Raw genomic sequence first — 288,358 nt, 5'->3', positions numbered from 1 at the left:
AGTTTTATTTGGTAGAGTGAGTCAGCTAATTTACGAATTTGGAAATTTGAGTTTGCTAAAGGAGCTCCATAATAATATGGCACAATGATGTAATGCATTTCAATTAACAATTTACTTGAGAAAAAACTATATCCTATACAGTCATAGAAGTCATACACAGCTTATAAAAACTATAAGCACATATAATTATGACTTTTTCTGATCATTTTGTAATGTTCTTAGAAAATCAAAGCTCTGCTTCCACCTTCCACCAATCTCTGCTTTTAATGACACGTGGATTGAAATGCTGGAGGTTTAAGACCTCTACATTTGTATCATCCACGGATTCATGTACAGCTTTTTTGGTTAAAGATGCTAATTTGGTTGATAAAGGTTTTCTTCCTGAGAGATTAACACAGAACATCTGCTAAGCATGGTTCCTGGTGTAAATCTAACATTTATGATACACAATTTTTTAAAAAGATAAAAATCACTCAATTCACTGTCATACATGGAGTGTCTTCTATATACCAGACACCGACCTAACCCACTTGGGATACAGCAGTAAACAGAACACATAAAGCTTCTAATAAAGTCTAGAAAAACCGACAAAAGACAAATATTAGGTGGAGATGAATGCTATAATGAAGATAACTCAAGGTAGTGATTTGATAGAAAGTAATTGGGAAGTTACTTTAAATTGAGTGGTTAGGAAAAACTTTTCTCAGTTAAATTCAACAAATACAAATCATATATACATGGGAAAATAAGAAAAGGCTACCAGCAGTCTCCCGGAATTAGACAAAGTCTAATTTATTAGGGGGTGCGGGGAGGTGGGATGGGAGTAAATTGAAGGAAGCCACAGCCTGAGCCACACATAGGAAAAGACAGCCGCAAAAGGAGGACTGGTTAGAAGAGCTTCAAGCCAGAGTCAATGGACATAGACAGTTGGGGGGTAGGGTGGGGGGCACACTTAGATATGTATCAAGATGATTAATTGGTGAGCTGTATCTGGAACAGCTGGGTCAATCAGGTCCTCACCCATCCCCCCACCAGCTTGTGCTAAGCAGCAAATCAACAGAGGCATCTGCCCCAGGCTTAAAGCATAAGGATGGTACTGAGCTGGAGAGCAGGGTTACTGTAGGTTGTTGAGAGCACCCATGCCAAGAGACAAGCATCAGCATCCTTGCCCCTCAGCAGCTTGTCCTGTCCCTCCCCCGCAATCACTGGTGGTAAGCTACTGAACACTCAAGCAGGTGGATGAACCTTTAACACAAAGATGAGCAAATCACCAAAAAAATCACTAAGCAGATGAGGAAAATCAACACTCTGAAGGAGACACACATACAATAAAGAGAACATCTGAGGAAATCAGAGTTGTATAATAAGGGGCAGAAAAGACATATTTTGGGTACCAATCTACATAGGGAACTACAGAGATTCCAGAGAACTTTTAAATTTTGCAGAAATTTTCTATCTTTAGATTTGTTGAATACACAAAGTATGCACATATCCTAGAATTGCGTCTTCATTTCTGGACAAATTACTATGCAGCATATGTAGAGAAAGCATGGTGCTCTCAGGCACATACGATGCCATTAGAGTTAATTTCAGTTAATAGTGTTGATTGGAATGAATTGCAAGGTGAATTAGTAAAATGGAAGATTTTACTAGGGACTCTCCAGATATATAGTACAAAAGGAAAAAGATACAAAGTAACAATGTCAAGAACCACAGTGGATGAATTTAGAAGTTTGATGTCTAATAAGTATCCCAGAAACAGAATAGTCTGTTCAGAAGAAAATTACCAATGAAAATATCCCAGAGATAAAGGTAGAAATCTTCAGAATGAAAGGATCCACCACCAAACAGGATGGGAGAAAAAAAAATACCTAGACACTGGGCAGTAAAAATATTAGAACCTGAGGGTTAAGAGATTCTATGGAGAAGAACCAAGATTGAGAATCAGAATGACATCAAAATTCTCACCACCAACAAGAGAAACAACAAACCATGGAGTAATATCTTAAAAGTTCTGAGGGAAATGATTTAAAATCCAATCTAGCTTATCATTCAAGAGTAAGGGCTCTTTATAAGCAAGGACTCAGAAAATTTATGGGCCTTAAAACCTATTTGAAATAATTCCTTGAGGACATACTTCTGGCAAAATAAACAAGAATCCAGGAAAAGGATAAGTATGTTATACAAGAAACAGTGCCAGGTAAAGAAATCAGAAAAATTGATAAGCATGGATAGAAAACAAAAAAAGATAAAAGAAACAAAAGAACTTAGTACTAAAATTTCAGGTAACTTCATTAGACAGATGCCAGGAAAAACGTAAACTGAAAGCATGCTCATGTTCTTAGCTTGAACAGAGACTGTGATTAACTGCCAACATTAAGATAAACACATATGTTTAAACCTGTCTGTTATCAATTTAAAAGTAGAAATAGGATGGCCAAATCCTCTCACTAGATAAATAGAGCGAGCCTGTGTGAGATTGATTATTCCAGTTAAAAAAATGCAGGAAAAGAAAAACAAAGCCAATAAATAGAAAACCCTAATAAATAGAAAACACAAAGCAAAGTAGTAATTACAGTAATCACAATACATGTGAGTGTATTAAAATTCCCTATTAAATGACTAAAATCCAGTTTGGGATAAAAATCACCATTACTTCCCTCAAAAGTTAAACACAGAATTAGTTACCATACAATTCACTGATTCCATTCCTAGGTATATACCCAAGAGAACTGAAAACACACATCCACACAAAAACTTGCACATGAATGTTCACAGCAGCATTATTCATTACAGTAAAAAACTGGCAACAATCTAAATGTATATCAACTGACGAACTGATAAAATTTGGAATATATCCAAACAGTGGAATATTTTTCAGCACAAAAGGAAAAAAGTACTGATTCATGCCATACCATAGAAGAAATTGGAAAACATTATGCTATGTGAAAGAAGCCAGTCACAAAAGCTTATATATTAAGTCCATTTATAGGAATAGGCAAATCCATAGAGACAGAAAGCAGATTTGTGCTTGTCAGGGGCTGGGAGAAGGTAGGGCTAAATGGTGACTGTTACTGGTCCAGGTTTTCTTTGGGGTGGAGGATGAAAATGTTCTGCAACTACTGGTGATTGCACAGCTTTGTGAATATACTCACAGTGAACTGTACACTTGAAGTGGGTAAATTTTAATGTTATGTGAATTATATTACCATTAAAAAAACATTACCACCACAAGAAAAACAAGTCCAGCTGTATACTGCCCCCAAGGAACACAGCTAAAATAAAATAACCTTGAATCTTTTTTTTTGTCTTTTGTCTTTTTAGGGCCAGTATATAAAGCATAAAAAACATATGCCCAGGCTTAAAGCATAAGGCTGCTACTGGGCTGGAGAGCAGGGTTGCCTCAGGTTGCTGAAAGCACCCAAGCCAAAAGACAAGCACCAGCACCCATGCCCCTCAGAGGCATATGGAAGTCCCCAGGCTAGGGGTCGAATTGGAGCTGTAGCTGCCAGGCTACGCCACAGCCACAGCCACAGCCATGGCAACTTCGGATCCGAGCAGCATCTGTGATCTCTCTCCCACAGCTCATGGCAACGCCGGATCCTTAACCCATTGAGTGAGGCCAGGGATCAAACCCACGTCCTCACAGATACTAGTTGGGTTCGTTGCCACAGTGGGAACTCCATCATGAATCTATTTTTTGATAGCAGTATAAAGAGATGGAGTAATTCCATTCTTCAGGAAACAAGTATAAAACTGGGCAGATTATTAAAAACAACCACTCCAGGGCACTGGGAAGCAACCTAAGGCAAGCAAAAATCTGAGACATGTTTCCTCATCAATAATTGCTACTGCACAGGGTAGGAACTGTGGGTTTATGGTCTTCCTCCTTGGGGGTGTTTCCTTAATCCCCCAGCTCAATGAAAATTCACAGATCTACTGGCTGGAGGTTACAGATACAGCTTAAGGGTGGGATTTTGGGTAACAAGAGAGCTATAGAAAGGCTGAGATAATAAACTCACCACATCCCCGGCTGACTGCTAAAGATATGTGTATGTGGATTATCTTAGACAATCTGGCAAAAGATGAAAGCCTGCCAGAGGCTTGAGAATCTGCTGTGCCTTTGAATGTGTTTCAAATTCACACGAAACTCAGGTGGAAAGGGGTGGAAGACTTACTGGGTTCGCGGCTTTTTTTTCTTTTTTTTTTTTTAATAGAGGCACCCATGGCATATGGAAGTTCCTAGGCCAGGGACTGAATCTGAGCTGCAGTTACAGCAATGCCAGATCCTTTAACCTGCTGTACCTCCGCAGTGATGTAAGCTGCTGCAGTTGGATTCTTTTTTTTTTTTTTTTGATTTTTTTTTTGTAAGTTTATAGAGTTGTATAACCAACACCACCATCTGATTTTATTTTATTTTTATTTTTTGATCTTTTTGCCATTTCTAGGGCCACTTCTGCAGCATATGGAGATTCCCAGGCTAAGGGTCGAATCGGAGCTGTAGCCTCTGGCTTACACCAGAGCCATAGCAATGCGGGATCCAAGCCTCGTCTGCGACCTACACCACAGCTCACGGCAACACCGGATCCTTAACCCACTGAGCAAGGCCAGGGATCGAACCGGCAACCTCATGGTTCCTAGTCAGATTCGTTAACCACTGAGCCACGACAGGAACTCCTGCAGTTGGATTCTTAACCCACTATGCCACAGTTAGACTCCTGGCTTCAAGTATTTGAGCTCAGTGCTTAAATCACTAGATGAGCACTCAACTAAGTAAACGCAGGTGAGACCCCTAGGGAGGTAGCTAGGATTAGAGGAAAAAACTAAATTTGAGCAAAGACAACAGCTGCTATACACTGACAGAAAAAAACAAAACAAAACAAAACACATGCACACATGGGTACACACACAAACAGAACACTTTGAGTCTAGATGGGAAGAACAAACAGAGTCCAGACACACTACAATGTGTTATCTACAATGTCCAGTTTTTTTTTATTTTCAAAAATAAGGTGTGGAAAGGAACAGAAAAAATATGACCCATACTTGGGAAAGAAAGCAGCTAACTGAAACTGACCCTGAGAGGACTCAGATGTTGAATTCACTCTCTCAGCGAGCAAAGATTTCAAATCAGCTATTATAAATATGTTCAAATAATTCAAGAAAAATATGCTAAAAATGATTGAATATGGACTCTAAATAGGAAAACAGAAACTATAAAAAGAGGCAGGAGTTACCACTGTGGCTCAGTAGGTTAAGAACCCAATATAGTCTCCATGAGGATGCAGGTTCGATTCCTGGCCCTGCCATAAGCTGCAGTGTGGTTGCAGATGTGGCTCAGAGCCAGTGTTGCTGTGGCATAGGCCTCAGATGCAGCTCTGATCAGCTTCTAGCCTGGGAACTTGCATATGCCACAAAAGCAGCTGTAAACTGTAAAAAGAAAAAAAAAAAAAATGAAGATCAGAGAGAAGTTCTAGAGCTGAGAAGAACAATTAATGGAATGACAAATTCAGTACATAAACTGAAGAGCAGGTTTGGGATAGCAAACAATCAATGAACTTAAATAGAAATTATCTAAAGAACAAAGATAAAAAAGAATAAAGACAAAGGAAATGAGTCTCAGAGAGATCTGTAAAACTATCAGGCATGCCTGCATAAGTATAATTGGACTCCTGGAGGGAGAGAAATGGGCTAGAAAAAAAATGTAAAAAATAAGTAAAAAAAATTCCCAAATTTGGTGAAATAGCTTATGGTTCAAAGAAACTCAAATCCCAACAACTTCTTGAAAAATTTCAACTGCCAAGTAATTTATGCTCATTATCATAATTTTAAAAAAGGAAAAGGAATGATAATATAAAGACAAGGAAATGTGGAGTCTTACTTTAATGAAGGAAAGTAGAGTCTTACATTAACGAAGTTCAGTTTATCTTAAAAAATGTTTAGTGCATTAAACATTCTAACAAATCTTTGCATACCCCATGGTTACAAGATTTTTTCTTACATTTTCACTGAGGCCTATGATCTTCTTACCTCAAATGAAATGTTGTGTGTAACATGAGATAAGGCGAAGTTCATTCTCTCTCCATGTTTATCCAGTTCTTCCAGTGATACTAGACTTTTTAAAAAAATTTTTTTGGCTGTGTCCACACCATGAGAAGTTCCTGGGCCGGGATCAAACCCAAGCCACAGCAGTGACAATGTCAGATTCTTAACCCACTGAGCCACCAGGGAACTCCTATTTATTCAAAAGACTTTCCTAGTTGAATTGTCTTGACACTTAAAATTAAGTTGACAATATATGTGTGTGTCTATGTCTTTTAGCACTTTTGCCTTTTCACTGATCTCTCCAGCTCTTATGCCAAACTTTCGGTCTTGAATACTGTATGTAGCTTTATAGTAAGTCTTGGTCCTCAAACTTTGTTCTACTTTTTCACTATTGCTTCAGCTATATTAAATCCCTTATTTTCCCACTGACATAAATTTTAGAATCAACTTAATTTTTACCAAGAAATTTGTTGGGATTTGAAATGAGTTAAAATCAAAATGAATTTGAGATGTGACTTCTTAAAAAACACTGAATCTTTAAATCCACAAACATGATGTATGTCTCCTTTTATTTAGGTCTCCTTTACCTCAGCAATGTTTTATAGTTTTATAGTTTTCACTTATTTTTAAAAAATTATTCCTAAGAATTTTAGGTGGTTTTTGAAGGTGGAGCTGCAATTATTATTTTTAAAATTTCATTTCTAATAGTCTGATGCTAGTTTATACAAGTATAACTGATGTGTATATATGAATAGACTGGTTTGTATATATCCTAAGGCCTTGATAAATTCACTTATTAGTTCAAGTAATTGTTTTAAAGATTCCTTAGGATTTTTCATTTAACTCTGTATGTCCTTTTCTTTTTTGAGGTAAAGGGGGTCTTACTGCATTGTTTATGACCTCCAATACAATGATGAATAGACTGATGCAAGTGGACCACCCTTGCTTTGCTCCTGATCTTAGATATGTTACATTTATTCTAATTATTGATATAATTGGGCTTAAGCTATCATTTTGCTATTTGTTTTCTCTTTGTCCCATCTAGTTTTTCCTCCTCTGTTCTTCCTTTCCTGCCATATTTATCTTTTGGGTTGGGGAGAAGAGATGCGCTTATACTTTTTTTTAAGTTTTCTTCTAGAGATTATTTTATACAACTTTTAACACATGACAGTCTACTTAGAATTATTGTGTCATTTCACATAAAATATAAGATCCTTGCAATAATTTACTCCATCTCCTTCCTTTGTGCCACTATTGTCATTATTTTCCATCTAAATTTGTTACAAATTCTACAATTCAATGTTATTCATTATTAAACATCTACTTTTTAAAGAAATTAAGAAAAAGATATTACATTTATGTACATATTTACCATTTTCAGTATTCTGACTTTTTATACTGATTTTCAGTGTTAGATTTTTTAATACTGCAACTCTCCTCACTGAGTCCCTCATTTTCTATTCCCCTTCCCTGCTTTATTTTTTTGTGTATCTCATTTATAATCATACTATATTCTATAAACATTTTTTCTTGTTTTTTCTTGTTTATTATCACTTATAAATTATATTATTAAACTATAAGATCCATGAGGATAAGTATTTTGGTATATTTTGTTCTCTACTATTTTCTCCAGAGGTTGGAATAACATATGAAACACAGTAATAAGCACCCCACAAAATATCTACTAAATATAACACAATCAAATCAATGGCACTCTTTAGCTATTAAAAAAAAAAAAATACTGCAGCCTCTTGGGTGTGAAAATGAGCAGGTAAAACCAAGTCAACCTAGATGTGCTGAAATTCATGTTTAAAACATCATGGAAACTTCTTTTATATTGTCCATAGGTCACATGAGCTAGAACATTGATGTATGGAAGTTGTATAGGCTGTATGTATGTATTTGTGTATGATAGGTCATCCAAAAGTAGACAACATCTAATCAAGTTTGGAGAACACAAATGAAATTTCAGAGATGAATTTGTTAATAACTTAATAAGCACGGTGGAAATTTTAAAAATTGAGAGCAGTGGTTCCTAATGTAATTCAGTTAACAGCATATCTGGATAACATGGTGTTCTATGAAGAATACCGTTTATTAAAAATATTTACTGGAGTTCCAGCTGTGGCGTAGCAGGGTTAAGGATCTGGTGTTGTCACTGTAGCGGCCTGGGTCACTGCTGTGGCGCAGGTTCCAACCCTGGACCAGGAATTTCCACATGCAGCAGATGCAGCCAAAAAAACCAAACCAAAACAAAACACAATTACTAAATGTTTTACCGAAGGTAGTAAAAATACAGTCCTTACCACTGAGGATTTTAAAAGAGTAAGGAGAGAGACAGATAAAAGTAATGACCACACAGTGTGACAGAAGTTATCACTAATGTGCTCAAGAAACATAGTGAAAGAATACTCAACTAAGAAAGGCAGAGGCTTTATGAAAATGACTTCCATAAAGAGCTGACACTTGATCTGAGGCTTAAAGACAAATTACACAGGTAAAGAAGGAAAGCAAGGGATTTCTAAGTAGAGCAAATGCAAAAGCATGAATGTAATAGAGCACAACTTAAAAGGAACTACAAGAGTTAGTTTGGTGAAACCAAGTATGGGGAATGCAAAAGATGAGGCTGATGGAGACAGAAAGAGGCTGGAGCCTCAAAAACTCATTTGATTCTGGCATACAACTAGGAGAACTTTTACTTTAGGAAGATGACCACATTAGAGTGTAGCAATATAAAACCATAATCACAAGCATGCAGATCTGTAAAGACTGTCAAGGTAATCATCACTGATGGCTGACTGAATGCCCTATGATATTCATTTGCCACGTGTTAACTTATACTGAAGATTATTAGCTGCTGCTTACTATTGCTTGGTAGCAATTACCTGAGGGTATCAAAATTAAATAACTTATTTGAGTAAAACCCTTAAAACTGAGAAAATTCTATGAATTGCTTTTCTAGTAAGTTGTAAAAAGACCATATTATTTGATTCTAAGTGGTAGAAATACTTGATTCAGAATACTAGTATCCAGTAGGAGGAAAGAGTGAAAGACTCAATGCTTTAAGATACAGAATATCCGGGAGGCACTCTTTCAGACACCAAAGTCACAGAGTGTAATAAGAGGTTACTTAACTAGCAGTCTTAGCTGTCTAGAAAACTGCAAGGAAACAGGAAGTAAGTAAAACATTTGCTAAACAACCAAAGAAAGAATCTAAAGCATAGGTATTTTATTCACAGAGGAAAGTCGTGGGATCTTTGATCAAAGCCTTTTAATCTTATGCACAATTTTAACAAACAGTACCTATATCCTCACTCACAGTATATAAGCAGTAAAAAATGGAAGCAGGTGATAGAGATGAAAGTGAGATGTTACATTATGGTTCACCGACAGCACAAGAAATTTAAGGTGACAGCCTTAACATGAAGGGTATAATGAAAAACTGTATAAAGCAAACACAGGAATACAAAACAAGCAAGGCAGTCCAAGGCATGTAGCTGCACACACCCATAAGCAGCCCTGAAAACATCACTAAATCAGAGTACTATATAATAATTATTATGATCAATGATAGCCCCAAGTCATCTAGAAAATATTAACTTACGTTCAATGAACTCTTTTTTAGAAGGCAGGGAAGCATGTAATATATTTTGGAAAAATCCAACAAAACAGTTAAAACAAAAAGCATGGATGCTTAAAACTGCAGGTTTAGGTAAATAATCTTCAAACTTCATATAATAAAGCTAATTCCTTCAATTCCATTCCAGCACGTTAAATTTCCTAAGGCCTGAAAATAATGTAACTTCTGATGTTGCCATTTTATACCTTAAAGCAAGCAAGTGATTTATAAGATCACTGGATATAAGTTCTCAAGAACTGTGGACGCACTCTGGGTCTATGAACTCCCTGAAATTAAATGCAAGATTTTGTGTCTATGTTGATACATATGTTTTTTTTTGGAGTAAACGGGTCCAAAACTATCATCGGATTCTTAAAGTCTCAAACCAAAGAAAGCTTTAGAATATTTGTTCAGATTAGAAAATTCTTGAAGTGAGGAGAAAATGACTAGTTCATAGAGAATGACTAACTTACCTTAAATTTTATTTCAATGAGCTGTTAATGTAAACATAATTAGCATATTATGACATTTTTTAAATGTTGCTATATATGTGAAAACATTTATATAGTATTCAACATAAGCTCTAACTTCTAAAACATTCGAAATATGCTTAGCTTAAAGAATGCTGTCTGAAAGGGCAAGGATGTAGCCTATTAATCTTGTCATTTGACTATTTATATTCCACAACAAATTCTCAGAGTGCCTAAAAATATAGAGCATTTGGCTTCTCATTTCTTACTAATGCAATGGACATATGTAGTTATTCTGGCTAAAACATTCTAAGAAATTAGGAAACAAAAAAATTTTATTTTCACTGAATTTGTACTCAAGCACTCTGCTTAACTGAGTATACAGTCTCTTGAAAGTATCCTTTGTCTGGTGTCTGTCTTATTTCAGAATTTATACCAGAAATTCCCTTAACAGATTTAACAGATTACCTAACAGATTTGATGGATTAACCAACACTCTCCATTTCCTCTATAAAACATACTGAATGATGCTCATGTGTTTTCTAGGGTACCATCTATTAAGCCTGTACCCTTCCATTTCCATTGGTTAGGCTGTTTTGATTACCAAGTTTACTGGGTTTGTTCCCAGACCTATTTATGATGTTTTTCCACGCTGTAATTATAATTTACCTCAACATATGTAAAGTGACAAAATAAGTGCTGCCTACCAAGAGGCATGTTATTTATTTGAAAATCAGGCAAATACTCTGAAAAAAAAAAAAAAAAAAAAAGCTTTTCAAGAAAGGAGACCAATGCCCACACAAATAAAGTTGGCTTATATGGGGCGAGAGAGCTACAAAAGATCAGGGTGACTATTACAAAAATCTGTAACTGGATTACTTTTCAAGTATTTTAAGATCTAGTTTCACTTAGGAGAAATCAACCTGAAAACTGATGCATTAGGGGTGTACTTCTACAAGAAAAGCAAAGGGGAAATCTAATCTATAGATCCATTTTCAAAGAAAAGACCTTGGCTCTCTATGAAAAGATTGGTAAGCAAACATATAACTATTTAAGATACGTATGCATTCTTTTTGTTTGTTTTTAAGTGATCCTTACTTAAACTGACCGTTAAGTGAACATCTTTGGATTCTGTTCAATTTAAAGAGAAGGGATTTTACTGTATGTGATCTATGATCTAGATACTAAATTCTTGCTAAGATATCAGAAGCTAGTGCCTTCTACAGATAATGCTTTACCCGCAAAGGAATAAACTTAAAGGGTAGAGCTTCTAAGCATTCTGTCAGTCCACTGACGGACAAACTCCCTCTCTGAAGCCCTCAAATCACACTATAGACTTTTTTTTACCCAAAGAGATAGCTAATCCGTACCTTTTCAGAAGGCAAATTATTAAAATTTCCATCATGCAGTTAGCTTGGCTGATAGTTTAGAATTAATCTTTTAACTGAATAGGAATCAGTCTATAGTATGACTGTGGGAATTTGGGGCTGATGTTTTCCATCCAACCACTGAAATACTCTTTTATTAGATATTGATTCTTACCAATTTGACTCTGGGAGTTAAAGAAAACTTCCAAGTTCTAAAAGCTCTAACCATTGTTCCTTATATATTGATCATAAAAACAGGGATTTACCAGGGATTTTTTAGAAAACAAAGCATACTGTAGGAACACCACTATTAGCAACAGCAGACATTCAATGTGAGAGAAAAAATGTAATTTGCAAGGTGTCACTTGTCAAACATTACATTTTTAGTGTGTGTGCATCACTGTGAGAATCTATAAACTACATTAACATTAGTAAAAAGGTTCACTAGTCACATTAGACAGTAGAAAAAGAAATAAATCCTCACTGGGAACCAGGAAAAGACCCCACAATAAAGCATAAACACAACTACCTGGCTGCTTGTGGTAGGTGAGCTCTCTGCTTGTTAAGCAGAACCACCGTTTCTTGAAATTCTTTTTTCCAATCCGAGTTCTTCCCTGAGCTCTTTTATACATCTCACTGCCAAAACAACAGATGTAAACATTTAGCTTCAAATATTAAAATAGTTAATCCGAAACAAAGAACTGTCCTGTAATTTTACATGACATGAACTGTTACATAAGACTTTATTAAATATATGAAAATATCTTTGCCTGCATTTATTTTGGCCATACTAAGGGAATAAAATCTTTGAACTGAAATGGGCCAAATGAATAATTTCCCCCTTTAAATTCCAATAGTAATACTACTTTATCACTGAATAGTGCTGTTACTTTTTGAAAGTACTCTTAACACCCAAATTTCATTATATTTGCAAAACAACCCTAGCACTGTATGGAAAGAAGTCAGGCCCACTTGCCATAAAGTTTATAGGATAGTAAGTTGACTTACCTGACTGATGTTACTTAGGCAGTTTTAGCACAGGACAAAACCCAGATTTCCTCACTCCCAGGCCCATATTCTTTGTACTTACTTAATGACTATACTGAAATATGACCATAATATCTAATTTCATTCAATTACCCTTCTTTCAGGTGCACAGGCTCACTTGTACCACTGGACTCTTTAGTTTCAGTAGATGAAATTTCATCCAAGAACTAAATGGGGAAAGGGGCAAATATTACACTCAGTTTATCTTATTTTGTCACTCACAGATAATACTGTGAAGTTCTTTGTTATTAAGGAATACACATAATTGGTTTTCATCTATTTTTTAAAAAATTTTATTACAGTTGATTTACAATTTTAATATAGGTGATTTACAATTGATGTCTGTCAATTTCTGCTGTAAAGCAAAGTGACCCAGTTATACATAGATATACATTCTTTTTCTCACATTATCCTCCATCATGTTCCATCACAAGTAACTAGACATAGTTCCTTGTGCTATACAGCAGAATCTCATTGCTTATCCACTCCAAATGCAATAGTTTGCAACTACTAACCCCAACCTCCCACTCCATCCTATTCCCTCCCCATCCCCCTTGTCAACCACAAGTCTGTTCTCCATGTCCATGAGTTTGTCTCTTTTCTGTAGATAGGTTCATTTGTGCCATATTCTAGATTCCAGATATAAATGATATTATATGACATTTGTCTTTCTCCTTCTGACTTACTTCACCTAGTATGAAAATTTCTAGTTCCATCCATGTTGCTGCAAATGGCATTATTTTGTTCTTTTTCATGGCTGAGTGGTATTCCATTGTGTATATATACCACATCTTCTTAGTCCATTCATCTGTTGATGGACATTTGGATTGTTTCCATGTTTTGGCTATTGTAAATAGTGTTGCAACGAACATAGGGGTGCATGTACCTTTTTCAATGAAAGTTTTGTCCGGATATATGCCCAGGAGTGAGATTACTGGATCATATGGTAGTTCTATATTTAGTTTTCTGAGGTACCTCTATACTGTTTTCCATAGTGGTTGTACCAATTTACATTCCCACCAACAGTGTAGGAGGGTTCCCTTTTCTCCACACCCTCTCCAGAATTTTTTATTTGTAGACTTACTAATGATGGCCATTCTGACCAGTATGTGAAGTGGTACCTCACATAACTGTAATTTGTAAAGCAAAACACATATTTAATTGTAGAGGAAGTCCCTTATTTATGTATGATAGGTATTCTAAAAAGTTTCTTCTTAAGTTATTTATAACCCAGAATATATATCCCTATAGAAATAATTCAACCCATAATCCCTTAACTCTGAAATCTATAAAGCTCTGAGTACAAAAAGTTTTTTGATTCGGTTTTGACTTATAGTAAAATTATTTACAGTAGCTTAGCCTGAACTGGCCTAAGGCTATTTATAGCCTGTATTTATCCTACTTAGTATGAATATTCATACACTGTGCTACATAAACATTAGTGTGTTTGACTATGGGGTGCCACCCCATTATGATCCATTGGGGGTATTATATAATATATAGCATACACCTATTATCTTTCAAAAGCTTGAAAAACTAAATTTGAAAATATTTCCAGTCCCCAAGACTTTTTTTTTTTTGCTTTTAATGGCCGCACCTGTGGCATATGAAAGTTCCCAGGCTAGAGGTCAAATCAGAGCTGCACCTGCTGGCTTATACCATAGGCACAGCAACACGGGATCTGAGCCATGTCTGAAACCTTTACCACAGTTCATGGCAACACTGATCCTTAATGCAGTGAGCAAGGCAAGAGACTGAACTTCCATCCTCATGGATACTGCTTGAGTTCATAACCCGCTGAACCACAATGGGAACTCCCAGTCCCCAAAACTTTAGACACAGGATTGTGAAACTACTGGAGTGGGGATCATCAAATTATAGTTCAGCAGGCCAAATTCAACCTGTAGCCTATTTTTGTAAGGCCCACAAGTTAAGAAGAATTTTTAAATTTTTAAAGGGCTGTAAAAACAAAAACAATAGGTGGCAGCACCCTTACATGGCCCTCAAAGCCTAAAGTATTTACTCTCTGGCCCATTACAGAAAAGAGTTTGCTGACTTCTATTATATATAATTACAGTTATGACTAAGTGTAACTGGGTTCTCTGGAATAACCTGGAAATATAATAACCATTTGGAAACTTCCTATGGAGAATGCGGGAATGTGGTAGCTCAAGAAAATCTGGAGTGCCCAAATCAAGCAACAGCAAACGACCCAGTGAAGAGCATGGCACCTCATGAGTATGCTACCTCAACTGGTCAAGACACTACTGGCATGTGGCCTTCTTTTCATGGGAGAGGGAAATTAGTTCAGGAACAATACCTGTTCTTTTTTTTTTTTTTTTTTTTTTTTTTTAATTTTTAGGGAGTTCCCGTCATGGCTCAGCAGTTAACGAACCCAACTAGTATCCATGAGGATGTGGGTTTGATCCCTGGCCTTGTTCAGTGGGTTACAGATCCAGCATTGCCGTGAGCTGTGGTGTAGGTCGCAGATGCAGCTCAGATCCTGTGTTGCTGTGATTGTGGTGTAGGTTGGTGGCTATAGCTCCTATTCAACCCCTGGCCTGGGAACTTCCATATGCCATGGGTGCCACCTTAAAAAGACAAAAGACAAAAAAGAAAAATTTTTTTTAGAGCCTTCAAAATGTTATTCACATTCACTTAATAATCAATACATGATCAGAAATGTAAACATGGATATATATTAACATTATATTAACAATTTATCATACTTTATTGTTACTGTGTTTATCAGCTATCTTTCTCATTTACTCACTTTGATACCTCCAAAGCCTGGCACAGTGCCCGGCACAGGCTGCCTGACACATAAAAGGCATCTGAAAACAATCAGCTGAATGAACAAATAAATAAAGAGGAAGTAAGGTAGACAATTCCTGTTCTGAGAGAAGAATCCTATTTTGCCCATAAAAGAACTCTTTGTTTAGTCTTTGTTTCTTCCTCTATAATTTTCTATATTGTCCCACTTAGGGTTTAAAACAAAAACAAAGTACATTCCAATAAGGATGACACTGAGGCACCACTGAATAAAGTAGAATTTGCGAGGCAAAGTCATTTTCTCCTAAGCCTGGCTGTAGACTGCCCACCAGAACCTTCACTTGTGGGATTTTTCAGAGAAATGTTCACCTCTAGTTTGCTGGAAGAAATCTAGGTAAGTAGAAGAACAAGAACGGAGTTTCTTTTGAATCATATGTGGATAATACAGAACAAGTATCCAAGGGAACTAAAGACATCTCTCCTATTACATTTTCATTTTCTCACAAATGGACCATCCATTAATGGAGTGTGAAAGAGTTATCTGAATATTTCATTTCTTAGTATTTTCCTGAGGGCGTTGATTTTCTTATTTTACAAATATTTATTATTTATGATAATTATTAAATTTGTTATTTATTTGTTATATTGTTAAGGAATCATAAGATAAATACAGTTATATAGGTGAAAGAAAACATAAGAAAGATGGACTACAGGCAGGGTGAATCTAGATCTTAGTTTTCTCAGGACCATCCTCGTCTACAACTTTGGTCCCAGCATAATCAAAGCACTCCTTTTCACTCCTGAAAACCTTACAGGTTTGGTCATTAAATTATATGGTCTCCCTGCTTATAGACCTATTCAAGTTACTCTTCCTAAACTTTGTGGAGACAGTATAGGGTTCAGAGTTAAACTATTTTCTTTTGGAGCGATGGTCAATATTATTAGCGTGAACACTATTAAATGAGAAATTTGGTTTCATAAGCTTTTGTAATTTCTAGCACTGCACCTATCTAGATCTAGCCAATAAATAATTAAGAAAATTCAAAATATCCCAAGCAAATCTGAGACAGAAGATGTGCTATGGTGACAGTACCTGAGAATGTGAGTGGGTGACTCAGCAGATCAGGAACTAACTAAACTCCCGGTACCCTTAAATACATTCTCCACGGACATTATCAACTATACACATTTTGATTATATCAGGAAAAAGAAATCAGATGCTGCCATAGACTAGGTCATAAAAAACGGAAAAAACAACTCAAAAACAAATGACAGTACATCATAATCATACCAATGAAAGTCTGCCTACACTGTCCTACAAACTGTTCCAACAATGTTCTAAAAATAAAGGGCAGCTTTTTCTTTGCCTATTTTTTTGAAACACTTTCTCAAAAGCTTTCAATGACTGCTTAAATTGGGGGGGGGGTGAATTTGCACTATTCTGGATGAAAATATTCCAAATGGCTTTAATTTTTAAAATCATTTTCGAGTCCTCGTAAGAATTTTAAAAGTACACACACAAAAAAAATACAAACAAAATATACTCCTGACAGTCAATTGTGAATCATTCTGTAGAAAGTGAATGCCAATCTTTAAAATCTGACCTTTAAAATCGAATCCCTTAAGTTAGAATTGTGATTTTAAAAAGATACAGTACTTTCTTCAAACTAAGTTAGATGTACTTCAAAATAACATTTCTTTACACATGTTTAGGATTTTATGACAATGCTACATTTTGTTTGGGATGATGCAGAAAATCTTTTCAAAACATTCTCAAATTCTAAGTAGAGCAACTTTTGTTTGTTGTAAGCCTTGTGTTAGGATATTATATACTGTAGGCTTTTGCACAATTTTAAATTAAAGTACCTTTTCTCAGGTTACTACCACAAGCCTATATTGTTTACAAGATAACTGATAATTCATATATTTTCTTCCATGGCAATTAAGTGCCCGCTTTACAGCAGGCACCACACTAAGCCTTTCCCTGGACCAGAGGTTCTCAATTAGAGGCAAATGTCTCAGGGGACATTTGACAATGTTTAAAGACATTTTCAGTTGTAAAAACTGAGAACATGCTACTGGTATCTAGTAGTAGAGGCCAGGGCTGCTGCTAACCATTCTACAATTCATAAAAAAATCCCCTCATAGTCAAGAATTACCAAACCATATTGTCAACAGTGCTGCTGTTAAGAAATCCTAACTCTAGATATTTGCAATTTGTGTTACTAAGACAATAACACTAGTAGCTCTTGCTAAAGCTCATTTACATATTTTTCACAGCTTAAAAACCCATAGTTATATATGGGAGGAGTAAGGAAGAAAAAGACAGGCTTTGTATTTGATGGACAGTAAAACCATATTTTTTAAACTGTGGATTGATTCCTAGGAACAATATAAAATGTTATTTCCCTAATACTATACAAGAAGTTAATATTTCCAGAGTAAACCAATCATACCTTTTTCCCACTCCTAGGCATCTATCCAGAGAAAACCATGACTCGAAAAGATACATGCACCCCAGTGTTCACTACAGCACTATATACAATAGCCAAGACATGGAAACAACCTAAATGTCCACTGACAGAGGAGTGGATAAAGAAGAGGTGGTACATGTACATAATGGAATATTACTCAACAATAAAAAAGAATGAAATAATGGCAACTGCAGCAACATGGATGGACCTAGAAATTATGCTAAGTGAAGTTAGTCAGACAGACACAAACATTACATGCTATCACTTATATGTGGAATCTAAATAAAGGATACAATGAACTTACTTTCAGAACAGAAACTGATTTACAGATTGAAAAACTTAAGGTTACCAAAGGAGACAGGTTGTGGGGAGAAGGATGTGCTGAGGATTTGAGATGGAAATGCTGTAAATTAGGTTGTGATAATGTCTGTATGACTATAAATATAATAAAATTTGTTGATTTAAAAAAATCGTACCTTTTTAACTGCCATGATATATCCTTCCTCTTGAAACATTTTGAAAAATTCACACATGAATGTCTCTTTGAAACTTGACTAAGAGAAAAACACAGAGAATTTATATATGTTAAGCAAAGAACTAAGAATATAATGGACTATATTTTTAAGTTTTAAGCTTAGGAATAGGCCTAAAGGGATTCAGTCATATACTTCAAGAGAATTATGGTCTTGGAGCTAAAGATATCTCTCAATACCTGCTGGATGACTATGGAACAAAAGATAGAAGGCTTTTGCACCTGTTAACTAGATTCTCTCCCCCATCTTAGATACAATGAAATTGTCTTCTTTAACAGGTGACTAAGACACAAAATTTAAAAAAGACAGTTACAGCGCGTGCGTGTGTGTGTGTTTTGTTTTGATTTATAAGGGAGGGATGGAGAGAGAAGGGATTATAGGGTATAACAACATTTAGAAGTGTGAATACAAAGCAAAAAATATAAAGACTTACCTTGCTTTTGGACAGACTCCCCCAGCTTCCCAAAGTTTGAATGGTTTTTGAGATGAGAGTTAATGTTCTAATTGTCTGTGGATCCTAAAAATGTAGAAGACATAAAAGTCTTGTTAGGTTTTAATGAAATAGAATTTCTGTAAAAAGTAGAATAGAGTAAATGAGCTACATTGCTCTACAACAGTGACTCAAAAATATTCATTTAAACCAGTTAAAATCTAAGGATGAGCACAAGTCACAAGACTAAGGAATTAAGAGACTAAAGAAGCCACATGTAATTGCTAACTCCTCTCAAAGTAACTCTATCTAATGATATGTTACTTTTGAAAGCCAGAATTTAATAATGTTTGGAGGGGTATAGTATGGCAGACAGGGTTACCTAACAAATTATATTCACTTTTGAAATGTCAATGGTATCTATTTTTTTCTACTTCATGACTTAAAATGGCTGTTTCCAAATTTTCTGTATTCAAACCACGGAGCATATCTAACCTGCTCAGAGCATAGTTAATAATTTTATGGCTTCTGCAATCAACTCTTTTCACTATGGAAGCAAAGACCTACGTATACCAGAAAGAACAGATATAAGTAAAATTAACTAAACAGTATTCCCTAATGAATCCTTGCAGTTTCCTTTAAAAAAAAAAAAAAGATATAATTTACATAGAGTGAAATGAACAGATTTTAAATGTATATAGCCTGATGAGTGTTAAATGTATATAGTCTATACATCTCTTCATCTCTATAACCAATTCCCTATCACCATATAAAACAACTTTTTTTTTTGGTTTTGGGAATTCAAATAAACAGTATCTGCCATCAAAAGACATATTCAAGAAAATTTAGATATAAAAATGCTTTAGCTTAGTGTTTGTTGACATTCCTTAATATTTTAGTATTCTCATACCAAAAATAGGCAGTGATTGTGAAGAAAAATGTAAGACTATTCTCGAAAAGAAGGAATATCTGAGATACGATCATTACGATGTATTTATGAAACACTTATATACCTTAATTAAGGTTATTCAGAAAATATTTTAGCTACAATATCCAAGATTCCATTATGTCTTTAAAAGACCCCTCCAATTCTCTGTCTTTGAAGAATATAAAATTCTTAACAATGTGCTAACAACCTAAATTTGAACTGAATTTCATCAAGATTTTCCTATTCAATGTTGGTTTTAAAACTAGCGTTTTAGGTCATTATATCCTTGAACTAGAAAAAGTGAGTAAAAGGCTTTTGTGTATGATTTCTTCATGTAACAGGTTTGTTTAAGAGGTTTGTTCAATAGGGCCCTCACCTCTATCTGATAATCATATAGTTTAGCTGCTGGCGATTCCCTGGTGCACTCTACATCTAAGCTGCTCTTTTCCCCCTGCTACCATCTGCCATCATAATTTTCCACAGATATTCAGAACTTTAGTCATACAGCATCTAGTACACAGCTTGGCACCTCAAACCAACACTATCCTTTTTTCCTTAGATAAAGTTGAACCATGTGAAACCGCTGTTGATTACTTCTGATCTACAAAAAAATAAAACAATTTCATATGGTTCACCGTAATACTGTTTTTTTTCCCCTAAAAAAAACCCGTTTCCCCCCCCCCCCCGAGATCCTTTCACTTTTTCTTTTAAAGACACTCTTTCTGAATCATCCAGGATATTGATCTGTTATCAGTAAGCCCCTTCTGTCTTTAGTTTCCCCCTTTCTGCGGTCTCTTCTCTATTCAAACCATACCAAGGTTTTCCTCTTTTGGAAAAGACTTATCATTTGATGTGCTCCCTCTCTGAGCTACCATCTTTCATTTATCAAACATTTAGTGAGTATCTGCATGTCCTAGAAACTGTGCCATTTTCTTGGGTTACACAAATTTGAAAAATCTCCAGCCCCTGATGTTAAGGTATTGAAAAGTTCACAAGCAGAGGCGATAAATAGATAATGTCTGCCTTGGCCAAGTCTTGAAAAGGAGCTATCGATGAGAGAATAGGAGATAGGATGAGAAAGAAGGTTCAATCTTTTTTCTTCCCCACCTTGAAACTTCTGGAAAGAGTGTCTACGGTGTCAATGTTAACATACATAACGCACATTTTTAGGTACTTATTTATTTTTAATTTTTTACAGCTACCACCTGCAGCAAATGGAAGTTCCCAGGCCAGGAAATGAACTGGAGCAGCAGTTGGGGCATATGCCACAGCAACGGTGAATCTGAGCTGCATCTGCAACCTACTGTGCAGTTTGTGGCAATGCCAGATCCTTAAGCCACTGAGTGAGGTCAGGGATGGAACTTGCATCCTCAGAGAGACAATGTTGGGTCCTTAACCTGCTGAGCCACAGCAGAAACTCCCAAAACCCAAAAATATACTTTAGGGCTGCACCTACAGCATATGGAGGTTCGCAGGCTAGGGGTTGAATTAGAGCTGCAGCGACTGGTCTATGCCACAGCCACAGCAACTTGGGTTCTGAGCCTCATCTATGACCTACAACACAGCTCACAGCAATGCCAGATCCTTAGCCCACTGAATGAGGCCAGAGATCGAACCTGCATCCTCACGGATACTAGTCAGGTTTGTTACCTCTGAGCCATGACAGCAATTCCCATATTTAATTAGTGTTTTTTTTAAAGCAGTATTTATTCATGTGTGTATGCACACACATGTACATTACTGAATTTGCCCATGTCTTTTAGCAGCAGGGTAAGCTCACTTTTGATCTATTTCCTAGGTAAAACTGCTTTCACTGACTTATTCCTTAATTTTCTGCAAGTGGATTTTCTTACTAAACTGACTTCTCAAAATTCAAAAAACTTCTAAATGTTAAATCCAATAACTTGTAATTAGTTCTCCACTCCAACCAATCTGTAACTTTCAAGGCTGGTGTTGACAGGTCATCAGGATCATTAGTTGCTCTCAATTTTTATAGCATGGATATACTCCTTACTTGATTAGTAAATCAGTGCTACTTTTAGATTTATGTATTTAGATTTATGTAGTCTTAGATTATATATCTTATGTATTTGCTTTATTCCCCAATTAGAATGAAAGGTTCACCTAAAAGCAAAGTTATCAGTTTGAAGCAGCCCTTCTGGGAGACTGATTGGAAAGGTACACCTCAGTCACAGCAATGCAGGATCTGAGCCACGTCTTTGACCTACACCACAGCTCACGGCAACGCCAGATCCTTAACCCATTGAGCGAGGCCAGGGATTGAATCCTCAACCTCATGGTTCCTATTCAGATTCGTTTCTGCTGTGCCACTACAGGAACTCCAAGAAATTCTTGAATTGTGGTTTTCTTAGCTATAAATGGAGATGCTAATTGAATTTTACCCCACAGGGTTACTGGGAGGATTTAGTAAGTTTAGTAGAACATATAAAATACTTTATACTAGAATAAGACCTAGTATAAGGTAAGCACTAAATAAATGTTGGCTTTTATTATTATTATTTGTTATAAAAATCTGCAACAGAAACAATTAGTAAGATTATAAAATATCTGGAACATAAAAGTTAAAAGAATTAGCAAAAGAAATAGAAACAGTTTTAAAATTTGAAGAAACATGTAAATCTATGCAATGCAGATTCAGATTTAAGTAATTACATATGACTTCAGAACAAAAAGATTATATGCATTAAGGCTGAAATCTCACATATTTACAGTATTATCTCAGGTGAATAAAATGGTAAAAACATGGAGCTACTAAACAAATTATGTTTCAATGAAAGTTTCTACATCTTTCAGAAATGAGCCACTTCACACTTCCATAAGATTTAAAAATATCTGCAAGATTAAACTAAACCTAGAACTAACGAAAGAAAAAAGCAACAACACCTGTATTATGGGAAATCTACAAATGAACATAACAGCAGAGGGGAAAGATGATGAATCCTCTTTGTACCCATCACCATGCTGCAACTATTACAAACATTTTATTACTCTTGTGTAGTGTATCTTTTAACAACAACAAATAGAATTTTCAGCCTTCTCTGAAAGACTGAAAATGGCTAAGAAAAATGCCCAATAAATTTAAGTATCAGTTATAAGAAAACAGAGCCAAGTGAAGTTGGCTTGTTATTTTACCTTTTCTTTATTTTAATAAAAGTAAATAAAAATGGAATAAAGCTTTGAGAAGAACAACACTTACTGGATGATGAGGTCGCAAATGAAAAGTATGAGGTGATACTACTGCTACAGCAAAGAAACGAAGAAATACAAAGCTGCTCACTGCAGAATACTGAACATGAGGGTCATCTGCAGGAAAAAAATGGTGAAATGTCATGCACAAAAACACCGAATTAAAAACCAAAGATGACAAAAGTAAAAAATACTGAAAAAAACATGTAAATTAAACAGATAAATATAATCTGTCTAGTTAAGAATAAGTTGATGAAATGATAGTAATGGTTATGACTAAACGAAAAAATCCTATGACTAAAAAAATTTTGAAAGAAATAAATAATAAAATGAAAGGCAAAGCTACTTGGGTTTTCAGAAATATTTTAATTTGGAAAAACTCTTCAGCTGTAAGAGACTTGAAATCACAGCAATAAAAATAAAAGTAGTATCTAGCACTGCTTATTGGTAATACTGGATAGGAGACTCTTCTAATTGCTAAGGAGATGCTTCCATTTAGGGTAAGCATCTTTCAATTTTTCCCTCAAAAATTTTGATAATATCAGAGGCAACTTTCAACAGAAATTTTTACTTTTAAAAAGCTATCAATATTCCTTACAAAAAGGCAGATGAACTGAAGACAACTTGTGGCTTTGCTCATTCAGCTACAGCTTTTCAGACTGGGGTCAACAATCAATCAGATGGTAGTGGAGGCGGTGAGGAAAAGAATGTCTGCCTTTGACTGGAGTTTTAACTTTCCTAATCACTCAGCAGGTGATCACCAACAGTCATTTAATTGGGAGTTCTTTAATAATACTTGCTTCCCATCATTGTCTCCTCCCCACCCCCACCATCTTCCCAGGATAGGAAGAACAAATGAGAAAACAGTGAAAATACTCTGACATCAAAACTACTGTCTACTGAGAATATGAAGACATATTAATACTTAAGTCAACAAAAAGGAGAGTTAAGGAAATATGTTTGCATTCATTAAAAAACCATAAAATTATGCTGCAGGTGCAGCCCTAGGAAAGGCAAAAAGACAGGGGGAAAAAAAAAAAAAAGGAGTTCCCATCGTGGCACAGCAGTTAACGAATCTGACTAGGAACCATGAGGTTGCAGGTTCAATCCCTGGCCTTACTTAGTGGGTTAAGGATCTGGCATTGCCATAAGCTGTGGTGTAGGTTGCAGACGCAGCTCAGATCTGGCGTTGCTATGGCTCTGGTATAGGCCAGCGGCTATGGCTCCAATTAGACCCCTAGCCTGGGAACCTCCATATGCCACGGGTGCGGCCCCAGAAAAGGCAAAAAGACAAAATAAAATAAAACAAAATGTTTTAGATTACTCACATAAACAAGCTAATGCAGATTTACGGCCAAGATTACTCAGTAGTGTAAAGTGCAGTGATTATTAACATGCTGTGGAGTGAGACCCTGCTTGATTGCAGGCCATGTCATGGACCTTGGGCAAATCATTTAACTTCTCTAAACCTCAATTTCATTAACGACTAAAGGCGGGCAATACCTACTTCGTGGTGTTGTGCAGGTAAGAGAGGAGATAATTCAAGCTACCAGTGTGCCTACTCTCTAAGTCCTCACTGTGGTTATTATGATCCAGTTCACTATTTAAAAATATAATTTCAGTCAGAATTTCCTCTTTCCATATATTAATGTCTCTGCTCCCCTTATTTTTGTTACAAAGTCTAGATTTAGAATACTTATTTCAAGTTAACTGTGTATATCTTGATTATAATTAGCAAAGATCTCTAGGTCTGAATTTACCTACATGTTGTTACCTCAATAACTTTGCCCTACCACTTTATACTTTGGGTAATTTCATGAAGGGGCAGATAACTGCACATACTTGTGGGCACATCTACACTTAAAAGAATATGACAAAATAGCAAAATCTCTCCAGATGGTTACGGAAATAAATTTACAGTTCCACACAGCTAGGTAAGACTGATCATTTAAGTAGTTGCCTTTTTCCTCACCCTCCCCCCTATTACAGGCAGATCTGGAAAGACAGCCCTAGTAAGTTTATTCACTTATCAGTGGCATATAATTAGAATGATTCCAAGTATTGACAATCAGAGATAGCAACTGTTAGTTTTATGAAATGTTTCTAAGCAAAGCCTTGACACAGCTGCCCTTGCAAAATTAGAGCATGCCAGTTATTGATATATGTACCTGAAAATTCTATGTATATTGTAACAGATGTTTCTAATGTCTAAAACCATTTATGCCAAAACCTCTCTCACCACCTAAATCTTAGCAGTCTCAAAACTGTCAAATCTAGTCAGTGGTATGGAACTAAAAATTCTCACTATCTGAATGCATGCAAGTGGAAAAGGTAGTGGGTACACATAACAAAGGTATTTTTTTATCATATTTAACAGTCTTATGAGCACATGATGTATAAAGCTATGGTCCTCAATTTCTGCCTTTCTTAAAAACAGTGATGATTTTGATTTGCTTGCATAAAGTTGACATTACATTGAAAGAAACAGAATTATGTTTTGGATTACAAGAAAATTAAATCAAGTGTTTCACTAAAAAGCTATAACTATTCTGAAAAACAAAAGACTGTAATTACAAACTTTAAACATTTTACAAAAAGCAAATACATAATAAATCTACAAAGAAATCAAATACAGAGAAAGAAATGGCGTATCTTAGTAAAACAAAGCACTTACTAGGAAATCTTTGAGTAGCCATTTGTCTCAGAGAATAAAAGATATCACACATTACAGTGGGGCAGCTCATACTTGACTTTACAATTGTACTAAATAACTTGTCTACATAGTAGCGCAGATTCTCCTGTAAGATTAAAAAAGGTAAATATTAAGGTTTAGACTTTTACACATCTTCAACAGCATTTATGGAAAAAAAAAAAGTAATGAAAACGAGGCATATCCAGCAGTCACTATCTAGTATTATAAAGCTTTACTTACCTTCTCTAACTCATTCAGTTAAAGGACAACTTGCATCCTGGCCTCATTTAATAAATTAGATTTAGACTAGTTAGATATATGCAGTGAATTTATGGAATAAACTTCATAAGAAGCAAGAGAAAACAAAGTGATCAAAAGAGAAATCAGAGAGAAGTAACATTCTAAAAACTAGACATGGGAAATGCTGCTAATAGCATAGGCATTACGTAAATAAAAAGCACTGCTTCCCTCCATAAATCATGACTACAACATAAGTGGGAAATAGGTACACCATTAAGACCAACTGTAATGTAGTTACAAGGACAGCGAAGATTTACCTTATTATTTTCTACATTATCTCCCTCTTTCAATTTAATAGGATCAATTTCACAGGATTTTGAGGATTCACATATCTGGAAAATAAATTAATTTTTCATTTAATGCCCTTTTTAAAATAATCTGGCAAAATAAAAAGAATTACTATTTTTCTGATCATACTAGTTAATTATAAAAATTAAAACTGTAACAAAGTTTGGAGTTCCCATCCTGGCTCAGTGGAAAGGAATCTGACTAGCATCCATGAGGATGCAGGTTCGATCCCTGGCCTCGCTATGTGGGTTAAGGATCCGGCGTTGCCGTGAGCTGTGACTTAGGTCACAGACGCGGCTCGGATCTGGCATTGCAGTGGCTGTGGCACAGGCTGGCAGCTACAGCTCCAATAGGACCCCCTAGCCTGGGAACCTTCATATGCTGCAGGTGCGGCCCTAAAAAAGAGACAAAACAAACAAACAAAAAACTGTAACAAAGTTTAAAACCCCCCTATCCAGTAGTAACGTATATAATACACCAAAAGAACTATATTAGAAAGTATTTTTCATATATATGCAACTCTAGCTAAAGTAAATCCTACAACGTGCCTTTTAAATAAAAATCCACTGATGGAGATGTAAATCATTTATTTTGCTTCTAAAGTACTAAGCCTCATTCTTTCCATAACATGTGAATGGATATACTATTCCTATTAGTAGATCACTAATGAAAGAGATGTTATAATAAGGCCAAATCCTAATTATTGGAGGTATATTCTGTACCTCATCTAGAATAGGTTTTAATGTTACTTTCAGGTAGTGCCCTCCCACTATTTTCATCATCTCATCCAGACATCGGGTAGCCAAGGAATTTCCTCTAAAAATTGTGTTTGCATCTCTGAAATACAAATAGAAATAAGGTGAAAACAAGAGTAATTAAACAAAGGCTGTAAAATCAATAACAAGAGATATCTGACTTTGGTCACATACAAAATTTTAGTAATTTTTACCAACCATTTAAAAGCTTGCTGCAGAGTTTCTATCGTGGCTCAGCGCTAAATGAACCTGACTAGCATCCATGAGGATGGGATTTGATCCCAGGCCTCACTCAATGGGTTAAGGATTCAGCGTTGCTATGAGCTGTGGTGTAGGTCACAGACATGGCTCAGATCCCACACTGTTGTGGCTGTGGCATAGGCCAGCAGCTGTAGCTCCGATTCAACCCTTAGCCTGGGCACTTCCATATGTCATGGGTATGGCCCTAAAAAGACAAAATAAATAAATAAAAATTAAAAAATAAAAGCTCGCTATGATGGGAATTTTCAAACTTACCAAAACCACTTAACCAAAAATATTAAAAAAAATAAGTTAACAACCAAAAAAAGCAAACTATATTTGAACTACAAAAGTAATGTGTTTAAAACAATACTGTTAGACTATGACAGGAACAGGAAGCCATCTGATTGCTTTTTATGTTACACGTGTGCATATAAGTGTGCTAAAGAATGGATGAGGGGAAAAAAACTTCTGTCCTGGTGTTTTATTTGTGATAGCTGAATCATTACAATAAGAAGCAAAGATTAGGAATTCCTGCTGTGGCGCCACAGGATCAGCTGCATCTCTGGAGCACTAGGATGCAGGTTCAATCCTTGGCCCAGCACAGTGGGTTAAGGATCCTGAGTTGCCGCAGCTGTGGTTGTAGGTCACAACTGTTGTGGATCAGACCCCTGGCCAAGGAACTCCACATGCCTCGGGGAGGCCAAAAAAAAAAAAAAAAGAAAAGAAAAGAAACAAAGATTAGTAATAAAAATTTTTGACAGTGAATTAAAAAACCCTTCATTAATCATTAACTTTACTGTTGGTGGATACTGTTCAATAATTTAAAGAACTGCCTCTTATTACTTGCTAAGCAGTTCTCTTCAGACCTCCATACAATAAGGCTGGTCAATACTAAAGAACTGAGATCATAAAAACAACTTGGCAAATTAAGGTCCAATTTTAATAGCACATAACCGACATTTAGTAAAATATAACTCTTACTGTATATCCTTCAAGTCTAATTCAGCCACTGCAGTGGCAAAAGGAACAAGTTTATCATGGTGGAGCAGCAGTCGTACAAGGGGCAAAACAGCATCATTTTTATCTCGACATATTTCACCCAAAATGTAAGCAGCTGAGGCAGATATAGGCTAAAATACAGAGAGGTAGAAAAACAAGTACAAAATCAAGGAAGCATGATTAAATGATCAATCATTAGCCTTTAAAACTAATTCAAATATGCCCACTAACTGTAACTGTTGTATAGAATAATATTTAATCTTATAAATTTTTATCAGAAATGAAATTTCGACCATATATTGGTATATAGTACTCTGGTTCAGATAAAAAAAAATACATATATATATATACACACACACACATGCACACACAGTGTATGTATGTGTATGCGTGTATATATTTATATATGTATTTATATATATACATACACATACTGTTTCAATAAAACTTGATACTCTGAAATCTTTTTTTCATCATTTACAGAATTACTTTAGCCTTTTCATATTAGATCACACACAAGTTTTTTGAAGTACCTGAACATCTGGTGATTTTAGCAGCAGAGTTTTCAAAGGACCATAGTACTCTGAAGGAAGCACATAGTCTTCTGTATAACATATATTTAATCGAAGGGATCCCAGGTCATCCGTTTTAGATGACTTGTTTCCATTGTCTCTTGGTTGCAGCAAGTACCTAAAGTAAAAATACAATAAATTCTATGCAACGGTAATGGGCACTTAAGCCATTGAAGTAAATTAACAGCTAAGCTATTTAAAAAAAAAAAAAAAAGTAAATCAGAGTTCCCATTGTGGCTCAGCAGTAACGAACCTGACTAGTATCCAGGAGGACTTGGGTTTGATCCCTGGCCTCACCCGGTGGGTTAAGGACCCCCTGTTGCTGTGAGCTGTGGTGTAGGCCAGCAGCTACAGCTCACATTTGACCCCTAGCTTGGGAACCTCCATATGCTGCAAGTGCAGCCCTAAAAAAAAAAAAAAGTAAATGAAAAAAGTCACCTTAATATTTATTTAAGTTAGGATACTTCATTAGCAGAGTATTACTCTTCGGAGGCTTAAAAAAAAGACCAAAAAAAAGTAAATTAAAAAAGTCAATTTAATAGTTATTTATGTTAAGTTAGGATACTTCATTAGCAGAGTATTACCCTTCAGAGGCTTAAAATTGGTAGTATATTGAACTAGAAAGCTAAAAATAGATTTTTATCCAGGGAATAAAAAGTACAGATAATATAAAAAGCAAGATCTCAAAAGTGTTAAGAGTTTGATTAGCTTAAAGGTTAGGAAAAAAATAATAAAAAGTAAAACATTTAAAACCCAACATGTAAAAAAATAACTTTCTACCAACTAAATTTCAGAAAGACACATTTAGTTGAAATAGATAAGACATGTTACAAGAAGGCGTGATTTCGTTTTAAAGTAAATCTTGTATTGTGAAAATTTGAACTTATTTTTTAAAAGTTAATGATTAAAGGTTTATAATGAGATTTTTTAATATTAAAGGATTAAATGTGCAACTATACTGAAAATGCTTATTTGCAAAAAATCAGATTTACATGACTCTTTTTCAGGAAAGTAAAAGGCAACAAATATATATGTAAAAATAAAGGCTGCTTGAAGCATCGAACGAAAGAGAAATGTTTAGAAATCAAGAGAAGTTTATAGGACCAAAACCAGAAAACTAACAGTTATTTTAAAAGACTTTTTATCATGGAAACTTAAAAATACATACAAAAGTAAAGAGTAATATACTGAATTTCTGTGTACCCATCACCTCAGCTTTAATAATTACCAACTTAAGGCTATTCTTGGAGTTCCCGTGGTGGCTTAGCAGAAACGAATCTGACTAGACATGAGGACACAGGTTTGATCCCTGGCCTCACTCAGTGGTTAAGGATCTGGCATTGCCCTGAGCTATGGTGTAGGTCACAGCTGCAGCTTGAATCTGGTGTTGCTGTGGCATAGGCCAGGGGCTACATCTCTGATTCAACCCCTAGCCTGGGAACCTCCGTAGCCCTAAAAAAGACCAAAAAAAAAAGGCTATTCTTGCTTCAGCTACATCTCTACTCATTCCACCTATCCCACTTCTGCATTATTTTAAAGCAATTTCCAAGTGTTCTAAAATTTCATCTATAAGTATTTCAGTACCTATAACTATATATATATATTTAAACTCAAAAAAAAAATCATTATCCAGTCAGTATTTAATTTCTCCCAAACTTATAAACAGTTTTCTACAGTCTATTCAAATCTAAGGTTCACAGGTTGTAATTGGTCGGTAGCTTAAGTTTCTTGAATCTGTAGATTCCCTCTACCCACTAAGAAATCATGTAATTTAGCTATAGAATTGTCCATATCTGGGACTGTGTTAACTCTATTTCTATCTCCATGATGTCATTTAACATCTTCTTTTACCACCTCTGAATTTCCTGTATACTGGAGTTACACCTGGGGGCTTAGTTGGATTTAGATTTCATATTCTGGCAAGAACATTTCATTGACAGTGCTGTGTGGTTCCATCAAGAGGCATTAGTGTCTGTTTCTCTTTTTGTGATATTAGCAATCACTGATAATCATTGCTTAGAGTCATTAATCTGCACAGGTGGCAAAGTGATAACTACAATTCTATCACTCCTTCATTCGTTAGAATGTTTTTTATAAAGGAGTCAGTAGTTTTGATATTTACTATTGATATTTTCATTTACCTCCTCCCCTAACAGAATAACTTGTTTAAAAAATAGGAGTTCCCATTGTGGCGCGGCAGAAACAAATCCAACTAGGAACCATGAGGTTGTGGGTTTGATCTCTGGTCTCGATCAGCGGGTCAAGGATCTGGCATTGCCGTGAGCTGTGGTGTAGGTCGCAGACACAGCTCGGATCTGGTGTTGCTGTGGCTCTGGCATGCACCGGCAGCTACAGCTCTGATTAGACCCCAGCCTGGAAACCTCCATATACTGCAGGTGCAGCCCTGAAAAGACAAAAAGACAAAAAAAAATTAAAAATAGAAGGCAGGAGGATTTAACAGAATACTAGCTTTGAGAAAGATATGATGAAGACATAAAAGAGAACTAGAGAATTAACTAAGAAAAATTTAAAAGATGAAGGAATGGGAGTTCCCGTTGTGGCGCAGCAGAAAAGAATCCGACTAGTAACCAGGAGGTTGTGGCTTCGATCCCTGACCTCACTCAGTGGGTTAAGGATCTGGTGTGGCTGTGAACTGTAGTGCAGGTCACAGACGTAGCTAGGATCCTGCGTTGCTGTGGTTGTGGCATAGGCTGGCAGCTGTAGCTCTGATTCAACTCCTAGCCTGGGAACCTTCATATGCCATGGTGCAACCCTAAAAAGCAAAAATAAAAAAAAAATTAAAAAAAAGGAAGATGAAGGAATGGCAATACAAGGAGAAGAAATTATACAGAAATTACATCACTACCCACAAAACAGGAATTTTGTCTCAGAAGACCAAACTTCAGAACTTCTACTCTCTGATCTGAGAAATAATGACTTAAAAGAATTTGCCTATGGAAATAACTGGGAAAAAAGCCTGTTGGCAAAGACAACTCTGAAATCCCTCTAAGAGAAGTCTAGTTGGCTGATTGCCAAGCACCCTGACATGGGCATTATGCTGGTCAATTTCCCATAATGCAGTGTACATTCTGTAGCCTTGGAAATTCAGATATCTAATTTTACAAGCATATCTAAAGGCGAACCTGAACTGCAGTGACTGAGCATGGAGTCTAATACATTTAAAGTAGAAGGCCAATGAAAATTATGAAAAGAAATACAGGTGACCCTTGAACAACATAGGCTTGAACTGCACAATTCCTGAACCAATGCCTTACAGATACTGAAGATGTGCAACAATCAAGTGACAGATACCTTCACTTTTTTATGATTAGTATATTTTATTATGGAAATGCTCACTCACAGAGGAGAATGATAATATTAGTAATGAATATCCTCACCAGCACCCCTAAGCACATATCAATTAGCTTCAGCATTTCCCATTCCCCATAGTGTTTCGTCTGTATCTCTCACTTTGACTAATACGTTTTATATCTGTTAATACAATTTTTTGTTTGATCAATTCATTTTGTACCTGTTGGTAAGCTATTTGGAAAAGCCAAATTACCTATCAGAAGGTGCTGTGGGGGTGTATAGAGAAACAACATAAGAGATTTAAGGAGACTTAAGAATCTCTCAGCTAAGACATTGGTTTTGCCAAGGAAATAATTATGCTTTTAGAACGGAATCCCCTTGCCCCTTGACTGTGCTTGAATGGGCAGTACCCACCCATGTTTGCCTCTTTGGGATTCTTTTTTATTGTTTTAGATTAATCTGCCCCTTCTATTTCAACCAGTGTTTTCTATATATGGCAGAAAAAAACGACTTATATTATAGTTAGAACCTGGTTCTGCCTCCCAGGGCTGCACCTGTCCAGCTCAGACAGTGTCCTCATACTCTAGTCACGGTTATGGACTCTGTTTTCTTTGTTCTATAAAAACTACACTCAGAGGACATCTCTAATTCCCTTATCTCCAAATTACTAGGGGAAGGAGTACGCCTTATCCCTCTGTACACTCATAAAACTACAAAATACCTGCAAAATAGGTCTACAGTCCTAATATGGTGCAGTCTCAGCAGAAGGATTAGGGCAGTGCTATGCCAGCTATTAGTTTTTATGCATACACTGTCTTAAGATGCTCAGAAACTCCAGAAGGGCTCGTTCTTGCTACTCTTTTTAAAGTTGTCTGCTTGGGTTTCTCTGCAAAGTTAAAAAAATCCCTATGGACAAAATATCTCATCCATGTCTACCTGAACAAAATACAAAATCTCAAAACTGTTCTACCCATTCCTTACAAAAGATCATTTTTTAAAAAATGAGGAAGGACCTCTTGCTTGATTTTCTTTTTAATAATATTTTATAAGCAAGGGACACTCAAATCTTCACTGACAGGATATTTTTGAGTTTTAAGCATATTCAAAAGTACTTTTGCCAGGAGTTCCCATTGTGGTGTGGAAACGAATCTGACTAGGAACCATGAGGTTGCGGGTTCAATCCCTGGCCTCGCTCAGTGGGTTAAGGATCTAGCATTGCCATAAGCTGTGGTGTAGGTTGCAGATGCCGCTCGGATCCCACGTTGCTGTGGCTGTGGTGTAGGCTGGCAGCTACAGGTCTGATTGGACCCCTAGCCTGGGAACCTCCATATGCCTCGCGTGCGGCCCTTAAAAAGGGGGGGGGGGCAGGTATTTATGCCAAGTACAAATTTCTTATAGTACTTGGGTTAAGAGCACAAACTTTGGAGTCAAAGCGTTTGGTCCAAATCCCAGCTCTGTGACCCTGGACAAATTTCTCAATCTCTCTGTGCTTGTTTCCTCATCTGTTAAATAAGAGGTAATAATGTCTAACAGATTTAATCCTTACAACTCTAAGAAGGCTATAAAAGTAAAGCACTTAGAATATCGACTTATACACTGTTATTTATAAAACATTTATATTCAAAACACTGCTAACACTGAAATATATTAACTATAGATAAATGTATATATTTGTAAAATTATATAAATGTGATTTACTTAAAAACATTTCAAAAGGTTCAACTTAAACCATCTGAAGGAATCCTTAGGAATTTAGCAATCTTGTATGAATCAGAGCTAAAGAGAAAAACCTCAAGATTTGTTAAATAAAGGCTATCTGGTATATCTCAGGTCTAGGGATGCAAAAAATCTCAAATATATTTTCTCCAGTTTTTAAATGAAGTGTTTCAATTTGAAAGAATGAGAAATAGGAAATAAAGTGGCATCCAGTTGCTCACACATTTTTTTCATTCACACAGAGGTATAAAAGCAAGTCTAGTGCTCTCAAGAATCAGCTTTTTTGACAGCCCCTTAAAATGAAAAAACAAAAAACTAGTGTTTGAAAAATTTTAGCAAGGTTTATATCATTAAAATTGAGGTAGGCAGGCAAAAACCACAATTATTTGTGCATAAGGCTGCACGAGCTAGAAAATAACTGTTCAGAGGCAGTTCTAATAATATTTGAATATTATCTCTGGTTCCAGAAAGATAACCATTATCAGTGTATTTTTTTCTAAAGATAAAAGAATAAAGATAGGTGCCAATGGAGTTCCCATCGTGGTGAAGCGGAAATGAATCCAACTAAGAACCAAGAGGTTTCGGGTTCAATCCCTGGCCTCACTCAGTGGGTTAAGGATCTGGCATTGCTGCGAGCCGTGCTGTAAGTCACAGATGCAGCTCGAATCTGGCATTGCTGTGGCTGTGGCGTAGGCTGGCAGCGGTAGCTCTGATTAGACCCCTACCCTGGGAATCTCCATATGCCGCAAGTCCAGCCCTAAAAAGCAAAAACAAAACAAAACAAACAAACAAAAACAAAAAACCACACACACAAAAAAAAGATAGGTGCCAAAATTTGCAAAATAGAAAACCAACTCATCTCAAGTAAATATCAATCTACTTTTAAATTTGTATGAGGTGCTTATGTTGAAAAAACTACAACCATCTGTTTTATTTACTATATGAATCTTCCTTTCAAAATTCAAAATTATAGCATGATGTTTTGTCTATTTTCTTAATGTCCATTTTGGATCATTTAGGGTGACATTATTGTACCAATTTCTACAATCATACAAAGATTTCACTCACATTAAGTTCTCTGACATTGAGGTAAATGGTGACATGAGATTGAACTAGATCATCAATGAAGTTCTTCTGATTTATAACATTCCAATGGAACATGGATGCAAAAAAAAAAAAGATGCAGAAATTCTAAATATATTGATGCAGAATAATGGTGATGTCAGAAGCAACAACTATGATGAGAGCATGAGTTATACCTATGGTCAAAGCACTTGTGGCTTACTTTATGTGAATCCATTTCATCCTCACAATTTTGTATTATCCCATCTGATAGCCAAAGAAGGCAAAGGCACTCAGATGGAGTAACCTGTCCAAGGTCAGCCAGGTCGTTAATACCGAGATGGGATTTGAAGCAAGGCAGTTTAGTTCTAGAGTCTATACTCTTAACCACTATAAAAAGTCAACAAATATTTATTGAAGTTCTACTGAACTGCTAAGTGAAAAAAAAGGTAAGGTACACCATACAACATGCGTTCATTTGTGTAAAAAAGAAATATATATATTTGCTGGTATTTACATAAAATGTTTCCAGAAACTCAAAGCAGTGGCTGCCCCAGAAGAGGGAAACTGGTTAGTTGGGTGACAGGGGCAGAAAACAGATTTTTAACCTTTTGAACTGTGAACCACATGAGTATATTACCTTTTCAAAAAAATCAAATCAAATTCTATTATCTACATATGTTAAAGTTAAAACTAGCCTGTATCAACACTAACAAGCTAATTCTACATTTGACAGAGGTTTCAGAATAAAGAATATACATCATTACTAAGGAACTTACTAGCCAAGAAAGGAAAGGAAAAGTAACTGAATCGTGTTATAATTTGAGAATAAAATTAAATTGGAACCATTAAAAATCAGTTTTTCAGAAAGGACTAATTGACAAATACTAAGTGGAAATTACATGATAAGGTAAAGCAAACTGTCAAAAAACAGAATTACATTACTGATAATTATTTCCCTTTCCTAATATGAAGATTAGAAAGAATATACCTGAAATCTTGAAGGTAAATAAAGCTTGAGGGTTTTTTCGGTTTTTTAATCTTTTTTACTTTTCTAGGACCGCTCCCTCGGCCATGGAGGTTCCCAGGCTAGGGGTCTAATTGGAGCTGTAGACGCGGGCCCACGCCAGAGCCACAGCAACTCGGGATCTGAGCCGAGTCTGTGACTTACACCACAGCCCATGGCAACTCAGGATCCTCAACCCACGGAGCAAGGCCTGGGATTGAACCTGCAACCTACTGGTTCCTAGTCAGATTCATTAACCACTGTGCCACAACAAGAACTCCCAAGCTTGAGTTTTCATGTAGTTACCACAAACCACACAAGGGGGAGCTGCAGCTCTGCAACTGACAAAGGAGGCTAAGAATTTTAACTCAACATAAAAGGAATGGGCATCCACAGTTTTCTATCTCCTTACATGTATAAATGAATTAGCAGATGTTTCTATCTCATGCTCTATACATTTTAGCACTTATAATTTACACAGGCTACTTTTAAAATATTATCGGCAAAAAAAAAAAAATCTATAGGGAATAAAATAAATTTGTGAGTTTTCTTACATCCTATACTGTCAAGGTAGTTTAACAAAGTTTTGCCAAATTCGGAGGGTCTGTCTGTAGATGTCTTACTTAAAATTCAGACTATGTGGAGCATTTCAAGATCACTTTGAGAGGCCTTGGGAGGCACCACAGCTCACATTTTATTTTGTACCAAGTCGCATATAACTTTAAAGACTTCATGAACTGAGTTCAGAAGTTTTCATTTTAACATGGATGCTACTTTATGGAAGGTGTAAGATGATTTAGGGGTTGGGGTGGTGACAAGCCTCAAATGTTCAAGAATATTTCATAGGGACCATGTTTCCTTTTTTTTCCATCTATGGATACATTTTGGAAAATACAGCCTGTAAAATACCATTATAAAGACCAATAAATCTGAGATTTGCATTAGTAAGAAGTAAAAATAAAAATTTTTGAGAGTCTATCAGTCTACCAGGAAGAACTGCTTGAGGACAACAGAGTCCAAAGTGAAGACGGTCTCACAGCCATTCAGGAAATGCAAGCTCCTAAAGAAAAATACGATTGTTGCTCACAGTAAGAAGCATCTAAACACTCGGCTTCAACTCCTCTTCCAGGCAACCAAAACTAAGTTCTAAAAAGTGGGCCTTAAAAAGCAAATGAGAAAGGCATGTTTTTGATACTCAGCTGAAACCCAAGTCTAGCATGAGGACTGCTGGGCAACCTACTGGAAGGGACAGGATAGACTTGCTTTGAAGTGCCTAAGACAGAAAAAAACAATAGTTTCACACTGATTCTACTAAAGGAACTGGCATCAGCTTAATGTCTGGACATTAAGATGACTTTAGCGTCACCATCAGAAGTCATGAAGAAGTAAAATAATATTGCAGCCAATATTGAGGCACCAGAGCTCCTGAAAAGTATATTAACTGAATCAGGTAAGGCAACAACATCTAGATCCTAGACATTTAGAAAACAACATTGAAGCCATCCACAGTGCATTTCAGTTGGGTTTGGGGAAGGAAAATCACTGGTTAGATCAAATAAATAGCTGAATCCCTACAATAAACCCTTTGCCTTTCAAAATCCACAGCTCACCTGCCCATTAATAAAGTTTCTGAAGTGCAGATGTTGATCTGTGATCAAGCATCCTCTCATACAGTCAGCTCTTATGTAATGTTTGAAATGTTTTCCATATTTTCTTTAGAGTTAAGATTAAGGTTTTTTTCTTTCTTTCTTGTCTTTTTTTTTTTTTGTCTTTTTGCCTTTTCTGGGGCTGCTCCTGCGGCATGTGGAGATTCCCAGGCTAGGGGTCTAATCAGAGCCACAGCAACCTGGGATCTGAGCTGCGTCTGCAACCTACACCACAGCTCACGGCAATGCTGGATCCTTAAACCACCGAGCAAGACCAGGGATCGAACCTGCAACCTCATGGTTCCTAGTCAGATTCGTTAACCACTGCACCATGACGGGAACTCCAAGATTAAGTTTTCAGTGGAAAAAATATTCCTAGATAATTCAGTTCTTTTATCTCAGTACCAGAGAACAGGTCATAAAACTAATATAATTGTACTTATATTTCTGCAACAATAAATTAATGATCAAATCAATTAATGTTAATGACTTCGGGCTTATTCCATGAAAAATTTTAAATATGCTTATAGTAATAAGCATTTATGTGCATATACAGTGCATTAAAGAGGATGACCTGCCATGTAGTTCACTACAATGCTTGTCTTCTTACCAGGCTTGATGAGAGGAATCATTTCTTAACACGTTCACAGGGACCTTAATCTCACCTAGGAAAACATCTTGGACCAGGTTTCCATTGTTCCACAAGTCGATCCTGAAAATTTAAAACTAGTTTTACTTTTTGAAAACAATGTGTAGGAGAACACACACAGACAAATGGCTTCAAATTACTATGATTCTTATTATATCACTAATTTTAGGGTTCTGGGTACTTTGACATAAGTGTCTTTGCCACAGACATCTTTGCCTCAAGCATTTTTGCCACAAACATTTTCACCACATAACTAATTAGTCATAAGGCAATTTTTGTCATAAATGATAAAAAGTAAAAGACATTAAAAAAGACACAAGTACCTAAAACATGAAAAATGAATAATAACTAAAAGACTTCACTGCAAAATACAAAATGTTTGAATACATTCAAAATGTATGTAGATTCACGGCAATACGGTACAAATAAATGATTTTATTTTCTGGGCTATACCTAAGCACTTGTCCTCCAAGTCTTTCATTCACAGTATTTAACACATTGTTTTTGCTTGTTGATTTGTCTCCTTATTCGGCATTGTACTTTTTTGCTATAATTTCTTCCTTCCTTAGGAGAGGTATAAGTTTCTAAACACTAGGATGCATATTTGTTTCTGAGCTTCGTATTGCTTCTTAGCATACTGTCACATGTCTATTGATAGATGTTTCAAAATTCTGTGGAAAACATGGGTTCAACTCTGTGCCTTTGTGGCCCTCAGACTATTTCTCCTCCAACATGGTGTATTTCAAAATAAGAAACTCTCAGGGAAAATCATCGTCATCTATCAGCTCGATAAAGCTATCGATAACGTCACCAACTGGAACAAATGCCAACACATTTCAACCAGTTGAAACCAAACTGTCAGACAGTTATTTTATCTTTCACAGCAAATTTGACTTATAGCCAATTAGTTCTGCAGCTAAAATGTTTGTGGCAGAAATATCTATAGCAAAGATGCTCATGGCAAAGACACTAAATGGCCTAAGTACCAGACACATAATCTTACATGCTTAAAAATAAGAGAGTTAGCACTGTCATATACCTATCTAAAATAAGAAAGCAGAATACTGCAGTAGATTTTACTTAAAAGCACAGAAAGTACATAATTATCTTAATCTAAAAGAAAGCACTTAAGTTTCTTAGTTTCAAAGTCTAGGCTTTATTTCAACCTATAGCAATAAGGATTATACAGTTACTTTTTTGAATTTGAGAAAAGAAACCAACACAAGACTACAGTTTCTTTCTCAATTAAAACCAGTTAATATGTAAAAACTGGTGATTTAGACAAATACATTACCTGATCATTCCAAACATGTGATTAATACATCCTTTAGATGAACACACTGTTAACACCACACCTATACATGCATTTACAAAACTTTCCCCCTCCCAAAAAGCATAGATATTTAAGACCTAGGAAATAACGCAAACTTCAAACACATGCACCTGTTGAATTATCTTACAAGACTTCTTACCTCACTGAAATTTCTGTTAGACAGCAGATATGTTAAGAAGAATAAAAAAATTATTTCTAAATTGGCTAATATATACTTTTCTATATATACTTTGCATCCATTATGCTATGATTTCGAAATTTAAGAGCAATTAAATTTGGGGAAAACTGAAAATATAATAGGTGGAAGTTAGATCATTTGTGGTTTTTTATGTTTTGTTTTTTTTCTCTTTGGGGCCACACCTGAGGCATATGGAAGTTCCCAGGCGTGGAATAGGAGCTGTAGCTGCCAGAGTATGCCACAGCCACAGCAATGGCAGATCTGAGCCGCATCTGCAACCTATGCCATGGCTTGCAGCAATGCCGGACCCTTAACCCATGGAGCTAATCCAATCAAACCTTCATCTTCATGGATACTAGTCAGGTTTTTAACCTGCTGAGCCACAATGGGAACTCCTGGTCATTTTGTTTTTAAAATAAATACACCTTGACTATTTCTGCAAAGAAATCAGAATTTGAAGATAATCTGGATTTAAAATTAGATGCATGTTCCTCTAAGTTTGTTTTTTTCCCTTGTAAGTTTCATTGATCAACTTGCTAAAAAGAATTCTGTTATGCTTGATTCACCTTTTTCAGTTAAATTTAGGATTTTCTTTTGGCACAGAAAAATTTAATTCTGTAAAACCCCAAAACACATACCTAATCTCCAGCTTTTCAATGTCCTCCTCTTCTACCTGGAACTGGGACTTTCTGGTATAACTACTGGATCTTGTTACCTATAAACAAAATATTTTAATATAAGAATTTTAAAATACCTTTTCACTACCTGAACTTTACAAAACTACCAGTCCTAAAAGGTTCAACAGCGTTTATTAAAAACAAAGGAAAATGCCTAAGTAATATTTTACTCAAAAGCTAAATACAAGAATAGCTATGGAAGTAGCAGAGAGGTAAGGTGGTGTAAAACTATCAAAATCAATCTTGCCTCCATACCCTTCCTTATCAGTTTGATACACAGCAACACTGGGTTCTCTGGCTTGCATGTAATCTGTCGGTGACTCAGAGTAAAAGCATTCTATTTCAGTGAAGACTTTCCCACATTTCTTAAGATGCCAATGCCACCCTCACACTTCCTTCTCACATTTTTACCGAAAGTATCAAGGCCACCGCAGGAACTTCCTCAACTACTGTCCACCTGAGCACGTCTGTTCTCACCTAGCCCTGTCGTTACTTGATGAGTTTTCTCATCCTCTTCTGAACAAGAGCATGAGATGATCCTCCTCTTTTCTAAGACTGCTCCACCCACACACAGGATGCAGTAAGCATACAGTAAGCATTCAATCTATTTTAATTACAGCTTTCTTTACCAGACTGTTCACCTCACTCGAGTCTGAGAAAAATTCTCCCCTTAAATTACGGTCTTCCTATCTCTTTCCTTTCACAGACAAATATCTCAAAACTGTTATCCATCCTTACAGCCTCCACTTCCTCACCACCCACTCACTACAGAAACTCCTTACAATCTGGCTTCCTCACACATCACCCTCCTAAAACCCTCTCTTAATCACCAAGTCTGATGATGAATTCTTAGTTCTCACCTTCCTTGACCCCTTTATCTGAATGAGTGACCATAGAGTCATACTCCCTTTTCCCCAAGATACCCTTTTCCTGCGTTTACAGAGGCACTATCCTGGCTACTTCCGCTCCCTTTGCTTCTTTCTCTGGTACCTCTTCTTCCTCGAAACTTAGAGATATGGGTGTTCTCCAGGTTTTATCTTTCATTTTGCTCTAAGAGCTGCACAGTGCTGTGCAGTTTACAAAGTGCTTTCACGTCCATTATCTCCTGTGTTCATCAGAACACTGCTCTGAAGCAGGCAGGGCTAGATTTATTACCCTCATCTTGAAAATGAGGAAGCTAAAGTACAGAAATTAAGAGACATACTCAAAGCTGAATACTTAATATGTGGCAAAACTGAGCTTCTTTACTTTTCTTCTTTATTATATACCTCTGCTCCCTGGCTTTTTCTTGACTCTCTGCAAGCAATTCTTGATTCTTTATCTATAACCATCACGCATCCTAGTTATGAACTTCCTATGGGAAGACTTTACATGTCAAACCTCAAGCTCATTATGCCCCAAACTGAACCACTTATGTTTTCCTTCTTAACTTTTCTATTTTTCCAGATTTGAAATCATGAGAACATTTGACTTCTTTTACCTTTTCTGCTATAACTGATTTGTTACCTTGCCATTTGCAGTTTCTTTCTCATTCGTTTCTTCCTATTTCCATATTATTCTCTTAGATCAGACCCCTGCCTCCCTCTTGCTTTTTCCTTTCTTTTTACCCCCCTTTTTACAGCCATACTTGTGGCATATGGACCTTCCCAGGCTAGGAGTCAAATTGGAGCTGCAGCTGCCGGCCTACACTACAGCCACAGCAACAATGGATCCCAGCTGAGTTTGCAACCTACCACAGCTCACGGCAACGTCAGATCCTTAACCCACCAAGTGAAGCCAGGGATCAAACCTGAGTCCTCATGGATACTAGTCAGGTTTGTTACCGCTGAACCAAGACAGGAACTCCGCTTTTTCCTTTTTTTAAAAAACACCTAAACTACAATATTCTCTTGATCTCTGTTCTCTCTCTCTCAGCCATCTAGCCCACAGACCATGGTTAATTCTTCCCAAAACACTGCATTACTCTTATTACCTCCCAGCTAAAAAACATTCAGTGGGTAACATGGCACGTCAGCTTGGCTTTCAAGGCCTTTCATTAGTTGGTCCTACTTTATCTTTTCAAGCTCAGTTCCATCACTCCTTTTTAGTCAAATCACTACTTGCTACTCTTTGGACATAACTGCTTTTCCGACTCTATGTCTCTGCTCAAAATGTTCCTTCTCTAATACTCTTTCCTTTGGCTCCACTCAGCAGGAGCAGAGCTCTCCAAAATCTACTACTGCGTTTTTCTGCTGCATGTATGTATGCATGTGCATGCACTGGGTCTCTTGCTCTAGCTAGAGATCAGAGGTTGAACTTTATAATCAACTCAACAAAGGGCCCTTTGAATGAATGTTTCAAGGCCTAACAGGTATGCATGCATATAGCAAACAGGTCAGGCCTTGACTTTCAGAGGACCATCTGCTTGCTGCTGCAAGTTGTCCCTTTTCTGTTTTCTCCAGGTTAGATGTAACAGCCATTTTAAAATATAGAACAACTGAACTAAGTAAGTCCTTAGCCAGGAAATGGAAAGGTCTCACATTGGTACATTTTCCTTTGCTTTTCTTTCTCCCTTGCTTCCACCCCCAACAATTCTTCCTACTTCAATTTTGGCATTCTCAGCGGTGTTCCTTTATTAAATTACAGTAATCAGAAGTTCTGTTGTGCCACAGAGGAAACAAATCCAAATAGGATTCATAAGGATGTAGGTTCGATCCCTGGCCTCACTGAGTGGGTCATGGATCCGGCTTTGCTGTGAGTTGTGGTACTGGTCGCATATGCAGCTTGGATCCCACATTGCCATGGCTGTGATGCAGGCTGGCAGCTGTAGCTCCAATTTGACCCCTAGCCTGGGAACTGCCACTGCCATATGCCACAGATAGGGCCCTAAAAAGCAAAAAAAAAAAAAAAAAAAGCGCAGTAATCAGGCATGGCTAGATGCACCCTCACTCTCTTCACTTTGAAATATAAAGAAAAACACACAAGGAAAAACACGAAACGTAACTTTTTCAAATCTTCCCTACATGTCAAATCTCAAATGCAACATATTCTATGGTTAGAACACAATCTAGAATACAGCACTTGATTATTTTTGTTTTTTTCCTGTAGTTTTCAAATAATATGAAAAAGGATTTCTTTAACAAATGTTCCACATAAAGAACTCAAAAACCCTATATCTGGAGCAACTTCAAGGCAGCTCAAGTTCTCTATGAAAACAAGCATGTGTCCATCAAGCAATTTATCTAAAAAGAACTTAATAGTAAGGCCTTAATCATACAGTACTTTATAGTCTCAAAGAACCGTCACATTTGAACCTCATTAAAACTCTATGAGTTAGGAAGGACTGCTACTGTTTTCTCTTACAAAATTTTCCTTTCACAGGATGAGAAATTTGAGTCTCCTATGTAGTGATTTGTTCAAACACAACTGGGACTAGAGCTCAGATCTACCAAGTGATAATGTACTTATTTCACTAGCGGTTTTCAAAGAGTATTGTGCAGAAGAGTCCTAGTGTCACTGCACATGCAGACAGGCTGGATCAGATGAGAGTGTATGTGAAAGGGTGTGATACTGATGATGAGTGAAGAGTGGATGTGGTCCTAGACCTCTCCATCCTGAAATCAATCAGAGCTCTGCCATTGTTTTATGCACTAGGCCTCCGCTGTCTTAAACCATGATTCTATTGCTTTCGGGAAAGAGATGCTTAGTTGCATTAGATGATAAAATTATGACCATGGCCCAAATTTGAAAAAATAAGTAAATCAGCATTCAATATTCAATATTTCATGTTAACATTTAAATAAAACAAAAAGTTACCTCAAAATAAAAGATTTCATTAAACTGCGGGTTGCTTGTTTTCTTCTTTACTTTTGTCTTCTTTTGGTCATTCCTGTTCCAATGTGGTAGAGTTTTACCTTGTAGAACTTAATAGTACACAATTATAAAACATGCTATTTCCAACCAGGGAGCTGACCTCTGTTTAACTGTTAAGACGACTCAGGGAAGACTGTAGCTTTCAATATTACTTGAGGAAAAAAATAACCTGAGTGCTCTAAACACTTAAACCAAAGAATACAAGTTTTGTATATCTGATGTATGCCAAGATTTTATTATTCTTGCCACAGCTATACTGCCAAGTTTACTTCAAGGGTTTTTAAATAACACATTCCATTACATAAGCAACTTAAAATAAATGGTAAAAGGAAGACAATGAAATTCAGAGTACCTTTATCTATGCTGAAAAATGCCCAAGGAACACGAAAAGCATTCTTAACTCAGTTTACTTCTTGGGATTCGGCTATAATGTGGCTTTTTAAAAACAACTTTTTATTTTGAAATAATTGCAGATTCAGAGGAGGATGCAAAGAAATGTACAGGGAAGTCCCATGTAGCCCTTCCTCAGCCTCCCCCAATGATAACATCCTATACCACACAGTACAATATCAAAACCAATGGTGACTTTTTAAAAACTAATTCATATGCCAGATAGTTTCTATCTGTACATTACTAAATAATTACACTAAAGAATTTGTCAGGTACAGCTTATATACAAGAACAAAAACCAAAAACAGCTCCACTGGATTAAACACTTTTAACATACAAAACTAAATCCATCTGACAGCATGTTATAGGACTGAGTATCTGCTTTTAAATTTAAAATCATCTATAATAATAATAGACACTATTGTTTGAGAACCTAGTAAGTATCAGGCATGGTGCTAGTACTTTACATAAACAGGGGAGACAAAAACATTTTTCAAAGTGACTTACTGGTGATTTTCTACAAAATAAGAATACATAGAGAGGTTGGGGTTGGGAAGAAGCAGTGTCTGTGTGTGTGTATTTCTGTAGAGGGAACATTATACTCATTGTTTCCTGATTCTAAACCTTCAAGTTGTAGACCAATTTCAGACTAGTCAGACTCTGAAAGAAACTATAATGAAATTATAAAATAGAAAATACTACAAAGTACTATAGATTTTCCATAAATTATCATAAATAATTTAAATCAAAAGATACAGAGTACTTCACCATGTTCTGGTACTTTAGCAGTTTATCTACAGCTTGGAAATCTCTCTGTAGAACACAGATGTCATGAGCAGAAAAGGTATTTTTAGTCCTGAGCTGCTTTCCAGATAAAAATATGGAAACTTCCTTGCTATTGTAAACTAGCATTTATTAAAACAGGATCTTACCTACAATAAAATCTAAGACATTTGAAAGTAGGAAGGCTGATGATGAATGAAGAAGGTCAAGTTTATGTTTTAAAGTAAACTTTAATTATTATAAAACTGAGGCTGCTCCCCACAGCCTAAAAGTATGGCAAATTTGAAATGGCACTCATTTTCTTTTATAAAAACAGGAGATGGTTGTTTGCAAGTATATAACAGAACTAACTGAAGAATTTTCTTTCAAAGCATTCATTACTTTTGCGTCTTAAATAGCTATTTGGCATGTGCTCTTAGAACCTTAGTTTTGTAATTCTTAAACTTAAAAATCTAATGATAAAAAACAGGTCAATAAAAATCTAATAATAATTCAATAAGCATTACCGAGAAGGGCCCACTAGAGAAACTGTTGCATAAGGGTCACAGCTTTGTCCGTTTATGAGAGGCAACCCATGGCATGCCTTGATGCTAAGAAACAATAAAGGAAAATCAACATATTATATTCAAGTCAAACAACATAAAACATTATCTTTAATTACTAATTAATACATTCAAAAGGTTAAAATTGTTTTCCACATGTCTACAGCTGTATGCCTTAACCATCTACCCCAAACATATGTGTGTGTGCACTTATTTACTTATGTTGTATTTCCAAAATAAGGTTAGACCATCACAATCAGTACTGATTTAGCACACAAGGTACATCCATCAAGGTACACTCTGTGGTTTGATAATACATTAAAACTGCTGTGGCTTCTAAAAACGAAAAGAAAGCGGTGTGAACCTTAAAGGAGAAACTACAAACCAAGTCAGATCTGTGGCATCATATCCTCTGCTAAAGCATGAATGAGAAACAAGGAAACAACTGTGGTTTCCACTTAAAATCTGATTCATAAATAGAGAGCAAGCCTCACATAGTTCTGCAGCCTTTTACTCTGACTCTCAGTAACAGTTCCTGCACTATTCTGTAGAAAATGTTTTAGACCATAAAAACCAAGGTCATCTCATCCACTCCATGGGTATTTACAGAGAACACAGACTCTGCCTTAATAACCTCAAATTTTCTCACTAAATTACTGAGTTCACAAATTTAGCTTAGCATCTAAGGGTGTACATTTCCTAATGCCTAAAAGAAACTGAAGAGTGTTAGTTAAAAGTATTCTTTGTTAAAAGATGTGGGCTATTGAGCAACATCCTAATTTCTTTCCACAACCCATAGATAATATATGTGGGTGAAGTGCAAATGGTGTGCTGCCGAGTAAAGAAAGAAATTATATGACTCATTTCTATTAAATTGGGTATCAAAAATCAAATTTTAAAAATTTCTGAAACTAACCAAAGAAAGCACAGGCTAAGATAACAATTCTGGTTATTAACATGAGGCTTAGATACAGTCACATTTTCCCACTGTATACAGTTTGAAATTTATTTTTCTCATGCTAAACCTCAGAAGGATACCTGATTTTTATACAGTATTTGCAGTTTACTATTTATTTCCACAGGATGCATCTAATTCTCACAACTGCCTCTGAGAAGAGTATCATCATGCCATTTAAAGATAAAAGTAAGGCTCAAAAGTTTTTGTGAGAAAGTAACAACATAAAGCTAAAGAGGTAATGCAACTGATAGGAAGTGGACCAAGACTCAACTTCTACTTTCTTAACCCCATTTCTGAAGTCCAAAGCACTCCTACATTCCCACTGTGCCTGAATATATTGTACTAGTTTCCTTATAATAACAAATTTCTCATGTAAACACTAATTATGAGAAATCTTAAAGAAATTCACTATAATTTTATGAAGTATAAAAATACTGAAAAAACACTGTTCAGTATACAAAAAGACTTCTCTAAGAATACTAATGACCCCCCCAAAAAAACCAAAAACAATGCCCCAAATCCAAAAATCCAAAAGTACTGAGACTACCAAATGATCAATTTAGTACACTAAATTATCTTGTACTTTATTTATATATGACATACAGAGCATTTTATATTGACACATTTTCTGGAAATTACAAAGGAAAATAAATTTAGTCCAAACTTGTTCATAGTACAGAATGATCTTATCTCTTCCTTGGATTTTTTTTTAAACTAAAAGACCTATTAACTTCTACTCTAATTCTTTAAGAGTACATAGCACAGGGAGTAACAGGAAACAGATTTACCTTCCTACCTCAAACAATTTTTTTTTTTTAAATGGATAAAATCAGCAGCACAGGACAGAGATCTCTTAGTGGGAAACAAACGAGGTGAGCCCGCCAACTGTCCTAGCCTATTGCTAGAAGGTCTCCTTGAGAGAAGAGAGCTGGCAGTGAAGAACTAGACTAGAGATCCCAGGGCAGATGACTGGAAGAAGAAAAGAAAGCTGAACACAGAGAAAGAAACCTCCAGAGAGCTACAAAAGTCCCCCAATGGAGTATATACATGTGAGGAAACGATCTGAGGCTGTGGAAAGAACCATTAGAAAAGAGCAGACAAACAATGCCTAAAGCTCATAAATGGCTAGCAAGATAACTCACGGGCCACAGCAGAAAAGCTGTTAATTCATGGGTACTGCCTCAGCAGTGGGAAAATATTAGCTCTAGACTAAAGGCTGCTCTTGTTCCATCTAACAAAGCTTAAAACAAACCACAAATGAATCAAATTGTTTCCAAGTAACTAAACTGAGTCTTCAAGTATATTAGTAGCAATACAAAAATATCCTGCAACTTCACAATTTCTTCACAACAGCGAACAACCAGGAACACAAAGAATCAAGAAAACATGACCTATGATGAAAAAGAAAAACAAATCAATAGTAACAGATCCAGAAAAGACAGCTGATAGGATTAGTATTTTCTATATCTTAAATAATGTAAATAATATGTATAAGATGATGTAAATAAATATGTTAAGTATTTACATAATGTTAGGGATTAAGATTTTCAATGTAAGAGAAAGAGGTACAAGTATAAAATCAAAGTTAAATTTAAAATCTTGCATTGCTCAGCCATAAAAAGAATGAAATAATGGATGGACCTAGAAATTATCATACTAAGTGAAGTGAGACAAAGACAAAAATCCTAAGAGATTGCTAATATGCGGAATCTAATAAAAATGATACAAAGGAACTTACAAAACAGAAACAGACTCAAAGACTTTGAAACCAAACTTATGGTTACCAAAGAGGAAACATGGAGTTGTGGGTATAAATTAGGGGTTGGGACTAACATACAAACTACTGTATATAAAATAGATGGGTAACAAGGACCTACTATATAGCAGAGGGAAGTAGATTTTGCAACAAAGAACACTGCTAATATTAGAATGAAGAGGGTTATTTTATATTAATGGGCTCAATTTTATCAAGAGCACATTAAAAAAAAAATCCTAAAAATTAAGTTCCTATATCAGAGCTGAAAAACAAATGAAGCAAAAACTCAGAACCGCAGGGGGAAATGGACAAATCCATAAAAAGCTGGCAATAAAGCAATTAAGAACGAAAGTTTAAATAATACTGTCAACAAAACTGACATAATTAACATTTATTAAAAACAATGTATCCACCAAAAGCAGAAAATGCTCTTTTCAAGTGTACCAAGATAAACTATATTGGGAGGACAAAAAACAAGTCTTGGTAAATTTAAAAGCATTCAGATCATACAAAATATGTTGACAACAGTGGAATTAAATTAGAAATTATCAACAAAAAGATGTTTGGAAAATCCTCAAATATTTGGAAACAAAATAACTTACCTCTAATTAACCCCTGAGTCAAATAATAAAGCAAAAGAAAAATTATGAAGTATTTTGAAATGAATGAAAATGAAAACTCAGTACATCAAAATCTGTGGGATTCAGCTAAAGTAGTACTTAGAAGAAAATTGCTAGCACTAACACCAACATTAAGAAAGAAGATTTCCAATTACTGACTTCAGCCTCAAGAATAAGAAACTTTAAAAAGAAGAGCAAATTAAACCCAAAGTAAACAGAAATAATAAAAGAGAAAATCAGTAAAATAGAAAACTATATATATAATAAAATAAAATCAAAAGCCATTAAAAAAGATCCTTAAAACTGATAAGCTTCTAGATATACTGATTAGGAAAAAAAAGAATGAGGATACAAATTACTAACATTAGAAGTAAGTAACGTGATAGATATTAACGAGATAAAAAGGAATAAATGAACAACTTTAAACAAAGATTTGAACAACTTAGATTAAATGGTCAAATTCTTTGAAAGAGACAAACAACCAAAACTTAAAAAAATTTTTTGGAACAGCTATGTATCTAGTAAAGGAATTGAATTCTTGTTTAAAAACCTTTCCAACAAAAGATAATCAAAAGAAAAACACTCCAGGCCCAGAATGGCTTAACTGGTGAATTCTTATAGTAATCATGTAAAAAATAAATTACATCAATTCTATAAAAACTCTGAAAATCAAAGAGGAGAAAATACTTGCTAATTCATTCAAGGAGGCTATGAATACCCTGATTCCAAAACCACGAACATTACAAGAACCAATATCCTTCATGAATTTAGATGCAAAAAATCTTTAACAAAATTTCAACAAATCAAAGTCAGCAATACATAACAATATTAATACAACATGACCAAGTGGATGTTGACTGAACATTCAAAAATCAATCAACAAAATTCACCATACTGACAGATGAAAACAGAAAAAGCATAGGGTCATTTGAATATTCATCCCTGATAAAAATTCTTAGCAAGTCAGAAACAAAGAGGAACATTTTCAGCCTGATTAAGGGCATCTAACACTCTACTTAATGATAAAAAACCCTACGGTAAAGAGTAAGACAAGGATGTTTGCTCTCACAACTTCTATTCAACGTTGTACTAGAGGTTCTGACCAGAGCAATAAGGCAAGAAACAGAAATAAAAGGTAGCCAGACTGAAAAGGAAGAAGTAAAACTGTCTATTCACAGATGACACAACTGTCTGTTTACAAAATCCAATGGAATCTATTTTTTAAAAGCTAGAACTAATATGTGCATGTAAAAAGGCTGCAGGATCAAAACAATTTTTAAAATTTCTAAATACTAGCAACAACCATATATTCAATTTGTCTCAACTTTTTCTCTCTCCTGAGGTTCTTTTCTTTAGCTCATTTCTCTAACATAAAAATCACTGCCTGGAATTCATGTTACTCTGTGCCTATCTAATTATTCTGTTTGTCTCCAAATTTCTTGACCTCCCTTTCACTCCTTGCCCTACTGAAATTTAGTTTTCTCTACATTTGTCATTCTATGGAAACCTCCTCATTAAGGTCCCCCAAGTGTCAAATGCTATCCATGTACTTCACAGCTCAGCTCTTCTCTTGGATTTTTGGGCTGCAGGCAATATTTCTGACCATTCTCATCTTGAAATCCTCTCCTCTCTTGGTTTCCTTGACCTTCACTCTCCTAACTTCCCTCACATCACCTGTCTCCTTCATGTTTTTCTCACATGTTTTTCTCCCTTTAGTGCTGGATTTGCTCTCAGTCAACTGCTCTCTTTGTGCTACATAACCTCCATTAAGCCTACTTCTATGTATCACATCTATTCTTATGGCCACAACTATCATCAGTCATATATTTCTATATGAGAGGTCACCACAGGATTTAAGATTTTAATATCTAAATGCCTGATGGAAATCCCTACCTAAGATGTTTAAAAGCAGCTAAAACTCAACTCATTACCATCTCTTATTAAAGCAGCTCCTCCTCTAGTATTTTTTTCTTCATTGTACATACCCCCACCACTCAGTAACACAACCTAGAAATCTTGGACCCACTTAAGTGCCTCCTTCTTCCTAGCTTTCTTATCTAATCAATCAGTAAGCTGTAGTGATTCTACTCATTAATATTTCTTCCTCTAGCCTCTTTTCTCTTATCTGCAACTATTGCTCTGGCACAGAATCTATCACCTCTCACTTGGATCACACTAACACCCTTCAAATTCACCTCCCAGTTTCTATACTTACTGCTATGACAAGTCTAATCTTTCTAAAATGCAAATCTGTCCATACTCTATTGTCTAAAATCTTCCAATATTTCCACCAGCCCATGTGTAAGTCTTTTAAAGTTCATGTGATACACAGGGCCTCTAAGGTCTAGCTCCAGCATATTTCACCAATTACTGACCAATCTTTGACTCAAAATTCAAACCAAACTGCTTTTAATTATACACACACACAGACACACAAACACCATGCTGTTTCCTGCTTCCCTATTTTTGCTTATATTATTCTTTCCTTCTGGGGGAAAAAAAAAAACTCACTTCTAGGCTAGCTACTTTCTGTTCATCCTTTAAGAAGACAAATGTTATCTTTTTTCATTTAGTTATTTTAAAGATGTATTTAGTGCCTGTTAAGTGTCAGGTGCTAGGGTCATGAGATGAATAAGACAAACACAGTCCCTGCCTTCATGGAGCTTAGAGTGTATTTGAAGAAAGAAATGACAAGTAATAAACCAAAAATAATAATAATTACAAATAGTGATAAGTGCTATGGAAGAAAAAGAATAGGGTATTCTATTTTGGAATAAGTGATATTTATGTTGAAACTTAAAGGATGAGAATGGACCAGCTGGAAGAAAATGACATAAAGTCATTCTAGGCAAAAGGAAAAGCAGATGTAGATCTCTGAGCTGGCATAGTAATGTCATATTTGAAGAACTGAGAGAAGATCAGCAAGTGTTATGAATAAGAGGAAGACAGCCACAAAATGAAATCAAAGAGGCAGGTAGGGTTGCTAGATCTTATGGGCCATGATAAAGAAGCTTGGATTTTATTCTAAATGCACTGCGAAATCACTGTTTGAGCTGGGGACTGACATGATCTAATTTATGTTTCAAAAGACTGACTTGGGCTACTTACAAAGAGAATGGATTGCAAAGTGGAAGACCAGCTAAAAGATTATTGAAATAGTCAAGGTAAGAAATGGTTTGAGGAGTTCCTGTCACTGCGGCTCAGCAGTAACAAACCGAACTAGTATACATGGGGATACGGGTTCAATCCCTGGCCTTGCTCAGTGGGTTAAGGATCCAGCGTTGTTGTGAGCTGTGGTGTAGGTCACAGATGCAGCTCAGATCCCATGATGCTGTGGCTGTGGCATAAGCCGGCAGCTGCAGCTCCAATTTGACCCCCCACCAGCCCAGGGAACTTCCACGTCACAGGTACGGCCCTAAAAAGCAAGAACGAAAGCAAGAAAGTAAGCAAAAAAGAAAGCAAGAGGAGTTCCCGTAATGGCACAGTGGAAACGAATCCGACTAGGAACCATGAGGTTGCAGGTTCTATCCCTGGCCTTGCTCAGTGGGTTAAGGATCCAGCATTGCTGTGAGCTGTGGTGTAGGTTGCAGACGCAGCTCGGATCCCACGTTGCTGTGGCTCTGGTGTAGGCCAGCAGCAGCTATAGCTCTAATTCGACCCCTAGTCTGGGAACCTCCATATGCCGCAGAATGGCCCAAGAAAAGGCAAAAAGACAAAGAAAAAAAGAAAACAAGAAATAAATGGTCTGAAATGAGATATCAATAGATACTATTAAAAATTAGAAAATTCAAGAAATACTTTTATAGAACCAGTAAGAATTGGATTCAATGTGTGGGGAGAGAGCGGAGAAAAGATTTGAAATGACTCTCAGACTTTAGGCTTGAGCAATTAGGTAGATGGCAACACCATTTGCTAAGGAATATAAGAAACAACAGTGCAGTTTTAAATGTGTTAAACGTGCAATGTTATTAGATATCAAAGTAGAGGTACCAAAAAGGCAGGTGGACATATGAGAGTGGAGCTCACAGGAAGAAGATCTGGGTTGAATGCACAAGGTGTAGATAATTTTTCTTAACCTTTTATTTTGAAATGATTTCTGACTCTCAAAAAGCAGTGCAAAGAATATATGGAGTTCCTGTATACCCATCACTCAGTATTAAAATTTTGTGAAACCAAAATAGAATTATAGAAACAGGAAACTAATATTGATATGATGTTAGTTAGTAATAATATTAACTAATCTACAAATCTTACTTAAATTTCACTAATATCCTTTCTCTGGTCATGGTGCAGTGTGGGATCTCAAACTGCACTTTTTTTTTTTTTTTTTTTTTTTTTGTTTTCTTTTTAGGGCCTCACCCACAGCATATGGAGGTTCCCAGGCTAGGGGTCGAATCAGAGCTGTAGCTGCTGGCCTACACCATAGCCACAGCAATGCAGGATCTGAGCTTCCTCTGTGACCTATCACAGCTTATGGCAAGGCCGGATCTTTAACCCACTGAGCAAGGCCAGGTATTGAACCTGCATCCTCATGGATACTAGTCTGGTTTGTTAAGTACTGAGCCATGATGGAAATTCCTTTTTTAAAAAAATTTTTAATTTAAAAGGCTATACCTGCAATACATGGAAATTCCCAGGCCGGAGACTGAATACAAGCCGCAGCTGCAAACTATGCCACAACTGCAGCTATACCAAATCCTTTAACCCTTAGCATGGGGCTGGGAATCAAATGCGTACCATCTGATTCCCAAGCAACCCAAGCTGTTGAATCAGATTTCTAACCCACTGCACCACAGCGGGGACTCCTCGAATTGTATTTAGTTGTCATGTCTTCCTAGTCTCCTCCATCCTAAAATAATTCTTCAGTTTTCCTTCCTTGCCCCATGATCTTACCAGTAGTATTACTGTGCAGAATATTCCTTAAATTGAAATTGTCTGATATTTGCTCATGATTAGATTGAAGTTATGCATCTCTGTGTCCTTCTCAATGCAATTTACCAAGAGGTACTGAATGTGCTAATGACATTAACTTTGATCACTCAGTGAAGGTGGTACTTATCAGACATCTTATGGAGTTAATACCATGAGGCTATGCAAATATGTTATTTGTCATTATATTTATTTAGCATCTATAGATGAAGTGTCCCTGCACTAATGATCACTGTACTGTCTTCTAGTGGTGATTTTGCTATTTCCATCATTTATCCTACATTCATCAATTAGAATTCTACTATAAGGAAAGGTAATCCTTTCTCTTCTGTGTATTTATTTAATTGTTAAATCAGCAGTGGCTCATGGATATTTATTTTATTTTACAGGTTTTAATTCATTATTATCATTATTTATTTTGATGCTCACATTGTCCCAGATTTGGTTATTTGGAGCTCTTTCATATTGACTTCAACATTCTTTCTACATACTCTCATTATTTTTTAAGCAATTCCTTACTTTTTTTACTCCACTGATGCTCCAGAATCATCTTACGTTTTCTCTGCCCCGAACCTGAAATTAGCCACTACTTTACAAAAAAGTCCGGGAGTTTCCACTGTGGTATAACAGGACCAGTAGTGTCTTGGGAGCCCTGAGACACAGGTTTGATCCCTAACCTGCAGAGTGGGTTAGGGTTCTAGCACTGCGGATCGAATCTGATCCCTGGCCCAGGAACTACATATGCTGTGGGATGGCTAAAATGAAAAAAATTTGTCCAGGTTCTTTTTACTGGAATAGCTTGAATACTGTAGCTATTAGTCACATGTGGCTATTTAAATTTTAATTAATTAAAATTAGATAAAATTTAAAATTTATTTAGTTGTTCTAGTCATATTTCAAGTTTTCAACAGGACACACAGTGGCTATCACACTGGACTGTTAAAACAAAGCATTTTCGTCATCACAGAAAAGACTAGTGCACAGGGCTGACTGGAGAATGCTATTTAGAAATCAAGATACGGGTGCTCAGTACACTCATTGCTACTAAGATGACACTGCTTCCAGGCCTTCTCCTTAAACAGTATACACACACACACTTATATCTATTAGACAATGTTACTTTGGGAAGCCTGCCTTGAAAGGAGAGCAGGGAAATGGGGATGGTAGCTTGGGGAGCAGGCCAGAGGTGAGGTCTGTGAAGGTGTGCCTCTTAGAAAGGGAAATCCTAGAACATGTTTATATCCTGGTGAGAACAATCTAAAGAGCAGGTAAAGCCGATGAGACAGAAGAATGGATAACTGAAGGAGCAAAGTCCATGTGTAGCGGAAACAGAATCCAGAGTTCAGATGAAGAATTCACTCCCCAAAAGAGAAGGGGCGCCTCCTCTACTACAACATATAAGGACAAAAACATGGATGGCCATACAGGCTTGCAGATTTAGATTCATGAAGATGTGACCAATTTACAGTCCACAGTGATGGAGAATCTCATAGGTGTATTAGAGAAGCACAGTAAAACTCTAGGGTAGTGGTAACTAACCACATGAGGTTTGTGACCACAAATTTAAAATAAAATCAATCTATGTGATTTCCTCCAGCAATATTCAGGCACACACTGAACACAGAGGAAGAGGTTGAGTTCATTCATATAAAAGGAATATAAATATAAAAGAGATGAAGAGAAGAGCAGGGTAGTTTAGGGAACCTCTAAGAAAATGACTACAGTGACAGATCATGGAAAATAACCTAGAGGGAAATAAAAACAGGAGCAGGTAAGAGTGTGGTAAAGATCAGTGGATCTTATTGAAGTTCAAGAAATGCTGCAGAGGGGAGCTTCCAGGTCTGGAGGATAATAGAAACTGCTGGGATATGAGCCTTTCCACACATTACTCCCCAAAACTGTAAGTTTAGCAAGGAACACAAAGAAAATAATACATAAAATCATGCTTTCAGCATTACTAAAAGACAGAGATTACCACAAACTTCACAATACCCCAAAAGTTGAGAAATCAGCAATAAAGTCCACAAAGCTACTACTGGAACTCTGTTGCTGTGAGTATGGACAGTGAATATGGTCAACAGAAGCTTAGGTGAAAAAGAGAAGGACAAAAAGAATGCAGACCAGCATATGTCCACATATAGACCTGTTTGTGAACATTTATAGCAGTTTTCTTTTAACAGCCTCAAACTGGAAGCAATTCAAATGTCCATCAACTGGTGAATGGATAAACAAATTCCATACAAAGGAATACTATTCGTGAATAAAAAGAAATGATCTGGTCTCCAGTTCAAGGACAAGATAGAGTAGATACCTATCTCCCTCTTCTTCCCATTAAGTATAGCTAAAAACCCTGGATGCTACATATAAAATAAACATAAGAAAATTGAAAGGTTGAAGAAGGCAAGCCAATTAGAGAACTTGGGACCCAGGGAAAAGCGAAGCAGTGAATTCCCTGGGCTTTCTTACACTTTACGTATCTCAGACCGAGTGCTAGAGAAACCACCAACCCAGAAACACCAATGAACATGGACAAAAAATACCCTAAGAAGAGCCAGCTTTCTCATGCCAAAGGAACAGGAACAGGGCAGCTTAGCAAGACAGAAACAATTTTAAGACAGTAACCACCTACTCCAATCAAACACCATGAGAAACACTGTGGCTCTACCCTCAACCCCATTAACAGAGGCCAAAAGTTAAGGGGAAAGCCTGAACTTCTATCTTGGACAAGTTGTAATAACCTCCTTCTTCCCATGGTGTCAGCGGAGACTACATGGGGAGCCTGGATTTCCATCACCACCTAGTAACGATGAGGCAGCCCCCTCTGCATGCCAGAGTGGTGTCAGACAAGGCTGAGTGGGAAGGAAGACTTTCACCACTTTCTAGGGATAACTAACTCCTCCCAACCAGAGTATCAGTGGAGGCCACACTGAACACTGTCCTCCTCATCCCAGCCAGAGTGGTAACAGGAAGGAACGAAGAGGAGCCTGAACTACCACTTTCATTGAGCAGTAACAGGAATTCTTTTCATTCTTCCCCCAGGGAGGTATCAATGCCAGCTGAGTCAAGGACCTGGACTTCTATCTCTGACAGTAATGAATAGGGTCTCTTCTTTCCCCACCAGTGGAGTGTCAGAGAAGCCTGGCTAAAACAGAAGATTTTAATAAGATCCAGAGTCTCATAACATAATACCCAAAATGTCCAGGATAGAACTGAAAACCATTCACTACAGGAAAAAAAAAAATCCATCTCCAACTTAAATGAAAAAAGACAATCAGGAGATGATAACACTGAGATAATATGGATGTTGGACTTATGTAACAAAAAATGTGAAAGCAGCTATTGTAAAAATGATTTAATAAGCAATTATGAACACATCTGAAATAAATGAAAAAACAGAAAGTTTGGGCAAAAAAGTAGTAAGTCTCAAAAAAAAAAAAAAAAAGCTATAAAGAAGAACCAAATGGAAATTTTAGAACAATGTCATAACCAAAATAAAAATAACTCAATTCATGAGCTTATCAGTAGAATGTATACATCAGAGGAAAGAATCAGTGAGCTTGAAGACAGAACAATAGAAATAACCCAATATGAACAACAAAGGGAAAACAGACCGAGATGGAAAAAAAGGGGCAGAGCCTCAGGGATGTGTGGGATAATAACAGACCTAATATTCATGCCACTGGAATCTCAAAAGGAAAAGAGAGAAAATTCACGGGGTACAGAGGATCTCTCTGCACTTTGCAATTTCCTCTAAATCTATGATTATCTCAAAGGTAAAAAAAGAAAAGAAAAAATCAAACTATCAAAGTTCATATCCAGGCTCTACTCTCCCTATATGAACATGGGCTTATTTAACCAATTTTTTGTCATCTGTAAAGCAAGAACGACAGCATCTACCAAGTTATGACAAGAAATATCTAAAAAAGGATGAACTACTGAAATTTTTTTTTTTTTCAGGGACACACCTGTGGCACATGGAGGTTCCCAGGCTAGGGGTCCAATCAGAGCTGTTGCTGCCGGCCTATGCCAGAGCCACAGCAACGCCAGATCTGAGCTGCGTCTGCGACTTACACCACAGCTCATCTCACCACAGCTAGATCCTTAACCCACTGAGCGAGGCCAGGGATTGAACCCACAACCTCATGGTTCCTAGTTTGATTCAGTTTCTCTGCGCCACGACGGGAATTCCTGAAATATTAATATAAGTGAATCTCAAAAAGCATTATACTAAGTAAAAGACACAAGAGATTAAATGTTATACAAATGTGTTCATATGATATTTTGGAAAAGGCAAAAACTATATGGACAGAATTCAGATCATGGTTGCCTAGAGCTGGATATAGGGAGAGAGGAATGAATGCATCTCTAAGTAAGGCCTTTTGGTATAGTGCTGACTTTTGAAGTCATCCTGATATGATACATATTCGAAAAATAAAAGCAAACCAACAGGAATGGGGGAAAACAACATTAAACTAAAGGCAACATGCCAAATCAATCCAACTAACTATTTCAAATGTACAACACTACAAGATTAGCCTCTGGGTGATAAAAAAATAAGTCGGGAGCAAAAGAGGAAAAAAGGAATTCAAAGCAGGTGAGAATCAATACTGGTAATGTCAAGGCACACATTTAGTTTTAGCCCCAACCTCCCTTATGCTCTGCTGTATTGCATCTATCAGAGTTTCCAGAAGCCCTCTACTAGGAAGCCTTTCCAACTCCTTCCTGCTAGGGAGTTGGACACATTTATCTGTGATTCTAGAACAACAAAATATCCATCATTTAACACATGTGGTTAATGACTTAATGACATATGTAACCTGGGTAGGCTAGATGTGAGAAAATAAAATGGAAATCAACTTAATAAAGGAATGGCATAGCAGAGTTCATTTCTTATGTATTTAAAATAAGGAGCTGGCTTAAGATTCAAAAAATACAAAATAGAGAATTATTTCTAGCTGATTTTGATAAAAGGAATATGCTTACTGTACAACAAGCTGCTGGCACACAGTTCCATTTTCTGTTATAAGTTCATTCAGTTTTAATTCAAGGTGAACTTTACCCTATAACCAAAAAAGAACACAATATGAGAATCTATTTTACTGACAAAATATTAATTAAAGGTATGTACTTTTTCAAATGACAGCCATAATATTTAGTTATCCACTAACTAAATAGTAGTAATCCTTAGCACATGGCTTTGTTCACATTAAGTACTTGTTAAATGACTACTAATCAAAAATGTAGATCAAAATCTGAAAAATAAGCAGTCAACTGCCTATATCAAACATCATATTCAAATCTAGAATGTTTTGCCCTGTTCAACAAATATTTATTTATCTCAATTATCATGGAGTGAAAAGAAAGACAATACTTATGTTTTAGGAAAGTCTGAATTCAGCAAATTACAAGATGTAGAATGCTTTTTCCAGAAAAGATAATCAATAAGTATAGAGGCAGTATCATTGAAAGACAGAGAAATCATATAATTCTGAAACAATAAAACTAAAACTAAGTTGAATCTAGTAAGATTCTATTTGTCAACACTTTTTTCAAATAATGCAAGAGTTATGGAATATCTGTTACATTCTAAGAGGCACTGTGGGAATGGGTAGGAATCCACAGAAGTACAAAACACAGACAGTCACTGCTTATAAGAACTTGCAGGAATTCCCTGGTGGCTCAGCAAGTTAAGGATCCAGCCCTGTCACCAGTGTGGTTCAGGTCATTGCTGAGACGTGGATTTTCATCCCTGGCCTGGGAACTTCTGCATGCCATGGGCAGCACAGCCAAAAAAACAAAACAAAACAAAAAGGAACTTGTAATCTAGTTGAGGAGACAATACACTATACAGCCAAGAGCAATGATGGGAAAATGGGATACTAAAAATGAAAATAAAGGAGTATTTTCTTAAACAGGCATTAATAAATGATTTTTTCAAAAATTCAGTAGTGTAAGTTTAAAGCAAACTATCAATTTCTTTTTTTCTTTCTTTCTTTTTTTTTTTTCCCCCTCTTTTTAAGGCCCCACTTGTGGCATATGGAAGTTCCCAGGCTAGGGGTCAAATAAAAGCTGCAGCTGCCGACCTACGCCACAGCCACAGCAATGTGAGATCCAAGCCACATCTGAGACCTATACCACAGCTCACGACAACACCAGATCCTTCATCCACTGAGCAAGGCCAGGAGTTGAACCCACATCTTCACAGATACTAGTTGGATTCATTACTCCTGAGCCAGAATGGGAACTCCTCAAACTATCAACTTCTCAAGAAACAAAGGGTTAGGAACAATACGTTCTAGAGCTTGATATTTCTAACCTGCCACTGGTGATAAGCAATCCTAAACTGGTTAAGAATCAATGCTGGATTATCTTCACCCAGCTGACAAGACAAATTCCCATATTGCCAAGTGGAGATTTCAGGGGTATGATGTCTAGGGACTAACAACTTAAGTAATTCAGAGGTAGGAAATTCATTAGCGGTAGGAAAGTTTATTATCTAGTCACCATTGCTCTTTGGAAGAATCCCTTTTAGACATACAGAGAAATCTAACCTCAATCAGCCTAATTTTAAGCAGGAATTTTATACAAGACTGATGCTGAGGTCCACTAACTACAAAGTTAAAGGTTAGAGAGATGAGCAATAAACATGGATGGATCACAACACAGAAGTCTGCACGAGAAAGCTAAGCTCTAAAAAGCAAAGGCATCAGTTGTCATAAAATTAGCAGTTAGGTGGAACTGGAACTATATCTAGCAAACCTTCCACTAAAGATCTAGGCACGAATATTTTATTTAGTCATATACAATTTAAAAAATAGGTTTTTCATTAGTGAGCATTTAATATTCCCAGCCCCTTGCATTCTCAAGAGTGATCCTGAGAAGGTCCATGATATGTAGTAATTTATAATATTGCTCAACTGTAATTCTGAATCCATGATTGCTGTCACACCAGCACCTGCATCACTTGACTAGTTAGTGAGCCTAGCCAACTGCACCAACATTTACATCTCAAAGCAGTTATGTATGTATTTTATGGTAGAAACTGTATGTTAACAGGTACTCCCAAATGCTTCTCAAGGGATGCCTAGGCTCTACTCTACTTTTATTTATTTGTTTGTTTTTATGGCTGCACCCACGACTTATGGAAGTTCCTGGGCCAGGGACTGAATCTGAGCCAGAGTTACTACCTACACTGCGGCAGAGTGGATGGATCCTTTAACTCACCACGCTGGGTCAGGAAGTGAACCCACACCTCCTGCTGCAGTCAGATTCTTAGCCCACTGAGCTATAGTACGAACTCCTACTCTACTTTTAAAATGATAAAAAGACTGTTACTATAGAGTAGAAAAAAAGTATAATTTTATTCACAACTAAAAATGATAGCACATACCAAGAAAAGACTAGAAATAAAAAAATATTTAATGGGGTTCTACCAGGAATCATTATCATTGAGTCAGAACCTACTGAGTATGCTCATCACTCCCACTGGTAGTTAAACTGAACATTCCTTTGGTGTTACTCCACAGTAATATAATTATGTTTTAAACTGGTCAAGAAAAGAGTAGGGACAGAACAAGCAGACACAAGACACATGCCATTAGGGTGGAACATTAAAATTAAAAAGCATTATGAATTAAATTAAGGAAACTATAATTTCTAAACTATAAATGCTACTTCATTATATGCTTTACCATAGAAATATGTACCTGATACTTAGTAAAAGAAACAAGTCACAAAATAGGGTGTGTAATACAATGCGAATTTGTAAAAAGAAAACACACTCTATTTATTACTACGTAAGATTACTACAAGGCCATCTACCAAAACACTGATATGACATTATCTTCAGTTGGTAGGATTTAAAAATGTTTTCTTTTTGTTCATCTAGATTTTTTAAGTTTCTACTACCAATGCATTTTGCTTTTTAGTAAATAAAAATAAGCAAACATTTTTTAAATTACTTAAAGCTACTTTTTAATTTTAGAAATGCCAATTTGTAAACATTTTAGAAAAATTATGTAGTATTCCTTACTATAGTCACACTTACTTATTTATGTAAGTAAAAGTTTAGTTTTACTTACATCTGTCGCATTTTATAAATTTAGACTGTAGCAAAACTTGTTTATTGGGAGAGGGGAGAGAAGAATATTTATGAGTTCAGCAAAACATTTCCTAGTTTCCCCTGAACCCAGGGAAAGTGGCTAAGGATAGCCATAGATACAGTTCTGGCCAATGAGATGCAAACAGAAATTGATGGTAGGGCATCCAAAGAAGCTTGTTGAAAGGAATTCCCTAAATTCAGCAGTGGCCTGAGAGGCTAAGAAGCTTCCTCAAAACCTTCTAGAGTCTTGTGCAGGGCATGATAAAAATGGAAATCCAGGCCACCAAGATAGAGTGGCCCTAGTAACACCCAGGCTTTCTGCTGGAAACTTTAAAGGCCTATGCCTGGGTAGTAAGGGTTAACAGATAGACCAGCCTTTACAAACACTGAAATCTAGTCTGGAATCAGCCAAATTCCTAATTGGATTAAAGTGATCTGCCTTTAACCTAACCACAAAATAAATCTTTTCTGGAGGAAGAAAAAAAGTACATTCCAGAACTTTAAATTATCCATAAAATATATTTCAATGTCCAACACACCATCAAAACTTACAAAGTATGTCATAAGACCAAAAAACAAAACAAAACGAAACAAGAAACAAAAAACCTCCCCCAAAACAAAAACTGACAAAGAGCAGCAGATTCATAGGAGATGCACATGTTGGAGTTAACTGACAAGAGATTTTTTTTGGGGGGGGGAGGGGGGACAGAAAACAAAATGAGAAACTTATACCTCGAAACTATAAAATATGCCAAATGTAAAAATTAGAATCAAGCAATAAAATAACCAAAACGAACATGTATTTAACAGCAGATCTGCCACAGCTGAAAAAGGATTGGTGAAAATGGAGATACATGAGTCAGAGAAGGAGCGAGTATAAAAGACATATGAGACATGGTAAAAGGTTCTATTATTTATGTAAGTGAAGTCCCAGAAAAGAGGAGAAAAGAAAGAACAAGGTGAGGGAAAAGATGAAGAGATAACTGTCTGGAATTTTCTTCAACTGAAGAAAGACATCAATGCACCTTAATGAATCGCCCTTAGGGACACCCACGTAGGATGAATATAAAGAAAACCACACAGCAAAACTGCTGAAAACAGAAAATAAAGAGAAAATCCTAAAGGCAACTAGGAAAAACAAAACAAACAAACAAAAAAAAAACAGACATTACTTACAAAGAAGTAACTGTAAGATGCTGATAAGGCATTATAATTTATGATAAAACAGCAAGGTAATCATGTTGGTCTACAACAGCTTTTTTATTACCCAACCTCCTAAGGAAGGTTCAGTAACAAAATAGTGTACCATTTATAAACATAAAGAAATAATGGAAGATCTGAAACTAATATTCTATACTTTATTTGAAAATAAACCAAATTCTTGGAGGACATTATTCTATATATATTTCATAGCATTAATTAGGTTGATATACACAATTATATCACATTAATTTATACTGGCAGGATATTTAGAAACTTATATTACTCTGGTACTGTCTGAAGGTTTATATGCTAACTTTATTTCAGTTAACTTTTATAAAAATTCACATAGAAAAATATGTGATTAATTTTCTAGTATGTATATTCTTGGTACCACATAGAAGACTAACACATCAATTTCTGCATACAGTTTGGGAAATTCAAGTGAATATAGGTATTTGGGCAAAACATAATGCATGTACTTAAAAACTTCATGAGTCTATTTTTTTTTTTAGTTTTTATCACAGAACATTAAATTTTAACAACCATTCCACATAGAAGAACTCAGTATATTTCAAATGTTGAAAATTTGTCCTCATATGTAGGAAATTTCTAGATTTCTGACAGATTTTTTAAATACAATAATTAACTCTAAATTACTTTGGACACAACTGCCTATCAGATGAAAAAATAAAGGTTTTACTTAATATCTCCTATTTATGGATGGATTTGTTCTTTCAAGAAGTATTTATTGTGATCTAGAATGGCTCATTCCTTTATTATTTCCTGTGTGTGTGTGTGTGTGTGTGTGTCTTTTCGTCTTTTTAGGGCTACACCCGTGGCATTTAGAGATTCCCAAGCTAGGGGTCTAAACAGAGCTACAGCTGCTGGCCTCTGCCAGAGCCAGAGCAACGCGGGATCCAAGCTGTGTCTGTGACCTACACCACAGCTCACAGCAACGCCAGATCCTTAATCCACTGAGCGAGGCCAGGGATTGAACCTGCAACCTCATGGTTACTAGTAGGATTCGTTAACCACTAAGCCACAACAGAAACTTCCCTTTATTATTTCATATTTACAAATTTACAAATGACGTTTTTAAAATCAAACTGTAACCTTCACACTCATTATGTCTTCACTGGGCATGTAAAAAAACACCCTTACTTATGTATTATTAGCTATAATCACTGCATTTTTTAATGGTTGTTTTAAATAGGTAGGGCAGAGGCCATATTACCCCCCCCAATAAAAAATACTTATAGGAGTTCCTGCAGTGGCACAATGGGTTAAGAATTCGACTGCATAGACTCAGGTTGCTGCTGAGGCAGAGGTATGATCCCCAGTCCAGCACAGAGGGTAAAAGGATCTGATGTTGCCACAGCTGCTGTGTAGGTAGCTGCTGCAGCTCAGAGTCAGTCCCTGGCCTGAGAACTTCCATATGCCACAGGTGCAGGCATTTAAAAAAAAAAAATTATAAAACAATTGATAACTTATGGCATGATCCAGAAATTTAAGATACTCTTGTTGGTAAAGAGCTATTAACTAAGTAATTACATCAAAAGAATGTGATTGATGGTGCATCTGGATTTACTACTTGTACAAGTTGTGTGAGACAAACACCCTTAATTAATTAGAGCACCAACTTCTCCATACGAGAGATTTGGTTTAATCACTCTTTTGTAAAGGCATGCTTTTTATTGTTGCACCTAAAAAATAAAGTCTGCTATGAGTTCCAGGACCAAATAGCTAAAAGCATGGCTGCAGATCACCTAAGCCAAAAAATTTATAGGAAGGGGCACCAACACAACCCATATTAACTTCACTTACATAGCAAATAAAATGGAGAAAAAATACCAAGTGAAGTAGGATGATAACCAGGAGCAGAAACTAAAGAAGAGAATGCTTCAAAAAAGAGGGAGTGGTCACTAATATCAAAGCCGCTGAGAGATCATGCAAGGAGGACTAAAAAATGTCCACTAGATTTAGGAACATGGTATTGCAGTACATTAGCGAGAGCTGTCTGTGCTCCCCCTCCAACCCACTGTGGGATTTGAAGGCGGATTAGAGTGGGTTGAGAAGAGAATAGTTCAAACCACACTGCAAAACAAAGAAAAAAAAGAAGAAAAACAAAAGTGTAGAAAAATGCACTCATGAAATACTATCGTCTTGAATGTTTAAAAAGAAAACTAAAAATAATTAACAGTAACAGCAACAAAAAAGCATCTGGGAAACAATTCAAGGTAAGAAGTTACTCTCTGTAACAATTTTTGAACTATTTTGGTATAAACCCCATCTTACTACTACTACGGAATCTTTTCATTTGAGGGCTAAATTATGTTTCTGCACGTTACTTGCCTAGAACTTCAGAACTGAAGGGAATCCTACATGCTAAAATTCTTGTGTCACAGTTGAAAATCTTCAGACAATAACAGGCTAGCAACACTTTTGGGTCCAAATGCCAATTAGAGCTGGGAAATCAAACATCTTACCCTCTGAAGTAGGGATACCAATCGTTTCCTCTACCCAAACCCCTTTCTTAGGGGGAATGCCTACACAAAGCCCCAGAACTTTACTACTCAATCATATCAAAGTAGACTTAAGTGGGCATGTGACCCAAGTTTGGCCAAATTTTCTCTCTAAAATGTGGCAAAGAAGTGAGTAGACCTTAGAGGCTGAGGGGGTCTTATGGTCCAGTAGGCTCAAAGACTCATGTGGCATTTTTTTTTTGGCTGTCAACAAGAGAGTAGATTTATAGAGAGAAGCAGAGGGAGACATGTAGTCTCATCAGACACACGAAAAGAATACAATGGCATCTCATCATTAAACAATGTCTTTTTCTTTTCCTTTCTTTCTGCAAAGTGAAATTATTAAAATTAGAGGGAAAGAGAAAATATTAACTATTCATTTTACAGAATAAAAGGGAAATAAAAAAATTATTTAAACAGTGAGCATTTATACTCAATGAGCACGTAAGTAGGCAGAAATGAATGAATGGGTCTCAGTTTCTATGTGCCTCCTGCACTCCTGCAGTATCTACTGCCCTACTGAATAGAAGTATGTATACATACACACACACATATATTTTTTTGGTCTTTTTAGAGCCGCACTTGAGGCATATGGACATTCCCAGGCAACACCAGATCTGAGCCATGTCTGCAACCTACACCACAGCTCACGGCAACACCAGATCCTTAATCCACTGATGCAAGGCCAGGGACTGAACCTGCATCCTCATGGATGGTAGTCAGATTCATTTCCACTGAGCCATGGCAAGAACTCCTGAAAGTCTAAAGACACAGTGTATGTGTTTTTCATTCACCATGGCACCAAATGCAAGCCAGCTATTTTATGTAGTGGTCAAGCAAAACCAAACAAACCACCTAATATTTTAGTGTACTTTTAAAAAATTATTTTGACTATGTGAACTATTATCTAGTCTATTATAGTAAGAACCTGACCTCCACTTAAGATGCAGCTTTGCCATAAATGCCTGACAACTTTCTCACTCTCACTGCCCAGAATGAAGCTCCTGTAATTATACTCCAACAAACTACCTGGGAACTTTCTAATGTTCCTCTCTTTTTCTTCGAGTTAATCTGGGTATGTTTCTGTGTCTTATACTCAAGATGTTTCCTAAGTGATTCTCCTAATAATTGATGTTGAAGCCTTTTTATGACCAACAGTGCAGAATAGTGAAAGGCAGTATAGTATGGTGGTTAGGAGTTGTAGAATCAGACAAGCTCTCAACATTTAAGAGTTTATCATTTAACAGTCTTGTGACTTTGCCTATGTCATTTAACCAACAAATGCAGAAACCCATTTTCTACATTTGTACCTACATCTCATAACGCTAATCTGAACATTAAGTGAGATAATGTATATTAAGTACTTAGTACTGTGCTTGGTATATACTGTTATAATTACTCAAAGTAATTACTAGATTAAATTCCTGCTGAACTCAATCTCAGAGCTTTCTCCTATTGCTCCATCAATTGCTCTTATTTCCATGATATTTTGTAAAGTTTTATAAAACTTATGCAACTAATTTATTAACAAAGCAGGATTTGTATGAATCAGACTGCTTTTCTATCTTTTTTTAAACTCATAAGGTTAATATAATATTTCAAGATCAGTTTTGTGGCCAAACAACAATATTCCCAATGGTACCATATTAATGTGAAAAGTATGCACCCCACCCACCCTCTAAAGTACTCTTCCTTCTAAAATTTATTTTAAAATAGTAATGGATTTTACAAGTTAAGTATAATTTTCTTTTTTTTTTTTTTTTGCTTTTTAGGGCTGCACTTGTGGCATATGGAGGTTCCCAGGCTAGGGGTCGAATCAGAGCTACAACTGCCGGCCACAGCTACAGCTACAGCAACGCGGAATGGAGCTGCATCTGTGACCTACACCACAGCTCATGGCAATGATGGATCCTTAACCCACTGAGCGAGGTCAGGGATCGAACCGACATCCTCATGAATACTAGTCAGATTCATTTCTGTTGCATCACAAGAGGAATTCCCAAAAGTCAAGTATAATTTAAGACAAAAGTAACTGTAAAGGTTAGTAATTCATGGTCATGAAAATAACTTGCAGCAAATAAAAACTATTATCATAACTAACAGTTAAATGCTGTTTATGGATTTTCATGTTTCAGACATAAGTTTCACAAATACCATCAAATAAAAAACCTGTTACCCAGTACTGATCTCCAATAATTACATAAAGAGTATTCTAGGAGTTCCCTGGTAGCCTCATGGGTTAAGGACCTGATGTTGTCACTGTTGTGGTCTGGGTTTGATTCCCAGACTGGGAACTTCCACATGTCATGGACATGGCAAAAAAAAAAAAAAAAAGAGTATGGCAATTTCTACCTTTGGAAACCAAGTCCCTTAAATCCTTTAGCAAATTACACTGGCCATAAGAAAAAGAATGGACTTTAATAAACTACATCTTCGAATCCTCAAATTTCACTTTAGACAAAATTCTCAAAGCCTTTTCTTATCTTCCTTTTTTATTACAACTATTAAAAAGAAAAACTAGCACTTCAAACTTTGTCTACATTTTGGCAAAAGCATATTAGGGAAATACAAACCTGAGTGCCTGGTGGTAAACAGTACAGCTATTAAAAGCTTTAAAAATACTCTTGAAGGTATTTCTCTTTATTTACACAATCGTCTGAGTCAACATCGCAACTTTCATTCCCATTTTATAGAAATAAAATTTAAGGTTAGAAAAATAACTACATATGAAAATTAGGACCTAAATTTTTAGATTTCTAGTTTAAAATCTTTTCCACTTCATCACATTATCTCTCACCTCGATCATTCACCATACAGTATAACTGAGATAGGAATAAGAGTTATCATCAAAAGGAAAGAAAAGAACATTAAAATGGGGTAGAGTGAAAAAAAAGGATGTTTCAATTATATTTTGTACTTAAAAGAAGGGGTTTTTGCAAACAAATAATTTTTTGAGAATTTAATCAAACAGAATGCTTGAGAGATTATGAGGAAATAGAAACACAGGCACTTTATTTGCAAATATCTGTGGGTGGGTGTGCAGTGCTTTTTTCTTGTCTTAAACGTCTGTTTGAGTAACAGTGGCAAATTATAACTTCTTTTAGAGAAGAAGAATTCTGCTTGCAGTTATGCCCTCGGGAAATGGTTTCACAATCCTTACCATATTATATAAATAAATAGAGTTACAAAAAAAGGATTCCTTTTAGATAGAAATAACAATTTCTAAGAGCAACTCAGACTTTTCAGAATCAAGTTAGCTACTCGCACACAGATTCGTTAAGACTTCTTATTCTGGCAAATGGAAAGAAGAGCTTTAAGCAAGAGTAATGATACCCTTTCAAATAAAAACAAAGGTGAACAACAGGAAGGGTGGGTGGGTATAGGAATGAAGGCTCTGCATGGTGGGCTCAAGCATGGCTGGAACAAATAACATCTTCCCAAGTTTAGTTTATTAGAGGGTAAAGAGAGCATCCTTGTCAGAGCAGACGAAATCATAGACTTCTAAGGCTCCTCCTTAAAGTCAGAGTTAAAAAGCATATTTTTTCCCTTAAAATTTTTCCCCATCTTAAAAAAATGAGTAATTTACTACTGCGACTCAAACAAAAGAACTAAGGCAGGGGAAAAAAAATGTCTTTCAAATACACACAGGTGCACATACACGTGCATTCTTCTTTTTTTTTTTTTTTTTAACTCTTGATCACAGAGTCTTTATTTTATTTTATTTTTATGGCTGCACCTGCAGCATATGGAAGTTCCCAGGCCAGGGACTGAATCTACACCTCCACAGTGACCTGAGCTATTGCAGTCAGATTCTTAACCCACTGCACCACAGTGGGAACTCCATGGAGTCTTTATATTTATGTTATGTTATTTTTGGCCATGCCCGTGGCATGCAAAAGTTCCCAGGCCAGGGATGAAACCCACACCACAGCAGTGAAAACACCAGATTCTTTACCCACTGAGTCACCAGGGAACTCCACACATGCATTATTCTTGATTTCACGTGGTAAGGCATTTCCTTCCAGACATACATATATGTCTATATCTATATCTGTATAGATATAGCCAGATCTATATCTACATCTATAAATATATCATCTAGAGGTCTATAATACTCGGTGTCAGAATTTAAAATAAGCTATGATAAGCTCTCCCTATAGTAACTTGTATAATCAATTCATTTTTCACTCATTTTCTGTGTGTGATAATCTCTTCCACCACTTAGGCCTTAATATTTACCTGAACTTCTGAATTGGAATCAACAGGCTGTAGTGAAAACCAAGTTTCTTTACCACTGTGGTTACACAGGTCTTCTTTTTTGATGGCTACTTTTCCTATAAGAAATAAGTAAAATAATATGAGGAAACATACTCTGCATAATCATTAGCACTGTTACATATAATACTTTCTAGAAAACATTTTAATAAGATTATTTGTATCTGTGAATATTAAAAAATCAGTTTTTATAAAGCATTTTTCCATATCTCAAAGAATGAAAAAGTGCTTCATTTCCCTACACCCCTTGGCAGACCCTTCTCTGGGCCATTGTGAATCAGGACATTAGACCAAAACTCAGTTGTATTTACATGCAACTGTGTTTTTAGTACTTACTCAGGTTCATGTTTTCACCCAGAGTACATTCAGTATGAAAAGCAATGTACAATGATAGTATAAACTAGTCCTCCCAATTCTTTAATGCTCCATGAATAAACCATATGTTCCATGTGAGCAGACATATCTGCATTTAATCAGAATTTTATAAGCTCCAATTAACAGAAAATAAAAACAATATATCACTAGTAATATTGAAAACTGACTTGAAATTACAAGATTAAAATAAGTTTATTAAAAAATCTGCTTTAAACAAAACATTGTAAACACTGCTTACGCTGCTTTAATGCATACCAAAAAGAAAAACCACAAAGCAGTTCCCTAAAGAGTTTCCACCTCTCAGAGAAAGATACAGTACAATGAACAAAGTAGTATGAGAGGAAGAAACAGAAATGTTCTTATTATAATGAAGTATTTGCCATGTTGGTACAAAGCATTTCCTTCCTCAATTCAAGTTTTAAGAAGTAGACATAGTTTTGCATATGACCAACAATTTACTCCAAGATTCAACATAAAAGCTTCGACAAAGGATAAAGTAAAAAATAGTTTGCTATTTTATCAAATAAGAACTTTCATTTTAAGTGTCCTAATTAAACTTTGTACCCTCTCATTTATGGCTCACTTTGGTCATTTAGTTCAACACTTGAAAACTTTCAGAAAACAGTTTTTAAAAAAAATTGGTTAAGATACATCAATTTTTGTGTTTCAGGTAAAAAAAAAAAAAGGCATAACAGGAAAACAAACAGAAATATCGTCTTTAAAATTTTACTCTGGGGGAGTTCCCATCGTGGCGCAATGGTTAACGAATCTGACTAGGAACCATGAGGTTGCAGGTTCGATCCCTGCCCTTGCTCAGTGGGTTAACAATCCGGCGTTGCCGTGAGCTATGGTGTAGGTTGCAGATGTGACTCGGATCCTGAGTTGCTGTGGTTCTGGCGTAAGCCTGTGGCTACAGCTCCGATTCGACCCCTAGCCTGGGAACCTCCGTATGCCACGGGAGCGGCCCAAGAAATGGCGAAAAGACAAAAAATAAAATAAAATAAAATAAAATTTTACTCTGGAATTAAGATAGTGGTAATGGCAGTATAACTCTGTGAATATACTAAACGCCCCTGCATGGTCCACTTTAAGAGAGATTTGCAACATGTGAATCACATAGCAATAAAGCTGTTATTTAAAAATTTAATCATAAGACCCTTATTCTAATATTTCTAGGGGTTTTAGTTTTATACATAATTAACAAATATGTGTGTATAAGACATATACATAATGTACAGTACACACCAATCACTAAAGCAAGCCCCAACTTAAGAAAGGGTTTTTTAGGAGTTCCCATTGTGGCTCAGCAGTAACAAACCCAGCTGGTACCTATGAGGATGGAGGCTCAATCCCTGGCATTGCTCAGATAAGGATCTGGCATTGCCAAGAGTTGTGGTGTAGGTCACAGATACAGCTCGGATCCTGCACTGCTGTGGCTATGGTGTAGGCTGGCAGTGACAGTTTTGATTGGACCACTAGCCTGGGAACTTCCATATGCTGCAGGTGCAGCCCTAAAAAGACCAAAAAAAAAGTTTTTTTAAAAAAAGTTTATTTGGGAGTTCCCGTCGTGGCTCAGTGGTTACTGAATCTGACTAGGAATCATGAGGTTGCGGGTTCCATCCCTGGCCTTGCTCAGTGGGTTAAGGATCCAGCATTGCCATGAGCTGTGGTGTAGGTCGCAGACTCGGCTGGGATCCCACATTGCTGTGGCTTCGGCGTAGGCTGGCGGCTACAGCTCCAATTAGACCCCCAGCCTGGGGACCTCCATGTGCCACAGGTGTGGCCCTAAAAAGACAAAAAGAGAAAAAAAAATAGTAATAAATAAATAAATAAAGTTTATTTGGAAGCTTACTGGTTTGATTTATTTACTCATTCAACAAATAATCACAGTGGTATTGTATTTTAAATAGTGAATTAATTTCCAGGCTTTCTTAACCAAAGTCTATGTAACCATAACGCTTCTAAAAACTAAAGTAGGCATCCACCTGTTCTACTTTATGACTCAACTCGGATCACTGGAAATACATCTTTGTCACAAGTGCCTTCTCAAACGAGAATCCTCTTAGTTCACGGGTTAAAAAAAAAAAAAAATCCAGGGAGTTCCCTTCTTGGCTCAGTGGTTAACAAATCCAACTAGGAACCACGAGATTGTGGGTTTGATCCCTGGCCTCGCTCAATGGGTTAAGGATCCAGCGCTGTCATGAGCTGTGGTGTAGGTTGCAGACACGGCTCAGATCCCACGTTGCTATGGCTCTGGCGTAGGCCGGTGGCTACAGCTCCGATTAGACTCCTAGCCTGGGAACCTCCATATGCCATGGGTGTGGCCCTAGAAAAGATTAAAAAAAAAAAAAATCCCAAAAGCAAGGACCCTCTTCCTCCTATTTCATGTTTTATATATCCATTGTACTCACTGTCACAAAGAATTTGAATGGTTTTTATTCTCTGAGAGGGAAACCCTTTTCTGACTAGCTGCATAAATAAGCCATTTGTAATGAGAAAAACCTGCAACTTTATTTCTTATTTTATTTATTTCTTATCAAGTTCTTTTACAATGCCAGTTTCGAAAATGTAAAGATTTAGCTGCATGAGACTAATCAGGCTGCAGAAGCAGGGACAAGCAAAGGATCTCAAGAAGTCAGAGAAACTGACAAAGAACGACAGAGAAAAACGAAAAATGTTTGAAGTCATTAGGTATTAGGATACCTGCAACATGTTCAGTACTTCATTCAGCAATACAATATATGAAAAAGCAATATATGTCACCTGCTCTAGGCAATCAGCCCTAGAAAGGGGGAAGGAGGAAGGGAAAATTAATAATGAATGAATGAGAAAGGTGGGAGGGTAAAGGGGAAGGGAACTCAGAGGAGGAAGAGAGGAACAGGGAAGGAAGGAACAAGTTTCTGGAATACAAATAAGACCAAAAATATTGTTCATCAGTTTTATTCATTGTGAACTATCCTTAGTTAAACAGGTTAGATGGCAGCTATCAAATATAAAAGGTAGGCAGCCTGATACGGTGCGAAGAGAACTGAACTGAAAATCCAGCATTTACTGAACATTTACCAAGTAGTACACATTCTTATACATTTTGTTTAATCTTCACAACAATCTTGGGGATAGAGAGTATATTACAGATGAAAAAAGCTTAATAATATATAAAAACTCACCCACCAACAAGTGCCAAAGCCAGATTTCAAAACCAAGTTACATCTGTTTGTGTTTCTTCCAACACAGACTAATTCCACAGCCTAGTGTCAATTCTACTACTTATTAGCTGTGTGATCTTGGGAGATTTATTTAAACTCTACATGTCATTTACTTCCTCTGTATTTAAAACAACTCTCAGCCCTAAGGAAAACCTATTCTTGCCTCTAATCGTCTCTAAAATTGTTTTAGTTTAATGTTCACTATTTTAAACACATTTAACTCATTGTTTTATTAGCTATGAGATTACCAACATCAAAAATAAACAAACAAATAAATACACAATCAACCAGCCAACCCAGAAAGATACACCCATTATTTAAAGTTTCTATTTCATTTCCCCACTGTCCTGACAAACTCAGAGAGAGAAAAAGCTTAGACCACATATATATACATAAACACACCAAATACTATATTAGTTCCTTAAAATGAGACAAAGAGAGGAATACAAAAGGAAATGAAGGAACTGTGGACCAAGAAAACATCTCTGTTGGTCTCTAAGTTAAAAAAAAAACTATTCTTAGCTTTCCAGTACCACTCCTAAGCAGCATTTTCTTACCATCTGTAAATAACACATTATATTAGGGCCCCATTTTTAGACACAACATAATCTTAGAAATTCCACGCTGATACAGATCATCACCTAGCAAACTCTTGATGGCCCTGTTCCTACTTGGCCACTGGTAGAAACAGCTCAAAGGGTAGATAAAGGTAGTAGTAAGTGTGACTGCCTATACAACATGAAATAGAGACAGGGACTGAACAAATCCTGGCAGATATCAACAACAGCAGTTCAGTCAATGAATACACTTAGATACTTTAATGTAGAAGGTTCTGGTCTTTGTGGTAGATTGGTATATTAATGGCTTCCAATAAATCATACTTCCTTGGTCTATGCCATTGTGTGGTCCCCTCCAGCACTGACTCTGGCTTTAGCCATGCCATTTCCTCTGCCAATTAGACATCAGCAAATGTAATGCAAGTGGTCTTAATAAGCACGTGTGCAAGTAGGGCTTAACCTCTTAGAAGCTCAACACCATGTGGAAAGGAAGGCCCAGATAATAGCACCAGCTGTCAGACACATGGGTCAGACCGTTCAGCTCAATCTCCCAGGTAACTGAACATTAGTGACCCCTGGTGAAACTAGCAGAAGAATCAGTTTGTTGAGCTTGGTAAAATGACAACCCGCAGGATCATGCGCAAATATATGACTGATGAATTAAGCCACTCAATATGGGGATGGTTTGTTAGGTAGCAATAGATAACCGATACAGTCCCTGTGCAAACAGACGCCAAAGTGTAGTCTTAGGCAATTTTTAAACAATAGGTTTTACTTTAGAGGTAAATGCCAGGAGAAATTACAATTCAAAGGGTTGAAAAACATCTTAGCTACATTAAACCCAAACTTATTTTATAGGTGAACAAGGCCTAAGAAGGTAGAGTGACTTGTTTAAGGTCACAAAGCCAGTTAGTGATAGAGCCATGAATGGAATTCAGGTCTCTGATATCCTAGTGAAATTCTCTTATCTCATCACAAGTAAGAAGGAAGAAAAACAAGTTAACCATTCTACATAGTTTAATTGTTTGAGCCTAGATTCCTCTGAAAATTAAAATAACTAGAAAATACACTTTAGGAGATTAAATATATATTATGTCTTAATTTTAATATTATTAGAATCCTCACTGGAAATGGAATTTTATTCTTTATTTTTTTTTGTTTTTGTCTCTTTAGGGCCCCACCCGCTGCATATGGAAGTTCCCAGGCTAGGGGTTGAATGGGAACTGTAGCCACCAGCCTACACCACAGCCACAGCAACGCGGGATCCGAGCCCACGGCAACGCCGGATCCTTAACCCACCGAGCAAGGGCAGGGACCGAACCCGCAACCTCATGGTTCCTAGTCAGATTCGTTAACCACTGCGCCACGACAGGAACTCCTGGAATTTTATTCTTACATCAAGTTTTTCTCACTTAAAATTTCTCATTTTCTCTCATTTTTTTTCTTTGTCTTCATTTTAAAAGTCATTATACCTTAGGACAATATATTAAACAGTAAAAGACTTTGAGACTTTTAGAGACTTAATTTTACAGTTTCCTATCTTTTTATAGCATGGTTCCTATGTCTCAAGTTTTTAATTAATCCACAATTAAACTTCATACTAACTGTTTCTAGCATATAAAGATGTCTAATATGAAAAATTATGCGCCATATTAATAACATATTAATACTTCCAGGAAGGGGACTGGGAGGGAGTCAGTGACCAAGATTACTTATCGGTAATACCATAACTTTAAAATTTTTAACAAAATGAAAAATATCCATATATTACTTATACAATTAAAAATAAAAACCGGAGTTCCCACTGTGGCTCAGCGGAAATGTATTAGCCTAGTATCCATGAGGATGCAGGTTCAATCCCCAGCCTCACTTAGTGGGTTGGTGATCCAGCGTTGCTATGAGCTGCAGTGTAGGTCACAGATGTAGCTCAGATCCTATGTTACTGTGGCTGTGGCGTAGGCTGGAAGCTGTAGCTCCAACTGGACCCCTAGCCTGGGAATTTCCATATGGTACGGGCACAGTCCTAAAAATACAAAAATTTAAAAAAAATTTTTTAGTTTAAAAACATTTTAAAAATAAAAATAAAAACCAAAGAAGCTCTTAAAAGCTATTCAACCAGTACATGTTCTTAGATCTTCTTAAGTTTCAACAATGGCTCTCTCAACTGAAATTTCATTCCCCGAAAATCCTATGGCACTGTTTAACCTATAACTGGCCAAGTCAGAGTGATAAAATAGTTGAGGGAACTCAATTTCTATAACTCAAAAATTTTTTTAAAAACCTAACTTTATGAGTTAATGAAAATATGATAATCTACAAAGTGTAAAAATTTATAAATGAAAATACCAAGACTTTTTTCCAACTTTAAAGACTACATACATATTGTGTTTAATAATAACTCCTCTCTGTAAAAAGGAAAAACAATTTCTACTAAATGTAGAAATTTTATTTCTTAATAAGAATAAACTTTTTTTTAAGTTCCCATGCCAAGTTACTGCCGTCTAATACCACTCCACAAAGGATTGATTTTTACTTAAATTAATTTTTACTTTAAAAAACAAAACTTTTGGAAATCATAGTTACAACCTCAACTAAAGGCCTTTTCAAGAAAAACTATATATGAAGAAGTTCCAGTTGTGGCTCAGTGGGTTAAAGACCCAACGTTGCCTCTGTGAGGATGTGGGTTTGATTCTAGGCCTCACTCAGAGGGTTAAGGATCCAGCACTGCCAAGAGTTGTGGTATAGATCACAGATGTGGCTCAGATCTGGTGTTGCCATGGCTATGGCGTAGGCCTCGTCTGTAGCTCCAATTAAACCTCTAGCCCAGGAACTCCCATATGCTGCAGATGCAGCCATTAAAAGGAAAAAAAAAGGGAATACTATATGATGACTATGGGTAAATATACAATGAAAATTACAAAACATTTTCTTAAAAAGTCATGATAGTCAATCAAAGATACATACTCTCAAGGGTATTTCAAGGGTATTAGTATCACTAATACTCACCAAGAGCCTCTATCTAATCTTTACCCTACTCTGCCTCGCTCTAGTTTTGCCATTAAAAGAGCTCCTTGGAGTTCCCTGGTATCTCAGCAGTTTAAGGATCCAGCATTGTTACTGCTGTGGCAAGGGTCCAATCCCTGGCCCAGGGAATTTTTGTATGCTGCAGGAGAAGCAAAAAAAAAAAAAAAAAAAAAAATTCTTTGCCTTCTGAGATATTAATCTCTCCTACCTCTCTTTCAACCTTCCTGACAAACTTCATCAATCGTTCTGGAAGCCTCATGTTCCCTGCAACCCTCTCGTAACTGTTCCCGAGATAATTTCATTCACCCCATCAAAGGCTTCATGTATCACTTAATACTAACAACTCTCAAATCTACATTTCCACATCAAATGCAGATCTTTTCTCTGAGCTTCAGTTCTGTATTTCCAATAGTGAACCAACAGGTCTACCAAGATACTCCCCAGGTAATACAAGTTTATTAGCAACACACTCTAACCAACTGAGCTAACCGGACATCTAGGTAATACAAGTTTAACCTGTCTGAAATCAGTCACCCTCTCCCTGTCCATCCTCCACTCAAAACTGAATGCTCCTTATCTCAGTGACAGCCATAGAAACAATACCATTTTCAACTCATTCCTTTCTTACATCCCCTTTATTCCTTAGTCCCTAAATCCTATCAGAAGCTACTCCTCTGTAGTACATTCCCTCATTTGCATTTCTACTGCCATTGCCCTATTCATTTCATTTGATAATTGTCTCCTTGCTTCTAATCTCTCTCGATTCTAAACCATTAACTGTAGATGGCACATTTAAAATATATGTATATACGGAGTTCCCGTCATGGCTTAGAGCAAACGAATCTGACTAGTATCCATGAAGATGCAGGTTTGATCCCTGACCTCACTCAGTGGGTTAAGGACCCGGGGTTGCAGTGAGCTGTGATGTAGGTTGCAGAAATGGCTCAGATCTAGCGTTGCTGTAGCTGTGGCTGTGGCCTGGGCCAGGAGCTACAGCTCTGATTTGACCCCTAGCCTGGGAACCACCATATGCCACAGGTGTGGCCCTAAAACGACTATATATATATATATATGTGTGTGTGTGTATATATAAGTGTGTATCTATATATGTGTATATACTTCAAAAATAAATGTGTGTGTATATAGTTACATAGTACATGTGTACTATTGTATACTACAGTACTATTATACTAGTATAATAGAGTATGTGTATATATATTCTATACACTATATAAACTATATAGTTATATGTTATATAATATCTATAGTATATACTATATAGTTATGTGCTATATTTGCATACACTATATAGTGTGTGTGTGTGTATATATATATATACTTTAAATATGTAATCTATAGACACTGAATTTGTAGTTTGAAAGTTACTGTTTAGACCACAAGAAGTTATTAAACTACCAAAGTATTTTGTATATATAGTTATATATAATTTTTAAAAGGTTGCTCATTCCTAAAAGGCTCAAAACTACTGTCTATAGGATAAAGTCCAAATTCCTCAGCACAGCTTTTAGGGCCCACCACAATTTGGCCCAATTTATATTCCCGGATTCACCTTCTACCACCCTCTTCCTAACTAATTTATATATTCCAGCAGATATACCACAAACATGACTCACTTTTTCTTCTCTGCTTCTGCTAATCTCTATTATCTTGAAACTTCTTCCTTTTCCTACCTCTGTTAATCCTCCACCAAACAAAATTTATTCTTCTTTCCTCTGTGCTCCCAAGTACTTTGTCCCTACCTCCAGCACAGACCCTTTTAATATGTATTAGAGCACACATCGGCCTAATGACCTGGGAGCAACCTGAATCTCATTCATCTTATTATTCCCATCTTTTGTATGCCACACAGAAGTGTTTGCTTAACCAAATTGAGGATGGAGCCTCTGGGGTACTCCCTGATTAAGGGTTTGCTAGAAAGAGAAAAGACTAAAAGAGGAAGTCAGAAGACAACTAGGAAAATACAATGTCATTAAACTGCCTTTTCTTGACTTTCAACAAGCTGAAATGGCAATCCAAAGAGTGTAATGTGACATAGAAGTAGATGAGGTGGAAAACTATGACAATGCCTTTTGTAACAGAGAAAAAGTATTTGTTATGCATTTAACTGACAAAAGTTAATATATTTATCAAACACGGATGCATAGAATAAATTTTAAAAAGTCCATCTAAAAGAAAAATAGGCAAAAGAATTAACAATTCATAGAAAAAAATGTAAAAGACCAATAAATATATGAAAAGTTCTCCAAATTCACTAATAATCAGAAAATACAAATTGACAAAATGCTACTTTTACCTATCGAATTGAAAAAAATTTTTCAATGATAATATCCAAGAATGACCAGTGTATGGTGAAATGATTATGCCCATGCCATATTTGGGGGACTGTAAATTAGTACAATGTCTTTGGGAGCTGATATAAGAAAACATAAGTAGAGAGAAAAAAAACTTAAAAATATGTAGACCCAAAGCTCCCACTGTGGCACAACAGGATCAGCAGTGTCTTGGGAGAGCTGGTATGCAGGTCTGATCCCAGCCCCAGCACAGTGGGTTAATAAGGATCCATATTGCCACAGCTGCAGTTTAGTTCATGGCTATGGCTCGGATCTGATTCCCAACCCTGAAGCTCCATATGCCATGGGGCAGCCAAAAAAAAAAAAAAAAAAAAAAAAAAAAATGCAGACCCTTTGGCTCAGTATTTTCACTTCTAAGTATTTATACTAGAAAAAAAGACACACAAAAATTTATGCAGAAGGATGTTCACAGCAACACTATTTAGAGTAACAAAAATCAGGAACCATAAATGTCCAACAAGAAAAGAGTGGTTAAAATAATACATTCCTATAGGGATGGGTTATTTAAAAAAAAATGCAACTTTTAAAAAATGTATGTAATGTCATGGGAAAAGTATCATTAAGTGATATTAGGTGAAAAAGTCAAAAAATTGAATAAAATGCATTAAATAAAGACAAGGAAGAAACATACACATTATTAACTGCAGCTATTCTTATGCAGGGTCACTACCAGTCCCCAAGAACACAGTAATTTTGTAATTAAGGAAAAAAATTATTGTTTTCAAAAGGTTACTTTTTCTGTTCTTTTTTTAAAATGATTTTTATTTTTTTCATCATAGCTGGTTTACACTGTTCTGTCAATTTTCTACTGTAGAGCAAGGTGACCCAGTCACACATACATATTTACATTCTTTTTCTTATATTATCATGCTCCATCATAAGTGACTAGATATAGTTCCCAGTGCTACTTTTTCTGTTCTAAAATGATTTTGGCAAACGTCAAAAAAAGTTTGTCAGAAAAATGAAGAAGCCAGATTCGAGATTTAAAAAGAAATGACCAGTAAGCAGAAAAATACAGACCATTTGTTAAGGCATTCAATAACGAAAGCAGAAACAAGTTAGATGGTAGTTAGGAGGTCAAAGTCAAATAAAGCTTAATCATTTAGACCATGGGAAACAAGCATTTTCCAAATCAGAAAAGAGAGACAGAGATGATGAAATTTAGGACACAAAAAAGGGAGAATATACATGTAAATTACAGACCTCTACCTATTATTAAAATTCAAAGACAGTAGTGCAAAGACCATGAATGTGACACATGTGTAGTTTTGTCCTACTCCATGCCCACAGATCACACCTCAGACAATTATTTAAGAAACAGTGTTACTGGTCGCCAAGATAGCCAGAGAGAAAACATATGACTACATTACAAAGGCGGCAAAAATATATACAAAGAAGAAAAGACAGTCTCTTTAATAAGTGGTGCTGGCAAAACTGGACAGCTACATGTAAAAGAATAAAATTACAACACTCCCTAACACCACACGCAAAAATATTCAAAATGGATTAAAGACCTAAACGTAAGACCAGATACTATAAAAAACTCTTATTAGAGGAAAATAATAGGCCAAACACTCTGCGACATAAACTGCAGCAATATCTTCTCAGATCCACCTCCTAGAGTAATGAAAATAAAAACAAAAATAAACAAATGGGACCTAATTAAACTTAAAGGTTTTTTGCACAGCAAAGGAAAACATAAATAATACAAAAAGACAAGCCACAGAAATGGGAGAAAATATTTGCAAATGAAATGACTAACAAGGGATCAACCTCAAAAATAATACAAACACCTCCTGTAGCTCAATATCAAAAAACAAATAAACCCATCAAAAAATGGGCAGATCTAAACAGACATTTCTCCAAAACATAGAGATGGCCAAAAAACATGAAAAGATGCTCAACATCACTAATTATTAGAGAAATGTAAATCAAAGCTACTATGAGGTACCACCTTACACCAGCCAGAATGGCCATCATCAAAAAGGCTACAAACAATAAATACTGGAAAGGGTGCAGAGAAAAAGGAGCCTTCTTATGCTGTTGGTGGGAACATAAACATTATGGAGGTTCCTCAGAACACTAAAAACAGAACCACCGTATGATCCAGCAATCCCACTCTTGGGCATCTATCCAAAGAAAACCATGGCTCAAAAAGATATATGTACCCCAATGTTCACTGCAGCACTATATACAGAAGCTAAGACAAGGAAGCAACCCAAATGTCCATCGACAGAGGAACAGATAAAGAAGATGTGGTATACATATACAATGGAATATTACTCAGCCATAAAAAAGAATGGACTAATGGCATTTGCAGGAACATGGATAGACCTAGAAATTATCGTACTAAGTGAAGTTAATCAGACAGTGAGGAGAAACATCATATGATAACATTTATATATGGAACCTAAAAAAGGATACAAATGACCTTATTTGCAGAACAGAAAAAGACTCACACACTTTGAAAAAGCTATGGTTATCAAAGGAGACAGGTGGTGGGGGCAGGGATGGACTGGGGATTTGGGACTGGCACATGTACACTGAGGTATATGGAATGATTGGCCAAAGGGGACCTGCACAGAGATTTCTACACAATATTCTGTGACAATCTATATGGAAAAAGAATCTGAAAGAAAAAGGATGTATGTACATGCATAACTGAATCACTTTGTTGTAAAGGAGAAATAATCACAACCTTGTAAATCAACTATAATTCAATAAAACTTTAAAAAAAGAAAACTTATGACTACATTAAAGTGATTGATTACTTCCATTAGAAAAACTTCAAATACTGTGTTCTTCGTATAAAAACTTTTTTTTTTTTTTTGTCTTTCGTCTTTTGAGGGCTGCACCCACGACATACAGAGGTTCCCAGGCTAGGGGTATAATCAGAGATATAGCTGCTGGCCTAGGCCAGAGCCACATCAATGCCAGATCTGAGCTGCATCTTCGACCTACACCACAGCTCACAGCAACACCAGATCCTTAACCCACTGAGCAAGGCCAAGTATCGAACCCTCGACCTCATGATTCCTAATTGGATTCATTTCGTTTGCATAGACGGGAACTCCTAAAAACATTTTTTGAACCATTCAACAAACACCTACCAAGCATTTACTAAATGATAGCACTCTGTGAATGACAGTCTCTGCCTTCATCAACATCTGTTCAACTAGAACATCCAGACATTAAACAACAAACCTATGAACAAATATAATGAATACTATAGATTTAGTATTATGGTATAATGGAAACACATAGCACCATGACTAGGGGGCCTCAGTCATGTCACTTCCCTAAGGAATATCACCTAAGCTGAACATACAAATTAAAATCAGATCCAGAAGTGAACATGAAGTCTAAAGAAATGGATTAAAAATGTTGAGTATATACTATTCTGTTGTGTTCAACACTTTATACTTAGAGAACAAATGAATACAAACACCAATGTTGTGATTAAAAAAAATTATGAATAGTACATACCTATACGAAGGTCCCTTTGTAAAACATTCTTATCATAAACATAGAAAGACAAATACTGGAAAGTTCTTGGAATCTCAAAGTAAAATTCTTCACTGAAAAATGGGCTAGAGAGAAAAGGGAGAATGTTTATTAAATTTAAATTCAAGTGTCCTCAATATTTTCAATAAACTAAAATTACAGACTAAACAACAAAAAGAAAAGCTTTAAGGAATTCCTCTCGTGGCTCAGGGGAAACGATTCTGACATCCATGAGGAAGCAGGTTCGATCTCTGGCCTCTCTCAGTGGGTTAGGGATCCAGCATTGCCATGAGCTGTGGTGTATGTCGCAGACTCAGCTCAGATCTGGAGGATCTGGCGTTGCTTTGGCTGTGGCGTGGGCCAGCAGCTGTAGCTCAGATTCAACCCCTAGCCTGGGAACCTCCATATGCCGTGAATACGGCCCTAAAAAGACAAAAAAAAAAAAAAAAGAAAAAAAGAAAAGAAAAGCTTTAAGAGTTCCAAAATAATTCTCTATGCTGTTTCAACTAAAGCCTGTATAAACTAAGTTGAATTCTGAAAGGACCTCAATTGCCAGTCTGGGCTTTGAACAAACAGATTTTCTGAAGTCCTGAGGCCATGCTCACCCAAAGTGGACACAAATGAGAGATGAGTACAGTGTCATTCACACCATCATACACCATCACAATCATCTCAAAAATATGTAAAGATACATTAATAACAATAATACCTAACACCTAAAATGGATGTTATGTAAAACATTATTTTAAAATAATTTTAAAATATCAAAATAGGCTATTTTTAATCAAATTTATTGAGGTATGAATTACATACAATAAAATCCAATTTAAAGTACAGAGGTTAACAACTTTTGATAAATTTATAAACCTGTGTAGCATCCATCCCAGTCAAGATATAACATTTCTATCTCCCCACACAGTTCACTTTTGTTTCTCTGCCGTTACTCTATCATACCTGCCACAGGCAACCAGTGATCTGATTTCTGTCACTACAGATCTGTTGTAGGATTTCATATAAATGGAATCAAATAGATGAAAGCTTGTGTCCAGCTTCTTTTACTCAGCTTAATGTCTGTAAGGCTTTTTTCATTTTGCTGCTGTGTATCACTAGTTCCTTTGTCTTAACTGCTGGATAATATTCCATTTATGAAAAATACACAATCCATTCTCCTAGTGATGTCATTTGCGTTGTTTCCAGTTTGGGCTATTAAAAATAAGGCTGCTATGAACATTTTTATACAAAGTTCCTTTATGCTTTCAGTTCTTTAGAGCTGCTGAGTTAAAGCAGTTTATTTTATTTTTGCCGCACTCGCAGCATATGGAAGTTCCCAAGCAGGAGATCGAATGTAAGCCACACATGCAGCAACACCAGATCCTTAACCCACGGCAGCCAGGTTGGGGATTGAACTTGCGCCTCTGCAGTTACCAAGCTGCAGCAGAGACAACGTTGGCACCTTAACCCGCTGCACAACAGCAGGAACTCCAATAAATTATTAATTTATGAGAAACCATCATACTGTTTCCAACCTGGTTATAACATTTTTACACTGCTACTAGCAATGTATGAGAGCTCCAGTTGCTCCATTTCACTGTCAACTTCTGCTGCTGAAAGTTTTTTTTAATATTAGCTATTCTACAACACTGCAAATCACCTTATTTCAATAAAAAGTTGTTTTGAAAAAAATTAGCTATTCTAGTGAATGTGACATGATAAATAAACTTGTATAATCTCTATCCCAATCAAGATAAAGAACATTCCTATCTCCCTAGAAAGTTCCTTTGTGCAATCACTCTCTCTATACTGTCCTGGAACCCAGCGATCTGATTTCTACCATGACATATTATGTTCAAGAATCTGCAGTGACAGAAATGGTTTTAAACTGCATTTCCCTGATGACTAAGGATGTTGAATATCTTTTCATGTGCTTTTTGCCCATTTGTATATCTTATTTTAGGAACTATCTGTTTGAGTTTTCTCTACACATTTTAAATGGCTGATCTGTCTTCTTATTGGGTTTTTTACCTTTTTTTGGGGGGGATGACTTTTTAAATAAATTCTGGGAGAAAGTACTTTGTTGGAATATTTTCTCTCAGGTGTGACTTGCCATTTTATTTTCTTTTGCTTTTTTTGCTTTTTTGCTTTTTAGGGCCACACGTGCAACATATGGAAGTTCCCAGGCTAGGGGTCGAATCAGAGCTAGAGCTGCTGGCCACAGCCACAGCCACAGCAACGTGGGATCCAAGCCTTATCTGCGACCTACACCACAGCTCACGGTGACGCCAAATCTTTAACCCACTGAGCGAGGCCAAGGATCAAACCCACATCCTCATGGATCCTAGTCATGTTCATTAACTACTGAGCCATGAAATGAACTCCCCATTTCATTTTCTTGACAGTGTCTATTGAAGAGTAAAAGGCTCTGATTTTAATCCTTTGATAAATCCAGATTTTCCTTTTTTTTTTTTTTAATTGGCCACATTCACACATTCACTTGGAAGTTGCCGGGCCAGGGATCGAATCTGAGCCACAGCTGTGACCTACACCATGGCTGGGGAAACACTGGATCCTTTAACCTCTTGCACTGGACCAGGGAGCAAACCTGAGGCTTCACAGAGACCCAAGTCACTATAGTTGGATTCTTAACCCACTGCGCCACAGCGGGAATTCCAATTTTCCTCTTTTATAATTGGTGCTTTTGGCATCCTAAGTAAAAAAGTGTTTGCCTACCCACAAGTTGCAAAAATTTTCTCCCATGAAATAGTTTACTTTTCCAAGTTCATTATAAGAATGCTATTTTGATATTTAAATTCTGCTATGGAAACATGAATATCAAACATTGTTTAATATCTTTTGTCAAGGGTATCTCTTTCCTGAGAATGTTTAAAGAACAAAAAGATACTTTAAAAATGTCACCATAAAATGCAATCTCTTCAGGATGTCACAACTTGAAAAGAAGCTGCTGAAATGCAAAGTAAATTACTCAAGTCATTTCTGACCCTGTCCAGAAAACAGCTGACTCAGCTTTTAATGCCTGGTCAATTTTTGTCAATATAGTTTTCACTTCAAATTTAGCCAAAATAAACTTTTAAAAGTTGGTCTGAAAATAACTAGTTTTGTAATTAGTCTCCACATAGAAGTCAATACAAAATAATTATTAGGCAAAAACATTACATATTTAAGTATTTTTCTCCTTGGCATCATTTTATAAATAATTATAAAATTGAGACTTCCTTTATATGTCATACATCCACATCCAAATATTATTTTTATTATTTTAAAACAGTCTAAAGCCAAATAAGAACAAGATGAGAAATAGTCACTAAGTTACCTGTATCACTGCATGATCACAATCTCAACAACCTAATCCCCATATCTGGGTGCCCACTCCTTTATTTTATAAATAAATGAATTGATCGATTCATTCGGAAAAAAAAACTATTCAATAAAGTGAATAAAGAGGAAAAACTAGACTTATAGAGCTTGTAGTATTAACCAATACTCTATTTTATCCACCAAATGTTCATTCTGGCAACTCTTCATCTCTTATTTTAACTCATCTCTCAATAAGACTGCATTCTTCCAGCACAGCTCTGCACTAGATTTACGTCCACAAACACTATTACGGGGAAGAGATGGCACATTTCAATTTTATTAATTAGAATTTATTATGGTACTCTCAAAGTGCTGTTACACTTTTAAAAAATGAGAACTCTACCCTACAGTTCATTCCCTTACAAGGTCCTAATTAGTTAAGTGAATTGCATAAACATTAAGGGGTAATTTAGTCTCAAGAAAAATAAAATAATGATGTATAGTCAGAAGAGTTCAAATGAGTGGCAAAATTTAGCCAAGAGAAAAAAATGAGGTATATGGTAGTTGTTTTCAAAAACATGAAAGACTGGCATATGAAAGACAGATTAAACTGTTCTCCAGAAATCTAAGGGACAAAATTAGGAACAATTAAGAGGAAGATACGTTTTGAGGCAATGAAAAGCCACAAGAAAGCAAGCACTGCGTCTATCTCGTTGTCTTGGATGTATGCATAAATAGCACCCAGCAAGTTCTTGGCATACAGTAGGTTCTCCTTTTGCTAGACAATAATCAACCAACTATAAGAGCTTTTCAAGAGGCAGAATAGTTCTAAGACCTAACAGGCTGTTTAGGAGGCAATGAAGTACTTGGTCACTGGAACACTGTTAAGCAAATGCCAAATGACCACTTGTCAAAAATAATTGTTAATGGGAACTAAGCATAAAGCATTTAGTCCAACTCAATGAACATTAAAGCTTCCTCAAATTGAGATACTGTAATTCTAAAAAAATGAACTCAAAATCTAAAAGAAAAATAAAACTTTCAGGTGAAGAAAGTCTTTTTGATGATTACAGTCTGGAAAAATGTCTAAAATCAACATATTTCATATTAATAATTTACTAATTTTTTTACCAACCTTAAAGATTTCTCAACAACTTGGGTACGATAAACTTCTTCCTGGTCCAAATTTATGGTACAGAAACAATCTCTCATCTTGTTGGGTCCAAGATACGGCAATAAATTTTTCGCTTCACCTGGTGGCACAAAAATTAAAACTGGTGTTAAATATCATCAGTTACTTCATGATAAGCCTTATATAGGATAAATTAAATAGAACATATAAGATACAGCAGAGAACATATAAGATGTAGCACAGAAAAAAAATCTGTATTTGAGAAAAGATGATCAATTTGGTCTAAAGAAGAATGGTGAGATGGAAGGGAAGAGCTGTGTGAAAAGGAGCATGTGAGGTCATATAATATACCATGTACATCTGGGATCCTAGAAAAGAGCAATGTCCCCACTTGTACTCTCCATCCCTACCAACCAGCGCCACCCCCAAGGATTGTCTCCACAATTAACCCCCCTTTTCCTGTATCATCATTAATTTTCCCCTCTACTGCATCATTCCCATCAGCCCATAAGCAAGCTTTGATATTCCCCAATTTAAAAAAAAACAACACACACACAGGAGTTCCTGTTGTGGCTCAGAGGGTTAGAAACCTGACTAGTATCCATGCAGATTCACGTTTGGTCCCTGGCCTCCCTCAGTGGGTTGAGGATCTGGCGTTGCCATGAGCTGTGGTGTAGGTCACAGACCCGGCTCAGATTTGGCATTGCTGTGGCTGTGGTGTAGGCAGGCAGCTGCAGCTCCAATTTGACCCCTAGCCTGGGAACCTCTGTATGGCACAAGTGTGGCCCTAAAACACACACACAAATCAAATCTCCCTTTACTCTGCCTCCTCTCTCATTATATCATTCCATTTCTAGATTCCCTTTCACAGCAGAACTTCACCAAAGAAATCACCTCTAGTCATTGTCTCTAATTCCTTCTTCAACCCCATGATGACAGTAAAACTGCTCTGGCCAGGGTTACTAATGCCTTCTATGTCGCCAAATCCAATGGCATTTTTCTGTCCTCATCGCATCTAATCTGGAAACACTATTTAACATAAGTGAATGCTAACATCCCTCCTTAAAACTCACTCTTTTCTTGGTTTCCACAACACGATATTGCTGGTGTTCCTCCTGTATCATTGGCCCGCTGCTGACCTCTCTTCCTCTTCATCTCTAAATGTTGCAAAGCTTCAGAGCTCAGTTCTGAACCATCTTCTCTTTTTTTTTTTCCTATGCAAATTCCCTCAGCGCATGGTGTTAATGCTAATGCCTCCTAGATTTCAGGGCTGACTTCCAGGCTCAATTTCTCCTCAACAATAGACATAAACATTCAACTGCATTCTTAGATATCTGATAGGCTTCTCAAATTTAACAAGTCCCAGATCAATGATCAGATTTCCTCCCCTAAAACACACTCTTCACCCAATCTACCACCCTCTTCCTCTATTTTTCTCACTATGCTCCCCCAATCTCCCACCCTCACATCCAGTCCATCAGTAAATCCAGCAGAACTCCAAATACCAAATCCAATGACTTTCCCTTGCCTTCATAAGCATCACCTACTCTCCATCAAGCAGTGTGATCATTTAAACATACTATTCAAGTCAATCATTCCCCTACTCCAATACCATTCCATTTCACTTAGAACACAATACCATTTCTAAATTCCCATTTTCACGGTCTACAACAGCCCTACTGAATTATCCTCTCCTCCCTAACTTCTCCCACTGTCCTCAGTGTTCATCGTCTCTCCATTCATCAACCATATCAAGCTAGTTCACTTAGGGCTCCTGCCTGGGATACTCTAACCCTAATTCTTCCCTAGATGGCTGCCTCTTTTGATCATTCAAGTCTCAGCTCAAATGTCACTTCCTCAAAGAAACCTTTCCTGACCATTCTATCTAAAGTAGACAACCCTGGAGTTCCCGTTATGGCTCAGCAGGTTAAGATCCCAACTAGTATCCATGAGGATGTGGGTTTGATCTCTGGCCTTACTCAGTGGGTTAAGGGCCCGCCATTTCCATAAGCTGTGGTGCAGGTTGCAGATGCAGCTCGGATCCCGTGTTGCTATGGCTGTGGTGTAGGCCAGCAGCTACAGCTCTGATTTGACCCCTAGCCTGGGAACTTCCATATGCTGCAGGAGCGGCCCTTTAAAAAAAAAAAAAAAACCAGACAATCCTGCTACCATATTCTATTTCTCTGTCTGTTTTCTTGATAGCATTTACAACTACCTCAATCTCTTTCATTTTTACTTAAGTGTTTATTTCTGGTTCCCACATTCTTGAGTTCTTGATTCCCTCATTCAAGGCCTGAGAACTTGTTGATCCCCAAGATCTAAAATAGTGACTGTCATACAGTTGGCATTTGACAAATATTTGCTGAATGAATATTGAAGAATCAGGTAAATCTAGTTTGAAAGGTCTTGAGAGACGCTCATGGGCTAAAAGGGACACAAAAAATTGTGGATGCTAAAATCAGATATCAGTGTACTAATTAGGAAAGCAAGGTAGTTGGCAAAAGAGAAAGAACATGTCCCTGAGAATCATGAAACTCATGTTCCTGTATTACCCCTGCTACTAATCAGCCAAATGACTTTAGATAAATCTCTGAAGAACAGTTTTCCTGATGAAAATCTGGGCTAGATAAACTAAGGTCTCTTCCTACTTACCAACTTTAAATCTAAAGACCATTTAAACCAATATATTTTAAAGAAGTCTATTAGATAAACTTACGAAGCACCTATGAAAAATTCAGTAAGCAAATGATTTTTTAAATTAAAATTAGAAAAAAGTCAATGGAAAGGCACCAGTAAGATATGCATGGTTATTAAGTTTGTCATTGAGAGATTCAAAAAAAAAAAAAAATCAAATTCCACTTCACCAAATAAACATTCTTATTATATTCATCTCAAGATAAAATAAAGGAATCCAATCTTTTAAATGATACCCAAACTGCCTATTATGGGTTGGCCTGTCCAAATTCACTAGTTTCCTAACAGGAAAAATGATATATATTTGAATTTGTATAACTTGTATCCATTTGCTCTCCTCTTCCTCAAAAGACTAGATGTCCCTCCTCTTATCTGAAGCTCCTCCACAGCTCATCCATCTACCTATGCTCTCTACCTCAATCCCCTGGAATGAAAACAAATTTGTAATTAAATCATAACAAACACGCTCCATATCTAATGAAGGATTCTGGAATACTAAATCACTGCCCTTAAACATGGTGCTGTTTCATTCACACAAGTACAATTTGAGAAAATTATCCCATATTAATGTACACATATTCCACCACCCACCTAAACTTGACATTATCAGATACTTACTTAGAATAAATAAAATCCAAGTCCTCTGTAATATACAAAATGCACTCACTTTCTAGAAAAGCAGTTGGCATAATCTTTGAATATCTGTCACTAATGTTCAAAATAAACTACACTAGAAATAAATTCATCAAATCAATGCTAAATCACCCATGCTAATATGTTCAGTCAGCTATCAAGACTTTAAAACTGTAACTTCAAACTATAGTAGTAATTAATTGGCACTTCATAAAAACATAATAATCAACTGCCACTTTATTTTAAAAAATCAAAAGTGAAGTGACTAATGGTTAGAGAAGTAATAAAAATAGCATTGTACTCTATATCTCTAAGCAGAAAAAGATCATTTTAACAGCACACATTTTATATCGTGCTACACAAAAAGACAACATATGAAGAATTTTATATGGTATTTGTAGTGCTTCCTGGATTTGAAAGAGTGATTCTGTTCCCATGTTAGCAAAATTTTCAGCTATTATCTCTTCAAATATTTTCTCTGGCCCTTTCTCTCTCTCTTCTTCTGGCATCCCTATAATATGGCTGTTGGTGCGTTTAACATTGTCCCAGAGTTCTCTTAGACTGTCTTCATTTCTTTTTCATCTTTTTCTTTTCTGTTCCACATCAGTGATTATGAGGAATTTTATATTTTTATAAGATTACACTTGTCCTGTGTGTGATATTTTCATAGGGCCTCTCTAGCTCTAGCTAATTATTGTATATATATAAGCAAGTGCATTAGACAAAAAACTAATAACTGCTGCTTAAAAGGCAAGCTTCCAGCAAACTTATTCTATAATCTCTGCTCCAATCCTTCCCCTCCTACTCAAAGCCTGAATCTACAATTTGGCTTCCGATCCTGTTTATTTACTAGAACTTTCAAGAACACTAATTCTGTTAAGGGCTACTGATTCAAATGATTGCTTTTCTGGTCTTATTTAACCACACTTCAGTATTTGATAACACTAAACTTTCCTCAGTTTAGGTAACCCATTCTAACAGTTTTTCTTTTATTCCCTCTTTCAGGCTTTTCATCCAGTACCCACACTTTTAAGTGTCAGGAAACAGTCAGCATCCACAGACCACTAAATTCATCACACAGGTGGAAAAAAAATTTCAGATTTTTTTTTTTTGGCTGCCCCATGACTCATTGAGTTCCCAAGCTGGGGATCAGATCTGAGTCAAAGTTGTGACCTATGCCACAGCTGTGGCAACACCATATCCTTAACACATTGTGCCTGGTGGGGGACCAAACCATAACTCCAGAGATGTCACTAATGCTATTGCAGCACAGTGGAAATTCCTCAGATTTTTTTAATATGTCAGTATAAAACAATAAAAATACACTAAAATACAAATAGTTGTAAAGCTTCTCAATATTATTTGATGGTATTATTTGAAATTTTTCTCAATTTATCTATAGCTCATTTGATGATGGCTAGCCTTCAGGAGGATCAGGTCTGTATCTGTGGCAGATATGGGGCTCAGTGTTTATCATCCACTTCAACATCCTCCGGTGTATAACTTCCCGTACTGCACAGACTAGAAAGCTAAAAATTAAATTTCTCAGCATCACGTGCAGTTAGGGTTGTGAATGTGATTTAAATTCTATCAATTAGGAGTTTCCATTGTAGCTTAGAAGGTTAAGAACCTGACGTAGTCTCCATGTAGATGTGGGTTCAATCCCTGGCCTCACTCAGTGGGTTAAGGATCTGGTGTTGCCACAAGGTGCAGAGTAGGTAGCAGATGCAACTCAAATCCGGTGTTCCTATAGCTATGGTGTAGGCCTGCAGCTGCAGCTCCAATTTGACCCCTAGCCTAGGAACTTCCATATGCCACAGGTGTGGCCATAAAAAGAATACATACATACATACGTACATACATAAATCCAATAATTAGACGCACTCACTAGAAACTTAAAGGGAGGTTTGCATTTAGGTTGCTTCTACTAGCAAGTACATCATCACTGAGATGTCCAAGTTTTCTGCAGTAGCACTTGCTGCAGTCCTTATATCCTGTCACAGGTTTCATAGATACGAAGAAGAAAGGTACAAGACATCCATTCTGTCACCCAGGTTGTGACCAGTGTGGCTTGGCTCTAGAGCCAGTTGCAGTGACAACAATTTACTGATGAAGATGGCTGCATGTCAATGGGTGTTTCATAATAGTGCCAGATTCCTGATCATGGCAGAGGTGGCAAAGTTCTAAGACTAACAGCTAAAAGTTACAGCTTCCAAATTTCACAGACATATTTCTGATCCCAAAAGAGGTGATAATTCCCTTTGTGGCCCAGATGCAATGTGGTTTTTGACAGCCATTCCTAAAAGTTTGACCAAAGTCTGTTTCTTTAGTCTTTCCAACACTTCTATAAGCCACTTAAAATCTTTTATTAAATCTCCTTCTGCTTACACTAGCTAGAGCTGATTCTGTAATCTAAGGCTGACTAATTTCTTTTCTTATCCTTTTTACCTTCTCTAACAAATTCAGAAACCCTGGCTCACATTACTGGTCATCAGAGTTTGGTAAATCTTTCGGCTAGATGTGGCTGTCTGGATCAAACATGGACTCAGACATTATGAAGCAGTGTCTCACTGACAACTACTTTTATTACTCCATTGGAGAATGACTTGACTAGTATAGTAAAAGTAAATGCTTCAGTTTGGGAAATGAAGGCAAATAGATCTTAATTCTCTGCATGGTTGTATCTGCCTTTGGAAAACATTTCTTCATTTCTTACTGCAGCATTTGGATGTGGTTTTTAAAACATGCTCAATAATATAGTATCATGAATTTGGGAGTGCCAAATTCTCAACATTCAAACCACGTGCACCATTCTGGGTACCTCCATCTTATCCTTAAATTTGCATATCCTATTTTGACTCTAAAGTAGTAAGATTAAAGTATTCAAGACAGTCAATATATTGCTAAGGCATGACACTTGAGCAAGACAGCTGAAATAATGGAAATGGTTTTTACTTGATTTTGAATTAAAGTAAGAAATATTTTTAGCTTATTCTTCATTTTAAAAGTTCTGTACATGCCAAGGTACTAAAATATGCAGAGGTAGATACTTGTCCTACAAAGGCAGATGTATTATTGGCCTTACAACAAATAGTATGGATCTGATTACATTTAAAACTATCACTATTTCCTTTCACAATCTATCAAGATCAGGATGCATACCACTGACAAAACAACTGTTCCTCTATAAAGAAAGGAGGCTGCCCTTCAAGCACAACATCTTTTATTCTGTAACATTATTTTTGTTGAATTCATAACTAGTACACTTAAAAACTTTTCTAGTCTACATGACTAACAACATAATTGTTAACCAAAATTGTTTTCTTAATTGTGTCTCTTACAGAGTACCCAAAATAGTATCCATGAGGATACAGGTTCAATCCCTGGCCTCACTCAGTTGGTTAAGGATACAGGGTTGCTGCAAGCTGAAATGTAGGTTACAGGTGTAGGTGGGATTTGGTGTTGCAGTGGCTGTGGCATAGGCTGGCAGCTACAGTTCTAATCAACCCTTAGCCCAGGAACTTCCACATGCTGCAGGTGCAGCTGTAAAACAAGAGAGAAAAAAGAGTCTCCCCTAAAGCATGGATTTTTAGAGATGAACTAATCCTCCACCAGGCATTTCTTCTCTGTCACAGATGTACTGTAAGTTTGCCAAGAACACCTTCACACTACACATCACTGGTTTTGTCCAACCATAAAAGGAAACCGCCACCTGCCAATTTATGTGATAGTAATTGTTTCAATGCATCATACATATCTTGCATCATATGCAGAGAATACAATAAAATGCTATATTTAGCTTTGGTCCCCATCCTTCATACTGTTGCCAGTTGCTTTTTAAATATATAAACACGTACATCACTTCTCACTCAAAAACCTTCAATGACTCTACCCTATCCAGCACTGCCCACCTTGGGCAAGATGGATGGCTAGATAGATATGCAGATAAGCAGACAGAAAGACAGACGGATTTAAGGGTAAAATCTAAAATTCCTTAGTCTGGCATAAAAAACCCTTCATGATCTGGCACAACCTACTACTTAATCTTTATCCCCACAAGTTATCTTCCAACAGTACTATACCTTTGGTTCCTTGTACTTTAAACTGTACTTCAATATAGTTTGAAAACACTGTATTCTCTCATGCCTCTGTACATCTGCAATATGATTTTCATTGTATGGGATGCTCTCACTGATGTTCCCCCCCAAAAAGCTCTGCTTTAGGGCATCTTTGTAAAGTCTTTCCTCAACTCTTAGGTAGTCATGTAACCCTTTCCTCTACTTCCTACTGCTTCTTACATGCACTTCTACCACAAGGATCATATCATACTGACTTGTACTTCATGCGACAAATATTTAAGTTCCTACAGCAGGCCCAGCACCTTTCTAAATGCTGGGACTATAACACTGAGTAAAAATAGTTCTCTGCCCACATGGTACTGCTGTACAATCTAGACAGAGGGAATAAACATCATAAACTATTAAACAAGTAGGTATAGAATACTTACTGCCATGGAAGAAAACAATACAAAGTAAGAAAGTTTGGGAGTGCCAGACCCAGAGGGCAGAGAAAGGGAGGAGAGTAATGTTATTTTATACAGGGAATCAAGGAAGGCCTTTCTATGAAGATATGTGAGAAGATACTTGAAGAAGATGAAGAGGGAATGAGCCTTGTATAAATATGGAGAAAAAATGGACAAGCAGAAAGAATAAAATACGCAAAGGCCCTGAGATAGGATAGATTGGCACACTGAAGGAAGAGCAAGGAGGCCAGTATGGCTGTAAAACAATAAGCAAAGTAGGAAGAGGGAAAAACCGGTAAGAGATGAGGTAGGAGTGAGGTTGAGCCCAGTGGAAAGTCTTGGGCTTTTTTCAATGAGATGGGAAGCTACTAAAGGATTATGGGCAGAAGAATGTCATGATCTAACTTTTCTTCTAAAGAATCACTGAAGAAGGAGATGGGGGGAAGCAGGAAACTAGATAGGAGGCTATTGTAATGATCTTAACGATAGATAACTGAGACTGGGGGACAGTCCTAGAATGAAAAGAAGGGGTCAGCTGGGCTTATGTTTTGAAGAGAGCCCACAGGATTTTGGATGTGGGTATAAGAAGAAAGGGGATCAAGGATCACTTCTTCTTCTTCTTCTTCTCTCTCTCTCTCTCTTTTTTTTTTTTTTTTTTTTTTTTGCTTTTACTTATTTATTTATTTTAGGGCCGCAGGTGCAGCAAAGAAAGTTCCCAGGCTAGAGGTCAAATTGGAGCTACACCCTATGCCACAGCCACAGACACACGAGATCTGAGCCGCATCTGCAACCTACACCAGAACTCACAGCAACTCCAGATCCTTGACCCACTGATGGAGGCCAGGGATGGAATCCTCATCCTCATGGATACTAGTCAGATTCGCTTCCGCTGCGCCACAATGGGCACTCCAAGGATCACTCCTTAAAGAATTTCAGACAGAGTAGCTGGATGAATAGAGATGCCATTTCCAGAGGAAAAAGCCTCCTGTTGGGAAAGAGGGAATCGAGAATTTGTACTGGGTGTATTAAGTCTGAGATGTCTATTAGATAACTAAGTGCGAATGTCAAGCAGGCAAAGAAGTCCTGGCTAGAGGTAAAATTTGAGAATCATTAGATGTCCACAATATTTACAAAATCCATAAGACCATACAGGATCATAAGGACAGTAAACGTGGAGAAAAGAAAAGGATTTGAAAACTGAGCCTCAGAGCTCTCCATCATTTTGAGTTAGCAGAGTTAAGAAGGACCGAGCAAAGGAGACTGCTACATGTCTCTGCTGAATATAAACTTAAGGGATGGGACCAACTCTTAGCACCATGCTTAGCTTGTAATAGATAATTAAATATTACTGAATAATAATAGTATGTTTATAACTTTAGCATGGGTAAAAAGAGGTTCTAATATCACAAGTTATAAAACTGCATATAAATGTCTTTTTATATGTTTGATATAAAGTGATCCAGGTCAACTGCTCCAAAGCTTTAAAAAGAAAATGTCTCCTGCATACAGTTACCAAAAGCAATAAATTTAAGAATCTACATTGTGTTAATAGAGAGATATCACCCTGAAAATAAATCAATCCTGAAATGTGCAGCTTCCAACATTTACTGAGTGCCTACTAAGATGCTAGAAATACAGTGGTGAGAAAAATAGACAAAACACATCGTCACTGAACTAACACAGATGGACAGACAGATAATAAATAAGATAAATAAAATGGTATGTTAGTATTAAGCAGGAATGAGCACCACACAAAACAGCAAAGGGAGGGGAGCCAAGGAAGGCTCCACCTAGAAGGTAACTTCTGCATAAATACACAAAGAAAGAAGGGAGACAAGTAAACATTTTAGAGAAAGTAGCTTTTAGTCATTGGCAAAAGTAAACAATTTAAACCGAGAAGATAAACACCACTGGGAATCAAAAGTGATAACTTAGATTAACAGAAATAGAAAGATGGCCAACTCCCTGTGTACAAGATCAATGATTCTGTGCAAAGGTCATGAGTAATAAATCCAGATCCTATCATATAAATTTTACCTAGGACTGGAATTCCAAATATAAGGCTATTGGGTAGAGATTCTGGTATATATGCTTCTGGACATGTATGCAAGTATGTACATTTGAGGGGGAACTGTGTACATGCATTTATATCTATAGGTCTTATGTGTTTCTATGTGTCCTAGAGGGGGGACACTACTGGGATAAATAAGAAAAAAAGATAAATATTTATTAAGCAGCTGCACATGCCAAGGCAATGCTTAATATTTTCTCAAATACTTCATTTAGTCTATATGACAACCTTGTGATGTAAGCATTTACTGTTCTCTTTCACAAAAATTTTTATTAAAAAATCACAGTTACAACATAGCTGGTACAGTGACTTGACAAGAAATCAAATTCCAAAGCCTAGTCTATCCATTACTATTAATGTCTTTCTGAATACAGCAGTGCTGAGAGGAATAGATAGCCATTCTCTCTGATATTATCTTAAGAGACCCTGTAGGATCTCCAATCTATTTCAAAGGATATCTTAAGCACAGAAATAAGAGCCAACACAGACCCCAGTGTGATTAACGCTCAAGAGAAATTGCAAAGGGCCAGGGTCAAGGTCCTGGACAAGATGATCCTAAGAAAAAGATTATTTGGAGTGGGAAGAAAGCTAAATCATAGTAATAGCTGTCATTTATCAAATAAATACATACATTACACATAGGAGATGTTTTTTAGAGACTTCATAAATATATTTCACCTAATCATCACAACAACTTCTTCTAAGTAATTTTTTTTTCTTTAAATACAGCGATCAGAGAGAGGAATAACATTCCAGGAGTAAGGCACAACATGAAGAGGTCTGAGAGGTAGAAACAAGAAGAGCATCTTCAAGAAGGCTAAGGCATAGAGAGATGAAAGAGGAACAAGAAGAGATAAGACTGTAAAGGAAAGGCAGCTTCAGAAAGTATCTGGAATGCCAAGCTAAGGAGTTTTAACTTTATTCAGTAAGCATCAAGGGTCACTGAAAGTTTCTGTGTGGTCAAAACTATGCTACAGGAAAATTACTGACAGCTACAGGGCCTACACTAAGGAAATGAAAAGGCAATGGGGAAGGGAGCGTGATGTGATGGACTGGGAGTCTGAGGTTAGTAGACAGCAAACTATCACATTTGGAGTGGATAAGCAATGCAGTCCTGCTATATGGCACAAAGAACTATATCCAGTCACTTGCGATGGAACATGATGGAGGATAATGTGAGAAAAAGAATGTATATATGTGTACAACTGGGTCATTTTGCTGTGCAGCAGAAACTGACAGAACATTTACTGAGCCACTGCATTGATAATGCCAGATCCTTAACCTGCTGAGCCACATGAGAACTAATATTTCTTAAATTTTTACTGAAATATAGTTGATTTACAGTGTTGTGTTAATCTCAGGTATACAATAAAGTGATTCGGTTATACATACACACATATACACACACACACACACACGTTTTAAAATTATCTTCCATTATAGGTTATTATAAGATATTGAGTAGAGTTCCCTGTGCTATACAGTAGGTCTCTGTTGGTTATCCATTTTATATATAGTAGTGTGTTTATTTTAATCCCAAACTCATCATTTATTCCTCTCCCTCAGTTTAATTTTAATTTCTGCTATAGGATAAAAGACGCACATATTTCTGAAAAACATACAGTACTGATGTAGTAAACCAAGTTGAACAAATTCACTTTGGAGATAGATCTGAGTTTCAACACAAGTTTTGTACTTAATGATCTGCATGTCCTTAGTCTTAACCAACTGCTTGCATAAAAAGAAGTAATTATAATACTTCAGGGACTACTATGAGAATTAACTGAGGTAAAGCACTTACCACAATGCCTAGAACAGAGTAACCACTCAGTAAATGGTAACTAGTAGCACCCTTCCTTGGTTAGGGATTGCTAAAAATTAGCATCTGTCCACAAATTCCTTCACCCTAGCCATTAGGTCCTGACCAAAAATAATCTGTAGTTTAACAACTGGATACATCGGAGGAGCTCATTTTTTCCTAAATGAGACTTTTTAAAATTTCTATTAGAGGAAAACGTATGGAAAACCACCTCCTTTTCTATACCTTATGCTCCACATCTCTGAAACGAAGGGTTTTAGAGAACTATTTCAAATTGGGGGTTTACAAACTAGGAGTCAGCTAGTCAAAGACTTACTTTGTTTGGATTGCATAATATTAGAAAAAATGTAGCCAACACCTATAAACGGGGAGAGTTAATAATAAATATTTCTGGTTTCTCTTTTAAGAATCCAAGACCTAGAAGTTCCCTTGTGGCGCTGGGTTAAGGATCGAGCATTGTCCCTGCAGCAGCTGGGGTCACTACTACGGTGCAGGTTCGATCCCTGGCCTGGGAACTTCCACTGGCCATGGGTGTGGCCAAAAATACATAAGTAATCAAAGATCTGGTAACATGGTTCTGAGTAGAAACTGCAGACAGCATCTTCTTTTTAAATCCTAACAACCTCCATACCTGGCTTTACTTCACTATGCCTGGTCTCTGTAGATTGGAGTTTGCAACCCCTTAATGAGTTAATCTTCTAGGTTCCCATAGCTTTAAGACCCTGAGAGATAACACATGAAATTTTTTTTTTTTTTTTTGACCACCCCATGGCATATGTTGTTCCCAGGACAGGGATCAGATGTGAGACGCGTTTGCAACCTAAACCGCAGCTGCAGCAATGCTGGATACTTAATTCACTCTGTTCGTCCAAGGATTGAACCTGTGTCCCAGCGCTTCCAAGACACTGCTGATCCCACTGCACCACCAGCAGGAACCCAACACATGACATTTTTTGAAAAGGCACATGGCAACACTGATTTCAATTGTTTTTAGATAGTGCTACCTATGGCCAGTTTGATAAATACTATAAAAACCAGATATACATTTATATGAAGTAAATTGTTTATCAAGAAAACTATGGACATATACTTTACCGATTATCACCACTGCTTATGTTACAGCCCATACTTAACTGAGTACACAGTGTACCAGGCAGTGTACCAAGTCATCCAATCTTTCTACAACCACTCTGTAAGATCAGAGTAACTACTATTATCAAATTATACAAAAGGAAACTGAGGTTCAGAGAGATTAGATGATTACTAGAAAAGTAGCAGAAAATCATGCTTTCAACATGCAAATTTTCACTTATCATTCAATCAATTTCTATATACCTAATATAATAAATACTCTGTACAGAATAAAGAAATCTTACAGAAGATAAGAGCACTCTCTTGCTCATTTATCTTTAAAATTCTCAGTAGAGAAAGGGAGAGAAAAACTGTCACAATCACACATGACCTTCCAAAGAGTTTCATATTCACCCTCTTCAGAATTATGTTAGATTGCTCCAAGGGTACAGTTGCAAAAAAAGGAGTGGGGGTGCCTACGAACTGTTGAAGAGAAAAAAGTTATGCAGCTGTTATTTCCTTCTTTAGTAGTCACCCTGAAAGCACCACTGGAAAACTAACTATACATTTGTGATGTTATTCAAGCGGAGAACAAGTCACCAATAAGCATATGGTGACTGCTGGAATACTCACTAACTAGGAAGTACGGTTTTCCAATGCATAAATTAACATGATCAGATAAGTGGACTGTCAAGCAACTTTTCTCACTCCCAGTAAATGATAAATTATCTTTAAAAAATAAAATCCGAGGAGTTCCTATTGTGACTCAGCAGTAATGAACCTGACTGGTATCCATGAGGATGCAGGTTCAATCCCTGGCCCTGCTAAGTGTGTTAAGAATCCGGTATTGCCGTGAGTTGTGGTGTGGGCTGCAGATGCAGCTTGCATCTGGTCTTGTGGCTGTGGCACAGGCTGGCAGCTATAGCTCTGATTTGATCCCTAGCCTGGGAACTTTCATATGCCACAGATGCGGCCCTGAAAAAAAAAAAATATATATATATATAATATATATATATATATATATAATCTGAGATTATATATATATATATTATATATATATAATCTGAGATTCTATAATCCCACTCAACTGGTAATCTTAAAAAATCAACATATTACATAATTCCTATCAGAAATCTGGTTCTACCTAAGAAGAAGCACTATGATATTAACCTGGTACCTGGAGGTTAATATCATATGGGGAATAAAGTTTCACTAACTCCATCATGGAAATAAGGTAATGTGCAATCATCAGTAAAACAAAAACTAGGTAACAGCACTGAGCAAGCACTTGAGCACACAAACGACTCCAGAAATCCAGCACAGTTTAGGTGGTCAGCCTGGACTCAGTGAGCAAAGCACAGTTTTGTAGTTTTAAAACCTGAAAAATACATAAGTAAAATTCTTGACAAGACAAAAAGTCAAGGTTAAAGCATGAATTCCACAGCAACTGCTCAAAAAAGCCCTACTAGCTAAGATGCTGCTCTTCAATGGGAAAGTCTACAGAATATAATTAGCGGCCAATCGTTTTTACCGAAGTCATGTGCATTATAATTATCATACAGTTATCTATATTCTATCATATTAATCACCTCTGACTGAAGCTTAGTCCAGAACAAGAAGTTAGGAAACTACTGCACATGAAAAGGCAAGTTTCGCAAGGTATTGCCAGGAAATGTCCATGGGTTATAGAGAGACGTCACCAAGTTGCAGGCAGGATCTTTCTGTGGTTTGCCTTGCCCACTTCTGGTTTCAGTTTTGAACGTGTACTGATCCCTAAGCTCCCCACAGCCCCATTCTCAAGTAGCAAACCAAACTCTGAAGCACATATGGTAGAAATCTCTCAAGGATAGGCCAATAGTTTCTATAGCTTAAAGGCTCCTAAGCTGACCAAGAGAGCAAGCGAATGAAAGGCCCAAAGCCAGGCAGTGGCAGAACTAAGGGCTACATGGACAGGCCATTTACGGGATAAGGCTGCAATTTCTGGTAACAGCATCCAGGAAGCCCAAATAGGACTCATTATGATCTAGTGCTTCGCCACCCCCTCAAAAAAGTGCCACCTGGATATAAAGAAGTTACATCCACACAGGTGAATACAAGTATACGCATATGTGTGTCCTAACAGCAACACTAACATGCACAGGCAAACCCACATGAGTATAGTCAAGCAGAGAGAAGGGCAAAAATTTTGTGAATCCCCAAAACAGTACTAAATTTTTACAGTATTCCAACATTCTAATTTTATTGAATATCCATTATATTAACCCATGGCCAATTTACGGATAACTATCAACAACAGAAATGTACTGGAGTTCCCGTCGTGGTGCAGTGGTTAACGAATCCGACTAGGAACCATGAGGTTGCAGATTCGATCCCTGGCCTTGCTCAGTAGGTTAAGGATCAGGCATTGGCATGAGCTGTGGTGTAGGTTGCAGATGTGGCTAGGATCCCACGTTGCTTTGGCTCTGGCGTAGGCCGGTGGCTACAGCTCCCATCAGAACCCTAGGCCTGGGAACCTCCATATGCCGTGGGAGCGGCCCTAGAAAAGGCAAAAAGACAAAAAAAAAAAAAAAAAAAAAAGAAATGTACTGATCACTTCTTCCCATATATCATACGATGAGCAACTTGGTGGAAAAGAAGACATGGATTTTGATATCTTAAAGACCCTCTGAACACCTGCCTCTGCCCTTTTCAATCCAGAGCAAATAACCTTTCTGTCTGCTTCTTTCCTAAAACAGGAATGACAACAAACTTCTTCATGAAATGGGATGAAATGAAATAATTTACAAAGTATCCTAACACAGTATCTGGAAAAGAGTAAATAATAAATTTTAGCTCATCCCTCCATCCACCAAGAAAAAAATTTTTTTTCATTTTTAGCCACCTTGCAGCATATGGAGTTCCTGGGCCAGGGGTCAGATCCAAGCCTCAGGTGTGCCCTAAGCCACAACTGTGGCAATGCCAGATCCTTAACCCACTGTGCCGGGCAAGGGGTCGAACCTGTGTCCCAGCGCTCCTAAGATGCTGCTGATCCCGTTGTGCCATAGCAGGAATTCCAAGAAAATTTTTTAATAAAAATAAAACAGGGAGTTCCCATTGCAGCTCAGCAGTAACAAACCCAACTAGTATCCATGAGGACTCAAGTCTGATTCCTGGCTTTGCTCAGTGGGTTAAGGATCCAGCACTGCTGTGAGCTATGGTGTAGGTCACAGACACAGCTTGGATCCTGTATTGCTGTGGCTGTGGCATAGGCCAGCTACTGCAGCTCCAATTCAACCACCAGCCTGCAAACGTCCACATGTCGTGGGTACAGCCCTAAAAAGACAAAAAATTAAAAAAAGTAAAAAAGCCCAAATACAAAACAAAGAAGTTCTGTAACACGCAAATGGTACAATATTTTAAGGGATCAAAATTATTCTTTTTACTACATTCCTCTGAACCAAAACACTAACATTTTTAAAGGTCAACTTTCTGAATACAAATAGCTGGTGAAAAGAAGCAGAGCATATAGGAATTCGCTGTATTACTCTCATACTTTTATGTGTGTGAAGTTATATCAAAATTAAAAGTTACCTAAAAAATTGACAGAAAAGTTGACTTTATTTTTATGTGTACTCAAAATGTTACCAAACTCACCATTTGGTTACCTTATTTTTGTAGATAAAAGAATCCTCAACAGTCACAGAAAGAGAGGCTCTCACATCATAAGACTAATATTATGCCAAATTCATTTATACAAATAGTCATTTTTGATAACATAGCTTATACATAAATACACTCTCCAGAAAAGTTAATCATAAGGCTAATTCCCTTTGTCCATCTTGGACATAACCAATGTTGTTCATCCTTTCAAACCTTTTTCTGTGCTCCTTGCCATGTATACATAGAGAAAATGACATACATAACTACACATAGCACCGTAACAACTGACTTTTTTCTTTTCTTCTTCTTCTTCTTCTTTTTTTTTTTTTTTTTTTTGCTCTTTAGGGCTGCACGTGCATTCCCAGGCTAGGGGTCAAATTGGAGCTAGAGCTGCCAATCTACACCACAGTCACAGCAACATGGGATCCAAGCCACAGCTGCGATGTACACCACAGCTCACCAGAACACCGGATCCTTAACCCACTGAGCAAGGCCAGGGATCAAACCTGCATCCTTATGGATACTAGTCGGATTTGTTTCCACTGCACCACAAAAGGAACTCCCTGACTTCTGCTCAACAATACCTTTTAAGGTTCTTTCCCTTCATATTAGAGATACATTTCGTTCTTTTTAGCTGTTGTAGAACATGTGTATGAACATACTATTTAGCTATTATCCTACCAATAGACACTTAAGTTGCCTCTAATTGCTTTGTTTTACCAACAAGGTAACACTAAACATCTCTGTATAGGCCTCTTCTGTAAATATATACATGTTTCTGAAGGGCAGATACATAGAAGTAGAAATGTATAGGGTATATACATTTAAATTTTTAACAGATATTGCCAAAATGCTCTCCAACATTACTTTCCAATTTAAACTCAAGCAGCAGTGGAGAAAGTATCCATTTCCCTAAATGCTCACCAAATCCTGAATTAACAAGCTTTTCTTTTTTCACAAACCAATGACTTTTTAAAATTTGTATTTCTCTGATTAATTTTTGTTAAACCATACCAAATGTAATGGCCAAACTATTACATTTACTGGCCTTTTGTATCTTCTTTTCTGTGGAATGTGATTCATATTCTTTATTTTTCTAATGGCCTTTTCCTATTTAAAATTTGGATTTTGTTTGTTTGTTTGTTTGTTTGTTTGTTTGTTTGTTTTTTGGTCTTTTTTTATGGCTGCACTCCTGGCATATGGACGTTCCCAGGCTGTTACTGTTAAGGGCCGAATCTGAGCTATAGCTGGTGGCCTACACCACAGCCACAGCAATGTGGGATCCGAAAGTCACACCTGTGACCTACACCCTCCTTGTAGCAACACTGGATCCTTAACCCACTGAGCAAGGCCAGGGATTGAACCCACGTCCTCATGGTTACTAGTCAGGTTTGTTACTACTGAGCCACAACGGGAACTCCCTGGATGAACTTTTTATATATTCTGGACAAAAAGGCAAACAGCAGAGTAGGTTAAGAGTAACAGAGCTAGCCTGCCTATGGCCCACTAGCTGTCTGATCTTGGCAAGTTACTTAGTTTAGCTACTCCATGCCACAGTTTCCTCATCTGTAAAAAAGTGGATAACAACTGTACTAATAGAGTCACCATGAGGATTAAGTTAGTTAATAAACTTGAAGCGCATTAAAGCAGTGCCTGGAAGAGCACAAGTGTTATTTAAGTGTTTTCTTTCTGTCTGGAGGATTTGCTGTAAATATTTTTTCTCACTTTATTATCTTTTAGCTCATGTTTATAATAACTCTTCACTTACTTTTCCTCAAACAGTTCTTTTTCCATCTCTAGTCTAATAACCAAAATTATATAAGTAGATGAAACCAACAAAAGACTGCCCTCACTGAATCTCACAACCAACTTCTCCTCAAGAATAAATACAGACATCAGCCAATCCATATAAATTAAAAAAAAAAATCTTTCCACTACAAAAATAGCTAACTTCCCTATGAATAAAGCATTTCCAAAATCAGTAAGAAGACTGATAATCCAGAAGGCAAAAAAAGGCAAAGCAAATAAACAAATTCAACAAAAAATGGAAATAAAAATGGTTCTTAAAAATATGAAGAGATCCCTGAGCTCATTTAGAAGTGCAAATAAAAGTACACATCCTACAGATCAGTAAAGATCAAGAAGTTTTAAAATATACACTGTGTGGGTGTAAAGAAATAGGCATTCATACATTTCTGGTGGGAGCGTAAAATGTTATAGTTTCTATGAAAAGCAATTTGGCACTGTCTTTCCAAAATAAAAATGCACATACCATTCAGTTAATCAGTTTAACATCAGGGAATTTATCCTATAGAAACATGCATTTGTATTAAAAATAACATACCTGGAATTCCCCTTGTGGTGCAGCAGAAATGAATCTGACTAGTAACCATAAGGTTGCAGGTTCGATCCCTGGCCTTGCTCAATGGGTTAAGTACCCAGTGTTACCATGAGCTGTGGTGTAGGTCACAGACATGGCACAGATCACATGCTGCTGTGGTGTGGCGTAGGCCAGCAGCTGCAGCTTCAATTTGACCCCTAGCCTGGGAACCTCCATACGCCGTGGGTACGGCCCTAAAAAGCAAAAAAAAAAAAACCTACAATTTTTTTATTGTGGTAATGTTTGTAACAGCAAAGACTGGAAACCATCTAAATGTCCACCATAGAGGACTAGCTAAATAAACTGTGGTAAATACAGACAATGAAATTTTATGCAGCTGTTTAAAAAATGAAGCAGCTCCTCCTCTCTCCCTCCCTCTCTCTCTCTCCTCCCCACACATATGTATATATATACATATACATAAATATAGACACACATACATCTATATGTATATATGTACACACATACAGATATTTATAAAAAAAATTTTCAAACTACTGTTGTTAAATATAAAAAAGCAAAATGCAACCAATGTGTATATTCTGTTGTGATATGTATCCTAGTGAAAGAGAGAGATTAATATTCATACACTTAAGTGCAAACACTTAAATAATCTCTAAGGATACACAAGAAACTGGTAATGCTTGCTTCTAGAGAGGGAATGGCTAGGGATAAAAGGGAGAAAACCTAATTTTTTAACGTATACCCTTATTTACCTTTTGAATTTTGTACCAAGTATTTGTACTACCTAAACAAATTAACCTAAAAAAATAATCAAATTAAAACCTCCCTGTGATTACACCACTTTCTACTGGTACCCTTCAAATGATCATCATGCACAGTAAGTTGCTACTATTCAGGTAGTTGGTGGCTGGTCTGTTCAACAGGTAAAAGCAGGAGTTCCCGTTGTGGCGCAGTGGTTAACGAACCCGACTAGGAACCATGAGGTTGCAGGTTCGGTCCCTGCCCTTGCTCAGTGGGTTAACTATCCGGCGTTGCCGTGAGCTGTGGTGTAGGTTGCAGATGCGGCTCGGATCCCACGTTGCTGTGGCTCTGGCGTAGGCCAGTGGCCATAGCTCCGATTCCAACCCCTAGCCTGGGAACCTCCATATGCCACCCGATTCGACCCCTAGCCTGGGAACCTCCATATGCCGCGGGAGTGGCCCAAGAAATAGCAAAAAGACAAAAAAAAAAAAAAAGGTAAAAGCAGAGGTTCACCATCCTAGCTGCCCATTATCAACCTCTGTGGAACATTTTAAACCTATAGATGTCCAGGTATCACCCCTGAAATTCTATTTAGTAGGTCTGGAGTAGAGCTTGGGTATCAGAATTTTTTTAATTCACAGGTGACACTGATGGGCGGTCAGGTCTGAAAACAGCTGAGTTAGAGCATGACACAAATAGATAAACATCTAGGCTCAATCTCCACCTAGGTTACAACCATTGCTTCATCACTAATCCTTACCACTTCACGAAGCTCTTAAAAATGAACAGGTGAGAGTGTGTAGATGGCTCAATGAAAACCTATCGCTTCTGGAGTTCCCACTGTGGTGTATGAGAATCTGCAGGATCTGTGACATCTTGGGAGTGCTAGGATTCAGGATCAACCCCCAACCCAGCACATTGGGTTAAGGATTCAGCATTGCTGCAGTTGTGGCTTAGGTCACAACTGTGGACTGGATCTGATCCCCGGCCCGAGAACTCCATATGCCATGGGGTGGCCAAAAAAAAGAAAAATCTATTACTTTTGGGTATATCATTAGATAGACAGTGTAATCTTCACATATTCGATGAAGTACATTTGCAACATTCATACTACTGAGTTCATCCTACATAGCATTTAGGCAAAAACTTTGATAGTGGTGAACTAGTGCCCAACAGGCCATTAACTATGTGATAATGGAGTATCAACTTCTTCATTTGTAAAATGAGGGGAATGAAAAAGATATGTTCTCCACCTTCTAGCTCTCAACTTCTATAATTCTCTTAGAAAACAGGTGTCTAAAAGTAACTATTGTTTTAGGATAAACTGGGAAGAGTTTTTTTTCATCTCAGCCACCACTTAGGCCCAATTCACAGTCCAGGGATAGAACCCGCATTCTCATGGATGCTAGTCAGGTTCATTAACTGCTGAGCCATGACAGGAACTCCAGGATTCAAACAATCTTATCTAATAAATATTAGATAAGTAGTATTTTTAAAATAGTGCACATTACACAAAATAGGTATACTAAATATATTTAAGCATTAAAATAAAAGCATCTAGGAGTTCCCATCATGGCACAGCAGAAACGAATCTGACTAGGAACCATCAGGTTTCAGGTTTGATCCCTGGCCTTGCTCAGTAGGTTAAAGACCCAGCGTTGTGGTGAACTGTGGCGTAGGTCACAGACATGGCTTGGATCTGGCGTTGCTGTGGCTATGGTGTAGGCCAGCAGCAACAGCTCCGATTAGACCCCTGGCCTGGGAACCTCCATATGCTGTGGGTGAGGCCCTAAAAAGACAAAAGATAAAAATAAAGTTTTAATTTAAAAAATAAATAAAAGCATCCAATGTACTGCCTTAAAGCAAATGGTTCAAGTTAAAAGTCAACAATCCAAGACTCACTGCTGGAAGGGATGTTAAAGACCACAGCTCACAGTAACAAATCTGTCAATTACTTTTCACTGATGTTTACATGTGAACTGGTATAACCTCATAAGATATACTATTTTAGCTAGAGATTTTTGATGACAATAACATACAAAGCTAAAGCTGTATCAAAAATTTCTTAATATACATGTTTTTTAAGTTTATATGATTTTTATTTTTTCCATTATAGTGGATTTACAGTGTTCTATCAATTTCTACTGTACAGCAAACTGACCCAGTCATACCATAAAAAGTTTTTTAATATGCATTAATTGATAACTATACAAAAACTGTTAGCAGATCTCAAAAGAGCATAGAATTTCATTAGTAGATGAAACATGTAATCTGATATTGTCAAATAATTTCATAAAGCATATTAGTAAGAAATAGGATTAGCATCTACAATTAAAGGATAAAATGACAGTTTTATTTCAGCTACATTAGTTCCACAGTCTCTTAGAGTCTATTCAAAGAATTCTAAGTTAAAAAGAAAAATTCTATGAACTCATTGAGGTTTACCTCTTGTCTTCCTCAGAGCAAATGATTAGCAAACTGTTCTGTGAACTTTCACAAAGAACCCTTTTCTCTCATTTCTATCCATCTGAAAGATGGATTCTTCCTCCATTCTAAATAACTCATCATCTCATTTCAAATTTCTGACAATAGTGAGTTCTTAGCATGAACAAGCCCTTTTTTAAATCTCTCCCTCTTTCTATTAATTTATTAAGTAATTCATTTCAAATATCTAATAATAATGAATTTTTAGCATGAATAAACTCTTTTTAATCTCACTCTCTCAATGCTACTGCATGGTCAATAAAATGTTTTGGTTTATATTTTATTACCAAGAAACTCAAACCTACCATGACAAATAAAAACATTTAATATGTATGGTGTGATTATGAGATTTTTCTTTTACAGGCTCAGAACCAATTAGTAGCAATATTCATGGAATATAGTCAGGTAACAATATTCAAATCCCCTAATAATAAGCAATCAGAGCATTTAGAAAAATTTAATCCTTTTCCTAATGAGGCAACTTTGGCATCAGTTCAAACCTAAGCTCAGTTGGCACTGTAATTTTGAAAAGGATGAACTTCCTGCCACAGACTCAAGTAGTTTTCTCTTAATAATACTATCATCTTCTAGTTTGTTTAGCTGTAAAATTTACAGAACACTTTCCTATCTAATATGTATATAATATGTATCTCAAATCCTCCTCATGATATCATAGTGAGAAGTAAGGCATTTTTCTAAAGGCCTATTTTGTTCCAGGCACTGAGCTAACACCTGGACAGTTTAAAAAAAGGGGGGGAGGGATAAAGAATGAATTCAACCTCAGAAGAACCCCCAAAGAAGGCTTTGGTCAGGAGATCACATGGAGTAGGGTTTTGAAGGATGAGCAGGAGTTCCCTGACATAAATATGGGCTGGGGGGAAGGAGAAGACTCTCAAGCAGAGGGAACAACATGTACAAAATGGCTAGTAATGAGGCATTATTCCCATTTTAAAGATGAGGAAGAAAAATGAAAGGTATGAGTGAGTTGCCTAAAGTCACATGAATAATAATTAACAATGTGCAAAAGAGAATTCAAGTCTTCTGATTTTAATCAGCTTTGTACACCAGGAAATGCTAGCACATGCTGGACAGAACCTAGATAAACATTAGTTTTATCTCCTACTTTACTCCCTCTTAAGATATGGTCCATGCCTGATTCAGTTGCTGAGCTGGGGGACTGGAGAAGGGGATTTATTCAATTCTCAAATCAATCTTGTAGGATAGAAATATTTTTACTACCCCCACTTACACATGAGAATACAGAGACACACACAAGTTAGCAAAAGTTAAAAATTAAGTGAAAAATCAAACCCAGGTGACTAACCTGATCAAGTCTCTCAAACACTTAACCATACCCCTTAGATCCTATTTTGTCAAACAGCCCTAGATCATTCTTCATCTGAAGAGATCAGGAGACCAAGTAAGTCCTGGGACACATCATGGTCCCACGCATCTCATACTGTACCACACATCTCAATATTCACACAAATCCTCACTGGGCTCCCTTATCAATCTGCTCTCCCTTGAGCAGATAAACCTGTGCATAAGGTGGTGTGGGCTCTTTAAGCATCACTTTTACAACCTGATTTAACTGGAGAAGTACAAACTTAACAAAAAGCAGTAACCAAAAAAGAGGACATCATAAAATAGTAGCATGAACCCTGAAATTATGAAGGAGAAAGCTCCAATCCCCATCTTTCACATGGGTGTTTTAGGGGGAGGGAGGCCAATGCCAAAGTGCTTCAGGAGGACTAGCATACTCACCACTCAGGCACTGTTCAGAACAAAGGATGGAGTCTGGAATGCAACCTTACTTTCCTATATCAAAGGTTCATATGACAATTCTAGAACATCAACAACCCGAGCTGCCCTTGAATATTATTATCTGGAGCTACCATGGTTTCCTACCATACTAATATGACTTCAAGGAATTGGGGATCAGCATATAAACTCAAATATTATAGCAACACCGGATTTGCTAATGTCAGCTGATTATTTAAAAGTGACCACAAAATGGTTTTCAATGTCATTTCACCTTGTGAAATATATGGGAAAATTAATAAAGATATTAAAACAAAATGCCTACAGAAGGTTGTGGATGACTATTCTAGAACTTTAGAGATATAAATCAATCCTTCCTTACTTTCTGCTGATATGATTTGGAGTTGGAGGGTTCTACTCAAGTCCAGGAAAAGGATGTTTCCTTTCAGCTTAACTTTCAACCCTATGGACCTCTAATTCTCCAAGTCAGAGGGTCTCAATCAAGTTTGGAATCTGCCAGCACATCTCCGGGGTAGTGGGCACCTCAGACCTTCCTCTGAGGTCTCCCAGCTTGGTGAAAAGGAAAACTGACATGGTTACCCCTGTCCCCAAGGTTCTTAATAGCTGCGTGGTCAGAACCGCTATCATCCCATTTCTGTGACTTTAGCACCTGCTAATAATGACTCTTCCAGCCCCCCAGCCCCCAACCTGCAAAACCCACATGTCAGTTTCAGGGAAACAGAAAACAGCATCTCTTCACAGCGTTCTGAAGGTCAACCAACTCTAGATTACACCCGTTAAAAGGAGGATGCAGAAATGGAGAGGGAGGTGGGGAGAAGCTTCCTATATAAGTATTCTATCGTTTTTGTTTTTTTTTTAATTAAACAGACACTCCATGACTTGAGCTATAAGCTGAGCAATTCAAAAAGCAAGAAACTGAGACAACAGATACAATACTTCCACTCTATGATTAAAGAGGTAGTATCATTCCCAGCAACTGGATGTTCAATCTCCAAGTCTGGGCAGTGAGGTTGCTCTAAGCCACAGAAACAAAGCTCTGTTTTTTTATTTGTAGGCCCAAGTTTCACTCAGTGATATCACTTACTGTGCTATCTTTGCTGTGGAGTAGGTTAAAGTGCAGGATAGCTAAGTCCTTCTGGAAAGAACCCAACCCTAAATCTCAACTCCAAGATATGTATATATCTAGTTCCACAGCATAACCTGCAGCTATGTAAATCAGTGAGGCTCCAATGGAAACTGCCTAGCATTAAGTGGTGACTAACAAATAAAGTAGTAAAAAGTTGGAAAATTAGATTGGGAGGGTGCTTTGGCCCATTCATGTATAGTTTTCCCAAATATTAAATTAGATATATGCAAATATTAAGCATAAGACTTAATTTGAATACTGAAAAGATTTTATACCCTAGAAGGTTGTGTTGGGAACTTTAATATAGACAAGATCTTCTTCTCAGGTGTCATTTTTCCAGGTTTTAAGAACTGTACCTCTCTTAAGAACCCCAGGACTATTTCTGGGAATAAAAAGGTGAGAGAATTTAACAGTCTGCTTCTGAGGTTTAATAAAATCTGAAATACTTGAAAGGAGGAGTAACTTGAAAGAGGAAAGTGGGAAAATCCAAGCTCAATTAATAATACCACTATTCGGGAAGAGGAAATTTTTACATCCTGCACAAGAAAGAGCATTGTTAACCATTTTAATGCAATTCGATTTTCATCATACAGAGTAAAAAGTACTCCTCATAACTAAGGGTTATTTACATGAAACATGTTTCTAATCTGAGGATACTGAATCAAGAAAGCAAAGCTAATTTTCCACAAACGCGAAAATAAGTTCTATCGATATATTTTACAAACAACATAAAGGGGAAAAAAAGTGTTTCCTCTGAATAAACGACTGGGAAAAAAAAAAAAAAAGCCATCTGACGCCAAAGGATCATTTAAAAAAATAAATGTCCAAATGACTGAACTCAAATGGTCTATAGTAATGCTCAGGGCCTCTGAGCAAAAATTCGAAGGCAACTAGGCTGGTCACTCACAAAAGTAACAATCACATGCATGAGAAAGAAAGGAATTAAGTGGGTTAAGTGCGGGCTGGATGACTGTGTTTTGAGACCTGCTCACAGGAAGCCACTACATCCTGCCTGAAGTCCCCGTCAGTCACGCTGTCTCTCGATTCAAGTCCCCGCCGCAGCGAGGTGGGGCGAGTACAGGTGTCCGGCCCCAGCCCCTCCCATCGCGCTCACTCGCGAGCACCCTTGCTGAGGCCACTCGAGTCCCAGGGTAGCCCTTTTCCTCCACTCTGGGCGCCGTTTCCAATGTCGCCCCGGCTCTGGAGCCCAGAAAACATGCAGCCCCCTCCCCTCGGGCCACCCCACTCCCCGCCCTCCTCCTCCGGCCGCGCCTCCTGGTAATTACCGCCCGGCTCCCACCAACCGGCCGCTCCCGACGCCCGCAGCCACCCGGAGGCCTGCGTCGGAGGGCGGCCGGAAGCGCCTCACGCCCCCAGCCCGCGCCCCCGGCCGCACCCCGCGTCGGGGCGTCCCCGCGCCCAGGCCGCGCCCCAAAGGCGAGCCCCTGGCGCCAGCGCTGCCCGCGAGCCTACCCCCACCCCGGCAAATCCCCGGCTTTCCACTCCCTCACGAGAGGGGTAGCCCCAGCCCACACCGCCCCGTCCGGGCGACGCCTCCCCCAACACACACCCCCCTTCCAGCCTCCCTGTGCCGGCCCTCCCCGCGCGCCCTGCCCAGCCCCGGCCCCCGCCCGGGCCCCTCTCCGCCCAGTGATCCCAGCGCGGCTCGGCGCCGCCACCCCCGCGCGCCCGCCGCCCACTCAGTCCCGCCGCCGCCGCCGCCGCCGCCGGGTGGGTTCCCTCAGTCCGGCCGCGCTTACAGATCTTGCCCCGCAGGCTCTGCAGCACTCGGACCTCGCGACTGTCCTCGTCCCCGGCCTCTGGCTCTGCCGTCGCAGTCGCCGCCGGCGCCTCGGAAGAAGCCGCAGCAGCAGCAGGCGCCGCCGCCGCCATGGTGCCGCCCGGCCTGTGCCGCAGCCCCGCCGCCTGCGTAGCCGGGCGAGGCGGAGCCCAGTCGCGGCCTCCGCCAAGGCGAGCCGCGCGCCTGGCCCCGCCCCCCCGGGCCTCTGCCTGGTTCGCCCCGCCCCGCCCCACCGCCGCCCCGCCCCCGCCCCACCCGAGCCTAGTGGTCGCCGTCCCCACTCCACCGAACCCCGGCAGCTCTGCTCGAACTCATCTCTAGACATTCCTCTTCTCGGCCCCATAAAAGGTTCTAGCACAAGTGCGACTCCAAGTCGGGACTCTGAGCAGCCTCAAAATTCCACTGAGGGAAAACCCTGCCCTTTCGAGGTTCTCCAAATCCCCCTGGGAATTAGCCTTTCCGCGCCACACCCCCACCACTAGCAGATTTCCACATCTAACACTCAAGGGAACTCCAAGTGGGAAGAAAATAGAATGGAATTTGACAGTTGCGTGGACCTCAAAACTACCTTATTCAAAAGGAGCTAAGAGGCGCCTTAGAGACTCCCCCCTCAAGCCACACGCCCCCCCCCACACAAATTCTTACTTTTAAGTAAGAACACTGTTTTGCAAAAGGTAATTCAAAAACAAGTCCATACTCCCAATCACAACTTGAGTACAGCGCCTGAGACCCTCCCACAGAGAAACTTTGAAGCCTTTCCCACCACTTGTGTGTTTTGGAAACTGAGAGCAAAGAAAGGTCAGACTCCATTCCCCCCCCCCCGCCCCGCCCCGCCCCGCCCCGCCCCGCCCCCCGCAGCCCTAAACGAGCTTGATAAAAGTTGATTGACACTAGGAAATTCATAAATCTTTGACTAGCTGTTAGCTTTACTTCAAGGGAACTTTTTGCAGTGAGTAAACTGCATGAATAATACCCTGGTATGTGAGGAGGAAGATGATTTCCTAGTCTTGAGGTTAACTACACTGCCTTAAGAAGGAAGAAACTGTGACTTAATAGGGCAGGGTAGTCGTTTTCTAGGGCAACAGTAGGACTCAATCTGACAACAAATATTTTATGAGGGTCAGACTTAACAATAGATAGTGTCAGAGACTGCACAATGTCAAGGTGAAGATAGCCCCAGCTCTCCAGCAGCTCAGAATTCAGGGAAACACAGAAAAAGACATAGGGACCAGGAGAAAAGAATAAGGTGATTAAAACTGGGAAGTCAGGAAAGAACTTCCTGGGAAATGTAGAGATGAACTGAAGACAACAGGGGAGAGGCAGAAATGTGCCAAGGAACAGAAGCCACTTGTCCAAAGGCTGGACAGCCAGAGAGAATGGCCTTGGTATATGTCTGTGGCCGGGGAGTGACACTTCCAATTCTGCTTGTGTTGCCAGTGATTTTACACACGTTGGAGCAAGTGAACATACCTCCTCTTATATGAATGTTTTGCTGTCATTTCAAACAATAAATCCAAAACTTAATTCCCTATCTTCCTTTCCAAATCTGAATTCATAGCCATATTCTGTTATCTGAGCTAGAGACTGACTCTTTTTTGAATCCCTTGTCCCCATACAGTTTTCAATTGCCACATCCTTCTGACTCTGCTAAAATATCTTTTCTCTCTTCCTTCCTTTCCATTCATTCCCTATCAACATGTTATAGTGGGGTTTTTTTTTTTTTGTGAGTTTTATTTTCAAAAAGAAAGAGACAAAGCTGGGTTGAAGCCTAATTCTATCCTTTTTACATGCAACATTTGGGCAAGTTAATCTTTCTGAACCTGTTTTTTAACAGTAAAATAGGAATGTTGTATACTTACTCTTCCTTCTTTAGAGGGTGATTATTGAGCATGTATGTGTGAAGCAAATAGAGGAATGCTGGGCAGTTAGCAGAATTAATTCAGTAAACATCACCTCCTGCTCTTGACTGGAACTCTTGTCACAGGTCTCCCATCCCTCTCATTCCTCCTGCACACCACTTAAATTAATCTTTTTAAAGAAAAATTGGAGTTTGTCACTTTGCTCAAGAAAGCATCACTGGCTTCATTTATCCCTTCAGCCAGCAAGCCAGCTATACTACAGGTCATGAAGAATACTAGAATGACTAAAAGTTCAGATTCCTAGGGCAAGTTTTCAGGGTTGGTCCTGGACCCGGCCTACCTAACTTCTCTTATCTCTGGCTACACTGAGCCACTTGGAGGGCTTCCTGCCTCGCCAAATGCTGCCCCATCCCTTACATTTCTTTCTTTCTTTCTTTTTTGTCTTTTTAGGGCCACACCTTTGGCATATGGCAGTTCCCATGCTAGGGGTCAAATTGAAGCTGCAGTTACCAGCCTACAACACAGGCACAGCAACGGGGGATCTGAGCCATGTCTGCGACCTGCACCACAGCTCATGACAGCGCTGGATCCCTAACCTACTGAGTGGGGCCAGGGATCGAACCCGCATCCTCAAGGATACTAGTCAGGTTCGTTACCACTGAGCCACAATGGGAACTCCCATGTCTCTCTTTCTTTCACAGTTTCTGATTTGTACCTGTTTGTGGCATTGATCATTTTCTACCTGCTGTCATGCACCTGTGTACTTGTTTATCTCTTCTTCTAGATTCATTTTTTTAACTCTCCCAATAAATAGCTGTTAAATGAATGATTTGAATCATGTTAGCTCTCTTACTTCCTCCAGTTCGCAGACTTGAAATTTTCCTGTTTTGGAAATTCTGATTTGTACTTATTATCCATTTTCATACCTGTCCAAATGGTTAAAATGGTAATAGGAAAACTTAACAGCACCCTATAATTTTGTTTGTTTGTTTATATGCACCTACAATATATGGAAGTTCCCAGGCTAAGGGTTGAATCGGAGTTGTAGCTACCAGCCTAGCCACAGCCACAGCAATGTGGGATCTGAGTCTCACCTGCGACCTACACCACAGCTCATGGCAACACCGGATGCTTAACCCACTGAGAGAGGCCAGAGGTGGAACCTGCATTCACATGGATACTAATCTGGTTTTTAATCTGCTGAACCACAATGAGAACTCCAACATCCTATAATTTCAAATTAAAAGCTTTTAAAGATTTGTTCTTCCCTTCAAAATATCTGATTCTCTTAATATCCAGATTCTCCTAATTTCCTTTCTTTTTACTAGCTTAACTCCAAATCTATAACTCTATCAGTAAATTGTATGAAACAATTCCATGTGGAGTACACAATGACATTTTTTCCCTCCCAAGCAGCCTTCCTGCTGCAGATTGAAGAATTATGATACTCTTTCACTAAAATGCAGAAACTCCATTTTTTCATCTGAAATCATTCCAAATTACTCTAATTCTGAATAAACATAGAAGGACAGTAATATTCTTTTTCTGGTACTGGTCTGGCTTGCAGAGATTTTTAGCAGAGTCAGTGTTTCCTTGATGAAAGATATTTGGGAAATAAAGTTTTGTAAAGACTCAGAAGATCTACTCACAATACTATGACCAGAAGGCTGTTCCCTCCCCTCCCTTCATCGTCCCTTGCATTGTGTTTTAAATTCAGCTAAGTTCCTCTCATTTCTTCATGATGTTTAGCAACTGGAACAATATTGCATCATACACAAACTTGCCCTTCACTTCCTTCCTCAAATTATTAATGAATGTGTTTAAAGGCCCTCACGCCTATCTCTACCCCCTCCATTCACTACTTTGTCTTTTCCTATTTCTTCACCAGTTTTTAACCCATTCAGTGATTTCACCTATAAATTGGCTGGCTTCCTGGTGGCTGAGGTAGGGGAACTCAATAAGAATATGTCCTGCAGTTAGAAACTAATCGCAGAACCCTGTCAGTTGTTCAGCATTGTTTTGAGTCAGCACCCACCAACCTGTAACATGGTGATATAAAGGGTGTCTTCTGCCCTGAGTTATTCATTCATTCACCTTCTTTCTGGTGAGTCAGGGGAAGAGAAATGTGCTTGCTATTTAATATTTAAATGCAGATCATTTCCATAGGGCTGTACACTCAGGAGGCAGGGCTGGTGGAGAGGCAGGGTCCTTTGGTCATTGACGACTTAATGAATTCCCCATTCATCGTATTAGAGTACCCTTTGTATCTCAAGTACTTTGTATTCAGTTATGTTGTACAAATAGCTTCTAAATCCAATCAGCATTTTTCTTTTGGATGAGTGAGAGTGTTAGAAGGTGAGGTAAGAGCTTACATATTCAGAATATTTTGCAAAATATTCAAAATGTACTTTTTTTTTTTTTTTTGGTCTTTTTAGGGCCGCATCTGAGGCATATGTAGGTTCCCAGGCTAGGGGTTGAATTGGAGCTACAACTACTGGCCTACACCACAGCCACAGCACCGCCGGATTCTTAACTCACTGAGCGAGGCTAGGGATAGAAGCCACAAATGGATTCTGGATCTGACTAGCTTCCAGAACTCATGGATACTAATCAGATTTGTTTCTGCTGAGCCACAACAGGAACTCCTCAAAATGTACTTTTAACAGTTTACCTCAAGAGCAAACAGGGCCATAACAGGGATGTGCTCAAAAATATGCCCACATTTTTTAATCCTAAAGCCTCCAACTCCTTTAAAAATATTTTCCGGAGTTCACATCATGGCTCTGATTAACGAATCCGACTAGGAACCATGAGGTTTCAGGTTCAATCCCTGGCCTCCCTCAGTGGGTTAAGGATCCGGCATTGCCGTGAGCTGTGGTGTAGGTCACAGATGCATCTTGGCTCCCGAGTTGCTGTGGCTCTGGTGTAGGCCAGAGGCTATAGCTCCGATTCGATCCCTAGCCTGGGAATCTCCATATGCCACGACTGCAGCCCTAGAAAAGGCAAAAAAAAGAAAAAAAAAATTCTAATTCACTCAGCTCCAGGAACAGAACATTGAAGACCTGAATGTTGGAGCATGAACAGCTCTATGCCCTGAGGCCTGCCTGACTTCAGTTTTTTCTCAGCCTTTCTCCTTTGAACTGTGATGGTATAGCCGCTCCACCTCCATTACAATTTTCTTTCATTTTAGACTGATAAAATGATGAGTGCAAAGAAAACTGAAAAGTTGGACAATCATAAACTTGTTTCATCTGCTACTCTGTACTCAAAAAATTTCTGTATGTCTGGGCAGATTTGTCCATTCCCCTTGAACTCTGGAGACATGCTCCATCCAGCTGGCAAGAACTGGACCATGGCCCAGCTGATTTTCATGTTCTGAAGACAAAGCTAAGGATTTCTGCGGCCAAGAATCCTGTCACTTGCCTGGGTGATACACAATTTTTTTTTTTTCTTTTTAGGTCCACACCTGTGGCACATGGAAGTTCCCAGGCTAGGGGCTGAATGGGAGCTGTAGCTACCAGCCTACACCACAGCCACAGCAATGATGGATCCCAGCTGCATCCTTGACCTTTGCCATAGCTGGCAGCAATGCTGGATCCTTAACCCACTGAGCGAGTAAAGGGATCAAACCTGCATCCTCACAGACGCTACATTGAGTTCTTAACCTGCTGAGCCACAACAGGAACTCCCTGGTTGGTACACATTTGAGTTAGCACCTCCAGGATTCATTGAAGGATGATGGGGCCTCCTGGCTGGATCCACCTGGCTGGACTCATGGCAAGTTGGAGGTCAGTGTGTCACCTTCCCATCCCCTTCCCAGTGCCATGGGAGAAGAATGGAGTGGCATCCGGGTAAATGATGCCCTTGAGTACTTCCAAGCTCTGAGGAAGAAGAAAGAAGACTTGGGAGGAACTAGAAATGATCTGGCTACAGAGCCATCCCAAAGCCTCCTCCAGCAGCAAAGCTCAGGGACAGGGGTAAAACATCAAGAAGGAGAGAGGTTTAGCAACGCAGGTCCAAAGGGGCACTTCTCCGAGAAGTCTCTCTACCCTCTGGCAAAGCACAGGAACAAATAGTGCCCCATGTTGAGCACTTACTCTGTGACAGTCTCTTCACATGGAACCACAAGGGTTGATAGTATTGTTAAATATTCATTTATTTGGGGGTCCTTTTAGGGCCACACCCATGGCATATGGAAGGTCCCAGGCTAGGGGTCGAATCAGAGCTGCAGCTGCTGGCCACAGCCACAGCCACAGCAATGTCAAGTCCAAGCCATGTCTGCAACCTACACAGCAGTTTGCAGCAACACCGGATCCTTTAACCCACTGAGCAAGGCCAGGGATCAAATCCATATCCTCACCGATACCAATCAGATTCTTAACCCACTGAGCCACAACGGGAACTCCAATAGTATTATTATTTATTGTTGCTTTTGTTGTAGTTATTCCCATCTTCTAAACAATGTGTCTGAGCACAGAATGGCTAAAAAAGTCTCACAGGTCAGACAGTTAGTAAATAAGGTACCTGGGATGGGAACTGATGCCCTTCTGACTACAGGGCACCAATCACACCACTCCAGTGCCATCCTGGGAAGATCTGTCTCCATCAGGGCTGTTTTCCTAATGGTAAAAGGTTGGGAGAGCCCAGTTTGAGAGACAAACACTCCCGATGGTAAGAGTGACTTCTGAGCAGCCTCTGTGGTATTTTGAAGGTGAAAAGCTGTTTGGGCATTTAGCTCCAAAGCGGCAACACCAGCTCCAGAAAAGAACCATAGGAGAATCTTATTTGAGCAGAGAGGAGCACAAATTGCTCCTGGAGACAAAAAGGACTTCAGAAGGAGGGGACCTGGCTGGAGGAGGGCGAGCCAGCCATTCCTGCAAAGCCATTTTATTGCATAAGCAGCATTCTGTGGGTACAAAACAATTTTATTTCCCCCTCCATGGCCTTTACTCTCAGCCCCGAGTGAACTCTCTCATGAAGCGTCCACTGCTTGTTCAATCACTTTTAGTTACAAAGCAAGGTCTCAGGTCAGTAATTTAAGTGTCTAGTTGAGACTAATAATCAAACCTTTTCAGCTCAAAGTTCGGGCTTCTCCTCTGCCCTGATTTAGATCTGCCCCTGACTGGAGGGCTTGCAGGAGGAGGGAGGATGAGTTTGAGTCCTTGCCTTTTTCCTGAGCTCTTTCTGCACTTGGGGAGGTTGAGGAATCCTTGGTCACAGGTAGGGTCCAGGGGAAGGGAGGGATGAAGAACAACACTATCTTAGATGACCTGTCCCATCATGGTGTGGCCTTGCTGCTCTCTGAGTCTGACGATGCTCAGAGTAGCCCCTTTCTTTCATGGGCCACTTAGATGGGTTTCCTGAAGAGTCTCTGCTCTGAACCTCAACTCTGGCCATTTCCCCTCCAAACAGTGGTTGACAACTCCAAACATTTGGCCCCTAGATCTCCTGAGCCCACCCCTCTACTGGGTCAGTCCATCTGGCACCCCCTTCTTTGGGGGAAGCCCTTCATGAGATGCCTCTGGTCACTCCTTCCTGCGAACTGTGTGCTCACTCAATGGACGGGAACCTCCCTCCTATTCCATCTTACTCTTGCACCTTCCTTCTCTCTCACTCTTGCTCTGCCATCCTGCAACCTTAGGGCTCTAGCCTCAGCCTCTTGCCTTTGGATTTCTCAGGTCTATCATACTCCAGTGTCCCCCACCCCCGGGTGCAAGGAGGTGTCCCTTGGAGGTCATTTTCATTTGTCTTGATAAAAAATGCCCTCCTTGCCTTTGCCCAAAAGGGGAGCATGGAGAAATGTCATAGCACAGAGACAAGTCTTTCTGAAAGACTTCTCTGCTGTCTTCCTGTTATAGACCAGAGTGCAGAGATGGCTGTAGCCAGCCCACAGAATGGATCCCCTAGACTCTTGCAGATCCTGCATAGGAGGTCTGGCCTGTGAGAATGTGAGCAGACACCTATAGCACTGTCTTGTCACACCAGCCAAGTAAGACAAGAGAGGCTAAACATGCAACTCGTCACTCCCAGACAGAAGAAAGTAATGGACCTTAAAGGAGCCTGGTAAGGAGTTCCCGTCGTGGCGCAGTGGTAAACGAATCCGACTAGGAACCATGAGGTTGCGGGTTCGGTCCCTGCCCTTGCTCAGTGGGTTAAGGATTCGGCGTTGCCGTGAGCTGTGGTGTAGGTTGCAGACGCAGCTCAGATCCCGCATCGCTGTGGCTCTGGCGTAGGCCGGCGGCTACAGCTCTGATTAGACCCCTAGCCTGGGAACCTCCATGTGCCATGGGAGCGGCCCTAGAAAAGGCAAAAAGACAAAAAAAAAGGAGCCTGGTGGGGCAAGGTCTCCCAGTTCTTGGAAGGGAGTGGTCCAGAGGCCCTCTCTGACACCCTGAGAGGAGAGTCCAACAGTGTGAGAATCAAGGGCTGATGAGTTTGTTGAGGCTGGAACCCTGAGACTGACCCAGGAAGACATCCCATCCGAAACTGCTTCTGCAAACTGAGGACTCTCATCCCCAGGGTACATGGAGTCTTGGAATCTGAATGACTGGCTGTTCTTGGGGAAAGTAGTGTGATGGCCTAATAGCGGAGATCTTCCAGAGGGACTGGAGAGGCCTGCCAAGGTCTGTGGAGGGTGAGTGAAGGTTAGCTGACCTGAACCCAGGGAGTGAATTCCCTGAGGACTCACTCTCCAGGAGTGGAGGAGGAGCGCTTGTTCAGTAGAAAATGCACTGAACCCTGATAACCACAAGCACCTACATCTAACTCATCAAGTCAAAAAATGTATTCTTTCAAAACACTTTCTCTTTAGAGATATTTTAGGCACACACACACACACTTTACCCAATTCTCTAAATGTTAAAATTTTTAAATATTTGCTTTTTGGCTTTACAATTCATTCTCTTTCTCTCTCCCTCCCTCTCCCCTGCAACCATTTCAGAGTATGTGGTGCCTCTACCCATAAATACTTCTGTGTATATACTCTACAAACAAAAGTTCTCTTACATGACCTGGTGCAATTATCAAAATCAGGAAACGAACATTGGTACCTGATACTCTCTAACTTATAGGCTTCATTCCAATTTTACCAACTGTCCCAATAATAATCTTTCTAGAAAAAGAAAATCTTGAATCATGAGTGGCCTCTAGCATTCAAACTTATGTGCCTTTAATCTGGGACAGTTCTTCAGTTTTCTGTTGTCTTTCATAAGCTTGACATTTTTTATTAGTAAGGCCAGTTATTTGGCAAACTATCTCCTAATTTGTGTTCTGCATTTTCAGCGGGAATACTCCAAAAGCAATGCTGAGTTCTTCTCAGTATGTCTTTTCAGGAAGCTCCTGGGGACCATCTATCCCACTACTGGTGATATTAACTTTGATCTCTTGGTCAAGGTGATGTCTGCCAGATGTGTCCTCTGTGAAGTCACTACGTTCTCATGTCATGAATAAGTGTCTTGTGGGGCGATACCTGATATTGAATAAAAGTTCATTTCTTTTTCTTCCCAAACCTGTTCCTCCTTCCATATTCTGCTTGGATGAATTGCACCTTCACTTGGCCAATGGCCCAAGCCAGAAACTAGGCAGTCGTCACTCTTTCCCCTTCCTTGTCTTTCATGTTCAATAAGCAAATCCTGTAGATTCTGCCCCTTTGACACCTTTCAAATGGATCTTCTTCCCCATTTCCATTGCCACTGTTTAGCTCAGCTTCTCATCATCTTTCCCTTGAGTTACTGAGACACCCTAAGTAGACTCTTTACTTTCTTTCCATCCTCCTCCCACCCTACCCACTTTGCCACAAGAGCTGTCTTTTAAAAATGCCAATATGCATTTTCCTGCTGAAAAAAATCTTTAATGAAAATGCTGCAAACTGGAGGTTTTCAGGCAGTGATAGGAACCACATGACACATGTATTACCACTTTGTACCATAACAAAATACCACAGACTGAGTGGCTTAAACAACAGAAATTTACTTTCTCACTGTTCTGGAGGCCAGAAGTCCAAGATCAAGGTTGTGGTTGATTCTATTTCTGGTGCATGCTCTTTTCCTGGCTTTCCGATGATGCCTTCTTGCTCTGTCCTTGCATGGCCTTTCTTTGACGCCTACACATGGAGAAAGAAGGAGCTCCCTCTTGTCTCTTCTTTTAAGGAGACACTAATCCTCTTGGATCAGGGCCCCTCTCTAATGACCTCATTTAACCTTCATTATTTCCTTAAAGGCCCCGTCTCTAAATACAGCCACACTCCACAGTACATACATAGGTTAGGGTTTCAACATGTGAATTTCTGAGGGAGACAGATGTTCAGTCCATAGCAAGCTCCCAGACCTTCCTTTCTTATACCCTCAGCAACATTGTTAATCAATCCCAGCATCCTGTCCCATGAGCCTCAGAACATTGTGTCCCACCTTTTCAAGGTAAGAGTCTCTGTTGGAGCTGGGATGCATGCGTGTGGCTCAGTTTCCCCCAGCGAGCTCTAGCCATAAGAGACTTTAATTTAGAGGAGAGGAATATGCAGAAGAAGAGGACATTGATGGCAAAGGTAGCAAAGCATAGTGGAAAGACCATAGGTAGTAGAGGTAGAGGCTCTGGCCACTGTATCCTGTGTGAACCGAAGTGCCTGTACGTGTTGACCAGATGTGTGACCTGGGTGTTGTTCTTAGATGAAAAGCTTTCCAACTTTACCCTTTGACCCTCCAAGAGATTCTTAGTAACCCAAAACCTTTAATGTATTTGTTTCCTGCTTAAACTATCTGGGGCGTGTTCCATTGTTTCAACAACAAAACAGCAGATAGATTCCTGCACTTTATGTGCTGATATGTGGGGCTCTTTTCAGTTTCCTAAATGTGCCAGGTGGTTCTAAGCACATCTAATGTATCTTAATTGTTCCCTTTGTCCAAGATCCACTCCCTATCCCATCCCCCATCATATTACATAGGAGGGTCTTGGCTGCAAGTAACAAAAAAACAAAAACAAAAACAAAAAAACTATCAGAAAATGGCTTAAACGATTATAGTTTATTTTGTTTACTAAAAAAAAAAAAAAAGAAGTCCCTATGGGTCCTCACAAATTTAAAAATAAAATAGTGATGCTATATGATCCAGCAATTCCACTTCTGGGTATATACCCCAAAGAACTGAAAGCAGAGTCTCAAAGAGATTTGTACACCCATGTTCACAGCAGCATTATTCACAATAGTGAAAAAATGGAAGCAACCTAAACGTCCACTGACAGATGAATGGATAAGCAAAATGTGAACTATCATATAATGAAATATTATTCAGCTTTAAAAATGAAGGTAATTCTGACACATGTTACAACATGGCTGAATCTTGAGGCTATTATGTTAAGTGAAATAAGCAGGTCATAAAAAGACACATACTGAATGATTCCACTTATAGGTAGTACCTAGAGTAGTCAAAATCCTACTATCAGAAGGTAGAAAGGTGGTTGCCAAGGGCTGAGGGGAGAGAGCTATGGAGAGTTACTGTTTGATGCGTACAGAGTTTCGGTTTTGAAAGGAGTTCTAGAGATGGAAAGAGGTGATGGTTGCACAACGTGACTACACTTAATGCTACTGAATTGAACACTTAAAATGGCTAAGATGGCAAATTTTATGTTACCACAATAAAAAATTCAGGGAGAAAAGTTCTTAGATACACAGCCCTATGATGATTAAGTCAACTCAACACTGTCAAAGTTCTGAGTTAGCTTCTTTGCAATTCTCTTGGCTTTGGCCTCATAGGCACAAGATGGCTGCTGCAGCTCCAAACATCTCACTATCCAGTGATAGGAAGGAGCATTTTCTCCTAAGATGTCCTTTTTTTTTCTTTCTTTTTTTTTTTTTTTTTTTTTGTGGAAGTCACCCCCTACCCACTCTACATTCCCTCCCACCCTGTTCAGGTATCTTCTCCATTAACATCTCATTCACAATCATGATGAATGTATAATTATCTTAGCCTGATCAACAGTAATAATACCCTGAATCTGGAGATGGACTCTCCTTCCCAAAGTGTACTTCTGCCTGAGACATGAGACCTGAACTAAACCAATGTTATGAGAAAGGGGATCAATAGCTTCAGAGTAGGCAGCCAGTTCTGTACACCACACCAACATATCTACTTATCTTTCCATAATGAGTCTAACTGAAAATATTTCAATACATGTAATACCTGAGATTCATCTCCTAGTTTGCGTAAAACTGACCTCTTCTTTTTTGGTACCACTATAGTACCCTGTATGTACCTTCACTGTAACGCCCAAAGCACATTTATCTTTCCTGTTTGTCTACCTCTATGTAATATTCTCAAAGACTGGACTTCTTTTTGTCTTTGCCTTTCTTGTGCACAAAAAACATGGAAGAACATGGGAAGCACTTATTAAACAACTGCCAAATGATGAATGAATAAATGAATGAATGAGCAAATGAATGAAATGGCCTGTTCAGAGAAGTGCTAATAAATGAGCTGAGAATTTTGAATTTAAAACCCACAGGGGAAACCAGAGCAGACCACATAACCATGCTGGGCTGAGCCTAAGCTTTGCAGAAAGCTGAGGTGCAGAAAAAAGTCAACCTCTCAAAAGTCAGATGAGGAAGGAGGAAGGGAAGGAGGCAGGGTCTGGGGTTTGCAAGCCTCCCCCTGGGCTGGGGCTGTGCATGTCACAAGCAGCTCATTTTTGGCAGATCTAGCAAGGAGAGCAGAAGCTCACAGGTCATGAACTGCTGTCTAGTAGTGTTTTAGCTCTCACTATTTTCCATTCATTGTGGGTTGTTGTAGAAGCTGGAAAATTGATTTCAAAGTTGCAAGTTGTTTTCATGCTTGTTACTATCGTCAAATCTCCAGGCAGCTAGATCAGCCTGTGGCTACATCCTTACTCTTAATAATCTTTTTTAGTACATGTCTTATCTGCAACAGCACAAAATAAATGTATTGGGACCTCAGTGAAAGTGTCCTGAGGGGTGGGATGGGAGGAGAGCGAGATTCTGAGGATTCTCTGGTAGTGAGCAAAAGTTGGAGAATAACCATGACTGCTCATATTGATCACATCTTGAATGTGATCTTTAACCCACTGAGCAAGGCCCCATGTCTTCATGGATACTAATCGGGTTCATTACTGCTGAGCCTCAATGGGAACTCCAGGATTTCTACTCTTCATCTCAAGGACTGTAAGTGAGATCCCAGTATGTAATCCAGAGAAGCTCTAATCAAAACAGCTTTCCTCTTCTCTAATATCCAGCTATCCATTCCTCACTCTCTTTCCCAGGAATAGCAGTTCTCTCACCTACTCATCCTTCCCCTACACAACTGATGCTTCTGGACACATTCGTGCCCCTGCTTGCCACTTTTTCCCTTAGAATCTACCCATGTGGCTTATACCACCTCTATCCCTCTGCCTTTCCCCTGATTCTCCAAAGATCCCGTCTGGACCCTCCAAGCTCTTCTCCGCATTTGGGTGTGGGTGGATGGGAGGAACTGAGCAGCCCAAGCAGCCCCAAATTTAGCAGCAGGGAGGAGGATGGGGAAAGCTGGCAACACTCACATGTGTGAAGGGTTGCAGATTTTTTCACCCTACTCACAACTGTGCAAAGATGCAGCATTTCATTTCTTCAAAATTGTTCTCATCTTTTTTTATGAGCCTCTAACCACTAAATAGAGGGGAAAGTATTCTGGCACAATTTAAACAGGCATTTTAGGTAAATGGTCCATCTCTTTAGGTAAAAAAATGCTACATCTTGGGAGTTCCCTGGTGGCCCAATGATTAGGAACCCAGCATTGTGATTGCTGTGGCTCAGGTCACTACTGTGGTTCGAGTTTGATTTCTGGCCCAGGAACTTCCAAATGCCACAGGCACAGCCTCCAACTCCCCTCCCCCCGCCCCCCGCTGGCCCCAAACCTACATCTCTCAGTTATCTGCCTCCTCCTTGTCTGTCTTTTTGAGCTTGTGTCTGGGTGTTTGGCGGAGTTGTGGCTAACTAACCCTGGATGGACAGAGTGGATGGGATCCTCAGGTCCACACAGCATCTCTGCTTCCTTGCTGACTGCTATCATGGGGCGGGGGGCGGCTCTGGGCCTTCTTGGTTTGTATCTAACCCTCCCCTGGGAGTTCAGTGAGGACCTGCTACAGAAGCTATGTCTATAGCACCTGTGGTCTGGGTCTTCCTGGCTCAGAAGCTCACGGATGACTCCACTTCCACTCTGGCTGCTACCACAGCCCCTGCCTCCCCCATCTGGCCCTCACCTAGAATTGCACCCCACTGGGGGTCTTGCTGCTGACTCACTGCTCCCTTAGGATGGCTAAGGTGTGGAGGCCTCTTGGCTCTCAACTCAGCTCCTTTCCAAGTCTCTTCTCCGGAGCAGGTGAGGACTCCTTCATCCAACCTATTCCATGCTGCTTCCGAGGGCAGCCAGGGACGTTAGATTCTGCCTCTCTCCCTGCAGAATCTCGCTGTGCCCTTGCGTTCAACCTGGAGACACTCCCAGGGTGTGGCCAGCCCACCTGCAAGGTGAGCCCCTCTCAGAGTTCCAAAGATGAAGTCTTCAGAATCCCTCCATCTTTCCTCCCACCTCCTTCACAAACCTTCCCACTTGGGGTGAATCAGGGGAAGAGTGATTAGTCACCTCCGACAACCCAGGACTGCTGGGAGGGCATTCCTCTTTCCCTCCGTGTCTGCTCCACAACTTCCCTGTGTAAAACTCTGTGATCAAGTTGGGTTTTGATATGCCCATGTGAAAAACGAAGGAATCTGGAAAATCTTTTCTCCCTCTTACATAGCCGAGCTTTTAACATCACCTGGTTGAAAAATCCTACAATCCTATTTTGAAGCTAACTTTTTCTTTCTTTCTTTTTTTTTTTTCTTCATTTCCTGCTGTAACAACCCTAAACCTCCCTGAGACAAATGGAAACTACTAGAAATACAGGGCCGGGGGTGGGGGAAAGGCAGTGTAAGGAAATTAAAAACAGAAAGCGGCGTATTTGGGTGTTTCAAGATGAAATTATCACCACTGTATACACTGATAATTTTTCCTATCACGTCATGTTCTTATGCGGTCATTCCATAGAGGCGTGCAAGGCCAAGACCACAGCCTGTGGGTAGACTGCGTCTGTCCAGCAAGTGGCCGGAAGTAGATGTAGGTCCTCAGACAGGAAACCAGAACTCTGAGGCAAATCTTAACAGACAAGAGATCTGTTTACCATCCTTGAGGTCTCTTGGCCTGGACTCACAGGACCTCAGGACAAGGACAGCCCTCCCAGGTGTGGGCTAATTTTCTCTTCCAAACGATGTCAGGCCAGAGCCTGCCAAGGGAAACTTCTTTGCAGCCATGTGCTTTCCTGACTCTGCAATTCAAAAGATCAGTATAATAAAATATTTGTAATGGGAAGACTGCCATAGAGTTATCAACTTTTCACTTTGCCAAGCAAGTATGTTTAAAACAAGCCCCTATTCCTATCATCAATGTTGATTAAAAAAAAAATTTAACACCTAAAAAGTTGGTGATTTGGGGAGTTCCCATCATGGCTCAGTGGTTAATGAACATGACTAGCATCCATGAGGACGCGGGTTCAATCCCTGGCCCTGCTCAGTGGGTTAAGGATCCAGCATTGCTGTGAGCTGTGGTGTAGGTCACTGACATGGCTCTGATCCCAAGCTGTTGTGGCTCTGGCATAGGCCAGTGGCTACAGCTCTGACTGGACCCCTAGCCTGGGAATCTCCATTTGCTGAAGGTGTGGCCCTAAAAAGAAAAAAAGACAAAAAAGAAAAAAGAAAAAAAGAAAAGACAAAAGAAAGTTGGTGATTTTGTTTTAAAGAAGGCATCATTTATTGATAAGAGAAAAATCCAAACAGATGCCTGGAAAAGCATGGAACAGAGGTGGAGAAGGAAGAAAGGCAACGTCTATTCCGGGGAGGTATGTCTCCTTCTTTGCCTCTAGCATTTGTATCAGGGTAGATGGGAAATGGACTGGAAGGAAGTTAGAGCATGTCACAGAGATCCCTTAGGAACAGAGTGAGAAACCGGAATGTCAGCTTTGAGAGAGCCAGAGCTTCTGACTCTTTTTTTTTTTTTTCTTTTTTTTTTTTTTTTTTTTTTTTTTTGCCATTTCTTGGGCTGCTCCTGCGGCATATGGAGTTTCCCAAGCTAGGGGTCTAATCTAAGCTGTAGCCACCAGCCTATGCCAGAGCCACAGCAACGTGGGATCTGAGCCGAGTCTGCAACCTACACCACAGCTCATGGCAACACCGGATCCTTAACCCACTGAGCAAGGGCAGGGATCGAACCCGCAACCTCACGGTTCCTAGTCGGATTCGTTAACCACTGCGCCATGACTCTTTCATGAGAAGGGAATTGACACAGCAAAAACATGTTGGGGAAATGTAAGTTGTAGGTTGTGCGCAGCCTCTGATGGAATTCCTACAGGTTGAGGGAGAGAGGCTGGAGGAAGGAAAGTCATTTAGGAGAGAAAATATGGAACCATCTCAGACTTTGGCTGAAACAGAACCTTTAGCAGGAGATGAATGGGGCACTTTTTCTATGTCTATTGATTCTCGTGTCAGTTATTATGGCAAGAGTGGTGGGTGATTTTAAAGACTGCTATATATACTTCTAACAACTTAATGAGATAGTCACAGGGTAGTTTTTGTCTTGTTTTGTTTTGTTTTGCTTTTTAGGGCCGAACCCATGGCATATAGAGGTTTCCAGGCTAGGGGTCTAATCAGAGCTACAGCTGCTGACCTATACCACAGCAACGTGGGATCCGATCTGCATCTGCAACCTACACCACAGCTCATGGCAATGCCAGATCCTTAACCCACTGAGCGAGGCCAGGGTTCAAGCTCACAGTCTCATGGTTCCCAGTAGGATTTGTTTCCACAGCTCCACAACAGGAACTCTCACAGGATAGATTTTAACATTTTAGAAAATTCTCGTTTCCAGAAGTTAGTCTGTATTTATGCAGACTTTCCACCTTGATTCATCTTATCCTGGGATCTGTACAGTTACACGGATTGTACTTTTCCTTTAGATCACTTACCACAGTTTGTGATTACTTCATTCATATGAGCATCTCAGTAATGGCTATTTCCTCCACTAAGCCCTAGGAACAGGGTCCATGGATTTTCTTCATGACTGGTTCTCTAGTACCAAGCAGGGGCCTACCCAACAGAGCATGGGTACTCAATAAATATTAATTGACTTAGTAAATAGGTGAACAAATAAATAAATTTACCCTAGGAAGAACGATTGGAATCATCCTCCTCGAGTACACTCCATTAAGCGCCTCTCTGTGTGTGGGCCTGTGCTAGGTTATGTTTTGTGAAGGAGTGAAGCTCTCGAAGGCCACAATCAAACACAAATAATAGATCCCATGATCTCTGCTGCAGGAAGTGGTCTTGGTGGTTCCTGGTGGCCTTTCCCCAGCTAGTGTTCATAAGGCAGGGTGCTAATGCAGTGCCACCTGCTGGAAGAAAACAGAAATCTAGCTTTTTGCTCAATCATGTACTTCATTCCAAGGTTCATCCATGTTGTGGTATGTATTAGTACTTCCTTTCTCCTTATAGCCAAATAATATTCCACAGTGTGGATACATCACATTTTATTCATCCTTTTATCAGCTGATGGGCATTTGTGTTGTTTAAACTTTGTGGATTGTGTGTGTGTGTGTGTGTGTGTGTGTGTGTCTTTTGTGCTGCACATGTGGCATATGGAAGTTCCCAGGCTGGGGGCTGAATCAGAGCTGCAGGCCTAGGCCACAGCCACAGAAATGTGGGGTCCAGGCCCCGTCCGTGACTTACACCACAGCTTGTGGCAACACTGGATCCTTAACCCACTGAGAAAGGCCAGGGATCGAACCTGCATCCTCAGAGAGACAGCATTGGGTTCTTAACTTGCTGAGCCACAATAGGAAGTCCTACTTTGTGGATATTATGAGTAGCCCAGTGCTGCTATGAACACAGGTGTACATGTCTGCATGCAGACATATGCTTTCATTTCTCTTGGATACATACTTAGACGTGGAATTGTTGGGTCATGGAGTGACTCTATGTTTAATCATTTGAGGAACTGCCAGACTGTTTCCAGAGAGGCTGCACCTTTTCACACTGCCAGCAGCAGCGTACAGGGCTTCCAATTCCTAGACGTGCTCCCTAACACTGGCTATTTATTATCTGTCTTTTATATTATAGCCACTCCCTTGGGAGTGAAATGGTATCTTTTCATGGTGCTTTTGACCTTGAAGATCAATGGGGTGGAGTATCTTTTCATGTACTTACTAGCCATTTGTGTATCTTCTTTGAGAAAATGTCTATTGAGAATTTTGCCTATTTTTAAAATGGGTTGTCTTTTTATTATTGAGTTGTAATTGTACATTATATATTCTAAACAGAGGTCCTCTATCAGATATATGGCTTTCAAATGTTTTCTACCATTTTGAGTGGTGTGATTGTCTTTACATTTTCTTTTGTTTTTTTAAATTGATTGATTGATTGATTTTGCTTTTTTTTTAGGGCCACACCCGTGGCATATGGAGGTTCCCAGGGTAGGGGTCAAATCGGAACTACACCACAGCCACAGCAACGCAGGATCTGAGATGTGTTTGCAACCTACACCATAGCTCATGGCAACGCCAGATCCTTAACCCACTGAGCGAGGCCAGGAATCAAACCTGCAACCTCATGGTTCCTAGTCGGATTAGTTTCCGCTGTGCCATGGTGGGAAATCCATTTTTTTTTTTAGGGCCACACCCACAGCATACCAAAGTTCCCAGGCTAGGGGTCGAATTGGAGCTACAGCTGCCAGCCTATGCCACAGCCACAGCAATGCCAGATCTGAGACGCATCTGTGACCTACACCACAGCTCACGGCAATGCCAGATCCTCAACCCACTGAGCGAGGTCAGGGATTGAACCTGCAACCTCATGGTTCCTAGTCAGATCTGTTTTTACTCTGCCACAATGGGAACTCCCCCCCCTTTTTTTTTTTTTTTTTTGTCTTGACATTTTCTTGATGTCCTTTGAAACACAAAAAGGTTTTCATTTTGATGATGTCCAATTCATCTATTTTTCTTTTGTTGCTTTTGCTTTCACTTTAAAAAGTTACTATGATATGAAAATAGATGTTCTTTGTGTGTGTATATAATAATTTAAACACTTTAAGTTTATATGTACATTCTTAGTGACTGGAAGTCCAGTAGACAAGATGTGACCCTAGGCTCAAATTCCATTGAAGAAGACAGTTATTTTCTGTCTGAGACAATTACTTTAAAAGTTGGAGGAGGATGGGGCGGGACTGAGGGGATGGCTTTTATCCATGTGAATGGCAATATTTGTTATAACAAGAGCACTAAATGTGGGAAATAATTCTAGAGCTTCTGTGGTAGGAAAATATCTTTCACCTAGGAAGGTACTCAGTTCAGGAAGCACCACCAACAGGTTTCCCAAGATTGGGGTAAGAAGGAGTAATCGTTTTACTCACGGATATTATAAAACAGATTTGGTGACTTCTTTAAACCCAGAATCAGTGGAAATTTGTTTTTCTTGGGACTGGACACTAGATGTCTCAGTTCCATTGAGCCTGCAATGAGAAAAGAGGAATTTGTTTAAAAGATCGGCTAGGCTAGAGATTATCAGACTTAAGTGAAGTTAGTGAAAAACAAACATCATATGATATCACTTATATATATGTGGAATATAAAAAAGATACAAATGACCTTATATGCAGAACAGAAACAGACTCACAGACTTTGAAAGCAAACTTATGATTACCAAAAGGACAGGTGATGGAGGGAGGGATGGACTAGAGGTTTGGGATTGGCATATGCACACTATGGAATGATTAGCCAATGAGGACTTGTTATATAGCAAAGGGAACTCTACCCGATATTCTGTGATGGTCTACAGGGGAAAAGAATCTGAAAAATAATGGATGTGTATACATGTAGAACTGAATCACTTTGTTGTACAGCAGAAATGATCCCAACCTTGCATATCAACTATACGTCAAGAGAACTTTAAACGTGAAAAAAATAAAAAGATGGACTAGGAGGCATGAGTCATGTAATCTTGTATATGATGTAGCTTTTTATTTGGGATACTGAAGTTCGATTTTAATTGAACCAGATTTCTTTGAAATCAAGCTATAGGTATTACCTTTAGAATTCTGAACTAAAAACTCACTGAAATGTCAGTAATGTAATTTCCTGGATGAGGAAATAAAAAGAAAAATATTTAGAAATTTATCAAAAGACTTAGATGAAAGTAGGAATAAAAAATTGGCGTACAAATCCAGAAATTACCGCCTTCTTCTATTATCCTTTAGAAAGCAGCTATTTCTGTTGAGTAATTTACAAGAAGATTTTTGTTACTGTAAAAACAGAAAGTGCTCCAGAGGAGAGATATATTTAACAAAAGTATGGTGTGGAGGAGCCCAAAGCCTTGATTTTTTTTTTTTTTTGGTCTTTTTAGGGCTGCACCCACGGCATATGGAGGTTCCCAGGCTATGGGTCAAACTGGAGCTGTAGCCACCGGCCTACGCCAGAGCCACAGGCCACATCAACGCGGGATCTGAGCCTCGTCTGTGACCTACACCACAGGTCACAGCAACACCGGATCCATAACCCATTGAGCGAGGCCAGGGATCAAATGTTTGTCCTCATGGATACTAGTCAGATTCATTTTCTGCTGAGCTACAATGGGAACTCCTGGGTCTTTCTCTCTCTCTCTCTCTCTCTCTCTCTCTCTCTCTCTCTCTCTTTTTTTTTTTTCCTTTTAGAGCTGAACCTGCGGCCTATGGAAGTTCCCAGGCTAGGGATCCAATAGAAGCTACAGATTTTTTTTAAGTGATGAAATCACTGCTCTTATGCTCTAAGATGCTATGATTCACGCTCCCTGTCTCTGGGTCCAGCACTAGGGAGAGTTTAGTATTCTTTTCCTGGAGGGGGAGCCCAGGAATCAATGGCATTCTCACAAGCACCATACAACTTACAATGCTTTTTTTAATAATGAAAAGTAAAATAAATACATATCTATTTAACCATCAAGTGTTTGGCTATGAGCTGTTGAAATGATCTTGGTGCCTTTAATGGTACACATACCCTGTTCTTGGGGGAGGTGGGCTCCAGACTATTACAGCTATAGATAGAGAACAGGAAAAGGAATGAGGGTAGAAGCAGAACATGGATGAAGGTAGAAAAGAGGTCCAGAGACCACATGACAATGGTGATGATCTAGCACACATGTGTTCTTCACCCAGTTGCTCTCATGGCTCCTCCCAACCCAGGGAGGGAGGAAAAAGAATGCCATCCTGTGGACCCAGGGTGACCCCCGAGAGTGGGTTAATTACAAACAAGTGCCATTCACTCTCTGGCCCTCCCCACTACACACACACATCCTGCATCCAGGGTAGCCTTGGTCCTGCCTCCATAAATGCAGAGAAGGGGTGGAAATAAAAGGCTAATTGTTCGTACATGAGCCTCTTAGGTGACATTTTTGGTACTTCCTGGGAAATCACCCCTTGCCCTCAGCCTCTACCCCCGCGAGGGTCATTGCTCACCCCCACAGCCCTCCCTCACTGGGCCATTTATCCAGGCTCCCGTGGGTGTGCTCTTGAGGTGGAGCTGGCCAGGGATGTTGAAGGGTACTCAGTTCTGTTCCCACACTGCTGAGTTTCACTGACAAGGAACAAATGATGACTGTGTTACAAGGCCATACAATGAGCAGCTTTCTCCTAGAGCCGTGACCTTTACCCAGGAAGAGGCCAAGCACACTTACCAAGTCTCTGCATTTGCTGGAGAAGATCCGTGGCAAACAGAGCAAGAAGGCTCTCATTGTCACTGAGGGCCTCCAGAAGCCACCAGAGCTTTTTACTCAGAGCCCTCAGTTGCCTGGGCCATGGTTGTCATCCAATTTTACTATGGAAGTGGATTATTTAAAGTTAAAAAATAATTTATTTAGTTGAATTTGGAGTGGCCTGGATGATGGCCAGGGACTGCCCATGTGGCTGCGCTGCAGCAAACATGTCGGCTGCGCATTTGTAGCTCATCTCTTCTCCTTTTGTGCTCAAAGAGCCCATGTTTTGTGTAGCCATTTGGTGATGATGAGCCCAGTTCAAGAGGAAAACACTTAGTGTGACCATCAGTTTCCTTTTTTTGTCAAGGATTGGTCTCAGTTGTGGCCTACTGAGGGCCTCTGATGAAGGGAGAAAAGCCTGGCCATGCTGCCCTTTCTTCTTCTTGCTCATGGGTTTGTGTAAAGGCATGTTTAGACTGGCTTTGGCCATGTTCTGTCTGTGAGGATAGATTTTACGGACAGAGTTGACAGGTGTGAATAAAGGCCTGAATCCTTGTTGACACAAATGAGCTTCAGAATTGCCTACTTTAAGCCTTCTCATTAAGATGGTTTTTCTGTGGATTGCAATCCAAACCATATATATACCTTTTTTTCTCCCCAGTGGATCTAACATTATTAGGCATAAAGCAAACCCTTCAGCAAACAAATGATGAACACTCTGGGTTCATTATGGCTTAAAACAAGATGCTGGGGAGTTCCCGTCGTGGCGCAGTGGTTAACAAATCCGACTAGGAACCATGAGGTTGCAGGTTCGGTCCCTGCCCTTGCTCAGTGGGTTGACGATCCGGCGTTGCCGTGAGCTGTGGTGTAGGTTGCAGACGCGACTCGGATCCCGTGTTGCTGTGGCTCTGGCGTAGGCCAGTGGCTACAGCTCCGATTCGACCCCTAGCCTGGGAACCTCCATATGCCGTGGGAGTGGCCCAAAGAAATAGCAAAAAGACAAACAAACAAACAAACAAACAAACAAAAACAAGATGCTGGACTCCAGAGGATTTCTGGGGAGTCTGATTCTGCAGTTAAACTACCAAAGAACTAGAAAATGATTTGAACAATAAGCATCAGGCTGGATGACTTTCCCATCAAGACAATACCCTCAGAACTGGTTTTCTTTTTTGTTTAGTCCTTTTTCTCTCCCTGAAAGCTTTGGGACAGAGATCAATCCATCCATCCATCCATCTAGAAAATATTGATTAAATTCTCTCTGTGTGAGCATTTGCCAGTGTGGCTGTGATGGGGTGCCCTGGTTCCCCTTAGCCAGTGGCTATGTGCACTGTAACACGTACAGCAGTGCTGCGGGCCATAGGCTTTTTAGTCAACTGCCTCCTGCTCCCAAAGTTGGGCTTTCCTGGAGGGAGTGTCGAGGTGGCCCTTAGGGGAACTCAGCCTAACAAAGAATTACCCTGTGCCAATCATGCAGGGCCCCTGTGTCAGGTGTGGAGTAAAAGGCCTACTGCAATTGTGATGTAGGTGCTATTGCATCAAAACACACTGAATGGGTGTCACTGACTTGGAAGAAGTCCCTAGGAGAGACTTAAGAAGTGCCGCCTCACTAACAGTCACCTGACACATGAGGACGAGTTGTTTAATTTAATTAATTAATTAATTAATTAATTAATTTTGTCTTTTGTCTTTTTTAGGGCCACACCCACAGCATATGGAAGTTCCCAGGCTAGGGGTCCCATCAGAGCTACAGCTGCCGGCCTGCGGCACAGACACAGTAACGCCAGATGCAAGCCGTATCTGCGACTCACACAACAGCTCACAGCAACACCAGATCCTTACTTAACCCACTGAGCAAGGCCAGGGATCGAACCTGCAACCTCATGGTTCCTAACTGGATTCGTTTCTGCTGCGCCATGACGGGAACTCCAAGTTACTTGTTTTAAATGTTAAATCCATCAAAGTTTACACTTGAGGATTGTGTGCTTTAGTTTATGTTTTTCTTCAATAAAAAGGCAAAAAAAGAACAAAATAAAAAATGACCCTAGGTATTTTTTACCACCACACAAAGAAAGGAAGAAAGGCAGAACTTTGAATAAAGGGAAAATCAGTGATACTTTACCCAGTTAAATTAGTAATCATGGGAATGATCCAACCAAGTTAGCATCCTTTGCCAGCTGGAAGCTCTTCTAAATCTTAAGTTGAAGTTTCAACTTCACTTGCAGGGAGCTGCTTCTAAATATGTATTGTTTTCAGCAAGTGATGTGCCAAAGAGAAATGCTGGTATCTCAGTGTTGACCTTAGGGTTCAAATTCATACCTTGAAGTTGTTGGCTTCCACTCTGGGGTCAGGAACTGTCACCACAATTCAGACTGGTCTGGATGTTTGTAAAAGAACGAACTCTGAACTCTGGTGACCTTTTGAGCCTGAGCTGCTTGCCTTGGCTGATTGGGTTTATCTCAGATCAGACTCCATGTCAGGAATCCTAAGAGTATCAGATGTCAGAACTTGCTCAGAGAGCACCTGCCCCAGCTCTCCCAGCCTAGAAGACATGGGAGTGCATTCTAATGGGGACAAGCAGAGCTCATAGCCTTTCGGAAAATCCAGGAGTAACACAAACTTAGCACTCAGTTGCCCTCCATCTAGAGATAGTCATGATTACAGGAACTCCAAAGTGGCCCCACTCAGCTCCAGCTTTTCCCTCATGCAAGGAGGAGGCAGTATCTCTAGACTCTGCATCTCCTCAGCTCCAAGTCCACTCAGGAGAGAGTCACACCTTCTCTCTGATAGCATCACCAGGAGTAATTAAGTCTCATTGGCTCTGAGTGGGTCACATGCCCATTGCTGAGCCAATCACTGTGGCCATGGATAAGAAGTGTAGTGATTGGCTTAGGCCTAGGTCACATGCTTCTTCCTCAGACCTCTTCCCAAATGGACTGCTTCCTCCCCTTCCCATAGGGTTTCCTGCTGCCTCTCTGCCTCTGTATATCTTTCTGGTTTCATAGGACTATCAGACATCAATTGCCCAGTGACTGTGAGGTGCAATTATCTGGCTGCCTGTGTGGGGTACAGACCACATATCCTAATGGCTAATGAAGTTGGTATTCTCACCTAGCCTCTCAGGCTGGCAGCATCTTAGCCTTGGACAGTATAAGAGGTAGGTGCTGCCAGATGGCTATTTAATGGTTTTTAAGTGCTCTGTTACTCCCTCCCCCACCCTGCAAATGCAGTCTCTTCCTCTCCACCTTGATAGGTAGATGCCCCCTGTTGGCATCTCTTTGTTCCATTGGTGGCCATCTGAGAACACTGGCAAGTAAGTCTATTGTCTGCAGCTATTGTCCATGGCTAGCCCTTTGCCCACAAGTGGCTCCTAGATGCATTTTTTTCTGTGCAGGCAGTTCACAGGCTCCTTCTCTTTTCATCCTTCTGGCACCCATCCTTACCCTTGGGGTCTTTGCTTGGAACCTCAGCCCGAACACCTCTCATGTGTGCGTGAGTGCGTGCATGCGTGCGTGTGTGCATGCAGAGGCATATATGCATGGTGGGGTCACCTCTCAGTCATCCAGATAAGAGGCAAGTGTAACTAGTTTCTGGAATTGGAAGCACCTGGTCAGATATAACCCAAGGCTGAAGCAGAACATGATGTCGTTAATTATCTGTCTCCATCTGAGTGTTAATTAACTCAGTGTTAATCTAAAAACTCTTAGGTTTGGAATATCGAAAGGTAGGTACTACTGAAAAAAGTTGCTGAGAGCATGCACACACTTGGTCAGTGTAATAACAACATTTATTTCTTTTGTTAAGCTAAGCAGGGAGCAAGTTAATGGAAAGGGGCTGGAAGAGGAGCAGGCACAACCTTATTGGGATGGACTGTCCTGCAGAGTCCCAGCTGGAGCATCAGTGACCTCTGCTGGCAAGATTTTCCTCTCTGGGCCACACCAGGGTTATTAGTCCCCTCCTGGTCTGGGTGTCGGGGTTCAGTGTTCTTCAGAGAGATGCTAGAATGATCTCAGAGCAGGTAGGGCAGACTGGGGTTTCATGCTGCAAACTTTGCCTCCAGGGGGCTGGAGGATATAGTAGTCAGGAATTAAAGTACAGATCCTACTTCTGCCTCCATTGACTTTCTCTCAAATGTGGATGGAGGGTTTACATTATGTATTTTCCAGAAAGAAACATGTTTTCTTTCTTTCATTTTCTAGTTTTTTTCTTTTTTGGCCACCTCATGGCATATGCAGTTCCCAGGCCAGAGATCAGATCTGAGCTGCAGATGCAACCTATGCTGCAACTGTGGCAACACCAGGTCCTTAACCCACTGTGCTGGGCCAGGGGTCGAACCTGCCCCTCAGTGCTCCCAAGACAGTGTTGCACCACAACTCTTCCTTCCTTCCTTTCTTTCTCTCTATCTTTCTTCCTTCTGCCCTCCCTCCCTCTTTCCTTCCTTCCTTTCTCTCTCTCTCTTTCTTTCTTTCTTCCTTTCTTTCTTCTTCCTGCCACACCCATGGGGTGAAGAAGTTCCCAGGCCAGGGATCCAATGCTCACCACGGCAGCAACCCAAGACACTGCAGTGACAATGCCAGATCCATAACCTGCTGAAACACATGGGAACGCCTTCCTTTTTTAAAGAATACTTTTCTCAAAAAGAACATATTTAAAAAACAGGTTTTGGAGTTCCCATTGTGGCTCAGTGGTGAACGAATCCGACTAGGAACCATGAGGTTGCAGGTTCGATCCCTGGCCTTGCTCAGTGGGTTAAGGATCTGGTGTTGCTGTGAGCTGTGGTGTAGGCTGACAGGTACAGGTCTGATTTGACCCTTAGCCTGGGAACCTCCATATGCCTTGAGTGCCACCCTAAAAAGATAAAAGAACAAAAACAAAACAAAAAACCAAAACAAAACAGGTTTCATGTAAACAAGTTTATAAAACTTCTTAAGAATAACATGTTTGCAATTTGGCAAAGTGAGGTGAAAACACCCTATCAAAGTAAGTTCACTTTTTTATGTGTGTGAGTCAGGGGATGAGGTGTCCTTTACGAATACCTCCAGCATTACACAGGTCACACTGCTGTGCGTCATCTCACCCGCAAAGACATGACATGCTACCGTCAGATAAGGCCTGAGCCCACCCCTATGCCAGGCAGATTTTTTTCATATTCTTCTCCATTATGGTTTATTACCGGGTATTGAATATAGTTCCCTATGCTGTACAGTAGGACCTTAGTGCTTATCTATTTTACATATAGTAATGTGTATCAGGCTGACCTCTTAATAACTGTCCGGGTACATCTGTAATGGGAGAGACTCTGGGGGAAAAAGCTGGGCAGCAATGATAAAGCCATCATGACAGGTTTTGAGGGACACACCAATGCAGAGCTGCTGCCTGAGCAGCTCTCGTCCCCATGGGACCATATGGCGGGCCTCCCCCAGCCCACATACCTTCTCAGATTAGGGATCATGGTTTGCCCTCCAGGTTGGGCCTCTGTGCCCTCTTCTGCTAGGGCTCTGTCCCTTTAACTAGAGTTCAATTGACCAGTGGAACCAATCCCATCAATGGGGAGTGGGGGAGGGTGGGAATCAGATTTCCTTTTCCAGAAATTGGCCATCAGGACCCAGGGAAGGCAGTCGGTCTCTGATGGAGACTTTGCCTGTCCTGTAGGGCTGGCCAGCCTCTTCCACTGCAGGCAGGGAAGGGCAGAAAAGGCTGGTCAGCATGGCAAGGACTGAGTAAAGGTGACACGAGGGGGACACAGAGATGAGGTGATGCGGAGAGAGAGAAGGGCTCTGCTTCCTGATCCCAATTTTCATCCATCCTCCTTTATGTTCTGTCTTACACTTTCTCTCCCTCCCACACCCCATTTCCTTTAAACAATAAAAGACCCCTAAGACACAGGCACTTGTGTTTAGTTTGCTTTTTTTTTTTTTTTTTTTAGGGCCACACCTGCGGCATATGGAAGTTCCCAGGCTAGGGGTCAAATCGGAGCTGCAGCTGCTGGCCTACACCACGGCCACAGCAACCCATGATCTGTGTCTGCGACCTACAATACAGCTCATGGCAACACTGGATCTTTAACCCACTGAGTGAGGCCAGGGATTGAACCCACAACCTCAGGGATATTAGTCAGGTTCGTTACCACTGAGCCACAACAGGAATTCCAGTTTGCATTTAATGCAGAGCAAAACAATCCTGAAACTTTTTGCTTGAGATCTCAGAAATTGAATGATGGTGATCCAAACTACCAGGAATCCTCAGAGTGAAGCCCTGTTAATTGGAGTTTTGGGAGAAATGAGTAGTACAGAAAATTCTATTTGCTTCTATCTTTGTTATAAAAATCTGTCGAAAATGTATGAGTAAAGAAAACATTGGAGGAGTTCCCCGATGGCAGCAGGTAAGGTATCACTGCTGTGGCTTGTGTCGCTGCTGTGGCGCAGGTTCGATCCCTGGCCTTGGAATTTCTGCATGCCTCAGGCATGGCCAAGAAACAAACAAACAAAAAGCAAAAATCACCAAAACTGAAATAAATAAATAAATAAAAGCTGTGTCAAAGTAGCTAGAAAAAAAGATTGGAAACAAATGTCTATCAGTAGGTGACTGGCTAGAGATTCATACAGTGGAATACCATGCAGGCATTAAAAGAATAAGACAGACCCACATGTTCCACTATGGAAATTTCTACATGATATGCTGTCAAATAAACTAAATTAAGTATTGAATACTATGCAGAATGTGATCTCATTTGTGCAAAAAAAAAAAAAAAAGGAAAAGGAAATAAAAATATATAAGTTCATAGGTAACACACGCATATATGCTTGGATATACATACATACCCTATATACACACTATATAGTGTATGTATATATAGTATATAACTATATACTATACAATGTAATATAGATACTATATAACTGTATATAGTTTAGTGTATAGTACATATACTATATTATACTCATATAATAGTACTGTAGTATATAGTAGGACACATGTACTTATACTGTATGACTATATATATAAAAATATGTAAGTTCATAGGTACACATGCATATATGCTTGGATATACATACGTAGGACATGTAGGGTAGCCAAGGTCTGAAACAGTACATGTGCCTGGGGAGAAACCTGGGGGCAGAATGAGAGGGAAATTAACTTTTCTCTGTGCACCCTTTGGTGCTATTTGAATTTTTTTTTTTTTTTTTTTTTTTTTGCTTTTTAGGGCTGCACCCGAGGCATGTGGAGGTTCCAAGGCTAGGGAACCTCCAATTGGAGCTGTAGCCGCTAACCTACACCACAGCCACAGCAATGCCAGATCTGAGCTGCGTCTGTGACCTACACCACAGCTCATGGCCAATGCTGGATCCTTAACCCACCAAGCGAGGCCAGGGATCGAACCTGCAACCGCATGGTTCCTAATCAGATTTCCACTGCACCACAATGGGAACTCCAGAAAATTTTTTTTTACCGTGTGTGTTAGCTCTTTAAATACATACATAATACATAAGCACATGCAAATGCATTAGGCTGCTTTCCATCCTTATGAAGTACAGAGCAGTTACTCCCCTTGGCCACGAGAGTGCCAGGTCACCTATTCTAACGTTTTCTTTCCATGGTGAGTTGTTGAGTGTTCAGGTAAAGGTGGTGACAAGTGCTAGCACAGTGTTCCTGGGGCAGCAGAGTGAGGGGAGAAGGAAGGGGGAGGGCTTGTTCTGAGCACCAGCATGTCTATCCAAGGTTGAGGACCTGCCAGTAAACTGGGTTCTCACTTCCCCTGTGGATTCTCCCATCACTCAGTGTGGTGAAGGCCTTGGATTTGGACCTTTTGCATCTATTAAACAGTGAAAACAACATCTTCAAGTTCTTCTGAGGAACAAAGACGAAAGCATCTGGCACTGTGCCTGGCTCAGTTTTAGCTGAATGCTCTGTGCTCTGTGGTCCTTTTGACTTTTCTTCAACATGTTCTAGAAGGTGCCTAATCTCTAGTAGTAGGATTATGAGTGTCAATCATGACGTTGGATGTTCTGGGTTTGAATTCAGACTGAAGTTCTGAGGAGCTTATTATTTGCTCTTTTTGAAGACTTTTTTTTGGGAAGAGAAACTTTTCCATTTGGCATGGACATCTTTACCATCGATTGCAGAGAGAATATCATTTTGCCTGAGACCTAGTATCCAGTTTTGCTTAAAGCCAACTATTCTGTGTAGAGCAGTTGAGAAGATCCTGACTCGGTTTCCTTGTTTGTTTGTTTTTTTTTTTTTTTGCCTTAAAAGGCCACACTCATGGCATATGGAAGTTCCCAGGCCAGGGGTCGAATTGGAGCTACGGCTGCTGGTCTACGCCACAGCCGCTCGGGATTGGAGCCATGTCTGCAACCTGCACCACAGCTCACGGCAATGCTAGATCCTTAACCTACTGAGCAAGGCCAAGGATCAAGCCTGTATCCTCACGGATCTTAGTTGGGTTTGTTAACTGCTGAGCCATGAAGGGAACTCCTCGGTTTCCTTGTTCTTATGTTGAGATGTAGAAATACAGTGTACTAGAAACCAAGTCTTATATTTCCCACCCATCCAGCCCAAGGTAAGGCTGAGGAATAAGGGAGTGAGGGGTGGTTTTGAAAGGTAGTTCAGGTGCTTTCACCATAAAAATAGAAAAGGACTCAGCAGGAAAACACATAGCTCTTCCCCAGACTTAGAAGGTCAAATGTGGGAAGAGGGTTGGAGTGAGAGGGAGGGGAGAGAGGACCAGGAGGACAGGCCATCCCTTACTCTTAGAGTGGACTCTATAAAATGCCTTGTGTTAGCATCTGGAAGTTGCATGATGAGCTGTGTTCCCCCAGAAGGTTCTTCAGAGAAATGAGAAGAGAGGGAGTCTTTGTGAAATAATTAAAGGATGTTAGTAGGCGTTGCCCCTAACATCCTTTAATTATTTAAATTAAATAATTTAAATTAATAATTTAATTGTTAAATGGTACAAACAACACCTTCTTTCCAGGTTCTTCTGAGGACTAAAGATGAAAGCACCTTTAACCACAGTCGCCCCCCCCATTCTCCCAGCCCAGACTTGCACAGCCTGGCTAGATTTCTGTGTTGGCCTAGATGTTTCCTCACACAGCTCAGGAGTGGGTGGTGGAAAGTCAAGAGTCCCATTAGTTGTTTCAAACTTAAATTGAAAACACCTCGTTCTACGTGCGTCATGGCTGCTGACACCCTGTTTCCTTCTGAACAGCCTCTTCCCCAGGAGGGTGACCAATCACCCCGGTTTCCCTGGGACTGTCTGGGTTTAGCACTGCCAGTCCTGCATCTTGGGAAAACCCTCCTTCCTGGATGTACCGGGATGGCTGGTCACCCTAGAAGGAGGAGTCGGCGCTCTTACTAGGTGACTCATGTTTGACAGTGCCGGGCTGATGCTGGAAACATCAAGCTAAATAAGCCAGCTCTGGGCTCAGCCCCGAGGGGCTGGTTGTCTGAAAGTTGGGGTGCAACTGAAAATGGATGATCCCAGGAGTTCCTGTTGTGGCTCAGCGGAAACAAATCCAACTAGTATCCATGAGGTGGTGGGTTCGACCCCTGGCCTTGTTCAGTGGGTTAAGGGTACGGCGTTGCCATGACCTGTGGTGTAGGTCGAGGACGAGGCTAGGATCCTGCGTTGCTGTGGCTGTAGCTGGCAGCTGTAGCTCCGATTCAACCCCTAGCCTGGGAACCGCCAAATGTCATGGGTACAGCCCTAAAAAGCAAAAACGAAAACAAAGAAAATGGATGATCCGAGATTGCTGTGTGGGACTGAGGTGAAGGTCAGCAGAAGTCCTGGGGGCTGTCTCACACAACAGTGCAAACTGGACCCTTTTGAGTGGGCTTTTGACCTAGATATTGAGAAATGATTATGCTTGTGGATGGGTGTGGGGTGGGGGTGGGAATGGACATTTCAATATGGCTCAGGGCTTGTACAGAGTGTGACAGAAAGCTAGGCATTTTGAAGACTGGTGACAGCAAGCCCCCCTCCCCACCCCCAAACATTTGCAGCCTTGGGAGCAAGCACAGAGATGGAGGCCTATACGATGTGTATCAAAATGTTTAGAAATTCTAAATCAGGCTAACGAGCTCTTAATTAAATAGGCTCTATTCTCTCTCCTTGACAAACTCACCTTCATTGCAATCTGGAAGGCCAGGTCTGAATTTGGAATTCCCATCTCTTTGGTGTTCTGGGCTGGAATGAGACAGCACAGGAAGGGCTGGGCCCTGGTCTTCCTCCATCCCTTCCTATCTGCCCTCCTGCTCCTTCCCACACTGCTGGGGGCCTCGTGTGGACCCTGAAACTACATCCCAAACTCTATCCACATCCCTTGCAAACAGCTGTCCCTTGCCCATCCCTGGGACCTGGGGGAGTGACACTGGCAGAGAAGAGGCCTGAGCAGTCCCTGGAAGAGAACAGGGAATTTTTCTTTCTTTTCTTTTCTTTTTGGCCACACCCGCAGCATGTGGAAGTTCCCAGGCTAGGGATGGAATTGGAGCTACAGCTGCCAGCCTAGCCCACAGCCACAGCAATGAGAATAGGGAATTTTCAGGTCCTGGGTACTCTGAGTAGGATGGCACAGACTCGCGGTGGGCACATCTCTGTTGGTCCTGCAGATTCTTTGCCTTGAGGGGAGGGGACCCCTGGAGGGGTCTAGGACAGGGCCCTCTTGCCTGGTGTAAGAATGATGCAGAGTGGTGAGGAGCTCCCAGTGGCTGGAACGTTGTCACATCAGCTGATTCTGTGATGAGAAATGACAGAAACAGTGGCCCTGAATTCTTACCTTTGGTCTTTATGAGCAGAAACATCAGAGGAGACCTGGGAAATGGACCACCGCTCTCTTTAATCACCACATTCACACAGGAGCTGGTCACATCTGAGTCAATGTGTGGGACCTGGCCTTTCCACCCAGTAAAAGTGAGAAGCTAGAAATTAATAGGACCTAAGCTATACACTTCTCAGGTTGTCAGAGTTCGGGGGAGAGACAGGCCACTTGGGAACGAGTCGGTTTCTTTCTGGAAACCACCCCATTGCTCCGGGGATGTAAGTCTTTCTAAGTAGAGATGTCATTTCCTTGTTTTTTCATAGAACGGTCAAAACTTGCGTAAAGTAAGGGATGATCCAGACTTTTAGGACTCTGATATTGTACAGCAGGGGGCGCAGAAGAGCTTAAAAAAAACCTTTCTGAGGCTCCTCTACACACTTCAATCCTAACTCCCTGGTCCCAGTTAAAGGCTCCCTCAGGTCTGACCCTTTTGAGTAGATGACTAAGTTTCATATTTCAATTTGCTTATAGGAAAAAACAACACACACACACACATACTGCCATTTCCTGACTGCAAGCACAAATATGAAGGCTTCCATTTGCCTCCGGCCCCACAAGACCGTATTTTCAACCCCTCCCCCAGGTAAAAAGAGCCTTTTAGATCATCCTTGAAATGTGACCCAATTTGTACTCTCCTCATTTCTTTCCCTTCATAGTGTTTTTAGAATTTCTTCCTCTGTCCCAAATTCCTGAAGGGTAACCCCAGGAACTCTCTGGTTCTACTGTGAATAACGCCGTGCTCTTTATCACCACAGCTTTGCGGGGTGAACCTGTGCTCTGTTCTTGGGCTCCAGACCGTTTGCCTTTCCCAGTGGGTTCTGGAACTCAATTGCCTGGGATTAACTCTGTTTCTCCTGCTGGTAAACCGTATGAACTTGAGTACCTTATCTAACTTACCCATGCCATGAGAAGTCACCGGGAACTACCCTTTGCAACGGTTTGCCTCTAAAGACGGCTGCTGTCAATTCCACCCTTCCCTAAACACGCCTGCCCCTCTCCTATGGAGAAGTGGAGTCTATTCCTCCACCCTCTTGGATCTGGGCTGAGCTGTGACTGCTTCGAGATTCCACCTCACCACCGACTATGACTGCATGAGAGGCCCCCTCAGTTGACCCCAGTCAAACCACAGAACATATGAAATAATAATAAATATTTCTTTTTGTCTTTTTTAGGGCCGCACCTGCGGCATCTGGAGGTTCCCAGGTAAGGGGTTGAATTGGAGCTACAGCTGCTGGCCTATGCCACAGCCACAGCAACACGGGATCCGAGTCTTGTCTGCAACCTACACCACAGCTCATGGCAAAACCAGATCCTTAACCCACTGAGCAAGGCCAGGGGTGGAACCGTCATCCTCACGGATACTAGTCAGATTTGTTAACTCCTGAGCCATGATGGGAACTCCGTATAAATGGTTGTTTTTTTTTTAAATTGAAGTATAGTCAATTTGCAATACTGCATTAGTTTCAGGTTACAGCAAAGTTTTTGATATATATATATATATACACACATATGTATTTCAAATTATTTTCCATTATAGGTTATTACAAGATACTGAATATTGTTCCCTGTGTTACACAGTAAATCCTTGCTGCTTATCTGCCTTATGTATAGTAGTCTCTGTTAGTCCCATACTCCTAATTTATCCCCTCCCTTTTCCCTTTGGTAACCATAAGTTTGTTTTCTATATCTGTGAGTCTGTTTTTGTCTTGTCTATAGATTTATTTGTATCATTTTTTTAGACTCCACGTATAAGTGATATACGATGGTTGTCTTTGTCTGGCTTACCTCACTTGTATGACAATCTTTAGGTTTATCCATGTTGCTGCTAATGGCATTCTTTCATTCTTTCTTATGGCTGAGTAATATTTCACATCCCACATCTTCCTTATTTATTCATCTGTTGATGGTCATTTGGGTTGTTTCCATGTCTTGGCCATAATAAATGCTTGTATTAAGTCACTAAGGTTTGTGGCACTGTGCAGCAAAAGATAACCACACTGAACTGGGGATGACAATACTTATGTCTACCTCACAGGATAGATTTGAGGATTAAATGAGTTAAGATTTGTTAGAGGCTTAGAATAGTGCCTGGCAACACTAACTGCCATATAAAAACACACTGAATGAAAAGTGAATGGCCTGGGACCCTGAGGGTATTAGAGTCTTAAACTAATAAACACTCATTGTGAGGAAAGCACAATAGTTACTATCCCTGTCCCAGGTCTTCTAAAAAGTACCTTAGTCAGTGTAAAGTCAGTTGTTGATCACAAAAACAGTATTTTAAAAACCCAAAGGCTCAGTGTTGGTCCCGTCTCTCTGAATCTGGGGAAGGGCCTAGCCTTCCCCATGGCTCCATATCCACAGCTTTCAAATAAAAAGTCACTGCCCCCACAACAGAGCTGCTTTCAGGGACAAGGATGAAAGTGGTTATGAAAGGGCTTTAAAGAACATAGATCCTTTAGCCTTTCCTGAGACACCTCATGTCTGACCCTCCGTTGGTGTCTATCAGACACTGAGGTCTGTGCTTCCTTAAATTAAACCCAGGGCCCATAGCTCTCGGCTACAACCAGTCTCTCACCAATACCAGATCCATACCTGAAGCCAGTCCCCTCTTCTGAATTTCTGATCCGTGTATCTAGTTGTCTGCTGGCAACTCCATCCTTCCAATCGCTCAGGCCCAAAGCTTGGACTCATCCTTCCTTCTTCTGTTTTCCTCACCTCCCGGGGCCTAAACCATCTGCAAATCCTATCAGATCTATTTTCAAAGTACACCAGTATGTCAGCTGGACCATAGGGGCCTCCTGGTGGAAGAACATAACCTAACCTAGGAAGTTGTCTTGCTACTTTCTAGACTGTAAGAAACTCTTCAGGACCTAATGTCTTCAAAAATAAGCTGCAAAGAGGAAAAAAAAAAAAAAAAAGAGAGAGAGAGAGAGAGATGAGGGAATCTATAGATTAAAAGACACTTAGCTGTATCAGCCAATTGTTGTATGCGACCTTATTTGGATTCAGATTCAAACTGTAAAAAAGATTATGACAATTATAAGACAATCAGAAATTTTAATGGATGTATTTGATACTATTAAGGAATATTAGTTTTATAGGTGTGATAATGGTATGATAATAAAAAAATGCTTATCTTTTTAAAAAAGATACATTCTGAAATATTTACAGATGGCATGGTATGATTTCTGGGATCAGCTTCAAAATAATACAGTACAGAGGGGAAGGAGGTGAAGGTCCAGATAAAACAAAATTGTTGCACAGCAGAAATTAACACTATAAATCAACTATACTTCAATAAAATAAAAAAAAAGTTAAAACAAACACAAAAACCCCAAATTGGCTACGAACGGTGGATTGTTGAAGTTGCATAATGGACAGGTATACTGGGGTCCACCATACTACTTTTTTCTTAATTTTATTGGAAAAAATTTTATTGGCTTAATTTTATTGGTATAGTTGACTTACAACAGTGTATCAGTTTCAGGTGTACAGCAAAATGAATTAGGAATACATACTCTACCTTTGCATGTGTGAAAATTTTAATGAAGGTTAAAAAATATTTATCTGGAATGTGACCTAGTCTTACTGTTTTTATTATGCCCACTCTTGTCCAAGCCACTGTCGTCTCTCACCTGTAGTGCCACAGCCCCTCTCTGATCTCCCCACTGCCATCCTTGCCTCGTGCTGCAGTCTCTTCACCACTCTGCAGTGAGAGTGATCCTTTAAACTCATCTAGCGGTTTCCTCTCTGCTTAAGCCCTGCAATGGATTTTCATCTTGCTTGGACCTGTGCTACATCTCTCTGATAGCATCTCCTAACTCTCAGTCCCTCATGGGCTCCCCTCACTCAGCCATAGCCCTTCTGCTCTCAGGGTAAAGGTTCAAACTCTTTGGCCAGGCACATGAAGCCCTGGTGATGTGTCCTTAGCACGCCTCTCCTGACTCACCACCCCAAACCCCAAACCTACACTCACTCATGGCTTCTTTATTTTAGACACTGCTACTTCGACCTGCCCCCACAGGGAAGGCCAGGCTCTGCCAGCACTAGCTCAGTGCCAACTCTCTCCGCTTTGGTTCTGAGCCCCTAGGAGTTTGGGACTTATTTTGAAACTGTCTATTGCTTCCTTCCCTGGACTCAAGTTCCCTGAAGTCAAAGGTGACCTCTTATATCTCTCCAGCCATAGCCTTGACAAATGCCCAACACTCAAAATTAAGCATATTTTCAATAAATGAATTAAAATTCTAAGTTAGCATTGTTACTAAATTTTAAATCTCTGTAAAGTGTAACATAATGAAAATACCCCTATAATTACACAGAAGTCATCACTTTAAAAATTATTGAAAAAGATGCTTTCGACTTAGTAAAATATTCTAAATCAAATTACTTGCTATCTTAGATACCAAGAACGAAGTAATAAAAATGTAATCCCATTTCTGTTATAACCAGGTCTTCCATTAGTTGCCTAAATTTGGAGCATTTAGTTTTAAAAATAGCACACCAAGTCAACTTGCCTGGTCCCCCATCATCTTGCTTGAAGAATCAGGATCCAGGGTGCAAACTAGGGAGAAAGGAAGGGGCAAAAAGGGGTTAGATTAATAGACGGTACGGATGGGGGTGGTGGTGAGAAATTCTCAGATACAGAGGAACTTGAAAAGGAAAAATTGTTGCCCCTGCAAAGAGGAACCAATGCAGACAGGGGGCGGGGAACCAAATCGATCAACAAGGGATGAGAAAAGAGGAAGGTCAGCGATAGGAATGAAAAGACCTGACGTCATTAAAAGAATAGGTACAAGCAGGGCTGCTCTGCATGATTTTTGTCTTCCATCCAGCTAGTGTCTCAATTGTTACAAATTCTTTCTGTTGTCTTGATAATTAGTTTTGGCATATAGCAGTTTGGGAGAATTTGGTTTGGGGTGCCCTTCAAAATAAAATTGATGCTATGGGCCAGCCATGCGGACTGGAAATCTGACTTGTTTTCCCTGCACTGGTGATGGATTGAGCTGCTTGAGCCACCAGCCCTCCCTTTCACACTACCCTTTGTGACCAACTCTATGGTCTGGGATGACAATTTTCTTTTCTCTCTACATGAAAAACGACTCGTTTCTAGTAGCATTAAATTATGATTTCATTCCATATTTTTAAAAAAGTGGACAAACTCTTACAAGCTGACTTCATAGGGCAATATCCCAAAATATAAGAAAAAACCAAATGCCCAAAGTATTGAGGCCTCAGTGAATCAGTGTTGAGTCTAGGGATGCTGAGCCTAACACGGCTGCCTTACAGCTGTCACTGTAACAACTACCATTACAAGCTGCACTGCTTTGTTGGGTCTCTTTTTCTCACTCTCCATTCAGTTCAGTTCACATTATGCATTTTTCTCCAAGGTGTTGAGAAGGAACAAAAACATGGGCTTTGGAGTCAGGCAGCCCTGGGTTGGGGGTCCTCGCTCTATCTGGCTGTGGGATCTTCTCAAAGTCACTATTAAGTATGGATAATGAGGTCTACCTTCTAGGGTTGCTGAGAAAGGACAAATGAAACAGCCCATGGAAAGAATGTTGCCAAATACCTAGGAGTCAGTATGTGTAATTTCCTGTGGATGAAGTGGAGCTGACTACTTCCAAACTCTTGATTTATCATAAGCTCCAGTCTATCCAAAGCACTAAATGATAACAAGATTTCAGTCTCTTTTATTCTGCCTTTTTTTTAATGTCATATTCCATTTGAGTCCTAAGCATGTAAGCAGGTACCATGGAATGTAAACAAGGAAACAGAATATACTGAATGAATCATATGTGAAACAATGCTGTGACTCACACAGATGCAAGAGCTGCTTGGCTGCCCGAGAGAATTAACATTAGAATGTTTAAAAAGAGACAACATAGGAATAAGCTATTTTAGTCAAGCAAAAACAAATTTATATTCATTAGTTCTGAAAATAAAATTAGACTTTTCCAACCCTTAACATCTGCATTTAATAATATCTTCTAACCAAAATACAGATGTGAAAACAGCAAATTACAATATAATCTTGTACAGCATACAGTATGTTCACTGTTCACACTTTACTTGAATTCTAGTTGGTCGTTATGTACTCAATGCATAAACATCACTTATAATAAAATTTTCACAATTAACAAAAAATGTGACAAGGCTGTCTTAAAACGGCTCTGCTATAAATTGTATAGAATATACAGAATTACAAAGTCAAGTATTTTTTATCAAAATATACACCCCTCCCTGAAACTAACACAAGCTATCAACATTTTAAACGAATAATACAGTTATAGAAAATATTTGCAAAATTATTTTTTCATGTATAAATATTCTGCCATATTTACTTTGGTCTAGAATTATTAGCATACAAGTCCACTTAAAAAATACCCACGTGTAAGGGCTGGGAGACATCACTACATGTAATAATTTTATATTTGGAGTTACCTCAAATCAAAATGACTGAAATACACAATAATTCTCCTTGATTCATAAGCCTAATTGAGATTAAACAAATGAGTCGGTCACAGGATTGCTTATTTGATTTTCTAATCAATGCAAAAATGATTTTCATAAGCCCTTTGTGACTATCTCTTTAACAAAACCCAAATGAATAGTGCAGGTATACATATATACAACATATAAAATAAAGTTGAATTCATCTGCATTTTCCCATTTTCCTCTATTACATAATACTGTTTGTAAGTGAAAGTAGATGAACTAAAAAGATAAAAGATAAATGCAAATACAGTATCGGGGTTATTTAACAGCAAAGTACTACAGTATAAAAAGGTCAGCTTTGATCATGTCCTTTTCTAGGTGTTTAAATGCTTTCTTGCCCACCCCAATCCATACTAAGTCTTCTTTGTGGAGGCATCACAACACTTGGAGAGAGAAACTGGAGTCTTTTGAGCTACTTCTTCACAACAATTAACTGTGCAACCTTGGGTTTCCAGCTCTCAAATCCCATGAACATGCATGGCTGCAGGTCCTCCTTGAGCCAGGTTCCAGATTCTGCTCATACTTGTGATCAAAGGGTAAGAATGTATTCTCTCTCTCTCTCTCTCCTATTCAGGCCGATTAATAAGTAAGAATCATGAATTCCAGCTCCCCAGGAACCTAGTCCACATGATAGCATATCCTACAGGGCAATTAGATTTTGAGGGCAGTGTTCATGGTGTGGGTTAGCTTAAAAGAACATTAAGAAACAGAAGTGGGTTTTTAGCAAAGTTGTAGATGTCTACAAACATGAAGACAAGGCATCTGGCTTGTGGATATATTTCTGAGTCACATAAGTAAGTGATGGAACTGCGTCACTCCACGTTCTATCCACCCACCCCCAAAAGACAAAGCTCTGTTGGAGGCAAGGAAGGCCATCACTTCCTCTGCCCACCCAAGTCACTAATGGGTAGGGCAGGGCTATGTCTTTCTTTTCTTTTTTTAATATACTTGTGGGCTGCATAATCTCCAAGAAGGCTAACAGTTGTAGGGATTAGGTTTTCTGTCCCTTTCAAGTGCCTGGGAATTCACCACCGTACACATGCCTTGTGCTACATTTCCTCCACACTCTTTCGGCGGCATGGAAGGTGTCAGGTTTTACTTGAACCCTTGAGCCTGGTTACATCTATTTGGAAAGACCTCCATGTCCATGGTCTTGTGGTAGATGGAAGACTGCAGGGAGTTTCAGAAGAATGTGACCTTTCTTCATTTTCTAAAGTGAGGCCACTAAAAAGGAATATACAGCACAGCACAGGTAACCACAGGTAACTTCTGGGAAGGCTCTCCCCCACAGATAAGGCATGACCTATGTTTTCTGTGACTTGAGTAGACCAGTTTAATAACAGCTCAGCCATAACTTCAAGAGAACAGCATTCCATCTGAAAGCATACACATGCTCTAAAGTCATATTCAAAATGCTCTTGACTGATTTTTACATCAGTTCTCATTATTTGCAGGTCTATTGCTCATCATTATAATTCTCTACAGGGGACATGGACAGTTAAAAGTTACCGTGATTTATATATGCATTTTACAAGGTTTGTGTTGCAGAAAAGTAGTTCTAGATAAACGTAGGAATGTCCTACTTGGGTTACTCATTTCACACACATTTTCAGCTATGTTATTAAGTATTTCATATGTATTCATTAATTTAAACAATTTTTAGTAGTGCAGAAGCTGGATGGGAATAATGACTGTCATAGCTCATTTACCATTTAACATATTTAGGAAGATGACATTTTCATGCTATTTGACCCTTTTTTTCCTCCAGTGACTAAAGACAGTTCAGCAGCCAGTTCCCATCAGCACTTATCAGAAAGTTTTGAATTGGGCCAAAATTAAACTCTCTCCCCCACCCCCCACTCCTTGCCACTGGCAGAAATATCCCAACTGAGCACTTCATAAACTTTCACAAGATACTTGGGATATTGGAAGATTCAGCTATTTTGTTTTTGTGCACTCTGCATGAAGTTAATGCCAAAACCCAAAGTAGATATTAGGATCCTTTTTTTTGGAATTTTCAAAAATGAGATTTTCTTTGTTACATTTCACTCCTTCATGACTGTTACGTGAACAAAACTAAACAAAAACAAAACAGTTAATTAAAACACACACAAAAAAACCAAAAAACCCCAAACCCATCAACTTATATTTTTTCTAACTATCACCATTCAAAGGACATTATCAGCAAGGGTTTGTACATTATCCTTTTGGTCACTGTCTTCTGAATCAAGGAAATGTGGATTCTCCAGGGGATGTGAGTTTTCCTGGCCCACGTCACCTTCTGTTTTCTCCCGCTGACTTGGGCTTTTGAACAAGTGTTTCTTCTGGTGCATTCCCAGGGCAGCAGCTGTTTTGCAAATTTTGGGGCACTGGAAGCAGGCATAGCCCTTCCCATTGTGCTCCTGAACGTGCCTCTGCTCATGATTCCTTTTCGTGGATAGATACAAAAAACTCTGAAAGCAGAACTGACAGTGGTATCGTTTTTCACCTGTGTGGATTCTTTCATGGATTTTGAGGGTCTCGTTCAAGGTGAAGGCTTTGTTGCAATACTGACAGACAAACTCCTTCACGCCCAGGTGGATACGCATGTGCTTCTGTAGGTTGCCTTGCACCGAGAAGCAGCGCCCACAGGTCTTGCACTGGTATGGCTTCTCGCCCGTGTGACATCTCATGTGCATCTTGAGGGTGGAGGGGCTTTGGAACGGCTTGGCGCAGAGCTCGCATGCATAAGGCCTGGCCGTGAGATGCCGGTGGGGCCTCCCTGGGTTCCCGGCCCCCGAGGCTTTGTCTCCGTCACAGAGCTCACACTGCAACTTGGGCATCTCTTTATTTTCTTCCTCCTCCAGGGGCTTCTCCTGGGGCGCCTTCCCCACGGCGCAGTCCAGTTCAGCAGGGTATTTACACTTACCACTTGGGCTCCTGTTCTCATGCTCCTTCCTCCAGTTGGCTTTCCTCATCTTTCTCAGCTGTCTGGATTTCTTCTTGGGTTTGTAGTTGTAGTAAGGGCGCCACGGTTTGTCCGTGGAATCCTGGTCACTGGCGTCGTCAAACATCTCACTCATCTCCATGCACTCGGCCTGGCAGAGCCCAAGGGGACTGGCCCTGTTTGTTTCCTGGTCACTCTCTTGGGGCAGGGTCTCCTCTTGGACTTGGTACTTGGACCTCCTCCCCCGTTTATAGAACAACTTCGATCCTAGGATGTGCCTTTTCACAATGGCTTCATTCCCAATTTTCACCGTTATTTGGCAAAGGGGTGCCACGTTGCTGTTTGTGGAGGTTCCGGGGAGAGCGGGCTTGGCGATGTAAGTTTCAATTTTACTGGTCTCTTTCATGATATTGGTGGTTTTGCTCAAGGACCCTCCAGGATCAGCAACGTATCTGGGCTCCTCTGGTATCTCCCCCCTGTTACACGGGATGGTTTTCTTTTTCTCCTTCCCACTTTTGGGTCTGTTGACACCCCTTCCCATTTTGTCTGGTTCAGGTCTGCCATCCTCTTTCGGAGTCTGACTGACAGCCAGGTCCAAAGGGGCTCTGGGCTTGTGGCCCATCTCGGGGGTGATGGCATTGCTGTGCATTATCACTGATGAAAACTGGCTGCTGTGCATGATGACCGAGGGGGCCGAGCCACTGTAGCTGATCACAGAGGCGGAGTTCTCACTGCCATTACTTGCGGACAAAGTGGGTGCTTCCCCCGCCCGGTGGTCTGAACTGCTGGTGTTTTCAGTGGAAGGAACTGACATCTCCGCTGAATAAAAGCGACTGTCCAGATCAACTTTCAACTCTCCCCTCTCTCCCCATTTGGTACCCTCTGTGTTTTGTACACTGGCAGGAGTGGGCAGGTCCTGGCGTGCTGGTGTTTCCAATGGAATGGCTGGACTGTTGGTCAAGGTGCTTACACTGTCTTGGAAATTCAGAGTAGGTAATTCAGAGCCGTGTGGATTCTGAATAACATAGGGACCAGGTGCCGACTCATTCATCTGACTATTTTCTCGAGTGTTTTCGTAGGAAGAATGTCGGTAGCTCTTGTAAGGAGCCCTTTTGCATTTCATGGGCAGAAGCCTATAAAGTTTATATGGATAGACACTAGGCTTCAATCCTCCATTCGCTGTTTTTTTACTGATGGAAAGTCTGTGATCGATGGCATGGAAAGACTTCTGGTGGTTTTTGAGTATATAGTAGGTCATGAACGTTTCCAGGCAGAAAATGCACTGATACCGCCTCTCTCCTGTGTGCCAAATCTCATGTCTTGTCCTGTACTCAGCCAGTGCAAATACTTTGTTGCAGTAATGGCAAGGATATGTTCTTCTCCATGAGTGAACATTTGCATGTCTTCGGAGGCTGGATAAAGTCACATAACTACGTTTGCATACAACGCAGCTGTAGAGCATTTGCCCATTAACGAATTTGACCATGTGGTCTGTTTCTGGCAAGGTACTTCCAGGACTGGAAAATTCACCCATCCTGTTCTCAGATAATAAAGATTCTGGACCTGTGAAGGAACTTCCGTTCTGCCCAATGGTGGGATAGTTTTCTAAAAAGCGCTGATTCCCTCCGGGAACGGGCATGTGGCTTGACCTCATACAGATCTGCTCGTGCCGATCCAGTCTGTTGAGGGTGCTGAACTGCTTGTTGCAGTACTTGCACACTAAAGGCTCCTGGGTTGGCTTGTGAAGCTGCATGTGGGCGCTGAGCAAAGTGCTACTGTCGAAAGATTTGGAGCAACAGCTACAATTGTAAACGAGAGGTGGAACCTCTGTGGCTGGTGGCCCAGGGACTTCAGAGGATTTATTTTCATCTTCTCTGGGAAAACGGACCTCTCCTTCATTATTGTTGGGAGACTTTGAGCGGGAAAGAATCGCCACTGGCTGGGGACTTTCTTCTTGATTCACCTCTAAGTTGGAAGCTGGAGGGGGTGATATATTTTCTGGAGTGGAATCCGAATCCTGGGATACAGAGGGTGTCTTTGGCTTTCGGGATGTTTTCGGTTTTGCTGCAACGGCTTCGCAATTTTCTGTACCTGTTTTCTCAGGTGAACCACTGTCCTGTTCACGCACAGGCTGACTCCTGTAGGCCTCGGCCATGGAAGACACGGCGTAAGAGTGCTCGGCGAGGGTGCGCACGGGCTCCACCTCGTGGCAGACGTCAGTCCTCTCCAGGCAAAGGCTAGTGGTTCTCATGGAGTCGGAGACCTTTTTGAAACTTGCCCTCAAATCCAGTGGAGAAAACATGTTATTACTATTTTCTGTTTCGATGATGGAAAACGCATTGGTGATCCTTGGCCCATTAGTGATGGCTGGTTCTTCGTGCCTTTTTTCATTTTTTTCTTCTTTAACCACTCCCTTTTCGGTAATGCAGAATACATAGGGACCTGGGGAATTTGAGAAGTTGCGATCAGTAAGATCTTCTAAGAAGGATATTCCCAGCTTTTTTCCTGCAGCTGCGAGATCGGTGACTGTTTCCTGTCTCTTGACGACAACAGTGGAGCTGTAGATATAATTAAGGATTTCTGTAAACACTTCTGCTTTGAGATCATCCAGTTCCAGGACGTGGCTGGAAATACAGATGGTATGGCTCCAAAAGATATTTTTGAAATAAAGGCTTGAAGCAGCCAGGACATTGCTGTGGGCTTTAAATTTGGTGTCTTCCACGATAATAGTGACATCACATAAAATGCCCCGGATGCGCTGCTCATTTAAGATGGAGAGCACTGTGTCGCTGTGAAAGTCGTCCTTGAGGTCCCTGGAAAGGGACATGACTGTCATCTGAAACAAGAAGAGAGAGGTGATCAGAGACCCTTCCACAAGGAGCTCCTTTATTCCTAGGCTATTTTCAATTTCTTTGGAAAAAATTTTTTGTGTGTGGAAATACAGGTTTTTTTTTTTTTTTAAATCTTATTCTGTTGTTGCTTCCCAGAAGACTTGGAGTCAACCTTACAAGCTAAATCTTTATCTTGCCCCAGCCTGTTTCTCATACCATTGCTAATAGTTGTTATAGTTGGAAATCCTCCCAGAACTTTTTCTTCTTTCTCCAAAGTTGTAGCTACATATACATGTCCAAAGCTGGGGGGAGAAGGCTCCCCTGCCAAATGTTAAGGGTATCATCATCACTCAGGGCTGCTGCATTGAACTCCTAGAGTTGCCAATGCTGTGGTCCTACCGCAAGCCTCCCAGGTATTTTCAAAGATTGTCCCAATGATCTGATCCCATCATAATTCATGAAGCAGGAAAATTATTTTTCAAAAGTTTCCACTAAGTAACCAGTACCTGTAAGTCAAAGTGTTCTACCTGCTCAGGGAAGAAGCAGCACCTGCAGGAACGATTCCTGATCAGCTGCTCTGAAGAGTCTCTCGGGGAAAAGTCTCCATCTGCCTGACCAGGTCCGACCACTGGGGCACTCTGTGCTACCGGCCCTTTTGGGGACCCATTCCCATTCCTTCTGATTTCCCTTTCATTTTAGCCAAAATAGACTAGGGTTTTCAAAAAGAATTCTGTGAGGTACTAAAGGCAAATAAAAGGATACAAAACACAAAACCAAGAAAGTATGTTTCTGAATCTAGTCACAAAGTTCCGAAATTAGCACAATCTAAAGGCACTGTGGCTCCTGCTCTGGTCTGAGGATCCTACCTCTGCTGTTCCCAGAGCCCAGTTCTTGTTATTCTCTTTGTGTGTTTTATAATGATCCTGGGATGGCCAGGATCATTACCCACTAATATTCCAGTGAGGGACAGTCCAAAGCAGCAGATTCCATGGTTCCCCACAGTAAGAAATACATGGTACTTAATGACTTAAGACAGAAATGAAGCTAAAATTTACCCTCACTATGTGTGATGCAGTCTGTTCTGTCCTATTATCTTTCATTAAAAAAATGCTAATAGCAACTCACAAACTATTTTCACTGTACACTAACAGGTCACCTCGAACTTAAAAAAAAAAAAAAAACCAAATCCTCTGCTCCAAAGGATATATACCACCCAGTGATTTGTTAATCCCTGATCCAAGTACTGTCCATAAAGCCCTATAGCTTGTTGCTATCTCTTTACCTCCCAGTGGCATTGTCTTCCTAGCACTGGCGTGTAATGTTTAGCTCAGGGCATTTATTCAGTTGGAAAGACCAGATGGCCACATAAAGAATCTCTTTTTACCTTTTTGTAAAGCAATTATAAGCCATGCCCATTATGTTATTTATACAAGAATCCATTTGATAAATTCTTTTATCTCATTCAGCCTTTGGAAAAAGCCTATTCTTACTAACAAATTCTTCATCCTTCAGAGAATGAAAACAATGTACTCACCATGTATCTCTTTTAATTCTCCAGAGGAGGAAGCTTAGAACTAGCTTTTATCATCAGTTGCAGCCACCCTGAGCCCGGGTTTCTGGTGTGGCTATTGTCTCACTTGCTTTATTCAATGATAGCTCTTCTACTCTTTCTTTTCCCTGCCTTTAATTGTAACCTTCTGTGAATCTTTGCTAGGGATGTGGGGGATTAAATCTATAAATAAAATTAAATGAAAAGGGAGCTTTCTGGCTTCCTCTGTGGTGCTGAAAGGAGAAAGGGTCACCCCTGAACAGATTGCAGGAGTCTGTCTTTCACTGGGGTAGATCGATAACATCCTGGGCTGCTGCTTCCTTGGCCTTCCTCGCAGTTTCTCTGTTCTGGGCCCCTGCAGGATCTACTTTCTCTCCTGACTCATATCTTCTTCTCCTGTTCAGGTTATCTGAACCCCATGCATTATTTCAATTCTTTACCTTGCCTGACTGGGCCATCTCAGATCTTGCAAAACACATGCTTTATGATGAAAAAAAGGTAGTTTCTAGGTACAACCACTATGGAGAACATGCTGGTTCCTGAGAAAACCACTATGGAACCATAGTGGAGTTTCCTTAACAACTAAGGATAGAACTGCCATATGACCCAGCAATCCCACTCCTAGGCGTATAGCCAAAGAAGATCATAATTTGAAAAGATACAGGCACCCCTATGTTCACTGCAGCACTATTTACAATAGCCAAGGCACAGAAACAACCTAAATGTCCATTAACAGATGAATGGATAAAGATGTTGTACATATATACAATGGAATATTACTCAGCCATAAAAATAACAAAATGACACCATTTGCAGCCACATGGATGGAGCTAGAGATTAACATACTTAGTGAAGTCAGAGAAAGACAAATATATAACAGAAATCACTTGTATGTGGAATATAATTTAAAAATAATATAAAAGAGCTTAGTTATAAAACAGAAACAAACTCACAGATTTTGAAATCAAACTTAGAGTTACCAAAGGGGAAACCATGGTGGGTGGAATAAGTTGGGAGGATGGGATTAATGCACACACTAATATATATAAAATGATAACTAGGAGTTCCCATCCTGGCTTAGTGGTAATGAATCTGACTGGTGTCCATGAGGACACGGGTTTGATCCCTGGCCTCAGTCAGTGGGTTAAGGATCTAGCACTGCCATGAGTTGTGGTGTAGGTCTAAGACACAGTTCGGATCCTACGTTGCTGTGGCTGTGGCGTAGGCTGACAGCTGTAGCTCTGATTCGACCCCTTGCCTGAGGACTTCTATTTTGCCACAGGTGTGGCCCTAAAAAAGATAAAACAAAGACAAAAATGAAAAAACCAGATAACTAACAAGTGCCTACTGTATAGCACAGGGAGGTCTACTCCATGTTCTGTAATAACCTCTGGGAAAAAAGAATAGTTACCTGTATATGTATAATTGATTCATATTGCTGTAAACCTGATGCTAATACAACACTGTAAATCAACTATATCACAATAAAAGTTTTTAAAAATAAAAAGGTGGTCTCCATCTTGGCTTAGTTCTCTGTTGATGTCACCTACAATGTCCTACATCAAAACTACTGCTTCTTCCAGAACACTTCACATCACAGCACTCTGAACCTCCCACTAGGCTCTCTTCCATTTGGAGGATACAGTATTTCAAGTTGAACTAATAAATACTCTAGCGTGTCAGATTATAATTCCTACTCACTTCTGCGGGCTGCTCTGATTCTTAGATTCAGTTAGGACAGCTAGCAAAAGGCCAACTGTTAACACTTAATCATTTCTTGTCACACTTACAGTCAGAAAAAAAATACAATAGGAGATAGCATTATATGTTATTAAAACACCCTTATAACTTTGGAAAATCCAAGCATGACATCTTTCAGGGAAGTATCTACCACCACGTGGCAGAAATCCTTTTAAAAATCACAATGACTAGGAGTTCCCGAAGTGGCTCAGTGGTTAACGAACCTGACTAGGAACCATGAGGTTGCAGGTTCAATCCCTGGCCTCACTCAGTGGGTTAAGGATCCGGCATTGCTGTGAGCTGTGGTGTAGTTCGCAGACGCGGCTCGGATCCCATGCTGCTATGGCTGTGGTGCAGGCCGGCTGCTGTAGCTCTGATTGGACTCCTAGCCTGGGAATCTCCATATGCCTTGGGTAAGGCCCTAAAAAGACAAAAAAAAAAAAAAAATCAATGACTACATAGCAATTTGACTTTTGTCTTCTTGGTGTGCGCACGTGTACGCACACACACACACACACATTCATTCTTATATCAACTGTGTCCGGTAGATATGGAATTCCCTAACATAGTTAGGCACAGTGCTTGGAGCTAGAGATGCTAAAGTGATATAAGGCAAGTCTCTGCCTTCCAGAAGCCCAGAGTCCAGGGAAAGAAAGAGAACTGCTAACTAATAATCGGAATCCATAAGGGCAGGTCTCATTCAAAAGGTTTGTACAGAGTGTCACAAGATAAAATGACAACTTATTTACAGGGTCCCTGGAAGGCTGGGCATCATCAGACCAGTCAGAAGGGCCTGGGGGCTGATACTAAAACCCAGGACCATTACAGAAACAGAAAATCTGCCCTCAAAGACTTGTGGTATAGCAGAGAAAATAAGATGTGGTCATGAAATGCTGTAAAACAAAGATTCCCAGTGAATGTGCAGGATCAGGAGGACTGGGAGAAGGTTTTGAGAATTGGAGGAGGGAAGGTAGAAAAAGCCCAGCAAAACCTTGTAGGGGTAAGTGACCCTGACTTTGCTTCTGCCAATATGGACAAAACTAAAGAAAAGGACTTCTAGTCAGAAAGAGGCACGGTTAAGAGTTTCATGGCCTCAAGAAGCTTGTAATCTAGGAAGGAGTGTAACAGTTTAGAACAAAGAATCCAAATCTGCAAAGGCACATTGAAAAAGCAGTGAAAATTGCTGAAGATGCAATTTCCAGTCACGTTCTGCATGCCCAAGGGCAGCAAAGAAATGAGTTTGAAGTGTGCAGACCAGAGGGGACCCACTGTAGGCCATGAGCACAGCTGGTTTCCATGGTTTTTGAAAAACTGAGCTGATGTTGAAAAAAGTGAGATTTAATATAAAAATCAATATATCTTTTCTCGAAGAATAGGAAGACTGGGTAACAGCAAGGCTGTTGCCTGCCTGGCAATCAAGGAGCCAAGTCTCTGCATCACAGTCACCTGCACACATGTGCTACTTATCCAGGCACTTACTGCCAAGTGGCTTCTCTCAGCCACAAGCCCAGCCTTGCCCTTTTAGCCAGTTTGGTTTGTGCAACTGATAGGAATATTAAGCAAAATCTCATTGGACTCACAGTTCTGATTAGACATACTTACTCTAAGGATATCCCTAAAGTTAGAATTAAGACATCAATTAGGTGTTCCCGCTGTGGCTCAGCAGGTTAGAACAGGACATAGTCTCTGTGAGGATGTGGGTTCGATCTCTGGTCTCGCTCAGTGGGTTAAGGATCCAGCCCTGCCATGAGCTGTGGTGTATGTCACAGATGCGGCTTGGCTCGGATCTGGTGTTGCTATGGTTATGCCTGTATATTGCAGGTGTAGCCTTAAAAAGAAGAAAAATGAGCTCGTGGCGGGGGAGGCAGCCATTCTTACCCAAAACAGTATTCTTTGGTTTAAAAAAATTAAAGTGATCGCCTCTTCTATTTCTCCATAGAAAGTAAAATGAAAACAGAAGTCTTAGGAGTTCCTGCCAATGGAAAGCCCACAACAGACTTCAGGAAAAGAAACAGAAGTTGGAAAGCAGATGAGATTTAATTTACACATAATTTTCTAAAATGTTTTCTAAAAAAAGGCAAGTCTCCTGTAATATATTCACTATTTTCAGTAGTACTGCTGAGACGGAATAAATAAACATGGAAAAGGCTAACAAAAATGTTATAGAAGCAAAATTTGGGGGAGCCAACATTAAAAAAAAAAAACGAATTTGTAATTAGATAACTGGTTGTCTGACTTACGCTATTTTTCTGAGTTTGTATTTTAGGTGTAATAGCTTTTAACATATACCTTTCTAAATATATAAATACACATACATCCACATGTATGTACAGTAAATATATGACTCTATGAACATGTGCTATAGGTAAATGTATTTCATAAGCACATAAAATAGGATGAACATATAATTCAGCATCTAAAAAACAGGACACCTAAAAGAGAGAAGGGGGTGCAACAGATAACTATACCAGGGAAACAAGTATCCATGGGAAATGAGGATGAATGGCCATCTGTATTTATACGTATAAATATATAAACAAAACATACACTGCTATATAAATTAAAGTTCTCTATTATAGTTATAATTACATAAGGATATTTTACATAAAATATACTTAATATGTACAATGCTTTTAAGAATTTTATAAATATTGGATAAACATGCTTTATAATTATACTTCATAAAAATGCCATTGGGAAATTATACCAATTAGCATATTTAGAATCTGCTGCTGCTTTTGTTTTTTGCCATATTCTAATCTCATCTCATAAATACGCAGAAGTTCCCACTGTGGCTCAGTGGTAACAAACCTGACTAGTATCCATGAGAACGTGGGTTCAATCCTTGGCCTCGACCAGTGGGTTAAGGATCTGGCATTACTGTGAGCTGTGGTGTAGGTTGCAGAGGTGGCTCAGATCTGGTGTTGCCATAGCTGTGGTGTAGGCCGGCAGTTCCTGCTCTGATCCAAGACTGGGAACTTCTATATGCTGCAGGTGCGGCCCTAAAAAGACAAAAATAAATAAATGAATACACATATACATCATGGAAAGATGGTCACTTAAAGGAGATGCTTTCAATGATTAAAATGACGTTTCTTCACCTACTTTTAGAATTAACTCATTTTAGGGAAGTAAAGTAAATTCATGCTGATAGTAATACATTCTAACGGTACAGAAGTGGATTATTATCCAAAGCAGAAGGCCCCTTCCCCATGTGAGCCTCCCCCATCTCCCCCAGATACACCCACAACACACATAGCACATTACACTCCTTACATGGGTGCCTTTTCTTATGACTCAGAAATATTTCTATGTGCAATCTGTATGAAGGTTTGGATGAAAAACTATTTCTCCCTGAGTTCTTCTTCTATCCTCGCTTGGAGCTTCTATGCCCGGCAATTCCTATAATTTACTCGTCTCAGGTGACATCTCTTCTGGTCAGCCTCCCTCCTCTAGAATTTCCAGTTTGGGGCTCCTACCTTTACCGTCGCATGTAATATTACAGGTGTAGCCTGTAATATTTGTTCACATTTCTGTCTTTCCCTGTTTGCTCACATTTGTTCACATTTCTGTCTTTCCCTGTTTGCTCCCTGAGTGTGGGGACAACCGAACTCTTCCTGGCACCCTCTGCGCCTGTCGGGTACCATGTGTTGTTGGTGCTGACAGTGAGCAGAGGTGCACTGGCTGCTCAGGCCTCAAGCAGCAAATGGCTTAATATACTGTGCGTAAGAAGCTTCCTGATGTAAACCTTTAACAATCAGACCTAGGTGAACCCAAATTCTACTCTAGAGAAATCGCAATTACCAGGACAATAAAAATGAATTCCTCTTGGATGAATCTGGAGATTATCATACCAAGTGAAGTCAGTCAGACTAAGACCAATATAGGATATGACCTATTATGTGGAATCTAAAAAAATGATGCAAATGAACTCATTTACAAAACAGAAACATATTCACAGGCATAGAACACACAGTTATGGTTACCAAAGGAGAAAGGATGTGGGAGGGATAAATGAGGAGTTTGGGATTAACATGTACATACCACTATATATAAAATAGGTAAACAACAAGGACCTACTACATAGCACTGGGAACTACATTCAATATCTTGTAATAACCTATACTGGAAAAGAATCTGAAAGAGAATATTATATATATATATATAAATATATGTTGCAAACAGCGGTTACATCAACATTTGTGTGCACAATTTGTATAGTATATACCTTCTTTTTTCTTAGATAAATAACTATGAGTGTTACCAGTTATTAGCTTTAGTAGTTCCTTTTTTTTTTTTTTGGTAGATCCCAATACATTTTCTACATAGAAGTTCTTATCATCTTGGAATGAAGGCAATCTTACACATATGTATATGTATAACTGAATTACTCTGCTAGACACCTGAAACTAACACAACGTTGTAAATCAACTACACCTCAATTTAAAAATTAATTTAAAAAACGAATTCCTGTTTTTTGGGGTTTTTTTTTAAGTTTTCTTCTAACCTAATAGTTCTCAAAATGTGTTTCATGGACCTCTGGGTCTCTCAAGACCCTTTCAAACAGATTTGTGAGGTCAAAACTATTTTCATGACAACACTAATGTCATTTGTTCTTTTTTCTAAGTTGACATGTACGTGAATGGTGCAAAAGCAAAGTCGGGGAAAACTGCCGGCACCTTTGCAAGGCTCAAGCCAGTAACACTTGGATGAAGGAGTAAAAATGATTAATTTCATCAATCTTGAAACTTGAATATACATTTTTTTACTACTGTGTGATGACATGGGAAGTACAAATACTGAAAAATGCTACTGCCTTGAAATAAAAGTACTTGGGTGTTTGAGTTGTGAGTTGAACTAGCCAAGTTTTTTTTTTTTTTTTTTCCATGGAACATCACTGGTTTACTTGGAAAAAATGACTGATAAATAGACCCTGGAAGTTCAGATACAAGCAAATATTTTCTTGAAGATGAACTAAGTGATTCTGTCATTTCAAGGAAGCAGCCATTTTGTTGCCAGTAATAAAATGTAATTGTCATGAGGAAAAAATAGAATTCCGGAAAACTCGTATCCACCACCGTTGAGTTCAACACTTCTCAATACATAATGATATTTCTGGTGAGGCTGGTGGTGATTTTAATGAAAGTGATTTCTGGATACTGAGCAATTAATTTGGAAGATATGCATGTCTCAGAAAGCCATTATTTTCCAAATGATCAATGCATATTACTCCCCAAAATGCATGGGCTAAAAGGAATAAGAGAGTGCAGCGGATTTAAATGTAAGAAAGCACAGGAAGTTCATTGACAGTTTCAGATTCCACGTTCCAACTTTTTTTTTTTTTTTTCTGCTTTTTAGGGCCACACCCATGCATATGGAGGTTCCCAGGCTAGGGGTCCAATCGGAGCTACAGCTGCCAGCCTACACCACAGTCCCAGCCACGCTAGATCCAAGCTACATCTGCAACCTACACCACAACTCACGGCAACGCCAGATCCTTAACAACATTGAAGCTGAATCCAGATATGAAAATCCAGCTTCCTTTAAGACAGCTATTAAAGATACAGAAGACCACTGAACAACACAGGTTTGAACTGCTGGCATCCACCTAAACATGGATTTTTTTCACTAAATACATACAGCAGTACTACATGGTCCATGGTTGGCTGAACCTGCAGATGCAGAACTGTGGACGTGGAGGAGGGTAGACTGTGGATTTTCGATGGCATGGAGGGTCTGTACCCCAACTCCTGCATTGTTTAAGAGTCAAACTGTATTGCAAAAATGTAAAACAATGAACTCTTCTCACTTTATTTTTTGCTTTAGAAAATAGGTATTTTTTAAATAAAATGTCATTTTGTCATATAACTGGGTTTATCATAGCCAATTTTCATAAGTTAATAGTTTTTGAAACTTTCATTTAAATTTTTGAATATGATAAATATTCTTTTTTCAGTACTCATAAGTGAAGTTTTATTGGAACAGTGCCACTCTCATTTTTTAAATTTTTTTTCATTTTTTTAAATATATTTTCAATGATAGTTTTTGCACAAAGGCAGAGTCGAGGAGTTGTGATAGAGACTGAACAATGCATGAAATAAACAAAATAACCATCTGTTTGGCTCAACCAAATATAAGGCTCAAAAATTGCAACATAATTAATTAGTTTTTAGTTTTAGAGAAGAGTAGATGAGACTTAGAGTCCTTAGAATATCAGAATGAAAATGACAAAAACGGATTCCATACTCAAACCACAGCCATAGAATATGATAACTATTAATAGGTGTAACTTAGGTTTTTTAAAAAAAGCTCTTCAAGTCCTTAAAGGTTTATAAAAGTGTAAAGGGGCCCTGGGGATAAAAAGCTTGAGAACTGCTGCTCTAACCTATAAGAAAACATTTAAAATCATTAAAAAAATTTTTTATTATAGTTGATTTACAATGTTGTGCTACTTTCTGCTTTACAGCAATGTGACTCAGTCATACATATGCACTTACATATATATGTATACATACACACACCCTTTTTTTGTGTGTGCGTGTGTGTCTTTTTTTAAGGCTAAACCGTGGCATATGGAGGTTCCCAAGCTAGGGTTGGAATTGGAGCTGCAGCTGCCAGCCTATGCCATAGCCACAGCCACGGAGGATCCAAGCTGCATCTACGACCTACACCACAGCTCATGGCAATACCAGATCCTTCACCCACTGAGCAAGGCCAGGGATGGAACTTGCGCCCTCATGGATGCTAGTCAGATTTGTTTCCGTTGAGCTACGACAGGAACTCCACTTTTTTTTATATATTATTCTTCCATATGGTCCATCACAGGAGGTTGGATATAGTTCCCTGCGCTATACAGCAGGACCTCATTGCTTATTCATTCTAAATGTAATAGCTTGCATCTACTAACCCCAAGCTCCCAATCCATCCTGGTCCCTCCCCCTTGGAGACTACAAGTCTGTTCTCTATGTTTGCGAGTCTGTTTCTTTTTTGTAAATAGGCTCATTTGTGCCATATTTTATTTTTATTTTTTATGATTTTTATTTTTTCCATCATAGCTGGTTTACAGTGTTCTGTCAATTTTCAACTGTACAGCAAGGTGACCCAGTCACACATACATATTCCTTTTTCTCACCTTATCATGCTCCATCATAAGTGACTAGATATAGTTCCCAGAGCTAAACAGCAGGATCTCATTGCTTACCCATTCCAAAGGCAACAGTTTGCATTATTTGTGCCATATTTTAGATTCCACATGTAAGTGATATCATATGATACTGTCTTTCTCTTTCTGACTTACTTCACTTAGAATGATAATCTCTAGTTGTATCCATGTTGCTGCAAATGGCATTATTTCATTCTTTTTTCATGGGTGAATACACAAAAGCATTTTTAAAGGAACTATTTAAAAATTATTTTACTCAATAAAATGAATCCTATGTAAGCCTAAAGGAACTGAAGAGAAAAACAAATGAAAGTGTGCTAAAATATGGAGCAGAAGAGGTCCCATCGTAGCTCAGCAGGTTAGGGATGCGACATTGTCTCTGTGAGGATGTGGATCTGGTTCCTGGCCTTGCTTAGTGGGTTAAGGATCTGGTGTTGCCACAAGCCATGGTGTAGGTCACAGATGCGGCTTGGATCCAGTGTTGCCATGGCTGTGGCACAGGCCAGCAGCAACAGCTCTGATTTGACTCCTGACCCAGGAACTTTTATATGCTGTGAGCCATAAAAAAAAAAAAAAAGAAGAAGAAGCAGCAGCAAAAATACCCAGGAGACAGAAGGGGAAATCAAGGAATAGAGAAACTCAGACAGACAGACAGAGACACATACGCACACACACACAGAGAAAACACCCACAGTCACACAGATACACACACACTATAGCCATCTTTAATTTTCCAAGTTTTTTTTAATATTGTTTTCCAATTCCTGAATGTGAAATATCTTTTTATTTATTTAGATCGTCTTTAATTTCTTTCAGTGATGTTTTGTATTTTTCAGTGTATTAAGTCCCAACTTTGTTTTTTTTGTTTTGTTTTGTTTTTTTGTCTTTTTGCTATTTCTTTGGGCCACTCCCGTGGCATATGGAGGTTCCCAGGCTAGGGGTCGAATTGGAGCTGTAGCCACTGGCCTACGCCAGAGCCACAGCAACGCAGGATCCGAGCCGTGTCTGCAACCTACACCACAGCTCACGGCAATGCCGGATCGTTAACCCATTGAGCAAGGGCAGGGACCGAACCCGCAACCTCATGGTTCCTAGTCGGATTCGTTAACCACTGCGCCACTATGGGAACTCCCCTAATTTTCCAAGTTTGAAGTGATTATTATCCCTGGAGTTTGAGCACGGCTGAAAAACCAGCTGGACCAATAGTCCTTACACACGATACTCAGATGAAAACTATCTCCTAATGTGCAGGGCTGCTGCCTACATTCCCTTTGCACATGGTTGCTTGAATCCTTGCCTTCCAAGTCTCAAAAGTTAGCTTGGTCACAGCATTCTGTTTGCCCTACTAAACTAGCCCCCTCCCCATTACATCCTGGAGACTGCTTTGGTTCACTCATTTGGGGACTGAACTTGAAAACAAGGGAAAAAATTCTTGGCAATGATCTGACCAACCAGCTCCCAGTATTTCCAGCTTAATGAAATCTTCCCTACTCCAATTAGACAAGGCGCCTTTACTAAAATACAGAGAAGTGAAAAAACTTAAAATGATAGTTTCCCTAAAAATTCTCTCACAATATAAACGAAGCCAAAAAAACAAAACAAAACAAAAACCCAACCTTGAAAAACCTCTTTAAGTTGTTTAACCAATGTTAACTATTATGTAGAACTTTACAGGGCATGTTAATAAACTCTGGTGCACTTTTATTAGCAAATCTTTAAGACATGACAGACGGAGAGTGAAATAACCCTGTCCAGTCCTCACTCTCAGTGAGAATTAGAAATCACTTACTCAAGGCCACTGTCTAGGGCCAGACTGAATCCTATTTTTCTAAATCTTCGGATCAGAGGTAAAGGCCAAGGGCCCGCCTGCAGGACCTTGGCCACTCAATTCCTAATGTTCATAATAACGAAGCTGAATCAACAGAGCAACTTCCTCCTCTCTCTACTGCAAGTCTTCTTCTAAAAAAAGAAACTTAGAAATAAAACCCAACTAAAAAAAGAACGCACTGCATTAGGATACTGACCTGGAATCCTGCAAAAGTCAAGCTCGCAGTCCGTTTTGGGCCAGCGTGGGGCCTGTATGGAAGTGAAGTGGAATCTACTGCATGGATCTGCTATTTTCTGTGAGCAGGGTTCTGACAAAGGACCCTGCTTCAGTGATCCAGCTCCACCATGCCACACACATCTTTACAGCGCATTTTCTCATAGTCATGTTGGGTGACTACGTCAGACCTCCTCACGTGACAGGGTGTTAGAAACACACGCATCAGATCTCGAAAACAGATTACAAAACAGAAGCCCTTTATAGAGTTCTGCCACATCGAGGAAAAGGAAAATCCTCTTGATTTGCCTTCTAAATGCAGCCCAAAAGGAGCAGAGAAGAGCTGCATTTATCAGACTTTAATGCCTTTAAGCTATCAGATTCAAGACGGTGTAGCGTGACAAGGGAAGTTTGTTTTTTCATCTGAAATTCGGGGAGTGGGAAAGGCTAGCATCAGGAAGCTGCCAGAGCACATTCAACAGACAGGGAGGTTGGCTGGAACCACCTTTCTTGAACATGTTATTTTGAAAAGGTAAACATTTGGTCTCCAGACTTGTAGTTGCGTGCATATAGATTGTGAGAACGAGTATTATCAGATTCACAAGTGTCGCAATGTGCCCAGTTAAGTATTTCAGGTTGCTTGTTTAGAAAGATGAAAGGGAGAAAAGTCCTTAGTTTCTTTCTTTCTTTACTTTTTTTTTTTTTCCCCTGAAACACAGCAGTGTTTAGGGTAGCCTTTGCGTTCGTCTCAGGATCAAGCTTGCACGGATAATTGCTTGCTTAAGAAAGCTGGCAAATGGACTCAGAGAATATCTCCGAAGCCCTGAAATTCTGGGTCCATTTCCTGTCTCCACCAAAGTCCACTAATATTAGAGATGCTAATATGAAAAGGCATTTTAAATCTGAATGCTGCGGGAACCAAGTTACCAGAATGACCAGGACTGGGGTCCTGTCCCCTGAAACTTCGTAGTTTAGGGTAAGCTTATCATGCAGAGTTGTTTTAAAAAGCCAACTACCATTTTCTTAAAAAAAATTTTTATTATTATAGTTGATTTACTGTACAGCAAAGTGACCCAGCTATACATGTATATATATATATTTTTTCTCTTTATCATAATATCTTCTGTCATGTTCCATCACAAGTGACTAGATATAGTTCCGTGTGCTATACAGCTGGATCTCATTGCTTGTCCACTCCAAATGCAATAGTTTGCATCTACTAACCCCAAACTCCCAGTCTGTCCCTGTCCCTCCCCCACAGTAACCATAAGTCTGTTCTCCATGTCTATGTTTCTTTTCTATATATATAGGTTCACTTGTGCCATATTTTAGATTCCATGTATAAGTGATATCATACGGTATTTTGTCTTTCTCTTTCTGACTTCATGTAGTATGAGAATCTTTAGTTCTATCCATATTTCTGCAAATGGCATTATTTTGTTCTTTTTATGGCTAAGTAGTATTCCATTGTGTACATGTACCACATCATTTTTTTTTTTTTTTGGTCTTTTCGTCTTTTTAGGGCCGCACACGTGGCATATGGAGGTTCCCAGGCTAGGAGTCTAATTGGAGCTGTAGCCACCGTCCTACACCAGAGCCACAGCAATACCAGATCCGAACCATATCTGTGACCTACACCACAACTCACGGCAATGCTGGGTCCTTAACCCACTGAGCGAGGCCAGGGATTGAACCCCGCAACCTCATGATTCATAGTCGGATTCATTTCCACTGTACCACAACGGGAATTCCGAGCACATCTTCTTAATCCATTCATCTCTCGATGGACATTTAGGCTGTTTCCACATCTTGGCTATTGTGAATAGTGCTGCAACAAACATAGGGGTGCGTCTATCCTTTTGAATGAAAGTTTTGTCTGGCAATGTGTCCAGGAGTGGGATTGCTGGGTCATATGGAAGTTCTGTAGTTTCCATACAGTTTTCCATAGTGGTTGTACCAGTTTACATTCCCACCAACAGTGTAGGAGGGTTCCCTTTTCTCCACACCCTCTCCAGCATTTGTTGTTTGTAGACTTATTAATGGTGGCCATTCTGACTGGTGTGAGGTGGTACCTCGCTGTAGTGTTGATTTGCATTTCTCTAACAATTAGTGATGTTGAGCATTTTTTCATGTGCCAAATACCATTTTCTTAAAGGGCCAGTTGATTGAATAGCCCCATTTCTCTTAGTTGATTGCTACCTGTCCAGGAGGGTAGAGGGAAGAACTGCTGTACATTCTGGCTTCTGAACAAGAATAAACCTCTTGCTAGTTGCAAGATGGGTTATCCTAAAAAAGGACTGAGGCCAACTGCTGCTTTGGTGTTAAACTATCTAAATCTACCTGCCACCACACTCTTGCTCTCCACCTCCAGTCCCCTGTACCCCAGCTTTTGGGGGACTCCTGCAAGGCAATGAATCAGTGTATACGGACTCTTTCTAGATGGACTAAAAACTAGGCAGAGAGGAGTGAACCAGATAATACACATGAAAAGCACCAAGCACAGTGCCTGGCACATAGCAGGGGTTCAATGTGCGCAGGAATCAGCCCACAAAATTTGTCCTGCTGGCTTCTGACCGTGAAGAGAGAACTGCTCATGTAGGCCAACCTTCACGCAGTGCAGGATGGCCTTTTAACAACACAGAGGAGATCAGGTCAGGCCCTGCTTCAGGGCTGTCCCCAGATGTTAGGGGAGAGTCCAGACCCCTCACTGTGGCCTGTGAGGCCCTGCTGCCCATGGGTCCTGGCCACTGCTCCCTCTGCCCTGCTTTCTGTGCTCACACTTGGGCCTCCCTTTGCTAATTCCACCTGCCCAGTCTCTCCAAGCCCCTTTCTGGTCCTGGTCCTGGGTCCTTCCCAGGGGATGGCTCACTGAGGGCTTCAGGCCCAGCTCTAATGTCACCTCAGAGGGACCACCCCATCTCACTATTTGCTCCTGCCTTTACCTGCCCTCACATCACCTGGTTTATTGCCTTTATGCTTCATACCTCAACCTGCAATTATTACATATATTCGCCTGCTTGTTCATTATCCACTGCAGTTGCCAGGAGGTGAACTCCAGGAGGGAAAGGACCTCCATTTGTCTTGTTCACTGCTGTGTCTCCAGGCCACAGCGCATGGAAGGCACTCAGGAAATATTTGAAAGCACAGACACTCAGGCTGATGAAAAAAGGGACCTGCACTCCTGCCTCCCCTTATCTGCTCTGCTTTTTTCTTTTCCAAAGCACTCATAATCCCTCCATCCATGACACAACTTATGTACTATTTACTGTCAATCTGCCTGCTAGAATTAAAGTATCACAAGGGCAGCAATCTTTGATTTTCTGCACTAATGTATCTTTTTTTTTTTTTTTTTCTTTTAATGGGTGAACCTGTGGCATATGGAAGTTCCCAGGCTAGGGGTCAAATTGGAGCTGCAGCTGCAGCCCACATCACAGCCACAGCCACAGCAATGCCAGATCTGAGCTGCATCTGCAACCTACACCATAGCTCATGGCAACACCGGGTCCTTAACCCACTGAGCGAGGCCAGGGATCAAACCCATGTCCTCATGGATACTAGTTGGGCTTGTAACCTGCTGAGCCACAATGGGAACTCCTGCACTGATGTATCTTAAGTACCTGGAACAGTGCCTGATATACTGTAGGCCCTCAAAAAATATTCACGTACTAAATGAATGATCTGTACTATAAATAGATACCTGTTTGTAAAAGAGCATTATATATGGATAGGTACCATAAATATTAGGAATTATAATTTTCATCTTTCTGAATTTCCCCAATTGATTTTGAATAAAATTGCTTTCATCTGATATATTTCAGGTTGTTAAGCACTTCACATGTTAATCTATAATCCCCTTCATTATCCTGCAAGGTGGGCATTTAAAATGGATATTACTACGAACTCATAGGGCTAAATGAATTAAAGAGAGTCAGTGCTCACTATATGGAAGCTGCTGTTCTCTGCCCACAGTATAGATGTGAAAACTGAGCCCAGAGAAGTGCCTTGCTTACCCAGCAGAGATGTAATCTCTTTCTTTTTTTTTTTATCATGTCTCTTCATTCTTGGTTCTTCTTATTTTTAAAAATGTTATTGAAGTATAGTTGATTTATAATGTGTTAATCTCTGCTGTACAACAAAGTGATTCCATTATACATATACACACATCCATTCTTATTTAGATTTTTTCCCCATATATCTAGAATATGGGAAATCACAGAACACTTGAGTTCCCTGTGCTACACTCAGAGCTGTAATTTCTGAAGGCGGTGCGGCACCCCATCCCCCACATTCTGCTGCATCACGTGCACGCACACAGAGGGCAGGAGGGAAGTCAGAGCAGCTGACTTGCTGTCTCCAGTCCAAAATGGCTCTGCACCAAGTCCAAGCTGCAGGCCAGTTATACAGAAGCCCAAACAGGAACAGGCCCAGGTGAGATTTAAGAGCTAGGGCTATTGGGATGAGCCAGGCCAAGAGTCACCAGGAAATGCTGCCTGTCATGAAGCAGAATATGCCAGAGGGATCCCCAAAAAGGGCAGCTGAGGATCAGAGTTCAGGCAAGCAAACCCCTAGCCATGGGAAGCAGTTACCAGGGCAACCAGAGCATTGCTAGATGATGGGCCATGGGCCTGGGACCCATCACAGCTGGGGCAAAAGGCATCTTCAAGATACTGACCGAACAGGTAGTCAGAGCATCTGTCCCACAGCCCAGAATTTGCTAAACACACAACACCAAGGCCTTCACACTCAGTCACAGGTTGCCAACTTAAAATTTTTAGTATTAAAGAAAGTTGATTTTTAAAAGTTTGTTGCCAATTCAGTCTAAGCTCTTGGGAGACAAAAGCCAAGGATCTGCACTGCCAGGATTTTCTAATCTGAGGTCAATGCTCAGGAAGATGAGTTTTCATTTGCCTCCCCTCCCCCGCTACGAGTATTGAGATTTATCCTGTCATTACAGCCCAGGGATGATACAGTCTCAGGGATCATGAGGTTCACGCTGGGGACTTGTCAGTCAGGATAAAGCATGAGATCAGCAGGACAGAGACAGAGAGGAAGAGTCTCCTGGCCAACATGGAGCTAAGTAAGATGTGGTCGTGATGCTTATTAAAACCTTAAAGCCAAATTCTAGCACCTTTACCAAGGCTATAAGGTCTTCTGAGATTTGACCTCATTTCCTGCCACTCTAACCCACACCAGCCTTCTTTCTGTTCCTTGAATGTGCTGAGGATCTTTCTACTTCAGGGTCTTTGCACATGCTGCCTCTGCAGCCTAGAAAGCCTCTGTTGCCCTAGCAGCAGCCAATACTGATCACTCTCCAACAATCCCTTCCCCCTCAACCAAGTTCATCTGTCCTGCACTCTCAGCATGTGCTTCTTTCACAGCACTACAACTGTAATTAAGTGTTATTTGACAAATGTGTGCTTACCACAAGAGTATATATTCTGCGAGGCCTGAATCTGTTTACCAGTCTCCCCTAGCTCCCAGCACACTTGGCACATAACAGTGCTAATAAACCTTTATGAAATAAATGCAAAAGCAAAAAACAAAAAAAACAAACAAAAAAAAACCAAAGAGTTAGCTTTCCTGAGCCCACTATACTTGGCATTGTTACCAAGCTTTTTGGATGCAGTGTTGGGTCAGTGCAAATTGCCCCACTATTTGTAACCAGTGCCTGAAAGGAGAAATACATGTGTCAAACATAAAACAACCAAAAAGGCTGTTCTGACATAGTAAAAGGAAAAAAACAAAATAAAACACACACACAAAATCAACACTGCTGGCCTAAAGCTGAGCTGGAGAAAACAAGCCAGGGCCATCCGCTGCCACAAAGTTATTACTGCTCGAACAAGTTAAAACAATGAAACATATCTCTGAAGCACTGAAAATCTGCTTATTATTAATGTTTTGGCTCAAAGAAAGGAAAAGAGAATGCTTTCAAGCTCTAATGATATGCTTTGCTCTGTTAAAAATAAGACAACAGGCTCAAAATGGGGTTGGTCATGCTAAGCCCCATGTCACCAAACTGAAATTTACATTTTGGGTTCTCCCTGCAATGGAATCGTAAACTAGGTATTGGCTTAAATATCTAGTATAGGAATAGACTGAGGAGCACCAGTTAAGTAATCTGCCTGACAACCCCCATCATCTTCTACAAGGAAAGGAATCTTGCGATAACCAACCCACTTTTTTGCTTCATATAATTTCCTTGCTCTGTTCCCTTCGTCATTAAAACCTCTCACTTTATATAACTCTTTGGAACTCCATTCCATCTGTTAGATAGGATACTACCTGATTCATGAATCACTAAATAAAGCCAGTTAAGGTCTTTAAATGTGCTCAGCTGAATTTTGTTCTTTAACCTTTTTTTTTTTTTTTTTTTTGCTTTTTAGGGCCGCACCGGTGGCATAGGGGTCTAATTGGAGCTGTAGCTGCCGGCCTACACCACAGCCACAGCCACATGGGATCTGAGCCACGTCTGCGACCTACAATACAGCTCAAGGAAACACCAGAGCCTTAACCCACTGATTGAGGCCAGGGATTGAACCTGCGTCCTCATGGATGCTAGCCAGATTCATTAACCACTGGACCATGATGGAACTCCTTGTTCTTTAACCTTTAAACTCCAGGGATTTGACCTTTGTCTTCTGAGAGCCTTGAGTGAATTGGCAATAGACTTTTAAAAATTAAAAAAAATTTAAATACTAAAAATATAAAGTTGTCACCATGTGGATGTAGCATAAAGCCCTGTGTTGGGGGTTTTATAGATTCCATTTCTGTATCTGTCCTCCTTCCAAGCGTCCCCAGAGGAATCCACTCTCTGTAACCACTTTTCAGTTTCTTCCACTGTCATCTCCCTCACTCAGCCTCCTCTCAGGCAAAGCTGATCTGGAGAAGGTTCTGGGCTGAGTGAAGCACAGCTGGGCCTGTGGCCTGCTTCCACATCCATAACTATGGGTGGTTTTGCTTCCTGGTACGCTGACATGTGACCCATCTCATAGGCATACACAAGCCCTTCCCCCACCAGCCAACCAACACTTAGATGGAAAAGGTATCGTACTGTGGGCTTAAATGGTGGTCCTCAGCAGAGCCACACGTCAGACTCCCCTGTGGAAACTTTAAAAAGAATATGAACCAGGGGACATGGCTGACACTGAATCAGTTTTAAGAACAGAGTCTGGGCAGGCGGGCTTGTTGCATCCCACTGAAAATTACCCAGGTTTGTGGTGCACACAAGCTGGCCCAGGACTTGTAACTACGCTATGGAGAAACAGGTCACTGTGTCTCCTGCTTGTGTTGGAGGCCCTCTGGCCAGCCTTCCTGAGGGCTGCTTTAAAGTGACATTGACATCCCACCACAAATGCATTGACCTCCCCAACTTGACTGACTCGTGTGACAGGAGGAAGTTCACCTAAATATCCAGCTATGTGCTACGCCTCCAATGCCAAACCAGCACATCTCTATGCCTGGTACCGTTCTACATACGTGGTTATACATCATTCTGACGAAGCCTCACAGCAACCTCATTTGTCAAATGAGAAAACCAAGACTCAGAGAGGCTATGTAACCTGACCAAAGTCATTCAGCCAGTGAGAGGCAGAGGTGGAATTAAGCCCTGGGCAAGATGACTAAAAACCACACTCTCCGCTGCAGGTTCAGGAGCCCTGGGAAGGAAAGCACTTAGCCTTTCCATGTTTTGCTTGGTATCAAAGGCTTCTATGCTCCATGACCCCAGTCCACCTACTAGTGTGTGTACACTTGACCATGGGTAGCCTGGACTTGAGCAGGCACCACATGGGGAGAACAGGTCATGCTCTGTGGTACTCTGGGGCGGGGGGGTACTCTGCTCGGCCCTGCACATACCCTGCTGGGAGGGGCCATTTCTCTAAAATGCTTAAAAATGCCACATGGACCACACGGTGGCTCTGGGGTGAACACTTCAGGGAAATTCAGACTTTTCTATTTTTGATTTATTTTCTTTTAAAAAATGTAAGCTTCAAAGTAATAGATGGCATTCATAAATATTATCATTTTCATCCATTTTCACTTTAAGGTAATATTTATTAAATGCCTACCACCCACCAGTTACTGAGTGTAACACAAGGGCTACCACAAGAAGTGGGTACAGAAGGGGCACAGGAGAGAGATTAAAGGTACTGAACTAAGATACCCCAGAACACTATTTTAGTCCACTCAGGAAACAGGGTCCCCCGAAGGACAATCTAGGATAAGGCAGCCCCCATCTAGTCTGGCACCACGGCTAAGAGCCAGAACTTTGGTGTCAAGTGGCTCTCGTGACATTCTGGCTGTGACCTTGGGCAAGTCTCCTGAACTCTGCACCTCAGCCTCTCCATCTGCACAATGGAGCAAATAACAGAAACTACCACATTAACCTGAGGATTAAATAATAATACCTAGAAAGTGATTAACTTACTGTCTGGCACAAAATCCAGCTTAATAAACATTAGCTATTTTTAGTATAACAAAATAATTACTGTTATTTTTTTCCAATTAATTATTATCAGTCTCAAATGTCCACAGCAGCAAGTATTACCAAAGTCTTGGCCCCAGGCCCCAAATCTAGGGACTGTGAAATTCCTCAGTGGCAAAGACAAGTGTTCTACTCCACTGTGCGCTGAGGATCCCCCCCACCACCCCCAGTTTTTAAGACCCCAGAAGCGCTCATTAACTCAACATTCTTCCGTAAGGCAGAGAGCAGTTATTACATCCCAGCCTTAGCTCATATGTGGGCATTCTGTTACAAGTATCATGGAAATGATTTCCCTTTCTTTAGCGGCTCTGTTTGGTAGCATTTCTTCCCAGCCTGTGCAAGAAGGCACTGAGAACTTAAAATTATTCAAGTTGGCTGCTAGCAATTTTCCGGTAAAAAGCTTAATACAGAATGAAGCTAAAATAATCTAAGACCCAGACTTAAATCATCTACACATTTCCAGTCTGTGCCTTTGTCCTCTTAAGTCAGAAGGTCACTCAAGTTTGGCTACAGAAACAAGGCTAGGTTCTGTCCATTTATGGGGTCATGTGCCTGTTTTAGATGCTGATACCCTTTTATTGCCTAAAAAAGCCTCCCCTGTGTTCTGCTTCATCCCCTCTCCTATCTCTTTAGACTCCTGGCAGACCACATTTGCTCCTTTGCCCTCACAGCAAAGGGATTTGTGGGGGGAGCACAGTCTTGAGACCTCCTCTTTCTTTAAACTAGAAACTTAATACTATGTCAGTCTGGTTATGATTTATTTTAGAGAATACTTTGATGTTTTGGTTTTTAGATTTTAAAATCCTTTTAGTTTATTTCTCAGTTTAATAGGTTCATTAGGTTGTGGTTTATTGAGTAAAAAATAAATAAATCTGGGTTCAGTTTGGGGTTTTGCACATTTATGTGCTGATTCTGGGTTTTGGTTCAAGCTCCCACTGAAGTTCCTGATTAAAATTTTTGACAACTGTCAGATGTAGTTAAGGGTTCCAAGCTCTTTTCCCTGTTCCCAGGGCCGTCCTTTCTCCTCCTGTAGAGTTAGTCACCTTTATCCTCAGAGGTAGAGCTGGGGCCCTGATCACACACTCCTCAGTTCAAACTCCAGTCCTGCCACTTAAGTAGCTGTGTGAATTTGGACAGGTTAATTAACATCTCAAGACTTAAAAAAAAAATCTATTAAGATGGATATAATAGTGCAACTTAGTTCTTAATAGGATTAGAAGAGACCATCCATATCAAATGAAGTATCTCATTCCACTGCTCTTTCACCCTGATAATTTTCCATGAAAATTCCAGAAAACAAAACAATTCCTACAACTCTTTTCTCTAGCCCGTCTCATTATGATAACAGAAACCAACTTAATGCTTGTTGGTTGAAAGGGCGTTGGAAGCAGGGGTCATTTGGAAGTGGGGATTTCCCTGGGGCTGCAGGGGAGAGATGAGTGGCCTGGAGAATCTCTGGCTTCGAGGGCATCCCGGGAGCCTGGGCGACTTAGGTCCGGTGGGCTGGACAGTCAGGAGCTACCGGGCTCAGGCCAAGCCAACCCCAGGACAAGGGAAGTTAGCCAGAACATATTTGTGGAAGGTAAGTGCAAAAATAACTGTTTAGCAAAGCAAGGGACTGTGGGTACTACACCAAGTTTTCCTATATTAAGGTCTTTGGAGAATGTTAATATAGGTAATGTAATGGAAAGAACAAATACTCGCTTTTAAAGAATACATGCAAAAAAAAAAATACAAAGTACACGCACCACAATATAATTAAGCCAATAACTGTATATTGATGGATGCAAACCCAGTGATTCTTGTTTGGGGAGCCCTCCATGCCTGTTAAAAATAATCCCCAGTGCTCTACCAATACTGCTGTGAAGAATAAGCAGAGAAAAGGAGGCTAGGGCTCTGAACAACCAGAGGGGGCTTCTACCCCTCCAGTGACCTCTCGAGGTTCACAGGTTGCTCCTTCCAGTCTAATAAAGGCACTGAGCAAGACTACCCTCGGACTCTTATCTCAGCATGGATAAGATTCTTACTCAGTGTCTTCACATACAGAAATAGTCAAAACATCGAGGTGGTTGGCCTCCCCAGTGTCAGGAGACAGGGTGGGGGAAGGCAAAACATTTTCCAGCCTGAGTGCTCTGTTTCCTTCACACCTTCAATCTATTCCATCCTCACCTCGCTGGGAAGGGGGTCTTCAAGCCCAATAAGGCTAGTGATGCTCTGAGTGGCGTTCAATCACAGCAAGAAGAAGAGGAGACAGGGCAGAGTCCTGGACCAGGAGAGGTGGGGCTTGATGCAGCAGACTGGGGGAGGGAGGCCAGAGGGGAAGGGACCCAGGGCTCCCTCTTGGGAAGGCCTCAGTACTGATGCTCTCCCTAGGAAACAGGACCCCAGATGCTGTACCACAACTCCGGGAAGGTCCGGCTCACTCTATCACTGAGCCCCACTCTGCTCTTCTAAGTGTCAGGGGTATAATAATAGGGTAAGTTATGGAAGTAAATTCCCCAAGGCAGATCCTAACTCGGAGAGCCCCTCTTAAAAACAGGGCCTTCAGATAGAGCCTTTCTCTGGCAGCGGCTTTTTCAGGGGTGTGTCCTGCGGTTCCTTTGTTTGAGGACCAGACTCCATCCCCAGTGCACACTGCCACGTCCACAAGATGGTGCTGAGTCCACACAAAGAAATGCTCTCAGGTCCTGAGGGACTGGGAATCCAGTCCCCCAAGCCTTTCTCAAAACGGGCAGATGAGTGACCCTCACTTCAAAATAGCAAAAAAAAAAAAAAAAAAAAAAAAAAAAGATAACCAAAAAGCAAAGAGAGCAAGCTTCTCAGTGGAGCATGTCTTTTAACTCCTTAATTTGCCACAAAGGGATTCTAGAGATTCTTCAGACCAGGGGTGGGGACCATTCCACCCCGTGTGGGAATTTCCTCCTTAGAGGAGCAATCCTGCTGAGGAGCCCTCAACGGTAACCACTGCCACGTGACAGCCCTTGGAAGGTTTACTCTGCAAGGGCCCTTTCCTGGGCGTAAACATCTCCCATTCCTTCAACTACACCCCAGCAAAGAGAATTTTGTAGACAAGGAAATTTACACCGTTTAGACCAACTCCCTCGTTTTCAATGTGAACAAACGGAGGCACAGAGAAGCAGGATGACTTGCCTAAGGTCTCATTGTGTGACCAAAACAGGTTTCTAGACTTCTGGCCCTGTGCACCTTACAACACACCATACTCCTCAACTGGCAGTTTCTGGGACCCAATCGCTAATAGCGTGATCTTAGAAAGTACTTGAGCTCCCCAAGCCTCAGTCTGTCCACATTTAAAATGAAGCAAATCAGACACACCACACCTCATGGGGTGCTTGGAGGATTAAATGAGAAAATAGGAGCGCCCAGGTCGTGCAAGTGCACAACAAACAGTAAGTGTGCAACAACTGATTAATATACAGACTGTGTGTGGGGGGGTGGTGGGAGGGAGCATGGAATTCTGCATTCTTCCCTTGTGTTCTTCGTCCTCCTTGACTTCCCAACTTCCAAGGCTGAATTTTGTTTTTTTTAACTGAAAATAAAAAATTCACTCATTCTAGTTAAACTGAATTGTGTTCATTTGGCCCATTATCTCTAATCTGTTGGAGTATGTTAGAATGATAATTCCATCTTAAAATGTACCTACTGATTCTTTAAACATGATAAGCTGACTCCTGCTGCAGAAACATTCAGGTAAGTGTAGGGTGGTGATGGCTGTTTCCTAGGCTCACCTCTGGAGAGCATTTCGAGATCAGGACTGTTATACCGACAATGACTTAGAAAGTAGTCTTCAGTCTATTAGAATAAAAAAGATAAAGCCTCAGTTCACCTTTAAAGAGGAAGGAGGTTGAAGCCACATTATTGACCCTATGAGAAGAAGCTCCAACATGTTAATACATTAACAGGTTTGGAATGGGAACAGACCTTGGGATAAGTGAGCTCTTGCACTGAGACTCCAAAACTGCAGAGCTGCTGGGAGTGATATTTTGGGGAATAACCTCTAAGTAAAAGAACAAGATGTCAAGCTGCTGGAGCAGATCTGTGGTCCCACGGCTGGTGCTCGGTTACAGGTGGCTCAATGCAAAAAACCCTGGCCATTACATTCTCTAGCTCCATTGTATCAATAAGCACAGCAAGACTAATTTTCCAACCACTCATCTCATCCCCTCATCCTAACTAATTCAGATCACTTGTCTTTCAGCGGCTCCCTTCCCAGCATACCCAGACCCTGCCCCACTAGGGAATTCAGCCAGCCTGCAATAGTTCCAGGGCCCGTATCTGCTCAGGCTGAAAAACAGGGCCTTTCCCATCCCAACTCTTCCCAAATGCCAACTCTCTGGACCTAAACATAGAATAAAGACCTGAACACCTCACCTTATTCCTGTTTAGCCCTTATAAACCACTTATAAATCACTTTCATACACACCATCTTCTCTTCTTGCTCACAACACCCCTGTGGGCTGTGCAACAATATTTCTATTTCAAAGATGAAGGCACTAAATCTCAGAAAAATTAAGCCAGAATCCCAATACCACATGGCTTATAATTGGCAAGGTTTGGTTTTCAACACTGATCTTGTGACTTTGAGTCACAAACTCCTTCTAGCATACTTTAGAGAAAGACTCTACTCACATAGTTCCAAATGTCAGTAAATACAAGTCACCATCTTTTTTTTTTTTTTAATTTCATAACTGGACTCGTGGCATATGGAAGTTCCTGGGCCAGGGATTGAATTCAAGTCACTGCTGCAATCTATGCCACAGCTGTTGGTAATGCTGGATCCTCTTAACTTCCTGTACCAGGCCAGGGATCAAACCTATGCCTCTGCAGCAACCCAAGCCACTGCCATCAGATTCTTTTTTGTTTTCCTTTTTAGGTAGGGCAGCATCCATGGTATATGGAAGTTCCAAGGCTAGGGGTCGAATCGGAGCCACAGCTTCCGGCCTACACCACAGCTCATGGCAATGCAGGATCCTTAACCCACTGAGCAATGCCAGGGATCGAACCTGCATCGTCCATGGATACTAGCTGGGTTTGCAACCTACTGAGCCATGGCAGGAACTCCATTATCTCATCGTTTGATTGATGTTCAATGGTTGTGTATGTTTTATGCCAAATTCAGTGTCAAATGTGTATCTGCCACTCAAAAAACTACATATCATTAGCTATTTTTAACAATAAGAATGATTTTTTCTCCCAATCAGCCTATATCACATCGGCATACTGCTAACCAGGTGGTCTATGCATTCTATTTCATATTTTCTGCCATTGTGCATTTCCTGACCACACAGAATTTTGTGGACTTCATTCTGTAAAGTGGGAATGATACCTGAGTTGATTGCTGTGATAGTTAAGTAAGGCAATGACTATAGAGACCTTGGCAGCAAGTGTTCAATTAATACTGTAACATATACTACTGCTAGTACAACTTCATTATATTCATTAAAACCAAGTAGAGTTTTGCTTTCTTTTTTTTTTTTTTTTTTTTTTTTGTCTTTTGTCTTTTTGTTGTTGTTGTTGTTGTTGCTATTTCTTGGGCCGCTCCCGCGGCATATGGAGGTTCCCAGGCTAGGGGTTGAATTGGAGCTGTAGCCACTGGCCTACGCCAGAGCCACAGCAACGTGGGATCCGAGCCGCGTCTGCAACCTACACCACAGCTCACGGCAACGCCGGATCGTTAACCCACTGAGCAAGGGCAGGGACCGAACTTGCAACCTCATGGTTCCTAGTCGGATTCGTTAACCACTGCGCCACGACGGGAACTCCCCGAGTTTTGCTTTCTTAACAAGTGTCTGATGAGCTATCAGATGGCATGGTACAATAATTCAGAGAAATAGAAAAATGATTTCATACTCTTGGGCTTGTTTAATCCTTTCCCTTTTTATTTCTTTCCCTTTTCAGCAACCTCCACAGTCCAATGGAGGAGACAGACATGCAGACAAATAGCTCCTCCATGATGAAGAAAGTGCTCTAGTGAGCATGCCCAGGACTTGGAGTTTGGGGGCGGAGAGTCAGGGAAGGCGAGGTATTCGAGAGGAAAAAAGGCATTCTATTCTAGGGAGAGGTCAAGCAGAGGCAAGGAGGCAGGAAATGAAATGACACCTTTGAGGAATGGCCAAGAGGTGGAAAGTCTGCTGCTCGGGGCGGGCGTGGGCAGGGCCAGATGGGAGATGGAGGGAGAGACTGGCAGGGACCCAGTCATGAAGAGAGCATCATGATGACATAGAGGACTTGAACCTCTAGCCTGGTAGCTCTCAACCCTTACCTGAATATTGGAATCACTTAGAGGATCTTGGAGTAAATAACAACAACAATACTCAGGCTCCAACTCAAGATTCTGATTTATTTGATCTTGGTTTTTCTAGGCATTGGGATTTCTTTCTTTCTTTCTTCCTTTCTTTTTCTTTCTTTTTCTTTTTTTAGGGCCACACCTATGGCGTATGGAAGTTCCCAGGCTAGGGGTTGAACTGGAGCTGCAGCTGCTGACCTACACCACAGCCACAACAATGCCATATCCAAGCCGCATCTGCGACTTATACCTACGCTGGGTCCCTTACCCACTGAGCGAGGCCAGGGATTGAACCCACATCCTCATGGATACCAGTCGGGTTCATTACCACTGAGGCACAAGGGGAACTCCAGGTATTGGGGGTTTTAAAAAACAAAACTCTCCAGGTGATTCTAATGTGCAGCCTGGACAATGGTGCTTCACTTAAAAGATTTGAAGCAGGAATTGTTTGACAAATCTGCAGACAGGTCATTCTGGGAGCAGAAGGGGTCTGGAAAGAAGGCAAGGAGACAGGTGGGGATGACAAGAAGAGAAAGGAGTGAAAGCTATCTGGGTAGAAGAATCAACTAGTTGGAAATTCGAGGAGAGAAAGGGAAGAATGAAGATTTCCATACCTGTTCTATTGTCTAGAATTGCCTTTAACAGGCAGGGAACCGGATCAGAGACCTGGTCTTGGAGGAGGAGAATGAAGTCTGTGCTCCTTCTGAGGCGCCTGTGAAGATGCATGTGGCACACTCAACTAATGGGCATCCACAAGGGACTCTGATGCTGAAAGGAAGCTGGGCTGAAGGCTAAGCTGCATGGGACACTGACACACAGAAAGTGGCTGCACAAAGGAACATGGACAATGCCCAGGGGAAGGGAAGAAAAGGAAATGGGACAAAACCAGAACTTAAAAGGACTACTGATACTGAGAGGGTAGTGGATGTAGCAGAATCACCTGGAGATCCTTACTAAAAATTCCATTTCTTGGTGCCACCCCAGACTGACTGAATCAGAAGAGCCAGAGGTGAGACCCCAGAAACTGAATTTTCACAAGTTCCCAGATACTTCCGGATCCAGGCTAGATATGACACTATACCTGTCTGTTACAATACTGCCATAACAAACCACGATATACTCAGTGGCTTAAAACAACAGAAATGTGTTCTGTCGCACTTCTGGAGGCCAGAAGTCCAAATCCCAGGTGTTGGCAGGGCTGTGCTCTCCATGAAGGCTCTGGCAGGGAGAATCCTTCCTTGCCTCTTCCAGCTTCTGGTGGTCCCAGGGTGCCTGGGCTTGAGACTGCATAGCTCCAGCCTCTGCTGCCATCTCCACATGGCCCTCTCCTCTCTACATTTCCCTCTTCCGTGTACCTCTTATAAGGACACTTATCAAATTTAGGGCTCACCTGATAATCCAGGATGGACTCATCTCGAAATCCTTAAAAAAAAAAAATGTACATCTGCAAACACCCCTTTTATTCCAAAAAAAAAAAAAAAGTCACATTCACAGCTTTGGGGATGTAGACATACCTTTTGGTGCTACCAGACACCATGGCAATACATCTGGGTAGGTAGGAGAGAGGCCCGGGGTCCAGAATGCCAAGTTCCCCAACAGTGGTAGGAAGAGGTGGAAGAAAGCAGGAGAGAGAGCCATTGCAGTTTCTACTAAGCATAGAGCTCTATTTCCAAGTCATGTGCAGCCCTAACGACCCCAGGCCATCAAGTGTTCATCTGCAAATACTACACGGAACAGAAAAAAATCATCACAATCACAAACTAGCAAAATGCCAGACCGAATTACCCTCAAAATACAGGCGGGAGCTTGAATGGCTGAAAAGGCTTTTAGTTAATTTACTTTCTAAACTAAATGAATTTGATATGAAGCTAGGTGTTCATCTCTAAGATACTGCGGCCATTTTCTCCTCATGACTGTCCAGTCCAAATAATGAGTCACTATGGCAGCACAGGATTGGTTATTTCTATTTTTCAAAATGTTCCTTAGGACCAGGGAATACTCTCTGTCACCAACATTCAAGAAGGTTCAGCAATACCTCCCTTCTCATCATCTACCAGGGCCCCAAAATCATGGAGTGCCCTCATTTTTACAATGATACATGTTCTACTCTTATTTTTTCTTTTTTTCTATTTAGGGCCGCTCCTGTGGCATATGGAGGTTCCCAGGCTAGGGGTCTAATCGGAGCTACAGCTGCTGGCCTACGCCACAGCCATAGCAACGCCTGATCTGAGCCTCGTCTGTGACTACCACAGCTCACGGCAATGCCGGATCCTTAACCCACTGAGCAAGGCCAGGGATTGAACCCACAACCTTATGGTTCCTAGTCAGATTCGTTTCCGCTGTACCATGACAGGAACACCACATGTTCTACTTTTAAAGTTCTACATCATTACCATTTGTGTCGGCTCCCTGACACAAAAAGATTGTCAGTCCTCTCACATGAATTTCCCTTTTTGGCAACAGGGTTTGCATGGCCAGATGGTCAATGTGGAGATGGGGGGGAGTGGAGGCAGAGCATGGAGGGAGAATCAGGTACTTAGGGTTAAAGTCACAGCCTGGGGACAAGAGCCTTCAGAATCAGATTCTTAGTGTGGTCAAAACACCCCATCTTCCATCCCTACAGTAGAATGTAAAAAGCACACCCCTCCCCAGCTTCCACCCCACGACTATCTCACAGCACTGCCGAGCTAGAATATCTACGAAGACCAATCTCTATGCGAGTTGGTCTCTGTTTTTCACCACAGCACCTAGAGCAGTGCTTCCCAAACATTAACATGCAGGAGTGAGCTGGGGATCCTGTTAGGTGCATTTCTTGACACAGTTGGTTACATATGTGTGGTCCGTCTTTATTTATGTCAGAGTGGAGATGGTGGAGGTACACGACCAGGTTTAAGGAAACCAAAGGTGTGCTGTCTTCTGGGGAAATGACAATCATTAAAATGGTTATGATGATGACGTCAATGACAATAAAAATTAATATTTTCTGAGCACTTTCTACATGCCAGGCCCTGTGCTAAGTGTTTCGCAGACATTATGACTCACTGAGCACCAAAAAGAGCTGATGAAAATGAGAGTGATTAAAAGATGTTTAGAAAAAGGGAAGGCATTATAAATTCTAGGATGTGCAGGTCAATTGAGCGTCAATAGAGAGCACAATTGTCACACTGTCCCCGTCTAGGACCAATTAGGAAGGCGCTAACTGCCTGATATTTCAGAACGCATCCTTGGGCCAAGCAGGTCAATAACATAGACCAGGTATATCAAAATAAGCCTGCTGTCCTCTGCTGTCACTCCACGGCCCCCCACACCATCCAGGTTGGCCTCTGCAGGCAGGCCTCCATTCAGCTGCTTTGGGAGTGACATGCCTGGATAAGGAGGGGCTTCCTTTGGTGGGTCCTTCCTGTTTTGTCCTGGGATGGGCCCACTAAGCATTGGGCAGCTTAATCAAGGCTGCTCTGCCCAACGCCTCCCCCATGTCCTTGGCCATACAAACTGTGGACGGCTGCTGAGTCTACTAACAGATCACTTTGCCTGTATGAGATGGACACACTTCGCATTCAAAGTAGCTCCTTTATTTGCTGTGACATGGAGAAGGTTCAGTGGCCGTGAGTTTTTCTTGGGCTGGGTCTTGGAGCGCTTCAAGCCCAATGCTTTGCAGGAAAAGACTGGGCAGGTTGCCACTGAGGAAATCCAGCCTGGTGGATTGAGTCAGATGTTGTTGCTTTACAACTGCTATGCAAAGCAGCAGTCCAGAGGCTGAATGCGGCCTGCAGGCCTGTTTCATTAAGCCCCACAGTATTTTAAAAAGTTTTAATACCCTCCATTTTGCCATGATCTAACCATTCCATCTTCCTATACCAAGCCCACACTGAACATTCATATTACCATCCTGTTCCTGTATGGATCTGAATTTTAGACCTTAATCTATAATGGCATATGGAGAGATCTCTTAAGCCTCTAACATTTCAACCTCTGTAACTGCAATGTCCTCCTAAAATGTACTTATTTATTTTTACAGCTCTACCTGTGGCATATGGAAGTTCCTGGGCTAGGAGTTGAATCAGAGCTTCAGCTGCCAGGCTATGCCACAGTCACAGCAATGCAGGATCTGACCCACATCTGTGACCTACACCACAGCTTGAGGCAATGCCAGAGCCTTAAACCGCTGAGCAAGGCCAGGGATTGAACCCACATCCTCACGACTCTAGTCGGATTCTGAAGTACCACAGGAACTTAGCCACCACAGGAACGCCCACCCTTCTAAACTTTAAATGGTGAAATACCAATATTCAAGCTTTCAAAACTACCAAAGTGTCCCATCTTAATGAAGAAGAAGAGGTGCTAAGAAGCTTTAACATGGAATATATCCAGGTCATATAACATTTCTTCAGGATCCCTCCAGTTCATTTCCATGTGGAAAATGTCCTACTATATGAGTCCTGAGGAAGTGGCAGATAGCCAACGTTTCACTTTGCTTCAAAGTAGTTTTAATGATGCAGTGTGTTCAAGCTGCAAGAAGGAGATGATGACTCTTAATCAGGCCCCCACCCAATCAGACTCACACTCTCAGAGGTACCTAGCTCTCCATCTACAAAGAGTTCCATACGCATCACTACCATGTGATACAATGAGGGAAGCAGTAACTGCTGAGAACACATAGCTCCTTACCGGGTCAGAGTATTCGGAATGGGTATCACCCTCCATTACTGCGTCATACAAAAAACAATTCTAAAAACTAGATCACAGAAAGAGAGCCCGGATATCAGACAATGGAGTCAACACAATAAAATATATCCAGCAAGATCACAAGGGTCCTTGGGGCATCTTAGAGAAGTACTCAGCAGAACAATGGGAGTCAACCCGAGGAAGCAAATCCCACTCAATGAACACTGGGGTGGCAATGGGAGGAGAGAGTTGATCCCCTTGGTCTAAGCATCTGTCATGCTGGTGGGCACATCCTGGAGAAAAGCTGCTGATGCCCTTGGCTTGTTCTGCCACATCTCCTCCCCACCATCAACTGACAGCCCCCCGTTTGCGGTGGCCCCCCCACCTGGATGCACACACAAAATGCCAATGTACGGAGATCATTTTTACGACCTGGGCTCTCGGATATTTACTTGAGTCCCTGCACATACTTTCCTTGCACACACATTTCCTTCTCCTCTGTTTTCCACAATCCCTCCTCCCATGTTTTCCATCATTTCTCTTCCACCTCCCATTTTTCCAGTTTGAAGCCACCGCTGGCAACACTGCAATCTCTGGACGGAGGCCAGGCATGGCAGCACAGATCTCTGAGGCAGCACGGGATTGTGAAACCGTCACCTCTTCCTAGGGCTCGGGAGATGCAAAACCTGCCAAGCTGTCAAAGCAAGCCCACTGACTGGCGTACGCATGACCAGGAGCACAGAGGCTTTTCTACACCATGGACATGCTACAGAAACTCTAGCCAGACACACAAAGGGATGAAGACGGTTTAAACAAAAGAAACTGACTGGGGAGAACTGTTGGGCTGGGAGAGGGAGGAATACTATAGGTACTCAGTTCCCTTTAGCCTTTGCCAATTTCACCCTGAAAGAAATTTGATTAAAACTAAATGAAGGTTTCTGGCAGGATGCATCCAACAGGTGCCCTGCTCACCTGTTTTAGAGTGAAGTTACCTGGGGATGAGGGGAACAGAGAGCAATAACATCAATAAATGTGTTGCCTGCCCTTCAAAAAAAGTAAGAGTCCCCAAACAAACCCAAACCCACACAGATAAAACCCCCCAACAGCCTGTTTAGAAAAATTATGCTTTAAATACACTGATCTTAAAAAAAAAAAGTCTGAAGAACAGGCTGTTCTGTAGAACAGCTCGAGTTTCTGCCTGTGCTTTCATTTTAGAAAACAAATGCTCATAGACGCCACAGGGGGAGGAGTTTAACCCAGGGATTCAAACTCACAGAAAATGGCCACCGCCACCGGGCTGCAGAAAACCTGAACACAACAAACAAGGCACTCAGGGGACCTTCTGGGAACACAAGGCACTTACCTGTCACAAGAGTCACTGTCTAGAGACAGATAGAACCTTTCTTTCCGACCAGTAACACAAATCATGGCCTCCAAAGTATTTGTTTGCTGAACACCAAGAGGACTAATCACCCGACTTTTATTACTCTCCCTGAGCCAGGGGACCTCATGGGGGGTGGAAAATAGGTCATTTTGAATGTAAGGTGGATGCCAGGATTGGAGGTAAGGCTCCTGTTTAAGCTTCCTCAAAGAAAGAAATGAAAAAGACCTCGAAAAAGGATTTCCTAAAATAGAGAGACGCGCAAATCATCTTATCAGAAATGCCTATCATCAAATAGAAAAGAAGGTCTTAAAATAGATCATTCGAACACGGCACAAAGCTTTGGAGTGATTTCCTGAAAAATGTCAAAACTGAAAAAAAAAAAGACAAAAACAAATAGTAAGACTATTAAACAACAAAACGAGGTAAGAATTCACTTCGTAGTGTCTATTCACATAAGAAAAAAAAATGTTCTCCCAGGTAATTTAAATGCTGCTGCACAAAAAAGTCAACATAGGATATAGTGGCTAAAGAAACTCCAGAACTGTTAGACCTTGACAGGAAAAAATTTAAAGGTCAGACTTTTTTTTTTTTTTTTAAACCTGATTTAGCACAGCACCCGGGGTAGGCCGGTTCTCTAATGTATGAGCAAAACCCCATTCGGGGCTTCATTTCACAGCCACGTCATCCCTTTTTCCGTCTACCTCTGTGCCCTCTGCTTTCTCAAAGGGGTCCTCCCGCCCCTTCCTGTTTTAAAGCAAAAGTAGAATGTGCACTCGTCCAAGGGAAGAGCAGAACACACAACAGGACGTAGTCACAGGCACCTGGGATGCAGGTATGACTGGCTGCTTCCTCCCCCGATGAGCATCTTGCACCCTGTGACCTGAGTTCGAGTCAGAGATCACAAGACCCGAATAAATAGGTTTCCCAGCAGAAACAGACCAGAAGGCCGAGTAGCTTTTGAAAACAGAAAAATCCTCACTTTGGTCTAGAAGTGAATCAGCCTTCTACTAAAGCGAGTCAGCAATCTCCATGCTTACATGAAAATGCATATACGTTTGGGGAGACTGATTCTGAACTCCAGTCTCTCTTGCCTGGCAAGACAATAAATGCAGCTTTGTTTTTACTGAGTCGGTGGGCTTCTTATCTACTGGTAATCAACTCTGCAAGGGATCAGAAGTTGTTCTAACACCCGAAAAGAACACAAACAGCACGGGGACCTAGAAATGATATCCAACTCACAAGGCAGGAAGTGGTAGCTCCCACCTCTCTCACCTTGCACAAAGCCGGCCTTCAGGGGTTGCCGAAATAACCCCAGGATGTCCCTCTAGCACTTGAAGAGCCACTGGATCTCCCATGACAACAAGGCACCTTGTGATAGACACGCGCACAGGAATGGCCCGCAACTAGGGGTGCTCGAGCCGAGTCTTCCTCTTCTTACTCCCTGAGAAAATGCTTCCTTCCTCTCAAGTCTAAATTATTGTAGACCTTTGCCATTCTCATTTCAATAAGAGAGGGAAAATGCTTTAAAAAATAGGAAATAGCCTCCTGTCTCTCCCGGTTTAAAAAGAAATCTTCTTGGCTACCTTACTTCACAAGACTCCACGGGCTTTGGTAGGATGGACGTTTGCCTTGCACTATCCTTCTAGCAGTGGCTGCTACAGGCCCAGCAGGCCCTGTGGGCTGCTCTCCCTAACAGAACAGTTCTAGTACCTCTTCAGGCTTTGCTTGCCGACAGCCATATCCTGCTCTCCTGCTCATGTGCTTTTAGGACGGGACCTACCTGCTTCTGCAGAGAACGTACTGGAACAGCACGGGGACGCTGGCTTCTGTTCCCAGTTTGCCACTAGCTATGTGACCCTGAGCAAATCCTATGACTTCCCTGCACTTCCGTTCCCTTATCTGGAATGTGAAGAGGTTGGGCTAGTTTATGTCTAAGGTTCTTTCTAGCCATAAAATTTAAAAATATCATTCCCTACCTCCTATTCTGTCACCTTTTGATTGATTTCCAGCCAGTAGGAAGCCTTACTTCCTCCAAAGCAGTCTCTCCCACCCTTAACATCCATGCACTTTCCTCCAAAGTGTGTGGAGCAAAGGCAGGGCCCAGTACTGGTACCTCTCTGAGGACAGTCACAGGGAGCTCTGCAGTTGGGACCTCTGGCGGACCTCAGAGTTACCATTTGCCTATCTCAGCACCTCTGCTTTTCTGCTAGAGAGGAAACAGAATGACTGCACCCTGAAGCTGGAAGGAACTTTTGCCATCATTGAGCCAAACCTGCTCTGGTTACAGGTAAAGAAATCAAGCCAGCAAAGTTACATGCCCTTCTTTCCCAAGGTTGTACAGGGGGTCACGGGAACAAGTCCCAGGCCTTCAGTTCTGTCTCTTACACTGTGGTGTTTTTGACCTTGCCGCCCCCCTCCCCGCCCCCCGCCAACTCTGGTGTTTTCCCCTCGCCCCGTATAAACTTCCTCAGGGCCTCAGAGAGTAATCAACAAACACTAAACACCTCTGGACACCCCCTAAGCACCTGTTTTAAACTTTTTTTTTTTTTTTTTTTTTGCTTTTTAGGGCAGCACCTGTGGCATATCAGAGCTGTAGCCGCTGGCCTACACCAGAGCCACAGCAACACAGGATCCTGTAACACAGCTCACAGCAATGCCAGGTCCTTAATCCACCTAGCAAGGCCAGGGATAGAACCTGCATCCTCATGGGTGCTAGTCAGGTTTGTTAACCGCTGAGCCATAAGCCACAGCGGCAACACCTGTTTTAAACTTTCAAAGTGACAGGGCGACTCTGGGAACATCTAGCCCCCCCCCCCCACAGGGACAGTGATAGCTAGGGCAAGTCAAAATCTTTAATCTTATCAGTGCAGAAATCCATTGGTGTTTTTCACTTTTAGAAAAGCTTGCCGCAGCATGTGGATGGTAGATAAGAATAGGTGAGAAAGATTGGGAGGCCCCATGAGGGCGGAGTCCTGATCTGATACCTGTTCAACAGATAGTTGATATCTGTTGAACAAACTTAAGTTTGCACGTTACCTCTCCCTATTTGCTTCTTGTCAAAAATTCTGATGTTACAGTAACATCAGGGACGGGTTTCTAAGCCACAATCAGAAACAAGGATCTACTTCATGCCCTCAACACGTGGCTGGGGAAACAACGTGGGGTGTGGAGAGGGGAAGCTGGAATTGACAGTCAGATAAGAGCCCAGGGGGTAAAAATCTCATTTCTCCAACATCAGCCTCAGTACTGAACCTCTTTGCCTCAGTTTCCATCACACCAGTTTATTTGGCAGTTCTAGTCAGAAGGCTGATATAATGCACCCAAGGTATAGAAGGGACTCCATGATAGCCAATTCTGTCTTCTCCTCCCCCGGGGGCTGTTGGGTATAAACAGAGAAACCCTGCTTCTAGGCCAGGCTCCAGGCCACTGGCAATCCTGTTCCAAAGAAGCAAACTGTCAGCGGAATACCAACAATGTTACAAAATGACTCAGTATAGTTTTAATAAACATCTGCCTGTTAAGTCATCTGATTTTTAAAATTATATACAGGGGGCCATAAAGTGCAATTTAATATACACAAGTCAAATATATTTTATATTCTTCATACATAGCTTAACACCAAACATTAGAGACATTTCAGTTCTTTTCCGTGAATAAGCAGAGAAGAGAGCTGGGACTAGGAGGGGGGAAAAGGATAAGTTATTCTCTTGTCTATAAAATGAGGTTGGGGTAAATGAACAACGTGAACTAGCCTAAAAATCCAAGTCCAAGATTCGGAAAACAAGGGAAATACAATGACACGGATGTTTATCCACTGAAGACACAGAGTCCGAAAGACAAATGCATCAAAATATTTTAATGGTATGACTATGCACTGTTACTGCCATTAAATATATTATTGGATGGAGTTCCCGTCGTGGCTTAGGAGTTAACGAATTCGACTAGGAACCATGAGGTTGCGGGTTCAATCCCTGGCCTTGCTCAGTGGGTTAAGGATCTGGCATTGCTGTGAGCTGTGCTGTAGGTCGCAGACATGGTTCGGATCCCGAGTTGCTGTGGCTGTGGCGTAGGCTGGCAGCTGTAGCTCTGATTCGACCCCTAGCCTGGGAAACTCTATGTACCGCAGGTGCGGCCCTAGAAAAGACAAAAATATAAATAAAAAAGGTAAAAAAAAATGTATATTATTGGTAACAACACCTAAAGCTACAATGGTTTTGCAAATTCTGGACACAGGGACAGGGTGTCACCATTTACTCCACAGGAAAACATGCTGATTTGGGGGCTGTGTCACCCACCCTGCTGTAGACACAATGCAGACAGCAATGGTGAGGAATGGTAAGACCACTGTTCCTTGACTATCTGGGATCCATTTGTTTTTATCTTATTACTATCATCCCCAAACATGAATAATGCAAACATAAAACTTTGGGGCACAAGCACACCTCTAATAGCAACTGGATTTGAAATCAGCTTATCAAGTCTCAGGTTTACCCCTTTCCTCCGCTTCCTAGAAACTGGCATTTGTTAATCTTCATCACAGCAGTGCTTGTTTAAAATGAAAATTCTTAGGGGTCCTGCCTTAGATGTACTGAATTCAAATCTCTGTGCCAGGGACCTGAAAATCTACATTTTAATAAATTCTCCAGGTTGATTCTTTTTTTTTTTTTTGGCTATTCTTATGGCATGTGGAATTTCCTGGGCCAGGGATCCAACTGCCATAGCAGTGACCCGAGCTGCGGCAGTGACAACACCAGATCCTTAACCTGTTGCACCACAAGGGAACTCCCCCAGATGGTTTCTTATCCACACCAAATTGCAAATCACTTGAACTCTCACAGGAGACGTTAGCTATCATGGGAGGGATGTGCTTTCCATGACAAAATGACAAAATTAACACATTAAAATAAGTCATAAAGAGAAGGTTTTGTGTATAGATGAACATTATGCAAAAATATATATACCTAAAAAAAAGTTATAAGGGGAAGGGAAACAGCATTTATTAACTGCCTACTATGGTATAGATCTTGACCAAATTATACATTACTCAGTCTTCAAAATAATCCTACTTGAGTTATGGTTGGAAAAAGTTAGGCTTAGAGAGAAACTTTTCTGAAGTCACAACCCTGGAAAATGGCCCAGCTAGGTTGTGAAACTAGATTTATCTGACCCCAGCCTTCTCATTCCATTGTACTAAGCTCATATGCCCATGAAAACACACACACATATACTCTCTTTCATGTCATACAACAGCCATATGTATGGTACAAGGCAAAATAAAAATTTAATTACTGTTAGAAATCTTTGCATTAACAGAAATGCAGTTTTTAAAGAACTTTCTATCAAAAGATTTTCTTTGGTCAGTCTGTTGACAACAGAATAAAGCTAAATTTTTGCAAATGAAATGACATGCTATTCATTTTGCAAGTCATAATACCTTACAAAGGAAAACACCAACAAATACGTGGTATAGCACTTGTCAATGCAATGGCTGACCCGGACCTCAACTCTCCCCCTCTTGCTCCTGACACTGCAGGCTCCTTCATCTGGGAAGTCCCCTTCTTCTTCTTTTTTTGCTTTTTAGGGCCTCGCCCACAGCATATGGAAGTTCCCAGGTCTGGGGGTTGAATCGGAACTGTGGCTCTGGCCTAGGCCACAGCCATAGCAATGCCATCTGAGCCACATCTGCCACCTACCCCACAGCTCACAGCAACACTGGATCCTTGACCCACTGAGCAAGGCCAGGGATTGAACCTGCATCATCATGGATACTAGTTGGATTCATTTCCACTGTGCCATCACGGGAACTCCGGGAACTTCTGGAAACCCCCTTCTTCTCCCTTGGGGTGGTGGGCACTAGGCTCGTGCTCTTCCTCACTCTCTTGCCAGACTTCTCTCCAGGTCCTCCCTGGGTCTTTCTTCATAAGGTTCCATCCTCAATCCTTGCCTCCCTGTCACCTCTCACTGGAAAATCTCTTCTCTCACCTCTTGGCTGCTTCTTACATCCCAGTGACTCCCTTCCTGGGTGCAAAGCCCTAGGAAACTGGGCCAGCTTGGGTCACTGCTGTGGCAGTTGGATCCCTGGCCCAGGAAACTGTCTGGGACACCATACCTCAACACTTCAAACTCAGCACCTCTCAGTGCAGCCCCTCACTTCTTTCCAAGTTACCTTCCTGGGTACCACTGCTTTGGAAATCTCGGTGTCAGCTTTAGCTGTTTCTTCTCTACTAGGATGTCAGATTATGTCAGTTCTTTCCTTTGTATCCGCTCCTTTCCCATTTCACTGCTATCACCCCTTTCTGGCCTTTCCCAAGTCCCTCCCATCCCGTCTTTTCCTTGGTGGACTGTGGTTTCCTTCTAACTGGTCTCCTTGTCTCGGGTTTCTGCCTGGCCTTTCCTTCTGATCGCAGAGCAGGTACTCAGAAGTATTTTCTGTAACATTGATAGAAAAGTTTGCAAAGCCCATTCATTCTCAGCATCTCCTTTGTTCCATCTGGAGCTTAAATTCATTACAAGCAGCATTCAAGGCTTACAATCTGACTTCTGTTACTTAATGCAATGACTGGAGCTATCGCCAATACTTTACCCTTTGAACACTCAGAGCCCTGTGTGGCTTACAAGCTAAAAGAGGAGAGATAAATAAATAAATTAATAAAAAAAAAAATAAGAGGAGAGTATTTCAAGTCAAAGAAAGCCCCCTTGGAGTTCCTGTCGTGGTGCAGCTCAAACAAATCCAACTAGGAACCATGAGGTTTCGGGTTTGATACCTGGCCTCACTCAGTGAGTTAAGGATCCGGTGTTGCCATGAGCTGTGGTATAGGTTGCAGTGGCTTGGATTTGGCTTGGCTATGGCTGTGGCTGTGGCCAGCAGCTGCAGCTCTGATTAGACCCCTAGCCTGGGAACCTCCATATGCTGCGTGTGCAGCCCTAAAAAGCAAAAAAAAAAAGAAAAAAAGAAAAAAAAAAGAAAGCCCCCTTGCCAAACTGCTTTTTTCTCTCTCTGTAACTGTACAAATAAAAGGCTTCGCTATAAATGTGACAGTAACAGCAAAATCAGAACTTAAAAAAACTCCTTTCTGAAAATTTTAAGAGTTTAAAAGTTTCCTATTTATCCAGTTGGAATCCCATTAATGGGTCAATCTCCAACATCCTCAGAGCTGATAGTCTAGCATGTTAACAGAAAAAAAATTCCAGTAGTTGAATTTTTCTAATAGTTGAATTTTCACTAATTCCTTGCTAAGAGACTGAACATGACCATTATCACAACTGTGAAAACACAGGAAAATGTTTGGTCTTAAGATTTAAATCCCCAAATAAGTACCTTGTAGAAGCTCAATAAACATCTGCTGAATGAACAAATAAACAAGTGAATTCAGAGAAGGGTTTACTATTATTTATAAATTGAAAGCATAAGTTTTCATAAATGGATGGAAATGTATGTTCAATTTGAAAAAAAAATGAAAAACTGCATTAAGGGGCCAGAACTGGGATACATCCATTAATCTGGTCTCTTGCATGACAGATCCCGCTCTGGCAGCTGGAGAAGCAGGTGAAGGAGAGAGGGCTGAATGTCAGGCACTGCCCACCTGACTGTGCTTCTTTGGAATTAAGATTATAAGCTTCTGGAGGACAAGCACTTTCCCCTGAACTTTGTGGTCCTAACACTGATTTGCATACAAAAAGTGCATCATAAATATGGTCTGGGATGCAAAGCCCTCCATGACTTGCTTGCATTTTCACATTTCAATCCTTCACATCTATTCCTCCTTACTTCACAGGGGTGTTGTAAGGAGTAAGAAAAAGACAGCATTTAAAGTCCTGAACACACTGCCGTACACATGCATGCACATACACACACACACACAACTGCTTAATAAACAGTAGTTGTTATAATCACTACCTGGGGCACTGTATACGCCTCAAAGGGAGAGTCAGCATGCTGGGCTGTCAGCACTTGTCTGTGCGAACTTCATATGTCCTGGGGGCGGGCTCTTCACTCTTGTATCCTCAGCACCTGGCACCACGCTCAGCCTGAAGCAGGCCCAGAAGCTGGCTGTGTGGGTGAGCAATCGGGATGCAAGCTCCAGTCCTGCCCCTACCCAGCCCACTGGGTCTCCCTGAAGAGTCATTTAAACTCTCTGGCCCTCAGTGACGACTGTGGGTCCTTCCGACCTGAAGAAGGGACTTACAGAAGCTCCCACGACAGTCACTGGCAGAACTGGAAGGAGAAACCAGTTGGCTTGAAGCCGTGTTCCCTTAGTTACCCCTTCATCACAGGCGCCTCATACATCAGGTCTCCTTAATAACAGCTCGCTTAAATGTCAATGTCGCTTTGTAATCCCCAAACCTGGTGGATTGCTGGCTGGCCCAAATCATAAGCCCCTTGAGCGTCATTCAGTCCCTCAGAAAAACCATTTCCTGTTTCATGTAGAGTATGGAGAGATGCAAATTCAGTTACCTCAGTTAGAACAGATCGGCCTTAACAGAGTTAGTTTCTCGTGCTTTGGAAGAAATCACTTGGAAATCCTTGGTTCTGAGTTCTCCATCTCCTTCATATTGAGACCTAAAAAGAAGAAAAAACAGCGTCCCATGACTAGCTGCCAGGATTGCATGTATCAGCAACAAAAGTGACTGCAATGAGTGTGTGTTCCGAACATCTACTGTAAGTAGAGCCCTGGGCGAAGTGATTAGCATATGTGACCTCATACAGTCTTCATAATGTGGGAGACATTTACAGCTATAGACATTTACCCCCACTTGACAGCTCTACAAAAAGAGGCTCTGAAAGGTCACAGAATCTGTTCAAGGTCACAGAGCTGGTTTAAGACCTGCGACTTAAACGCAGGTTCAATGATTCCAAATCCTGGGTTATTAACATGTTAAGTCAGGGTTTAAAAACTTTTTGACAAGGACCCATCGTTTCTAAAATCGTATTATATAAACTGAAACCCCCAAATCTGAAAACGATGTTTACTCTTATTATGTGCAATGCACTCTTCATTTTCTAGTCTATTCTACTTTTTTGTATATTGCATTACATATTCTATATCTCAAAAAAGAATCCGGTAGTAACTCACTAAACTGATTTCACAATCTTCTAATGGGTCTATTCTTGTTGGAAAAATACCGCACTCAGAGATAGTACTTCACTAGAAGCTTCTCTGAAACAGCGGACTTAATCCTCCTATGCTTTTTAACCATAAGAACCTGACCCAGTAGCTGAGCTTCATAAACAGGAGAAAAGGATTTAACCTTTAAAATATGTATAAGGCACCACAATACGTATCATCCATAATGGATCCTTAGAAGAGATACTCAAGTTGGGCCAGAGTCCAGAATGGAATCGGTCACTTACCTATAGCAGAAGAGTTATAAAGTGGCACCGCGGACAAACTAAAATCTCAGGTGATTTATGATATACCTTGCAAAGAAGTGGCTAACAGCGGGCGGTCGTGTTGTACCAACAGAGACCTAACTACTGCAGAAGTTGGAGGCTGAGATTGCAAACCCCTGGGGGCAGGGCCCTGCCTTTGCACGACCCATTCAATTCCAGGGCCTTGATGTTCAAGTAAATCCTCAAGTTTCCGATGGGTCGGGACCTGGGTCCAAGCCGCAGTCCGGAGGAGGGGAGATGAGACTGTTAGCGCAGTCCCCTAGTCTGCTGGACCGGAGCCCATCACGTCCCCAGCCCCTTGGGTGCGCATCTGTCCCCTGCCCCCCCGTCACCCTCCAACACAGCCACTTGCGGCGACGCAACGTGCCCGACTCCGCGGCGGAACCCCCTCCCCTGGGCCCGGGTGTCCAGGCACCTGAGAGCATTCGGTGCCCGCAGCAGCTCGGCTCTCCGTCGTCCGCGGAGCTCCCAACCCTGCGAGAGCGCTCCCCGGCCGAGCTTCGGGGCTCCCTCCTCGGAGAGGAGGGGTCGGGCCGGCCGCGCCTCGCCCACCCGCCCCGCACACTGCCCCTGCGAAGGCACTTACAGGGCTCGGCCGTTGCCCCGCGAGCGCGATCCCCGGGGGTCCATAGCGCTTCCGGACCCGGGAGTCAGGCCGCGGCGCCGCGCAGCACCGCCCAGAAAATGGACGCCGGCTGCTCGGCGCGGCCGGCCCGGCCCGCCCCCGGCGCGGGGTCGGGGACGCTGTCCGGCGGGGAAGAGGGCTCCCCGGCCTCGGCCGCGCGCCGGGAGCTGGGGTACCGAAGCGCCTACACGCGGCCTCGCGAGGACAGCGGCGGGGCCGGGGCGAGGGAACGCATTTCGGCCCCGCGGCACCCCAGACTCTACCTGGGTGCGGTGGGGGGTACTCACGACGGCCCCAGACGCCACCATGGAAGCAGCAGCCTCCGCCTCACTCTTCTCGGAGGAGAGCGCTGTTCACAACAAGGACAACCCAGTTAAGGGTCTACGGCCACAGTCTCGTCGCTGTCAGAACCAGGCCTGAGTCCGCGTAAGGGACCCTGAGTTCTGGATCCAGATCTTAGACAGCATCAACTCCTGCACCTTTGAGAGGGGCAGTTTTCAGAGAAAGTCAAGTGCAATTTTAACTTAAATTCTCAAGAACCGAGTATCACCTGGCCTTTCCCACGGCTGACAGGAAGGGCTTAGATTGATTTCCCTATCGTGCTTTAAAAAAAGAAAAGCTAGTTCACGCAAAAGACCCAGTTCTCTTCCTTAAATAAAGGGCGCCGACTGCCTGCTAGGATCTTTCGTCCAAGATTCAGGGACTGCTCATTGAAAAAGTATTTACTGAGGCCTGCCACAAACTTGCCTTGTGGAGGACCTAACAGCTTAGCGTTCTAATATACACGTTTTGTTTGCTTTTTCTTTTTTCTTTTTTAAATCTACGTTTCCTGGGTTTGGGTAGCATGAGTCTTATTTTAAAATTTTATTTTGAAAAGATCCATTCCCAGCTTACAACTTAAAAAGATGTCTGTTCTTTGCTTGACGTCCATTCCGTCTTAACTTGGAATACAGCGTTTCAATTCTGCATCCCAGTTCTGACCATGTTTTGAGATAGTGATCATTCTGATGGATAGATTCCAATGTCACAAAGCTGGTAAAAACATTTTAATAATCAAGGAGAACTATATTGACTTAAAGTCAAATTAAAGCATCATGTCATTTAAAAGTAAAAACAGGGTTTTGAAGGTTCATAGGTTGGGCAAACATGCACATACAAGTACACTAGCAGTTCCCAACCTCAAAGCCAAGAACCCTTTATTCTCTCTCCGTGGGCCACGTTCAGAAAGCGCTATTTCACTAAATTGCATTTATTAACTAATGATTCATCTTCTTAAAAAACAACCCTGCAATGTTTTTGTATAGTAATTGCCAATCAGAGCTTCTACAAAACTTGAGGGAACCTGTTGTTAATCATGGATTCCAAACTAAAGAAACTTGTGATCTGATTGCAAGTGTATGTGTTTCCACTGAGGCTTTGGGGAAATGGGAAAATCATTCAGAGACCTCCAAGAAAAGTAAGGCACATGGATTAGGAAGCTCAGGTTGGGAAGTGCCAGTATGAGGCACTGAGCGCTGTGCTGCCCTGCGATTGGAGGGTGGGAGTTAGCCGAGCCAGGTAATTTGGCCTTTGGATTCTGCCTGCCTGGGTTAAAGCCCAGCTTTGTCACGTACAAAGTCACTCTGTGACTTTAGGCAACTTACTTAGCCTTCCTGAACCTCAGATGGATTGCTCATCTGCAAAATGGGGCTGGTTTTAATATTACGCTTACCTTGTGGGGTTTTGTGATAATTAAATGGGATAATACATGTGAAGCAGCTACATTATGGCCGTTGGTGCTGGAGGTCAAGTATTCAGAGCTCTAAGTTCCTACCATCCAAGCAGTAAGAATCATAGTACCCATGTGTAAAGCAAATTTTATACATTAGGGATTTTCCGTGGGTAAGCTGCCAGGGTCACATGGTGAATGACATAAAGAGATTTAAATACAGGTCTGACTCCACAGTCCACTTTCTGTCCTGCTAACATGTTCCAGGTGGTACCTTGATCAGACGCTGTCAACAGCTTGTTAAGGGTGAAATCGGCTCTGGCTTTCATAAGAAGCTTAGCAAGTGAATGGCTCCTTACATCCACTTGGGAATTCACAAACAGTGGCATTTCTTTCTCATTATGGGCCAAATGTTTCTCTAGAAGGGAGTAGATTTCCCCCAAATTGTTATAAATAACTAAAATATCACGGCAACAGTTTTAAACACCACAGCCTAAAACTTACATAATCAGCCTGTCCTTCAAAATTTTCCACCCTTCCTCATAACCAGTCACAGATTTTCTCTCTTAATCATTCTTCTGAGTATGGGGAACTATCTGGAAATTTCCAAGAACGTCCCAACTTGTCATAATTTTATTCTTTTCTGTAAAGGTTTATTCCTTTCAAAACAACCAAATGTGATCATTTTTTTATATCCTTCTATTACTTTTCATTTCAGTGCATTTGCAAACAAGGGGAAAAAAATCCTAAGACTTTCAAGATTCTCTCCTCCTAAATTTCTATGAGTTCTTCAACATCTCTACAACATGGCTCCTTTTTTTTCTTTAAAGGCATCACCTGTGGTATACAGAGGTTCCCAGGCCAGGGGTCGAATTGGAGCTACAGCTGCCAGCCTACACCACAGCCACAGCAACACTGGATCTGAGCCGCATCTTCGACCTACTTTGCAGCTTGCAACGCAGGATCTTTAACCCACTGAGAGAGGCCAGGGATCAAATCCGCATCCTCATGGACACTGTGTCGGGTTCTTAACCTACTGAGCCACAATGGGAACTCCTGAACCCTTTTCTAGCGGCCCTCTTCTAGGAGGTTTCCCTTGTTTTCTACCTCATTTCATTTAATTCCCATGTGACTTCTGTTATGTTACAACTGCCTGCTTGAGCTTTCTGATTGAGGACTCTTGGCCAATTTAACATTTATTGCCCCCCCCTTTCTTTCTCTTTTTTAAGGTTTCAATATTATCATAATACATTAAAAATCTACAGTTGGTCTCTTTTAAACCCACTTGCTTCCTTTGTTTCCCACCATGGCTTAGGAATCTATAACTCATTTGTCTCCCATCCTTGCTGCACTCACTCTTAATTTGTTTTACTTCTCCCTTTCCTCATCCTGGGCACTCACCAAATTCTACCACTTGGCTTCCTCTTATACAGCTGCTTATCTCTTTCCCTTCAAGCACTTTAAGAAAGTCCCTGTCCAAACCATTGTCTCTAATTTCCACCACATTCCTGAAGGGCCTCTTGTGACGTTGTGTTGAGAAGTCTACCATAGCCTCTGCAGAGGCCGTGTGCAGGAAGAGGGTGGCAGCCTCCCACCCCTGGAGCCAGGCTGGAAGTGGTAGGAACAGGGGCCTACAGGATCATTCATGTCCCACTGAAATGGGGAATGGGGATGGTCACTATCCAGACCCAGACCAACAGTGGCCAGGCAGGAATGTCAGATCGGCAGAATTTTCCAATAAAGCCCAAATCAGGATTTTTATATAAAATAAGTGAAATATTGACTACTTAAAAACGGGTGGGGGGGTCTGTATCTGATGAAGTCTCTAACGGTAACTACCAATTTATGTAAAATCTCTGAGAGGAACATGTAAAAGAGCATCAGGGAATGCAGTCTCAGGTTTCTGATTGTGGGAAGCTCTATGGGTCAAACAAACTGTTTCTTCAACCAAAAAATGTTTTGTGGCCACACACATGGTATGTGGAAGTTCCTGGACCGGAGAACAAACCTGCACCACAGCAGTGACCCAAACTGCTGCTGTGACAATGACAGATCCTTAACCCACTGAACCATAAGGGAATTCCTCATCAACAATTTTTATTTTTTTTTTTTTTTGTCTTTTTAGGGCCGCACCAGTGACATAAGGAGGTTCCCAGGCTAGGGGTCTAATTGGAGCTACAACTGCCAGCCTACGCCACTGCAACTCCAAATCTGAGCTGCGTCTGTGACCTACACCACAGCTCACAGCAACGCCAGATGCTTAACCCACTGAGCGAGGCCAAGGATCAAACCCGCAACCTCAGGGTTTCTAGTCGGATTCATTTCTGCTGCGCCACAATGGGAATTCCCAAAAAATGTTTATAGCAATAACAAAGATGAAAGAAGGAGGAGAAGAGTTCCTGTCATGGTTCAATAGTAACCTGACTAGTACCATGAGGATGTGGGCTTGATCCCTGGCCTCACTCAGTGGGTTAAGGATTGGCATTGCCATGAGCCGTGATATAGGCCAGCAGCTGTAGCTCTGATTTGACCCCCAGCCTGGGAACTTTCATATACTGGTGGTGCAGCCCTAAAAAGACAGAAAAAAAAAAAAAAGTAGAGGAAAGAAACCTAGAGAGTAAATGAAATTTAAGGAATATTAATTGCCCTGTATGGACCTTATTTGGAATTTTGTTTTAAACAAACAAGTTTTTTTTTTTTTTTATGACCTAACTGGACAAATTGCTGACTATTATATTTAATGTTATTCAAGAATTATTGTTATTTGTTGGTGTGATAATGATACTGTGGTTATTTTTTTCTTACACTTTTTTTTTTTTTTTTCCTGGCTGCTCCTGTGGTATATGGAAGTTCTGGCCTCACCACAGCATCAACCTGAGCCATAGCAGTGACAATGTCAGATCCTTAACCTGCTGAGCCACCACGGAACTCCCACATTTAAAAAAAAATGTTTTTTTAGTATTCCATATTTTTTAAACTTTTTATTTAGAACTATTTCAACATTCTAGAAGAGTTGCAAGAATAGTACCTATACACACTCCACATATCATTCTATTTTTTTCTTGAACCATTTGTAAGTTGCAAATATCATTCTCTCTTACACCTTAATACTTGAGCATTTATTTCCTAAGATAAAGTGTTTTCTCTAAGTATCTTCTATTTAGAGAATTATACTAAAATATTGAGAGATAAAATTATATGATCTGGGATTTGCTTTAAAATAATACAGGAGAGGATTTACATGAGACAAGATTGGCTAGCCATTCAGAATTGTTGAGCTGGGCAATGACCACACACAAGTTCATTAAACTAGTTTTTCCACATTGTATGCATGTTTAAGATTTTCATAATAAATTTTTTAAAGATTATGATAATGAAAGACTTTAAAGTGATATAAAATACTTATATTATATTAACTAAAAGAAGATATAAAATTGTCCAAAAAATATTATCTCAGAGTTTCCGTTGTGGTGCAGTGGAAATGAATCTGACTAGGAACCATGAGGTTGCTGGTTCAACCCCTGACCTCGCTCAGTGGGTTAAGGATCTAGCACTGTTGTGAGCTGTGGTGTAGGTCACAGACACAGCTCGGATCTGGTGTTGCTGTGGCTGCGGTGTAGGCTGGCAGCTGTAGCTTCGATTGGACCCCTAGCATGGGGACCTCCATATGCCTTGGGTGTGGCCCTAATATAAAAAAAAAATTATCTTTTTCTTATTAAAAAAAATTCACCAGGCATAGATAAAAGACTGCAAGAATGCAGGCCAAAATGTTAACATTTCAAATTATTTCACAGTGAATATATATAACTTTTATAATGGGAAGTAAAAAAAGGTAATACAATTAAAAATTAGAAAACAAAAAATTGGCAAAAGATTCAATTAAAATTACTGTTAGAAGTTAAATAAATAAAAAAGAAGTTAAAGCACATATGTGAGTTGAACTGACCAACAGGCCTCCTGTTTGCAGCTTTTGACTTAGAAAATGGGTTCACAAACTATGGCCCACAGGCCAAATTTGGTCTGCCATCTGTTTTTGTATAATCTTAAATCTGAGGAGGGTTCTGACATTTTTAAATGATTGAAAAAAATCAAAAGGAAAATAGTATTTCATGACATGAAAATTACATGAAATTCAAATTTCATTGTCCATAAGTGAAATTTTATTGGGACACGCCACAGTCATTCACTTCTGTATCTATACAGTGTATACACACACACACATACATATTATACAACTATTACACTTAATATTATATATTATTATATTTTAAATTTCATCAATAAAAAGTTTGTGGCAATTTGTTTTCTTTGTTGTTATGTGAATACCTACATAATTTTTTTTTTTTAGGGCCGCACCTGTGGCATATGGAGGTTCCCAGGCTAGGGGTTGAATTGGAGCTATAATCACCAGCCTACACCACAGCCACAGCCATGCCAGATCTGAGCCGTGTCCTCAACCTACATCACAGCTCACAGCAATGCCAGATCCTTAACCCACTGAGTGAGGCCAGGGATCGAACCCGCAACCTCATGGATACCAGTCAGATTTGTTTCCACTGAGCCACGATGGGAACGTACATAATATCCTCAATTTACCTCGATCCACAAAGCCTAAAATATTTACCATCTGGCCCTTTACAGAAAAAGTTTGCCAACCTCTGGTTTAGGACTGGGCTTCCCATATGACCTAAAGGCCTCTTGATTTAGCAGAGAGAGCACTGGACTAGCAGTTAGGTATGGCCACTTAATTCTCTGGGTGACTTGGAGAAGTCACAACTTCTCTGGGCCACAGTTCACTCGAGGACAGAATAAAATGGGTCTAAGTTTCACACAGCAACTGAGGTCTGTGGTTCCCATTCCTGTAAGAGCCAATTAAGAGGAGGAGGGTGGCAGCACTCGGTACTCGACCAAGGAATCCAAACAATTGGAATATTCAGTGGGGATGGTTTAAAGGGCATTCAGGCCAGGGCCTGAATGCGCAGGTAGACAGCAAGGGTGGACAGTCCTTGGTGGCTCTGAAAGCAGAGCAGTGCACTTGCTGTGGACGGCACAACTTTGGGCAAATTTTCTAAAATCTGCAGCTTAAAACAGGTATTTGGGGTTTATCTCCAGTCTGAGCTTTGTGGAAAGCCAAAAGCATTTGGTCACAACACATGTCTCTCATTTTAAGTTTAATCCAGATCTAGTCAAGTGATGGGTGCGGGGTGGCTCTCTGGCATCCTCAGCTTATAGAATAGAGCCCTTGGGATAAAGACTTCACGAGATTCTGGGATAAATCACCCTCAGGGATGCCAGTGTGCAGGCTCTTCATAACAGCCAATGTGGGGTGGTTAGGCCCCAAGGCCAAAATCACCCTGAAGCCAAACGGACTATGAGAGCACCCAGTCCCTACACAGCAGGCCCACAGCCTGCATCTTACCGGCTCTTTCAGCCTTCTTCATTGCAATCACTCCCACTCTTTCTCCTGTGTACCCCTGCAACACACCCCAGCTTCAGGGTGCAGCTTGTTCCTGAAGGCTCCCTTTGTTCCCTCTTTCTGATTGTCTGCAGCCCCTCCCCACTCCCCAGGCTGCCCCTGCTTCCACCTCCCCATTTTGCCACCCAAATGACTCCCCACTCTCTTCCACCTTGTTCCCCCAGTATCCTGCATTGTTCCATCTTTCGGTGATGTAGCCCCTCTCTTTCCCTACTAAAGGTCTCCCGCTTCCCTTCCACAGCTCAAGAAACAAGAGAAAAGGGGAAAAAAATTACAAGGGCACTGCCCTTCAGGGATTTAACCACATTCTCAGCTGGTGGCTTTTGTTTTCTCGTCTCATTGGCTTGTAAGGCCCTCAGGGCAGGGACTCCACGTCATGCTCAGCGCTGGGGAAGATGGGCAGGACTGTTAGGCCTTAATTAGAGCAAGGCCTCAGACAGGGTAGAAGATTTTAGCAGGCAAAAAAAAAAAAAAAAAAAAAGGCAATTTCAAAATATCCGTTTGGCAACAATGACCATGGGGTAAGGAAGAGGTTTATTTAATCACATAAAGAAAATCATGAAAGCTCTCACAGCTTTTCGTGAACACAGAAAAAATATTTACATTGGCATTTTAAAAACAAAACTAAACCAGAAAACAAACTTCCTCCACAGGCCAAATATAGCGTCTGCGGACACAAGTGCTAGTCTTGAACCCTGAGCAGGAATAGCTGCAGAAGCAAGGAAGCCAATACAAGAAAAGATGCAAAATGAATTACAAGACCAAAAGAGCCATTTTCTGGTCAGTGAGATGTTTGGGCCATGGCAGAGACATGCTGGGATCACCTCACAAAGACAAGGGCTTTGGCAACTGGTCTTTGATTTACCTGCTTCCCACAAAGCTTTCTGCAGAACAGCCAGGAGGGAGACCCCCCTCCCAACTGTGCATCAGGGAATGTAAAAAAGCAGGAGCATCTTGTGTGCATCACAAATTTAAAATTTTGCATTCAAAGGCTTCTCAACTTAACATCTGCTCATGAATGCGAAAGAGTGGCAGCCCTTATGGAGGTCACCTGGCAAGGCAGGCAGACCAGCTTGGAGCAGGGCAGCCAGACATACGGTGGCCTATTAGGAGCCAAGATATTTTGAGAAGGTGATGAGGATGAGACACAGAGCCCCAGGGAAGAACCATCTTTGCCATCAGTTGAGATGCCCCCACACCGAAGGCTGGCCTACAGAAGACAGTATAAAAGGCCACGAAGAGGGAGTTCCCTGGTGGCTCAGTGGGTTAGGGATCCAGTGTCGTCACTGCTGTGGTTTAGGTCACTGCTGTAGCACAGGTTCGGTCACTGATCCAGGAACTTCTGCATGCCAGGGGTATGCCCTCCGCCTGCGCCCCCCTCCCCAAATAAAAGGCCACTAAGAGAACAGCGTGCCACATGTTTCTTCCGGAGAGGAGAGGTCATACAATTGTTCCTGTCTATACAACGCCCTACCCTGTTCTGGGAGCCTGGACGTGAGCATTACACGGAGTTTCATGTCCTATTTTCATTCCACCTGGGTTGTAGTGGTGTCTGTTACACAGCAGATGCTCAACAAATATTTGGTTTTTGTTTGCTTGTTTGTTTTTGTCTTTTTAGGGCCACATCCTTGGCATATGGAAGTTCCCAGACTAGGGGTCAAAGCGGAGCCGCAGCTGCTGGCCTAAACACAGCTACGGCAATGCAGGATCCGAGCCTCATCTGCGACCTACACCGCAGCTTGTGGCAACACCAGATCCTTAACCCACTGAGTGAGGCCAGGGATCAAACCCACAACTTCATGGATGCTAGTCAGGTTTGTAACCTGCTGAGCCACAACGGGAACTCCCTCAATAAATATTTGAAGAAGTGAACTGAATTGCTGAAGCCTCCTCCCCACTGATGGGCAATATCCTACCACAAAGGACTAGAACATTCTTTATGCAGTAGAATATTTCATGGCGAGTCAAAATCAAACCAGGTGTAGGGAGTCAGCCAGGCCACTTCTAACTTATGATAAGCAAAGCCCACTAAATTTATGAATCAGTTTTAGAAGGTATTTCTGAGACATTCAGAAGACACTGAAGGGCCTTATAGTTTCTATCTTGTACAGCAAGCCTAGCCCTTTTTTCTTGGAACTTTATTTGCAGACTAACCTGAAAGGCATAAAAGAGTTCTGGTTCTGAAGAATTTCCTTAGTATTATGTGTTCAAATGGAGAATGATCACTCCAGGGACTCTTTAGAAAGCCACCCACGGGCAAAGAGTTCTGCAGAACCAAAGCTTTTGAGGCACCAGAGGACAACGTTTGCTGGCAAGATAAGACAGACCCATCCACCCATCCATTTGCATCTGGAAAAAAAAATTTAGGAGTTCCCACTGTGACACAATGGAATGAGTGGTGTCTCTGGAGTGCCAGGCATAGATTTGATCCCAACCCGGCACAGTGGTTAAGGTTCCTGTGTTGTCACAGCTGAGGCTTAGGACAGATCTGATCCCTGGCCCAGGAACTCCATATGCCACAGGGCGGTCAAAAAAGGAAAAAAAAAAAAATTAAAGGAAGTGGCTATCTCAATGTTTTGCCATGAATTGAGGTTCTGGAGTTCTTATGAAAAATAAAGCAAGAGGCTTCTCAGAAATTTTCTTGCTCCGAGATTCATTTCTTCTATGGATTTCTTGGATTAGCCCTGAATCTGTGCCGAGTACCTAGGTGTTCACCGCCACTTAAGACTGCAAGTCAAGAGCTTCACTGCACCTTCTTAGGCAGTGTTGGGGTGGGGCTGGGTCAAAGGCGCAGAGTCCTGGGAATCTGACTAAAACGAGCCATGGGCCTGGCTTACCATTTCACTGCAGGGGAAGCTCATCTAAGTCAGGCTCAACCCCCAAAATCCTCAGACCTGGCACTCATACAATGGCAGCTGCATGGGGAAAGGAAAGTCTGCCGTCCAAGCACGAGCGCCTCTCTGCCCGGAAAGGCTCCCCATCAGATCTTCACCTAACTGGAGCCATTCTACCACACAGAAAGCCAACCATTTGTCGTCTTTTTTTTTTTTTTTGACTGCCCCACAGCACATGGAGTTCCTGGGCCAGGGATCAGATCTGAGCCTCAGCTGCAACCCAAGCTGCAGCTGTGGCAATGCCAGATCCACAACCCACTGTGCTGGGGCAGGGATCAAACCTGTGTCCCAGCGCTCCCAAGGCACCACTGATCCCATTGGGCTACATCGGGAATGCCTCCAGAAGGCCAACCATTCTAAAGTGACTCTTCTCCCAACAAGACACCCTTGCTTTTTACATTTTTCTTTTCCTTTCTTTTTTTTTTCAGCCACTACCATGGCATACGGAAGTTCCCAAGTCAGGAATCAAATCCAAGCCAGAGCTGTGACCTATGTCACAGCTGTGGCAATGCTAGATTCTTAAGCCACTGGGCTGGGCCAGGGATCAAACAGGCACCTCCACAGAGACAAGCCGGATAATTAACCCACTGTGCCACAGTGAGAACTCAAAAATTTTCTTTTCCTTTTCTTCTTTGAGCTTGTCTTCTTTAATTCATTGGGATTTTTTTTTTTTCTTTTCTTTTTACAGCCACACCTACAGCATATGGAAGTTTCTGGGCTAGGGGTCAAATCAGTGCTGCAGCTGCCAGCCTACACCACAACCACAGCAACACCAGATCCAAGCTGCATCTGAGACCCATGCCATAGCTTACGGTAATGCTGGATCCTTACCCCACTAGTGAAGCCAGGGATTGAATGCTTATCCTCACAGAGACAATGTTGGGTCCTTAACCTGCTGAGCTACAATAGAAACTTCTAATTCATTGTTTACATAGTTATTTTTGTGCCCCTGGCCCCTACCACTCCAGCACACCAGAGGTGGCTCTGTGAGAGGCAGGCCCTGGTCTCTCTTGTTCATTACTGTATTTCCAGCCTCTGGACTATGCCTGGTATATAGTAGGTACTCAATAAATGTGCTGGATGTTTAATTACCAAGAAAGCTGTTGGGAACAGCATTTCTCTTGGAAGGGAGCTGTTAGAATGAACCATATGGTACCAGGAACTCAAAAGCTTAGCATAATTTAGTATTAAAGAGAAAGGTACTAGATCTTTTTCTATCCATCTCCCCATTTCAATGAGCCCTAAGATGTGGTCTGGCTCCCAGTCCCTCTATGGGGGGGCGATCCATGGAAATGGTTGAGGTGGATCAACATCCCTCTAGTAGCAAGAGGTGCAATCTTGGTATTCTCACTGACTTAAGGCTTGGAAAAATAATTACTATTCTCCGAAAAAAGAAAAAAAAAAAGGAGTTGAGAATTTTTAGATTACAAATCATTCAGGCAGAAAACCACAGATTTGCCCATTTTGTTTTGGTGAGAACAAAGCAACTGTTCGCACATTCTTCCTGTCACACCTGCTCTGGCCTGCCCAGTGCAAACACCTTAGCCAAAAATTGTAAATGGGCTAAGCATAGCTTTTTAAACATCAAGCAGGGAGAAGAGCCATCCTCTACAATCGGCAGGAAGTGTTTTTGGCTAATCTAGGAAATGCAGTGATCATTGTAAATGGGTAAGTTTAGAAAAGCTTTGTGCCTTGTAAACATTTCTGTGAAATATGAAGGCAAAGCATTAAGGCGAAACACAACAAAGTAATAAATAATAATTATTCTTCCATTCACTGATCTATTTATTAGAATGACAATGGTACAATATACTTCCCAACAGTCTTATTTGGCTTTCAAGCTCCTTGAATTGTGTTTAAAATTCTTTTCCGAGAGACCAAGAACAACATAAGTGAATAATGCCTCCAAAAAATCATGAGGTATGAAAATCTACAAGATGACGCAACCATGCTTGAGTTAAAAACAAAAGGATCGACATTTTACAAGGAAGAAATACACTGTTGAATCTCTCAGGCATTCATTTATAGGGTAAAACAATTCCATCGCATCCATCTAATCTTGTGATTAAGATTCAAATGGGCTCAAAATGATTAATTTGTACCGGCCTATCAAAATAGAAGACATTGAGTTGTAATCTTTCCGAATAGCAATAGTGTTTTAATTACAAATGCCGGGCTCATTATTTGCTCAAGAGCGAATGACAATTAGCTTGATCCTCCTGCAACTGTGAATGCTACTGGTACTAAAATAAATAGGCAATACTGAATCAAGTTTCTGACATTTCCTTCAGTTTACGATCTTCTGATTGACGCTATATTCAAAATGTACTTAGTCATTTTAAGTCACAGGCAAGAAAGAAAATGGCTCCCGAATAGCCAAAAAAAAAGAAAAAGAAAAAAAATAAAACCTGGTATATATAAATATAGATAGATAGATAGATAGATAGTTGTTGCAGGAAGGCTATTTCATGGCAAGCCCAAAGAATGAATTCCCTGTGAGATGAATCATGTTCTCATATAATTGAGCCAGAGAAAAACTCCAAGCAAAATATTAAGTTGGCCTCAAAACAACACAACAACAACAACAATAAAACAACAACAACAAATCTGTAGTCCACAAGAGGTTTGATGTTACAAACAGTGCTTAGAATATTAGACAAACTGCTAGGATAAAGCAACTATGTACACCGATGGTTCTGCATCTCAATGTTCTTCACATTGGAGCAAACCTCAGAGAGGTTTAGGATTTGGCAGCATCTTCCCCCTAACACACTGACAAAGACGTTTCCACAGAGGTTCAATGTGCACTTATCATTGGGAGGGTGGGCTTGGGTTTGGGTTCTTCTCTACCGAGAGCTCAGAGGTTACCAATGGAGGGACCAGGCAAAACGAGAGCATAAGCATTTTCTGATTCTCGGAATTTCTGAGATACCTTTTGTTTCAGTGGCGCTGGTGAACTCGTGATAATGAAACTACACCTTTGCACACAAACCTTGACCAGCATTCTGGAGCACATTACAAAGAAAACCTTAATTTTGAAAGTACTGAGCACAAAGGAGGAAGGAGAAAGCTCTCCTTCCTGTGCAAGATTCCTCTCTATGTCTAGAAATATGGCATAATTCTTAAGGCTTGAAGACCGCATTTAAAAACGTCTAAAACCAGTTCAGATTCTACAATGAGAGGCAAAAGAACTGCAAAATTTTCCTGAAACATTTTTTAAGATGATTTTTTGCATCTCTGTTATTGCATTTTTAAATAAGATGTGGTTGCTAATGTGGTTCTGGCCCAGTGTTAATTTGAAACCAATATGTATTTGAGAAGTTAAGCTCAAGGAAAGAGCCCATGAAATTATTTTGAAAAGTGCCAGAATTTGGTCCTTACAGAACCACAGCTGTATGGTCTGCAATGAACCATTTTAAGGACTCTGTTTCATTCAGTGAAGCTCCTTTTCTTCTAACAGAGCCACCTATATTTACTATTTCCCCCTTTAAAAATTATAATTCCTCATCTCCCTAAATAATAGATATACAAATAATGCATTTATTCTTGTATATTATTTAAAATTGATTTTGGAGGCATCTATGTTTTTATTTTCATCTTTCATATAACACGTTTAAAGACCGCTTCTTAAAATTTAAACATTTTAAATGTTTCTTATTAAGCTTGTTTGCGCTGTTCGAAATTATCTCCAGAAATCCATTTATTTTTAGTTTCAAGCTAAAATGGAGCTGAATCCATAGACTTTTCAAAAAATTCTTTTGTTGTCAATGGCGCCACACCTATCATATATCTGATTTTTTAAAAAAGGATCACCTCATTTTTATAGCAGCATCATTTTATAAGTTTTTAAAAGCCATATATTTATACAGTATCTTAATAGGAAAGGCCATCCAATTTAATACCCTCCCCCCTCAAATTACAACTGTCTTATTTCATTTTTGTTGTAAAAGTCATATTTTAGTCTATCTAATGTTCCTGCTACATGACTCCAAAAAATCTAAAAAAACATGCAAATTTCAACCTACCTGTATGTATCACTTAAGGCAGTGTTAGCATGACAAGACACTCAGCCATTTTTATGTAAAGCGATGGAGACCAACTGATTTCTCCGTCTTCTTGCTCTCAAGTTTTAGATGCAATTGTCACACACACAAAATCATATGCAGAACAGCTTGAATGTACTGTGATCACAAGAACCGAATTTATCAACAGGAAAACAGGTTTGAAAAAAGAAGTTTCTCATCCAAGGTTTCTCGGAGACTGCAACCAAGGAGGTAGTGTGTTGAATTTTTTTCCCTTCCTCCTCTGAGAGTTCAAAGCCCGGAGCTGACCACTGCAAAGGCCACTGTCACATTTGCTGAAAATCAAACCACTGATACCAGCACTGAAAATACAAATTTGAGAACCAAGTTGTTTGCACACGGTGGAGTGCCTAAGAGTTAAAAATAGATCCCACCTTGCCTCCTACCTGCATAATAAACATGTAAGTTTCAAGTGTTTAATTTGATATTCACATTAATTAACAATACAACATACATTATTTAAAAGACAGCAAATGCAAGAAGAAAGGGGAGACACCATCTGGTAGCAGAGTTTTGTTGTTGTTTTTGTTTTTAGGGGTGGGGTTTTTTTTTTTGGCTTTGTTAAAAAAAAAAAAAAAAAAGGTAAAATTCTATTTTGAATGTGATGAAAAGCAAACATCCAGAAGCAAATGAATCGGAACTGAAAGGTGATGCTGAACTATCTCAGGCTGTAACGAGGCAAAAACAAGTCTTCGCTACCAGATGATATGGCATACCAAGCATTTACATACTCACATCTGAAATACTAGGCAACGTGTAATGAATTCTATACACAGCATGCACACACAGCACCAGCACGGCTAATCCTGCCTGCCATCTTAGCCTCGCAGAAGCAAGATACAAACTGCATGCAGCACACAAGCTGGGGAAGGAGGAGGCAAGGGACAGCTCACCTTAAATGCAGTATCTGATTAATGTTGTAAGTGACATTGCATATCAGCCTCAGAGTCTTGGTTCAACTGGGTAGGAGGGAACAAAGAAAAATGTCATCAACTGGTGATGCAAGATGAGCCCAATCACTAAACACTGTTTAGCAAACTCCAAATTCTGCAACCAGGCAGTAGAAGGCATTTTGTACAGTTAAGCAGAGCTGCTGCACAATGAATGTGTCCTTCTGCTTCTGAGAATCAAACAGTCCTTTGGCTAAGGAAGAAAATAAGCTGGAACGAACACTGTCATATCTTCTTCCTGAAGAAAGCTTTCAATACAGTATGTATCTGGTTCGGAATGCATTTTTTTAGACTGTTAATTTCCTAGAATGGCTAGAAACAACAACAAAAGCAGACCTTTTAAGCGATGGCAAAGTAAAGAATAATATTATAAAGGGTGTAGCCTTTCTAGATTATTTTTCAGAATCCTAACTGGTGCCGGCAGGCTTGTAGAAGAATGCATGATCAGCTGTCTGTATCCGTGCTATAACCTCTAACCACAAGCCGTGTAAATGTATTCTGCTAAATGTATCTGCAGTACAGAACGGCAGATACCTCCTCAGTCGGAATTATATTAAAATGTGAATGAATCTGCTCAAACTTAGAAGCAAAATTAAATCAGCTACAGAAAAATAAATTGATGCCGAGTTCCTTCGGATATATAGCTGACCATCATGAACGATAAAAGCTGTCCTTAGGACACTGACCTAAATAATGTTAAGTCTTTCAATTGCATACCGTACGTGCTCAGAACCTAGGCAAAGGCAAAATGATTTTTCTCTTCCCTCCCCCTTCAAGAGCTAAATTGTAGAGTAACAAGCCATTAATAGGAATACCAAAAGGCTATGTGTATATATATATGTACCGTACATACTGTAAGAAAAGAAGAAATGGTGTTGAGCCGACATGCAATGTTTCTTTGTTTTACTTTGAGGCTTATCTTAGCTATGCTCGCATGGATGACATTGACATCACAGAGGTCAGGGCTGACACTGGGGTGCTATCCGTTTTATGAGTGAAATGTTTTCCGAAAATTAAATCTCATCTACTCTAACACCGAATTTCATGTCTTCTTCAAGATCACCTCCCTCCCTACCCCCGCTGCTCAAGATTGATGGGCTCTAGTTTGGCTGTGTGTAATAAATTGGAATCACCTTCTGTAGAGAATCCAATATATAATTGTAGGAATTAATTTTTTTTTAAACAAAAATCCTTCTAGAATTCTTATGCCTCCCCTTTCAATCTTTCCTATCAACACACACACACACACACACACACAATTAAAGCTCAAATTGCAATGAAATGTTTAACATGTGGAACAAAAAATGTGGAAAGAGCTGCTTATTCAGGGTTTTGAAGAAATGCCTAATAAGCAAAGACTGTTTTGCTACAAAACCAGTGTTACCATGTTCCCAAAGAGAAGAAAACAGCATAGCTTGCTAGAAAAATTTCCCCCAGATCTTGCTGGCAGGTAAAAAATCAGAAAAGCATTTCATTTATCATGCTGTATAAAACACGAAGTCTTTTATTTTTAAGGAAATAGAACAGATTCTTTTCTACTCTTCCTTAGCTGCAAAGAAACCATACCCACCCCCACCCTTACTTAGATCCTGGACATAAGCCAATATTTTTATAAAATGCCACAGACTGATTTTGAATGTATAATATGTACATTTTTCTTCTTCTTATCTCTCCAAAAGTCTTTAATTGCATATTGCATCACTAAATATGCTAATGTTAATTAATTTTAACACATGCAAAAGTGAATTAATCTTTTCTGGGGTTGTCTCTATCTTCTATAAAGACTGGCTGCAAATAATCAGGCTAGCAAAACATTCGAGTTCCCCAGAATTTTTTTTTTAAAGGAGAATATGTATTTGAATATCTTAACTTAGGTACTAGGTTTCACAACCAGACCTTTTGTTTCTAGCTCTCATTCTATCTCCTTCCACAGAACCCAAGTGCTTTTTAGCTCAATGTGTGGAAAGCACCCAGCCCATCTCTATCCCATACACTTTAAAGTCTCTGGGTTGGGTTGTCCAGATGGTCGGTCATACCTGAACCACACCGAGTCCTCTTCTCGTTGGAGCACATCTCTCTCCCACAACTACTCCAGAAATAAATATAGCTCTAACGGAAACAGTAGCTCCTGGTCTAACACCAATGGTGGAGCCATCTTCCCCGCCCCCACTCATTGCTCTATGGGCTCTGGTTAGCATTGACAGCGACAGAAAATGAGAATGAAGTGTCCTTAGACTAATTCTCCTTTACCAGGAGGGTCAAGAATTAGAGACAATAATGCCAAGTTACCAGGTACCAATTTAACATATGGTCATCTATAAAGCAGGGTCCTCAGAGTGGGGTTTGAAGAGGTTGAAACGAACACCTAGGCATCCGATGCTCCTAGTATCTGTTCAGATACCCCTCATCAATAACACTTGAAAGCTAGACAGTCATGTTAAAATACTCACAGGTTATTATCCTGTAGGCTAAATATGCATGATAGGGAATTACTCTGACCGCATAGAATGAAGTCGCTGCCTCCCCTGCCTGAGATAATAATAAATGACAGTGACAAGGAGAGTAATCCATATCAGGCTCCCACAAGATGAGTGAATAGGGTTATGTCCTCTTTACAGAGGCAGAGTGGTGAATGTGGTCAGGTCCCCTACTGGTACTCATAAGCTGGATGCTAAGGCAAGTGGTTTCCAAATGTCCCGGTACGGTTCTCTACCTACCCTCTGTCAAAACGAGCCTAAAAGCAACGTATTGGTTTATTTTGCGATGTTCCAAAACACCCAATGAGCAAATACGGCTCATTTACCAAACCCTGTTTGTATTAAACAAATTTGAGTTAGAGTTGAAAGCACTTAGATGGATGAGCTTGTTTAGACAGACATTCTTGACTAGTAAATCCTGTTTTGCACTTAAAAAAAAATGCTCATGCCAGAATTACTTAAGCTTTGTCATGAGTACAAATGGCAAGGGTATGCCTTCACTTATTGTTTTTAAAAATTGTGTGCGCATCAATCTCCTTGGGGCAGATGCACAAACATTAACACACAAATCCTTTTTCCATGATGAAAATTTTAACCTGTTTTTGCCCCTTTGATGAGTCAAGCAGGAGGAACCCAAAATAATTTGGCAGGAGCAGACTTGAGAAGGACAGAGTGAGGGTGCCTCTTTCACTTTGATTAACACTCCAACTTGCTTACAGTCTCCTTCTGCAGTCTGAGCCCACTTTATTTTCAGTCTTGTGGGTTAAAGTTAAATTGCATGACTTATGCAAAGTACATAATTCAAGCATGAACAAAGCTTGACTCTCTGTTTAAAACAACAACAACAACAACAACATAAAGTCAGGGCACTGAGTCCCAGAGGAATCCTTGGTTTATAAACATTTGGACTGCTTTGCACATTTCTTCGCTCCATTCACTGCATTAAAAACTACAGCTGGTTTCTGTTTATACCTAATATAGATATTCAACATTCATGGGTAAATTGTTATCAGGTTAGGTTATACTAATCTCAGTTTTTAAAAATTAAAGATTTACCAAATGTAACATTTTTGTTTAGATTCGTAGAATTTAAAACATTTAAACATGTTTATGAGGTTGGTTATTACATCCGTTTGTAGGATATTCAGTCCTAGAAACAACATGGTGACAATTTATCAATGACTAAAAATGCCTTTGGATGATATTTTAGCCTAAATTTTCAGGAAAGTCCAATGCTACTTCGGACATCTACATTTTAGAGATCTGGGCAGGAACTTTTGCTTTCTACCTAAGTCCAACCTAAATCTGTGTCTTTCCACCAATCCTAAGAGGATAAAACCTCCTCCATCCACATTCCGCCCTGATATAGGAATTTTCTGACTGTGCAGACTTCTGGTAGAGGGCACTCCTGCTCCCTGGAACCAGAACTACCCCTGTTTAGATGAGCCTGACTCAACTCCCCAGGCCCTGGGAATTATGGGTATCAAAAACGCCACCAATTGGAGACATTTTGGACCAGCAGGTGGAAAAGAATAAGAGGAATTAACTAGACCATGTTGGAAAGTTACATGTAGAGAGCAAGGTAAAAATTTTGGTCAGAGATCTGTCATAATTTGGAAATGGTTTATCAGGTGAAATAAGTGGAAAGGCTTACATTTCTACCTGAGCAAACCACTTCACCTAATGAATCCAGTCCTTTCATGGAACAGATGAGGAAACTGAGGCTGCAAGAGATCTGATCATTTGCCCAAATACTCTGATCATTTGCCCAGGATCACATACTTAGTGAGTTTACTCATTTGCTATATTAAAATTCTTCTACAAGTCTGCATTTGTAAGTAAATTTGTTATCCAGTTGTTAGATTATTCTAATCTAAATTACCAAAGAAAAATCAGTGTAATAATCAAGACTGACCTGACTTCCACTCACAAATAGTACTTTTGTCCTGAACAGATAACCTCAATTTGTAGGATAAGTTCCTTCCCAACATGTTACAAAAATGGACTTTTGAAAAGCCTAACTTTTGAGCAAGAGCCTTTTCTCAATCAAATTTAGTGTTTCAAATGCATCCTTTCTTTTTTTTGGGGGGGGGGGGTCTTTTTAGGGCCGTACCCACAGCATATGGAAGTTCCCAGGCTAAGGGTCAAATTTGAGCTGTAGCCACTGGCCTATGGCACAGCCACAGCAAAGCCAGATCTGAGCTGCATCTGCAACCTACACCACAGCTCACAGCAACACCAGATCCATAACCCACTGAGTGAAGCCAGGGATGGAAACTGCTCCTCACAGATACCAGTCAGATTTGTTTCTGCTGAGCTACAACGGGAACTCCTCAAATGCATCATTTTAATGATGGCCTCTCTGTGTATCCTACATCTGTACATTTTACCCCTGTTCAAGATCTCTTCCAGCTCTGAAGGTTTGTGATTCTAAAAAATCTAGCCCACCTTGCTTTCTAGGTTGGTTAGGCCAAGAGCTGGACTCCAAGTCTCCTGCCTCCTGGTTATGTGGCCATAACTGTCTCTCACTCATTGGTAGTAACTTTAAATGTCAACCAGATGGCTCTCCAAGGGAGCCTTCTAATCAACTCCATCAGCTCCACCCTGCTTGGAATACAAGAAGAGGATTACCTCTCAGTGCTTCTGAGGCAGTAGAATGAAGGGGTGGGTGAATGGATGTGTGTGAGGTATTTGAGCTCCAGGAAGCCTGCTCCCATTCAGAGACATGAGCTTTCTCACTTTCATCCATCAGCATGTGTGTAAGATGTGGGCAAGGAATGTGGGCAAGAACTGGGCAGCAAGCCTTGGAGACCAAACCAAGGTTACCTTTAAGGAAAGAGATGGAGGGAGAAGGGCAATGTGAACCTTGTGGTTTTCAACAGAGAAAAGGTGGTAAGTGACTTAGGGTTGCAAGGGAGACTGTGGTGGACAACAACCCACACCCAACTTAATCCAGCTCAGACACACCCATGGGAATATGTTCATCATAGCTCACCACCATTTTCTATTTTTTTCTTTTTATGGCCGCACCTGCAATATATGGAAGTTCCTGGCCCAGGGGTTGAATCAGAGCTGCAGCTGCCGGCCTACACCACAGCCACAGCAACGCCGGATCTGAGCAGCATTTGTGACCTATGCCATAGTTTGTGGCAATGCCGGATCCTTAACCCATGGAGTGAGGACAGGGATCGAGCCCACATCTTCACGGAGACTATGTTGGGTTCTTAACCTGCTGAGCCACAATGGGAACTCCTCACCACCATCTTCAATATTGCTACCTCATGTTTAGCAACAGAATAGTCCCTGCTTTCATTTCTCAGTGCATTTGAAACATGGCACTAATAAAGACCTTGCATGCCCACAGAGATCAAGAACATTCCTGTTCCCTAATCACACGTTCGTTTGTAGCCATCATTGGGAGCCACTCCCCAGAAGGAGAGCGAGTGGAACAACAGGGTCTTCTTGATTCTGAATTGGTAATATGCATATTCAGCAAGAAGGCTGAGTTTCCTCTTTTTAGAGAGATTGGCAACTAGGTTGAAGAGAGAAGGAGAGGATGTCAAGGAAGGTGAAGGAAGAAGTCTTACAGATGGGTAAAATCTACCCTGTGTGAGAGCGTAATCCTTTCCTCATATCTTTCTTCATCCTGGGCAAGAAATACTCCAAGACAATCTGGGAGCAAACTCCTGTGCATTCTCTTCTCTCAGATAAATGACTTTGTAGCTCAGAAAGGTCACAACAATGAAACTCTTCTCCCCAGAGCAGCTTAACAAACCTCAGTGAATCTTCACTTCCTTTGAACTAAAGATGAAAGCACAACATGGTTTTGTTGTATTGAATTATCTACCTTGACTCACGTCTCTGGCTTGCACCCTGTGAGATCTGTGTATCTTCCATGGCACCTAGAACATGGCCTGGTGCAATGGAGGGGCTTATATGGGCGTGCTCTTTTTCTTTCTTTCTTTTTTTTTTTGTTTTTAGGGCCGTGCCCCAGCATATGGAGGTTCCCAGGCTAGGGGTCTAATCGGAGCTACAGCTGCTGGCCTACACCAGAGCCACAGCAACGCCAAATCCAAGCCGCGTCTGCGACCTACACCACAGCTCACGGCAACACCAGATCCCTAACCCACTGAATAAGGCCAGGGATCAAACCTGCAACCTCATGGTTCCTAGTCGGATTCATTTCCGCTGCGCCACAATGGGAACTCCATATATGGGTGTGCTCTTGACAGACTAACGCCATACTGGGGGGTCCTTTCCCTGCTCCCACTGCTACCACTGGAATCCTCAGCTTTGTCTCATGAAACCACTTCTGAAAATTAGAGAACTTGCTCCCTGAGTTAAGGAACAGATCTGGGGACTAAAAATACCTATGGAAGTCTTGCAAGTTCTTAACCACTTGTTTACCAAGGGGTGGGGGGGCACAAGTAGTCTGGCAAGCAGTCCACAGGCTTTGTTTAAATCTGTCCCTCCTAGAACAAGGCAAGGGGAGACAGAAGTAAGAGTGGCCTGAGAGCAGCATCCCTGCCTACAAAATGTGCCTCAGCATTTCCGGGGGCCCTCAGTGGCAGAACATGTTCCTCAGAATTATAAGATGGGGAAGGTACTTTAGAGGATTTATCTGAATGATTTTTTTTTTTTTTTGAGGAAAGAGAAAATCAGATTCCAAAAGTGTTATATCTGAAGACCCCAACAACTTCAGGATAAAAGCCATATTCATTAACTGCTAGTACTCTGCTCTTTGCAACTTAACACACTGGCACCATCTTCTAAAAAATCCATCTTTCACTTAAATAGGTGCCTAGCAAATGATTATAGAATAAGTGACAATAGATTCCAGTACAGAGGGTTTATAACTTCTTTCCCAAATCTTCTTAGAAGAAAAATGCTATAGAATACTTGTGTATTTTTTTCCCAGCTCAATTAACTATAATTTTAAACAAAACAGTATGAGCCAAACTGTCACCTGGGACCAAGTGACATTGGAGAAGTATCAGAGAGGTTGGCTTGATTGCTATATTCAGTCAATCAGATTAAGTTCAGTCAGCTGAAGTAGCCTCTATCCTCTTTGGTTTGCAAAGAAAAATCTCATGAGTTAGCATGAGCAGCTAAAAATAAATTGCAGGTTTCATTTTCCGTCGTTCGGTATGGTTTTGAAACCAAAAGGTGCAAAACTAGGAGATTCACCAACGCCTACTGATGATCCACAGTTCAAACAGCCCCCTTTCTGGCACAGTGTTCTGAGTAAAACTCACAACCAGACCTAAGGCATGTACACCTCTGTCCCTCTCACCATGGTCCCTTGAGATGAGTCCCTCTAAAAAATAAGGCATGGCAGGAAATTAGAGGCTGAGGCCAGTCCTGGGGGACAGGGGACTTGTCTGTGTGTTGTCATATCCGGACAGGATGCCACATAGGCTTCATTCAGCCCCATATGCACAACCTCAATCTTAGGTGAGGCTGGGGACCCCGCCACAAAACCAGGGAGAAAATAAAACTAGAATTTTATTAAGCCCCGAAAGGCAGAGAGTAGGGCAGGTACCCCTTGACCTAAATGCCCAGGGCCTTGTGCAATTCCACGCTGCAAACCCAGGCAGCTCGAGATAAGTTGAGTTTCAAAACGGTCCTCCCAGGGCCAAGTCTGGCAAAAAGGTGTTTGACAGAGGCGCAAACTTCAAAGGGAAGGCAGCCACCTCACACTGGAGCGTTCGGCGGTGGCACAAGGCCCAACGGGCACAGTGCTGGGGGATAGGAAGCCCTCAGCTGAATGAGACTGAGAGGGACAGAGAAGGGTTAATCTCCTTCCATTAGAGGAGGGGTCATGTGGTGAAGGTGAGGAAAATAATCTGTAGGAAGAGCAGGGAAGACAAAGAGCCACCCCGGAGAAAAAATTACTGTGCAGGGGTGAGAAGGATGATTTGTCCTAGATTTTCACCGTGAGACCATCTCTTAGATCTGAGTCTTTACCTTGCTTTGAAGTTATAGTCTCAGGGCAGGGGAGAGGAAGCATAGTCACACCTGGTGCTGGAAGACAAGCTCTGATTGGATCTGAGATGGGCTGACTCCAAGGAGCAGAGGGTAAGGCCAAAGCCACCAGGATGCCTCCTTAGAAGCCTAACCATACATTAGAAAGCGGCAAAATAAACAACAGGAGTTGCTTATAGAAGAAAAAACAGTAGCTGAATCCCCCTTTCCTAGAGTAAGGAACAACCTCCCTCTTTTTTTTAAACCTTAAAAAAAATTTCTTTTTGGCCGCACCTGCGACGTGTAGAAGTTCCCTAGCTAGGGATCAAACCCATGCCATAGCAGCGACCAGAGCCACAGCAGTGATGATGCCAGGTCCTTAACCCACTGAGCCACCAGGGAACTCCAAAAAAACTCTTTTCAAAGTTGCTTTTGATAATTTTCTTTTAGAAATAATTTTAATATTCTCAAGAAGTGACAAAAATAGTACAGTAACTGTATGACATCATCTATCTTCCCAGAATGATAATATCTTAGACTGGTGTAGGACATTCTCCAAGCCGAGAAAGTAACATTGGTACAACATTGTTAACTCAGGTACAGACCTACTTCAGATTTCACCATTTTTTTTCATGTAGTGTGTGTGTGTGTGTCTAGAGTTCTATGAAATTTTATCACATGCATAGACTGGAGTAGCCACCAACACAATCAAGATGCAGGAGTTCCCTGGTGCCTAGTAGGTTAAGGATCCGGCATTGTCACTGCTGTGGCTCAGGTCACTGCTGTGGTATGGGTTTGATCCCTGGCCTAGGAACTTCTGCATGCTACAGACATGGCCAAAAGAAAACAAAAACAAAAAACACGATCAAGATACAAAACTATTCCATCACCAGAAAGAAACTCCCTGTGCTATCTCACTGTAGTCACACCTTGCCCGAACTCTAACCCCTGGCACCGATCTGTTCTCCAATACTTAATTTTGTCCCTCTGAGAGTGTCATATAAATGGAATCATACAGCCTATAACCCTCTGAGACTGGCTTTCTTTCAACCAGCAGTATATGCTCTTATGATGCGTTCAAGTTGTACAGAAAGATGTGCCTTTTCATTACTAAACAGTATTCCATGGTACGGATATACCACAGTTTGTTATTTACTCACCTACTGAAGGACATGTGGCTGGTGTCCAGTTTTAAGCCATAACAAATAAAACTGCTATGAATATTCATGTACAGGTTTCTATGTGAATCTAAGTTTTCATTTCTCTTGTATAAATAGCCAGGAGTGGGAGTGTATGATAAGTGCATGCATAACTTTATTAAAAACTGTCGGAATTCCTCTTGTGGCTCAGTGGAAACCAATCCGACTAGTATCCATGAGGATGTGGGTTCGATCCCTGGCCCCCTCAGTGGGTCAGGGATCCAGCGTTGCTATGAGCTATAGTGTAGGTCGCAGATGCGGCTGGGATCCTGCGTGGCTATGGCTGTGGCTGTGGCTGGAGGCTACAACTCCAATTGGATGCCTAGCCTTGGAACTTCCATATGCCGTGGGTGTGGCCCTAAAAAGCAAAAATCAAAAAAACAAAAAACACCGCCCCCTCAAAAAAACCTGACAAACTGTTTTCTGGAGTGGCTGCACCATTTATGTTTCCTACCAGCAATATAAGGGCAATCCAGGTTCTCCACGTCCTTGCCAGCATTTGGTAACACCAGCATTTTTTTTTTTTTTTTTTTTTTTTGCCATTCTGATAGGTGCACAGGGGTTCCTTTTGATGGTCCTCAGTCAAGATGACAGGCAAGTGTGGGGTGTTCATAGATTATACGGGATGGCTTCAGATCTCGCTCACTGTTCCAGCTTCCCTAATACTTGTTGACCCAGCAGTTTGGGCTGTCTGACATTTTGATGATGGAAAATGGGGATCTTGATTTGAGGCGAGTCTTCAGGTTTGTCCAGTTACTCCTGACTGCAGTAGTGGAGCATTGCCATCTGGGAATGTTGGGCTTTTTTTTGAGGCAGTAGCTCTTGGCAGAGCAGGCAGACTTGATACCAGTGACATTTGCTCCCATGGGTGATATGAAGGTCATGGTATGACAGTCACGAGGCAGGCACAGACTATGAAAGTGCTTTTCATTCCCAAAGTTACTTATTTGCAGAGTGTACATGTGGGGGTGAGGATGGGACATGGAGTCCACACAGACAAGTAATGATGAGACCACAAGTGGCCCCTGTCAGATGTCACAGGCCTCACTGGACACCTTTTGCCCTTGGACCTTCTACTGTGTTGCCCACTCAAGATTCTCCAGCAGTATGCGGACACCTTGTCTGGATGTCACAGAATTCAAATTTTCCAGCTCCTGGGAGTTAGATCTGGAGGCACTGCTGTTGCCACTACATGAACCTTCCTAGCCTAGAGACCCAGGTCTGGCCAACAGTTAGAACTCCATCTGAGTAGCAGAAGGTGCCTCAGCCAAGGGAGTTGTTCAGGTCACCAGGGAAATGTGCTTTGTAGAGGGCCGACTAATATCGATGACTCAAACAACCCCAGCCATGTCTGAAAAGTCACCCCTGAATCAAGGGAGGCTATGGACCTTCCCTGAATCCATACTCGTCAAGACCCTGGCCCACAAGTTTGAGCCAGGAGGCCAAGCACCAGGAGGGCAGTGATCCTGCATGGGGACAGCCGAGAGATAATGGAGACCGTGCCCAGAAGCAGGGAAGCTTGGTGACCCTGGACAAGGTCCCTTGTGTTTATGTGCACAGCTTGGGGACTCTGAAGGTGTGCCTTTGGGTTCTGGCTCTTGTGCTTCACCTGGTGCATGCATAGAAGATGGATATGAACTTGGGCATGGAGGAATCTTAGTGGTGATTTATAGAACTTGAAGATGAACTGGGCACTGTTGGACACTGAGTAGTCTGTAGAGGCTGAACTTGGAAGTCAAATGATCCAACAGTGGCCCTCCGGAAGCTGGTGTAGTAAAACGAATGGAAGGGCATCCAGATACTGTCAGGTGACCAGTAGGTGTGGTCTGGTGGCTTTGAGCAGAGTGATACAGACCGGATGGATAGTCATACTTCCTCTTAGAAAGTAGTGAGAATTTTAAACTTTAGTTGTTGTTTGTTCACTATGTTCTCTGGTATAGCAGAGGATTTCCCAAGTTTCCATTTTCAGGTACCTCTTCTCTGACCCAATGCCCCTCTTTCGGCTAGGTGCTCTTACTTACTTGCTGTCAGAAGGCACCTTTCAGATGTAATGAGGCAGGTGCAGATTGGGGCAGGTACCTTGCCTGACCATGAGGTTGGGTAATGGGGATTCCATCCTCAAAACTGAACCCACAGCACCTCCTCACAGCTCTGGCTTTGTCTTTGCAACTTATGTCTTCCTTGACCTAATATATGCCCACAGGGCGAGTCTTGCCCTTCCCTGCCCCAGCAATGTTCTCTTGGCTTCTGACTCTGGACCCCGCCTCCTACCTGGCTATCGTGGCCTGGATCCGCGTGGCTGCGCCATGTCTTCCTCAGTCTAAGTGTTATGACCTTGGGGCTCAGGACACAGAGTGGTCTCATGAGGTGACCCTCGCAGGGTCTGGGCGGCCCGCACACATCCTGAGATATGCCCTACCTATCAGAAGGCAGGTAAAAAGTCCCTGGTGGAAGCAGGAGCTCACTTCAGCAATCAGTTTCTTGCAGGTACCTTCTCTTTATCGCTATAACAGACAAAAACAAACCTGACTCCATATTGCATCTATTCCTTTAGCTCTAACCTTCATGCTCTGTTGCCTGTGCTTAGTAATGCTGGCTTTGCACCTTTTGTAAAAGAATTTTGCCTATAGCCTGAGATATACAAGATCACCCATTCTCAAGGCTCTGACCGTTCCAGGTATAATCCTTTTCTATTCATACAGAGATAAAAAGTTGCAGAACACAGAATAATGTTTGTCTTGTTGGAGGTTTATAGGAACACTGTGACCAGACAATGTGTAAGAACAAAGGATTCCTGCACCAAGAAGTTTGCAACAACCAGACACACTCCCTCCCCTTTTAGTATAAAAGAAGCCTGAATTCTAACTCAGATAAGATGGTTCTTTGAGACATCAGTCAACCATCTTCTTGGTCTGCTGGCTTTCTGAATAGTCACTATTCCTTGCCACAACACTTCGTCTCTCCATTTACTAGTCTGTTGTGCAGCAGGCAGTATGAGCTTGGGCTCAGTAACGCTACCTAGAGGGTGGGTAGATCTGGGTTCTTTACCTACTCAAGTTCTAGTTCTACCTCTGCCACATGTCTGGCTAACAACCACAAGTGAGTAAATGAATCATTCTGGGGCTCAATTGTCTCATATTTACAATAGTTTCCTAACTCCCTAACTGATAATGTTTCAGCTATACCATACCATGATTAAGGAGAAATCTAAAATTCAGAAGCCAAAAAAAAACCCCTTTAAGTTAAATCCTAGTTTAGAAACACTAGCTTAAGTTTCCCTGACTTTTCTCTGTGTAGTAAGTATTGCTGAAAATGAATGTTTTGAATTGAACTCAGCATTATCATTAGTTTTCAGGCCTTACTGTGCATAAGGATTGGGAGGGTATGTTAAATTGCATATTCCTAGGCCCTCCTCCTCAGAGCTTTTGATGACACTGGGGCCTAGGGACATGCATTTAACATGAGAAACTGAACGGGACTTAGGTTTTGAAATAGACATTGGTAACTTTTTGGAGGCTAATTTATCAATATGCTTTAGGAATTTTAAAAATAGGTTGTTTGGCCAACTGGTCCAATTCCAGGAATTTTCCCTAAGGTGTCCACCAGATTTATCTACAAGAATGTTTTCATGTTTATAATAGCAGAACACTAGAGACAATAAAAATGTCCATCAAAAAAATGGATAAATTAAGACATATCCCTGCAATGGAAACACAGCCATTAAAAATCAAATTTTTAAAAATCATTTGGTGACTTGGAAAAATGTTTACAACATAATGTTAAGTGAAGTGAGAAAAAGCATATAAAATACCATTTCAATAATGTTTAAAAGAAGAAAAGAATATATGAAAAGTTGGAAAGAAATACATCAACACATTAATATTGAATTACTTGGTGGTTGGACTACTGGAGATTGTTGGTTTCTTCTTGATATTTCTCTATTTTCCGGATTTTGTATAATGACTAGTTATGGCTCTCTCTCTCTCTCTTTTTTTTTTGGCTGTGCTCATGGCACAGGCCAGGGATCAAACGTAACCCACAGTAGTGACAGCACCAAATCCTTAACTGCTAGGCCACTAGGGAACGCCTATGGTTCTTTTTTATTTGAAAAACAGTACAGGAGTTCCCGTTGTAGCCCAGCGGGTTAAGAATCTGACTAGTATCCATGAAGATGTGGGTTTGACCTCTGGCTTCGCTCAGTGGGTTAAGGATCTAGCATTGCCGAGAGCTTCAGTGCAGGTACCATACAGACAGCTCCACCAGGTGCAGCTCAGATTCTGGTGTTGCTGTGGCTGTGGTACAGGGTGGTGGCTGCAGCTCTTGATTCGACCCCTGGCTTGGGAACTTCCATATGCTGCATGTGTGGCCCTAAAAAGACAAAAACAAAACAAAACAAAACAAAAATGAAGAAAAGGAGTGCCAAATTTTTTGAAAGTAAAGAAACGGAATTTGCCTCGTCAACTGAAAACTGAGAGAAGAGAGGCCTCTTGGGAACCCAGCCCAGTCCAGCCCTGGCCTGGCTGCTGCAAGAGACTTTGGAGGACAGATAGACTGAGTCCAGGGCCCAGGTGAATTTTAAGCTATACTCTCTTTAGCAATGTACCTTACTTAGTATAGTCAGTATAAAGGCATTTGGGTCAATGAGAAAGTCCTTTTCACTAGCTACTGCTTTTCTGTTACATTAAAAAATAACAGACTATAGGAACTAGGACGTGGAAGTGAGTTCAGCATCTTTACTGCCCTTGGGTTGATCTCACACTTGTTGCCTCTGGGTAGAATCCACCCCCCGCCACCACCGGAAAACACCAAGCAGACGAACTATACTCTGCTTAGGGGCTACTGGACAGATGACAGGCTCCATTCCTGATTAGGAGACACCACCCAGACCTGTCCTTCCATGGAGTGCTTTCAAAACCTTTGACCAACACATTGGAAACCTCGTGGTTACGCCCTTGGCCAAACCTTCCTAAAGGTCCTTGAAAATTTTACGCTACATGCTTTGGTTAGTTAGGAAGCGGTGCTAAGGATCTCTGATGAAAGCCAATTTAGAAAGACAAAAAAGAAGATAAAAAATAAAAATAATACTTACAATATTAATAGCAATCTCAAAGCCAAACGCCCAACACTGACCACAACTATGATAATTATTTTCATCAACACGTTTGTCTTGCCACACATTTTTCTAAGTTGTCCAAACCATTTCACATATATTACCTTACTTATGCTGACAGAACTTCAGTTTTACATTTTTAAAAAATACCATTTCGGAGGCGGGAGGAAGCTATAAAGTTCTGATGAAAACCAGAGGCTTGAGTTAAAAACAAAACCCTGAGGTCTTCAGTGTGGTGTTTTCCAACTGTGTTCTTGACAAGAAGTCAGGGGATTTCAGCATGAGAAATTATGAAGCCCCATTACCATGAATTCTTAGCTTTGGTGACTGTGACATGGCCTGATTGCAAAATCCTCCAAAGGGAGTAACAAAACATTCATAATGCTGACCCAGGGCACGAAGGGGGACTTGTACTTCTGTGCTATGAAAAGTATAAAACCTCTGGGATTAAAAATAACCAACTGGTCCAGGCACTGCCTACGTCAGCCAGCTGTGCCCAGACCACATTTGTACATCATGAATCAATGGTAATGACCTAAGCTCTAAAAAGACTATGGGGCCCCAGGGAGTTCCCGCTGTGGCACAGTGGGTTTAAGAATCCGACTGCAGTGGCTTGGGAGGCAAGGGTTCGATCCTCAGCCCAGTGCAGTGGGTTAAAGGATCCAACATTGCCACAACTGCAGCATAGGTCACAGCTGTGGCTCGGATTCAATCCCTGTCCAGGAACCTCCATATGCCCTGGGTGTGTCTATTAAAAAAGTACAAAACAAAAAGACTATGGGGCCACATTGGAATTCTACCCCTCATGTGGAATTAAGAATGGAAAAGAGTATGAAAAAGAATATGAAAAAGTATAGCACTTTGCTGTAGACTGGAAACTAACACAACAGGGTAAATCAACTCTACTTCAACAAAAAATTAAAAATAAACTATAAAATTATAAGCTAAAGAAGCTCAGGAAGTCTAGCTTTCCCCAAGATGTCTACTTTGACCCTTTTTTGAAGGTGTCTAAGGTCAAAATATTTACAAAGTATGTATTTGTTACCTCTCCCTTGCTGGTGGGTCTGTGATGTCAGCCAGATGCTGTACCAGCCCTGTGGAGGGGTGGTATTGATGGCAGTGAAATTCCGACTTGGCAGCTGCACACCCCTCCCTGTCATGCTAGGCAGCTAGACATTAAAAATCAGGAGGCTGACCCCAACTCAATTCCTACATACTTAGCGCTTTGGGGAGTCGTTATCACATGGCAGTTGAAATTAACAAGCTGTAACTACCAAGCCTCCCCAGTGAATGGACTCTGACTCCTTTCCTCCTTGACCGTGGCCTTCGGTCCTGCCCTTCCTGGCAGAATCCTTTTCTTTAGGCTTGGACATCCAGCAACAGATCGTCCCCACTTGGTTCCAGCTTTTGAAACCTGATACTTATTCTCAAGTTACTCCTTTTGGCTGCTCCCTTGTGGCAGGCACTGTATTCTCCCAGTCTACCTGGTCTTATCTATAGTTTACTCTGCTAGTCCAGCCAGCTCTCTGCTTAGTAGACACTTTGGGGATCCACCAGCCCAAGAAAATGGACATTCAAAGGTCGAAGCATTTTTGCAACCAGTCCTACTTGTTATTCTATTCCACTCTTCCTTAGACCACTCTTGATGTGAGGGGACTGGGCAGAGGCGAGGCTGCAGTAATAGGAGATGAAAGGGCCTGAGAGCTGTGTTAAATCAGCCAGTTGCCGGCCTTCCCACACAATGGACAATGTGTATTCTTCAGGGTGCGGGTGCCAGAAAGGTCAAGTCTGGGGGCAAAATATGATTAAAAAATCAGAGTGCCTAAGTCAGATATTACAACAAAGCTAGAGAACTAGGTACCAGGCAGCTCAGGCAAGGACTGTAGTCCATTTTTATAGTACATGTGTGGCTGAAGTGAGCACATGTAGACCATTTTTATTGGAGGTCTTTATGATGCCTTGGGGGCATCATAAAGGCACCACCATTTGGTTTCTAATATTTACCGGCAAGGGGGATACTGCCCGAAGACCAACAATGGTGAAAAGGCTACATAAGATATAAAATTAGTTCAGGGTTATCCAAACAGGGCTGATAACTTTACTGCTCATTATTTTAGTCCATGTGTTGAAACTTTTCCTGAAAAGAAAAGGCTAGAATTGTATCAAGACCTTTGGGTAGCATTAGACTCCCCAGCCTGAGCCTTTTTAGCTTCCTTTTATTTTTTATATTTTATTTTTGTCTTTTTAGGGCTGAGCCCGTGGCATATGGAGGTTCCCAGGCTAGGGGTCGAATTGGAGCTGCAGCTGCCAGTCTACACCACAGCTCACAGTAATGCCGGATCCTTAACCCACTGATAGAGGCCAGGGATGGAACATGCATCCTCATGGATACTGATCAAGTTGTTTCTGCTGAGCCACAACGGGAACTCCTAGTCTTCTTTTATATGTTTCTTAAATAACTCATCCTCTCAGGGATTCCCACCTTTACCTCTCAATACTAAAAAATATGCCAAGATCTAGAATAGATCAGGCATGGTAGCTCCCCCTCCAGGCTCAGACACAACCATGAATTAAAGAAACCGCTGGGCTCAACTTTGGGGAAAGAGAATTCGGTTGGACAATTCCAACAGCATGACTAGACCCAGAACCAGGAGACAGAGCCAGAATGGTCCTAAACCAAGAGGATCGTGGAGTAGGAGAAAAGGGAGAAGAATGTTCTTAGTGGCTCACTGGCCACTGGTGGCCTGATGTTGCTCATGTAAAAGGCTCAGGGTCAAAATGGACAAAAGTGTCTTGAAAAATCTCACCTACTGCTCCTTATCCACTTTTTATCTAAGAGTGTCAGAGAATTCTAAATATCAGATCATTTTTTACTTCCCCCATGGCTTCATTCTGCTATCTTTGAGCATCTCTAAGGTCCTTATTATGCTGTGCCAGAGAGAACTACCTCTTCTGTAGAAACTCTCCAGAGCTGTCACTAGAAGTGGCTGCCCCCCTCCAGGGACTACATTTCCCAGACCACTTTGCCCTCAGATGTGGTCATGCGACTGGGTGTTAGCCAATAGTGTGTGAGCAGAAGTCCTGTGTACCATTTCTGGGCAGGGGCCATGAAAACCTTTCATGTGCACATTTTCTTTCTTTTCTTTTCTTCTTCTTCTTTTTTTTTTTTTTTTTTTTTTTCTCTTTCAGCTTCACCTACAGCATGCGGAAGTTCCCAGGCCAGGGATCCAGCCTACACCACAGCAATGACTTGAGCCAGATCCTTAACCCCACTGAACCACCAGGGAACTTCTCCAGGTGCACTTTTCCACATCCTTTTTCCCTCCTCTACTGGGAAGTGGAAACAATCCCAGGTGATCATGACAACCACACACTATAGAAGGTGGAGCCTCTTTCAACCCGTGTCTCTGAATGAATGCATCAAAGAGAATTGCCATACTAACCGGTATTATTATATGACCAAGAAATAAACTTCGACTGTACTTGAGCCATTATACATTTCTCAGTCTATTATAGCAATTAGCCTATCCTCTGGACACTAGTCAGGTTCCTTAAGGGCTGAGCCACAATAGTTAGCCTATCCTAACTATTACTGTTATCCTATTTGATACAGCCATTATCCTTGTGTGCAGAAGTCCCTGTGCCTCCTCCTCTTTCCTTAAATCTTACTACAAAGCAAAAGAATAGAATTAGTAAACTAAATTTAAGCAGCCATTAAGGGACAAATGACACTCACCAAATTAATGATCACAGCATTCAGATCTTATAGCCGGAAGAAGAGTGGTTTAGCAGAGCCTCACTTCAAGACAACCTGATGTAAAATGTAAGAAAAATGTAAGACCTACAAAACAGTATTAGAGTGTGATGGTTAATTTCCAAAGGGTGTTGTCAGTTTACAAAGGAACTTACTACTCTTTTCCAGTAGGCGATGAGCTTCCCTACCGCATTTATAAAAATAAGATTCATTTTTAAATACCCCATCATCATTATAAAAGAGAATTTATAAAGAACAATTCTACTCAGCTAAGTTAGCTATACAAAGACTAGATGCTGACTCAGGAGATGACTTTGGAAGCCAGGAAAACTGGGTACGATTTCTATGTCTATGTGCTCTGCAGTTCTTAGGTACACGTTAAGACTTTCTCTTGGGAACTTAACTTTTTTGGGAGAAACTTCCAGAGCTTGTAAAATTATCAACTATGCAAAGACTTAAGATTTTTTTAGGTGAAGGTAGAACTGTCACCAAAGGTACATTATAATTTGTCTTTGTGTTTAATATCATCCTGGATATGAGGGCACAGATAGGAAGGAAAATAAGCTTTCTGTAAATAGGGCAATGAGACAATGAAGGTGCAGGCACCAGAACCGCCACAGACAACCAGAGGTACGCTCAGTAAGGGCACCAGGTTGTGGTCATTTTCTTACCAGAGCTGCCATCTTTTAAAAGGTTAGGTGTGAAAACACCACTTGACGGCACCAGGCACACATTTGCTTAGCACAGGATTTGTTTTTGTGTCTGATGATTTGGTAAAAGATCCGGGAAACCAGCAGTTCAGAACTCTGAACGAACATTCTGGCAGTCCAAAACAGAGCACTAGGGCGGAAGGAGGAAGAGGAAACAAAACAAGGGGGTGATGGGGGGAAGGCACGACATGGGCCATTTTCCCCAGAATTCATTCAGCCTGTGTGTGCATGAGTGTGTGTGTATATATATTTATAAATTTTTTCTGGAAAGGAAATGCGTTCTTGTCTGATCCTGTGGGGAAGAGAAAGATCAGATAGAACCCTTCGGTGCCGTAATTGAAAGGTGTCCCAGATGCAGCTCCCACTCCCTCCCTCCAGGCTGGGGCCTGCAAAGCGCAGGTGTCAGGGAACAAGATGGCGCCCCACAGTGAAGGGCGCTGAGTGAGGGGGCCCAGGGGTGGCCTTCACTTACTCGGAGGCGCTGGCTTCTCTGAAACCCACACGCTGCCAACTCCCTGGGCTCAGGAGTTATAACCGCTGTCTTGCTCTGGGTTCTTCACTTCTGGTCGAGATCAGCTCCACATATTTTTCTGATGATGTCATCCATGCTGACTTCCTACATTTTGAAAGTTGATCTATAAGTAAAAGCTTCTGGGAGGCTTCAAAACAAAAAAGCAGCAGCAGAAAAGAAAAGAAAGGTGTGCTGTGGGGCGATGGAGAGGAGGAGGAGAGAGGCGCTTGCCTCCTTATTTTGAGATTTGCTGCAGCCTGAGTGCCACTCCCCAGCCAGTTTCCTGGCTGCAGAGGGAGGCCAGTGGCCGGGCGTGGGTGACGTCAGGGCCAGGCCTGAGTCATCGCCAGCGGCCGGGCTGCCCTGCCACTCGGAAGGGGACAAAAGGAACCTTTGATGTCCAGAGGCCCTCCTCTCGGGACACTCGCCTGTCGGAGCAGCAGGCCAGAACATTCCTGCCGCCTCCCCACCCCCGGCCGTCCTTCCTACTTCCGGAACAGAACAGTCCCAGGCAGAGTCAGCAAGGTCTCCCTAGGGGACATCGCCCTCCTGCATGGCAGGGGCATGGCCACCCTCTGCCAAAGAGAGAAGCAGCGGAGGCTGTTTCTCTGGGGATTTCTCACCTCACCCTCTGGCATCCACGCCCCCCACCCCCATCCCCTGCTTCCCTGTGGTGCCACCTTACCCAGGGAGTCGAAGTGGAACTAAAAGAGATCGGGAAAAGGTGGAAGGTGCTCTTGTCACCCTCCATGGGCAGCGTGCAGTGCTAAATGTCTACTCTCTGCCTTTGTGCCATGGTGCTGGGGCTCAGCTCCCTGCTCTCTGGGCACCAGTGTGAGCCTGTGCTTCTTGCACTGAAGATGGCCGCTCTCATTAAGAGGGGTATTTATGTCCTAGCTCCTGACATGGGGCTCAGAAATACATGATGAATAAACGAACGATAATTTTAAAATAGGAGAGAATGTGTATTGGATACTTGCAGTGAATGCTGGAGCCTCGGTGTGACGTCTTTACAAAGATTATTTCACTTTACTGTCATAATGACAAAGCTCTGAGGTAGGTACTATTATCATTTCCACTCAGATGAGGTGCTCAGAGAGATTAAGACACTTCTCTCAAGTCTCACAGCTTGTTAGTGGCACAGTCTGGATGGTCTGATCTCAGATCCTGCATTCTTAAACGTGATGCTGAGTGGCTGAGCATCATAAATAAATATTGACCAAGAGCAGCCTGTCCAGGTGAGGAGAAAGGAGCGTAATCACGGGCTGGAAACCAAATCCTACAAGGAAACACTGGAGCATTTACAGATGATCTGGAACTACTAGGCTTCATGCTCTCTTGATGGGTCAACACCACGTCTGAGGCTTGGTGGGACGATCAGAGCAGCCAGGAGGGCAAGTCCGGTCTCTTGTCCAAGTGGAGGTGAGGAGCCAGAACCGGAACACAAAGCTAGGGAGGTCTGGTGGCCAGTAGTGGATGCAGGGTCTGAGAGCACAGTGGTCAGGGCAGCTCAGAAGAGCCAAGGCCCAGACTTGTCTTTATTGTCCCCGGTCTCGTGGGAGTAGGTGGGAGGGTCAGTGCAGTTCAAGGCACAAGCCTAAGACAGGCATGGAGACTGCTGGGAAGAAAGGCATGAGAGCTTTCGCAAAGACTCTGAGAACTAGAGAAGGGGTTGGAACTACCATACGGTTTTGAAGTACCAGGAGGGGCTGGAAGTGACAGGAAACAGAGCTGGACATGACAATGGCAGTTGTTGCCCTCTCAGGAATCAGCTGCCTTCCTGGGACGGAGTGAGAGGCCTGTTAGTGGCTGTGCTCAAGCCAAGGTGAGGGGGGCTGGCAGAGAACAGCCACTTAAGGATCTGAGCCCCAGATAAGAATGACCTTGAAGGTACCTTTTCCACCTATGGTCCATGACTCTGTGGTTTGTAATTTTCCATGATTCTCCCAGGGTAAATGTCTCATTCCAAGAGGAAGACAAAAGCCAGAACTTTCCAGCCCCTTGTGGCAGTGGGCAGGGAGGTGTCGATGGCCTCCTCAATAATGCCACTTCCCTGCTCTCCTTCCCACCGTGGGGTGGGGTGTCTGTCATGGGATCCCTCCCCTGGGCTCAGGAAATCACTGTGATCCTTGGGGACACTGTGTTGTTCCCTTGATCCTGGGACCTCTGCCGGTTGCCACTCTGAGGAATTACACTCGTGCTGTGGGGTCTGACTCCCCAGGCAGGTGGAATCAGTAGAGGTGAGTTTCAGAGAGAGAAAGCCACATGCTTTGGATGAAGGGAGCAGTGACAACTGACCAGGGTCACTGTCAGCATACACACCGAGCCTGACCTTGGGCTGAGGAAAGCCTTTTAAGTTCCAGGCATTTTTTTGGCAAAGGCTTGTTGATTCTTTTCTTCTCTGCAGAAAATGCCTCTGGGCACCTCCCTGCTGTTTTCCCAAAGGCTCAGTGGCCTTGCTTGCTTCACACACACAGGTATTTATTTCTCTAATAAGATGAACAGAGGCTGATTATTCTTTCAGTCTACCTTGTGGGGCCAGGATAATGTGAAGAGGAAAATAAAGGAAGGAAGGAAAAGTAAGCATATGTGAGACACATAGGCTCTTTGCATGGTATGCACCAGGGTTGATTCTAACAGTGAGGATAAAATCAGAAAGTTGGGCAAAACATCTATTTGGGGACACAGATGTAAGTACAGTGATACCCCTAACCTCTACCCTATCTGGAGAACCCTCCTCTTTAGTAAAGCAAATGCAGTTATATGCTGGAAATTAAAAAACAAAAACAAAGACTTGGAAGACATCTAGACTTGCTGCCTCTAATTTCTCTCATCTCAATCACCTTTTACAAAGCAATTTATGGAGTTCCCTTGTAGCACAGCAGATTTCTCTCATCTCAATCACCTTTTACAAAGCAATTTATGGAGTTCCCTTGTAGCACAGCAGGTCAAGGATCCAGCATTGCCACTGCAGTGGTTTGGATCACTGCTGTGGTTTGGATCACTGCTGAGGCGAGGGTTCAATCCCTGGCCCGGGAACTTCCGCATGCCATGGGTTTGGCTAAAAACAAATAAATAAAAAGTAATTTATTATTACGGTATAATTTTTATTTTGTCTTTTTGCCTTTTCTAGGGCTGCTCCCATGGCATGTGGAGGTTCCCAGGCTGGAGGTCTCCTCAGAGCTGTAGCCACTGGCCTATGCCAGAGCCACAGCGACATGGGATCCGAGCCATGTCTGTGACCTACACCACAGCTCACGGCAACACCGGATCCTTAACCCACTGAGTGAGGCCAGGGATCGAACCCACAACCTCATGGTTCCTAGTTGGATTCGTTAACCACTGAGCCACAACGGGAACTTCTATTATGGTATAATTTATACACCGTAAATTTAACCCACTTACGTGTACAATTCAATAGATTACAGTATATTTACAGAAATGTGCGATCCTTAACCTCATTTGAGAACATTTTATCACCCCAAAAAGAAACCTTGTGCCCACTAGCAATCATTTCTCATCTGCCTCATCCCCCAGCCACAGGAGAACATGAATCTTCTCTGTCTGTATAGATTTGCCTTTTCTGGACATTTTGAATGATGTATTCCAAATATATTCCATTGTGTAGCTATACCACATTTTGTTTATCCATACATCAGCTAATGAACATTTGAACTGTTTTTACTTTTGGCTGTTATAAATAATGTTGTCATGGACATTCGAGTACAAGCTTTTGTGTGGACATATGTTTTCATGTCTCTTGGGTGGATACCAAGGAGTGGAATTGCTGGGTCATAAGGGAACTCAGTGTTTAACATTTTGAGGAATTGTCAAACTCTTTTCCAAACAGCTGTACCATTTCACATTCCCATCAGTGATGTGTGAGAGTTCTGATTTCTCCACATTCTCACCAACAATCTCATTGTCTGCATTTTGGATTCTAGCTATCCTAGTGTGAGGTAGTATCTCTTTTGGTTTTGATTTGCATTTCCCTAATGACTAATAATGTTGAGTATTTTTCTCCTGAATTATTAGCCACTTGTATATCTTCTTTGGAGAATAGTCTATTTAAATACTTTATCCATTTTCAAAGTATTTGTCTTTTTATTTTGGAGTTGTAGGGATTCTTTACAGCTTATGGATAAAAATCTCTTATCAGATGTTTTACAAATACATTGCCCTGACTGTAGTTTTCATTTCATTTTATTTATGGCAGTCTTTGAAAAACAAAAATTTTTAATTTTTTACACTCTTTTAAAAATATATTATTTTTCATCATGGTCTATCCTAGGAGATTAGATATAATTCTCTGTGCTATACAGTAGGACCTTATTGCCTATCCATTCTAAATGTAATAGTTTGCATCTATTAACCAAACTCCCAGTTCATCCCATTCCCTCTCCCCTCTCTTCCCTTGGCAACCACAAGTGTGTACTCTATGTCTGTGAGTCTGTTTCTGTTTTGCAGAGAAGTTCATTTGTGCCATATTTTAGATTCCACATATAAGTGATATCATATGGTATTTGGCTTTCTCTTTCTGACTTCACGTAGTATGAGAATCTCTAGTTGCATCCATATTGCTGCAAATGGCATTATTTTGTTCTTTTTTATGGCTGAATAGTATTCCACTATATATATGTACCACAGCTTAATCCATTCATCTGCCAATGGACATTTAGGTTGTTTCCATATCTTGTGAATAGTGCTGTAATGAATATGTATGTTTTTGAATTATAGTTTTGTCTGAATATATGCCCAGGAATGGGATTGCTGGATCATATGGTAGTTCTATATTTAGCTTCTGAGGTACCTCCATACTGTTTTCCATAGTGGTTGTACCAATTTACCTTCCCACCTACAGTGTAGGAGCATTCCCTTTTCTCCACACCCTCTCCAGAGTTTGTTACTTGTAGATTTATTAATGATGGCCATTCTGACTAGTGTGAGGAGGTACCTCACTGGAGTTTTGACTTGCTTTACTCTAATAATCAGTGATGCTGAGCATCTTTTCATGTGCCTACTGGCCATTCATATGTCTTCTTTGAGAAAATGTCTATTCAGGTCTTCTACCCATTTTTCAATTGGGTTTTTTGTTCTTTGTTACTGAGAAAAAAATTTAATTTTGATGAAGTCCAACTTACCAATCTTCTCTTTTTATCATTTGTGATTTTGGGGTCATATCTGAGAACCCACTGTCTAACCCAAGGTCATCAAGATTTACACCTGAGTTTTCTAAGAGTTTTATAGTTTTAGTTCTTACATTTAGGTCTATGAGTCACTTTAAGTTAATTTTTATGCAAAATAGGGATCCAAATTCATTCTTTTCATGTGGATATCCAGTTGTCCCAGGACCATTTGTTGAAAAAGCCTGTTCTCACGAGAATTGTGTACATCTAAAACTGATCTAAAATTAAAAGGTTATTTAAAAAATAAGTCTATTCTTTCCCTCATTGAATTATCTTGGCCCCTTTGTCAAACTGATTGTAAACATTAGTTTATTTCTGGACTCTTAATTCTATTCCATTGATCTAGATGTCTGTTCTTACACAAGCACTACACTGTTTTGATTACTATGGCTTCATAAAAAGTTTGGAAGTTGGAAGTATGAGTCTACCAACTTTGTTCTTTTTCACAGTTGTTTTGTCTATGCTTGATCCCTTGCATTTCTATATGACTTTTAGGATTATCTTTCCAATTTCTGCAAAATATCCAGCTGGGATTTGGATGGAGACTGTGTTCTACCTGTAGATCAGTGTGGGGAGTATTTTTCCAAATTTATTAGCTGTATGACTTTAAGGTTATTAGGCCTACATCAGTCTCCTTTTACAATCTGAAAAAAATACCACCTCATGGGTTTGTAATGCCGACTAAATAAGATAATGCTTATGTAACCCTACTGAGACCATGACCCATGTAGGCCAGTCTCAGGGTGATGTTACAGTCTGATAAATCCAGCCCAGTCACCAAAAAGTAACTTCAAATTAACTTATATTCAATACTTGCGTTTCTCAAACATCACACAAAGCCCCTTGCAATTCTTCTTAACATCCCTTTTGCTCGCTCCTCCTTTCCAAGCCAAACACAGCCCACAACTTCAGCCTCCCATTCTTTCTCCCAAGCTCCCCACAAAGCTTTTTCTCCAAAGACAAAGATCATGTATCACTTGTACGTGAAATCTAAAATATAACATAAATGAACATAACTACAAAACAGAAACAGACTCAGAGGCATAGAGAACAGACTTGTCGTTGCCAAGGGACTGGCGGGTGGAGGAGGGAAGGATTGGGAGTTTGGAATTAACAGATGTAAACTATTCTATACAGTTGGATAAAGAACAAGGTCCCACTATGTAGCACAGGGAACTATGTTTAATATCCTGTTGTAAACCATAATGGAAAAGAATATGAAAAAGAACATAATATATATAATTGAATCACACTGCTATACAGCAGAAATTAACGCAACATTGTAAATCAATTATACTTCAATAAAATTAAAAAGAAATGAGCAAGTGGGATGGCAAAAAAAAAAAAAAAGCTTCTTCTCTAGCCTTAACCAATGTTCCTCCAGTCCTTCTACCTTCTGTCCAGTTCCTCTTCTGATGGGGCAGGAAAATAAATTAGACAGGCAATGCTAGGACTCTTCTTAGTGAACAGGCAGAAAGGAAAATTAGGGAGCACTCAAACTTAATTTAAATCCCATTACTCATATACAGTATTTAGTTCAATATTTAATAAAGGCTCGATAAATGTAGGGTTTTATTTTTTGTTATGGTGGTGGTTATATTATGCCATCTACAATTTGTGTTAATGGTATGGGGTTTTGATCATGACCTCTGTGAATCTAGCTTGGCGGTTACTGCCCAGTAGCCCATCCTCACTCGTTTAGGTGAATTTGGGATTGTACTCCTGAATCATTCCTCAAAGAATCAGCTCCTAGGAGTTCCTGTTATAGCTTAGCAGAAACGAATCTGACAAGGATCCATGAAGACCCAGGTTTGATCCCTGGCCTCACTCAATGGGTTAAGGATCCAGTGTTTCTGTGAGCTGTGGTGTAAGTCACAGACGTGGCTTGGACACGGTGTTGCTGTGGCTCTGGCCAGTGGCTACAGTTCCGACTGGACCCCTAGCTTGGGGTCCACATGCCATGGGTATGGCCCTAAAAAGACCAAAAAAAAAAAAAAAAAAAAAGAATCAGCTCCTAGAAAAATGTAAAAAGTTCATCTTTGAGGCTCCTCAAGTAATGTTTGGGAGCCATATCTCCTGTTTCTTTCCTCAGCCAGCCCCAGGACCCTATGTTCCCTCCTCTCCTCCCACAAAAACTTCGAGTATAGTGCTTTTAAAGCTGCAAGTCAGGGCCCACCATCTGTGGGGCCAGAACAAGCGCTGGTTTTAAGCAGTAAAATAAAAGGAAACAATAGAAAATTTCCAAGGGCATTACAAGTAAGACTTTTGTAATATTTGTGTAGGCTGGTCTCTCTGTTAAACACATTTCTTACTGTGGTTCAAGGTTTTTTAAAAGTTTAAAAAATGGTGTTAGGGATTTCCCATTGTGGCTCAATGGAAACGAACCTGACTAGTATCTATGAGGATGCAGGTTCAATCCCTGGCCTTGCTCAGTGAGTTACAGATCCGGCGTTGCTGTGAGCTGTGGTGTAGGTCGCAGATTTGGCTTGGATCCCACACTGCTGTGGCTGTGGTATAGGCCAGCAGCTACAGCTCCGATTCAACCCCTAGCCTGGAAACTTCCATTTGCTACACGTGTAGCCCTAAAAAGCAAAAAAAAAAAAAAAAAAGGTATCTCAGTTTCATTAAAGTATTAAAATATCTCATAAAAGCAGAAAGTAGCACACCTCATTTTAATGGGGATCAAAAGCATATGTTCCATTGGTAATAAAGGATTTGGGGACACTGAGGCCTTTTATTGTAACTTATAACACCTTGGTGGAGGAATAGCTTCTTTTAGCTGTGTGGACCTACATACACCGAGTTCCTCTCCCCACTCTCCCTGCCCACCATGCTACCTCTCAGCCATCACCTCCTCTCACATCCACGATATCTGCATATCCATACCCTGAACTTGCATGGGGGTTTCTATTTTTATATATTCCATCTCATTTGATTCTCAGAACTACCCCATGAAGTCCAAAGGTCAGATCCAAATCCAGGCTTGACCATTTAACTCAGTATGTAACCTTAAACAAGTAACTTAACTTCTTAGCCTGTCTTCTGAGCTCTATTATAACATGACCAGAAAGGTTAAGAGAATTAGCCAACATCACACAGCCTAGAAGTGGCAGGACCAGGAAGAGAACTAGATCTTTCACCTCTAGTCTGCCTTTTCCACAGACTCTCCTCATAGAGAGGCATAACCTCTTTTTAGTGATATGACAGACGTTGGATGTAACTGCCTACAAACAATGTTGAAAAAGCAAAGAACATTTTGCACTCTTCCACCATATCTAAAAGCAATGGCTTTTATGGCACAAAGCACAAGACAAATAGCCTTTCAAGCCTCGTGGTTAAGAGTTATCACTCTCAACATCAAAGGCTATTTATTGAGGGCTGGGGCATTGGGAATAGAGACAGCAAAGTCCGCCCGAGAAGGGGAAAACAAGTGTTCCCCACCCCCACCCCACCTCCGTTTTGTTCTCTGTATTGTAGAGTGCTCCCTCTAGTGGCTCTGAAGGAAAACAGCTTTTGTAAAGCCCATTTATAGACTCCATATTGATTCCGTCAGAGAATGTTGGTGTTTTAAGGTAGCTAGAGAGCAGGTGGTCACGGTCTCTCTTCATTGATGAGAAATTGAGGATTACAGCAGCAGGGTCCCAACCCAGGCGATTCTGCCCCCAGGGAACACTGGCAACGTCTGTAGACATTTTTAGCTATCATTTGGGGTGGTGGTTGTTTGGGGTGATGCTACTATCATGGATACATAGAAGCCAGGGATCTGCTAAACAGCCTACAGAAAACAAGACAGTGCTCTCAGCGAAGAATTATCCAGTCCCAAATGTTAATAACGCTGAGATGGCTTAGAGAAATAGTGTGAGCCTCCCAAGGACTTACATCTCCCCCCCCCAACCCCCCGCACTTTAATGAGATATAATTGACACATACACAAAGACTTGCAGCTTATTCACAGCTTATGACAGCTCAGGCTAAGTGCTTTCTTTCATTTAAAATGTTACTATTAGAATTTTGAAAAATTCTAAGGCAATATATGCTTATAATTAAAAGCAATAGAATAAAAGCCTTTTTTCATCACTCCTTTGCATAATTAATGTTAACATCCTTGGTGGGTTTATTAGGTAGGACTATATTAAAATGCCACTTTTAGGAGTTCCCGTCATGGCTCAGTGAAAACGAACCTTACTAGTATCCATGAGGATGCAGGTTCGATCCCTGGCCTTGCTCAGTGGGTTAAAGATCCGGTGTTGCTGTGAGCTGTGGTGTAAATCACAGATGCGGCTGGGATCTGATGTTGCTGTGGCTTTGGTGCAGGCCAGCAGCTGATTGGACCCCTAGCCTGGGAACCTCCATATGCCATGGGTGTAGCCATAAAAAAAGGAAAAAAAAAAAAGCCAATTTTAGATCATTTTCCAATTACAAAAATGGTGATTTCCTATGGTAAGACTTAAGATGTTCATCTGCTTTTCCATGTGTTCACCAAGACAAGCCTCAATCCACCTACAGAGGATTCTTTTAACTTTGCTTGTTGTACCAAAATTGGATTATGCTACCGCTTGCATTTTTTAATTTAGTAAATTGTGACCCTCTCTTCAGATCAAAAGTAAGGATCTCCTATATGTTTCCAGAAGCTGGAGATGCTCGGTACTGGGGATCCAAGTAGCTTAGATGGCCTATAACAGGACATTAAGTGACACTGCATCATGTGGTGTGTGTCTATCACTCTGAGACTTGAGAGTTCACTCTTCTATAGAGAGCTTGGCTCAGGATTAGGAGTTTCTGTAGGCTGTGCTATCTAACTAGAGATGATTAACATCCTTTTGTTGTCTTCATATTTATTATTACAGATACTTTCTAGTGATAGCAAGTACTATTGGCTTTCCATTGACTTCAGTGCTATAAAACTTTTCATAACAAATTTTCATGTACTGATCAGTTTTATGTGTCAACTTGACAGGATCACAGGGTGCCCAGATATTTGGCTAAACATTATTTCTGGGTGTGTCTCTGAAGGTGTTTCCGGGTGACATTAGCATTTGAATTGGTAGACTGAGTAAAGCAGATGGCCCTCCCCAGCGTGGGTGAGCAGCAATCTGCTGAGGCCTGAATAACATAAAAAGGTAGGGGCAGGGAGAATTTGGCCTCTCTCTGCCTTTCTTCTTGAGCTGAGTCTTTGGCATTCTCCTGCCCTCAGACTGATGTGTACACCATCGGGTCTCCTTGTTCTGGTACCACTGGATTTCCTGGGTCTACAGCTTGCAGATGGTAGAACATGGGACTTTTCAGTCCCCATAATCGTGTGATCAACTCCTCATAATTCTCTCTCTGTATGTACGTATTATCTACAAGAATATTTCCATTTTTATTTCTATTTATTTTTATTTTTTAGGGCCACACCCACAGCATATAGAGGTTCCCAGGCTAGGGGTCTAAAGGAAGTTGCAGCTGCTGGCCTACGCCACAGCCACAGCCACGCAGGATCCAAGCCACATCTGCCACCTACATCACAGCTCACGGCAATGCTGGCTTCTTAACCCACTGAGCAAGGCCAGGGATTGAACCTACGTCCTCATTCAGATTCATTTCCACTGTGCCATGATGGGAACTCCGAATCTCCGCATTTAAAAAAACACTCTTTGGGGTTCCTGCTGTGGTGCAGTGGGTAATGATCTGGCTTATCCCTGTGGAGGCACTGGTTCGATCCCTGGCCTGGCACAGTGGATTAAAGATCCAGCATTGTCACAGCTGTGATGTAGGTTGCAGCTGTGAATTCAATTCAATCCGTGGCCCAGGAACTTCCACATGCCATGGGTGCAGCCAAAAGAAAACAAATAAACCACTTTTCATTTGATCTGTTGATCCTGTTGCCCAAGATCTCTCCTGCTTTCTTTTTAAAGGTCCTGTACTTCTCTACTATTTATCCACTCTCTTCACAGAGTTCCTGTCATGGCTCAGTGGAAACAAACCCGACTAGTATCCATGAGGGTGCAGGTTCGATCCCTGGCCTTGCTCAGTGGGTTAAGGATCCAACATCTCTGTGAGCTATGGTGTAGGTCAGAGATGCCGCTCTGATCCCATGTTGCTGTGGCTGTGGCTAGGCTGGTGGCTACAGCTCTGATTGGACCCCTAGCCTGGGAATCTCCATATGCCGCAGGTGTGGCCATAGATAAGACAAAAAAAAAAAAAATCTCTCTTCTCAAATCTCCGTATTCTAATATCTTCTTTCCTGTTACTGGAAGGTAGTAATTAGAGGTTACCAGTAACCAACTGAGAACAAATTCCATCAACTCCCCTTTTTTGGGAGGCTTTCATCGTTCTTGCCCTCACCCTATAGTCACTCACATCTTCAAAAAAGACTGTCCTTTGTTGGACTGAGGATGCTGTTCTATCCTGAGTCTTCTTTGGCTATTGTAGCAAGCACTACTGCTTGCCTACCCAAGAGCACCTCTATCTTCCTTACTTCTTGCCAGCAGAGACCATCACCCATCACAAAAGCAGATAATGTTAGATATGCACATTTTCAGCCTACCGTGAAGCTGAGGCACTGATGTGTGTTGTGGACCTGACTGATGGTCCATGAGGGAAAATCTTTTGGGTAAGGCTAGGGAGAGAAGTTGATTCTTTTAAAAAGCAAAGATGTATGTTTCCAGGAGTTCTTCTGAGGCACAGCAGGTTAAGGATCAGCATTGCTGCTTCTGTGCCACGGATTCAATCCTGGCCTGAGGACTTCCACATGCTGTGGATGTGGGATTGGGGGAAGCATGTTTCTGTAAGCAACTATATGAAGAGGTGATACCTTGAAGAGCAACAAGGCATCTTGTAACAATGAGGAGAAAAGTCAGAGTATAAAAGCTACTACATGAAGATGATAGAGAGAAAGATGGAAGAATGTGGTCATTGGCAAAACTGGTAAGCCATGGACCAAATCTGGAAACACCTATCTCCAGAGTTCCTGTGAGAAAGATAATAAAAGTCCCTGTTATTAAGCCATTTATAGTTCAGTGTCTACTTACCTGCAGCCAAAGCTTCCTTATTGAGCACTCACATGACTCCATAACAGCAACTCACTTTTATGGTCAACTAATAGCTCTTTTTGGCCTTCCAGCCCCCTTCCACCATTCTGCATCTAGAACATGCTTTCTTTCTTTTTTTTTCTTTTTACAGTTCTACCTGTAGCATATGGAAGTTCCCAGGCTAGGGGCTGCATCAGAGCTGCAGCACAGCCACAGCAACACTGGATCTGAGCCACATCTGTGACTTATGCTGCAGCTTGTGGCAATGCCAGCTCCTTAACCCACTGAGTGAAGCCAGGGATCCAACCCACATCCTCAAAGACACTACATGAGGTTCTTAACCCACTGAGCCACAATGGGAACTCCAAGAACATTTTTTTCTAAAGAGCCACTTTTCTGTTGCTCACACCATCACTGGTAATATGCTAAACAAAAGAATCTAGTCACAAAAGATCACATATTATACAATTCCTTTCACATGAAATGTCCAGACAGGGAAATCTATAGGGATAGAAAAAAGATTAGTGGTTTCTTATGTCTGGGGTGAGGAATGAAGGCTTAGAGGGTGACAGATAAAGATTTCTTTTTGAGGTGATAAAAGCATTCTAAAATTGACTGTGATGATGGTTGCACACAGCTATGAATATACTAAAAACCTCTGAATTGTATACTTTAAATGGGTGTGTTGTGTGGCATATGAATTATATCTCAATAAGGCTATTAAAAAATAAAACCTTCAGTGGTAATCCACTACCTAGAGAATAAAGCCACAAACTCATTACCTTGACATTCAAGGCTTTCCACTGTCCAGCCTCAAACTACCATCTAGCTTAACCCCTCACTACTTCCCTATATGGCAGACAACTGGAGAGCTCATGAGTGCTTCCAAAAATACAACCTGTGCTTTTCTGCTCTCTGCCTTTGTTCCTCTGTTCCTACAGCCTAGAATGATCTCTCCCACCACCTTGGTCTCTCAAAACTTAACTTGCCTTCAAGGTCTGGTTCAAATCTTCTCCCTAATCTTCCCAAGCAGAAATGCCCCCCTCGCTCCTCTGAATTCATAGAACTCAATATGCTTCATGTGGTGTTTACAGGCCTACATACACACCTCACTGGCTGTATTAGCTACACAGTTTCCAAATCAAAGTTTGAGTGGTAACTATGTGTCAGTAAGAAGGAATACTGCAGGAGCTCCCATCATGGCTCAGCCAAAATAAACTAACTGGTATCCATGAGGACACAGGTTTGATCCCTGGCCTTGTTCAGTGGGTTGAGGATCTGACATTGCCATGAGCTGTGGTGCAGGTCGCAGACGCGGCTCGGATCTGATATTGCTGTGGCTGTGAAGTAGGCTGGCAGCTGCAGCTCTGATTCGACCCCTAGCCTGGGAACTTCCATATGCTGCAGGTGCAGCCCCCACCCAAAAAAAAATTGCAAATAAGGACCATTTTAGAAAGTTTAAATTATGTAGCTTAAGAGTCTTCCCACTAGAGTGGACATCTCTGTTGGGCACAGATTAATGTTACACATCCTTTCCTCCCCTGTGGTTGTCTCACTACTGTCTCTCAGGTGGAAGAAAGCACTTAGTTTCCCTTTTTTCTCCAGGACACATGGAAAATGGGGTTAGGTAGTTTTAATGGATGTGTGTTAATGAATGGTCTGGTGGTTAATGAGCCCCTGTGATATACACCAAATAAATAAAAGCTAGATTGATTATACAAACATTTTTAAAGACTATTAAAGTACTAGAAAAAAATAAAAGAATATTTTTATAATCCTATGATTAAGGAGACTTTTAAATAAATTACAAAATCCCAGATGCCATGATGAAAGTCAGGAATTGATTGCTATTAAAAACCCCAAGCCTTCTAGAGGGCAGAAGATACTATAAATAAAGTCAAAGGACACATGCCAGACTTTGAGAAGATATTTTCAAGAGCTATAATAGGTAAAAGATGAATATCAGTAGGAAAACAATAACACAAAAAAAGGCAAAGAGGAGCTCCCTGGTGGCTCAGCAGGCCCAGCCCTGTCACTGTTGTGATGTGGGTTCGATCCCTAGCCCCAGGAATTTTCACACTCCACAGTCATGGCCAAATAAATAAATAAATTAAATTAAATAAAAAGGGTCAAGAATATGAACAAATAATTCATAGAACAAAGTAGAAATGACAAATAGCATATAAAAGATGTTCAGGGGAGTTCCCATCGTGGCGCAGTGGTTAACGAGTCCAACTAGGAACCAAGAGGTTGCGGGTTCGGTCCCTGCCCTTGCTCAGCGGGTTAACGATCGGGCGTTGCCATGAGCTGTAGTGTAGCAGACGCGGCTCGGATCCCACGTTGCTGTGGCTCTGGCATAGGTGGCTACAGCTCCGATTAGACCCCTAGCCTGGGAACCTCCATATGCCATGGGAGATTCCCAAGGAATAGCAAAAAGACGGAAAAAAATAAATAAATAAATAAAAGATGTTCAACATCATTAATATCAGGGAAATGGAGACAATGCAATGAGGGACTTTTGCCTGTCAGACAGGCAAACATGAAAATGATTGAGACTATCTATAATTGTCAAGTGTGTGGAAAAAGATCAAACATGTGGTAGTGTTGCATATATGTTTTAATACATATAATTTTTAAGGAGCAATTTGGTAGGATCTAATTATTTTCTGCCATAAATAGGTGTTACATTCTTAATCCCCAAATCAACTTTTAAAAAGCCATTCTTGTTGATTTATAAAGGAAATCTCAAATCCTTCCTTTCCTAATTTCCCCTTTGTAAGAGGCTTATATAGAGTACACTTTTAAAGATAATTTTCAGGTTGCTAACAATACTGAGTAAGGAACCCTGGCAGTGATAATTGTCTTTAAAAGCCCTACTCTATCTCTTTAAGTGAGAATTTAATTTAAAAATTCTCCTTTTTTTTTTTTTTTTGCTTGGATTGATATGAGCCATATTACTGGGATTTTTTTTTTTTTTTTTGCCACTTCCACAGCACATGGAAATCCCAGGTCAAGGATGGAAACCTGGCCACAGCAGCGACCTGAGCTGCTGCAGTGACAATACCAAATCCCTAACCTACTGAGCCACCAGGGAACTCCATTACCAGGCTTCGTAACATGGTGCAGGACCAACTGACTGACGCTATGGGGAGGGGCTGGGGCGGAGGGGGAAGCTACTGTGTCCTGATTGCCTTCTGCTGGACTTCCCTTGACAAAGGGTCAGTAGTATGAATGCTCATTTCCTTGTTGTTTCCCTGCTTTAATATAAGGTTGGGTTGGAGTCCCTGTTTTGGCTCAGCAAGTATGAACCCAACTAGCATCCATGAGGACACAGGTTCGATCCCTGGCCTCGCTCGGAGTGTTAAGGATTCAGCGTTGCTGTGAGCTGTGGTGTAGGTTGCAGATACGGCTCGGATTTGGTGTTATGGTGGCTGTGGTGTAGGCCAGTGGCTACACGTCTGATTCAACCCCTAAATAAATAAACACAAATATATAAATATATAGGTGGGTCTTAGTGTAGAGTTTTATAATCTTTACAGTCCACCAAATACCCAGACTTGCCTCAAGCCTGGTATAGTATCTTATCCCACTGTCCTTCCTAAGTAGGGCCGCATCAGTTCGTATGACACATACGATGAGTTAGGAAAAGGTGTCCCCTCAGATGCAGGCCCCCATCCTGGGCTGCAGGGCTCTGTGAGAGGAATGCAGGGGTCTTCAGGCTTCCCCCCCACACCCCTGCCCCCTTCACCCTGTCCTGGGCCACTAGACTAGCAGTCCTATTCCTCATGCCAGCCCTAGACTAACGGCTGCACAGGAAATCTTTGCAAATTGCCATTTCCTCATTTCAGATGGTCACAGGACCCAGTAATGCTGCAGACACGTGGCTCGGGTTTCTTTCCTGGCTTCTGCTAACCTTCCCTTTGAGATTTCATCAGGGATCCAAATCTCCCACGTTAATGCTTTTAGCCACCCACCCCCACCTCCATCGCACACACAAACACACACCCCACAGGCTCAGTGCTCACCCATGAAGCAGAGTGAGGGAGAAGTTAATCGGTGTCTTATCCTTTTTTACTGCCGTGCCCTTATCAGCAAAAAAGAATGATAAGGTAATTTTCTTCTCAGCCTTAAGTTTTAAATTCTGGGCTTGCCCTTTGTGCTTTGGAGTCTTAAATAGAGAACTTTCTAGACCCTAGGATAAGGCCCTTTTACTCAGATATTTGGTTGGAAACCAGTCATGTTAAGAAGAATTATTCAGGATGGCAGAAACATTCACTGCTTTTAAAGGAGGGAAATTTGGTCAGCTCTATTGGTGACTTCTCTGAGATGGAGAAGTGTGTGAGTGTGTGTGTGTGTGTGTCTCTGTGTGTGTGCATGCACACACGCATGCTCATGTATGCGCATGTGCTCAGACATGTATGTACATGTATAGGGGTGGTGGGTGTAGGTTTCCAGGGTGGCAGGGAGTCTGTGTCCCACCATCCCTGTAGGAACTCAGGTGAGAGGCTACCTGAAAGCCAGTCGGGGGCTGGACACTACACACTACTGCTTTGAGAGCCTAGGTAGGCTTCTTTATGGATAACCCATAGGCAGTGGCAAGAGGAACACAGTGACAAGAAGCCTCTTCATGGTCCTCCAAGCCAGAAGAGGCCAGCACATGGAGTAGCAGAAGGAGCAGGGGTAACTTCTTGGCACCCACCACGACCTAAGAATCAGGATACCCAATTCCCCTTTCCTGGGCCTATGAGAGCCTGGGAGACAGGGGCAGGGAGACCTGGTAATACATGATTTTGGATTCTTTCTCAGCCTTGGAGAGTAAGATATGTGCAACCAAGCTTAACCTGACTTTATTTTTTTCTTCTTCATATCTCTTTTTTTTTAAGTACTTAATGAATTTTATTACATTTATAGGTGTACAACAATCATCACAACCAAATTTTATAGCATTTCCATCCCAAATCCTCAGTGCATACCTCTACCCCTGCAACCTGTCTCCTTTGGAAAACGTAAGTTTTTCAAAGTTTGTGAGTCAGTATCTGTTCTGCAAAGAAGATCATTGTGTTCTTTTTTTAGATTCCACATGTTGGTGTCTCATTGTCTGACTGACTTCACTTAGCATGATAATTTCTAGGTCCATCCATGTTGCTGCAAATGCCATTATTGCTTTCCTTTTAATGGCTGAGTAATATTCCATTGTGTACAAGGTTAACCTGACTTTAGAGAAATATAGCAGCAATGTAGGATCCTTTGTACCTGGGTATGGTGGAGCAGTTCTTAACTGTCACCCATATTTCTCTCTATAATGTAATCTATGGAATTCCCCCTTGGAATGAGAGGGGCTCCTGCATTTTGAGCAAAGGTCCCTTAATTCCTTCCTCTGATTATAATCTTCACTTCTTAGAAGTTCTCTTTTATCTAAACAACACTTATAGTTTTATTTATAATATGCACATATTAATTTAGTGGAAACATTAGTCCTTAGGATCTTTCCAAGCAAAAAAAGATAGAAATAGATTTCTGTACACTGACAATAAAATATTAGAAAAGGAATACAAAAATACAATACTTTTTAAAATTGTACCCCCAAAAATCAAATAACTGGGAATAAACCTGACCAAGGAGGTGAAAGACTTATATGCTGAGAACTATAAAATATTAATCAAGGAAATTAAAGAGGATTCAAAGAAATGGAAAGATATTCCATGCTCCCGGGTTGGAAAAATTAATATTGTAAAAATGGCCGTACTACCCAAAGCAGTCTACAGATTCAGTGCAATCCATATCAAATGACCCATGACATTTTTCACAGAACTGGAACAAACAATCCAAAAATTTATACGGAACCACAAAAGACCCAGAATTGCCAAAGCAATCCCAAGGAACAAAAACCAAGCAGGAGGCATAACTCTCCCAGACTTCAGGCAATATGACAAAGCCACAGTCATCAAGACAGTGTGGTACTGGTATCAAAACAGACACACAGACCAATGGAAGAAAATAGAGAACCCAGGAATAAACCCAGACACCTACAGTCAATTAATCTTTGACAAAGGGGGCAAGAATATAAAATGAGAAAAAGAAAGTCTTTTCAGCAAGTGGTGCTGGGAAAACCGGACAGCTGCATATAAATCAATGAAACTGGAACATACCCTCACGCCATGCACAAAAATAAACTCAAAATGGCTTAAAGACTTAAACATAAGACAAGACACCATCAAACTCCTAGAAGAGAACATAGGGAAAATATTCTCTGATATCAACTTGACAAATGTTTTCTTAGATCAGACTCCCAAAGCAACAGAAATAAAAGCAAAAAGAAACCAATGGGACCTAATCAAACTGACAAGTTTTTGCACAGCAAAGGAAACCATATATGAAAAAAAAAAAAAGACTTCCTATGGAATGGGAGAAAATAGTTTCAAATGTTGCAACCGACAAGGGCTTAATCTCTAAAATATACAAACAACTTACACAACTCAACAGCAAAAAAGCCAACAACCCAATGGAAAAATGGGCAAAAGACCTGAACAGACATTTCTCCAAGGAAGATGTACAGATGGCCAATAAACACATGAAAAAATGCTCAACATCATTGATTATTAGAGAAATGCAAATCAAAACTACCATGAGGTACCACCTCACACCAGTCAGAATGGCCATCCTTAATAAGTCCATAAATAATAAGTGCTGGAGAAGGTGTGGAGGAAAAGGAATTCTCCTGCACTGTTGGTGGGAATGTAAATTGGTACAACCACTATGGAAAACAGTATGGAGGTACTTTCAAAAACCATACATAGAACTACCACATGACCCAGCAATCCCACTCGTGAGCATACATCCCGACGAAACTTTCCTTGAAAAAGACACGTGCACCCACATGTTCATTACAGTACTATTCACAATAGCCAAGACATAGAAACAACATAAATGTCCATCTACAGATGAATGGATTAAGATGATGTGGTATATATACACATGGAATACTACTCAGCCATAAAAAGAACAAAATAATGCCATTTGCAGCAATATGGATGGAACTAGACACTCTCATACTTAGTGAAGTAGACTTAGAAAGAGAAAGACAAATACCATATGTTATCACTTACATCTGGAATCTAATATATGGCACAAATGAACCTTTCCACAGAAAAGAAAATCATGGACATGGGGAACAGACTTGTGGTTGCCAAAAGGGAAGGGGAGGGAGTGGGATGGACTGGGAATTTGGGTTTAATAGATGCAAACTATTGCCTTTGGAATGGATAAGCAATGAGATCCTGCTGTGTAGCACTGTGAACTATATTTAGTCACTTATGATGGAGCATGATAATGTGAGAAAAAAGAATGTATACATGTATGTGTGACTGGGTCACCTACAGTATAAAATTGACAGAACACTGTAAACCAGCTATAATGGAAAAAATAAAAATCATTATTAAAACAAACAAAACAAACAAACAAAAAAGAGATAGAAATAGGATCTTCAGGATCTTCAAGAAGGACCATGAAAATGGGGTCTGGAATTGGGGCCACCAGCCTAAACCTAGATCTTGATGACACTAGTAAATCTCCCAGTCCAGGAGGAAGAGCTGGGGACCAGTGGATGAACCACAAATCTCTGGACAAGGGATTTAGTTCCTTTGACTCAGACTTTTAAAGTAACACCCACTGCACAAAAAAGGCAATGTGGCAGACATTGCTGATATAGGAAGTAAAAGGAGAAGGCACCAGCTCACTGGAGACAGAAGGCTATGAGCCATGAAGTGCATAATGGGGCTGAGCCGTAGGTAAAACATGGGGAGCCCAGGGAGCCACAGGGACTGGATGAGTCAGGGAAGTCTCTCTGGGGGAGGTGTCCTGGGAGGATACCCTTGCCCCACTCGATTTCCTAATTTTAGTTGGCTGGAAGAGAGAGGAGGAAGGGAAGGAGAAGTTTCCAGGGACTTGGAAAAGGGATAGAGATGAGAATGCTCACTGCCTGGTTGTGAGACAGACGATGAATGTTGGGAGGAATGGGGAACACATGGAGTTTGATCTGGAGGGAAGAACCAGACTGTGGATGGTTTTCAAAGCTGAGCAGCAGAGATCAGACACAAGGTGGTTGAGTGTCCACATGAGAATTACATGATGAGAGCAGACTTTAAGGATCAGCAGTGTTTAAGCTCCTGTGGGAGATGCCATGTGCGAGAGGGTATCTGGGTTAGTAATGATTTCTTTGTAATAATGCTTATGGTATTAAAGAAAAAAGTTGACTCTGAGAGGCAAGCATTGTGTGTGTTGCACATATTACAGAGGTTTTTATACTTTGATATGACTTAATCTTCACTATTAGTACAGAAGAGTGAAGGGATTATTGATTTAGGAAATCAACAAGTCCAAGCAGGAGGTTCTAGATTAGAGAAACAAGGAAACTAGCCTGAGACCAGGTGCCCAAGTGTTGACCTCATAAGGTGGTCATAAGACACTGCAGAAGTTGGCCCATGATCATGTTGTTTTGCAAGACCACGCTTGCAGGAGGAACAACTGGAGACAGCTGCTGCAGTCCAGCATAGCTCCTGAGAAACCATCCTAGGTAAAGGTGAGTAATGTGGCACCTGGGAGCAACCTCACCACACTCAGTGTCTGATTTAGCCACGTTAACTTGTCCATTCACTCATTCATTCAGATGTGCTCCTTCATTCAAGCACTTCTATCTTGATAGGGTGCAGCCTTAAACAATGAGTGGCAAGGTCTCTACAGCCCACTAGGAGGGACAGACAAGCTCAGGAACAATGGCAGCTCAGACCCACTCAGGTTCTCTCTTTGATTCTTCCCCCCATCCCCTCCCCACCACCCACCCTCATTGGTAGATGACTGGTTCCCAGTTTTCCTCCATGAGTTCCCAGTTTTCCTCCATGAGTCAACTTTTGCTTTCTGTAACAAGTGAAGGCATTCAACGAGAGGTTTTGAGAATTCCTTTCTTTTCTCTTCCTTCTAAGGGGAATAGATTGGAGAAATGTTCTTTGGTTTGTCTGAGCTGAGGATGCAAAATGGCTGGAGAAGGGGGGCGGATCATGCTTTGGGACAAAGGGGTCAGAGCTCCCCGAAAGAAGAGAGGATAGGGTTGGGGTGGGGGTGGGGGGTGGCTTGGGGAGAATGAAAGAGGGGGAAGGTGGAGGAGAGAGAATGAAGGTGATGGAGACTGAGAGATTGGTGGGGAGAGGAAGAGAGAGAGGGGCTGGTGAGTCAGCCTCCTCCAGGGAGACTTCCCTGACTCATCCAGTCCTTGTGGCTCCCTGGGCTCCCCAAGTTTTACCTATGAGCTCGGCCCCCTTGTGCCCCTCATAGCCCATAGCCTTCTGTCTCCAGTGAGCTGGTGCCTTCTCTTTTTATTTCTCTGTATCTTCAGGGTCTGCCACATTGCCTTCATGTTTGATATTGTGGTAGGCTCCCATCCTGGCCTGCACTAGGCTGCTTTTCAAGGCTTTTGTGTGGGAGGAAGGGTTATTTGTTTTTATTTGTTTCTGTTTCAGTGGAAATCAGTACTAAGACTGAAGACAGGTTAGTCTTATTTGGGGGTGTTTGTGCTCCAATTCTGTGGTCAAGTTTTTTTCAGATTTCTCTGCACATGCTTGACGTCTGAGCCTACTGGCCTGTGAGCCCGTAATGACTGCAGAGAGGGCTTTATGGCCGCAGCCTGACTTTTAGCTGTTCCCCATCACCTCACCCGTGGATACTGTCGTTTCTATCATTTTCTTAGCCCTTCCCTCAGCCCAGTCCAGCTAGCCCTCCCTTGAGGAATGTTTCTTCCACTCCTGTTTCCTTCCACATCTTTCTATAAACATGAAGCTCTTCCATGACCTTCTCCTCACCTGCATATCTTCATTCTAAACATGCTTTGAATCTAGGGTTCCATGAAATTTGGATTCTGAGCATTTGAATGATCCCCTGGTCCTCCCCTAGCCTGTACATACCTGGAAGACAAAAACACATACATTTGTGGGTCCCTGAAAGGAGGCGGGGCGCCGGGATGATTCTCTCGCCCCAGGTAACCACATGGTTTCCTCCCACCCCCGCCCTCACGCTGCATTCAGGTCTCTCAAGGAATAGCCACCCTCTGGCCACTCCCCAGCTCCTTTGCCTGCTTTAGTTAGTTTTATCACCTGACATAGTATACATTCATTAAACAGCTGAATATCTGTTTTCCCTGCTCTCCTTTTTTTTTTTTTTTTTTTTTAATTTATTTTTTTTTGGTCTTTTTGTTGTTGTTGTTGTTGTTGCTATTTCTTGGGCCGCTCCCGCGGCATATGGAGGTTCCCAGGCTAGGGGTTGAATCGGAGCTGTAGCCACCGGCCTACGCCAGAGCCACAGCAACGCGGGATCCGAGCCGCGTCTGCAACCTACACCACAGCTCACGGCAACGCCGGATCGTTAACCCACTGAGCCAGGGCAGGGACCGAACCCGCAACCTCATGGTTCCTAGTCGGATTCGTTAACCACTGCGCCACAACAGGAACTCCTCCCTGCTCTCCTTGAATGTTAGCTCTATGAGGGCAAAAGGACCTTGTCTGTACCTCAGGCCTGGAACCAGGCCTGGCATAAATACCTGCAGGTATATGAATTCCCGGTAGATTCAGGTACTCGGTCAATGTGGGACCAAATCAGAGAATTGGAAGCATACTTCTAGAAATAGAACTTCATAAAATGAGGCTTTCACTTTGCTGGGGTTTTTTTGGTTTGGTTTTTTTTTTTGGCAAGTAGTAAGATTTATTGACAGATTTTCCTCATCTCTGCAAGTAGATTCTTTTGAGGCTTTCACTTTGTATTGAATTCTTGAGCAACCTGAGGTTCAAACTGCATTTTCTCTATTTCATGGAGATTTAAAAAACCCTCAAAAAATATCAGCCTAACTCAGATATAAATAATACATTGTTAGATGAAGATTACACTTAATATTTTCAATTTATAATACTGGATTTGAGAGAAGCAAAAAGGGAAGATTGATGTTATTTATAATTTTTTCTTTGTAAGACAATTTTTGTTTTGCTATACTGCACTTGGGCTACATTTGAATTTATTTATTTGGTTTGTTTATCTATTTATTAATTTATTGGCCATCCCCATGGCATATGGAAGATCCCAGGCCAGTGATCAAACCTGTGCCACAGCAGTGACCTGAGCCACAGCAGCGACAATACCTGATCCTGAACCCACTGAGCCACCAGGGAAGTCCCCGGACCACATTTTTAAGTTGCCCTTTGGCATGAAAGTATGTCATATGCCTTTTTAAAAAAAAAAAATGTGATCAATTTATCAGAAGAATTCATGAAACATGTAACTATAAAGCTAAAGACTTTATACTTATAAAGAATAGGTATAAGGCAAGCAACTGGTTAATTGCCCCCCAAGTCAGAAGACAGGTCAGCTGCTTCCCTGACTCTGAGGTAACACAATCCTTTCTTATGTGATGTCTTTCACCTGTTTTTCTTTTCTTTTTCACCTGTAGTATATGGAAGTTCCCAGGCTAGGGGTCAAATCGGAGCTACAGCTGCCAGCCTACACCACAGCCACAGCAGCTCAGGATCCAAGCTATGTCTGTGACCAACAACCACAACTCACAGCAATGCCGGATCCCTCACACACTGAGGCCAGGGAATTGAACATGCATCTTCAGAGATACTAGTCATATTTGTTTCCACGGCGCCACAATGGAAACTCCCCGCTTTTCTTTATAGTTTTGCATTTCACCATGTTTTACAATTTTTAAAGCTTTGTCAAAATCGGCATGCATATTGTTAAGAAAAAAAATAAAAGCAGTGGTTTTCTGTCTTTCCCAGTCCCACTCTGCAGAGGCAACCACTTCTTACCTTCCAAGTTAACAATATGCTTATATTGCTATTGCATGATGTATCCATTTCAAGAGGGTGGGAGTAGGGGAAAGAAAGGAGCTTACCAGCAGAACAGAAATTCAAATTCTATCTCACCTGTCATTAGCAACACTGGATGCTAAAAGGCACTGGAGCAATTTCTCAACATTCCACAAAAAAAATGATTTTCAATGTAAAAATCTCCTCCCAGCCAAGGTATCAATTAAATATGAAAATTGAATACAAGATTGAGGAAATTGATTGCCTACACATTCTTTCTAAAGAAGTTACCTAATGGAGTTCCCATCATGGCTCAGTGGTTAAAAAATCCATCTAGGAACCATGAGCTTGTGGGTTTGATCCCTGGTCTCACTCAGTGGGTTAAGGATCGGGCGTTGCTGTGAGCTGTGGTGTAGGTCGCAGACGAGGCTCGGATCCTGCGTTGCTGTGGCTATGGCGTAGGCCAGCAGCTGAAGTTCCAATTAGACCCCTAGCCTGGGAACCTCCATATGCTGTGGGTGCGGCCCTAGAAAAAGACAAAAAGACAAAATAAAATGAAATAAGATAAAATAAAGAAGTTACCTAAGGATCTGCTTCAGGAAACCCAGGGAATAAGACTGTAAAGAAACAGATGTGGGATCCAGGGAGCAATGGAATCCCGGGAGATACTAGGTGACTCCTGTGCAGGAGCCTGGAGAGCAAACTGTCCAAATTGGAGTGTCTCAGGAGCAAAGAAAGGGATTTGAGAGGATGCTTGATCAGATAAGGAGATGAGGTAGACCTGAAGGTAAAGTAATGGCAAAGATTCTCACAAAGGCAAATACAAACTTCAGGGGGAAAAAACCCAAAAAGCTATACAGGAAAAGACATGTAATCAAACTGATTACCAGCCTAACGGTACGTAATATTTTCATGGTCACAATAATGTAGACCCTGTTACTCATTTTCAACTCCTAGAATAAACCTATTGAGAGTGCACAAAAGACTTAGCTTTGGTCTCAGAAGAGATTATAAACGTGACAGAGGACCTCTTCTGCATCCTCAATGTGTAAATTTTCTGATTATATGTCTAGGAGACGCACATCCTTCACCTCTGAGAAACATCTTACATTTCCCATTACCCATTTTTTCTTTCTGTAACTTACTATTGGTCTGATGTAAGCCCTCTAAAATTTTTTTTTCTCTTATGATTTCCATCTCTTTGTCCTTTCTCTGGGAGATGTCTTTGAATTTATATTCCTGTGTTTCTGTTGAATGTTTCATATAATTTTTTTTTTTTTTTTTTTTTTTTTTTGCTTTTTAGGACTGCAACCGTGGCACATTGAAGTTCCCAGGCTAGGGGTCCAATCGGAGCTGTAGCCACTGGCCTATACTACAGCCACAGCAATGCCAGATCCAAGCCTTGTATGTGACCTACACCACTGCTCCCAGCAACACCGGATCCCTTAACCCACTGAGCAAGGCCAGGGATTGAACCCGTGTCCTCATGGCTCCTAGTCAGGTTTGTTACCACTGAGCCACAACAGGAACTCCATATAAATGTGTTTTTAATTTCCGGGGGCTATTTACACTTCTCTGATTATGATTATTTCTTTTTTCTTTGCATCCTGTTGTTTTCTGATGCAATATCTTTTCAGATTTCTCTGAGGAGATGAATTTTCTTTCTTCTTTTCTATTTCTTGTCTTTCCTCTTTCCTCTGGGTCACTCTTTCTATCTATCTTTCATGTTACAAACTTTCTTTAACCATCCAGTCATCCTCAGTTGTCTTTACTATAGAACAAGGCAATGAGACGCTGATTGGTACCTTTTTTTTTTTTTTTTTTTTTTTTTAAACCATGGGGCTTATTAGTTGGGTCTTTACCTTGTGGTGATCTAACTCTGCCAGTTACTTGCTGTGTGATCTTAGGCAAGTTATCTAACCACTCTTTTCCTCAGTTTTTCCTAAAGTTGTTTGGAACATTAAATGAATTAATATATCATGTCCTCACTACTCTTTGCTGCTTCTATTACTTTTACTATGATTACTTGGCAGAGACTCAGCTAGGGAACTTCTAAACCCCAGCATTGCAGGGTCTTATCTTTGGGGCCATTACATTGTGTAGAGAGAACAAGGCTGTTGTTTTTTACAGGGAGGAGCGTGTGGGGGGAGAGACTATCTGGCTGCCAAGTTGGATAAGAGGCCAACTGCTCCTTTGTGCCATTTTATCAGTCACCATAGTTTCAGCCCCATCACTCACTCAGCTGCTCTTTATGAATTGCCTAGTGTCCCAAGTTCTGTCTTCCAAAAGACTTTTTTCTCCATTCTATGTGTCTCCGAACTCCCATTCATGTAATAAGTTTAGCTCCATCTGTTCTCTTTCTTCTGCCATCACTCATCTACCCTCCAGAAATTCTTTGAAATCTCTTATCTGCTGAGGGTTCCTCTGCCATTACTGGGTATTTGCTACTTTTAAAATATCATTATTGTCATTTTAGTGGGGGGCTGGTGAGGATAAAATTGAGCATGCTTCATCTGCCATCTTTAGTCATACATCCACATACTCTCTTGCCAGATACCAGGTTCCATGTGTGAAATCCTGGCTCTTTTACATGCCTTTCTTTCCATTGTAAGGTCCTTTAAGCTTGGGCAAGATGGGGAAGGGAGGGGAGAAAGGAAGTGGTAGCCAAAGTGACTTGCTATAGTTCATGGCTCTCAGAAGACACCCTCCTAATGCACTCCCCTCCTGCAATGAGACCGTCAATCTGCATTTGCAGTCAGCAAGATACATGGTTTTAGGCAAGGGTTCAGGAAAGATACTGCAAGTAACGATAAAAATAAATCACTTAAAGAGGGAGATATAAATTGCTTCCCAGTTTCAAAGTAGTTATTATGAGATTTCTTTTACTGTAACTACTCCCAGGTCATTCCTCCACGATGTTATTGCTGGAAGTCAGTATGTATTGCAGCTCAAGAATGAATGTGAGCTATTTCTGCAAAATACAAAATAGTAGTGGTTCTATTATGAATAACATTCATTCGTGGGTTTATGATGCACAATTTCCATTACATTTATCATATGAATATATTGAATAAAATTAAGCCGCTGCTTTGAAGCTCAAGATGGTAGAATTCACAACCATTTATGAAATTTATATATTGTAAAATTTTACTGGCAGGTCATAATAATTTCAAAAGATTACGAACTGCCCTTCAACAGATACAGATAATGATAGATTGTGTAAACACAACTCTAATTAAAGAATTTGCTAATGGCTAATCCATGTTAAAGAAAAATACATTTTAACCACAACGTATGTTATCAGTCAGGATCTAACCAGAACAACAGAAATTGCCACACATATTATAACCGAGGGGATTTAATGCAGAGAATTGGTTACACGATTGATGAGTGATCTGAGAAGTTTAGATTAGTGACAGTGGGAAGTCACTCCCAAGCCTGGGTCAGAGGGGAAGTCAGAGGAGATGGTGTTACCAGAGCCCAGAGGCTGGGGTCACTGATGGTAGCGGGAACCACAGCTGGCCTTTCTGGCAGAGGCTGAAGCCTCGTTACAGATACTGTCAGAAATATCATAGGAGGGCAGGAAGCTTCCTGAGAGAGCAACACCTTGGCCTTTCCTTTCATTGGCTGCGCCTGGCTGGAACCCATGTGACCTGGCAGCCGGGAAAAATTCTGCAGTGGCCAGCCTCCCTGAGACACAGAGCAGAGAAGAGGAAAGTGAGGAATGGATTTGAAACCAATGGGCCCATGATCTATATAACATGTACAGAGTATTATACATAGTATAGACATTCCTTAGATTAAATATATGTCTGTCTAATATAAATATATGTACATATACCTCTGCAGCTCTGTTTGCACTCAGATTAAATTGGACCCATAGTCTTGGCCAGTTGAGACAGGACTATCTTAATGGGTTAAAATCAAGTTCAAATGCACCATAAACTATTACTAATACAGCTATCAATTAAACAACATTTTTATTTTTTAAATCAGGAAACCTATCAACCAGCCTTTGGACATGAAAACCATATCCCTCCTCTCATTTTATCTCTAATCCTAATGCTAGAAGCATATAGTCTAATATGCACAACTACAATGTCCATGATGGCATAAATGTCCACCCACACAGAACCCACAGACTGTATGGCTTTTAAACCAAAACCACCTAAGTTTGAGTTTCTTTGGTAAATTTCATGAGACTAGAAAAGAATAATCTGAAACCTGGGCTTCGCAAAAAAAAAAAAAAAAAAAAAAGAGAATAGTCCTTTGACTCTTTACAAAAGCTAGTAGTGGAAGTGCTGAGCTGGCTGTTTTCCCACACTAATTTCCTCCTGGCAGAGGGCAGAATAAAACATTCACAGTGGACAGTGCCTTCTTTCAGAGATTCTGAAACCTGCAGGGTACGTGCAGGAGCCTTGAGCCTCAGTCTCCTTTAGATGAGAGCATTAAGCCATAAAGGAAACCAGGAGAGTTTGAGAGATGCCTTCCGCCTGTGTTTTCTAGAAAGTCTGATGGCGGGCTACACAGAGTGGGCCAGGCTGAGCCAGACTGGACACTGACTCATTTCCTATTTACCCTCAGTCTCAGCATCTCACCCCAACTCCTCTCTGCTCCCTTAGCAAGACTTTCAAGCCAAGAGGAAATAAAAACATCAAGAAGCTATGGACTGCTGCTGCCTTTTTCACCCTCGACTTTTGTTGCAATGGAACAATAGCTTGGATGAACAAAAAGGAACCGTACAGTTAATGCTAAGTAACTATAATAAAAATGGGTAGAAAGGTGAAAGAGCAGAACCAATGAAAGGGGGAGGAGTTAAAGAAACTTCCCCAGCGTTTATTTCTTCGCTGCTACCCTCACCCTCTCCCCATTCTCAAGGTTATTCGCAAAGAAAGTTTCCTGGTAACTGGCTAGCGAAGCTGGCCAGTCACGAAGAACGTTAGACTAGCTGGACTCCAAAACTAGTTAAGTCAGAGTCTCTGGGGTGAGATGCAGGCGTCAGTATTTTTAAAATTCCAGTCATTCTGATGCAGAGGCAGGATGGAAAACCTCTGAAGAGGGCAGAACATGGCTAAAGGTGAACAGCAGGAGTTTGGGAGGTGCTGGCTTTTAACTGGTAAGAAATCATAGTCATTTAGAGCGCTGGCTACCAGTAGGGGGTTGTTCCAGGAAATTTCTTCCCACATAGTGGCCTGAGTAAGCCAGAAACTGCCATCCCTCCCGCCGCTGAGGACAGGCACTGCCTTTGGGTCACAGGGTGATCTTTTCCCCTGGGAGGCCTAAGGGCACGTCAAGGCGTAGGGGTGTGTTTTCAGTGGCCACCTGATTTGTGCGGCTTGAGGGGTAGGTTAAGGGTGAGGGAGGGATGAAAAAGGAAACTAACGTTGGAAACGTATGTGCGTTCGGCACTGGGACCAGCGCTCCCACATCTTCCGCTCCCAGACAGGCAGGCAGGCACGCACGCGTGCTCACCCACGCATTGCAACCTACACAGCTTTTTTGAGTTCAGGGAGAAGTCACGTGCCAACGCACGGATGCTAAGAGGGAGAACCGGGTAAGAGGCGGGAGTACTCTCCTCGCACAATAAGGATAATTAGTTCACACGAAATTGGGCCAAAGTTGAATGAACCAGAGTACTGTGAATCGCAAATGCAGGCAGATGGGGCTGGGAAAAGAAAATTCTTATTCTTGCAGCAGGAGGTTTGCTTGGCTTTAAATATTGCGCGGAACTCCAATATTATAAAGAACTCCGAGTTCCGATCGTGGCTCAGCGGAAATGAATCTGACTAGCATCCATAAGGACACAGGTTCGATTCCTGGCCTCATTCCGTGGGTTAAGGATCCAGCATTGCTGTGAGTTGTGGTATAGGCCAGCGGCTACAGCTCTGATTTGACCCCTAGCCTGGGAACCTCCATATGAGTCAGGGTGCGGCCCTAAAAAAGACAAAAAAAAAGTTATAAAGAACTCAATCTGTATAATATTGATATATTATTTAATATAACTATATTTAATATTTTATATATTCACAATTCACTTCATTCACTTCATTTTTATCATTTTTTCAGCTTCAGAACACCACCTTTTTCAGTGCTCACATCCCTGCATCCTGGCATTCCCCAGCAGGCAGAGTTTACACCTTCTCAGCACAGGTGATCTAATATCAGCTGTCCAAGCCTATATGTTCCTACATGAGAGCAGCTCTGTGGTCACTCCACACCTGTGTCCCCAGGACCAACACTGACCAACCCTTTCATAGCACTTGTTTTTTGGTTTTTGTTTTTAATGTTCTGCCATCCCAGGAACACTGCATCCCTTTCCCACAGGAACCACCAGAGCTTCTTCCTAGATCAAACAGACATCTCTCCAGAGTGGCTGCCTCATCTTTTCAAGCCACCCAGATACAGTTTTATCCAATTTCTTTCTTTTGCAAAAGTTCTCAGAAGCACATCTGGGGAGGCGTGTTGCGAACTCTTGGCAATACACAGTAAAGTCCAGATCCTTGATGACAAAAAGTGTCCAGAAATATATCTGGCCCAGCTACCCTCTCAGGAAGATGGGAAATTACCTTTATGTCTTCTCGGTATTAACACAAGGGCTTCTTGCCATACCAACTATGGCAGGCAGAATAATGCCCCCTCAGAGATGTCCACGTCTTAATCCCCAGAACCTGTGAATGTTTCTTACATGGCAAAGCACCCTTTGCAGAATTAAGATTGAGAACCTTGAGACGGGGAGGTTATGGTGGATTGTCCAGGTGAGCACAGTGTAATCACAAGAGTCCTTCAAAGCAGAGAGCCTTCCTCAGCTGTAGAAAATGGGAGGGAGAGGCGACTATGGAAGAAGGGCCACAAGGACACAAGGCTGCTGGCTTTGAAGATGGAGGACGAGGGCCGTGAGCCAAGGAAGGGGACCAGCTTCCTGAGCTGGGGAGGGCAGGGAAATGGCTTCTCCCCTGGAGCCTCCGTAAAGAAACACATGTGTCAGAAACACAGCTTACACCTTGACTTTTGCCCAGTGGGACCCATGTCAGACTCCTGACCCACAGAACCATCACATAAACATGTATTTTAAGTTCACTAGGTAGGTGGTGATTTTTACAGTAACCATGGAAAACTATTACAGAGCTGCCAGAGTTGACCACAGTTTCAGGTCTCCTGTCCTGCAATTACTAGAATACAAAATAAACCTGGAGAAAAAAACCAAAACATAGTACACCTGGGTTCCTGTGGCAACTGGGATACATCAGGTAGATTCTCTGCTTTGGATGTGCCATCATAGCCACATTTACCAGAGTTCCAAGGGTCTAAGTTTTCTCCCTTCTACTGTTAGAGGTTCTTGGGTGGAAAAGTTGGAGACTCCCTGACAAGATAATTCATTGGCTTCATTCATGGAATTCACGCAATGGGGCATGAAGACAAAGGAGACAACTGACGTGACTCTGAGTCATGTAACCTCAAGATTATACTGCATTTGAGGCAGAGCTTTAGCGGATATTCTTTAGCCAGAAGGAGGATCATACTTTGAAAGCTGCCTCGTCCTGGCTCCACTGTGGTTACTTAAGATGTCAGTTCATTTCTTTCTCTGCATTGGTCCCAGAATCTTCCACCTGTTCTGTCCTGGACTCTTCAACCAACAGGGGCCCTTAGGCTGGACAGAGCAGCAGACGATGCATGGATAAGAAGCCTAAGCATGTTGTGGTCTTAGGTGCCATTTTCCAGAATCTGTGCCCCCTCAGGGAGAAGCAGTCCACCAACTTGGTCCCCTTTGCTCAGAGTCCTTTTCCTCTGCCATCTCTTACCTCCCCCACTCCTAGGAGTTGCCCAGCTCTGTGGCCTGGCTGGCTCCTGTTTTGGCCTTGTGTTATCGTCTAAGCTCCTATGGACCTATGTCTGCTCCTACCACACTGACTTTTATGACTTAACACCAAATTCAGAGCTCCCCAGGGATGCTTCTGCCCTGCTCCTTGGATGGAACTCCTTGGAATTGTGAAGAAGGTCACAAGGTTACCCTGGAATCTGACCGTACTACTGAGGTCTTTGATGCTGTGAATTGCCCATTTTTCCCTTTGCCAATTTTTTTTCCTTTGCCAAATTTTTAATTGGGTTATTTGTCTTTTTATTATTAAGAGTTTTTACACATTCTAAACACAAGTCCCTCATCAGAATTGTAATTTGCAGAGTTCTTTGGTGTCTCAGCAGATTAAGGATACAGCATTGTCGCTGCTGTGGATCTGGTTACTGCTATGGCTTAGGTTCCATCCCTGGCCCGGGAACTTCTACATGCCGTGGGCAGAGCAAAAAGAAAAAAAAAAGAAAAAAGTATATATATATATACACATATGTATATATATAGTTTGCAAATATTTGGGCTGTCTTTGGATGCTTCTTAATCATCCTTATACCCATAGTCTCTGGCATAGTGGGTATTCAAAAATTAAATACTTATTGAATTCAACTAAATTCCTCTTAGGCCCTTTAGGCGAAGTCTTTAAACCATCTTTTTCACGCTCCACTCAACTTTCTTTCTTAGAATATAAGAAGATACAAATAAAACTGGGAGTTCCCATCATGGTGCAGCAGAAACAAATCTGACTAGGAACCATGAGGTTATGGATTTGATCCCTGGCCTCACTCAGTGGGTTAAAGATCCAGTGTTGCCATGAGCTGTGGTATAGGTTGCAGACATGGCTCAGATCCTATGTTGCTGAGGCTGTGACCAGTGGCTACGACCAGTGGCTCCAGCTCTGATTCGACCTTAGCCTGGGAATGTCCATATACTGTGGGTGCAGCCCTAAAATGCAAAAAACAAACAAAAAAAAACCCTGAAGAATATGAAAAATTTGGACCGGGCATATGCATTTTTTTTTCTTTAAATGTAAAATGTAAGTGGGGCTTTTTTGGGTGTTTTGTTTTGTTTTGCTGTGCTTTTTAGCGCCGCACCCATGGCACATGGAAGTTCCCTGGCTAGGGGTCAAATCAGAGCTACAACTGCCAACCTATGCCATAGTCACGGCCACACCAGATCCGAGCTGCATCTGTAACCTACATCACAGCTCACAGCAATGCCAAATCCTTTAACCCACTGAGTGTGGCCTAGGATTGAACATGAATCCTCATGGATAACAGTCAGGCTTATTACCAGTGAGCCGCAACGGAAACTTCCTGTAAGTGGTTTTTAAACAACAGATTTTAACAAATCTCTTAACTTCTCCATGCCTCTGCTGTAAATTGGAGACCGTTTTAGAGATTGAACATGATCATCTCTAAGCTTGCTTCTACCCTAACATTTAATAAGTTTAATAACAGCAAAGATCAAGACCATTTTTGGAGCAAGCCTAGAATAATCACCATGTCTGTCTTGCTTGCTGCTGTGCTCCAAGCACAACGCACTGTGAGCTACACATAGTAGGTGATAAACTAGATGAATAGTTTTACTCAATTCCCAGTAATCTGTAAATGTATCAGTGGCTCTCCCAAATGTATCTGTAGTGTGGATTCTGTCCTGATGGATCCATTGCTGATTTAACACTTCCATCTGCAGGTCTCAATGACAATGTGACAAAAACAGAACTCTTGATTCTCCACACCTCCCCGAATTCACTCCCCCACTCCCCACCCCATATCAGGCCTTTTAGTTTCAGTAAGTGGTACCATCTCCAATAGATGCTCTGGCTAAAACCTCAGACTCATCCTTATCTGCACTTCTTCCTCCTTAAGGGGATGTCCAATTCATCACAAAGCCTTATAAGTTCTACCTTCAAAACAGATTCCTGATCCAGCCATTTCTCACCATCTCCACAGCTTACCACTCTGGTCCAAGCTACTGTCTTCCTGGGATTCCTACAGTGGCCTTCTTTTTTTTTTTTTTTTTTTTTTTTTTTTGTCTTTTGTCTTTTTGTCTGTTGTTGTTGTTGTTGCTGCTATTTCTTGGGCCACCCCCGCGGCATATGGAGGTTCCCAGGCTAGGGGTTGAATCGGAGCTGTAGCCACCGGCCTATGCCAGAGCCACAGCAACGCAGGATCCGAGCCGCGTCTGCAACCTACACCACAGCTCACGGCAACGCCGGATCGTTAACCCACTGAGCAAGGGCAGGGACCGAACCCGCAACCTCATGGTTCCTAGTCGGATTCGTTAACCACTGCGCCACGACGGGAACTCCCTACTACAGTGGCCTTCTAACTGATGTCCTGGAATCTGCTCTACCCCACCTATAACCTTCATATAGGAGACTGGATGATTCTCTAAACACTTAAGCCATATCTGACCTCTTTCCTGTTCAAAACTCTCCACTCAGAATCCACCCAAAGTCCTAAGCATAGCCTAGAAAGCTCAAGGGATCGGGGCCTGGCTTCTTTCTGATCTGACCCCCATGTCTCTCTGCCTGGCTGGCTCTAGTCTGGCCCTTTTGGACTTCTTATGCTCCTTGAACACACCCAGCATGCACTACCTCAGGGCCTTTACACCTGAGGATCTTTACCTGGTTCACCTGAGATTTTAGCCTGGTTTACTCCCTTGCTTCTTTTAGCTCTCTGCCTGGATGTCCCCACCTCAGGGAGGCCTTATCCAATACGCTTTTACAACTCATCGTACTCCTATTCTGCTTTATATTCATTCATAGTCCTTAGCATCCCGTAAGGTACAGTATGTATTTGTGTGTTTACTTTTGTTTTTCTTTTTAGGGTGGCACCTGTGGCATGTGGAAGTTCCTGGACGAGGGGTCAAATCAGAGTTGCAGCTGCAGGCCTGTACCACAGCCACACAATGCTGGATCCCAGCCACATTTGTGACCTACACCTCAGCTTGTGGCAACCCTGGATTCTTAACCCACTGAGTGAGGTCAGGGATCAAAGTCACATTCTTACGGACACTATGTTGGGTTCTTAACCCACTGAGCCCCAACAGGAACTCCTGTGTGCTTACTTAATCACCGCCTTGATTAAAATGTTAGCTTGATTCTCTCTTTGTTTACTGCTTTGTTTACTGCCGTATTCCTGCCACTGGGTATAATTTCCAGCACATTACAGACATTCAATAAATACTGTTGACTAAATAAATAAATCGATGGTATCACAATTTATCATCTGAGGCCAAGCCCTGGGTTTGTGCCATGGCTCTCCACTCAGTAACTGAACAGTTTGGGCAAATTGTCTAACCTTTCTACAGCTCAGGTTTTTCATCTGTGAAATTGAACTTAAAGTCCCCTAGTGGGAAAAACTGTAATTGTAATGTATACATGTAAGGATAACCTGATCCCCTTGCTGTACAGTGGGAAAAAAAAAAAAAAAAAAAAAAAAAGTCCCCTAGTGGCCTAGGCATTAAGGACTTGGCATTATCACTGCTGTGGCTTGCATTTGATCCTTGGCCCAGGAACTTCCACATGCCACAGGTGCAGGGTGGGGGTGGGGAAGCTAGTAATACCTATTGTGAAGGACATTGCAGGGCTCAGAGATAAGGGATGAAAGTGCCTGATATTAAGCGCTCACTTCATAGACCTATAATTACCCATAAAAGTAAATATCCTTCTTAATGCATTACTTGGTTGAGGGACAAAGGAGGTCATCAAATCTTCACTCTTAGAACCAGAACTTATTACTGGAAAATGGCACACTAGAGGCACAGAAAAAAGGAATCCGTTTCAGGGCAGGAGACTCAGAGAGCTGAGTTTATACATCAGCCAGAGTAGCTAGGCTTAGAGAGACCACTTCCAAAGTCAAGTCAAGGCACTGCCTTGTTCTGTGGACAGCAGCAGGGTTGGAGTCAATGACTCAAAATGACCTCAGCTTTTGTCTATTCTGGTCCTGTGACTGGACCCCAGGTCACACCTTGTCTAGGATTATAATTTCCTTTGCTGCTTTCTGCTAAGAGGCCCGTTGACACGGTGAAATACCGTAGGCCACTGCCAAAGAGGAGGCATTTCAACACGTTGTGACACACAGAGATCTTCAACACACACTGCTGAGTGAAAATCTCAAGTTGTAGATGAGACATATCTGTACGACACACACCAAGCAACACTCTACTAGACTGTGTACAGGTAGCACAATGACCTGAAGGATGAGCCTTCCACTGTTGGCTAATTGTTCAAAATCAACCAAGTGTTTTGTTTGAATGTACTTTTCCTCTCCATAGATAAGGTTCACTTGTCAGGTAGGGTGGAATCAACCAGTTAACCAGGCATGTCTAAGCAGGACATCATACGTGCAGAGGGATATCATACATGCAGAGGGTGATTGGTGATGCTTGGGCTTGGCAAAGGTACAAGGGAGATGGTTCAAACTACAAGACATTGTTCCTGCCTCAGAGAGTGCCTTATCCCTGTGTGGAGAAAAGATACCTAAGTGCCAAATGTGGAACAGACAGAGGTACTATACTTTTTTTTTTTTTTTTTAGGGCCGCACCCACGGCATATGAAGGTTCCCAGGCTAGGGATCGAATTGGAGCTACAGCTGCCAGCCACAGCCACAGCAACACCAGATCCAAGTCGCTTCTGCAAACTACACCACAGCACACGGCAGCCCCGGATCCTCAACCCACTGAGCAAGTCCAGGGGTTGAACCTGCATCCTCATGGATGCTCATCAGATTTGTTAGCTAGTGAGCCAAGATGGGAACTCCAGAGGTATTACACTTTTACAGTGACATCCCATCCCAGGAGAAACTAAAGTCAATGAAACCATATATTTTGATGGCAAGAAAGAAAGAGAGGAAGGGAGGGAGGGAAGGAAGGAAGAAAGGAAGAAGGGGAGGGAGAGAGGAAGGATGGAGTGAGGGAGGGATGGGAGGGCAGGGCAGGGCTGAGGAGCTGGGGGAAGAGAAGGGCAGGGCAAGGGGAAGATTTTATGTTGTGGGTTATCCCCTCCCCACATTCCTAAGAGGAGGTGCCTTAGAGAGAACATGCATTTCCCTGTGGAGCTTTGTAACTGAGAATGGATCTAATGTTTGAAGATTTTTTTCATAAAACATGGCCACTGAATGCATAGTAATCACATCCCTTGGTTGTCAGCCAAAACTGCAGTGTGCTTTGGTGCTAAAGCAAAAACTGGCTGTGTCAGGCTTGCAGAGAGACATATGTGTCCCATACCTTATGGGGGATTTAAAGGATTTTCCAGAGACATTTTGATTACATGTATTTTCATTTTACACGCTGGCTTCAGACACTACCCTGCACATAAGACACTGCACTGTGTATGAAGGCCTCGTGTGTTCTGACTTCTCTGATGTCAAAGCTGAGAGACCGGTGACCCAGACCTCATCCAATGCTGCAAATTCCACACTAGGGGGAGGAAAAGAGGTTGCAGTCTCCAGGGGAAGCAAGATTCTCACATGAAACTACCCCCTGCAACATTCCTGTGTTTGAACAATGGACATGAGGGCTCAATTGCAGCAAAGGGTTGGTGTGCCTGTGGGAGCACCAGGCCCGCCTGCCTGTCCAGTACCCTGCACCCCTGGTCTGCTGCAGCCAGCCTATCCTGTAACACATCCTGACCCCCCGGAGACGCTTCCCCTCTACTCTGCACAGACTGCACCAGTCACCCTCTGGTCACCCCTCCCCGGTTTCCCTCTTACAAGGTGAGCTGAGGGACAACTGGTCAGAGGGCTGCAGGCTCTGGTATCAGGAGGACCTTTAGATTCTGGTGGCCACCTCAAGCACATGGAGTGGGGTTGCAAGCAGAAGCCAACAGAGAGAAGCAGGGTAAAGGAGGCCTGAGATGAGTAACCAAGCTGGTGAGTGGCTGCCCCTGGCCTTCCTCGCCTGTGCCTCATGCCTCACACTGCCCAGCCCCTCTCACTGAGCTGGTCTGCTCCTTTCTGTCTTTAGCATCCAAACAAGGCTTCACTGCCTGGCTTCAAGCCAACCCCCGGGGGCCTCAGAGGCCTGCATAGAAGAGAAGGTCTAACTGCTTGGACCATTCACTTCAGCGTTTCCATTACTTGTGACCTCTGGTGACCCAAAATGCAAACTTCTAGAATTCAGATGGTTTCAGCAAGTTCATTTGTCCCTTTCTTACAGGCTAGATCTTTTTTTCCTGGTTCTGTGTAAAGTGCCCACCCTTTTAAGTCAAATCCCTTTTCCGGTAATTTCTCAGGGCTACAGGCATACTTTTCAATGGTGGGTGTGAATTTTTTCCTATAGTTTATCACAATAGGTGTGGAAATAATAACAGTGGGGTAAAATTATTTTCAGATTTTCAGCACAAACAAAATTTTTTGGCAACACCTGCGGCATATGGAAGTTCCCAGGCCAGGAACTGAATCTGAGCCACAGCTGAGGCCATGCTGAATCCTTAACGCACTGAACAGCAGTGGAAACTCCCAGAATTTTTTAAAAAATTAATGGCACGAGGAGTTCCCCTTGTGGCTCAATGGTAACGAACCTGACTAGTTTCCATGAGGATGCGGGTTCAATCCCTGGTCTTGCTCAGTGGGTTAAAGGATCCAGCATTGCCATGAGCTGTGGTGTAGGTTGCTGATGTGGCTCAGATCCCATGTTGCTGTGACCGTGGCATAGGCTGACAGCTACAGCTCCAGTCTGACCCCTGGCCTGAGAACTTCCATATGCGGAGGGCGCAACCCTAAAAAAAGACAAAAACAAAAAATTAACATTATGTGAAATCTCCATACAGAAGAGACACAAGGCTACTGAGCTCTGGGTTTCTTCTCTCTGCACCCCTCCTCCACTAGCAACCACAGGCTCCCCTAAAACCCCAGGGCCCTGGGAACAAACATTAGGTGCATTGTTCAGGGCGGCAGCTTGTTTCATCCTTATCTCAGGCAAACATCAAGCAGCACCCATTACATATAACAGACATACTACAGCCTGCCCCAAGCTCTGGAAGCGCTCTGGAAACTCACCAAAGTGAAAGACACATCCCCAAAACAAAGGAGAGGCAGGGCAGATAAGATGCCAGCAGCCGTCAACCAGAGCCCTGCCCAGTACAATGTGTCACAAGTACACTTAGGGCCCAGAGAAGGGAGGAGAGGCCGGCTAGAAATTGCAGGGCTTCCTCAGGGTTTCTGTAGATTTGCATATGAAGACAGAGTAAAATCTGAGGAGTGGGAGTGGTGAGTGCATCCAGATAGGAGGAGAAGCACCAGCAAGGGTGGAAATGTCTGTCCTGTGTCCAGGGGATGGTTAGCTGATGAATCTGGTTGGAGAACAGGGCATTTGGAATGGGAAAATGGAAGGAGTCAGAATTTGAATGAAAGGCTAGGAAAATTCAACTCATTTCCGAGACCATCAAGAGCTCTGAAAGAATCAACTTAGGAGAAAAAAAAAAAAAAAAAAACATTAGGAAAAAGAAAAACAAGATAAGAGCAAAAACCAGACGTCAAGCTGTTCACATGTCTTCAGGAAAAGAGAAGGGTCAGCAGAGGGAAACTTTGATGACACATTTTCCACTGCTGACCCTCCCCCTAAAAGGGACACATGCCTTGTGACCAACAAAGACAAAATGCATTATCTCCACTTAATCATCACACATCAAGCAGCGAGGTGACTCATGTAAAGTCACCCAGCTAAGGACTCCAGGGGTCTTGGCTCACAGGTCTTCTCAGAAGATTCCTCTCCAGCAAGGACACATGATCTCCAGACTCTTGTGCAGGGGCTGGTGAGAACAGTCTCCCACTAGCTCTTGTGCTTCTCAGACCTTCCTCTTTCTGCCCAAATCCAGGAATGGGGAACACCCCAACTCCCTCCGAGCCCAGCCTCGGCTTACAGCTCCAGCTTATGACACACAGCCAGAGGAATTCAGAGAAGAATGGCCTTCTGTTGAAACCTCTCCAAGATCATCACAGTGAAACACCCACACAGGACATGCACACACAGGCATGAGCAATAGTGATGAATGGGTCCTGGAAGGGTGAGGGCTGCACTCCATCTGCCCTGATGCTACTTAACTTCCCTGGGGATGATGGTTTAAGATGTTCCCTCACCAGACATAGTTTGGCCGTAACATTTGGGCTGGCCACCTCTCTCTGCCTCCGTGTCCCTTACATAATCAAGAATCCAGAGACAGGGGGAGGATGGGCGAGAAATGAGGTATAGAGTCTGAGTATCTTGCACAAGGTCATCAGACAAGGGGCTACATTGGCTCCCCTCTCATCCTGCTCCTCGAGTTCCAGAGGCTAGGTTCTGTCCAACAGAATGGACCAGAATGACATCATCAGAAAAGGGGACAAAGAGGAAGGCAGACAGCACTGCACATCCCTAATCAGGTGGAGGAAGGCTTTCCCGGAGGAGACTGTGCTGGACTTCCCAGCACCTCTGCTGAATTCCCAGGAGTCTGTTCCTGACACACTGGGGGCTGAGGGGAGGGCACCTTACAGTCAGGAGAGCGTGTCAACCGCAGTTCAGCCAGTGACTCAGCACTGGTGGGAAGGTCAGACCTCCCTGAGGGCACCGGCCTGCAGTCAACACTGGGCTTATCCACTTCCCAACATCCGCCCTCACATGTGAGGAGTAAACTCCTCCCGGTGACTGTGCTGCTTCTCTTCCGTAATACGCATGCCATCTCCCTTTCACTGGTTCTCTAATCCAACTAGTTTTCTAAATTTACAATAGTGTGCACCTGAATAAAAAAAAAATCTCAGTACCAAAGGCTGTTCAATAAAAATAAGCAATAGAGGTTTAAGGATAAATTTCTAGTTCTTGACAGACACACTAGTGTAGGGCAGCTTCACACACTTCCCATTTTTGCAAGAAACTAACCCGATTTGTGTGTCCTTCCGCTTTCGCGCTCCTTCACCCCAGCCCTAAGCTCTGGCCCCGGGACTGCCTGATCACATGGCAACAAAGTTCATAATGCCTTTGTTCTGTTCTAGAAATAGAATTGATTGTGCTTCATCTAAAGCTTGATTCTTAGAATTGAAAACAAACCACCAGCGCTTACGATATTTTGGTTGTGTACAAATTGTTCCCTCCAGAGGAAAGTGGACACCCTCAGAGAAGGACATGCAGACATACCACTAAACTTGCGCTGCTCCAAGGAAAATAAAATTAACGAAGTTGGGAGGACTGGGGAGGGGATGGAGTGGAGGGAGCATTCAAGTTATTTTTCCTCAGCATGGTGAAGGCATGTTTCTAACTCCTATCCTTGAGTTGGCACGAAGAATGGAAGGAACAACATCCGGGACCTTCATACATGGACTATTCATCTGCATTTTTTGAGCACCAATTACGCTCTGTATACAATGCTAAGCATTTAAGATGCATACAAGAACAGTACCCACCTTCACAATCTCCCGAGGGAGAGGGAAAATCAAAGGCAGTGTGCAAAGAGTAAACACTCCAAGAAATAAGGGTGTTTTATTTGGTTTGGTTCACTGCTGTGTTTTTAGTCTTTAGCCAATCACGGTATGACTGAGCATGATGCCTGAGGTATGGACAATGGAAGGGCGTGGACTGGACCTCTAAGGAGGATCCCTGAGGGTGCTCGCCTCAGGTTTGAAAGCTCAGAGAACGTTCCCAAAGAGAGTTTGGGTTGGATGTTGAAACCCAAGTTGGAGGAGGACATGGGAAGAAACTGCGCAAGGGTTTTCCAAGTAGTCTGGTGGAAGCAGAAGTTGAGTTTGAGAACATGGCATGAGATGAGGGGAGAATGACAAGATGAGGCAATTCACAAAGGGGCTTGGGTGGCGGGCTGATGAACCTGGCCTCCATGCCAGGGGTGACAGGGAATTTTGGAGGGCTGTCGGCAGGGGAGTGGCAGGGTGGCAGGTCAGGTCTGTGTGGTAGAGACCACTGTGTGTGAGGGGAGTGGGGGCTGAATGGGTGGTGGGGGTGGGCTTGAGGTGGGAGTGTAGTTGGGGGCTAAGGCTGTCTCTGGGATGAGACATAGTAAGAAGTCAAACTAAGGTTCTGAGGTTGGAGAGAAGAGCTCAGCTCTGATAAATATTTAGGAGGTAGAATCTGCACAATTCCATAGCTGCGTGGCTTTGAGGGATAGCTCAGCACAGGGTGGGTTCTTGACCTGGGTGGCTGAGGGGGTGGTGGCATCAGTCACAAAAAGAAAGATTAAAAGAGCATGGGTTCAGCCAGTTTTGAAGAGTGCATGTGGGGATGTCTTTAGGCAAGTGAATCTATGCACAGATGAGAGAATTATGGCAAGTGGTGGATGAAGCTGAGGACAGAAAGTTGTAGGGTCACAGGCACATGAAAGTGTGTGAGAAACACCACTTGCAAAGATGGATAGACACAGGGAAGTCCATGGAGACTGGGAAGGTTGACCACTGTTTCATTGTGGGTGTGTGTGTGAATGAATGAATGAATCAATCAATCAGCCAATGTGTATATCAAATGATTTATCCCTGCCTTTCCTCCTGGCTTCTCTCTCTGGAAGTAACTTCAAGCACTAGACTGTACAACTAGAATCTGTCCCCATTAATCTTGGGGTAGCAGCCACCAGAGGCACCACCTAAACTTGATGTGATTATATACTTTCTCATGGATTTTCAGGAAGTGCTGGAGATCACAAGGAGCCCTACTGTTAACAACTTACCTTAGTGTGGTACATTTGTCACAACTAATGAACCAATAGTGATACATTATTATCAACTAAAGTCCATACTTTATTCAGATTTTCATAATTCTTAGGTAATGTCATTTTTTTTTTTTTTTTTTTTGGTTCTAGGAAAGCATTCAGGATACCATATTACATTTAGTTATCATACCTCCTGAGGCTTCTCTGGGCTGTGATAGTTTCTCACACTTTCCTTGTTTTTGATGACCTTCACAGTTTTGTTGTATTTTTTGGTTTTTTGGGTTTTTTTTGGCTGAACCCACAGCATGCAGAAGTTCCTGGGCCAGGGGTCAAATCCAGGCCAGAGCAGCAAGCTGAGCTGCTGAAGTGACAACACCACATCCTTAACCCGCTGCCCACAAGGGAACTCCGACCTTGACAGTTTTGAAGACTACTGATCAGGTATTTATAGGCCTTCCTTCAATTTGTGTTTATCTTATGTTTTTCTCATTATTAGACTGGGGTTATAGGTTTTAGAGAGGAAGACCATAGAGGCAAAGTGCCATTTTCATGACATCATGTCAAGGTGCAAATCATCAACATGAGGTATCACTGTTGATGGTGACCTTGATCACCTGGCTGAGGTCGTGTTGGTCAGGTCTCTCCACTGTAAAGTTCACCTTCCACAGTGTGATCTTTGGAAGGAAGTCGTACTGTATAGCTCCCCTTAAGGAATGAAGAGTTATGTTCCCCCTCCTTGAGGGAGCAGGCAGTTAGCTCTTTAAATCTCATCTGGCCTTTTCGTTTGAAGGACATCTCTCCAGCTTCCTTTCCTGTCTTTCAGATACTCTTTTAGGAACACACAGACCTGTCAACTATGGAGCCAAACTTTAAAGGGAACTTTTATGGAATTTAACATTTCTAAATGTATCCATGAACACCTCAAAATACCATGTGATGCGGTCAAAATGCAGTAGTGATTTCCCTCCAGGGAGGCACTGGTTTACTGCTGCCTCCAGAAATGGAAGTTCCCTTTGAGGCAAACCTGGAAGGATGTCTAGTCCAGGGGCCCATCTGGCAAGCGCTCATGTCTTGTCCACCCTACTGGTGTCATGGATGAGGCTGGCCTAACTGAAAAGTCAGGAATAAGTGAAAATCCCCCACAAGAGGAAGAATCAGAAAGCAAGTACTTGAAAAGAATGATGCTGCTTCGTTGTATGATAGAGATCATGTCCTCCTTTGTTCCATTGCCAGTACTCACCCCTATAATCCAAGAGCATCACAGCAAAGACACACAACATGGCCAGAGAATGCATCATAAAAAGGAAGTAAGGTAAAGAATTTTACACCAAGACTGTAGAAAAAAGATTATTATTTTAAAGACATAAGGAAACTCCAGCAAGCATAAGTACCATGTGAGTTAGAAAACATAGCATTTGTATCTCGGCATGATAACATTTTATAATTTAATTTAAAAGTATTGTACCCTGGTAAGATAAGGAACCCCCTGCCTTGGGGCCTTCCAATGTCTGCATGCTTCTGCCTCCTGGGGCCTCTCTGCAGGGTGAGGAAAAGCAAGAAGTGACAAGCCAACTGTTTTTCTCTCTCACTTTATTTTCCTCCTTATTGCCTGGACTTTGAAGTTCAATGTCATGTAAACATTAACTTGCTTCTTAAATAAAGCCACAAAAAGCAAACTGTAGTCTGAGCATATGAATTATCCAAACTCTTTCCCATGAGCTCTAAGGAGTCTAATTTCTTCTCTACCAGTATATTCTATCTCGTTGATTTAGCTTCGAAATAGTCTTAAATTACGATTATTATTATTTTGTTATTTTGATTGTTAATACACATTACGTTTCTTGTAAAATATATTAAGATTAAAAAATAATTTGATTTATAGGAGAAAAAAACCCATGTTAAATGGCAGTACAAGTAGCAAAAGATGTGACAGAAATTATCACTGGCTGAAATTTGGGACCCACTGAACTCTTGTACTAGTCAGTTTCATAGGTGAAATTTATGGCACATAAAAAGCCTGTATCATCTTAGTATAGCTATGAGAACACCCCACAGCAGCTAAGAAAGTACCCTTCAAAACAAACTACATGCCTCATTAATACAATCTTTGCAAGACTGATGTCAAAATGGAGTTTTCTCTGAATTTGCCTTGGAAATGTTTTTTGATTTTTCTCCTCGGTTATATTTTATTTTCCCCAAACTAAAATCACATAAAATTATAGTGACTTCTCCTGACATTGAGAACTTTAATACATGTCACTAGCTGAGCTGCTGAAGGAACAATTCCTTAGTTTTGAGATTTTGATTTTATAAAAATGATATATCTTAATTATTCCTCTTCTACTTCCATCACAGTGGTGTGTTCTTTTGCCATATACCTGTCATTTAGAGCTATTTTTCTGGACCTCAACTGAGTAGCTTGTGTGATCTCAAAGAAGTGAAAGACTTATACTTAAAAAAAAAAAAGTTAATTTCCTTAATCTTTTTCTTTTTCTGCACTGAGATGTTTTTCCTTGATATATAATTAAATACGTTTGAACATTTGCTGAATTTCTGTGTGGTTAATCCCTCTCAACGGCAGGAAACCTAGATATCTGTAAATTTCTTCAATGCAGTTTCTGATTAGTTGGCCTTTTCTAAACACCAAACTGACTAGTTGCAGTCAATTCTATTACCTCTATGTCCAGCTTGCATTTACCCATAAATAAATGGGTAGTGTTTTAATTTGCTCTGGAGAATGGGGCATAGAGAGAACAAATGGCTATGACACTATAGAGTTTTGAATTTATCTTAAAATATGACCACTGCTGTTTATCTTTATGCTTAAGTTCCAAAGAGTACCTTTTTGTTGCTTTTTAGTTGTCTACTGTTATTTTATCTTTATAAATACATTATTCAACATGCAAAGTGACTTAATTTGTTTTATTGATTCTAGGTGTCAATGAGTGCAATGAATCAGCTTTGAAAACACGACTATGTTATCATCATATTATTTCTGAATAATGCATTACGTGCTTTCCATTCATGCCATTCTCCAATCCCTCCCTTTCTCTCTCCTTCCTTTGTCAAACATTTATTAAGCACCTTCCTGTCCAGCACTATGCTAATACATTGAGAATCAATCATGAATAGACTCTCAGTCCCCCCATGAAACTTATTCTATTGATCAAATTTTTTTTCCTTACTGTTTATTCCAAAGGTCATTTGGACAAAACACACTAATGAAATTCCATGGGAAAGAAAGCAAATATGGACAGCTTGCACTGACTTGGAGAAAAAGTATGTCACCAACCTTTAGCTGTTGCAGAGACTCTTTCTTCTTTGGAGGCTTGCGCCTCAACAGCTCTTCTTTTCCCAAGGAACTGACTCTGGGGAGGGCATTCTTCCTCCTCTAGCATAAATAACCTTGGCTGGGAATGTGTGGATGGACACCAATCAGATGAGACCCAGAGCAGCAGGAGAACCCTCTTAGAAACCTTAGGTGCCCACACTCGTTTGGTGTGGCTGCATGAGGCCTCTGGTACAGAGCTCCTGTCGAAAACCACAAATGCACAGGAAATTGGGGAAAATCAGATAAAGGCAAACCATTAAATGACACATGAACAGAAAGGAAACAGTTAAGAATTAACCCAAATTAATTTAAGGCTATAAGAGCGGGTGGTGCAACGGTTTAGTTAATAAGTAGCTGGTCTCCAAAGCCAGGGCATCTGAACCAAATGACTAAGGGCTTTTAGAGCCACTGGGGGCAGGTAGAAGGAGAAATGGACTGACACAGAGAGAAACACAAACTGCTTGGGAAGTGGGAGCAGGCTCTGTATCCTGGACACGGATACATTCATATACACATTCATCTACCCATACATACATCTGCGGATCCATTCAGCAAATACTTGTTGAGTACCACTGTTCTAGATGATGGTGCTAAGGTTATAGGGGTAAGCACCACCCTGAAATGCTGGAGCCTCCTGGAGGCACAGTGAACAGTGGGCTAGAATTTAGGTAGGAAGCATACAAAGGAAAAGGCAATATTGAAACCTGAGTCTGTTGAACTTGGCTAGATCTTTTGGCATGGCAGGGCCCAAAGAACCTTCCAGTGGAACAGGCTGTCACCTACTCCCTCATCCTTTCCCTAGTCTGAGGTTGTCGCCCTCTTTTATCATTCTCTTAGCCTAGTGAGACCCTGTCACCACCAATATCTTCAGGCTCAGGCCCATCTAAACTCAGGCCTCCAGATGGCTACCCTCTTGCTGTGTTTTCTCTGTATGTGCACATCCTTGGTGTATCTCTTGTGTGTCCAAATTTACTTTTTTAATAAAACCAGTCAGGTTGGATTCGGACCCATTCTAATAGCCTCATTTAACTTAATCCCCTTTTTAAGGGCCCCATCTCCAAATACAGTCACATTCTGAAGTAACAGGTCTTTAATACATGAAATTGGAAGGATATGATTCAGCCCATAACCCCACTTCCCCACATCCCGAAGATTTTTGCTGTCTGGCTGCCCTGCAATTCACTGTGTGGAAAAATGGCATGAACCACAGAGAAAGCCAGGGACCACAGAGCCCTCTACTTCCTAAAAGAATGACTGCCTCAGGAGTTCCTGTCGTGGCGCAGTGGTTAACTAATCCGACTAGGAACCATGAGGTTGCGGGTTGGGTCCCTGCCCTTGCTTAGTGGGTTAACGATCCAGCGTTGCCGTGAGCTGTGGTGTAGGTTGCAGACGCGGCTCGGATCCTGCATTGCTGTGGCTCTGGCATAGGCCGGTGGCTACAGCTCTGATTCGACCCCTATGCCTGGGAACCTCCATATGCTACGGGAGCAGCCCAAGAAATAGCAAAAAGACAAAAAAAAAAAAAAAAAAAAAAAAAAAGAATGACTGCCTCAAACAAAAAGAGAAGAGAAAGAGTCTTGGGATCTGCACCTCCTTATGCATACCTACAATCTATTGCAGAAAGAGCCCTCCTTCATGACCTGCCAGAATCTGAAGCAACTTCCTGAGTTTTAAGATTTACAATAGCCAAGAAATGAAAGCAACCTAAATGTCCATCAACAGAGGATTGGATAAAGAAGATGTGGTACATATATACAATGGAATACTACTCAGCAATAAAAAGGACAAGATAATGCCATTTGTAGCAACATGGTTGGACCTAGAAATTATACTAGTGAAGTTAGACAGTCAAAGACAAACATCATATGATATTACTTACATATAGAATATAAAAAAAAGGATACAAATGATCTTATTTGTTTTGTTTGTCTTTTGTCTTTTTAGGGCCACAGTGGCAGCATATGGAGGTTCCCAGGCTAGGGGTCTAATTGGAGCTGTAGCTGCTGGCCTATGCAAGAGCCACAGCAACGCAGGATCCGAGCCACATCTGCAACCTACACCACAGCTCATGGCATCACCGGATCCTTAACCCACTGAGCAAGGCCATGGATCAAACCCGAAACCTCGTGGTTCCCAGTCAGATTTGTTTCCGCTGCACCACGACGGAAACTCCAAATGATCTTCTTTGTAGAACAGAAACTGAAAAACATACAGTTGCCAGGGGGACAGGTTGTGGGGGCTGAGGGACGGACTGGGGGTTTGGGATTGGCATATGCACACTGAGGTATAGGGAATGATTGGCCAACTGGGACCTGCTGATTAGCACAGGGAACTCTACCCGATGTTCTGTGATAATCTATGTGGGGAAAGGATCTGAAAGAGAATAGATGTGCGTACATGTAGAACTGAACCGCTTTGTTGTACAGCAGAAATTATCACAACCTTGTAAATCAACTATATTTCAACAAAACATTAAAAAATTAAAATTTTTATTAAAAAAAAAAAGAGTGACAGAGGAAGTTTCTACTAGAGGCAGCTGAGATGCCTATTTTGTACCTTAGGATGACATGGGAAACATACAAACCTTTGCCAGCCAAAGGAGACTTCAAAGATCTCGGTTGCTTTAGAGGCAAACTACAATGTAATAACAGAACCAGGACAAGAGGAAGTGAAAGAACTTCTGCAAGGCACAGTTAGCAGTAGCGCTCTGAAAAGTAGTGTTTCCTGTTTGCTGCAAACCTCCTTCTTCCACAGGGGCCTTGCTTGGTGTTCTCAGGTCCTGTTGCCAGTGGCTCTGGGTCAGTTCACTGAAAGTTGTTTCCATTTTACCTTCCTAGCCCTTCCCATTCCACCCCTTCCCCTCCCGCTTATCAAGTTTCTTCAGTTGTTTCTAATTTGTCTCAGTCTTCCCCCGCCCTTTGTTCTCACTTCCCCCAGTCCTTTCCAGTACCTTTTGGTTCCTCCAAACCCTGGGTGCTTTCCCCCTCACCCATCAATTCCAGTCCCGCCAAATCACTCCCAGTCCCATAGATCGTTCCCCTCACACACCTGTCCTTTAGTCCCTCCCACTAGGTCATTCCCTAGCCCCTCCCACTGTTTCCTAGCCACCTCTACTACCTCAAATAGGTGCTTTTAAAATTCCATACCTTGTTTTTTATAATTATTTTTTTCTATTATAGTTGGTTTACAATGTTCTGACAATTTTCTACTGTACAGCAAAGTGACCCAGTCACACACACTCACACACATTTTTTCTCACATTATCCTCCATCATGCTCCATCACAAGTGACTAAATATAGTTCTCAGTGCTATACAGCATGATCTCATATCCATTCCAAAGGCAATAGTTTGCATCTCTAGATTCCCAGTCCACCCCACTCCCTCCCCCTCAGCAACCACAAGTCTGTTCTCCAAGTCCACGAGTTTATTTTCTGTGGAAAGGTTCATTTGTGTCACAGATTCCAGATATAAGTGATATCATATGGTACTTGTCTTCTCTTTCTGACTTACTTCACTTAGTATGAAGATTCTCTAGTTCCATCCATGTTGCTGCAAATGGCATTATTTTGCTCTTTTTTATGGCTGAGTAGTATTCCATTGTGTATATATACATCTTCTCAATCCATTCATCTGTCAATGGACATTTAGGTTGTTTCCATGTCTTGGCTATTGTGAATAGTGCTGCAATGAACATACGGGTGCATGTGTCTTTTTCAAGGAAAAGTTTTCTCCGGATATATGCCCAAGAGTGGGGTTGCTGGGTCATACAGTAGTTCTGTGTATAGATTTCTAAGGTACCTCCATACTGTTCTCCATAATGGTTGTACCAGCTTACATCCCCACCAACAGCGAAGGAAGGTTCCCTTTTCTCCCCACCCTCTCCAGCATTTGTCATCTGTGGACTTATTAATGACGGCCATTCTGACTGGTGTGAGGTGGTATCTCATGGTAGTTTTGATTTGCATTTCTCTAATAAGTGATGTTGAGCATCTTTTCATGTGCTTGTTGGCTGTATCAATTTATACTCACATCAACACTGAATTCTATGGAAAGGCTTGATGTCAGACACACCTTCATCAAACCTGTTACTCCCTTCAACTTTTTTTAATGGCTGTTTCCATGGAATATGGAAATTCCCGGGCCAGCAATTGAATCTAACAGCTGCAACTCATGCCACAGTTGTGGCAACACCAGATCCTTTAACCCACTGCTCAGGGCTGGGGATCAAACTCACACCTCTGCAGCTACCTGAGCTGTTGCAAATGGATTCTTAAAACATTATGCCACAGAGGGAATTCATTCCTTTTTCTTCCTTTTTTTTTTTTTTTTGCACCCTTGACATGCAAAAGTTCCTGGGCCAAGGATCAAACCAGTGCCACACATGTAACCAGAGCCACATCAATGACAATGTCAGATCATTAATCTGCTGGGCCACCAGGGAACTCCCCCTACTACTCTTTTTTAACCATCTGATAATATGTTGTGAAAATAAACACATTCCTGCTGTTTTATCTTGTTTTTTTTTTTTTTTTTTTTTTTTTTTTTTTTTTTTTTTTTTTTGGCTTTTTAGGGCCACATCAAGGCACATAGAGGTTCCCAGACTAGGGACTGAATTGGAGCTATAGCTACCGGCCTACACCACAGCCACAGCAACACCAGATCTGAGCTGCGTCTGCGACCTACACCACTGCTCATGGCAATGCCAGATCCTTAACCCATTGAGCGAGGCCAGGAATCAAACCGGTGTCTTCATGGATACCAGTCAGGTTTGTTTCTGCTGAGCCACGACCGGAACTCCTTATCTTGTATTTCCTTGATTACCAATAATGTTGAGAACCTTGTCAGATGTTTTTTGGTCAACTGTATCTTTGAATCTGCAGATTGCCTGTTCATATTCTTTGTCCATTTTTCAATTAGGTTGCCTTTTTCTTATTGATTTACATATTTGGGCTATTAATCTTTTATATATCACGACTATTTTCTCCTAGATGTCCCTTTTGTGTGTGTGTGTGTGTGTGTGTGTGTGTGTGTGTCCTTTTGCATTTTCTAGGGCCACACTTGTGGCATATGGAGGTTCCCAGGCTAGGGGTCTAATCAGAGCTGTAGCTGCCAGCCTATACCAGAGCCACAACAACGCGGGATCTGAGCCACGT

The 288,358-nt window shown here is 41.0% G+C and overlaps 2 protein-coding genes and 2 long non-coding RNA genes across 41 annotated transcripts in view; 1 reads left to right on the top strand and 3 right to left on the bottom strand.

Annotated features, from left to right (window-relative positions):
* Positions 1-114,595, bottom strand: part of RASA2 (RAS p21 protein activator 2) — a 122,281-nt gene extending 7,686 nt beyond the window's left edge. The window contains exons 1-19 of one of the 4 annotated variants that reach the window (XM_021069544.2): positions 114,420-114,595; positions 87,737-87,854; positions 83,272-83,375; positions 70,216-70,310; positions 59,134-59,210; positions 45,852-45,935; positions 44,116-44,188; positions 40,282-40,358; positions 38,094-38,195; positions 28,703-28,859; positions 28,152-28,300; positions 26,895-27,009; positions 26,142-26,216; positions 25,567-25,690; positions 22,903-23,009; positions 18,761-18,844; positions 18,271-18,348; positions 12,642-12,715; positions 12,028-12,137 (exon numbers count right to left, since the gene is read on the bottom strand). In XM_021069544.2, coding sequence (XP_020925203.1) covers positions 12,028-12,137; positions 12,642-12,715; positions 18,271-18,348; positions 18,761-18,844; positions 22,903-23,009; positions 25,567-25,690; positions 26,142-26,216; positions 26,895-27,009; positions 28,152-28,300; positions 28,703-28,859; positions 38,094-38,195; positions 40,282-40,358; positions 44,116-44,188; positions 45,852-45,935; positions 59,134-59,210; positions 70,216-70,310; positions 83,272-83,375; positions 87,737-87,854; positions 114,420-114,552 — 1,936 coding nt within the window. In that variant the 5' untranslated portion in view covers positions 114,553-114,595. Of the gene's footprint in view, positions 1-12,027; positions 12,138-12,641; positions 12,716-18,270; positions 18,349-18,760; positions 18,845-22,902; positions 23,010-25,566; positions 25,691-26,141; positions 26,217-26,894; positions 27,010-28,151; positions 28,301-28,702; positions 28,860-38,093; positions 38,196-40,281; positions 40,359-44,115; positions 44,189-45,851; positions 45,936-59,133; positions 59,211-70,215; positions 70,311-83,271; positions 83,376-87,736; positions 87,855-113,945; positions 114,075-114,419 lie in introns of those variants that run through there. The other 3 variants (XM_021069545.2, XM_084989877.1, XM_084989878.1) reach the window with 3 other exon arrangements.
* A 28,505-nt stretch (positions 114,596-143,100) lies between these two features.
* On the bottom strand, positions 143,101-146,939 carry LOC146397506 (uncharacterized). The gene is made up of 3 exons (XR_014824047.1): positions 146,872-146,939; positions 146,221-146,282; positions 143,101-143,206 (listed from the first exon to the last, which is right to left on the bottom strand). It is a non-coding gene; the product is annotated as an uncharacterized LOC146397506 (long non-coding RNA).
* On the top strand, positions 146,512-155,237 carry LOC146397505 (uncharacterized). Its single transcript, XR_014824050.1, has 3 exons — positions 146,512-147,233; positions 147,961-148,074; positions 150,635-155,237. It is a non-coding gene; the product is annotated as an uncharacterized LOC146397505 (long non-coding RNA).
* On the bottom strand, positions 152,605-283,434 carry ZBTB38 (zinc finger and BTB domain containing 38). 35 transcript variants are annotated; one of them, XM_084986693.1, is made up of 8 exons: positions 283,166-283,434; positions 238,330-239,874; positions 237,311-237,454; positions 236,111-236,185; positions 217,568-217,633; positions 216,618-216,976; positions 200,954-201,058; positions 152,605-159,173 (listed from the first exon to the last, which is right to left on the bottom strand). In XM_084986693.1, exon 8 carries the CDS (start codon positions 159,171-159,173, stop codon positions 155,580-155,582), a length of 3,594 nt encoding a protein of 1,197 aa, XP_084842819.1. In that variant the 5' UTR covers positions 200,954-201,058; positions 216,618-216,976; positions 217,568-217,633; positions 236,111-236,185; positions 237,311-237,454; positions 238,330-239,874; positions 283,166-283,434; the 3' UTR covers positions 152,605-155,579.
* Positions 283,435-288,358: the final 4,924 nt, after the last annotated feature.

This window comes from Sus scrofa, chromosome 13 (genome assembly GCF_054392235.1).
Source record: "Sus scrofa isolate SSC_HxYL_T2T_F1_AM1 chromosome 13, Sscrofa_HxYL_maternal_Yorkshire_Landrace_v2.0, whole genome shotgun sequence".
Lineage (NCBI taxonomy): Eukaryota > Metazoa > Chordata > Mammalia > Artiodactyla > Suidae > Sus > Sus scrofa.
The sequence above is the reverse complement of the archived record's forward strand: the minus strand, read 5'-3'. Positions and strand labels throughout refer to the sequence as shown.